The following is a 288,358-nucleotide window of genomic DNA, read 5'->3' on the forward strand; positions in this document are numbered from 1 at the left end:
ATACAGTGATCTTTCAATTATCTGGTCATGTAAAGAAATGTTGATTCTTTTTTTTTTGGGTCAGGCAACTGTGAATGTAGTTAGATAGTGCTGATCCAGGAGTTGTTGGTTAACAGGCTAACTTATTCAAGAATTGGTTAACTGAGGGTTTTGTTGTTTGAGAGTTAGGTAATTGAGAGGTCACTGTAGCTTGAGGTTTTATTCTGATTATTATATTTTTAATCTATCATGATGTGATTTATACATTAATTTATGATATAGAAGAACTTTAATAAGGAGGATAAATTTTCTAGCTGCTCAAATGATCTATTCAAATTTTATCTATATATTACACCTTCACCTGCATGGATTGACAGCTATAACTTGTGCATTACCAATATCAAATTCATTATCAGTAAAATTAATAAGATTTCAGTTTTGTGACAATGCTAAATTGATTCGCTATGTACATTTAACATTTCTGAAGTAGCCAAATGTTTGGTTAGTGAAGTACTACATAACATGAAAGAAACCAGAGTTGATCGTCACTGTTTTAAGAGATCCTTCTTAAAGTAATGAACTGTTGTCAAAACAAATTTCTTTTCATTAGGAGTGCATATTTCAGATAATATTAGATGTTCCTGCAATGCATTTGTTGTTGGACGCTCTTATGTATATAAATGAATAACTTTTATGTTTTATTACATATATATAGGATTTTCCAGAAAAGTTGCTATTATTTGGTCATACTTCTAGATAGTGTTATAGTTGAAAGCCTTCATAAGGTCATAATGTTGGTATTCAAAATCATTTCATTAGCATCCATGCATGATTTGCAGTGCCAGAGCTAGAGGTGAGCAGTTGTAATGAAAAAGAGCACATTCCTAAGTTGCTGATTTTATGCAGTATGCACTTTTACTTTCATCCTCTCTCAAGAAATCCATATGGATATCAGTGTGAGGGAAATTCTAGTGATTCATGTTGTTCAGTTTAGTGATCAGTAGGATCAGTGGACTTTAGGGTTTTTGTTTGAAAATAGTTTTAATTAGTAAGTTTACATATAGGTAGTACACTTTAAAGGGAAAAAAATACTCTATAGTATTCTAAGTATAAGTTTACATGTATGGTGAAAGTCATGATGCTTTTGTTAGTAAATAGAGGAATAATTTACAGTCATGTATAATCAAGATACAGTTGGTTATAAATTTAGCACTAAAAAAGTGCACATTTTCTTAATATGATCATACAATGTCTCGCACCATACTTCCAAAAATTTTTACAATTCTTAAAATAAACGAGAATAAAAATATGTGTGACAAGAAGTAATATATATGGATGCAAAATTGAATTTCCAGTTTATTAGTTCACAGATTTATGATCTTTACCATTCAGACATCACTGATAGTAGACAGACACAATTTATGGTAATAGTATATAACATGCTTTTCTCAGTCTGGGGTGAAAAAAGTGATTAAGTTCAGTAATTCATAAGTAGGCCATTCTTTAAAGCTTGTTATCTAGCATGTATTCTTCTTATTGAGAATCAAGCTCTCCAAGAGATTCTGAAAAACAGTGATTTCATGCTTCATACAGAACTGTTAGTTCTCTCTTTGTCGTTTATATCAATAACAAAGAGGGAACCTCAGCCTACTTTGAATTCACTACTGGATGTAAATCCAATAGGTAAGAATGTTTTTTTTTTATGGCTTGTCCATGAAAATTTGGAAACCTATAGCACTTGCTTGTACTATGAATGGGTCAGCGATAAGATAGTGCAAGAACTCTGGAGACAAACATGATTGCAACTGTTCCTGTTTCAGAGTCTGGTGACAGTGGCTGCTTGCTTACTGTGATATTGTTCTACATTGCAGTGTATTTTTGGAATGCATTAAAAATCTTGGTGAAATCTGCTTGAATATTCTGAGGCATGATTTAAGTTGAAACAAGTAAAATTTGATTCAGCATATCAGACAAGTATGTATTTGAGAGTAAAGCACTGAACTCACGATTTGTCACACCATACAATAGATATTAAGTAGTGTGCACCTGTTGTATTTTAAGCCTACACATTTTGAATCACTTTTTTGTGTATTTTTGTTTCTAATTGTTCATAAAGAACAAATCTTAAATTTTTTCATCTTGGCTTGTGCAAGATGTATTGTGTTTATAGAATCAAAGTGCAAAAAAGATGGCTGGAAATATTTTATGGTCATGCGGTACTCTGTCAAGAGGTTGCACCAATAGAGTACACATAGACAAATAAACATTTTTATTATTTAAATTTTAGCAGTTAAGGATAATTTTATTTTTATTTTTTTGAATTGAAATATTTACTTTGTCATGATGCAACTAGTATGTATTTGAGAAAAAGTATGCTAATAATCAAGTTTAAAACTAAAGCATATGAAACTTGGTATCATAATAAGCTGAAAAATGTGAATATGTGACAAAGATTGCATATTGATTTAACATTTTTTACATTTGAATTTTTTTTTTGTTATAATTTGAATTTCTTTTTCTCCCAAAAAAGACAAACCCTTATAAACTCAAGGAGCTGTATAAGCTCCTAGAGCAGCTTTTACAGACATTCACCATAGTAGGATTCAAACCCACAACCTGTTGGTTGGAGAGCGGGTATGCTATCCACTTGGCCTAGTTGGCTTTTTGGTTTTTTGAGGAGGATTCCAAAAAAAAAAAAAAAACTGCAGATGACATCATCTTTATGTGTAAAATATTACTTAAATGAAAGCTTGACAGTCTCAAGGTATTTGAATGACTGTATTCTACCCATTTCAAATACTTGGTGTCTCTTCTGTGATTGTCTAATGCATAAGAAATGGATTTAGTAAAACTTATGTGTAAAATGCCAGGCATATTTGCTGTGTGGTTAGCATATCCGCTCTTTAGCCTAAAGGCTGTGGGTTTGAATCCCACTGTGGGCATGGATGTTTGCGATTGTCTGTGGAAGTGGTGGTGGTGGGCAGTAGATGTCGTTGGTGTAGATGATGCGGTTCACTGTAATTGGTGGATTGAGTGGTGGAGACAGAGTTGTAGAGTAGGTGCCCTCTCTCAATGACATGTAGTAATAATAATAATATTGATTTCTATTGATAGATATAAAACTTTGCCCCATCATTATTGATGTATTAATCCACAATGCATGAGTCTAATTTTGGCATTCTTTGGTCTATTTCATATACTCATTTTGACAGCTTTGAATTCCATCATTTACAGCCTGACCTTATATATATTTCTCGTGGAAAGGCTTAGACGTTGGTTATGCATTTTTTACTAAATAATTTAGGGAAATTACAACGTAAACTAGGATATACATTAAAATAAATTTTAATATACTTCAATATTTCGGCAACGTCATGTTGCCATTTTCAAGGAACTTAAGAACAAGACACATGCACGCAGGCACAACAAACAGTAAGTGAGAAAGAAGCAGGAAGCTATTATTTCTCCTAAAATCCTGATGCTGCCCCCTAGCAGGCAATGTTGGTATTCTTGGGCTGAAGGCCTTCTGATGCAGGTTTCCCAAATTTGAGGCAGTCTCATGCAGCCAGATTTGTTGAGGTTTGGATTGTTTCTTAGGGCTGAAGCTGATTCCATGAAAAGCCTTTCATATTTGTATTTACTACGGTGTATTATCATGGCTTTCTTTCACCGTATTCTATGGCAGGTATCCAGCGCATGGTCAACAAGTGGCAACGTGACGTTGTCGAAATATTGAAGTATATTAAAATTTATTTTAATGTATATCCTAGTTTACGTTGTAATTTCCTTAAATTATTTAGTAAAAACTGGTAATTAATTTACGGAATTAACAACGCATATAAAGTAAATTAATTAAAGATAACTTTAATGAATCACTTCTATATTTCGACAATGTCACATTGTCATCTTCAGGAACATAAAGATATGGTATGTGCACTACAGGAACTAACAAAGCAAATGAGGAAGAAATTAAGACACTAATTTGTTCCTAAAGTCCTAATGGTGCCCTCTTGCGGGCTAATTTGGTAGTCTTGGCCGTTGGGCTGAAGTTCTCATAATGAAAGTCTCCCAAATTTGGGGCAGTTTCATGCACCCAAATTTGTTGAGGTTAGGAACGTTTTTTAGAGCTGCTGAAGATTCTTTGAATAATCTTTCGTATTTAAACTTGCTGCGATGGATTATTTTTGTCTTCTTCCAACGAATTTTATGGTGGGTATCTAAGGCATGGTCTGCCATCCCAGAGCGGCTGTACTGGTGAAACCGGATGTAGTCTTGGTGTTCTGAAATCCTGATATTTGTTGTTCTGCCTGTTTGGCCAAAGTAGGACAATTTGCAGCTGCAAGGGACCTGGTATACACCAGGTAGGTCTAGGGGAAGTGGTTGGTCTTTGGTAGAGCAGATAAGGGATGCCAACTTTTTATATGGTCTGTAACAGGAAGTAAGGTCATATTTCTTGAGGATATTAGTTATTTTTTCAGAGGTGCCCTGGATGTAGGGGATAGTGATAGACTTGGTGTAGTCTTTATTGTTGAGGGGGGGAGGGGGGGTTGTGGTTTTCAGGTTTTAGTATTTTTTGGATTTTTTTGGGGTTATAGCCATTGGCTAAGAAAGTGTTGAGGATGTGGTTTAGTTCCATAGTCAGGGCCTTGTCATCTGAGCAGATTAATTTTGCCCTGTTCTCTTTGCCTCTGCTCAGATGACAAGGCCCTGACTATGGAACTAAACCACATCCTCAACACTTTCTTAGCCAATGGCTATAACCCCAAAAAAATCCAAAAAATACTAAAACCTGAAAACCACAACCCCCCTCCCCCCCCCTCAACAATAAAGACTACACCAAGTCTATCACTATCCCCTACATCCAGGGCACCTCTGAAAAAATAACTAATATCCTCAAGAAATATGACCTTACTTCCTGTTACAGACCATATAAAAAGTTGGCATCCCTTATCCGCTCTACCAAAGACCAACCACTTCCCCTAGACCTACCTGGTGTATACCAGGTCCCTTGCAGCTGCAAATTGTCCTACTTTGGCCAAACAGGCAGAACAACAAATATCAGGATTTCAGAACACCAAGACTACATCCGATTTCACCAGTACAGCCGCTCTGGGCTGGCAGACCATGCCTTAGATACCCACCATAAAATTCGTTGGAAGAAGACAAAAATAATCCATCGCAGCAAGTTTAAATACGAAAGATTATTCAAAGAATCTTCAGCAGCTCTAAAAAACGTTCCTAACCTCAACAAATTTGGGTGCATGAAACTGCCCCAAATTTGGGAGACTTTCATTATGAGAACTTCAGCCCAACGGCCAAGACTACCAAATTAGCCCGCAAGAGGGCACCATTAGGACTTTAGGAACAAATTAGTGTCTTAATTTCTTCCTCATTTGCTTTGTTAGTTCCTGTAGTGCACATACCATATCTTTATGTTCCTGAAGATGACAATGTGACATTGTCGAAATATAGAAGTGATTCATTAAAGTTATCTTTAATTAATTTACTTTATATGCGTTGTTAATTCCGTAAATTAATTACCAGTTATGTCTAACCAACGTATAAGTCTTACCACTAGTATTTAGTAAAAAATGACCTTATATATAATGGGAATTCAGCCTTCTGGTTTGAATCTGATTTAATTATTCTAGGTGCATCTATAAAGGCTGCAATCGAAGATAGCTAGTTTATACAGAGGTGCCAGAGTTTTTTCCTATTGGAAACTTGGATTTCTGTTCATGTAAAACAAACAACAGTGAAAATGCTTATCATGTCCAAAGCTGTCTTTACATAATCATAAAATCAACAACTTGTAGAAATATTTATCCTTTCATTAGATTTGCAGCCAATTCAACTGTGAAAAGATGAGATTTCTTTGGTCAGTAGTGAGACAACCAAGAGCAAGTTTCTGATATGTAGCTATCTTCTCTGTATGACCACTGGAAGATCTGTATATCACACATTCAAGTTGTTTACATTTATTTATTAGTAGTGCAATCACATTTGAATGACTAAAACTAACCTTAGTTACATATAATTTTACAAAGAAAAAAATAACCATTATGGAGACATTAATTTAACATTTAAAGACTTTACAGTGATGTGTGGCACATGCCCATTATTGAATGAAAAACACAATTTCACTTTGATTTCTCATGCACCTCCATTCTGTACTGGTTTATGGATTAAAAGGGCTGCAGAGACGAGTATAGCTTACTGGAATGCAAGAAGTCATGAGTCAGTTACAATTTTGTCTTTGACTTGTTTGCTTACAATTGTTAATCTGGATATTGTTTTTTCCCTGAACGAATAGCAGAAACTAATGGATGGGCCATTAAAGTCTGTAATACTGAAGTATATTATTTGGTGCACATGCTTTCTATCTGCTATTTTAAGTTCAGTATTCATGATTTTTAGGTGGATGGTATAAGACATTGTCAGAACTGTATTGTATTTGCTAAGCTAAGTTTCACTATTGATCTTATGTATTACAATCAGCTTAAATTATGACTAACCTGTAAGGACCAAAGAAATAGTTTGTTATAGTGAAAAGTTTGCTATAAGGATTTTTTTCATTATAGACAGCATTGATGTTGTGGAACTTTGCAAGTGATTTTCAGTAGTTTGTTATAGTAAGCTCATAATAGAATATGACATAACTGAGAGTCCACTGCATTAAAGATAATGCTAGAAATATCTCATATTTTGAAATTTGAGGCATGCTGAGTTTATAGTTATATGAAATTGTAATTCAGCAGAAGTGTGTTTTTATTTTTTTTATATGGCATCTGTTTATTGCTTAGAATGAATGCATATTGCTGTTCTAAAAAAAAAAAAAGAAAGAAAATTAATTTATTCAGACAGTATGACAACACTTTTCAGGAAGTAGTGTCTTAATATTTAGGGCATAAAATTTTTAATTTTTTGCCTGAAAAATAAACTGCTTGTGCATTTTATAATAGTAGTGCCTGGTGAGTGTGTTTCCTTCTGGAAACATAGTTTAGCATTTTATACCAGAAAGCAGAAACTATGATTCATCACTAAGTTAACTGAGTTAACTTAAAAAAAAAAACTCATTTCATTGATGCCTAAGGTTTCAAGGTATTTTCCAGAAACAGTAGTACCATAATGCAAGCTAAAATAATTAGTCACTTAACATCAAGTAAATATAGAAAATCTGTAATCACACAGTATGCCAAATTAAGATCTAATGATTTTTGCAGTCTTAAAATTCAAATAGTTGATATTACATATTTTCAGATTTTTATTATTGTATATTATAAATGTATGTGTGTGTGTGGGGGGGGGGGTGTATATTGCAGAACATCTTTTGATCTTTCACTTTTAGTGTGACTTTTGGTACCTTTAACACTTTGTTCTATTGTAATGAGTTTGTTATATGCATAACCTCATTTCCTTTAGGTGCCAACTATTTGAGAGATGTAATTTTTGTTTAGTAGTTTATACAAAGATCTCCCTGTTCTCACTTATTTTTTACTCTACAATTTAATTCAGGATCATAAGAATACTGCTGTGATTATAGTATTTGTAAAATGTATAATTTCAGTATAGTTAGTATTTTTTTCTGTTTGGTTCCTCTGATTTTTCTGCATATTTTTATCAATTTTAGTCTCTCTACCTTTAACTACTTGGCCAATAAGGTGCCAGCCTGGTTAGCATAGTGGTTAATGTGTTCCACTTTCCAACCAACAGGCTGTGAGTTTGAATTCCACCATGGGCATGGATGTTTATGATTGTCTTTAAAAGGTGAGAGATGAATTTTGTCATCTCGTGTGAGACCTTACTTATTTAGAGGTCTGAAGTGGCTTGAAAAAGTTCTGTATTTGGTCTCTAGAGCAGGGTTTCTGGACTTTTTAAAAAAATAAATAAAAAAAAATACAAAAAAAGGTATAAATAAAATAATTAAAATTGGTAACAGTTCCTTTGTACACTGTAGGTTTCCAGCCTTTCATGGATGGGTGACAAAAAAAAAAGTATATTTTTATTGTCTATAAATTTCCACATTGCACTTGGCTATAACTGCTTAAATGCAAAAGTAAATGCACGGTAATTGCTAATATTTTGAGATTCTTCAAAAGTATCAGTTGTTTAGATTATTTTATAGAGTTAATTTTGAATAAGATTCTAATAGCTATGTGAAAAGTTTAGATTTTCACTGAGTTTTTCCTGTTTATGGAAATCTTGATTGAAAGTATTGAAGGAAAGTATTGAATACACTTGATTAAGAAAAACAAGATTAATGCTAAATTACAAAGTGTTAATTATATCAGTCAGTTTTAGAGGATGTTACCCTCTCTTACTTAAAACTCAAGTGCAGTTTTACTTATTAATGTTCTCAAGCTTCAGTGAAATAAGGAGTTTATTTCTTACAGTGTGTATTTGATTGTGTCGTCAGCTTTCATAATCAGAATAACCTCAGGCTACAGTTCACTATATACTGCCACAGATATGAAGTAATCTTGATATATATATATATATATATAAAGATTATTTAAATTCTAACTTGTATATCACCATGGCAGTTCTGTATATTTTAACCACCACATTTTTGTTACTACAGTTTTTATGCAAGATGAGAACATTTTAAAAGTAAAGTATGTAATTACATTTGATTTTCATGTACAGCATTTGACAATCACAGCATTAATTTTATTTTCTAGCATGCTTTCCTCTTTTAATTTTCTAGTATGCCTTTTCTTTTGCTTTATACATAGTAATTAAAAAGATGCATTTTATTATTTTGTAAAGTTGGAACTATACTCTTTGGGAAAGCTTTATTTTTTTAGACATTTTTATATATGTTTAAAAAAAATGCATTTACTTTTTTTAATATATATACTTACTCTTTTGTAATTGTTTAAATTTCTACATTCTCTTCTAGAATGTGTATTAAATGATACTTCTTACTGACTAAATGCAAAATATTCTGTATGCCATATTAAACTTATTCATTTTTGCATTTATTTATTAATAAGCCATAATTGTACTGCAAAAGATAGGGCAATATGAATACATACCAGTATTTAATCTCCATTTACAGATTCCTACTCTCATAATTTTGAGCTGTTTATCTCCTTTGTTAATTGATAAATAATAATCTAATATTAATGCAACTATTAAACTTTATACAATTGGAAATTGGCATGTAAATAATTGTTATTTGCATATTGATGTTAGCAATAAATGTGGTTAAATATCTTTAAAAAGAGACGAAATTTTAAGGAGATTTAATTAAATGTTTATATAAAAAAGTTATTGTGCCTAAAATTTAAATATGGAGCATTTTGTTTCTTTGAATAAAATAAATTTTTCATCTCATAAAATTATTTCACATGTTAGTCAGCATAATGGCTACATTAAATTATTGAGTTAGTAATTAAATTATTGGATATTGAATGTAGGTTTTTTTTTTTTTTTATCTGATAGGGATGCAAAAATTATTTAGCTATGGGTAAAAGCACATAAAATAATTAGAACTTAAACTAGAACTGCAAGAAAATATATTGCACTGTTGAAGTAAGGAATTAAAAAAAAAAAAAAACCTAAAAGAACGCTTAGAATATAAATATATTTTTTTTATTTCCATCTGAGGAGGAGGAGAGACCAGTTAAATTCCCACTAATTCAAAATTTGAATACATATTTTAACATTTTGTTGAGTTCAATAGTAGAGCATAAAGGGTATTGATGTTTGCATATTCTTTAGTAGTAATATTCTATTTACTTCTGAACGGCATGGTAAACCAACACTTGTTTCTTAGCTGCTTTCCAATCAAATTTCTCATGTAGCATTTGATTTTATTAAATCTTGTAGAAAGCAAAAAGCCTGTGTAGCATTTGCACTCTACAGTGCTTGACTGCACGACGAAAGGCGTTCGAATCTAGTCGCTGACTAGAGGAACTTTTTCTAAGCCTTTTCTTGACGGGTTCCAGAGTTAGTCGATCTCTGGCATGCGCTAGCAGGTTTTTCCTCCTGGAAACTCAAGAAAATTGGCCGTCGAACCCACACTATTGGCAGACATTAAAAAATATTGTGTTAGGGACCACCAGATGGCAGCACTAGCTGCTGTCTTCACTTCACGCCGATTAATTAGTGATAGCCTTGGGCAAGCTATCTCTGATTGGCTACCAGTGGAGATTGAACTGCCCACTCAGTCTCCAAAAGTTATATAGGGCTAAAAAACGGCCTCGCCTACTCACTATATGGGAACAAAAAGGCGTTAGCTGATTTTTAAAATTTTTTTTATAAATATCTCAGGGTTTAATTTTTTTTTTAAAATAATTTTGGTGCTGCTTAGAGACTGTGCTTTGATTTTATATAGTGTGTCGACAGATCACACTTTCCTCTGAGTAAATGAAACCAAACTGGCTTGTGTTTTATATAATAAATTGTTAAAAGTTTGGGAAAGTGATACTCAATTAGTTGAGTAAGGAAGGATATATTCTGTCCGATTTGATTGCTAGTTTTCTGATTATAAAAAGAAGTATTTTCTTTCATAGTGTAATTAAATTAATGCTAAAGCATATAATTAATGCTTATTTCTCAAATTAAACTGAATAATTTACAGATCATAATGATTGCTTAAATTATTGATAAGAAAACAACAGATATTCTTTTCAGGTTCTAGTTTAATTTGCACCAAATGTCACATTTTATCAATTTTTGTCTCTATTGTTAGTAAGGGGAATATGCAATCCTAATAACTATCCTGTAAGAGTTTTCAGAAATGATTACACGGGTATAACACATTACTGATATAATATAGTCTCATGCTTGTATTAATCTGGTTGCAAACTAAGTCACACTTGTTTTCATTTAAACTTTTCTGCACTCTTGCCATCTTCTTATACTTTATAACTTGTTGGGATCAACAGGTAAATGATTCATAAAACTCATTGTAAATTTCCAATATGTACTTTTCTATATGGTCAGTACAAAAGAAAAAAAAAAATCATTGTCATGGTCATTGTGTATAATGGCAGTCTTACTTAATGTCATTTACAGGTTGCAAGAAAAATCATTTTGTATAATCATGTAAAACTGCCATTAATGATTCATCTCTGAATATAGATATGTTTCCAGAAATTTCAGTTGTACTTTTAACTTATGTTTATAGTGAAGCAATATTCTGCAGGTGGACTAAGTATGGTATTTGTCATTGGCAAACTCACAAAAAAAAGTTATGTATTTTGGCTTCTTAAACTTTTGTAGTAGTAGTGCAGTGCCATTTTCAATGTCTAAAGTTTTAAAGATACTTACTTGTTTTTCCATATTTTACTGCATTATGTTCAATCATGTTCGGTGATTTACTTTTGGCATTCCATGAATGTTTTTGTAGGGATGTTGTTTAAAAATTGAAAAAAAAAAAAAAAATGCTTATTGACATATCTGTTTAGGGTCTCAGCATTAAAAGCAATCAGAGCTTCCAAAAGTATAGTACTTCTGTTTTCAGTTGATCTTGATTACCATGCTAGAAATATTGCTGCCTGGTACTCTTCTTTTGAAAAGTTTGTGATAACTGCACCTGCATTAAAAATCTCTCCTTAAAACTACAGCACTAATGATGCACAGTATGATTTGTCATGCTTATCTTAAATATTGCTCAGAATTTGTCTGATCTTGCATTTCATTATTAACTCAGATCTCCAAGCAGTCAAGAATCATTATGGAACATGCACGCACACACACACACAAACCAAACTGTACTTTAAATTCATTCAATGTCTGCATTCACCACAAACTCTCAGGCAATTCATTTCACTCACCAGCCACTCTCCATGCAAAGAGCCTGCTTATTCTCTTGCTCACACCCTCCTTATATAGTTTCCAGGAGCGGCCTCTTGTTCTACCCTTGTTTCCGATTCTCTGAAAAATTTCTTCCACATTAATCTGGTACCATTCCTTACCAACATATACTGCATCTCAATCACATCCCTCCCTCTCTCCTCTTCTTATTCATGGGACTGCATATTGAGGAACTTTACTATTCCCCCAATCTGTCTTCATATCCCACATTCCAAAGAGATTAGCTACCCCCCTTAGTCAGTATTCTGTGAACCCTTTCTAATATATCCTCATCCCCATAAAAAACCAGGTGTGAAATCATCACATCAGATTATGGCAATGATGTAGAGGACCTTGACATGCAGAAACAAAGAGGCTGTGGGTTCCATTGTGAAGGTCCTCTACATAATTGCCATAATCCAATGTGATGGCTTCAACCTGTGCAGTGTGCGATTGTGAAAGTTCAGGTCTTTGTCCACCAACACTCTCAGATCTTTCATCTCTCACAATTTCCCTCACCAAGTGTATACTTTGCATCTCATCCTTGCCTGTCAAATTTCAGAACTGTACACTTTGTAGTATTAAACTGATAGTTCCACTCACTTGCTGGCTTGGTTTGTTCAGATCCTAATGCAAGTCCACCAACATCTGCTCGACTCCTCACCATTCTCCCAATCACCAGTTAAACCCATCCAAAATCATTAATATACAAATGCTGGCCCCAAAACAGATCCCTGCAATTCACCACTTGTGATGTCACTCCTTCAGGATACTGTGCCACCCATGCACAGTTTGCTGATACTGATCTGCCAGCCAATCATATATCCAACTCACTAAACTAGTGTGTCTAATCCCACCCATTCCAATTTAGTTATCAACTTGTGTGTCAATCCATCAAAAAGCCTTTGCAAACTAAGTATATCACTGAATATGCTTGTGTTGTGTCCCTATTTATGATTATTAAACTTTCCTTTTCTCCTTTCAAGTGAATCTCTATATTTTCTTTAATCAAAACTTAACTATGCACAAGATATTACAAAATTCAAATATTTAAGCTTTTTCTCCCCTTAGTGTCCCTAATATTTATATTATACTGTGCCTTTCAGGACATTTAGTTTAAGATATATAATTCGAAAACAAGGACCAAAATACAAAAATATGTCTGAGTGCAAAACTATTAAGCAGTCGTGACCCTCTATCTCGTTACTTAACACATTAATTTCCCGTCTGATTAGGTTCTTCCTTTTTTCAAGTGGTGCATTAGGCAGCAATTTCAGACAACTGTATTATTAGTGAACAAAAGTTTATTTAAAATCTCAAACATGGTACAATTCATTTTCTATTATATAAAACACAATTCAATACTAAGAATAAAATTACACAAGCAAAATACAAGTACTAGGGCAAAATCCTATATGGGAATTTGCGATCATGCCATCATAACAGACTTTATACATATAAATATACACATATAATCCTGGAACAAATTAACACTTAACCTTATACTAGTCAGAATGCTCTATATTGCTATAATACCATGGACATTAATGTTTCTTTTCAGTTTACCTTATCTAACTTACAAAACAATATAGGTTAAACTATCCTTTTGCTATACCCATACATACATTTGACCTTTAAAACACTCTCATATGAGATACCATGCGCATACATAAATCTCTAGCACATGAATGCTTATCAAATAATATATACTAGTTTACTCTCATTCTACACTGATTTGTACTAAAGACCTAGTATATCTTCGACTGTCCAGTAATTAACAATGATTGCAACTATATGCGATTTCAATTGATACAAGATTTTACAGTACCTTTCTAGGATGAACCCTGGTTTTCATGATCTATACCTTTCGTGTTTGAATTAAGGACACACACACACAGGATCTTCTATTCTATCACTATGGAACTCATCACGTGGGCATGGACTTCTGTATGGATTTTCTTTCCCTCGATATGAGTACTGGATGATGAGATACATAGACAATTTCTGGAAATACTTTTATTGGGATTATATTGATCAAATGCATATAACAACAACTAAGTTATACCAACTAGTTTCACCAACTAAGTCTGTTGGCATCTTCAGGGTACATTACTGATGTACGGCACTAAAAAGTAAAAAACTGTTACAAACTATAATCAACCGATTCCAATTATGTTAAACAAAGAACAGAGCGAGTACAATACATTCATAGAACGTGGATGATATCACTTGTGGTTATTTAGGAACGTTCTATAATTGGCACTGTAATTCAGTTCTGGCGAGTTGAAGGATCTGATAAGGGTCTTCCAGATCACGGGCAAGATTAGTCCTTGGTTCCTGTTAAGGTTTTGTATACAGCGGGCAACTGTTGTGGCCTCCTTAAAAATTCGGGAGCGGAAGTCCTCCTCCATGTAAGGAATTGTGCTTCTATCCCACTCTATGGTATGGTTCATTCTTGAGAAATGAAAAGCTAATCCCGATTTTTCTTCTCTGTTATTATTGACGTCACCTATGTGTTCTTTTAGCCTAATTTCAAGGCTCCTTGAAGTTTGGCCGATGTAATTCAAGCGGCACGAGCATGGTATGTTATAAACTCCAGCATATTTGGAGAAAGGATGGCTATCTTATAGTTTATAACAGTTTATAACAGATGGTTGATTATAGTTTGTAACAGTTTTTTACTTTTTAGTGCCGTACATCAGTTATGTACCCTGAAGATGCCAACAGACTTAGTTGGTGAAACTAGTTGGTATAACTTAGTTGTTGTTATATGCACTTGATCAATATAATCCCAATAAAAGTATTTCCAGAGCTTTTTGGTCAAGAAAATTAAACGTTTTTTTAACATAGACAATTTCTTCCTTCTTGTAACTATACGGCGTTCCTCGTCTCTTGCAATAGGAATATGGGATCGAATTCCCGCACACTTTATTTCCTTGTTGCGTCGGACGGAGATAACTCCTACGCCGTCACTCAGGAAAACCCATGTTACCTATACGAAAATTTCATGAAGAAACTCTGAGAAAAAAAAAAGCCTTGTGTGTGTGTGTGGGGGGGGGGGGAGGTTCCCTAACCCTTTTATCTGCATGTCCCCTATCGGTACCTTCTTCAATTTCTTTTTCCTCCCTCCCCTTACTGGAGTCAATCTCACTCACGAATTAAAGTGGCATTTTTCTGCCCAAAACATGTTACAGTTTGCTTGCACGCGACTCTCGTGACGATGTCTCACTTCGGGAATTGACCTTGAGTGATCGTCATTTGTTTTAAGCTAGCCTCTATACTAAATTAATCTCCTTTTTAGAATTTACTTGAATATTTTAATCTCTTTTCAAGTATTAAACTAGCCTCTCACATACAAATTCTTATTTCTAATCTTCTTTGTCTTACTTAACCTATTTTTTCCATATCCTTTTTTTGTAATAAGATTCCCTTTTTTATTATTTAGTTAAACAATTTCTGCTATAATTAATTTTCTTAGATGCAAGCATTTTTTGTTTTTAAATATTTTGTATTAGCTACTTACATAGGATTTTATATTTTTATTTTCTTGTTACACCGTGATAACTGAAATTTTTTTACATTCTTGTTTATCAGGGTGTAACACTTAAATGTACTGGACAAGCGAGAAGCTTGTCCAGTACATTCAAAAAAGATTTAAAAATGAATTACCTTAATAGAATGTCAATCACATATATGATCTATTAATTTATGAAATTATATTAGTTATTTTTCTCATTTATATTCTTTGTAAAGCATTGAGGCTTTTTTCATGTCTCCTTTTTCTCTCTCATACATCTGCATACTACGCATGAGTTAAGTTCCATTATATTTTGACACTTGTGTGAAGAGATAACTGAAGTTAAAATTCTGTAGCATTATCATTGTTTTGCCAGTCAAGTACTGTTTTTTTTTTTTTTTTTTGGTCTCTAAATATAAGTAAAAAACCTGGGTATTTAATGCCAGAAAATTTCCATAAAAGAAAAATAGCCACTGGAAACTATATCCTGTAGCATATTATTCACTCAAACATAGGTCATTTAACATTTGATATCTGTATAAACGTTTCATAGATAATTACTGTATGGATCAGTGCTACAATACTAATATTATTTCACTTTTGGCAGGGTATTACTATTATTATTAAAGTTGCATACTTTATGCTTTCTACCTTAATTGTTGATGATCAATATGGTGCTTTTGTTGAAGTGTCAATTTCTGCAACCTGCACTGTTATCTGTTCTATGTACTTGTCTTATTTCCAATGAGAAGCTGTAAAAATCCTTATAGAAATACAGTTCAGAACAATGTGTACACTGAGGGTTTGGAGGGGAGATTTCTAGTGTGTAGAAATTAATTGTAAAATCTCTTAAAATGTTATTCATATTGTATTTTGTCGTTATTCTTACATGTCTTAAATAAAGAAATTTTTTTATTACTTTCTTTTTCATTTTCCAATGACAATTTTTTAAATTAATATTTGAAGGTATATAGTTATGTGTAGTTATCTCATAATTGAGAATATTTATAGAATAATTGATAGTTGAATTTTTAAAAAATTCTAACACCAGGTATAAGCACACGTGTGATTTTGCATTCAAATGCATGCATATTAGTCATTTAGTGCAAAGAATTTTTTTGGTAACTGATTAGTTTTCTGATGAAATACTCTATCCTGATGTAATAACTACTTCAGGATTTTTCTTCTCTTTTCTTGCTTTTTCCTTTTGATTTCTAAAAGAATACCGATTCAATATTTGTATCTTCCTTAAATGCTTAAAATATTAATACTTGAAAGAAATAAAATGAGAGTTAATAATGAACTTTCTCTATAACTAAACTAAGACACTGGGGAAAAGGGATAATTACTTAAATTATTATTCCATATATTTTTATTAGTTGCACTTGCTATACACCTGCTATACAGTATATAAATACAGGATTTTCAAAAGGAAAAAATGCTTATATTTTAAATGCAAATATTTCCAAATCAAATTGTTAGTTACCTAATTTCAAATATTGTTCACATATCTAACAGATAAGCTTAGGTGTTGATGGTTATTCATGAGTTATTTTTAATGGTATTAGCATGAAACAATTTTCCTGTATGAATCTTTAGATGCCAAGATGATAACAATTAAAAAAAGAAGAAACAAAAGTCAATGTATTATTGGTATGCATAATTTGTGCCAGTGATTTTTATATTACCATGATGATAAATGTATCTGGTATTATTATATATGAAACCTGTGAAGTATTCAGAACTAAACATTCACACATAAACCACAATAATTAAATTTTTAATAAGTAAATATTTTGTCCTAAGTATCTTAGGACATCATCAGTATAGTTATTACAAACAATACTAGGAATAACAAACAGTTAGAGGGCATGCTTACAATGGAATCCCACTATCTGTGTAGCAGCATGTTATAGAATTAAATTAAAATATATCTGATAAAATTGGATATAATTAGAAATAAATTAAAGTAAAATAACATGCATAAATTTATTTTATACAATTGAGGATATTACAGTTTAAATTGGGTCTGTGATGACGTAAGGCTTCAGCACTTTCTTTATATAAACGCTGATGTTTATATAAGGATCTATGTAGAAGTTTAGTGTTTATCCATTGGATCCTATGGTTTGGGTTTTCAACTCCATGTGCGAGGTCAGATTTGTGCAGTTTGGTAAGATGGATATGATCTTGATGTTCAGAGATGCGTTTACTAATAGATCTTCCTGTCTGTCTGTAGTAAAGCATCTTACAAGAACATGGAACTTCGTAAATGCCAGGTAGCATCAAAGGTGTTTGTCTATAGGAGAAGGTAGCAAATTGTAGATCTGGTTGATTGGTTTGTAGGTAGTAGCAAGTTTGTATTTCTTCATAATTTTTGACAGATGTTCAGAGATGCCTTTGACATAAGGTATGGGAGTCCTACGGGCTTGTTCTTGTCTAGGTTGATGCATTAGGGAAGTGGCTCATGATTTTTTGAGTTGTTTTTGAATTGTATCCATTTAGTATGGCTGTATTTTTGGTGATTTCCAATTCTTGGTTTAAAGATTCTTCAGAGGAACAAAATCTGTGTGCTCTGGATACTAATGATTTTATGATGCCACATTTTTGAGATGGATGGCGAGCCAATGAATTGTGAATGTAATGACCTAAAAACATTGGTTTATGATAGACAGAAGTGGAGATGGAACCATCCTGTTGGATGTGTAAATCAAGAAAAGAGATACTTTGATTCTTTTTCTAGTGTAAATTTGATGCAAGGATGAAAATTGTTGATCTTATCTAGAAACGAGTATAGTTCTTGTTCAGAATGACTCCAAACCAAAGACATCATCAACATATTGTAGCCAAATTTTTGGTTTAGGTTGAAGCGTGAAAATTTTTTCTTCAAGGTGTTCCAGAAAAAGGTTGGCCAAGTTTGGTGATAAGGGAGAGCCCATTGCTATTCCTTCCTCTTGCTTGTAACTTTTTTCTTTCCATGTGAAGTATTCAGATGTAATAACAAATTTGAATAATTCCACAATATCAGATTTTTGAGAAATATTTGTGTTAACAATTCTATTGTCTAAAAACATACACCCAACTTGATTATGATTCTACAAAAAGAAAGCTTTAGAAAGAATTAAAGTTGAACAGCTTTCAGAGGTGAACTATAAACTCAAATATACAATCCTTTTCTTTTTAATATGATATTCAGTTTTATCCTACTCAAAATTAAACGATCACTTCCTGTTTCAAATCTATACTCTTGAGTCCTGAATAATGAGATTTATTTCTTGTATCTTCTGTCTATGGGAATTTGTGCCTATTTTTATTATTAGTCTACCATGTAGTCAAGAAAGTGTATATATATCACCACACCAGCTGTCATACCTTCTATTAATTCACTCACACTAGATGCACTCACTACTTCAACAAGCAAACTGTTCCACTCTGTCACTCATGGCTCTATGAGAGAAAAATCTAGCTCTTATCCTTTTCTTGACTGCACACAAATGTAACTTCCATGGATTTTCTTTTTCTCCACTTTCCATACAATGAAAAATTTTATCAATTGATATCTTATAATATCTTAAAATCTCTCAAAAGTTTATAAACTGCTTTCATATCACCTCTTTCTTCTATTTACCAGTGTCAGTAGTCCAATTACTTCTCGGTCTATCCTTGTAATCTACATTCCATAATCCTGATATCATTTTTGTAATTCTTCTTTGCAGCCTTTCCATAGCTTGTTTATCTCTTTGGAATGAAGGAGACCAAATCTGCATATAGTAGTCCAGATGCAGTTGTATCGAGGCCTAATAAAGAAGAAAATGATTTTCGTATTCTTACATATCAATGTTCACATCAACATTGCAGTTATTCTGAGTTGTATTTGCAATTTTTGTTGTGACCTTTGAATCACCATAACTCCATGATCTCAAAGTATATAATCCCACCAATATAATATATTGTTGAATATCACATCATGCCAAAGTGCATAACTTTACACTTATTAACACTAAATTGATAGTCATTATCGTTTTCAAACACTTCCAGCCTATTCAAATCACTCTGTAAATGCTGTATATTCAGTAGTATATCTGATTGCCCTAACTATCTTTGCATCAGCAGCAGCATACAGGCAGTGGTGAGCTATAAGGGGCTTGTGCGAGCACTTTGTTAAATTTTTCTCAAATTTGCAAGTCCCTTGTTCTTCTTGGTTAGTTTTTTATTTAAAAAAAAATATTTTTTTTTAAACATATTAAGCGACAAACTCATACGGTAACCTCACAAAAATTAGTCTATTCGGCAGTGTATAGATTATTTGGAATTATTGTTTCAACTCCTCTATAACAAATGTCCCTAAGTTTGAAAATAAAATAAGCGCATGCACTATCTTTACCCTTCTGGTAGCCAATCGTATGGTAAAAACCAGTAGCCATTCAAATGTTTTATAAAAGATTTCATTCTTATTATATTTTGATAGTTAAAAAATGTTTTTCTTATGTAAAATAAATTAAACAGTGTGCAAATATTTTATGTTTAAATCATGAAATATTTGTTTAAGAATGATAGCCTTTAGAGGTTGATTGTCCTCTCATACTTTTTGATGGATTTTTTTTTCTCTCGACGATGCGAGTCCTTTGTTAAAATTTCCATAGCTCACTACTGCATACAGGTGAAGATCTCCTGTCAGCACCTTTCCAGTATCATTAATGGATGGATTAAACAACAATCATCCAAGAACTGATCCCTGGGGAACACCACTGTTCACTATAAATCCAGCAGAATCACATCCCTTATACACCACTTTGATACCTGTCTTTCAACCATCCAATTACCCAAGCTGATAGTTTATATTCCACTCTCATATTTTCTAGTTTATGCAACAGCCTTTCAGGGTATATTGTTAAATGCCTTAGCAAAGTCCAACAGTATCATAGTGTATCCATTCCCTTTATTGAACTCAGCTGTAGCATTATTATTAAATATGAACAGATTGCTCAGACATGACCTCCCTTTAATAAACCTATGCTGTTCCTTGCGAGTATATCTTGTTTGTCCACCCATTTCTGTAAAATCTTTACAGTTACTTCAGAGATACTGATAGGTTGATAGTTACACATAAGTCTTTGCACCACCCTTGTGCAATGGGATTATCATACATTCTTTCGATTCCTGTGAGATCTTTCCTGAGCTCACTCTAATTATACAAACATGTCAAAGGCCTAGCCAGTTTGGCTGAATCTTTAGCTCATATGCTGGTATTTGTCCAGATTGCCAAATTCTTATCAAAGCTATGCATATCAACAGCTCTAGAACCTCCTTCTCATGCCCCTCTTTCTCTTCACTCATTATTTGAACTACTTCATCTGGTTTTGTTACTAGGGTACCATTTGCAGTCAGTAAAGTTATTGTTCCACATTCATTCTTTCTTTACTTGCAGCATAATGATAAAATTCTTTTGGGTTGCATTTTTTAGCCTCAGCCAATTTCTTTTCATACTCAAACTTAGTTTTCTGTACGATACTTGTAACTTTGCCCGAGTTGTATATATTTCATAACTTCTTTCATGATTTTCCTACCACATCTTTTTATGGATCTTTTGTTTAATGAGATTGCACATCCATTTCACTCCCATTCTATTTGTTCTTTGTGCTCTAGGTACATACTCAGATACTGCATCATTTCAACATAGTTTCAAAGCCTCCCATGAAGTGCTCATGTTTCCCCATCTAACAACTGATACTGTGGAACCAAAAACAGTACTCTCCTGAATTTGTCATAACTTCCAGATTTGTAGTTCAGCATCTTTAACATCCTCTGACCTATGATCATATATAGTGCCCTTTGTCTTAAAGCGATAAAAGTTGAGTGCCAGGAGTTGGTGTGAAGTCACAGCTGGGAGGTGGCTTAGTAGACATTAAACGAACTGCTGTTTATTTGCAAATGTCAGAAATAAGAGATGAAATTTTGAATTATAGAGTCCATTATTAACTTTTTTTATGTGGCTCCCACCCCATGAAAGGTTGTAAACCTATAGTACATAGTACCCATGAGTTGGATAAGAGATTTTTTTAGGTTTTTTTTTTTTTTTTTTTGCATAATCCAGGGATGCTGCTCTAGAGATACCTAATGTGAAACTTTTTTTCACACTTCAGACCTCCACTAAGAAAGATGGTGGTCTCAGTCTGTGTGATAAAAAAATTTTCATCTCTCGCCTAGCCATAGTAAACATCCATTCTTATGGTATGATGTAAATCTGCAATTTGCCTGATGATTGTTGAAATAAGTGAAACAAGGATGGCTGAATGAGGATATCTTGAAGGGAATAGAAACAGAAGGGTATGGCATTTTTTGTGAGGATAGTAAAGGCAAGAAGAGAGAATGTGCTGTTGATGATAGTAGGAAATTTATGCTATTAAGAGAATTTGCTTACACCAGTGATAAATTTGAAGAGGATGTCTTATAAAGGCCACCTAAAGGCTGAACCTATAGGTTGCAATATTTGGAATACAATAAGTTGTGTTTGATGCGGATCATTTGAATAATGCCTTGTATTAGTATTATTATTGCACAGCCTCCTCCATGGAAGACTCACACTTGTAACACAGTATCTATCATACTTCTTAAAACCATTAAAAGACAAAGCATTCACAACTGACTCAGGCAACCCATTCCATTCATTTGCCACTCTCAAAGTGAAAAATCTAGCCCTCATTCCTTCCCTTGCCAACCACGTTCTTACCTAACTTCAGGGATGGTCTCTTTTATTGCCCTCTCTATCCAAGTGCTGAAACATTTCCCCCTGTATCGATCCTATAAAATCCTTTAAGTAACTTAAATGTTTCTATCATATCCACCCTTTTTTGGCTATCAATACTTTTACAATTTCACCTACCTAATAGATAAGTTTAGGTATTGAATGTTATTTATAACTTATTTTAATGGTATTAATACACCAAATGAACTGTTTTATAAAAAAAAAATTTTTTTTTTTTTTTTATTAACTTGTTTCTATTTTGCTGAATTTCAAATCAGCATCTTTAGAATACAAATATGCTATTGTTTATACATGACAGTGAGTAAGTGAAATAATTATTTCAAATAATTCAAATTGTAACAGATAAAAGATCTAAAGTCCTAATTTGGTGTCCTCTGATGTTGTAAAAAAAAAAAGTATTACAGATATATAGGAGCTGATCTTAAAATAAGTTTCCCAAATTTTTGGCAAATTAATGCAACCATACTTGTTCAGGTTAGGAGAATTCTTCATATAGCCATGGCTGACTCTAAAAATAATCTTTCTGATGATCTGTCATGACTTCTAAATAGCACATTAGTTTTCTTCCATCTAATCCTATGTGAAGCTATGTCGAAAGCATGGTCTGCTAATCCTGAATTGCCACAACAATGGTAGTGAATGTATCATGTTAACAGAAGATCTAACTGCAGGGACATATATTCTGGGTGTGCTATGCACACTCACAGAATAGCAATATCATCGATATTATATTTTTGCATTTATTCCTGTTAAAGACTCCATTGTTTCTTGGCTTCACATGATTCCTAAAATTAAACACAATATACTAATGCTTCATGAAGAGGACACTATTCGATTTGTACACATTGCATCACATTTGCATTAATAGCCAGGATGCAGTCCCAAATATGGACACCTTTGAGCAGACATACAAATGGTGCAGCAGGTCAAATTCTTAACATTCCAGTGGTTTTAAGCTACCCAGAAGGTAAGGCAGGGTGTGTGTGTCTGTGTGTGTGTGCATGCTGAGACAATAGCATCTAGAAATCAGTAGCTGTGATTGATTGTTTCAACCAATCCCATTGAACGCTCTCATTTGTCATGAGTTTTTGTTTTCTGAGTCATGTGTGAACTGATGTGTTTAGGACAGACAAGTTTTTAATATATACTTTTATATAAATAACTTTTTTGCCTATATTTACAGGAAACAGTGTTGATGATCTACTAAATATCCCAGTTTCTGCCAGAGCTTTTGCAAATTGTAGTTGGAAGAGGTAAGCCTCATCCTTCTCTTCCAAATTACACCTTTTGAGTAATTCAAATATAGCATTCTCCTTTGTTATTGTTTTTTAATACATCTTAAAACAAATATATTGTCTTCCCCCTCTATGCAGATTTGGTTACAATTAATTCATAAAGTATTCAAAGGGTATCCTACAATTAATTGCATTGGACCAATTAAGATGAGTACTGACACTATGTACTCTTAAAACTTTCATAGATCAATAAAAATGCAATCATACGATCAAATTGACATGAATTTTGCGCTGTGGGTTGCATAAGCCACACAACAGCATGCCCAACCAAAATGGGCATGCGATGCTACTGGTTAACTGGCAGACCACACTTTGGACATCCTTTCAGACAGGATTAGATGGAAGAAAAACAGTGTGCTATTTAGAAGTCATTACAGATCAGAAAGATTATTTTTAGAATCGGCCATGGCTATGAAGAATTCTCCTAACCTGAACTAGTATGGTTGGTTGCATTAATTTACCAAAAATTTGAGAGATAGTTATCTTAAAATCAACTCCTACAACATAGATGTAATATTTCTTTTATTTACAGCATTCTCGATGGTGCCAAAGTAGGACTTTAGATCTTTTTTCCATTTTTGCAACAATTTGAATTGTTGCATATAAACTATAACATGCTACTTTGTGCTGTGAATAGATGCTGATTTGCAATTCAGCCAGTAAATAAAATAGTTTGTTTGGCATTTTTAATACCGTTAAAATAAGTTGTGAATATTGCAATCCACAAACCCTCAATCTGTCCTCATAATAAGCATTTCACAGACCACTTCCCATCTCAGTCACTCGCTTCTGGATCCTCTTCAATTTCACAACCTCAAAAAACCCAGATGATGAAACCTAATTGTATTAAGACTTTATAAAGAGGAATGATGACTCATTTATCATAGTTGTAGTGTATTCTTCCATAACCAAATAATACTGTGAGCTACTATGGCTATTTTACTAACATGCTCTCTATCTGCTACACCAAAATCCCTGGCTTCAATTTCCTTGAAGTTGAGTTCTCTCAATGTGGTACACAGCTTGTAATCTGGCCTTAGTCTCACACATATTGACTCAAAAGAACTGCCTTTTGCTTGACTGACTCTTACTCCTGTTGGCTGCAGTTCATCTATTGTCAGTCAGTATTGTGGGATTGATTATTGCCACAGAAGTGTATCTTTTAGAGAGCGTATCTAGGAATAATGACATTAGTTTAGCCAACACAGTCTTCTTCTTCTTCTACGCGTTATTCCCGCTTCCCATGCAGGGTCCGCGTGTTATTTTAGATGCGACTTCTTTGTTAGTACTACTCCCAACCGACCCATCGCCTGGTCTGCCGCTGGGGGGGATATATTTTTGACTGTAGAGGTGTATGTTCACGGGCCGGTTTGCCTGTTTGTGGGATGAAAAACGCCAGATAAACTGGCGGAAAAAACCCTACTGACCGCACCCAAGACCGGCTAACTTGGCTATGCCTGAGGAAGATCCTCAAATTCCTCATGTCTACAACAGGAATCGAACCTGGGACACTCCTTCCCCAAGCATATGGTTGCGAAGCGCAAAGCCACTAGGCTAATTGCGCGGTAGTTTAGCCAACACAGTACTGATCTCTTTTCATAGAAATGAGTATATAAAAGCTGTCAACTGAGTTGTTGAACCATTGCTTTATAGAAGTGGAGCCAAATACCAAATGGCTTTTGTATGTTGGCAAAGGGTTTTTCACAACTGGTTATGGGTACTCTAGCAATGTCTGTATGCCTCTAAATTTCAGTATTTGGCATGTAAATTTCTTAATTCAATTATAAATGAAAAAAAAGTTCAATTTTTATTTGTACTAACTGCTATTCTTCAGAATGCTTTTGATTATATTATACCATTTTTTAAAGATCTTAAATTAGTATAAAACTTTATTGCAAAATGGATAAAACAGACTAACACAATACAATTATAGGAAATATACTTTATTGATTCCAGACAGAAATATACAATTTAAACTCAAGTTGCAAAATGTCCTACACAAATAGTTTAAGACAGAAAAATATTGGTATTTTATATTTTGGCACTTCCAGTGGTCTAAAGTGTTCTTATCACAAACTAGTGGATGTGCATGCATATTAGAGCAGGTGAGTTCAACTCCTAAATAAAACAACTTTAAAATTATTTTTTTCAAAATCTCTATTAATCTGAATCCCAAACGTTGCTTGCATGTTTTTACTGATTAATAATTTTGTTTAATGACTATATTAAAAAGTTTGCATATTAAGAATAAATATACATTTTATTTCATACTAAAAATAACAAAAGTATAAAATGCAGTCAGCTAGAAAATATTGGCTTGGATGTCGATAATATAAATGGTAGCACACTTCTGTGTTTAATAATAACGTTCCATTTTTACTCAAATAAGAAGATGAACCAGGTGTGTTTGAAGGAGTCCAGATGTGCATTTCTAAGTTCTGCCAAATTGTATATATTTTTTGAGGAATGAGGCAAAAAAATAGTGTACAATCAGTATCCAACTTACAGTACTTAGTAGAAATTAGTAGAACATTCAAATAAATATGTTAAAGTTTTTTGCATCTTTTAAATTCATTATCACAAAGTAGCGAAAATATCAAACATTATAACAAATTGTTTATATTCTAAATTTAATTAGAAAGTCACTACATTGATAAGTATGTTGAACATACTATTCTGTACAAGTTTGTAGCTTTAGAATGATGTTTTCTGAGCTGTGATATAAAGCAGATAATATAAAAAGTTTGTAAAACACATGAAAAAACACAATATAGAATAATACAAGGTATGTTCAGAATTTGTGATCCTCAACCATTAATGGTTCATTTAATGCCTGCATAGCACAGTATACTCGGCCATGTTTTCAAACATTAAAAAAAAAGGCAATTAACAATAGGAAATTTTTAGAATTAAAGCAAATATAGAGGGAAATCATGAATATTAAAACATATTTTGAAAACGAATGCCCTTGTGAAGCGTAAAATTATTTCCTAGTAGGATAATAGCTCGCCAAGAAAAAAGATATCACTCTTGCATCTTTAAAACTCGAAATATTTTAAGATAGTACCTTAAATTCCTCTCATGTAATTGATATTTAGAGACATTATTAGTGATATGTGAGCCTTCCATTATCTATCATACATATATAGAATATATATTTAGGATGGAATACATACATACAAAAAAAGGAAAACATTTCAACCATATTAGCATTAAAAGTATTCTATGCTCAATGTAAGTTTTATTGTCATTTTGCTTTTCATAATTTGTATACGCTTAAAAAATGAATCCACACCTAAAGTGTAACTTTAATTTTGGGCTTGGGGAAATTTAAAATTTTTATTTTTTTAAATATTTCTGATATGATTTGAAAATATTAACCTATATTAGAAACATTAGTCGAAAGGTGAGAATGTTTCATATTTTGCAAGTACCTTATATACACCTCTGAAGGAAAAAGTAACATGTATATATTCATTTTCCATGACAACCTTCTAAATTTTTGTTTTTAAAAATTGCTCTAATATGAAGCATTTTAAAATATGTAACTTTTTTTTGCTGATAAGTCCTTGTTTATCAGATTGCATTGTACAATGAAAACATTGAGGTGATTACATGAAATGCAAAGAGAGGAACTGATAAAACCTCTGTCACCTCTTTCAATTGTGATAGGGGTGGTCTGTTGATAGATGTCTGAAAACATTTATGGACGTGTTGTTATAATTTTCGTTGTAATAGTTTCATCAAACCATGCCTGTGCTGAGAAATTTGCTTGTACAGTTTCATGGTGAAAAAGTTTTCCTTGCTATATCTTTGCTGAACTTATGTGACATAGCTAACTGGTGTACTCTATATACAGGTATGATTTGATCAGGTGGATAGCTGTAAATATTATTTCTGTCATTGTAGATGTTATCACATTCACTAATGTAAATTTTACATATGTCCTTATTTAAATATCAAACTAATGAATATTTGCCATTGAACAATTGATAATTCATTTTATATTCTTTCATTGGGGTAAGTGGCCACATGTTTCAGCTGCCAAACTATGTACAGATTGCAAAACAACATTAGATTTTTGGTTTACCAAAATTTAAATTAAGATATTTTAAAATGAGTTCAATTCTGAAGAATCTACAGTGTGCTAAATTCTGTACATCAGAACAAATTTCCTGGATTCTCTTCCTCAAGGTGGTAATTAATCTTTTTCTGCATACTACTTTCTAATGGCATAGTTTCAAGTGCAAGGATTCTCTTTGAGAACAAGCAATAAAAGCAATGATGTATTAAATGTAAAAATTTTGTACTATTAATGTTAGGATAAACACAGACAAAGAATCATGATACATAAAATTAAAAGAAGCCAGTTCTTTTTAAAAGATGAAGTTTTGATAATATCACTTTGAAGGTAAACAAATTCAAATGATGTTCAGTGGACAGCAAAAAATAAATTATATACCTCCAGTAAAAAGCTTAAGTTCATGGTAAGGCCAAATGTTGCTGTAGCAGTGCAGAAAACACTTGAATTGTGGCTACTCATGGATTATTTTTTAAATAGTCCAAACCTGGTGCAAAATGTGTGCTTGGTGCATATTTTAATGGCTGATGACTAGATGGATGATTTGCATTTAGCTGACTAGAGTAAATGTAGCACTCACTTGGGGCTTTGCATTTAGCGACTCCATTTCACTTTCAACTTGGAAGTCTCACTAATGTTAAGCAGATGCTATAAAACATCTCCTCTTTTTATATATATATATTTTTTTTTGCTTCCAAAATTCATTATCCCAAGAGTTAATGAAACATTTTTGTTAAGTACCCATGCTGGTAACATTCTGCTTAGGATGTAATCAGCTTCTTTCATTTTATATAAATAAATAATCAACTAATTGCTTTTCTTTGCTTGGGTGGTCTTGGAGATATTGTGTAGCAAGTTCACATTCCAAATTGTAGTTCTTGGAATCAGTATTCTTAGAAAGAAGATGAGAAAAAGAATATGCAGTGGCATTTTTCTGTACAGAGAAGTTATATAAAACATTCCAGTTTTGCTGCTAACTTGTATTCTGTTTCAGCATTTTTATACATCTCCAGAGCCTGGAAGGAAAAAAAAAAAAAGCATTAATGTTGTGAAGGAAAGCGCATGTAAGTAAATTACTTTTATCTTCTATTAGAAAAGATAATTTGAATAAATAACTATGACACTGCAAAAGTATTACTTACTACCTCCAGGAAGTGGCAGGGTGTTTTATTGCTGGTAACTTGGATTTTTCATCAAGCAGACTGGCAGAAGAACAAGCAATTTATGGACATAATATACTGTGTTCTTTATTTCAGTTGCTTTGATTATAACTCCAAACTACAGTCATAAAACAGCAACTGCTTAACAATGCATGCTATACCTTACCTTAAATTCATTCATAGTCTGTGTGCTCAATTACTTGACACTCTCCAATTTTTTAAAAAGAAAAAAAAACTTCTTTACTGTGTCTTTTGTATAATTTTCAAAAGTAGCCTTTTGTTTTGCCTACTATCCAGCAGACTAATTTCTTCCAACTTTCTCTTAAATCAACATGTTATGGATCTTTATTAGTTCCATGACCTGTCTCAAACCTTTTATGGTTCTCCATATTCATCTTCAAAATCTAAACTTAATGGCTCTAGGTACAGTCTTATCAAAGCTCTATAATAAAATAATCACTTGTCTATTTGTCAGTACTCTTTTACTGTTGGTGCAGTGCTCTGCATTATTTTCATCATCTTTGATGTGTTGCCTGAATTTAATATCACATGCACTCTCATTCCAAGGAAAACATTTACTTTTGCCATCCATTCCCCACCATCACGGCATGGTTTTCCATGTTTGAATATCAAAAAAACCACACACTAATCTGCATCCTAATTCATCTGTCACCACTACCATACGAGCATGATTCCAATAACATTTCCGCTATGCATCAACTGTACACATCTTTCTTGAAATCATAATAGCATTAACAGTAGTTACTTGACTGCTGCTAATGATACTGGCCTAAAGACAGTAAGCCTTATGACCCACAAGCTGTTAATGCTCTTTTATACGTGATATTTAGTTAATAGGCAATTTTACATCCACCCCTTTGCTGTCTAGTTTCCACATCTTCTAGGTGACAATTTATTCTATTTTTGTGACTTCAGTACATGCCCTACTGCATTTTGAAATCATAACTGAATTTTGTTGTATCAGTAGTTTTATTAATGATTTTAGGCACATTTTGCAAAATGCATTAGCACTTATTAGATTTTATCTCTCCATCTTCTTATGCTAGTTATTGTGGGATACTGCTTGGATAGGTTCAAAATTTGATATTTGGAATCCTTTGAAAACTTGCTGAGCTGTTCAAAGTTACATTGCCCTTTGAACCATTTACAGGAATACAAAGGGGGGGGGGAAGGGAACTGCATCAAAACTATAAGCCAAATATATATCGACATTCTTCATTCTATAACTTTGACACTCAGATTTTTCCAAAAATGTCAACTTGGTAGAGTAACATAAATTTGTCACATATATTGTGATAGTTCTAATGAAATCAATGGAAATCTCTCGCAAATCAAATTCAACTCTAAAAAATTTCAAATATTTTATGTAAACAATTATAAGCACCTGTTAGTCTAATGTTTATTTGATCACATTTGTAAGTTGAATTTCTGTAATTTTCATACTAAATTCATTCTAGGGTCAAGAGTGGTTGTAATTGGGAGGGGGGGGGGCATAATTCCATTTTTATTGGCTAGATGATTTAAAATGATAACACTAGTCAACAAATTGAAACTTTTTTTTTTAGATAGCATGTGATTCGGATCATCTAATTTGTCAATTTTTTTTCAATGTATACATTATCATGAATTAATTGGTAATACAAACATTTTAAATAGTCTTAACTGTCTTTTGCAACAGCACTTGCACAGTAAAGATTGCATACTTTCATCTCTCTAGGTATGAAACAGAGAATCAAGATAAAAATAGGGATATTTGTCATTTGCTATACATCTAAAGTTAATTCTGAAGGGTTTCTGGGACCAGTCTGATATTTGGACTACTAGTGATCTGAAGAGAACCAAAGATAATGCAACAGATTGTTACTTCTGTTTAACTAGTGTATTTGGATTTCCTATAAAAAGCAAGCATTCGATATATCTATATTTAGAATCTACCATAAGACCAGTGCTTATTCTTCAGGTTTTTCAACACCTTCTCCTTTATATTATCATGAAATACTGTAGTGCTGACAAGTATTCTTCTTGTGTGAAAAGAAAATCATCATTGTCATTAAATAAAAGTATAATGTTATCAACAAACCTCATCTGATTGAGCAGAGGAACTCAAGAGATCTTGTTAGAGATTTATCTAAACTATAATTTCAGTGCTCCAGAAACAGAAATTTTTCATTTTTATGAATTGAAAAATCCTACATTCTTATTTTGAGATAAAGAATGAATTTGATATTGTGACAAAGATAGTTTTTTAGAGAAAGGAAATTAAAGAGCTGAAAGATTAGTTGCTTATTTGTAAACTCTGCCAAAAGAAGCTTGAAAAGCAGTCTTGTTACATAATAGTAAAAAGAAACCCTCCATCTTTTTTACACATGTAGTACAAGAGAACTTCACAAATATATCCAAGTTGATGTAAGTAATAAAGTACAATGATTGCCAGTGGAATACTTCTGATTTAAATGAACATTATATATGCAAAGAGGATTTACAAAGCATGGTGCTTTGTACTTATGGGACAGCAATGCAACCACATAACATTATCAAGAAAATGAGTAAAAAATTCTGCACCAGGAAAAGAGAAGATGAGGAAAAGCCCATTGGTTTACTCTAAGAAAATGACACCATTGCATATGAAATTGAGTCTCATGATGGACAAAAATAAACCTATATTCTAGTACCTAAATGCATGATTTCCAAAAATTTCAGAAGGCAAACTTAAGTTATTAAAATATGAGGAATTTGAAAGGAGTCACCTAACTATAAACCTGATAACCATTTAGAGTTTTATTTGTTGAGGAAAATGTGATATTCCTGAAAATCATGGAGCTACTTGATTAACTAGCTCCATGATTTTCTGCTTCCAACAAAGTATCACAGTATGATACTCATTCAAATTTGGACTTTTTTCCAGAAAACCCTAGTGTGGTGAGTCCCACCAGAACATCATGATTGTGCAATGAAACCAGAAACAATGAATTCTAGTAGGAAGAAACACCACTGGTACTTTCTTCAGTAAGATATGAAGATGCACACAGGAGTGAAATAAGGAATGAAATACTTATTTTATTTGTTGCTATGAGCATAAATTATATATTTAGTTTAATCCTTTATCCAAGTGTAAGCAAATAAAGTTTGCACCTGAAGTATCTTCAGGACTGGGCAACTTGGCAAAGGAGGACTGAGTTCTCATCACTTTCCTTAGTATCTCCCATAATGCAAAGCACATCTCTTTGCAGATATGTATAATCCCAGACTGGTTTCGACCTTTATTAAGGTCTCTTCAGTGGGAGCCAGATCCAGAGGTATACTAAGGTTGAAATAATGGAGATCTCATATCTCATATTTCCGTATGCCAGTTGCCAACTGAAGAGACCTAGAGACCTCAATAAAGGTCGAAACCGGTCTGGGTAGTGATCCTTCCCATAATGCATAGCATTATACATATCTGCAAAGAGATGTGCTTTGCATTATGGGAGATACTAAGTGATGAGAACTTAGTCTGCCTTTGCCACGAGTTGCCCCAGTTCTGAAGATACTTCAGGCACAAACTTTGGTTGCTTACACTTGGATAAAGGATTAAACTAAATATATAATTTATAGTTTAACCAAGTGAAAAAACTTCCAACATCTTTCTCTAATCCAGAGTAATTTAATAATAAAGTGTGACACCTTTTGGCAACTGGCATATGGAAATAGAGTTCTACATTGCTTCAACCTTGGTATCACCTCTTGGTCTGGCACCCACTGAAGAAACCTCAACGAAGGTCGAAACTGGTCTGGGTAGTGACCCTTCCTATAATGCATTGCTATGATATCACTGAAAAAACCAACACTGTGTTACATTATACTAGCATTTCATTGTTCCAGGTCTGTATTTTAAACATTTTCTACCCTTAATAATATACATGAAGTATGACTTTTGATGTATTAATTTTGCAAATACTTTTTAAGTGACAATTTTTATGATTTAACTTGCCCAGGGCTTATTTGATACACTTGTAAAAATAAAAAATAGAACTCCCTTCTCCTCACAGAATGTCAGCTTTTTTAAGTATGCCTTAAACCACATAGAATCAGTTCTGAATATTTTAATACCATAGTTAGAAAGTCTTGTTAATCCAGTGTAATAATTTTTTTTTTTGGCTATAATTGAATGTTTCTCAACAGAAACCAACTATCAACTTTAAATGATAATTCCAAATTGTTTGGAATTTAATGATACTTGGTATATAAGATTGCTATTAGATTAGAATTTGCTGAGCCAAATTGTTTTATTCTGGAATCTTTCATATTAAACCACAGTTTTTATGGATCATAACTAAATTCTATATTGATCTCCTTTTTGAAACATACATCAGAATAGTTCAATATTTGCAGTGATAAAAGTATATTTGTTATTTTTTTTTTAAAAAAAGTTCATTTGAAGAAACTGGGTAATGTTTTCATATGTAGTTGAGCGAGCTTTTTGCTGTGTAAAACAATGAACTTATGACTGTTCATGTTTTTTTTTTGGGGGGGGGGTACTAGAAGTGAAATTCAACTGTTAGTTAATGAAGTGTCATGTATCTGTTGTGTGATAAATTATTGAATGTATTATTGTTTGCATAATGTGATTATGAGGCTTATTCATTAAATGTGGGATTGTTTTCAATATGCCATGCACAATGTAAAATGGAGAGAGGGGGTATATAGCTGCTTACATTGTGAGAGTTAATATATTCACTAGTTTGTTCCCTGGTAAATGAGTTAATGGTTTTAGCAAAAGCATGTTATTTCTCTGCAAATTTAAAAAATGAATATTTTTGTAGAGCAGCATTTTACAATTTTTATCATGAAATGATTTTATATAATTTAAAAAAGTGGTTCTATCAAAATTTTTTGAGTGATATTCTGCTTTAAAAGCAGTGACTATTGATCCCTGTCCAGTAATGTCTAATCAATTGCATTGATGAAGCTTCAGTACTGCCAGCTGTTTAAGTAAACTGAAGGTGATATTTAGGAAGGTAGCCATAGACTTACACTTCATTTTGTAATCTCAGGAGATGTTAACTGAAAATTTAAACACAAGGCAGGTAGTGGAATATATTGTAAAGGTCACTTCTGGGAAGTCACATATTAGATTGAAAAAGAAACTCAGACTACTCATGACAACAGTTTTATGATAAGTATTGTAACAAATGGAAACATGCAGTCATTGTACTGAAAATCATTGCCAGTTTCTTCAATAATTTAACTAAAATATATATATGTAGTTATGTTCTTCAATATGGAGTAAGTTGTACATTATGAATTTGCACCTCAAGTGACTCAAAGAATTTTATGTTGCTAAGTTAGGTAGATAATATGAAATCATTAGAAGAAGGCCACTACCTGATAACTGGAGAAACTGCAACTACTGTTCATTTTTTAAACTCAAGTTCTTAAAAGGGAACCAATTTTTCAAGATGGTGGAGAATGACAAAGGAGTTAAAGGTGATGATTCATAAGGAGTTTCCAAAATTGGGAAAGAAGTGGGACTGGTACATTTTTCCCAGAGGGATTTTGAAAGTTGATAATTGTTATGTTAATATCGACTAAAAAAAATTACGAAAGCCATATCCTTGTTTATTGATCACACCCCCATCTTTTGCCTTTTTTGATCACCAATAAATATCTAGAACTTATTAACCCCTCATCTCTGAAACTTGGAGCATGCTACAGTTTTTCACTGGACTCTAGATCCTATTCTTCAGCATATATTGAGACACTAACAGAAACAGTATAGTTTTAATAGCAGAAGTAAATAATTTTCAAAAGCCATTTTGCTTTTGAAAATTATTTACAGGACTGAAACATATATTCAGTCCTGTAAACATGTATGTATGTAGACTTTGGCATCTTATGTTACTCATTTCTCAGAGTAATAGCTGGTTCACTGGCTGGCTTAGCTGAATTAATCTGGATATAATTGGTTATAGTTTTATTGCAATGCCCATTCTGTCCCTCCTGCAGAGAATTAACAGTGCAGATAAAATAGACTTATGATAAGCCATACTATGGGCAGAAAGGTAGCAGTCTTCTTGAAAGCATTCTGTGAATATACTCCATGTTCAAGTAAGTCCATATGCATACACAGCACAGCATAACTTTGCACTCCACATTACTCTGCTACCATTGTTTTGGGTAACAGGTTGTCAGGACTTTCTACTATGGTTGTTATGTAGCAGCCATCCTGCTTTATTGCATATCCCTCATGTGATTTCTACAAGGATGGCTGTTTCTTCCTTCCCCCTTCATTCACATTATGATTTCATTTATAGTGCTACCATCTTTCTAGCACAAGGTGGCCTCTGTGAACTCAATATGCTTTAAATTGTGTCTTTGAGAGCCATAACGATCTTGCAGTTGTTGCCTACTTTATGGAGGAGGTTGTGTCACAGTATTTGTTAGCAGATAAGATCACTTGGCTATTTAAATATATATTAAGGAATTTTGTCCAGAATAAATGAAAAAAAAAAGTACATTTTCTGTGTCTTTTGCTAGATCTTGAATCTGCTTCTCATGAATCTTCTTTATTCTTTCTCTCTCTTTGGCTTGTTTATGGGCGGCACTTTTTCGTTCTTCAATGAACTTCTTTGTATTGTTGCTGTTTTTTTCTCGTAGCCTCCTGACAAAAGAGAAACAAATTAGTTATTTTGTATGTTAGTTATAAAACATAAAGGAAGCAAAGAAGTGAAAGTTTGTTATAATTCTTAGCTTGTGTATAACGGTGGAAGAACATTTAGCTCTTTTTCTTAAGAGCTACTTTTCTTAAGGTTACACAGTGGTCAGTCGTGTAACCTTAAAATTCGTAGTGAAAAACGTGTTGGAATAATTACTTTCATATTATTTTCTTAATTAAAGTACATTTCGACCTCTGTTTTAAGGTCATCATCAGGAACACATATGTACAGGACACTACCCAAAAGTAAGATAAATCTAAATGCTTTAATTGTTTACCCTAGCCTGACCTGAATAATTTATTTTTGAGGTTACCACATTCAACTATAACAGCTCTGGAGCAAGAGAGCTAAATGTACCTCCACAGTACATAATTGTACATATGCTCTGGTGGAATAAAAATATTACTAAATACAATATATACTAAATTAAAAATTAATTGACAAAATAAACTTTTTATACATATTGGTATAATAATAGAAGATTGGGGAAAAAATTATAGCAAAACTACATTAAACTATTAAGGTTTAATGTATTATTAATGTTTTGTTCTAGATGCTATATGGGTTGAAGATTGGTCCTCCATCATTCTTGTTTAGATTTGGATGATGTTTCGGCATCTCACAGCCTTCTTTGAATTTTCTTTCAAACCAGGTTTTGGTGCAGTGTAGGGAGTAGGTGCCTACAGAATCAACTAGAAAGGCAGAGCATCCACAACAACTCCAAACAGAAGAAAACCCTAATAGTTCATTGTAGTTCCATTGTAATCACTTGTCCCAATCATCTATATATTATACTGATATGTATAAAAAAAAATTTAATTTTGCATATATTTTTATTATTTTTTTTTCTGCCAGATGTCAGGCTAAGGTGAACAATTAAACCCCCCTCAATACAAAGGTCGAAACATTGTGTATTATTTTCTTAATTATAAGTAATAACTCCAACGTGTTTTTGTCTCTATAAGTTCTTCACTATGTACCCCTCAGAAGTAAATTGCTGTGAATTATTCAGTGTAAATTCAGTTACCCTACTTTGGTAAGAAACTCATGATACAAAGTGGTTATGATCAATACATTTGAAACCAGCCACTGAATAATTTATTTTTTAACTATAACAGCTCTGGAGCAAGAGAGCTAAATATACCTCCACAGTACATAATTGTACATATGCTTACTGACACACACTTATTTGGTGAGTTCCAAATATGATGCTTCTTTATACCAGCATTTTGAGGGAGAAAACAAATCCATATTAAGAACCTATGGAAAATCAAAGTTCCAAGCCATCAGTTCTCATCCTTTGTTATGGAGATCCATGGAAGTTTGCCAAATGGCTTTTAAGACTGATTTTGAAATAAATGGCTTCTCCTTACAAAATGTTAACAGAGTATATAGTGTTAGAGGTGTTAAAATCAGAATAGAATTTTGGAGGAAATTCTTTAAGGACTGATTAGTAGGTTATATAAAGCAATCCTTTCAACAGTAATGTTTTTTTAAATATTTAACTGATTAAACATTTCCTGCTATCATTAAGAAAACTATGAATGAGAGCATTCCATGAAAATAGTAATTTATATAAAGATATAGTTCTAGTAATTTTAGCCCTTAGTCACATACTACACACACCAGCTATCATACTTTTTCTTTATTTCATTCACACTGCTTGCACACACATCCATTGGCGATCACCTCTAGGAGAGAAAAATAGCAGGCATCTCTTCTTCTTGTCCTTTCCCCACATCCCATAAAATAAAAAATTCCATTCAACTGAAATCCTGTATGAACCTTCCAGAAGTTTGTAAGGCTCGATCATATCATCCCTCTTTCTCCTATTTGTTAGTGTCTGCAGTCGACAAATTCTCAATGTCTTCATAATTAGTATTCCACAATCCTGATATAATTTTTAACCCTCTCCTTTGCACTTTCTTCACTGTATCAAAATCACAACAGAAGCCAAGAGACCAGACCTGCACACAATAGTCCAAGTGTGGTCTTATCAAAGCCGTTTAAAGGGCAAAATGACATCCTTATATGTGAAAGTTCGTTTCATCATTACAATTATTTTTGAGTTGTATTTGCAATCTTTGCCACATGGCCCCTGAACTTCAACTTCTTATATGCTGGGGGCTGTTCAGGAGTACACGAAAAATAATTAGTAATGGCAGAAAAACAAGTAAATTAAACTATTTTTCATTAAGATAGGCACTGAACAAAAGTATCAGTATTTAAAAACAGCTATTTTAAAAACAAGGGATACAATTTATAGAAATAGGTTTAAAAGGGGCACACAAATGGAAAAAGGTTGGGAACCACTGTTCTTACATAATCCTATCGACATAATATGACATTGGATATCTAATCATGCCAAAGTGACTTTACCTTTCCTGATATTGAACTGATATCCATTTTCCCATGCCCACGATTCCAGCTTATTCAAATCGTTCTGCAAATACTGCATATCAGTTGCATTCCTGATTACCATACCTATCTTTGCATAATTAGCAAATAACTGTATGTCACATTTTAAATCCTTCTCAATGTCATTAATGTACAGATTGAATAATAGTGGACCAAGCACTGATCTTTGTGGTACACCACTGGCTATCTTAAATTTTGAGACTCACATCCACCATATACCATCCTCTTATCCATGCTAATAGTTTATAATCCAAATCCCATATGCAACAGTCTTCCATGCTGTATTCTATCAAAAGCCTTAGCAAAATCCAAAAGCATCATGGTGTATCCATTCCCCTTGTCAAGCTCAATGGTAACATTATTATAGAATGCGAGTCCTAACCAACTTTTCCAAAACCTTCATCACCATTCCTGAGATACTGATTGGTCCAATAGTTCGATACATCAGTCTTTACGTACTTTCCCTTGTGCAATGAGATTACCATACATTCTTTCCACAGCTGCAGAATCTTACCTGTTCTGAAACTCAAATTATATAACCTGGTTAAAGGAATAATCATTTCAGCTGAACACTCTTTTAGCACCATGCTGATATCCTATCATCTCCCTATTGCTGAATTCTTATTCAGTTTGTGCAACAGTTCTAATACCTCCTCCTCATACACCTGAATTTTTTCTTCCAGTGAAGAGGTAGCAGTGAGCTCAATGTTGCATACACCAGGTTGATAGTTTTTAGCAAAATGGGTGAACAGCCTCTTCTGCATCTGCATTCAGTAGAGATATTCTTTTACTTACATCATATCAATAGAACCGTTTGGGGGTATCTTTAACTTGCCAGTTTCTTTTCATACAACAGTTGACTCTTCTGGCCTGCTGCTTATAATTTTCATAAAGGACATCATCCTTATGCACACGACATTCCTTCCTCACCATCCTTTTCTTAAATATCTCTTGCTTGATAAGATTACATATCCATTTGAATCCTACCCTCGTTATTCTTCAAACTCTTGAGACACATTTTGATATTGCATTATTTATGTATTTTTTTAAATGCTTCCTATCCAGTCATCATCATCATGCATATCAAGGATTTAGGCCTAGCATGGCCTGTTGCGGCCTTAGAAGTCATCGTTGAATCGTTTAAGAGGACGTCCTGGTTTTCTTTTTCTTAATGGCTTGTACTTGAAGGCTTGTTTTGGTAATCTTTCTGTTTTCATTCTTTGAACGTATTCCATCCATTTATGTTTATATTTTTTAATTTTTTCTATTACTGGTTCTCAGTTTAATTCTTTCTTCATTTCTTTTGTGATCAAATAGGGTATACTTTGCAGTTTTTCTCATAAACTTCATTACTGCTGTTGTTAATCTTTGTTTGTCATTTTGTTTTATTGTCCAGATTTCGCTTCCATACATTAAGACTGGTAGGGCTAATGTATTGTATACTTTTAGTCTGGTTTTTTTTTTTTGAACTAGGTTTGGTTTAAATATAAAGTAAATTAAACTATTTTTCATTAAGATAGGCACTGAACAAAAGTATCAGTATTTAAAAACAGCTATTTTAAAAACAAGGGGTACAATTTATAGAAATAGGTTTAAAAGGGGCACACAAGTGTGAAACTGCATGCAGTAGATGTTCATATCTCTGATTATTCCTATCCAGTAACCATACCATTGCACTGAACTCAGCATACCCTCAGTTGGTTATAATTTTCTGCTTTGTAGCTCAGCATCTAACCTTTCCTGATCATGCAGTACTCCCAAGTGCGTACTGCATGATTGATCACTGTCACCAACCGGAGACAGAATAGTTAAGTCTTTAATTAATTAGAAGAAACACACGTATAAACCACAGTGAAAATTATTTAATTGTAAATATTTCATCCTAAGTATCTTAGGACATCATCGGTACAGTATTTAAACATAAATTAGGAATAACATACAGTTAGGGTGCATGATTACAATAGAATCTCATGAAAACGTGCATAACGTGCTAAAGTAGTACAAAAAAAAAAAAAAAAGAAAACGTTAATTATTTAACACAGTTTTGTATGATAATTTCCCATACTTTAGGAATAGTAAGAACGTCATTGCGGTTTAGGTTTGGTCTGTGTAGTAGGGCTTCAGAACTTTCTTTGTATAAACGTTCATGTTTAAATATAGATCTATGTAAAAGTTTAGCCTTTTCCCAATGGATCCTATGGTTTGGATTTTCAATTCCGTGTTGAGAGAGGCCAGATTTCTGCGGTTTAAGAAGACGAATGTGGTCTTGATGTTCCGAGATGCGTTTCTGAACAGACCTACCTGTCTGTCCAAAGTAAGATAATTTGCATGAGCATGGAATCTCATAAACACCAGGTAACATCAAGGGTGAGAATTTGTCCTTAGGAGAAGGTAATAAGTTGTAAATTTGGTTGATAGGTTTGTAAGTAGTGGCAAAATTGTATTCATAATTTTAGAAAGACGTTCTGAGATGCCTTTAACGTAAGGTATGGGAATCCTATGCACTTCTTCCTGTCTGGTTTGATGTATGCAGAAGTGACTGATGATTTTTTGAGTTGTTTTGGGATTATATCCATTTAAGATGGCTGTATTTTTGATAACTTCTAATTCCTGGTTTAAAGATTCTTCAGAGGAGCAGAATTTGTGTGCTCTGGAAACTAGTGATTTAATAATGCCAGATTTCTGAGATGGATGATGAGCAGAAGAATTGTGAATGTAGCGACTTGAGAATGTAGGCTTGCAAAAGACGGAAGTGGCGATGGAACCGTCTTCTTTTCTTTTGATGTGTAAATCCAAAAAAGAGAGACCCTGTGGAGATTCTTTTTCTAACGTAAAGTTGATGCGATGATGAAGAAGGTTAATTTTATCTAGAAACAGTTGTAATTCAGGTTCGGGATGATTCCATACTGCAAATACGTCATCGACATATCTTAGCCAAATTTTTGGTTTGGGTTCAAAAGTGAATATTTTTTCCTCAAAGTGTTCTAGAAACAAATTTGCTAGGTTTGGTGATAAAGGAGATCCCATTGCTGTTCCTTCCTCTTGCTTGTAAATTTGACCTTTCCAGGTGAAGTAACCTGATGCAATAACAAACTTGAACAATTCAACTATATCAGACAGAAATTTTTGAGTTAGTAATTCTATTGTTTCTTTATGGGGAATGTTGGTGAAGAGGGAGACAATGTCGAAGCTGATTAACAACTACACCTGTACACAAGTGACGTCCCTCCAACACCCAGTCAAATATTTATCTATTCTGATAACATTTGTTCCTCACTCCAATAAACTTTCCTGGGCCTTGAGAAACCACTGAGCAACGATCTAAGCTCGTTGTAAAACTGCTTTGAAACCTGGGGACTATCTCCTAACTCCAGCAAAACTGTTATTTCAGCTTTCCAACTAAACAACCATGAAAGCAATCCTTGTTCTTGCTACCTTGGCATCACACTTAATTGCAGCCTTAGAACACAGAAAACATAAAAAACCTTATCTGCCAAGAACATCATAAGCTCACAGCTTGGGGTTTGTACTGCTTTGACTCTTAGCAGCCTTGGCTTGCTTTCTGGTGGCAGAATACTGCTCACCAATTTGGAGCTGAAGCCACTACATGAACTCTAGTTGGCAGATAGCACCATCTCTGGTTCCTTAAGGTCTACTCTTCCATGGTTGCCTGTTCTTTCCCATGTCACTCCTCCATGTTTCAGAAGAGATTACCATCAAAGAAATAACATCAATCTTCCCATACATCAAGATATCCCATCTGGCTTGTGGAAATACCAAATGATGGCCTCCGGGACTGGTGAAGGAGATGGAATGAACTACAAATCACAAGTAACTGGTCACAAACCCAACTGTCAACCCTCCTTGTCCTCTTATGATTTAGGACCGGACAAGGCTGCTCTGCCCAGTCACCCCCTTTTATATCACTGATGATTGCGCCGGCCGTATGTGCGACGCATACAGGCGCCAGGATAGTGAAGGCGCTAAAGATTTAGTATGGTATTAGTGAATTTTGTCAGCAAATTATTGCAGTCTTCATCTATGAATCTCCAATTTGCTTTAGATGCATTGAATGATCTAAATCAATTTTTAAATGATTATATTTCTGATGAAACTTTCAAAGAAATTGTAGAAAGCTCAAAATTAATTGCAGCAAAATTTGATGCAGAATCTGTATTTTGTAGTAGTAGACCACTAAGGCGACGTAAAAAAAAAAAAAAACACAATTTGATTATGAACATGAAAATATAGTAGATCCTAAAATTTCATTTAAAGTAATTTAATGTCTCTGCATAATAGATCAAACATTACAATCTTTGCAGGAAAGATTTACTTTATTAAAAGAACATATGCATTAATTCAAGTTTTTGTATTTGTTAAGTACTTCATAAAACAAGAATATTTATTATCTTTATAAAAAGTTACGAGAAAAATTAACACACGAGAATCATTCAGACATTGATGCAGATGATTTATGCATAGAAATTTTACACTGTCAGCCATTTATTTCTAATTTTAAAAATGATATATATCAGATAATTCAGTATATTTATTCAAACGACTTAATCACGGTTTCTTCAGATTCTTTTGTCAATACCGGTATCTGTAGCAACTGCGGAACGGTCCTTTTCTAAACATAAAATTATTAAAAACTACTTGTTCTCCACAATGTTACAAGACAGACTTTCAAATCTTGCCATTATATCAATAGTCAGATATTTTGGATCAACTTGATATAATTAGAGAATTTTCATTAATGAAAACTAGAAAAATTCAATTCACTAAGTGATTTTTCTTTCTGTTTAAATATTTACCTATTTCTTTACCCAATAATGTTTAATATGTTACTATTATTTATTTTTTTCCAAATTATTTTTGTTATTGTATGTTTATTGTTTTTTATACTTTTTTTTTTGTAATTTCTGCTTTTTGTTCAATAAACTTATAATTAATATATTTCGTATTTCATTTTTACTCACTGATACATTTTTATAAAGTGATTTTTTTTTATTGGGGGGGGGGGGAGTATAGGGCGCCAAATAAAGGTTTGCACACTACCGGACACTACTGGCACACCCCTGCCCCCCATACACACTTTCTTGGAGACCTTGAAGAAACTTGCACTTATTCTCAAATAATGCCATTAATTGGTTAACTGAGCTGTTAATCTGTATATAATTTTGCCATTTAATTTCTTGTATTTTTGTCAATATGATAAATTCTTCCCATCTCTCTTCAAATATCCAGTGGCATGATCAAGGACTTATACAGTACAACTACAACCTTTATTTCTACATGTCAGTGTCCTACCCATTATTGCCACAATTTATATATTAACATCAGGTTCCTGTTTAACTCTGAATTAAGTCGGAACACTAAATTAGCTGTATACAAGACAGTGTTCAAACTAGTTTTAACTTATGGATCTGAGAGCTGGGTCAGAAGTAAAACACTTGACCAAAGACTAGAGACCGCAGATATGAGGGTCCTGAGAAAGATTATAGGCGTGAACAGATGGCATCAATGGCAATATCATATTAAAAATGAGGATATTAGGAAAGAACTTGACATTGTCAGCATCCAGGAATGCGTTAGCAGAGCTAATCTCAGGTGGTATGGTCACTTAAACAGAATGGGCGAGGAAAGATTAGCAAAACAAATGTTCTCTGCCAGGTTGGCAGCAAAACGACCCAGAGGAAGACCAAGATATAGGTGGATTGATACGGTACCAAGTGCCTTAGACAATAGAAATATAAGATCTGATAATGTTGGAGTCTTGACAAGTAACAGACCGATTTGGAGGAAAATTGTAGATAGCAAGTTAGTAATGATGTAGTTTTTTTTCATGTAGTACTATCATATCCTGTACACCCCTTGAGGGTACATGGCAGGAATTTGATGATGATGATTCCTGTTTATGATTATCTCAGGAACCTTATCTTTTCCACTTTCTTGAATGTATCCTTACTAGTTATACAGTATCTCAACCTTGCCTTCCAACTTTCAAAATCTTTTTAACCAAATTTCCATGCTATTTAACACTGAATTAGGAGCCCACTATCTGTTCAAATATCTAGATTTTCTCAGACATCTCCATGGATTCAGAGTCGTAGGAAGTCCATAATAACCATTATTCACACTTCTGCTTCGACTCATTCACTGACAATGCACTTGCACCCACCTGGGTCAACCCATTCAAATACTACCTTCCAAGCAAATAGTCCTCACACAGGCAACATATCGAAAGAATTCTGCCTTTTTTTCTTGATTTTTTTATATATATATATTTTTTTTTTTTCAGTTACCTTCCTAACCTGATCTTTATACTTCTCATGTAACTGATTATTGGATCTTACTATCCCCATAATCCTGCTGCATTCTCAATCTTCCTTAATCTCCCCCCATTCATCAATTTTACATCTACCTAACCTTCAAAATACATGCTACTATTTAAATATTCTTTGAGCAGTGCCCACATAGCACTGAGTAAATAAATTTATTAAATATCACATTATGAAACAATATCACTAACTCCAACAAAAATTCAGTAAATTTTATTTTATTTTTGAATAATGTAAGGGAAGGGAACTTTTTTTGCTTTCTTTTACTTTAAGTGGCAGATATAATTTCCATCTACATTAATGGCCTGGAAACTCCTTTTGACCTAATAAAAATTACTTGCAACAATTTTGTCTCCTAATAAAAAAACTTAACACTTGGATTTAAACTTTTCTGACTTTTATTCTACATTTCTGGTTGTCTTACCTTTCTCTGTCTGCTTTATTCCTCAGTGTCTTGTCACTGGCCACTTCTCTTGCTGTTTCCACTGATACTTTTGCTTGTTTTCCTTTCATCTCTTTGTTTTCCCTGCAAATCAAATTTACATAGACTGAACAAGTTCATAAATACTAATATATCCAACATAATTTATTGATATAAATAGATTCTCTAATGGCTTTTCACTCCCCAAAGAAAGCAAGCCTAACTTTCGGAAATTGGTAGGTAGTTAGCTTCCATCCTTTATCAATTGAGTTCATTTCTACAGAAATCTGAGGACTTACGAGTGACAACTGCTGCCATTTTGTGTCTTAATCCTATTTCATATTTATTATGTGAAATAAATATGATTTTTGTGGTTGGTTTTTCCAAGATAATTTAATCTTCCCATAAACTCTGGTTTTTAACCTGTTATTTGCACCAGAGATTTACTAAGAAGTGGCTGAGAAGACAAAAAAAAAGCCTACAAACCTTCTGGTCAGATACAAGAATCAAACCAATAACAGATTCTTTTCAGCAGAGCTAGTGTCATAGAAATTTTCACAAGATTATATAGAAATAGGTACTTTCAGTTAAAAAAAAAAAAAAGTGTACATAGCAAATACAGATTCTTATGCAACATGCATTTTCAAAAAAGTGCATAACTTAATCATTTTCTGAATAAACATTTGTGTAAATTCAGTTATTTTTTTAAAATCTTGATTCATACAATAACCATCATACTTCTGCATCCACTTATTCACCAAGAAGGCATTCAGTTGCCTCTTGGTAACTCATTCCATTCACTATCCTCTGAGTAAAATAAAAAAATCTATTCTATACTCAATTTAAGTTATCCTGCAGGATTTCTATATCCCCTTCATTGACTGTTGTCCTTAGATTGCATTATTGGCAAACAACTGAATAGTTCCTGTTAAACATTTGGTATATCTTTGATGTACAAATTAAACTGGCCACCCAAGTACAGAGTACTGTGCTTCACCACCAGTCACTTTCCCCCTCCCCTCTGTTGGATTCAATTCCCTATATACTATTCTTTGATGGCTGTTCAACCAAATCACCTGGTTTATATTTGTCTCCATTTGCTCCACTTTATGTAACAGTTTCACGTGTATCATGTTGAATGTCTTTGCAAATTATATCAGTTTTGTTGTGTAGCTATTTTCTTTATCTAATTAAGCATAGTTTATTATACATATACTGTGTGTGTGTGTGTATATATATATAAATAAATAAATAAAGAATTACTAAGACGAGATTTATCCCTGCACAAAACCATTATGTACTCTATAGAAGTATCATATTCCTGAAGTCTGCCTTCTACCAACTTTTATATCTGAACCCACTCCCAAGATGCTGATTCATATATAATTTGCTACTTGCCTTAGAGTACCCTTTACACCAGTGCTTCCCAAACTTATGGATGCCAGGGGCCTCCTATGGAAAAATTAAAATATTTCACAGTCCCATAGAAAAAAAAATTAATACAGACATATATTATAATATTTATTGTATTTATATTCAAGATTTTGCATTTGTAATCTTTTTTGCGCTTCTTATCAATACCTTTGAAATGAAACCTATATGAATAAGCTTATATTTACTAATATTCATTAAGCGCCGAAATTGTGAACCAACACCAATGTGCACTTTTTTCCATTAAAATATAAGAACAAATAATAAAAATTAAATACGTTTCTTTTAAGATAAAAAAAAAATTAGTCTAAACATTTTAAATTTGTTTTCATTATTTCACAGCCCCCTCAACAATACTTACGGTCCCCAAGGGGACCATGGCCCACAGTTTGAGAAGCTCTGCTTTACGCAACAGAACTATTTTGTTATCTCCAATCCCTTGGTACTTTCCCAGAACTGAGACAAACAACTTGGTTAGAAGAGCTGCACATTCTCATAACAGTCTGATATGAGAATGTCAGAGTTTAATTAAGTTTAATTAAAATGCATTGAGTTACTTCGCATTTTGACCTACAGATCAAGAACCAAAACTTCAAGTAAACTCAGTTTATTTTAATTAAAACTATTAGTAATAATAATTAAGCGCCTCTGATATCACATCCCACGATCATATTTGCATTAAAGTTCTGCAATATAAGCATACCTCTATTGTCACATTGCATCATTGCATGCAGTATCTCCACCTGGATGGTATTTTCCCTAATAATTAGCAATCTCTTCCCCACCCTGTTCCCTCTCTGAAGATATACACTATGCATTGTATTCTAATAACTGTATCATCCTCTGTCAACCAAGTTTCACTAATGCTCAGTTAAAATAACCACTGCCAAAAATTCCTCCCTTTTATTCTGGATGTTTTTTTGGCATTACTATTAATAATCTATTTACCTCCTTTGCATTTTGTGTTGACTCTCTCACTCAATTTCAGACCTGTGGAGGAGGTATATTCAGAATTATTTTACCATTTTCTCAATCATTTGCTTCAAGGATGCCCACACATACACTTTTTCTCTCACGTGTTCCCCATCATCTAGAAATTGTTCCCTGACTGTACTTCTGAACTCTCATTGAACAATACTTTCTCAAGACAACCAATTCCAAATTCATTCAAATGCAAACCACTGGCCTTATAAGTCCTTTCATCCATCAAACTCTCCACCTCCACAATCCCTACATCAACTCATTCACAATCAGGTCCCTTCTCGACTCGCGTATATCATAGCACAGCAAAAGACTTAAAACTTTTCTCCCTAAATTCTTATTTGCTTTTACCAGCACTCTTTCATACCCCTACTTGTCACCTGACAAAATAATCATCTATTTCACTTTCCCTCTTTACAGCCTACTAGCATCGCTAAACATTCCGTAATCCAAGGAAGATTTCATTATGCTTTGATGCATTCCTCTTATGAAGTCTCCATATAATTCTCCTTTTGGCTCTTTCTGTTTACTCTTTCCTTGTATCTCTGCCATAACACTCACCACGTGTTTTCCCCCAATTCTTTTTACGTTTTATCTTGTGAAGGACTCCACATAAGCATATTGAGTCTTTCATTATTATCTGGTCATTCTCATCACAGTTTTATTCATGCATTCGCTCACAGCGATAACTCATTTTTTTTAAAAAAGTATTTTATTTTTTAAGTTGAAAAAGAAAACATTAAACACAGAAAAAGCATTTCTCTTATTGTTTGTCATAGGCTGTTTTAGTAACTCTTTTTACTATGTCATATTAGTATTTATAAAGTCCATCTGATTTAGAATTAAAATATACAGATTATGGAGACCACTGTCCTGTCTGAGTAATCAGTTTAATTAAAATGCATTGAGTTACTTTGCATTTTGACCTACAGATCAAGAACCAAAACTTCAAGTAAACTCAGTTTATTTTAATTAAAATTATTAGTAATAATAATTAAGCGCCTCTGTAGCGCAATTGGAAGAATGACGGTACATTGCGCCCTTCGATTGGAATAGGCCTAAGTTCGATTCTCGTCGCGACGGGAGGAATCTTTATCTGGACGATTTCAATCGAAGGTGAGTTAGCCGATCTCATACGGAGGTAGCAGGGTTTTTTCTCCCGGAAACTCAGGTTTTTTACCCCGTAGGGACAAATCGGCCCTTCAGAACACACGCAATTTACAGACAAAAAAAATACTAGTTGTAGGTGGGCGATAGATGGAGATGTTCGGTGTAGTGGTTGAGACAGTTGTAGTTGTCCTCCCGCGATGAGTCCTCGGACTCCTTGGAGGTATCAGGAATAATAATAATTTGTTTCATAATAATTATTGAGTAATTTATTACTCAAGCATGTTAAGTCTCCAAAAGTTTTCATAACAAATGCTATAGGTTTCTATCGTTATAAGTAATCTTATTAAGGCATTTCACTGCAACATTTGTAAGAAGAAATTCCCCAGCTTAGATTTCAAAAGGAAAAGCAGGACAAATTTACTGGAAGCGAAACAAAAAAGAAAGAGAACTCAGCAAACGCCGAAAGGAAAAAAAAAAAGGATAAATATAGTATTAACTGAAACTAATTAAGGAGCCCTCGAAATGGCAGATTATGTAAAATTTATATTTATGTGGGGTGGAACAGAATAAAAGAGCAAGCTTCAGACTACGAGACTGAAATTTGAAAGAGGCTACCTAACAGTAATACATGCTCCAGAAAAGTGAAATATTTTACAATGACAGAAAAGCTGATGAAACTAATAAAAGTGACTATTTAATAATTGCAGGAGACTATGCTAGAGAAGGGAACCGACGTATACCACAGGTTGTAGGTAGGTATGGAGAACAACATTTAAATGAAATTGGAAACAAATTGAGAGATTTTTCATCGTTTTATGAATTAAAAATCGCAAACTACATTTTTTTAGGAAAAAAAAAGATATCCATAAATATACTTGACAAATTGAAATCACGAGAATTTAAAGAAAAGAAAAACAATTTGCCTGCTTCAGGAAGATAGTATTAGGAATCTATATAAAACCAATTTACTCAGTATTCATCTGGAATTCCTGTTTCTTCTGACATAAATGAAGAATGGATAAATATAAGCAAATTAATAATACATCTGCAATCATAAATAGCAACGAATATATAGAAGAAGAAACAGAAACTAATCAGGGAGTCTGACAAGAATGTAGCATTTCTCCTACCTAATTCAATATATTTGTAAGTCTAATAAGTAAGTAGAAATCTGTAGTAAACAAAATATTTTTTTGTAGATGATCAAATAATTATACAAAAGTCAAGAGCTACAGAGATCCGTTCACTGTTTATAGTAATTAACTAGTGAATATAATTACGAATCTCATTAGAGAAAACCAAAAATTATGGAATTCTGGGGTAAATATTCGATACGAACAAAAACAGTAATTGAAAACCAAACTAGAACAAGTAACACATTTCCATATTTAGGATGTGGCATAATATTTGATATAGATAATAATATAAACAAGTTACACTGTTTTCAAGTAATCTGCGGTAATATAAGACGAACAACAAAAAGGTAAAACAAAGGAGGAAACAAAATTTTATAAAGTCATGGCAGTACCAACATACTTGGGTCAGAAAGTTGGACACAGAGAAAAAAAAAGATGAAAGTAGAATACAAGTAGCTGAAATGAAATTTCTTAGAGCAGTTGAAGGATGTACAAGAATGGATAGAATACAAAATGATGAAATCAGGAAGGAATGAATTACAAATATGAATGATAAAATAAAACAGCAAACGCATTGGAAAGAACATATAGAAAGAATGGAGGAGGGAAGGCTACCAAGAAAGTAAAGTATAAACCGAAAGAAAGACCTAGAAAGAGAATGAAAATCATATATGATCCTTTTAGCTTCTAAAAACAGGCTTTTAGCCCATATCACGAAAGAAGAAGAAACCAAAATGTAATTATACATTACAACGGAAGAGGATTTTAAAGGGACTATGAAAATATCAGTAGAGGCAGTTTCAGTCGCTGTAGTGTATAGAGAATTTACAAGTAAGTTTAGTGTAACTAGATTTTACTTGTCAAATTTCTGTTCCAGCTGTTTCATCTGATTACTCTGTGCATTCTCCATGAGCTTTCTTAGCACATCTCCTTGCTGGTTGAGGTGGTTTTTCAGTACCTCCCATTCCTCCCGACGATGGCGATCCAAGACATCTGACCACTGTTTCATCTGGTCGATGACTAATTCTTTGACTTTTGGATCACTGGCTAGGTCATTCCTGCCAAAAGAAATGGAAAGTTATAGTGGTATTCAAGAAGTACTTACACAAAATAATATTATAAGCTTTCGTTACCGAATGATTGAATGAATAGACCAGGTTTTAGAGAAGTACATATTTTTATAGAGTACCCTAGATGGGAACGTGTCTTTTGATTGCAACTATTTTTCTAATTAAAAATAAAATTTCATATGATCATAGTCAAAGGCATTGTCCTTGCACCATTCTTGCAAAAGTCTAGCTAATATCCCATCTAATCCCACAGCTGTATTTACATTGAGATTATGCAATATTCTAAGAACCTCCAATTCATCCACCCCTGTTCCCACATTGTCTGTCACATAGGTTAAAGAAGTAACCTCACTAGGAAGATATGCTTGCAAAGTGGGTCACTCAGTAACTCAACTATTTTATCCGATTACGTCTCCTCGTGACCATCATCACTTATTAAGGTTAATCTTCCATAGTCATTCTTCATCTTACTTGCCACATAACGAAAGAACTCTGGAATTTCCTTTTGCCTGCTCAGCTAGATTCTTCTCATAATCTGATCTTGCCTTCCTTACAATGCTGGTCACTTTTCTCTATCTTTATATACCCTCCACAGCATTTTCTTCTTTTGCAGCTCGTGCATAATGATATTACTCAATCCATCTAGCTCAAGATTAATCTGCAGTATTTTATGTCATGGCACACTGCTTAAGCTTGTCATAATCACATGCCTTGTAGCTCCACATATACCCTTTCTTGAAAGAATATTCCTCATGTTTTACAATCTACTAAGTCAAGACTGCATGGTCACTTTCACCAATTGGATGCAATGTGGTCACCTTAGTTATGGATAATCTCCTGATCCTATGACCAGGTCCAATACAATTATCTCTTAGCAGGTGTGTAAATTCCATTTCCTTCCCGACGATCTGTCCATAGTTGAAGTCGCTCATAATCACTCGACCTGTTGGTCTATAGCAACAACCAACTGTATATTGTGTCTTACTGGCCTTAAACTCACACCAGATTGTTTCATATGAGCAGTCACCCTCCCACCTGTTTCCTATTCTTTTTGGCTTTAATTCATCTGCTATCATCAGCAGTACTCCTCCCCCATCCTATCTTCCCTGAAAATACTAAACCCTTCACATTCAATCCTCTCCCAGTCTCACCAATGCCTGCAGCGTTTGATGAGGTTGCACTAACCAATGCCAAAAACTCCTCCCTCTTGTTCTCGATACTTCTGGTATTAGTATATAGTAACTGCAGCATTCCTTTAGTCCCCCCCCCCCTTTACTTTCTGAATTGACTAGCCTATTCAATATTTTTGCTTGAGAGACTAGATTCCTCACTTGGTCATTCTCACACTTGCTTCATGGGTACCTTCACACAAGTTCACTTGTTTCCGGGAGGGTGGCTGCTGATATAAAACAATCTGGTGTTAGATTGAGGCCAGTAAGAAAATATACAGTAGGTTGTTGCTATAGGTCAGGGAGTTCACAGATCATCTGGAAGATATACATCGCCAATTGCTTAAGTTTATCTGAATTTGCATTCGTCATGCTGGGTAAACAAAGCTCTCTCCAGCCTAACACCAAAACCATTAAGATGCAGTCCATCAGCATTGCACAAATCCTTCTTTCCGTCAAACAGACCACAGATCCACAAATTCTACATCATTCCTTTTGCACAATCTACGTTGTGCAAAAGGAATGACCTACGTAATATGACTCATTGGCATCAATGCCCTCTTCCTCAGTTCACCTCTATCATAGCCAAGGCCATATTCATGGGTGTGCGAACTGTACGGTGGCACAGGGCCCCGCAAAGCGCAAAAAAATGAAAAAAGAAAATCAATTTTTTAAAATTATATAAATTAATATTTTAATTATATAAAAAAATATTATATAGAAAAATATGTATATAATTTTACAATCAATTATTGTTATAGTAAGCGAAATAAGATCGTAGCGCTAGAGCAGTAGTATTTGAAACTACTCTAAGATATATAACAATATCGTACAACATAGTGTTAAATAGGGAAAAGTGCATTTTAAAGCAGGTGTTTTTAATAATTTTAAGGAGTTTTTTTTTATTTTAGTTTATGAACAAGTATATACACGTACTGTCATGGCAATTTTTTTATGTGATATTACTTGCAAAACATCTTAAAAAATATATTTTGTAAACTGGTTGTAGGTTATCCGACATCAGAATTTTTCTTCAATAGCAGTTTTCAATCTATATTAGATTTATTTATTTTCTAATATTATCTAATTTAGATATATTTTATTTATCAGGTAAGTCATTTTGTTTTAATTTATTAACTTATTTTATAATCAAATCTATCGTATTTAATTCTAGAGTGTGGGCATGAAAAACGAAAGCAAAAAAAAAAAAAAAAAAAAGAAGCGGCTGAGGAATGTCAAAGAAATTCACTGTTTAAATTTATGAAGTTGAACTCATATATTTGTTCAGATATATCAGTTGATAACGGTAGTTCTGAAATAACTACAAACAGTTCTTCGGCTTCAACATTAATTAATAATGAGAGTTCTGAAATACTCAAAAGGAAGTGGATAACATGACACGATTGGTCAAACAATGAGTATTGAAGATCCTAAAACTGAGACACCAGAGGAAGGTGAACTATTTACTATTGATGATCCAGAAACATGGCCCAAAATTTTGAACAACGCAACACTAACACAAATTGTACAACGTGGCCCACCCTCTTCTCCGACTGAAAATGATTTTCCAAAAGATCAGATACAAGAGATGTTTTTCCACAGCTCACTATGTTAGGACAATTGCAAACGGAGAGAAGCAAAACAGAAGATGCCTTGTATATTCAAACTCTTGCAACTCTAATTTTTTTATCTAATAATGACTTTTCTGACTGGCGACATGTAAGTGAAAGATTAAAGTCGCACGAACGAAATCCAATGCACATGAAATGCATGTATTCATGGACACAAATGGAATGCAATTTAAAAAATCACCATACAATTGATCAGGCAAATCAAAATGTCATAAAATTTGAAGTAGAAGGTTAAGAAATGTTTTAAGACGAATATTAGCAGCAATTCTTTATTTATCCAGAGGTAGTTTTGATACTTTATACACAGCCCATAATGGTAATTTTTTTTTGGACTCATAGAATTAATTGCAGAATTTTATCTACTTTTAAAAGATCATTTAATGCGATGTTCGGAAAAAAAATTATAGGTAAGAAACAATTCTTATCTAGCACCCATTGTGCAAAATGAATTAATTGTTTTTAATGATACGACAGGCAAAGTACTATTCAATAATTCTCGATTGTACTCCTGATGTTAGTCATCAGGAACAAATTTCAGTAATTTTTAGATTTTTGCAGATATTGAAATTCGTGTACACTTTTTGACGTTTTTAATAACTAATGACACTACTGGTAAAGGTATATATGAAAATATATAACTTTACCAGTTGTTCAGATATATCAGTTGATAACGGTAGTTCTGAAATTAATTCATTTTGCACCCATTGTGCAAAATGAATTAATTGTTGATATGGGAATCAAAATTCAACAAAATATTGTAAATATGATACGACAGGCAAAGTACTATTCAATAATTCTCGATTGTACTCCTGATGTTAGTCATCAGGAACAAATTTCAGTAATTTTTAGATTTTTGCAGATATTGTACACTTTTTGACGTTTAACAACTAATGACACTACTGGTAAAGGTATATATGAAAATATAAAATCACTTTTGAATAAATTAAATCTTAAATTGTCAGATTGTAGAGGGAAAAGGTATGATAACGGAGCAAATATGAAAGGAGTATGTAAGGGAGTCCGTGCTTACATTTTAAATGAAATCGAAAGGGCATTTTATACTTCTTGCGCTTGTAATAATTTAAATTTGATTTTAGGGGATGTCGCAAAATCATCAGTTACAACAATAAATTTTTTTAATATTATACAAAATATATATTCATTATTTGCTGCCTCAACTTCACGTTGGGACATATTAAAGAAATTTGTTAAACAATTAACTCCAAAACTGTTATGTGATACAAGATGGAAATGTAGAATAGAATCAGTTACAGCTGTACGTTTTCAAATTCCAGAATTTTTAAATGCACTAAAAGAATTATTTAAAACTGCATCAGATAATACTATCAAAGTAGAAGTGGTTTCAATATATGAACAAATAGATTCATTTGAGTTTATAATAAGCCTTGTCATTAATAAGTTGCAATTAATAATAGTCTTTATAATAAGCTTTTGTCAAAAGTTAATTTAGTAAGTAAAGTATTACAAAATGCAAAAATTTCAATAGACGTAGCAACTAAGCATATTAAACAGTTAGTGCAGTACTTTGAAGAGCAGAGAATATCAGGATTTGATAGCTGTTTTGAGATTGTTAAAAAAACTATCAAATCTATTAGAAATAGAAATTAAATTTAAAGAAAGTCGAGTACGTCGAAGAAAAGTATATTTTGATTATGAAACGCCTGATGAATCACACATAGGTGATAACAATGAATTTCTTTTTTGTAATTTTAGATACTGCTCTACAATCTGTCAAAAAAATATTTGAATTGTATGACATTCACGAAAAATCATTTGGATTTCTTTATAATATGAAATTAATAAGAAAAAAGACAGAAAATGAATTAAAATTTTGCTGCAAACAGCTGTATCAAAAATTAAATACAGATATTGATGAATCTCAATTTTACAATGAATTAATTATTTTTAGAAATATTGTTCCAGAAGATGCACCCATTAATATTTTAAAATTCATATTTGCAAATAATTTGCAAATATGAATATTTACCCAAATATTTACAAATATTACATTTCAAATATTATTGACCAGTTACGGGCGCATCAGCAGAAAGGTCATTTTCCAAATTAAAATTAATAAAAACCTATTTGCGATCTTCTATGTCTCCAGAACGATTGTCATCCCTGGCAATAATATCTATAGTTCATGAAATTGGAAAAAAATTTGAATTTTGATAGCGTTATAAATGATTTTATTGATAAGCGCATTAGGTGAAATAAAATTTTAATATATTAAGATTTCTTTTAAATCTTAAAAGTTGTTATACATATATTTCATTCTTTATAGTAAAAATAAATATTTTTTCCATATTTTTATATTATTTATATTATTAAATAAATCATTGTTCTGGAATATTTATATGATAATATGTACTTACATAATAAAATAATATATCATGTACATACAAACAAACACTTATTTTTTAACAAATTTTTTCCCTTTACTTAAATTGATGCTAAAGAGCATACTTGTTTATGTGCATAAATATTTTCATATTTGATTTAATTAACAAGATATTCTTCCCTTTAAAATTTCCATAAATGTTACTAACTTTCAGGGGCCCCGCTTTTCCATTTCGCACAGGAACCGCAAAATGTAGAAACGGGCCTGATCATAGCGTGGTAGGAGACTTACAATCTTCAGCTTCTCACTCTTCAGTTTTGCCTCTTCTAACAACTCCTTTACATCCTCCCTCATAGAATATTTCTCGCCTCCCAAAATCATTTGTACCAACCAAGACAATCATTTTCTTCGACCTACCTTTTAGCATCCGGATGACGTGGCTAATAGCATTAATTTTTGCCCGGGAAACACGATTTTTTGACACTTTCGTTAAGTACTCCACTGATCATTTTGTCTCCGTACATAATTTTCTCCTTAACTTGTTTTTCTCGTTTTTGTTCGGCCGGTCTTTATTATTCCTTCGGACCACTTTCTCTTTTCAGCCCTGCTAATCTCTTGCCGTATGCAATTTTTCAATTTCGCACTTTGTCCTATGAAGGATAACATTTAAGCGTACTATTTCTTTATTAATGCTCATTTTGTCCTCTATTTCCACGACCACACGTTCGATATTAATAACATCATTTTCCATCTTACCGTCGGTATTTGCTGCGTTCTCGACGAATATATTTCATACACACACACTGCACTGAATAAAATCCCACAAATTCAAATAGCCGGACAACGAGGTCTTTGCCGCATTGGTGCCATGTCGAAAATATCACAATAAAAATTTTATGACACTAAATATTCTAAAACACGAAAATCTACACTAATACACTAATTTTGTAATAAAAAACAATAAAACATTAAAATTACCAATTTTACATAAGCTAAATTACACGACCACTCACAATATAACCTCGAACCCGATCTCGCTTATTGATGCGACTTAAAAAAAAATGTCATGTTTGAGCTATAGAGCGGGGTCTCTTCTGTATGTATAAAATTAATAAAAAGTAGAAAGAAATCCTTAGCTCACCCAAGATACGAATGTACTGTAAGTTTACAAAAACCTTTCGTGGGTAGGAACCACATTATATAAAAAAAAGTAATTTTGATAACGCTTGGGTTGGAAAGACCTGTTTCTATCCATCTAGGATGCAAAGAACTTTTAAGGGGGAGAGTTAACCAGTCTCATACATATGATGTTACAATAGGAATATATGAGGCAACCCTCTTGACATGTCTTTACCTCTTATTTAGATAAGAAGGCAAATCTCCTATCATTAATTACCCTCCGCATATTTCGTCAGAGAAAAAAAAGAGGTTCAGATGGTATTCCTTCAGTTGCACTGCAGACTTGAGTCCCAGAATTAACATATCCTGTATCGTTTTTTCATATGTCATCTATTCAACAGCACATGAAAGCAAGCTTTTACCAGTCTCCAAAAAGGAAGATGAAAGTCAGCCATCAAACTACCGTCCCATTATCCTTACCTCAATAACCTCAAAAGTGAAGGAAAGAAAGAGCGCTAAATTACTAATTAGTGATTTTTTTTCTAATGCTGTCAAACTGTTTGCCAGCTAGGATGAATTTTCTCTTCTTGGGTTATCTTTTTTACGTTGGGTGCATCCTGGTATATATATATATATATAAAACTTATCCATAAGCCTCCAAAAACTTTTTTTTTTGTTCAAACTGTGCTTTTCTTCTGCTAAACTAACACTAAATCGCAGCTCCTCCCGATCTTAGAATACTGTTTGCATTTTGGAGTGGCACAACAAAAAAATCTATCTCAGAATGTTTAATCGTATTGAGAAAAGAGCAATTTGCTTTAATAGATGATCTTTCTTTCATGATATACTCGTAGATGTTCTGATTCTGAATTATGTCTTCTCTACAGGCTTCACTGCACTGACTACCTCATTTACGATTACAGGCAATAGCTGATCAATATCCATGTATGATTCAGAGCCAAACTTATTGAACCAACTTCTCATTCACTTCTTCTCATTATTCCATTTTCACTTCTTATTCTTTGGAACAATCTTCCCCAATACTATTTTCTTTAATGAATACAGCCAACCAACGCCAGCTCAAACATTTCTTCTGTTTAACCACTTGCCATACACAGCACTATCGTGATATAGATCTTGGGATGCCTCTGGTATGTATAAATAAACAGTTGTGATAAATGTAGTAGGAAACCCAAATTTCATTGAAAACATTAAACCACAGTAGTGTCATAAACTATGTTTCAACTTTAACTGGCAACACAATGCACGTATTATAGCAGTTACAAGAGTAAAAAATGAACGTGTATATGCAAAAGTAACCCTTAAATATGATCTAAACTTAGTTCTCATTCAAAATAATTATTTCCCCACAAGTTACAATGAGATACATCAACAGTGCTACGATGCCCGATGAATGACAGGGATTCGATTCTACTCGCTGACTAAAATAACTTTTTTTTCTAGCCCTTTTATCAGCCAAGTTAGTCGATCTCTGAAGGATTAGTGGAGTTTCTTCCCTTCGAAACTCGAGTTTTTAATTTACTATATCAAAATCAACCATGGAATTCGCACTATCATATATATATAATACGAACGCTAGGATTTAGGGCTACGGGATGACGGCAGTTGTCTCTCATACTCTGTCCTTGAGCAGTATTGATTCGTTAATAGCTTCGACTCGCTATCTGTGAAGGCTTGAAACATGGAGACTGGCTGCTTATGTCTTCCGAATGTTGATAGAGGTAAAGAAGCTCTATCAACTTATACAAGGCATTAGATTTTTTTTAATTTATAAATTTTTATTAATGGTATGTTTTAAAATTAATACCTAACTTTCCTACCAAATGTCAGGAGAGCCGTGCAGGTGAAAGCAACCGTTTTTTCCTCTTTGTGGCAGATTACTAATTGCCTACTTGAGTAATATGGTATTCGTACTTTGCTTTGCTATCCCTAAAGCTAACTGAGGACTGCCCTGGTCATGTCGAAATTTTCTGCTCTAGTTGATTTATCAAGTTCAGCTGAGGAATTTACAGCAATTGGAGTGGGGTTTCCCCTTAATTTTTTTTGGATAATATCGGCTTCAGGTTGTGATTTTCCCATATGACTTTAAGAATCACAAATGCCACAGTGTAGGATGCACAATTGTAAAATGAGTTTAACAATCAGCGGACTCCATCCATACCAAGGGAAACAATAACGCATTATACTGTTACCAGGAAAGTTTATCATCTGAACAACAATTCAGGTAACAAATATTCACCAGACAGGCATGTTCCATACCCAAATATGTACATCAGATTGAAGAGTTGCGATTCAATGTCTGCCAGGCCACTTCCATTGCTCCTCCATAGTTCTATGTGCCTTGGCCCAATCGATAATGTATCAGATATCAGGTCTTCCTTGAAAAATTCATGGCATGAAGATCTCTACTTCTCTTGGAGCTCTGATGGGTGAGAACACATACCAGCTGTTTTGAAGAGTCAGTTCCTCTGTCAGTATTTTTGACTTATCTTTGAACTTATTTCACTTGTAGGTTTCTATCCCCCCCCCCCCATGAATAATGCTGTTTGCTTTGGAAAGTTTAATTGATGTACAATGCAGATGCAAATATTTTCTTGAACTCGCACTTAGTCATCACTCCCTTCTGAAACGCAGTTAAAATTTTGGCATAGTCTTATTATATATACGGTATGGAAATGAATTAAAAGTTAATCGCTTATCTCGCTCTCTCTTATAGGCTAGGAAAATACAAACAAATTTACAGCAATTGGAGAGGATTTTCCTAAACTTTTTATATGATAGTGCACAATATCGGCTTCAGATTATAGTTTCCCCATATCATTTTAACGATCGCATGCAAAATGGATGTCGATAGGCAACGAAGAAGAAATTTTTAAATACCAGTAATGCGTTTTTTGATCAGCCACACGAACAATAGACAGGATATCCTTTAATCGTTATGTTTTCATAAACAAAACTCTGAAGAGGGGAGAGCTACTTCTTATTTGAAGGTTTGTCTTCTGACTGTAACAAAACCATCACCGGCATCTTTGAATAATATGCATAAAATCCATATTAAATTCTTACTCTCTGATATGTCGACTTACTTTTTGTTTGCTTTAACAATTTTATCGATTGCAGCACACTGTTGTTTTTGAACGCCTGTCCTCTCCTTGTGATGTCGCTTTTTCAAAGAATCGACTTCTTTCTGCTGCTTCTTCAATAATTTTAAGAAGGGCTTTTCTGCTCGTAGATTTTCAGGCACAATAGGATCCATTCTGAAGTCATCTGATGAAATAAAACTCGCTATGAGATATGCGATTCATATTATATATTCATGGAAATAAAAACAGCAGGCATGCATGTAATCAGAAACGAGTGTTAAGAAATTTTTTTTTTCATAAAGAACTTTTTTCGTCTGAGCAATTAAAACATGTTATTCGTAGATCAAGCCTCGTCATATACTTGCATAGAACTTATATGTAGAACGCTATGGAATTATACCTCCACTACATAATTGTTAACCCCTAAATATAAATAGATTCTGGATTGCTGCTTTTTTGTATCAACGTTAAAACCAAAAAAAAAATCCTCCTCTCTATTTCATATTACTGTATGCTAAAACAGCGTGTATTTCTTGAGTTGTGGAGTTAGAATTCGAGTTTCTTCCAGGAAAAATCTTACTTGCGCCAAAAATCGACTGTCTCGGGAACCAATTGGAAGGAAATTCTGCATAAAGTTCTAATTGGTAATCAGAAATCGAACCCGTCTGGTATTCCTTCTATCTACACATAACTGTCCAATGGATTAGAAACTTATTTTACGTATAGGCATGCGAACTGTCAATACCGATCCTGTTCAATTCCCTGGGCATAGTTCGGCGAGATAGTAGTCTCTTATGGGTCAAAGCCAGATAACTGGGAGGAGACCTCCACATCGCCTTTCAGGAATGCAGAACTGACGGGCTTCTGACTTATGTCCAATCCTCACCTTCACGTGGTGCGTCCCGTTAGTAGGTATATACTGGGTACTGAAGAATGCGTATGGGCTGACAATTTGGGGCTTAGCCGACCAAATTGTACTCTCTATTAGCTTCAACCACACATGCATATGATGGTACAACATGATGAAATTTCATGTCGGCTGAAGCGTCACCTGGTTAAACAAGGTCCCCCACTGTTTTCGGCAGGGAACCAGGAAGAACAGTTACAAGTCAGCTACTGGAACGTGCTCCAACTCAGCATATAGGAGTATTAATGGAAAGGAAATTGAACTTGCAGAAGAATTGAAACAGTACCATGTGGACATAATTGGCACTGCCGAGACAAAAAAACAAAAAAACAAAAACAGGTGATATGTTACAAATAATAAGTATAGAATTTTATATTCAGGCAATAATGATCACGGAAAGGAAGGAGCAGTGACAGCATTTAACACCGACTATGAAGATAACTTCTTGATTGGAAAGCGGTTTCAAGTAGTTATGTAGGCAAACTTCAAACTGGGGACATGGACAATGAAACTTATTTGTGCCTACGGTCCCAGAGAAGGTTCTTCCAAGGAAGAAATGGAGAAATTTTTTTCTCCTTTGTCAACTACCTGTTCCAATAACTCAAAAGAGTTATTGGAACAGGTACTTGACAAAGAAAATGGAAAAAAGTGGTCCGTGTTGGAGATCTGAAAAGCAGAGTAGGAAATGAATCCCACCAGGCAGATAGAAACATTTTGGGAATATTTGGAGAAAGGCCAAAGCTAATTATAACAGTATTTACTAGACTTTCGCTCAGGATACTGACTAGTCAATTACTAACAATATAAAGATGTGAACATCTTTATATTGAAAGATGGTCATATGGAGAGAAAACACAAGAAAAGCCTCATTCACTATGTCATTGTTGATAGTAATACTTCATGCTCGTTCAGGATACAAGAGTGTACAGTGGATTTGAAATTGGAAGTGACTATTACTTAGTACCAAGTAGGGTAAAATGGGTACCACATTGAGAAGAACAGTATGTAAGAAAGTTTTAAGAAGAATTAAAGTTGAGCAGCTTTTACAAGTAAAAGGGGCTTAGCCGACTTATAAATCCATAAAATAATACAGAGGAAAATGTAAGAGGTAAATTGTGTGTGAAAAAGTAGCTAAACAAGAGTCATGGTAAGACTTTGGTAAGAATATAGAAAATAAATATCAGGAAAGTGGCAAGATGAATTGGAGGTTAATGAAGAAGCTTAGAAATGGAAGAAAGAGTACTGTTCAAGGAATCAAAGATGATAACGGTGACATGAAAACTGAAGATAAGGATAACCTACATGTTTGGAGTAATTACTTTGAAAGACTTGAAACCATACTAGAAAAATTTCAAAAGAAATGCAAAGAGCAGTCCATATCAATACTTGAGGTAAAAAAAACTTGAAATGTGGACAGGCAGCTGGAGTAGATGATATTCGACCAGAAATGCTTTAGTATGGAGGTATAAAAGTTTTGACGTGACTATACAGCATAATTGGGTGTAAAAGTAAGGCCTGGTCAGAAAGTCGAATTTGCAATAATTGGAGTAGAGTTGTCATAGTATCCATTTATAAAAAAAAAATAAAACAATGTGAGAATTAGAATTTCTCTACTAAGTGTTCCAGGTAAGATTTATGCAAGCATACTTGAAAAGAGGTTGAGAAAAATTGTGGAAGAGAAACTTGGAGAAGAACAAGCTGGGGTCAGGCCAAATGGAGGTTGTCAAGATCAGATTTTCACTTTACAACAAATAGTTGAGAAATCGTGGGAATATGATAAGGATCTATACTTAAGTTTTGTAGATCTGAAAAGGCTTAACTTCTTAACTACTTTAATAACTGTTGTTCAATACAGAAGTTGAGCGTTCATATTTTAAAATGAAAAATTTGAAATGATGCATTCGATTTAATAAAATTCATAATACAACTACCTCGTTAAAATCTCTATGTTGTTCTTGTTAAACTGCTAGTTTAATTCTAATAACTTGAATGCAACCAGCAATAGCACTACCCGAGCACCTTCCAAGACAGTATTTTTTAAGGTGAACTTTTCAAGAGCTGAAAATTTAAGCTTTTGTTCGTCCACTCAGTTAAATGAATGTCCAACGATCTTTGCCATGTCCATTATTGCCGGTCGAGTTGGAACCAGTGAACTGCTGCTCTTCAACCAATAGTCAAGAGATTTGAATCCCACGAACTATTGGTTGGACTCGATCCTCCTTATTGGAGTAACTGAAGTGGCTTGAAAAAAAGTTCCATGTTTGGTCTCTAGAGCAAGGTTTTAAGTATAATGAAATCATAACTAATATGTATGGTGATAATGTACAATAGGTTTAAATCTTTTTGTGAGATTCATATATATAGCTGGATTTAGAAACATATTATATGAATCTCACAAAAAGGATTAAACCTATCGTACATAAATTGTTTATTTAGCACATCGTTTATACAGCACATACTGAAAAAGTGGCTGTTTGATAACTATTTCATATGAATCAATATTTCATGAGATGTGAACTCTACTTCTGCATAGGATTCTAATTCCAGATTGAAATAGCTTTCTAAACACCTGCTAGTTATTTATTCTTTTGTTAAAATCCGAGCGATCTCCTTTGCTTACTTATAGCTAAACGAGACATACATTAAAATGATAACCGATCTCATGTTGTCCTTTTTCTCCGGAATGGAAATTCCCTACTTTAAAAAGTATCTTTATTGTAGCCTAATAGATATAAAAAACAAACAGACTTTAAAGGATATCCATTTATTCTTAATTAAAGGGATGGTTTATCAATAATAAACATTTTAACGAAGTAATATTCTTTTCGCTAATATATTGCCAATGGTGAAGAATCAATGGGTAAGAATCGCGGAAACGTATTCAAGTGAATACAAAGTTTACATTTAATACCGTTCATGACGAAATTTGTATCTCTGATACAAATGTTCACGTCATATATAATTTTGCGAATGGAACATTTTTATTTGAAACCTTTTCTTTTTAACCTAAAAACCAAAACAAAAGGGTTTTTCTTGCAATGCTAAGAAAATCCTGCACAAATCTTGCTTTGCAGAAATTAAATTGTGTCCGACAAATGGAATTAAGCCTAATAGATCTCGGTATAAAAGAAAATGCTGTCTCTTTGCTGTTCTGACCAATTCGAATTCAGTAAATAAACTTCATATTCTTAATTAGCATGCGCTACCCATCGAAGCACTAAAATATTTTTTTTTTTTGCTTTTAAATTATGCAAGTGCTGCTTATGAAATCCTCTATTTGCAAAAAAAACTGTACATCATTAATATATTTTATATCTCACCTCTTTTCTCTTCTTCCTTCTTGGACCCTGTTGTTCCTCCTAATTTAAGATCCTTTGTCTGAATGTCGGCCTCCTCAATCCCCATGGCTTTCATTTGGGCAATCCTCTTTTCTTGGGCAGAAAGGAAAGCTCGTGGATCAGAAAGGGCGTCCATCAGATCTGAAACCACCAAAATGACAATTAAAGGTGATGTAACGGAACTTAGTTTTAAAATGCAATATGTTCGACAGAAACAATTTCTTAGCAAAGTAAAAATTTCGCTAAGGAATTGTAAACACCGTAAACTTGTTTCTTCATAAATGGCATATTTCACAAAAGCAATTTTGGTGGCACAGCTTTTCTAAAGTTACGCTGCCTAAAGATTACTTTTGTAAAATATTTTAGTTTTGCGTCAATTTATGAATATTTTCACACTAATAAAAAAACAAACGAATATTCCAAATAAAATACAGAATTTTATATAGGATTTTACGATGTGAAAAAAAAAAAAAATCTGGGAATATTACCTCCCAGTCCATCGGGCACATAGATCTTTAATTCTATACAGATGAATAACATGGCCAGAGACATGTGGAAGTTGCCTTCTGTCCGCAGCGACACATGACGATAACCTGGAAACGGCATGAAATGCATTACATAAATTCTGTAGCTCAAGCTCAGATGAATAATTGACAACGTTTCTCTACTTTTCTGAAAGCTTACATAATATCACTATTTTTAAGGTTACCCACAATATCATCTCGTGTAAGCAATATTGAAACTAATGAGAGCTTGCATACTCGCATTACACCAAATGCATTCAAATTCCTTTTGAATACAAGAATCAACTTGATTCTTGTATTCAAAAGGAATGCTATTAACTATATTATGGGATTGGCGTGTACAACAAGAACATGCACATATACTTATTCGTTATCCAAGCATAGGAAAAGATTTTTGAACCAATATGCTGCAACTCCAAATTAGACTTCCGTTATTTTATTTTTTTTTCCCGCGAAAGAATCCTTTCTATTAAATTCGAAAGCAAATCCCAGTCTTTAATGACATTTCGGTTGGACACTACTAAGAGTTAGTGATGAGATGATTTAAAAAATTTTAATTTAATTACCTGTTTGTAGTCCATCCATTGGTAGAATTTTTTGACCGAGCAGCTTTCCGTTTTCGTCATAAACGCCAATTCTAATCACTGCAAGGTCTGGAAGCACAACCTAAGAAACCACAAGAACATTATTGAACGAGGACTTATGTTGCATGATCTAAATAAGCCAAGTATAAAAATAATTCTAAAAGGCTTCATTTAGAGGTAAAGCTTATAAAACTAGAGAATAAATAAAGGTAAATTTAACCAATGAATATATTAATAAGAGAGAATATATTCCGCCAGCGGAACCAGTGTTTTAAGTAACAAAATACAATAAAAACAAAATCATGTCAAATAATGTCTCTCTCAATTTTACAATATTTTATCGTAACTGTTCAGTGAGAAGAATATTACAAAGAGTCAGATTTATATATATTCGCTTTTCTAAGTCGTATAAACTTAAACCGCTGAACATTTGGATTTTTTTTTTCTTAGCAGTTTCGCAATACTTTGATCAGATTATTTTATTCGCTTCCTCATATTAAAATTAATTTTACAGTGACAGCCTTTCAAAGTTTGAAAGCGTTTCATTTATTCTGTAATTCTTTTGACTTACTTTTAATGCTCTTTCGTCAGTAGAGGTATTGTATTCCATAAAGTTGGGTTGAATCACGCAGTACAGTAACACGATCACTGCTGGATCCTATTACTGTACGTGATTGTTTAAATGTTACTGTCCAAATTCAATGAAACGCGCTGTTCGCTTACATGCTATGAAACGAAACAACGTGCTGTCAGAAAACTAGACGTATGAAAAAAAAGAAAAAAAAGGGACTAATTTCATTTTGAAAAGTCTATAAAAATTGTACTTGAATAGAAGAATTTATTCACTAGTGTTAATTTCGAAGAAAATAAAATCAAATTTCGACAGCAATTATCCGACGTAGAGGAAAAAAAAAGTTAATTTTCAACTCTCCTGAATTTGATTCATTTCAGGAAAACAAAGGTTTGGTATACGAATACATAACTATCTATCTTAAATAAATGCTTAAACAATGCGCGCGCACACGCATGCTTGTTAGCTATTCGCATGACGACTGATAAACTTCTCTTTCATGTTATTTCACTGACCACCTAATTCAATATAAGGCGTTCTAAATACAAGAAGGACATCGACACGTCTTGTTTTCTCGCTATGAACAATACGTTTGTAATACGATTACACAAAACCAAATGACTAATCATTTCAATAAAGAAAAGGGCCCAAAAGAGTTTCATTTTGATATAAAAACTATTAAAAGACAGTACAATAAATATTCACATCGTTTTACAACAAAATAATGTTTGCCTTCGAAACTTTGCGCTGTTTCGAAAGTGACAGTTTTACAAAGTTATGATATCTGAGCTGAATTAATATTGCATTACTTCAAAAACACTAATAAAAGTGCAATACCAAAGGCATCAGGTTGTATTCGCATAAGCTCCGGGTCACTTTTCTAAACGTTTTAAATTTCAAAAAGGTAAACACTACACTGTTTTGCTATAAAATAATGTTGGATACCTTATTTTAATATGCATAACTTCAAATTTGAGTACTTTATGATTTTTATGCTTCTAGATGTAACGGGTTTAAAGTAAATAAATTTTGTAACATTAACGATTGCTAGTTGCATAAGTATATAATTGGGAAAAATCGCAAGAAAACTGAACCCGCAATAAGCAAGGATGGTAATGCACAAAAGAAAGAAAGTGCTATTAGGATGCAGGAACGTTGGCTTGTTCAAAATTATCTAAGCTACACATGTTGGTGTATAATGTCTGTCTGCTGAGTGTTCTTAAGACATGGTTGTCTGTTTTTTTGGAGGTGGGGCCGAATTGCCACCACGTCTGTTTGAGAAGGCTCATTCGATCTCCGTTGAAAGAACCGAAAAAAAAAAAAGTTTGCGTTCTGGAAGGGACGAATAATCCAGATCTTCCAGCCAAAGAATGTATTGTTCTTCCAACTGTGTACGCAAACATTTGACAACGTAAAGTCACTGTCAACTCCTATATAGCGGAATTATCTAGCAATGATATCATAACATTAATTCAAAACTTTCCAGCTTATGAAGAAAACTCAAAGATTATACGAGGGAGGGAGTCCAGTTTTCATTCAGTCGGCTGAATCGGAGAAAGAATCGCACAAGGACGCCGGCCTGACCGTTTTTCGTTACTGCAATGGATTTTACTACGCACATTCTTTTAAGGGTACTGAAAATGGTACCGATTTTATTTTATTTTTTTAATTTTATAACGATAAAAGAACACAATTATAATGCCAGAAGAACACAAACACTTAAATTGTATATGTTCTTCGGATTGGCTTGCCTGTTTTGTGGTATGAAAAGCCCGAGTTTACAAGAGAAGAAAAAAAAAATCCCTCCCCCTCTAGAAACCCTTAGAAAAACTCACCGCACGCCAGACGGGATTTGAAACCAGGTCTTTCAAACAAAAGGGCATAATCGATACCGACTCGACGACGGAGGTTCATCCTTCTTAGAAATAAATGAATAAAATGATACTGAAAATTTAAAAGAACAGCCTAATTTATGTGATTTTCCTGTCGGAGATGTTTACTATTGCAATTATGAATACTAAATGAGGGGATATGAAAGTTTCCGATGTTTTCTCACTGTTTTAGAGTAAAATAGTAGAATTTATGCCATTTCTCCAATATTTAGCCTAATCGAACACAACATACGCCCTTTAGATAGAAAGAAGGAAACGGCAGGAAAACTGTGCAATTAAACACCATAACAATGAACGACCAATTCAGAAGTATTCATAATTATGTCTTACCTTCCTGAAGACAAATGGTTCTTCATTGTAGACTGGATTCAGGCCATTATTTGGAACCATGCGTGTTCGAAACTCTTTTCGAATAGTATCTGTTGGCAGACCATACATGTCAACTTCAACGTACGTTCCTATTTTCTTGTCTGACAAAAACTGACCGGAAATGACTCTGACTGAGCACTGAGCAGCGATAACTCCGTCCACGGGTGATTCAGCAAACGGATCGAACGTTTTATCTGAGCGTCGCATGAAATCTGGTTTTAGAAGGTATCTGTAAAAAAAAAAGCAGTTTAAAGGGATAGTTGAGACAGAATGAATAATAATAAATAATGATTCTGAATGATGAGGCATCTCCTAACGTACATTAATGAATTAGTTGGATAATGTATACTAGTATGATATTAATAGACGAACGCTCAGAATATAAATCATTACCATCTTCTTCGATTTTCCAACCTTTTCGAAACTATTTGACGAACAGAACAACTGAAAAATTATGTAGCTCAACCTGCGATTCAGATCCTATTCCCACCTCCAAAACAAACTTCATGAGCTCATTAAACATTTGAGAATGCTGAGATTTGGGATCATGAAGATCTCATAGGGATCTTAGATCCCAGTTATCCGATCAATACTGTTGGATTGTAAATTTAAGTGCATAATCGAGATGTAATTATAAAACCTTGGGAAACATCCATGGTTGTGTTTCCCAAGATTACCCGCTAGGAGAATTTTTCCTTCATCTAGGAATATAAGTGCCTAAAAACAAACCATTTATCTACACCCAGAAAACCTACTTCATTTTATTTTTATTTGACTTCAACAATGGGTATAAAGCATTATCAAGTCGGCGAAACATTTAATACATTATGATGAAGGGAATGAATATTCGTAGAGAAATAATTCCGGCAATGCTGGACTGTAATAAGTCTTATAATTAGATTGACCTTTGGAATTCTTCAAACTATTAAAATTTCTTATGGATTGTGGCTTTTTCTTGCATGTCCCTTCGGGGTAACGCTGAAATACTACTACTACTACACAGAGTGATGGCGAGATAAATTTCTATATTTTGAGGGGGGGAAATTGCCTTTTATTTCCCAGAGGGAGCAGGCCGCACTCTTAAGATTTATCTTTTGGAAATAAGTAGCAGCCGAACAATTTCCTTTATTATTTTCTAGCTAGTGGAATATTAATCGAATATACCGAATTAATCCAAGAGGATATTAATCGAATCGAGTGGCCACCAGATCTCATCCCCATAGAACACATTTAGGACACAATAGGGAGACGCATTCCCTTCCAGAAAACAAGCAAGGCCTTATCCTTGCTCTGAAGGAGAAGTGGGTCAATTTGTCTCAAGAACTCCTGAATCACTTGGTGCTAAGCATGATACGACGCATTGTGGGAGCTGCATCGCAGTTCGGGGTGGACATATTCCATACTGAAATGTCTCTCCACATAGTTTTCTGTAAGCACTGTACATTAATTCCTTAACTACGTCCTTAGAAAATGTTTAACTTTTGCCAAAAAAATATTGCAATTTAATTTGTACGAAATGTATACCACATTTTTGTATAACATAATTTATTATGTATGATGGAAATAAATTTATGTCCATATATGGCTGTAGCCATGAAAACGTTTTCATATACAAGTAAAAATGTAGTTCGTCCTTAGCTTTTAGATACCAGTGTGTGTGTGTACACACACACATACAAACTATATACCAATAATTGTTCGGATATCCCTATTATTTCAAGTTATTGAACATTCCAGGTTTGGTGATAACATAAAAATCGGTGTACAGATAGTAGGAAGTAGTATATCATCGTAGCAGTGGAATACACGTTTCTCAGAATGCTTCAGGATTGCTATTTTTTTTTTTTTTTTTTTTTTTTTTTTTTTTTTTTTTTTATGTGCTACACCGCTTCATTTAGTGTTATTTTGTTGCTAAAAATGCTAACCGTATTTCTTTCTTCTTCCCCCAGACGCAGAGATATAGAAATCATGAGCAAGATGATCCCCGTCCTACCGCGGACTAGGACCCTAAGATTGGAGGAGCCCAGAGTCCTCATGAAAATCCTTAAAAAGCTAATAGGGGCCGAAACTATCTATTCCTTCACCCCTACGGTGGAGGAAGATTTTTTAGTTTGTAGTGAGAAACGTGACTTCGAAAGAAACTTTTAGAGGGTTCCCGGTCCAAGGGAAGCAAATAACACACACAATGGTAGTTTCACGACTCAAAATCGAGCGCTTTCACCATGGAATACCTTGAGGCCGGAGACAACATACTTATACATACATTTAGCAAATGGGATAAAATAAGCAATATAAAAGAGTGCGTTTCCAAGAAAGACCCCGCGTGGTACTCCGGTGAAGTTACGTTCACCATGGATATGCGTCAGCCAGTACCCAGCCTTGTTAACATCGGAACATCCAGGGTAATGATGAACTATCCCGGAGTACAACGACAGTGCGTGTGATGCGGCTCGACCGAACATCTGGGGAGTAACCTCCCCCCCCCCCCCGAGCCAACTGCTTCAATTGCGTAAACGTTGGACACATTTCCAGCCAATGCCTACACCCTTACCGAAAGTGCTCCAGTTCTGAGTACAAAATAACATGTCCTCTGCGCACATTCGCAGAGGCCCCGATAAAACCACTTACCCACAGCTTGTCGAGACGCCGGTGAATTTCCAGAACTTGCCAAAAAAAAATCAGCGGGGAGGAAACTTTCTCAAAAGTAGTCTTGGACAAAATTAAAAAGACCCCTTCGGCAACAACATCTTCTGAGTCACAGCTTCCTCTATAGCCACTACCACCTTCTTATCATCGGCTACAGAAGAGGAACAAAGCCACAATGACAACAGCGGCAAACTCCTCAACAACATCAGAGAAAACTTCTGTTACTGAAGATCCCAAGACCCTCCCTGCAGTAGCTAACATTCCCCTGCACAAGAAATGCAAGTCGAGGAGAGGGGGGGGGCAAAACAACTGCCACCCCTAAGGAAATGAACCTCCAAAGAAAAGAAAGAACCTCGGAATCAGAAATGGAGGTGGAAACCCCTCCTCACAGACAAGAAAGCATCAACAAGATAAAAAATACACTGCCTCCCAGTTTAATGGATACGACTTCAAAACATCCGACAACAAAACCATCAGTTTCAAAATCAAAAATAGTCGTTACGAGTTCGAGGTCCTCTCGAGCTCAAAGCTGGAAACCAGTCTGCAGAGTGTTTGGATTTCTGCCTCCGACCTACGAATAGATTCTCTAATAAGCTATGCAGAACAACTGAGAATCAAAGACTTAGGCCGGATATAACATCTTAAAGCATTATAATGCCGCCACCCCCTTCTGTGTTGCCTCCTTTTACATCAGAGGGCTCCGTTCAACTTCAAAACAAGAGGCGGTATGGGAGCTACTGCTAGCTTTAAACATCCGGCTCCTGTTACTGCAAGAAACATTTCTTCTATTACAGAGACATACAGGAATTGAGCCAAACCTGTCACATCATTTTGGAGCTTCGGCAACAGAAACAGCGCTGGAGTGGGGATACTTATATTTAGCCCCCCCCCCCATCCTCAGAGCTTTCCAAACATCGAGAGGGATGTAGAGGAGAGAATACTCGCCATCGACCGGAAGTACCGGGGCTACACCACCTGGTTTATCAACATCTACGCCCCCAAATCCTACAGAAAGACCAAGATTCTTCCAGTGTCACGTGACATCTATAGCGCCCATCATGTCATGATTGGAGACTAACTGCGTGCAGACCCATCCTGGGATAAAGTGTGTGTGTGGGGGGAAATCCCAACACTGGAACCTGAAAAAAAAGAAACCTCCAGCTTACAGACATCTGGAGGGCCCACAACCCATGCTGTCGGGATTACACGTGGACAGGACAAGGAGTCGGCACCCAACGCTCGACTGCTTTTATTTTAACACCATCTCTTGTCTTCAGAGTCCACATCAATGCTAACATCTCAGACCACAGAATGCTTGTGCTCACCTACCAGCATCTAAAAGCAGTTGAAGTTGGTTTGGGCCCCTGGAAGTTACCAGCCTTACCGTCCCTGTTCTCGGTCAAGCTTCACCAGCTGTGCTCAATCTAGAGCACTGCTGGCTGGGACACTGACAAGTGCGCACAACTAAAAACTACCATCAAAGAACACATGATCAAATGGGGACCAAGAATGTGCCTTCCTTCAAAGATCTCGACTCCGTGAACTTTATGAGGAAAGAAGCTAGTTCGTAATCAACTAAGGCTTTCCATGTGGAAACATCATTCGTGACATTAATCTTGACATTGATAAACAAGAACAGATGGAAGAAAAGAACATGAAGATTAGACCTAATACTGCGCTCAGAATATAGGCGATCGGCTGCATTCTACAACATGCGCTATCAATTTCTGGCAGGAGTGAACCATCACTGAAGGCGGGTGCACAAGCACCACTACACTTGACATCGTAACAACCTTCTGGGGGGGGGGTACTACACCCAAATCTACCAAGATTACTCCTGTTGGAACATTGACTCCTTTCCTGCGCATTCAGGAAGGGTTGGATCCTCCAATAACAGCGGCTGAAGTAACATCAGCCTTCAAGCAATGCCAAAACAAGAAAGCTCCTGAACCAGATAGATTAGGGACAGAACTTTATCGTGAGGTCTGGAATTTCATCTTTCCCATTCCAGTGGCACCATTTAACACCTTAACGCCGGAAATGTGCCAAGAGAATTTTGTAATGTCCTACCGTCTTCATCCCTCAAGGCTAACAGAGATTCAGCCTATATCAGAAACTGGAGACCTATCAGTCTGTCGAACACAGACTACAAGATCTTCACCCGCGTTCTGAACGACAGAATGAAGGTGGGGATGACATCATCAACATCACACAAGTGTATGGTGTTCCTCGCCGATCGATAGAGATTAATCTCATCCTAGTAAAAGAATTGTTACGTCTGATCAACATCAAGAAGTATTCAATGGCATTGCTGTCCACCAATCTGAATCAAGTTTGACAGCGTCTGTCATTCCTTTCTATTCGATATCCTTCAGAAAGTCTGGGTCAGCAGTAGACCTCCTCTTATGTTTCCATCATAAGAGGAGGCTATACGCAATATGCAACAGCTCTACGCGCCTCCTTATCAACGGACACCTATCGGACCCTATTAACATCAACAAAGGGGTCACACAAGGTTGTCCCCTCAGTCCGCTCAAGTTCTTGAGCCATTCATACAGGCAATCAACAACTCAACTCGCGTGCTATCAGAGGTATTCCATTACCTCTCACCATGATTGACTACAAAAGTAATAGCTTACGCGGATGACGTGGTGGGCACCCTTAGGGACAACGACTCCATTCGAAAATTTAATATCCTAGATGAGTTCAAAGTGTCGAAGCTCACATTCCAACCCCGACAAAACAAGGTCAAAATGTATGGAGTCTGGGACCCAGACAACATCTCTATGCTCTCGGCCCTACAGAATACCCCCGCCCAAACACACACCATCCTGGAGGTCTCATTCGCAGCACAACCTGTATTTGACGATGAAAACCTCATAGCTAAAACAGTCGAGCGTCGCAAGGACTGGACAAATGGACAGCTGTCACTCTCCTCCAGGGCTACTGTCATCAAAACCATCAAAAATCGTCAACATAGTAATATCAGCGAGGATCAAGAAAAGTGGCTATGTAGGAAACCCCTGAAGTTCTTCTGGGACAATCTACATAAGGAAGTTGATATTACGATACTCAACTTCCAGAGAAACTGGGGGACTTCGGCCTCTTTCATCTTAATAGGATACTGCAAACTAACCATCTCTACAGTTATCCTGTGCAGTAATTCTTGGGTTTCAAGTTTCCTTGTTTGGGATCACAAACCACCAAGGTCCCAATATGGAAATTGTTCCAGATGAATACAACAGACTTTGCCAGCTTATAGAACAACTCCGCTCGTCGGGCATTAACACCGGTGACATCCGGAACAGCAACTCCTGGTATCACCATTTCTTCAACATCCTTCGTACCGAAGTTCGGGATTTAGGGACCAACATCATCTTGTTTGGTTATCTCTCCAAACATCGAGGCTACCGGTCGAGAAAGGATCTGGCATGGAGGATAGCACATGGAAACCATCCAGTTAATATCAACATCTGGAGGTTCCACAACACCAAGAATCCCTTCTGTGACTTCTGTCGGAGCCTGGACACCGTAGAGTACGCTGTCTACGAGCGTCCTCCATCCAACATCATATGGAGGAGGTTAAGCGACGTACTCTGCATTCCCCTCCTACTGCAGGAACAACTAATTTACCTGCAGTTCACTCCGCCATTCACCAACAGACAAAAGTTACTGGTAGTTTAGTTATTATTAACGAGATCAAATACCACATGTGGAAAGTAAGGAAACATTTTTCTAATAATGCTAATTCTCCCAGTCTGTTGCAACTTTCTCTAATCGGCCTCTACAAGTTTTATAGCTCCTTAAGGAAGTTTTTACGTCTAGAGAGAGACATTTTGGGTGAAACCAGATTTAATATAAAGTGGTGTACTTCCAATCCTGTGTACTAACAGAAATAACACCAAGTTCTGTTTGCTATTGCTTTAACGTCTCCATCTGTAGTTGCATTTCCAATCCTAGTCTGATTTCTCAAGGTATACTCGGTCAACTTTGTTCAATGGTGACTCAGAGGAAGAACCACGAAGGAAGGCAGCGCAGGCCTACTTGAGGCGGTCCACCCCTGAAGGGGAGGATCACCTGGGCACCGGTACCTCCGTCGTCCTTTCCATCTGAGACAGACCTTTGCTGGTGGTGAAAAAAAGTTATCTGATAGCATTGAGCTAGTAAGATGAGTATTATGAGCCGAGCTGAGACCTATTTTTCTTCTTTCCTCCTCCCCATCCCATTCCTTTCCTCCCCCCCCCTCAACCTCACTGTCATTTCCTAGCCATTATATTTTTCTCCTTCCGGGGTACACTGATCTCCTTTATTTTCAATAGGCCGATGACGGGCTTTTTTTACTCTTTCACCAATGGCAATATAACATGAACTCAGTGACTTCGAGAGAGGCGTCATCGAGGGCTGTCACATTGGTGGCATATCCATAAGTGCCATTGCATATGTGGGAATAAATGGAAACGTTCTGTCATCACTAGTGCAGGAAAACACCCAGGGATGACGCCAAAAAGTGATCAAAGCCAAAGCTGGACATACCCGATATTAGGGTTCGCCTGCTGGCATTAATTGTAAATTGCTAAAGTGTCCGGACAATTATTGGTGGTGGTAGTAGTGTGTTTATATATATATATATATATATATATATAGAGAGAGAATTTCTCCCCCAATATATACAGAGGGAGAGTTTTTTTTCTCTCTCTCCCCCGATAGTGAACCCATTCCACCAAGCCGCTGAAGACCAATGTTCAGTAATCACTGACTGTTGTTTGCCTAACAGAAAGGCAAGTAGCGATAGCTTGGCCCTGTATTAAAATTGAGTAATTTCAGTTTTACTAATCATTAGGTTATTCCTGCTTTGAAACATCAGGTTGAAGTGAAGTATAATTAAGATTTATTTAAATAGAGGCCAGAATCGATAATCCGGCTACACTAGCATGCATTGCTGCATATTGTAGTTTCATTTTTTTTTCTTTCGTGTAACGGTCAGCGTTGCAAGTTCTGGTGTTTGTAGCTGGATTCATTAACGAGTAAGACATAGTACTGCCAGTGGTTACGGAGAAATAATGAATATTCATTATGAATCCAAGTATGAAACTGCATCCTGCTTACGCATGAATTAGACCGAATGCTTTAAGTAACTCGGAAAGTATTCAAATCAACGACCGATAATTTCGGTGTAAAAGGAAAGCCTATGGCGAAATCGCCGAATTGCTGTTATTTCATTTATAGTTGTTTGAAGTATGTTTTTTTTTTTTTTTTTTTAGCTCATAAACGTGGTTTCGGTACTGTTTCATGGGGAAGGAACAGTATGAGAGCCGAGTTTATCTGCGTAGGAATATGCCGTGGGTGGAGACGTTAAGGGGTTAACACAAATACTTTTATTAGGATATTTTATGTTTTGCTCAAGAGAATGTTGCAGAGTATTGCGCCATGTGGTCAGCATCTTTAAACGAACTCATTTACCTTATTATCTTTAATTTTTGCGTGGTTGCCAAACGTTGTTTCTTTTATGGAAGACCACAACAGAAGGAAAAGTAAATTTATCAAAACAGGAAGTACCCCAAGAACGTGATTAACTGGTAAAAGACTAGGTATTACAGCAGACTGATTGTGAATGTAGCATAACAGAGAAGCAACAAATGTTAAAATTAGCTTGTAACGAACAGAGCTACTTTCTACTAACGAACAATAAGTAACACATTCTGACAACAGAAATATCATATTCAAGTCGACCTAATTTGTTTGATCCACGCTTCATAATCTTGCTATCCAGTTGCAAACATCCAGGGACAAGTATTACTACGTCCGAGCACTACCCAGACTGGTAATACTAGTATCGGCCTGGTTAGTTAGCATGAAGTTATCACAGTATAAGCTATTGATATTCTTGGCTCTCGCATCCTATTTATGGATGGAACCCAAAATACATTAGGTCCTTTTTTGAGGGGGGGGGGAGAACTACCAAAAAAAAAAAAACTGTTAATATCAGGTTCCTTTTTGGTTCAATTTTATGTCAATCCTACCCAGAAACGTGCAAAACCTGTTGTACATCAGTATCATGTGGGTCGTCTAAGCGTTAAGATAATCCGGAAACATTGCGCTAGAGATGATGCACGAAACTTTTTAAGCCACTTCAGGCTTCCAAGTAAGCAGGGCGGTAGTCTTATACGGGTAGAAGAATCATTCATCACCTAAGGACATTCGCAATCATTTATTCCACAATTGGAACCAGTAGCCTGTTGGATAGAGAGTGGAGATACGATCCTATTCGCTAAAGTCATTAACCTATAAAATAAAGCTTATCATCGATAACTGTCCACATATCGTGAATCGATATGTGGACAGTTAGCATCTCTGAATAGTTTTAATGGTGATGATATGCGTGCTGTTACACCTGATATCTTAGGAATATAGTATTCTCAGCTATCATGGTGTAACATGAAGAATAAATATCATAAATTAAAACCCCTACATAAAAAAATGAATTATTGAATGGAAAATTTCTTGCATCCAGTAAAATGTATAAAACGTAAGGGTTGTTGTTAAAGTAGCTGATAAAGGAAGGATTGTATTAATATTGTAATATGACTTAAAATAAAGAATTCTAACTAAATAAGTAGCTAAAAAAGGAAAGTATAGATTAATATTGTAATACGATTAAAAATGAGAGAGTTAAGTAAATAAGTAGAAATGGGTGAGTCATAAAATACGTTATGTGAGAGATTAAGTTATTAAGTAGAATTCATAGAAAAAGTTTGAAAGGGGATTAAGTCAGGCTAGCACAAGAAAAGCAAAGCTATAGCTTAGGGCCGATCTCCCGGATTGAAACATTGAGAATGGCTTTGCCGATCAAATGACGTTTGGTGGGAAAACGCCACCCTAATTGGTCGATGATTAAAAAACAAGTAGAAGGAGGAGAAAGGAATTAAGAAATGGTGCCGTTAGGGTAGCAGCTATAAAAGGGTTGGTAACCACATGGTCTAGACTTTTCTTTTTGGATAGTCGCTTTTGGCCAGGGAGTTTGGTTTTGGTTCCGGTGGAGTTCACGGGGTTTTCCTGAGTGGCGACAGGGGTGATATCTCCTCGTCACAACACGGAAACCAAAGTGAGCCGTGTTTCGATTCCCGTTTTCCCGAGTAGGAAGCAAAGAAAAAATTGCCATAGAGTCCTAGAGAAGGAGGATCTCCTTCGTTTCGACGTTAGTGATAACTACGCAAAGCAGAAAGCTGTAATGAGATCGATGTCCTCGTTGCTAATAGTAGAGCAAATATATGCGTGTTAAAGTATTCCAGAGTTACGAGAAGTTATACCAGAGGTTCGTTAGGAAAAGGATAAAGGCCCATACGAAAAGCTCAAGAAAGGTACTGTAAATCATAACCTATGTTAGTTAGAAATTTGTCTGTGAAAAGTATCGTGATTCCAATACAGAACTGTTGAAGTTATACTAGGACTTTAGTATATGATAGAATGTGTTATGTGTAGATTGACTAGTGTTAAAGACTTGTGAATGATTAAGAGTCCTAAGGTATTTTTGCATGTCTATTATATTGCACAAGATATTTAAATGACATTCATCACCTAGTGTTAGTGCAAATAACGGTATAACAGAATAGTGTGAATTAAGTAATTACGTATCCTAAGAATTGAATGCCTAATGTAATGTATAAAATAATTGAAATGTCACAAGTATGTGTTAGCAGTGAATGATTTGTTAATCTACTTCAGTATGAATAATCAGATAGTGTGAATTGATCTAATTTGTTCACATCAGGTGAATTTATGAATTAATGTGTATGGCGGCATAATCACAAATAGCCATATTGCTTGTAATAATTTAATGTTAGTCTATAAGTATTTTAGTTTAGTATTTGAATTGTACCATGTTTAGAAACTTAATAAACCTTTTGTTCAGTGATAAAAGAGTTGTCTGATGTTGATAATCCAATGCACCGCTTAAAATCATCGTACCTAATCACGCGGGAAAATTTAATGTTGAGGAAAGAGATTAAGAGTCACGACTGCAATAATATTTAAATACTAAGAGATATATTCGAGATTGACTTTCTCCCTATTTATGACAACATAAATGGTGCAGTTGATAACCACTTGAAAATATTGTACTTAGTCATGCGGAAAATTTAAGTTGAGAATCGAGTTAAGTGTCACGACTGCAATAGTTACACTTTCAGATATATTTGAGTTCTTTCTGCTTGTTTATGTATGTAATATCCTAAACTAAATATCCCAAAAGTATAAATACAAATATTAGGGGTTCTACGGGGAGCAATAACTTAGATATTGGTATAAGTTTTGGTAAAATCTCGGGCATAGAAGTTAGAAGAATATAGATAAAAGGAATTTGTAAGATTAGAGTAGAAATCGTAAATTGGGACACAACAGTGCGTAGGAATTTTAAAATTTTTAGTATTTTTTTTTCCTCCGCCGTACTTTATTTAAAATTCTCGTTTTAATTCAGAAAATATTAACATTATGTCTATAGAATTTCTGTCGATTGTGCTTATAACGAGCTTGTGCTCTCTTTATTGAAGTAATATTGTCCAATTAACGATTGGACAATATTACTTATGCATTTATTAAATATTTCTAAAGAACATCAGAAATTTTTACGTAACGATTTATTAATAACATTTTAAATCTATATGTAAGTAAATCTTACATAACTTACGCATTCATCATTAACTATATTTATTAGGAAGTACTCACCCACACCCGCCGTTATACTCAAATTTGCCTTGATTCAGCTGCATGGGCAAGTCAGACGTCTGAAAATTAAGTGCCACCATTTGACAACCAGCATTCCAGAAGATCTAGAAACAATATTCTGTAGATAAGTACTGGATAATTTTCTCTAAACTAAAAGTAATAATAATAAATCACTGGTTAGATTTGTACATGACCATACCAATGAAACGAGAATAGAAATACTCGAGAGTGCATGTTCGCTATTAGATACTGATCATCGTCTTAACGTAGATTCAAAACATCCTTTAATAAAGAATAAGATTTTGTTTTTTGAAACGTCAGGTTCTCAAAATGAGACATTTTGCCCTCTGCTCCCAAGAATCCCTGGGGCAATTCAGACCGCGAGGATTCGACGCATTGTCTGTCAGTTACGTCTATTCAGCTGATTCGCCTGTTTTGCTGTAGACAAAAAATAAGGCTTATTAGTGGAAAAACACCCTGCCATCTCAATCTAAGACTGAATAACATGGCTTTTCCAGGAAAAGAAAAATCAGAAAATTCCTCTCGTCATAGACAGGTAGGATTGAAACCCGGGTTTCTTTCCCTATAGAAATGACGAAACCTCCAAGCCACGGAGGCGTAAAATTACTGCGAAAAACTGTTGATGTTGTTACTGAATATCATATTAATTGGAATTAGATATTTTAATTTTATAACACCGTTCCTAAAATAGCAATTAGCCTTATAAAAGTGATGTTTTAACTTTTCTAACTAGCAGGTAACTTTTTTTTGCAATTTTTTCCCCATGAGGATTCTCAAGAAACACGATTAAGTTTCTAAGAAGCGTAATTGAATGCTTCACTTAAAACTTATGAAGAATGATATTGTACATGCATGGCAGGAAATCATGCTCTGATAATGTATTACTTCCCCCCCCCCCCCATGTGCAGTTTCAAGTTGAGAAATGTACATATTTATTACCTGAGGCATGTAGTTGCTGGAATCTGCCCTGGTTCCTTTCGGATAGATTCTGCTCAGCTGTCTCTTATTATAACTGTACTACGGTAAAGGACAAGTTCTATACGTAATGTAATAATTTCAGTTGTTTAGACTGACACAGTGTCATTACATTTGCCATAAAATATAAGTAAAAATAAATAATTAAAATTATAGGACAAGTGTGTAGACTGGCATTTAAAATGCTTCCATAATATAATATATAAATTAAATATTTTAGGATCTCCGCCGATCAATCGAACTTTTTCACTAACTGGTATTGATCAAGGAGCGTCGTTCGGAAGTTTGATTCAAAAAAGTTCAGCACCGGAATATACATGGTTCTAACGGCAACGTTAACATCCTTTTAACTCTTCTAATACTGGGTTAAAAACGGGACAAAGCAGAAGCCATCACAAGACCAAAGAAATGTGCTGTAGCGCATTCATTTTTTCTGAAAAAAGGACTTGCAAAGAAAGGGCGATCCAAGGAGTGCCCATCGAATGAAGTCCTCCGCTATCACTAGTCTACAATTGAGCAGTTTACAGATCCTCCCGTAGTATGAATCTCTTCGAAACAAGAAAATAGAATATTCGTTTTCAATTTCAAATGATGCGGTGGAGCCACCATTTCAAAGGGAGGCGAAGTGGATGGAATCAGTCTAACTGGTTCTGTCCTCGTTCCTACTCGTAACTGTAACATGTTCTCATTATTCAAACGTTGCAACCATATTACAGATGGTACCAGTATGTCAATTGGTTCCTCCCAATGCCGTGAAAGCTAGTATTCTTGAATTACTTCCATCGCAATAATAATATTTAAGCACAGCTTTACAATGAAGGCTAAGTATGGAAACGTTAGGTAAGATTTTTTTTTTTTTTTTTTTTGCTGCTACTGCAATTATCCCCCCCCCCCCATTTATATAACCGGATAACACATGAACAATATGGAAAACACACTGTGTCCTTAGTAGCGATAATTCCATATTATTGCCATTCTGGATCTCACGCAACACAATTTCATTGTATAAGATGCTCGTTAAGACCTAATTGATTGAAATGCTTTTATCTCCAAAGCTACTTCAGGAGCTGTAAACAAATATTATATAATTGAGAAAAGTAGCTTGTTACAAAGATCTCATGTGTATACACCTCTACTAGTACCACAAATACCAACCCTGTGTTCAAAGTTTTTCAGATCCTATTAACATATTCACATTAAGTGAGCTTTGCGAATGTGTTTCACAGTTGGGCGGTCTGCATTCGGGAGTAGCTCAACAATCCCTACGCGAAGTACATAGCGGGGTAAAGTTCGAATCCGAACGAAATGTGGATAGCTTAAGTACTATAACCTGATAATTCGATGCATTAGATATCTGTATTATATCAATTCGTGTTTCGTATGCACTACTGCTGACAATAGTAAAGAATATAATTATTGTTACATAATGTAAAAATATAAAAGTCAGCTTAAGAAAAAAATTACACAAGCAAAACATATTTTAATTTTTTTTTTGCAAATTCTGATTCGGCAACATTAAAAAAAATGACATGAATGGCTTAAATGCGAGTTTGAGGAACGTGACGCAGTTAACCATCAACATAAGTTTATAGTTTGAGTCTTCCCTAGTCTGTCTTCGAGTCCGTTTCCTTGAAGTGATGAATTGCTGGAACAAAATTAATAGAAGCAAATACTCAAGACAAACTGTGGTTGTTTATACTGGAAGAGCACCCGACTCCACAATGGGCTAAAAACGGTTAGGTCTAAATCCCCAAAGTTCAAGCGGCTGTTATTTAATAATAATAATAATCAGTTTATTATTCACATCACGTATACAAATTATACATATTATACTATTCAACTTGTATAATTATGACAATATTTCACAATACAATTCAATGCACAGTACAATGTTACAAAATAAAATTCAAATATTACTACCATATTCTGTTGGTACTAACACTTATTTTGGCTATTATTTTATTATGGTTAATAAAAAGTTCTCATATATGCAAGTAGAATATAATATATTTCGAATGGTTTCATAGTTATGATAAGTAACTGGTTTAGAGTGCTGCCAGTTGGTTAATGCAAATATCTGTAACCAAGGGCCGTAGCCACACTGGTTACTAGAAAAGTAATTAGCTCAAAACAGACACTGAGAGTCCGGGGACCGCATCTAAGAGGGCTCCCTTACCAGTTATAATAATGTACATGTTGATATTTTAATACCTAATTGAATGAACCAATTTGTAAATCAATACCGTAATTGGTTATGATATATGAGTTATAATGATCTCTTGTACTATACATTTAAAGTAATTGTCAACATTGTTTAGCCCAATAAGGTAGTCTCTCAATCTTTTTCTGAATACATATTCTGAGGTTACAGATTTAATTTCATTCGGAAGTTTATTATAGCTGCTCGTCGCAATGTACTCGAAAGATTTATGAAAAATTTCTTTATTAGCCTTAGGTACTTCCAGCATGTTTCGACCGCAGCGCAATCCATAGTCTACATTCTATACCAAGAAACTTTCCGTGTTTCTTTTTACATATAACAGACAACCATTTGAAATCATAACCAGCCATTCTTATAATACGCTTGCTGGATGAAAGCACCTACTTTATGAAAGCTCCGGGATAGCAGAACCCACTTGTAACGTACTGTACATTCTTTGAAAACAATTCAAGGAGTTAGAAACTTTTAAGTAAAAAAAAAAAAAACGCATCCTTTCACAAAAGGGAAGAATGTAATGAATGAATTACATCGCAATGAATCCAGATCAGGCTTACTTCACTTACTGGATGGATTTAATACTGCATATTAAAAAAAAACAACTAATAGTGCATATTCAAATAAAATGGCTTTCGACAGCAGCAACAAACCAGTTGTATAATAAAAAATGTTAGCATTAAGGTAGGGATCCCAGATACATTGGAAAAAATACGCGACACTTATGACTGTGGGTGAAAGTTTAGTATGCGCATCCATCACATATGCCAGTCTTATAGAATGATTCTAACTTTCCAAGTGGAAAGTTAGAATCATTCGTGGTAAGGTTTACTATGCACACACACACTTCACTGAGATAAGTAAACATATCTAAGTATAAGTAAATAGTAAATCCAATTGTTAGGCTACATATTTCATTAAGCCACTTTAAGTTGCCTTCAAATGATTTTTTAAGAAATGCTCTTCTCACCTGACAATCAGTCTTGCTCATTCTTGCAATACTTTTCTGAAGAATGAATTTCACTTAACAATTGTTTGTTTTTAAGAATCATGTCATGAAAAGCTACACAATCATCACTGAAGAATGATAGAATGAGAAAATAACGCGTCTACAGTTCCCTGTAACGACGGAGAGCGATGCTTGTAATAGAATAGAAATTGTAATTCATCGATTTTGTTATTCAGTCTTGAACTCTAAAATACAGGACAAAAAACTGTCCCGAAGAGTTTTCTCGGGACAACGGGACGCATTAGTCAAAAACGAGACGATCCCGTATTTTACGGGACGTCTGGGACCCCTACATTAAGGTTTACAAAGAGAAACAAAACAAAGGATACTTGACAAATTCAATAGCTTGCGATTTCAGGTAGCCTAGGGCACTGGTTTCGGCGAACGATGACATGTTGTAATGAATGTTCTTCTCTGCAGAAAAACAGTAAACTTCTATAAAGTACATCAGGCAAAGCTATTCTAGATAAATAAACACACGGAATATAATAAAATATAGCATTCAGTTCAAAGTAATCAATTTCAACAGAAGTACGATAATAGGGGTCTTATCTTAAAATAAGACTATTTTCGATAAAGAGCCAAGAGGCTATTTTTCCGGCGGCGTAAATTAAGTTAAGGGGATAATAAATCCCTCATTATTCTAAAACCGGATACGGTCTACCTACTCACTGATGAGACCTCAATAAAGGTCGAAACCGGTCTGGGTAGTGACCTCTCCTCATAATGTAAAACAGTAATACATCTCCTAGGAGCTGCGTTTTATTATTATTAAGGATAGTGACGGAGCTTGCTCTACCTTTGACACGAGTTGCCCCAGTGTTGTACCATCCAGGTGTTGACTTACGCTTGAACTCGTCGATAGTTCTTCGGCATGAAACTCTTAGATTTCGATCTCCAAATTTCGTATCCGGTTTTAGAATAATGCGGGATTTATTATCCCCTTAAGACTATTTTCTGTGGGTCACAGAAATAGAAACAGAAAATAGAAAATTAAGGAGAAGCACTGCTATTTCTAAAACAAAATTCATGATTTTTTTTATATCATACACACACACTTCAGATATGCTTTTAGTCTTTAGCAAGTAGTGTGTGAGTGGCAATATGAAAATTCACACAAAAATGGCACGATTATGTGGCGAGATGAATTTCTAGGGATAGCGATCTCTTACAGCTATAAATATTTAGACAATTTTTCTAAGTCTACAAAGGGAAACTAATTTAATGGACATTATTTTAACGTCCATGTGGTAATAAGAATCAATTTTGTTACTTCATGTTCGATATTATTATTATTATGTGACACCTACAGGGAGTCCAAAGACTCATCGAGGGAGAGTATGCCAACAGCATCGAACGATTGTGTCCCTTCCAACTGCCATCAAACCTGCTTAACTTTTTGCGTGAGCCAGTAGTAGCAGAGGCTCTACCAATCGACCAACCTTTGCTGGCATGGTGATCCAGAAGTCTTTGAAATATTTTTTTTTTAAATTTAGCTAAATCACAATAAAAAAAAACGGCATTATTCAATAAAATATAAGACCATTATATTATATGCTTCTGATCCATTCCTCTAAAAAGGATAAACCAAACCAAACTTGAAATTTAGTTATGAATTCCTCAGTATTGGCGAAGCATTAACTGCCCACTGAGTGAGCTCAGCTATCAACTTTTATCAGTTGTTCGATCAGAACAGTGATAATCCGATTGCACCAGATTTGTCCTATATGGGGGGGGGGAGGCTCCAGCTCCGTGCTTCCATATGATATGTGCCGTCTAGCGTTTTTCACACAATATTATGCATTCAGTCGAATAATTGATAACACAGGCCACACGGAGAGCACACGCTTCTGGAACGATAAAGTGGACAGTCTTCGAAACTCCACTAAATACATAACATGATCTAGAACAGCCCTCTTATCGATAGCGCAGTATTGCTTGATGCTTCCTCTAGTGTTTGGATGTTGACGTGAGCCGCTCTCAGGTAACTAACCGGCAAATAATTCTCTGCAGATATCGGAGCAATGCTAAGCTTCCTCTAGTGTTAATTCGCGCAGAATATTTCGACAGTTTCTCGTAGAGTAGTGAGTTTAGGGGACAATTCTATTTATGGTTGTAGTGAGATCGCAGCGGTGTTTCGGAATCGTCGATTAAATGAGACAGTCCGGAAAGAGGTTCTTCGAGCGTGAAGCCATCAACTTTAAACTTTTTAAACAGTCAGATGTTCATTGGGAACAGCATTCTTGCAAATCGTCTCTTAAACTGTTTTTCAACAGCTTAAAACTTTTTTTTTTTTTTTTTTTTTAACCTGCAATGTGAAAGTCTGAGATACGCCTCATTTGCCTACATTTTTTTCAATTTTTCAAAAAAATTCAAATTTTTTTTCCATTTTTTTTTTTTTCATTTTGATTGGGTCAGGATATACTAGCAATACTGTGTTACTTGTACGTTGGCCTATTCAAATGGATGCATTTAAGGAAATGTCAATTATAAAGCAGCATGATTCTTTTCTCAGTGTCGAGAACTAAGAGTACATGTATTTCGCCCTACCTTCTGCCACATCGAATCCTTGAAACTTCACAGGTTCGCAGTAATTAACCATGGAAGAGAGGTACGGATGGACGTGGATTGTTGCTCCAGTGTAGTGATAGTTGGCCATGGCAATTTGCTCTTCGGTCTGCAGTTCCTGAAAAAAAATCAGATCATTCAAGTACACTAAAAGTGATAAAAAATTTCGAAATATATAATAATAATATATTGTTATATATCTTTATCATGCATTGATGCAATAACAGTTCCCTGAGCTAGATTTAATTTTATTTGCTCTGTTAAATAATATTTATATTCATCTCATTATTAATTACAACATTGGCGGTCCGATATCTAGGAGTGGCATCATAATACCAACCAATAAAACCCTATGGATTAAAAAAAAATAATATTACAACATTAACCATGTATAACCTGGATTTATTTTTGTTAATTATTCATGCTATTTTTTGTTTGTTCATGCTTTAAATCACAGCTAGTTAATTTTAAAAACAAGGGATAATTATCACCAAGCTTTCCAGAATAAAGACCATGCAACTTGAATAGCTGTAAATTTAATTTAAATATTTAATTAATATTTAAACGTAATCTAACGTTTCACTGGCTTAAACTAAATACTACTCGTATACAGTATTTATTTAAATTCTAGCATAACGCCGTTACATAATACAGAGTGTACAAATAATGGAAACATGTGCACACTTCGAGTTGTGCGTAGCTGTTGACTTGCAACAAGTGTTTAAATTAAAAGCTTGGCGATTTATCAGGACTTTAGCCCTGATTGAAAAAAAAAAAAAAAACTGCCAAAATCCAAGATTTGGCGATCGTCTATTCTCTAACAATTGAAAAGGATTCTTTAATACTACGGCAGTTTCTGAAATATTAACATCCTTTTCCTTCGGAAAGCTCAGTAACAATGGTGAAAATATCTTCTTCTCTCTTCCATCATCTATGTGGATGATGATGAGGCCGAATGAACTCTTTCCACTTCTGTCCAGTTTGGTGTCGCTTGTTGCCATTTGGTTTTCAGGTCCTCTTTTATTTTGTCTATCCATCTAATTCTGGGCCGTCCTTTGGATCTTTTACCTTCCATCGTTGTATTCAGGGCTTTAGATGGTTGTCTTTCTGTTCCCATTCTGGCCACATGGCCAAACCATCGCGGTCTTCTTTCTTGGATTTTGTTATTTCTTGTTTTAATCGTTTCCTTATGTCTTCGTTTCGTAGTAGATCCAGCAGAGATACTCCAAGTAATCTTCTTAGCCAACCCATTTCAGTAACTAATAATTTTTTCTCTTCAGCCTTTTTTGAGATTCCAGCATTCACTTCCATAGAGGAGTATTAGGAGGACCATTGTTTCATAGATTCTTACTTTTGTTACTTGTTTGACGTCTCTTGACTTCCATATTTTATTAAGTTGTCCAAAAGTTTGGGTTGCTTGACTGATTCGTCTGTTTATATCTTTTATAATTTCACCATTGTACTCAATAACTCCTCCAAGGTAGGTGAAGTTTTCTACCTGCTCTAGATTTTTACTATCAATTTCCAGATTGGTGCTTCTTTTTCCTATTTGCATAATTTTTGTTTTGTCTATATTTATGTTTAATCCAGATTTTATACACTCCTTTATTTTATCAGAAATTCGCTGTAGATTTTCTTCTGTGCTTGCAAGTAATGCAATGTCGTCTGCAAATTTTAAATTTGTCACATTTTCCCCATATATTTTGATTCCGGAGTCCTCATTGTTTAAGGTCTTATTGGTTGCTTCTTCTGGTGTAAGATTGAACTAGTCTGGTGACAGATTGCATCCATGTCTTACTCTGCTCTCTGTGTGGAACCAGTTGGTTAAGGTGTCCTCCATTCGTACTGCACTTTCAGATTTCTCATATAGAGTCTTTATTATTCTTCTGGTTTTGTTGGGAATTCCAAATTCTTCCATAGTTCTCTTCTACGGATCGAATCAAATGCCTGACGAAAGTCTATGAAATTTATGTAGCAACTTTGGTTGTACTCTAGTATCTTTTCTATTAGCTGTCTTAAGGTGAATAGTTGATCAATTGTGCTTCGCCCTGGTCTGAAACCGGCTTGTTCTTCTCCTAGTGCCAGTTCTATATATGGCTTAATTTGTTTTTGGAGTACTTTCGTAAAAACCTTACCTGGAATACTGAGGAGGAATATTGTAGTTATTGCATTGTTTTATCTCCTTTTTTTGTATATAGGAGTTATGACTGATTTGGTCCAATCAGTAGGCACTGCTTCGTTTTTGTAGATCCTTTCAAATGATGTTTTTAATGGTTCCAAAAGTTGTTCCTTTCCTAGTTTTGAGTTTTTCTATGGCGCGTGCTATTATTTCTTTGGTAAAGATTTGTTTCTTCTTCCATTTCAGTGGCTGGAATCGTAATATCCACGGAGCTGTTATTATTATATAAACCTTTGAAGTATTCTTCCCATCTGGCCATTCTTTTTTGTTTTACTTTCAATTAGTTGTCCCTCTTTGTTTTTGATCATTATAATTTTTGTTGTCCGTGTCTTACTAATTTGGTCTATTTGTTTATATAATCCATGAAGGGTATTTTCTTTTGATAGCTTTTCTGCCATTTTGCATTTTTCTTCTAACCAGTTATTCTCGTCTCTTTTAACTAGTTTTTTTTTAATTTCTCTAGTTAATCTATTATATTCATTTCTGTTATAGTTCTGTTTTAGTTTCATGCTTTTCCTTTGATCGCTTAACCTTTTTACTTCATTCGAGATCCAATCCTTTTTACTTTCTCTTTCTGTGTAACCTATTGTTTTTTCTGCCGAATTTAATATTATTTCCTTTAATTTGCACCAATGTTCTTCGATGTTTAGGTCCTTCAGGATTTTATCTAGTTCTAGTTGATATAGAGTTCTAGTTCTAGGTGACGATATACAGCTACGGAAATCTTCATAGTGAAAAAGGATAAACCAAATAAGAGATAAAAATGAATTATTAGCATTATTTCAGGCCGGTATTTATTATACATAAAATTCCTGACGTTAGGAAGACTGATATTCTATTCAATCGACTAGTTGTCTTGGACTAACGTTATAGAAACCGGGTGCTGAGCATAACACGAACACCCGAGTAGGATGTTCGTGTTATGCTCAGCAGTAGAATCCAAGCTTTATACCCCCCCCCCCCCCGCTTTGACGACGGGTAAAATTTTCTAATATGACCACAAGGATGCTGACTAAGACTACAGTGGACAACCAAGAATAAAACATTTTAATTATTATGAATCTTCCTAATAATTGAATCCACATGGTTTATTTTCTGTGCAGTGATGAAGTTTTACGTCACAAAACGCTGCACACATTTGCGTTTAATAACGCCGCTGTGCAGGAACTTCACGATTGAAGCGAACTGCTGGAATTTGTATCTCTCATTTATTAATGGTCAGTTTAGTTTATAATTAATTATTTACAGTGCTGCGCATATTTATGCCTTCAAAAGTGTCTGGAAATAGAATTTGAAAATAATACAGAATACTTAAAAAAAAAAAAAAAAAAAAAAAAAAAAAAAAAAAAAAAAAAAAAAAAAAAAAGCAGAAAGTATTAACATTACAAAGAGATATGAAATGTTTACCTTCAGTAATCTGGAATGAAATTGCCAGAACTTGTTCCAAGTTTCAGTAGTTCTTTACATTATCTTAAGGAATACACCCAAAAGTTTATACTACAGAGTTTAAAACTGCATTATCAGGAACGTAATCCTCAATTTATGATCCTGAGACTATGGGAAATTAGGGTTAATCTTCCACACATTTATCGATAGTTTCCATGAAGCAATTAGGTCACAAAAGTGGGACTACCGTGTACAGACCATGTAGGTGAAAACATTTAACATTTTCTAATATAAATTCAAGTCTCGGTATGCAATCGAACCATGATTTTCTTCAGTAGTACATTTATTGGAGTGAAAAATAAGAATGAAAGTGATTCAAGGCAATCGCATAAAAAAGTGCGTTTCGTAATTTTTTTTATATATCATTAATTGATCGCAGCAATTAAAGCTGGAATTGTTCTTGACTAGCTGACTAACATTTGTTCTATTTTGAATTGTTTCACCAAATTTTCCCACTAAAACGGTCCGACTGAAATCAAAATTGAGGCGATGAGACAATTTTTAATGCAGCTCCAAAGCACAAAATTTCATTGAAATTCGTTTAGGGAGAGTGGAATTGCTGTATGCATGCTGACTTTTTCATGCGATTCTAATCAGCAAAAGGTTGTAAACATATAATACATTAGTACAACGAGCGGATTAAGAATTTTTTAAAAAAATTAAATTTTATTTAATTATTTTTTCCCATATAATCTGGAAATTCTGCTCTATGTACCAAACATGGAACTTTTTCAAGCCCCCCCACCATATATATATATATATATATTTTAATGTGAATTCCAATCATGAAGGTTATATATATGTAGTAACGTATAACTTCGTGGGTGGGATGTACATTAAAAAATTTTAAAAAGTATTGCGCGTGTACAAAGGGTTGGCTAACCTGGAAAGTATGCTCAAGAGAACCAACATGAAACTTTTCATGCCACTTCAAACCTCCAATAAGTGGGATGGTCTCACATCAGGCAATGAAAATCATTCACCACCTGCAGTCGATGTTATAATTTAACTCTTAATTAAGCATAGTTTTGTAATTAATAAATCTCAAATTAAGTGTGATATGCACTGGCTTATCATCTTAGCATAACTGCTACTGTGTATACCGATATTTAAATTACTATAACACAGGTCTGCAAAATTCGAGTCGCGAAAAGTTTTCTGGAAACTTAACTGTTTCTGATTTATTTTTTACCCCCGATTTCAAATATCTCTTCCATTTTTCTCTATCAGGTAAGCATTTTTCACAAAATGGATCTCAATATTACAGTAAGATAGCTTTAAAACGCATTAAGTAAAATAACAATATTTAAAATTTTCAGTAAAACATGTATATATACACACTGGAATTTTTGGAATGAAGGTATTGGGGAAAAAATTTTAATTAAAGTACTTAAAGATTAATCTTTAGTACATACTTTATATTTCGTTGTGGTCTTTCTTTTTCCTTCAAAGCTTCTTTTTGAACTTTTTCTGTGAAATTCTTTTCCCGGATCGTCTCTGTGCAACAGTCCAGCAATAGTCCATCATTGTGTTGACATTCCATCTGTCCTGATTCCTTATTTCCATCTCCTTGATGTCTTGGTGGAATCGCTCTCAGTTCCCAGAAAAGTAAGTAGTTTTAAAGGGGATTGAGAAAGTGCACTTTTAAGCTCATGGCGCATCCCAAATCCTCGAATTTCTGTAGCATGTCTTCCACAATCATTTTATAGTTGGCGTTCTTGCGATTTCCTAAAAATTTGGTCACCACCTCTTTCAAAGCTTTCCACGCTTCTTTTTCAACAGTTGCCATTTTTTCTTCAAACAGTTTATCCTTCATAAGTTTCCTGATGTTCGGACCGATAAAAATATCTTCTTTCAATTTTGCTGTAGATAATCCCGGGAATTTTGCACAGATGTATTTAAAAACACTCTCCTTCTTTCGACAAAGCCTTGACAAATTGCTTCACCAATCTCAGCTTTATGTGAAGCGCGGGTAAAAGGATTTTATCCCCGCTTCACATAATGTCTAATGCGACTCTTTCTGGGCATTCCTTCTTGATCCAATGTTGTTCTCAATCTCGACTGTCCCACTCGCACAAAAAACACGGGTATTTGGTGTATCCTCTTTGTTAGGTGAATTTTTGTAACCTCTTGAAGCCATTACACAAATACCACTTAAAGCACAGTTAAACGAATGACATCAACACTATTACACGACACTACACTACGTTAAAACATTAAAAAAACCGCAAACACATTAAATTAAATCTTCACACTAACTTAGAAAATATGCCACCTTTCAAAAATATGGTAACTTTTGTAGTCAACGACTAAAGTTCAACTAAAGAATCACATAAAAAAATGTGTCTGTGACAACAGGAAAGTCATCCGTTATCTCGGGGAATCAGATTCAAAGCAGCCACCTGCACTTTTATCTGCATTCCTCCTTTCCTCTCCTATCTTAAGAATGAGAAGTTTCGTGGAAATTTATTTACCATAAAAAGGCACCTTCAAAAAAACACTTATACAACTAATTAGCTGTAAATAGAGGAGAATAAAAATAAATACCAATGATTGAATTTAAATCCAAATACTACTAAATAAAACGATAAAATTAGAAATTGGGTAAAATTGGTGGGTGATGGAATTTTTTTCTATTTTTTCTAAACTCAGCACCTAAAAATCTATAAGAATCAATTATTACTTCTCAGACAACTTTTCCGTCGCTGGCTTGTGCAATTATACATATTTTGCTTCGAACATTTGAGAAATATAGAAACAAAAGAAGCTATCTGCTTGTTCTAGATAACCAAATTTGGTTATCTAGAACATCAGATAACCAAATATGGTTTGTGTATATTATTTCATATCATCTATCCTTTCTTTCATACACTAACAATCACTGTATTTACATCCTATATTACATTTCTTCCTTCGTTCAACTTCTTCGCTGGCAATAATAATTATTTCAATCCATGAGACTGAGAGCTCACTTTCATTCCCTCTTCTAATTAGTTCAAATCATTCTGTTGTTTATTCTCTAATCTTTCCCTGGAACACAGTACTGCATGCTAATTGAAATGGCAATACTCTCTTGGCTGGATTATTATTATTATTATTTTTTAAATATATTGAAAAATTGTCTACAATTTGTAAGTGCATCAAACTAAATTCTTACATTCCAAGCAAAGTTGCATAAATGCGAATCCTTCACGGCAGTTTTCTTGCTATATACATATTTAATTTGTTAATTCATTTATTAATTTGTATACGCACTGATGATACTACTGCGTCCGGAGAAATATCAAGTGTACGGTGAAACATATACACTGCTTGAAAAGAAGTCAACCATCATAGGCAAGGTTCATTGTGCCATGTAACGAGTCGTGTTTGTAGTCTGCATAAATTGGAGGAATATGATGCTCCGAAGTCAATACAACTGAGTCCGGGTGAAATGGCTGCGAGACGGGAACTGAAGGAGTTTGAAAGAGGCGTTATGATAGGATGTCATGTTGTAGACCTCTCTGTTCGACAAATTGTTGACAAATGAGGCCATTACAGGTCAACAATCAGTGACACCATAATGAGATGGAAGCACAGGAAGTCAACTGCAAGTGCTACATTGAACGACCTACTACACTCACCGAACGTGACTGTAGGGTGCTACGAGGGATGATATAAAAAACCGCCATTCGTTGGCCGACACATTGAATGCGGAGTTCCGGGCATCGACTGGAACTTGAATCTGCACAAAAACATTCAGAACTGACGCTCACAACTTGAGTTACCATTAGCAGGACAGCAATATGCAAGCCCCACATTACCCAAACCAACATACATCAGTTTTCAGTGACGTAAAGAGCGTGTACAGTGGAAGTTAAAGCTGTGTTATGGAGCGACGAATCACGCTACACCCTGTACCGAGCAGACAGACGGGTGTTGGTGTGGCGGATGCCCGGTTAACAGAGTGTGCAGAGGTGGCAGTGTGATGGTATGGTCCTGTTTTTCCTGGTTTGGTCTCGGACCTGTGTTTGTGGTGTCACGAACAATGAACGTCAGGAGGTATCAGAACATTCTGGACAATGCAATGGTTCCGAATTTGGTCAGTTCCGTAGAAATGGCACATGATGCATTCTCTTGCAGAGAGAGACAGTGTCATAATGCAGTTGATGTAACTGCGTGGTTTGTGGACGTGAAGGCCACCACACTTGACTGGCCCCCCCCCAGAGCCCTGATCTTAACCCTGTTGAACTGGAGCGTCGAGTGAGGTCAAAGGATGTCCGCCCCACAGCAGTCTAGGACCACATTACGAGCCTATAAGGAAGAATGGTCCAAAATTCCCATTGATCGCTATTGTACGCTTGTCGAAAGTACCCCATAGGCCTGCTGCAGTTATCGCAGTGAAAGGAGGTCTTACATCTTGAGGTGGGCGTCATGGTTATTTGTTCCTCATACTATGGTGTCCGTTGACTTCTTTCCAAGCAGTGTGTGTATACGATACAGCTATATTGAATATTTGTTAGTCGTTTTGTCTTTTCGCGAGGTTTGTTAATAATAATAGCTGTAAATTGCCTTATTTAACATGCAGTTACAATAAAACGCACTGAGTGAGAACTAGGACTAAAGAAATAAAGCATTCAAAAAACAAAAAAAAAAAAAAATCTATAAAACGGAGGACTACTCAAATTCTGAATAATTTCTGTAGTTATATGGAGCTTATGGATAAAACAGTTTCATACGGAAGTTAGACTCTCTCATGGAAAAGGTTCACAGCATCTTATTGACTGTTCGTTTACACAGCAGAAAATTAAGTAACATGATAGGGAAGATGGCACATACCTGAATTGCACATCTACCAGCCTGGTTGGCAGAGTGGTTAACATACCTACTCTCCAACCAATTGGCTGAGTGTTCGATCCCGTGGTGGGCATGGGTGTTTTGTGAATGTTTTTAGGTGGGCGATGAAATTCATTGCTCGGTGAAAGATTATTGCCCTACTTGCTGGGGCTTGCAAATGTTCCAGAGAAAGGATTTATAAATTATGTGAAAAATATAGAATAAAATAATTAAAAACACTTAGCCTACCCACGGTTACAATCTTTCGTCGGTGATTATAAGAAAGAAATCCGAATGATCTCGGCATTTAACTGGAAGGTGTAGATGCAACATATTTCGGAATTCTGTGAGATGTAGATGCACTTATACAGAAAAATTAATACATACTGAATTTCGACTGATCCTACATAAAGGAATACAAGTTACGAATTTTTGGATTAAACTTTCGAATGAATATAATGAAATTGCAAATCAAGCTCTGAAAATGAACGTTTTATTCATATACAACGCTCTATATGATTATAACGCTAGGAGAAAGAGGACCGTTAAAGGATCTTTTTTCAGCCGGTTACCGAGTTAGCCGATATTTGGCAAAGGAAGATAAGATTTCCTTCCGAAACTCGGGTTTTCAGTCCTGCAATTAACACTATTTCAGACAATGTACGAGTTGTTTAGCAATATGAGATAGTATTGGATTTGTCTATCGTATCCTGACACCCATGCTGTGAAAAATCATTGGTAGTTACGAGCTCAGCCATCGCTGATGGTTAATGGTGGAGTCTAGTACCCACTGGTTTCTAAAAGCTAGGTAGGGCTAAGAGAGTTTCGCCCTTTCTCTTCAGGGAATCAAGCACATCAGTTTCGCGTGTCCATGCACTGAAAGCCCCTTGTACTAATATCATGTATCCAAAGTGATCGTTAATAGATGACATTGTTCGGAAATAAAACTTGCGAGTCTTCCTATAATGATGCTTATTGGAGACGTAATATAGTAAAAAAGTGACGTTTAGAGAGAGGAAAAAAAATTCAAATTTTGCTCTTATGTTCAAACAAGCTTTTGATCATGTCGAGCAGTAAGCAAAGTGGGTGGTTACCGAAGTCAGAAAGTAATGCATATTCTTTATCGCCTAGTACTTTCAGGAGTTACTTATCTGCTATGTCTACGTAAATAGAAGGCAGTCTGTTCTACGTTTAAAAAAAGGTACTGGCTAATGACAGAACCAAAAAGAATGTAATTTTAAAATTCTTGCTCATTTTTTTCTATCCCGAAGTATTTGTATAGTCCAAAATTTCATGAAGTTATGATATACCAAAAGTAAGTTAATATCATCATCATCATCACATATTGCGGTGTTTCGTGGAACTAACTTTCTAGATCATTGATAAATATTGCCACACACAAACACACGCCTGCGCAATTGCCTTATAATACAGATCGTATAGCTTTTGATAACTATCTATTGACTATCAGTAAATTAGGACACATACAGTATTCATTGAGTGAAAAAATAATGCTCCAGTCTGCAATTTTGAGAAAAGTTGTCTGTTGGGAGTGCATCATCAAAAACCGGATTAACTGCATTTCTTCTTACCTTTTTATCTGCAAAGAAAAAAGATGATATGAATACGAACTTTTTTTTCACAAAAAATTTCAAAAATATGATGTCTCCGTGGCGCAGTTAAATGATGCAGGGTTGCTGGGTCGAAAGATTTGGATTGCCAGATCCTATCGAGAACGACGTGAGTAACTTTTCTAGGCCTTTTCAATTGAGGTTGAGTTAGCTAGTTTTGGATAATTATAGGAGAGATAAATCTCGCTTTTTTGAATTCATCGCATTCATAATCACAGTTAATTCTGTTTACGTTATATTTTATTGTTGGTAGCAACAACACAGATGTGGAAGCAACCGACATTACATCACTCTTTGATGAAATGATTAACATGACAAGTCAGTCCAAATAACACTTGCACAAGCACAGATGGAGAAAGTTTGTGTTGAACAAATTACCTATACAGTGAACATTTTCACAACCAGAAAGATGGTTCAAGTTCCTTATTTTTGAAAAACAAAATAGATTTTCCATACTGCAGTAGTCCGAAGGGATTTCTAACTAGCTTTCTTTATTATTTTTTAAATGTAAAACGAAATAAAAATGCTAAAATATCACACCCATCAACTGAAATGCAGGTTATACTAAATTAATTAAAACCCAATTCTCTAAACTCAAACCTAAATTATCATTGTCATTATTTTGTTAAAAACCACGGCAAGTTAGCAAGGCGAAAATGAGAAGAGGCGCGATTACAGATAATCTGAATCCGCAATCGAATTAATATATTAGAATAGATACTGAAGTAATAAATGATAAGACAAGTATTGCTTATATATTTCGAATCGGATTTATAACCAAAACAACTTAACAGAGCATTATTTCGTTTACTTCACTACTAAACGCATCGAAAATCAACTCAGGAAGCAAACCGTTCATAACGTTTACACACAATTTATATAGTCTAAGCAGATTACGTAATGAAAAAGTGAAATTAATTAATCCTGTCTCAAACGAAATTTAGATGAAATTCTGTTGTATAATTTCAAAAATAAATAACATGATTTCGTTCACTGTATTTCATCTATTTTAAATCAAAATAAACTGAAGCTAATAAGACTATTTTTGAATTCTAGCTGGATAATTTGCAAATAAATTAAATAAAAAAAATAAAGATTCAATTTTAAATTATTGTAAAATAATTAAATTCTTTGCAAAAACTATTTCAACATCAAACGAAAGGATAGAAATAACGACGATCTCTCTCTCTCTCTCAACCCCCCCCCCCCTCCCTACACACACAATACAAATCGGCTGTCGGCAACTCGCGACCTTTTCTATTTTATATGACTTGTGAAATGCGTCCCTAAATTACTGCCTGCGTGGGATGTTTCATAACTTACAAATCTACCAACCTATTGGTATATCAAGTAAAGGAATTCTGAATATGATTTAAAAAAAATTCGTTGGAGGTGTTCATTGAATTGATGTTATTTGAGAGAAAAAAAAAAAAAAAACGCGCATGAAACTTAATTACCAAATATTTAGTGACTAAAATTTATTTCTACGACGATTCATGTGCTATACATACGGCAGATACCAGATAAGAAGTAATTGAACGTCGCCCGGTGTAAAGAAGTAAATTATCTGCGAGTCCTAATGCATTATTGAACCATGAAATCGAATCAATGGAAAGCTAGTGATAACGGCAGAGTTTTTTTTAAAACACTACTAGAAATAGCAAACATTAATTGAGGGTAAAAGGTGTACTTAGCTTATCTTATCTGTCATAAACGTTTATGTTAAGGAAGAATGATACAATTCGCTATTAGGATGCAAGTATAAAAAGGACAAATTGATTCTTTCACTGATTTTGCTAAGAGAAAAATAAAAATCAGCACTCCGTCTGATCGATCAACAAAACATCTTTAACAAACAAAGAATTCTTAATAAATCAGGTATGCATGTTGATTATTCAGATGGCAGTAATAATTACAAAAACTAGACGGCTTTTACGGATTTAGTTTTTTCCCCTAAGCAAATTATTAGCTAGGACTGAACAAGTATAGATAAAAAAATTCCAAGCATCAATATTACAAGTAAACTGTATAAAACAAACGGAAGAGCCAGGTACAAGTTTATTAGAACAACTTAAGTTACGGACAAAACAATTTACTTGATATCATTATTTTAATCCATTTACGATTGCATAATAATTGATAGCGTGAACAACTGCTTAGTTGATATTCATTTGTGGAATTGGTTGCATCTTGTTGTTTATAAAGAACACTCTGATTTATGAAGTTTGAAAGTCACTATCATTGGCAAGAATCTGGATTCGGTAAAACTGAAGAGAATAACGAGAGATGGTGGCAAAATATTTTAAGGCAATTATATTGAGCTAATTCGCGAGAAAGTTAAAAGTTAGCACTAAAATACCAATGGGATTTTTACTACGTAATTCACCAAGTGGCTGTGCTATTTTTCATTTAAGGATGTTATGGACATTGTTATTTTCAAAGTGAAATAAATTTCTCAAGGTTCACACAAATGGTCAAATGAAATCCGACTGCTCAATTCCGGAATAAATAAAGGAATTCAAAATTCAGTGATTTATGCCACAATTCTGATAACTTTTTTTTTTACCATCAAGATTGTAGCTAAATTTTAAAAAAGAATGACGATAGTATAAATTTCCTGGCTTACCTATGAGCACTTAATTTGGTATATTACTTACTTGAACACATATCTAATTTAAAAGCAGATATAACACGGTCTAAGTCAACCGATCTTAGAAATCTTAACGGTGTTAGACTTTTTTTCCCTTTCTAAATTTAAATATCGGATATCCGTAGTTTATAAACTGGTTTCAGAATTATTATATTTGTTTAAGCACAAAAAATGTAAAACATTGTTTATTTCTAATTTTAAGAATAAGAAATTTCAACAGTACTTTATAAATATGTGTACTCATGTATAATGAATTTATTTTATATCGGGCTGTCCCCGATATAAATTGTTGATATTTCCCCACGCCTTCACTAATATACCACTTAACAATTCCAAGCAAGTACTTTCACATTTAAAATCAATGCATAATTTCCTGTTCAAAAGACAGTACATTGAACAGTTTGTGATATTAAGGATCGAAATTTCGCATAAAACAGTTACTTTTAAAGAAATAATCATGTTGAATACGAAGTTTAAATTTCAGTTGAAATGCAGTCAAGAACATGTTAGTTACTTATCATGAGGTGAATGAGTAATGTCAGACCCCCCCCCCCCACGGGTCGGTACTACGGAAAAATATTGATAACTTATGCGACTTATTTTTGCATGTTCTTCTTAACAAACTGGTTTGCGAATTTGATAGCTTAGTATATTTAGTATTTCTAAATATAATAAAATACTAAAAATATTCAATTTATTAAATATCAGATTCTTTAGAAAAAATACACTCGATATGTATACTTTATTTTTTTAATAAAAGCCTAAAAGAATTTTTTTTTTTTACTACACTTTATGCTATTAACTTTATTAAAGAGAAAAATCAAGAATAGAAGAGGCTGGATTTTCCCCAGATGAGAGAAAAATCCATCTCTATTTAAAACTGATTACTAGAAAAAAAGGCCTAGAAAATTCCTCACATCACACATGAATTTCAATCCTGATCTTTCCAACCAGCTGACACGTGAACACACCACTACGCCATGAAGTCATCATAGTGATATGATTATTAAACTGAGGTAGGAAATGACAAGGAGTGCATGCACATCAAACACTATCCAGACTAAAAGATATAAAAACTAAAGCGATACTTACACACCTGAAGAGTTAATTACCTTTAAAGTGATCTTCTGCATTATGCATTCGTTCCGTATTAGCGCAAGCATATTCGAGCGAAGTTTTTGATGTTGTTAAAAGTATCCGCACCTCAATTTGTTTAATTATGTAGGATTGACTATTCAGGAGTAGATGCAGTAGATTTGGGTGTCAGTTTAGTGAAGACCCGAGTTCAAACCCCATCTAGGACGCGAAGGACCTTTAATTTTTTCTCCTTTCATTTGAATGAATTAGTCATTCTCACACGGAATCCCCCCCCCCCCTCCTGAAAATCGAGTTTTTCATCTCAAAGCAGGCAAACCGACTGGAAGAACAGATAATATACTGGTCTCACAGCCTTAGTTGCTTCTTCCGTAATTCCAAATGACTCGCACTCAATTTCGCAAAAAAGAAAGTATTTTCTAATATCTTAGCCTACATCACCCACGACTGGACACATGGAAAGGTTTGGGTAAACGTGTTGTTGGTTTGAAATTTCCAGAATATTTGATTTTTTCTAATATCGAGGATTGGTCGGTAAATTACCGTTTCTATCATAGGTGGCCGAGTTTCTTTCTGGTCCTTCACTGCGTGGCTCCATCTCTTCGTGCATCTTCACCAATGCAGATTGCTTCAGAAGGGTTCTGTTCCATCACCTCTTGCATCACTTTATTCTCCTATACATAAATGATCTACTCCTAATCCTATTTTGCTGACTATGGTATACTTCATTCCTTCTACTCATTCCACAAACCATATAGTACTCAAACATTCCAAGCAGTCTTCAACCGGTGCTTTAAACACCTATTTCCAGACCATCATCAATGGGAGGGGAAAGGATAACCTGGTTACCTCCAATAGTGCCAAAAGGCAGTCTGGCCCTTTTTCTCTCAAAATGAAATCCTAGCTTAGCTACCTCTACTATTAGTAATACACAAATAAGCAGACGGGATCAAATTCTCTTTCTTTGGGATCCCCCCCCCCATGTATTAGTTTTTATAACACTTCAGTAATGCCTAGAATTTTGAGTAAAGAGCCAATGGAATTGTAAAAAAGGGGCACTCCTAAACGAAGGTATACTATATTAGCCATTAAAATAATGGATTATCTGAATCCTATAGTTTAGATTCCTGCATGAGGAGGGCAAATGGAACTAACTCGCAATGGGGATATTAAGTATTTTTATTATTTTAATAATCGTTTTATGAAAGATACGTCAATTTTAATTAGTACTTATTAGTTTTTCTTCGAAACTGGCGTGTTTTCTCTAAATTCAAGAACAAATTTAATGTGTTCTAAATTAAAATATTTACTTTTTTACTTGAGCAGACTCGTCTTTTAATATTGGTCTGAGAAAAAACAAAAATACAAGTACTGGAACTGTTTAACGTTTATTCAGCAATTAACATATGATAGATGGGATTTTTAAAAACATTTCAACATTTTCTTCTAGTAATTTAAACTAAGATTGAGAATTACGGAATTGCTCCATAAATTGAAGCTTACTAATCAATTATTGCTGTTCCATGTTTGCTTTCTAGAGCAACGATTCCAGATTTTCTACCCCCGAGCTGTCCCACGGTACGAATGTACTCTGCACGCTTACAACCTTTTGTTTGGTGGGATTCATACTAAAAACACTAAAGGAGACGTTTCATGACTTTTGGTACGTTAGTGTATATGAAGATTGGTAAGAAAAGATGATTAGTGAGAGGTACAATCATAACTGCGGTAAGATTTTTATTTATTTATTTATTTTTTTATAAAAATAAGGTGGTGCTATGTTGGATTAGTTCCAGTTCGCAAAACTTTCGTGTAGGTGAATTTCTGATTGGAGAAAAGTGTGGTTACTTTCCTATCTATTACCAAACAACTTGCCATTGTCCTTTATTGATCTGTGAAAGCACGCGAGGACTTTTTTTTTTTTTTTTAAATAGAATATCACCTGATGCAATTATTGATTCCTGTCATATGGAATTAAGCACTTCTTAACTTGCTATTTGTGCTAGAACTTTAACAGTCAACTACTTACAAAATACATAAATGAAAATTAAAAAAATTAAACTCAGCAATTTAAACAACTTTTAAACATTTCTACAATAGGCCACATGATCACCAAGAGCTTCGAATTAAAAACATGTACTCTGAAAAAAAAAAAAAAAACCGTAATATTTGAAAGATGTCATGCTTCAGCTAGGCTGAATGAATAAATGACATAGAAAGTGCCATGGATCTCTTTATTCCTGGTCTATGATATTTAACGCATTAATTTTTCCTTGTATCACGTTTAAAATGTAAGGCCTGTGTTAAAAAATATTCTAATTTCTCCATTAAACTGTTTATTTTAAGCCCACAGATCAATGAGGGAGAAGTAATACAAACTTTTATACTAAGCTTATATAATTACACCTATAGGAAGTAATTAGAAATGATTTATACCATTCAATACTTCTCTTCCAATGAGGGAGAACTTCTGTAGTTTCCACAACTCCCAATTAATTTTTTTTAATGAATTTCTTGTCATCTTACCGACTTGCATTTTAATCACGGATATTAAATAACTACATTCTATTTCCCGATAAACTCAATGCATGAAAATAATTAGTGATTCACAAGAGCAATAAATTTTATTTAATCTACAGACTACACCATGCTAAACTACATAAAATGTCAGCTGCCTTACCTTCAGTTGGAGTTTCCTCACTGTTATTCATGCCAAGGTTAGGGGCAGTATCATCGTCGTCGTCATCGTCATCATTTTGCAGTTGACCTTTGCGCCATAATTCAAGTTCCTCTATAAATTCGAAAAAAAAAAAAAAAAAAAAACAGATTCCACGAAACTGCCACAAATGAAATAAATAAAAAAAAAGATAACTACAAGCTGACTTTATTCTAGGTCGATTTCAGCATACAATTGTCCCTCCCCATTCGACATAACACGTATTTTCGTTGCTGTTGTAATTCTTAAATATGAACCATTCTTTGATATCACGTGTAATTCCTCGTTTGTAGTTAAGATGCATTTCGTAATTCCATAATAAATACTTTTTGTTCTGTAATAACGTCCTCCATAAGGTACTCAAAGTTATTCTCTTGCTACAGGTACAACGAGTTTCGCAATAGCACTTAACCATCTGTTTTATTTCCCCCGTTCGTCTGTATTGATTCCGAGTTACTAAACTGTGTTCTAATTCACTATTAGGGCTACTTTAAACAGCAGGGGCGCGCCGACCTTACGTGCAATGTGTGCGACGCACACAGGCGCTAGGATAGTAAAGGCGCCAAAGAGGAGGAAATACTTTAAAAAAAAAAAGTTTTTTAAAGTGATTTTTTTTATTGGGGGGGGATAGGGGCACCAACTAAAGTTTTGCACACAGGCGCCGGACACTACTAGCGCGCCCCTGCATAGGTGAAATGGTACACAACAAACTGTGTACACGAAACGCTGTTGCTTTTCGGAGACGCGAGCATCACTACCCCCCCCCCCTCCTCCTCCCTTTATTAATTCTTTCCGTTTGGGCACGTCATTTCTTAGTCTACAACTTAATTCCGAATCAGAGGGGAAAATAGTGCACGAATTACGGCGTATTACTTAAAAATGTTATCTGGATGTTCATTACAGAACTGCATAATTATCTAATAATTTAAAGAACAAAAAGATTTCAGAGATATAAATCGCTAGAATAAATGATGGACTCGCAATCGAAGCAAAATATTGCAAGCACTGAAAAGTGAATGAATTGATAAACTAATTAGACAGCTAGCAATTATAAATTGATATTTCTTATAATTGCTGAACAACGTGAAGTTATGAGTCATGAAATGCGTTATAACGCAACTAAAACTCTTTGAATGCTAACACAAATGTACACGTAGAAACGATTAACGTAGTAGGATACATACGGGAGCGTGAAAGAGCATTTCACATCACTCGGTTGCGTATGCATCCTGCCGTTAACGACACCAGTTTTACATAAATCGAAGCAAGCACATCTTGAGGGAAGGGTGTGTATGTGAGGGTAGGACGGTTAAAGACGCGTACGTGTAAAGATTTCAAGTGATCCTTATATTTTAAATATGAAATAATAGAATATGAAAGGATAGCCATACTTCCGATTAAAGCGAAAATTAAATGATATTTTAAGTAGCATACAGAGTATTGATAATGAATTACTATTTTAAGATAAGTTACTTACGCCTTTCGACTTCAGGGTTCAGACGTTTGTTTTTAATTAGGATCTTCCTCTTCAGATCATTTGGACTAGGAAGAAATGCTCCTGGTCCCATCTGGAAAGACAAAAATGTAACGTAAAACGCAGCCAAAGTATGATTAAATCTTCCATTAACTCTTTCACAACGATAGAAGGTGTGTGAGAGTCAGAGAAAGCAAGCTGGAGCGTCATGCTGTTAGCTAACTTCACATTTTAGTTCTTACGCAGAATCTAGGCAGTACGGTATACAATAAGAAATGTAATGCATTTTTAGGTGCGTTTCACAACAGTGTTTCAAAACAGGTTTCTTTTCTCCGTTCCGCTGTATGTATATAACATTGCCATACTGTCTAGAAGGATTCTGATGGTATTTACGATCTTTACTAAAATTTGTACCACCATCTCAATTTTGCTTAAATTAGAAATATACTGAATACCAAAATCATGCGAAATTACAAGCTACAGTATTTAACTCAACGTTTGAAGAGTTGAAAATTGGTGTGAACCGGCTGAATTCAAGAATGACACCGGTTGGCGTCGTTCATTTAAAATAAGACAGTCAACCGTGAATGAATTTCTCCCACAGTCCTTTGAATTGCGGATTCGATACTAAATCCTTATATTTGGGCAACGAGTCATTCTCGTCGACGAAAAAATATCCCTTTGAGATTTTTTTTTTTTAAACAGTATCATTGCTTATTTTTTTTGTAACCTTCATGTTCTAGTACAAAATTTTCACAATCATATGTGTAACCTAAGAGCAACAGCTCATCCAGGTTACGATATGCATAAAGTTACAAAAATGTATGCAATTCATTTTTATTATATACATATATGTACATTCATATAATATACATATGATTATAATATAATTACATAATAAAATCGCAGATAAAATAAAATTTCATCATACAGATGAAAGTTGCATAATTAATTAGGAGCAAAATAAAACAAAACAGTTAAATAGCATTTAAATTTTACGTTTTACACATAAGACTGGATCTTCGAATACAAATATGCTAAAAACCAATAATTTATACAATTATTTTGAACAGAGCTTCCTCATTTCTGTGGGAAAATAAATAATCTTTGAATAGAGTTTTGTATTTGTTTGGGTTAGTTTCATTTCTTATTGTTAAAAGTAGTGTGTTGAATACTTTTGGCGCTAAATAAGTATAATGTTTGTGTATCGCTTCTTTATTTGCTTTTGGAACTAAATATTTTAGGCCCTTATGTCTACTAAGGAAAGTGTCTTGTTTGATATTTACGTATTCGTTGTGTGTTATGAATAATAGTACCCTATAGACGCATGTCTAATGGGTAGTATGTTTAGTATGGTGTATTTATTACACATTGCAGTATCCTTATATTTGTTTCTAGTTAAGATTTTAATTACTTTATTCTGAGTCGAGACTAAAGGTTTCAGAGTAGCGCGATAGATTCCTCCCCAACTTAATATACCATATTGTAGTGTGCTTTGAATCCAGGCAGAATATAATATTTTTAGCATATTTAAATTTAAGAATCTGTTTAGGTAGTAAAGTCTGTTTAACATAATCCTTACTTTATTTACGACATCGGTGATATGCGGTTTCCAGCTTAAATTACTATCAATTTTTAATCCCAAGTAAGTTATTACACTGACTTTTTCTATTTTCTCGTAGTTGCAATTTGAATTTGTTCCTGCAATTCCAATCATGCAAAATTAATTGTGCAGTGAAGTTCATTTTGCCAGTTGTATTTCGCAAGTTAAAATTTACATATTTAGTTTTTGAGACATTCGGACTGAGTTTATTTGACTGGAACCAATTTGTTACTTTCAAAAGATCAGCATTCACGATATCGATTTCTTATACAGTATATTAGACGTAATGTGATTCGGTCACAATCGAATTTTTACTGAATTTCTTCCGTTTAGCAAAATTATCCATATAAGTATTGGCTTTCAATGTTTGCTAAACTCGTTGCAAATAGAATTGTTTGATGGCCTGAATTTATGAAATAAAATAATTGGTAAATACTGTAAAAGAATACAAAATTCCAGCACATAAGTAATGCAAATCGTATAAGTAAATGAATGTGGTTTAGTTCAGTAAGAAAAACCCATTATATTATTACAGCAAGCTAAATCTTTTATAATTTTCTCTATCAAAAGAATAAAATTCACCTCCCTGAGACTGACTGCATTATGATATTTTGGATGACTACATTAAAATAATTTTAGGAATTTAATTAGGCGAAATTGATCGCATGCATTTAAACTTGAAATTTTCGTTAAAGTTGCAATAACTAGAAAGCTAACAATAACATGGAGTCAGAATAGGACACGAAGGTCAATGTCTCCGTCATGGATTTAGCACAATTTCTTGGTAATTGCGGCACGCAGTGTAGACAGAATGGAGCTAAGCAGTCGAAACCACCTCTCACCACCGATACTATTAAGGAGCATAAAAAGGGGATGAACGAAGGGTGAAACCTCGTACAGGCTAATCGATAGCTGACGTTGTCAGAGACGACGTCCAATACAACACAGAATGTATAAACTATACGTTCCCTATGTTGTGTGCGCGCATGAACAATATCTCAGATGACGATGTGTTACCTTGTAATCTTCGTTCGGCATACAAGATCAAAATGACTTGCGAGTGTGTCAAATCCTCTTACGGACACACGGATCTTTGCTGATACGTTTAGAGGGGAAGATGAATTTCAATCTTCGAAGGCGACATTTTAATTATCAGTCAATACTGGCAGGAACTTTTCTCGGAGTCAATATCCAATGAACGAGTGATCTCGGGTAGAAAGTCCTAAGGACCTTCCATGTAAAAAAAAAAAAAAAAAGAAATGTGCTTTCGGGAACTATATATCCTTGGTTGTTAATCTCAAGAAAGTCAACTTAAATGCAGCACATATTTAGGATATTATTATTTTTTATCCTTCATGCTATTATTCTAGACTTTAGAACGCCTTCTTTGTCTGGTATACGGAGACAATAGATTTTTGAATGGAGAAAGGTCAGGTCATCTGCGAAGCTAATTTCATTAATTTAATTAATTTATCTTATTTATTTCTTGTACCATTACTTCTGATGTTATTTCATGATTATTATATATAGGAAATAAAGTTGACTAGAAAATTTCAACAACGAAACCTTCAAAACACTTTAAAAAATAAATTTTGATTATTGATATAATCAGTATGCTAGGAGACAAACGGCAACCTTGTTACCAGAAAAAACTTACCGGATGTGTGGGTAAAGGCTCTTTTAAAACCATATCTCCAAGAATATCATCACAGTATTTGGCCAATTTATACTGCTGCTTCTTGCTGTTAGGGAAACAATGTATTAATATTATTACGCTTCAGCTATAAAAGAAATTTGAAAAACTGGCATTTTATTAATACTGAATAAGTAGTACAAATGAAAATATAATACAATAGATCCAGCAAGTATTTAGAACAATACAAGTCATAATAATAGATAGCAAAAAGTCTGTATACTACACATGTTATAATATACAGAGGGTCAGCAAAATAATGGAAATACCTATAACTTTTTTTTTGAGAATTTTTTTATTAATAAGCTATAGGCGCGCCCACCTCGGGCATGAATTCGACGTCGAATAGACTGATACAACTCATGCACATAAGATAATAGAATTCGGGACAATTCTTCCTGCAAAATATGTCCCAACTGTGCCAGTGATGTTGCAGGCGGAAAATGTGATCGAACCGATTAGAGACAACGCCTTGTCCGTTTCCATACCTCATCATAATCTTCGAAACTGTGGCTCGTGATACACCTACGATTTCTGCCGTTTTGGATACGGCAGCTCCAGCAAGCCGCACTTCAATGCTCATACATTTTTGGAGGTCTCTGAGGTCTGACATTTTGCACACCAAATGCGCAACAGCTAATTCAACATCGACTATGGCATTGCTACTCGTATGTGATAGCCGATATCGTATCGCACCGCACCGCATTATATTGTGGGACAAAATAATATAATTATATTGTCACAGACAATATAATTATATTATATTGTCTGTGATTGTTGTTGTGCAAAATGTCAGCACTCAGTGACCTCCAAAAAGGTATGATCATTGGAGTGCGACTTGCATGATTTGCCGTAACTGAAACGGCAGAAATCGTAGGTGTATCACGAGCCATAGTATCGAGGATTATGACGAGATATGGAAACGTACAAGGCGTAATTTCTAATCGGTTCTCCAAGATTCGATCACATTTCCCGCCTGCAACATCACTGGCACAGTTGGGACATATTTTGCAGGAAGAATGGTCCCGAATTCTATTATCTTATGTACATGACTATTCCACGACGAATTCATGGTGTTCTAACAGCCTGAAGTAGGTCTATAGCTCATTAATAAAAAAGTATTCAAAAAATTGTAGGTGTTTTCATTATTTTGAAAACCTCTCTCTCTCTCTCTCTGTGTGTGTGTGTGTGTCCTAGAATTATTTTTCAAGTAGTAATATAGAGAGTGATAGTAGAAAAAATACTTAGGAATAAAGAACAGAAAATGGAAATAGATTAGAAATAACTACACAATGTGTCTGCACATTTGTAAAAAAAAAAATGAATATCTTTAAAAAACACCAACAAAACTATATTGAACGCCATTTTCAACCTAGCGGGAGAAAGTTCAAGATTTAAATGATACTTTATGCATATCATTATACGAGATTACATTAATTTGAACTACGTACACTCGATAGACTGATGTTCATAAAGATCTTACCTGCAATGGTTTTCAAAAGACAATATAATAGGATAATCAGTAGTCACGAATGCGCAGTCTCGAATTGCATATATGACATCCTGGAAAGAAATGAATTTTCTGTATCTTTTCAGGTTTTTTTTCCCTCCAGAAAATTTCAAATAATTATTTGACAATCAGTGTAAACAAAATTATTTAGCACGTTCAGAAATACTAAAATAATAAACAAATTATTTTTAAAAACTTCAACCTAATATTAAAACTAAGAAAAATCAGGCTGCCAGAAAGTCCTTTGACCTATTTCTAAGCTTAAATCTATCATTCTAAACTGGTTTCAGGATCCCTATGTTTGCTTGCTTCTTAGCATTTCTTTCGTCATGTTTCTATTCTTGGTTCACTTCAATCCCTGAACAAATGATTTGCGTCCTACCATCTTCTGACAAATGCCCTCGGAGACAGTATTCCAAGTCTTACAGGCTGAGCATGAAAGGCAAAACTTTCATTTTGGGAAGTGACTTCGAAGTTCGCAATGCAAGGAGTGTATATTAGGCAACTACTACGGCTCCAGTGATAATTCTAATTTCCTGGACTTTCTTCAGTTCTAACTGTGACTCAATACAAATATTATTCAAGAAACATTGAAAGAGCTTGAAAACAAGAACCAAATCTTGGAGGCTCATTGGAAAACTTTCGAACTAGGGAGGCGTGGGGGAGTTAATTGAAAGGACAGAAAAAACCGAACTTCATGGTGGACGCAAGAAGTTAGAGTTATTCCTGTAAAATAAGTAAGCATATTGAAAGCTCCTCCTTGAATGTAAGAGAGCTAGTGTATATGTATATGAATCGTTCCCAAGAAAAGTTCTTAGCCTATAGTACATAAGTGTCAATAGTTGTGCAAAGTAAGGTTTAAATAATCTGGAAACCATGTTCTAAGGATCAAACATGAAATTTTTTTAAAATCATTCAGGCCTGAATTAACCAGAGCGGTCATCTCATACAAGGCGATGAAATTTATATAGTACTTAAAGACATTCATTAAATGTCCCCGTCCACGTTGGGATTCGAATCCACAGCCTAGTGGTATGGTTGAAGAGAGTAACTACTCACCCAGCTTGGCCAAATGATCATATTAATCACTACTATACCAAACAGCACACCGACATTCAAATAACAATTAATAAACTCTTAAAACTTTTTCCTTTTTGCAGATTACTAGGAAAATGTATATGTTACTCTTAGTTATCAGGTTTATTTCATATAATCCATATAGATGATGAATAAGAAAGTTCCTATCTAAAAGTTACTTTACTAATATTGTTTTTTAATATATGAAGTCCACACACTGTATTATGTCTGTTAATTGTTCATTAACCAGTATTCCCTGTTTTGAGTTGCGCAAGGCTGTTCCTAAAGAACAGAGGTATATGTTATGAAAGTGGAGGACGAGTTGGTTCGGTTGGTTTGAAAATGTGTACCGGCTTGACACTGTTTACAGAATAGATGAAAATGGAAGAATAACGGAAGCCAGTTTAGCAGAATAGTGTCCATGAAAATACTTACTGGTGAAGCATGAAGCAGAAAAGAACGTCTGAGAAAGGGATTGTCTATTAATCGAGCTACCCATTTTCATGGTAGCATGACCACTTTTAGGTAGATTTTGGGTGCGCCACCCCAGATGTGACAATATTATTCTAAGGTTAGAAATATTTGGGATTTCTATAGAGTTAACAGCTGCACAAGGTGAGAAGTAGTGTACTGAGTGGAAAAGAGACAAAGGTTTTTTGAAAAAACGTTTCAGCGGGAGTTACCAAACAAAAGTTTGAACACGAAATAACTTCACGACTAGGCTTCTTATATATATAGGAAGTTGCTTTCATATGAATTTTCCACCGTATCTCATAACGAAAACAGCGCCTACTTAATTAGGATTGTAAAAAGTTTTTTTTTGTTTTAAATTTTGAATTCCGACGGTTCTCAAAAACATATTCTGCTGAGCATGACTGCTAATTTGAATCTAGGCCTTTCAAGCAGAGGACACACGTGTCGTTATTTCGACCGAGATACCGAGGTGCTATTTAGTATGAAGGTAACGTTTTAGTTAGGTCTTATGATGCAGTCGCTGATTTAACGAGTCACATCACGCATCTTATCAATCACTAAACTTATGACACGGAGTAACAAATATAATTCCACGTATTTACTTGATTCTTTGTCCGGCATCTTCAGTTATTCAAATTTTATTTTCACTCCTGTGAAATGCCTATTCATTACTGCCATTTACAACGAAGGATAAATAAAGAAATTAATTGAAAAATTATTTACATTCTGAGATAGGATGTTGAAGTCCATGCCTAAGAATACATGGTTATATTTATCAACAGAAATAAAAAATGAAAAGAATAGCAGAGTACATATCGGCGTTGTGACATCTCAAATAAACAGAAGAGAATTATATGTAAGTGTGTGCGTGTGCGTGAAGGGGGGGGGAGACAGTGCAAAAGTTCAATTCTCTTTTTAATTTACATGTTCCTCACTTCTTCCTAACCCCGAGTCATTCAAGATATAAGATGTAACTGTAGAGTGAAGAAAACATCTGCATGGAAGGGGAGTATACATTACAAGTAGTAGCTGTCCCTTTCTTTCTGCGAAAATATTAATTACAAGTACCGTTCAACTTTTACAAAAGTTTCTTATTTTTTTTTCATTCTCGAGAAATAAAAAAAAAGAGAAAATGACAGTATATACAAAGAGTGCACTTCAAGAAATTTTCCAGGAATTTATTTTAAAAACTCTTACAATGTCTACTGTTAATGCAACAAGACAACCGATCCTTCCATTACTGAAAACAGCGCTGTTTTCAGTAATGGAAATGAAAATATTCGACAGGAATTGCTGTCAATAATGAATGATATCTACGTTATTACAACGATTCGTTTTCGGTTTATTTTTCATTTTCGGAAACAACAAACAAACAAAAAATTCCGAAGACGCTAGAGCGGGCAAGTAGGGAGAGGTAAATGAGCGTCACCATCTGATTATTTTTTCTTTTTCTTCCCAAGAAACTGGAGTACGGGTAAGGCGAAGTGAATGACAGCTGTCTTTGGAGAGGTTCGTCCGGTTGGCGAAATCAAGGACAGTCATTCTTTTAACCAAACGAATGAGATCTCCGAGAAAGGCAATGTTGTTGTGTCTGTTTGCGAGGCTTATGAACGCCCGCATATGTGGTTTTATTTTTTAAACCATCCGTTCATAGCTTCGTTACCATATTTGCTTTGGTTTTTTGCTCAACGGTATGCAAAACTTCATTCTTGATTTGATATTTCATCGCATAAGCACTCGCCAACTCAGGTACTTTTAATGATCAAGGATATCTCGTTAGACTTTTAATTTAAGCTAAACAAATATTCCTCACATTACTCGTATTACGAATAACATCGTGAAAAGTAATTTGATGAATTCACAATGTAATACAAGAAGTAAAACCAAGAAGCAAATTCTCCCATACAAATATTTTCTCCATGAACAATAAGCTATAAAATAAAAAAAAATGCTGCAGTGCGTATACAATGAAGACAGTAAATCCGGAAGTTAAGACCAACATTCCAGGTATTTTGGGTTGCGGCAAGCTGGGTATACTATCGCCTTAGTTAATATTAAAACGAGTCTGAAGAATTCTATACACGGCAAATCTTATTTCGAGTCTCCAACTTTCTCTGACCTTCAAATGCTAGATTGCTAATGTACCAAGGGCGTTGGGTATTCTCAAAATGAGCGAGTGACGGGGAGGGGAGGGATGAGTGCTTGCTGAGATACACAAATGCTGTATCATAATAATCATTAATCCATGCAGAAACAGTTGCTGTTGAAGTTATGTCCGGGCATACTGCATAAGCAATGAGGAACCCGCGTGCTTGTCAGCTAATGATTCTTCCCATTAAAGGAACATTCAAATGATGTTATGTCTTCCAATAAATTTCTTAGAAACCACCGAATCTCATTCAGATTTATATATACTGGAATGCAAAGTATTTCGCTCGGCATTTAACTAACAGTATGTACATATTCTCACTTATTTTTAATATCCTGCCTATAATTATTTACATCACTAACTAAATAAGATTTGTTAAAAGCACAGAATCGAAATGCACAATAAATTCAGGCTTCCTCCTTGTTGAAATTTATCAGGCAGAACTTACCTTAAACAAAATATCTGTGCACATGGCTTTTCCGTGAGTGATGATTGGCTCTTCATCTTCGCTCTTTCCATCCCAGCAATCAAGCTCAACACATCTGAAAGAAGTTAACTAAACTGCACTGCACCTACCAAGTTTTTGTTCTACGAAATTCTCGATTTTTTTTGAAATAATTCGTTAGTTAGACTTACCTGCACCCAGCTAGCAGCACTTGCCGGTACATTTCCACCGATGACTTCCCACCAAACTGCCTTCCTGAAAGATAGGTGTTGTGAGAAGAGTTGATATAATAGTGAGCCAACGACTGGTCCATATCCATATAAATGTCCAAACGATCCAAAAACACTGGAGCATTTTCATCCGACATCAAATATCGTGTGAAGCCCTCCTGGCTCATTTTTTCTGAAAATTTAGAATTACATAATATAATTTTTTTTTGCAAGTGGTTATTTTGTAGTTATTTTATCATGCAGTACCATCATAGTATCCAGTATTTGAGGATGAAAATTAATTAATCGGAACTTTCAGCGGTAATTAAGTGGAAACAGAAATAATTTACAGAAACGTAATATAATAATTACGCATGGTCTCCTTTGATACCTATTTTACGGCTAGAAAAACACGATGTCGTTAGATAATTCTTAAACAGAAAAACTCCAAAGAGGTATTTTATAATTTTAATTTTCTTAAATTTGAAGTGAAGTGTGTATCGAGTTTGTGCTATTAAAGTTATACATACAATTTTGGTTTCGTGATACCGACTGAATGACCAGTTTATTAGGTGCACTTTCCTAAAGAGCGAGAATAGCGCTTCTTTTAGGGCCTCAGAACTCGTCGGGTGGAGACCATTCCACTCGTTGGGAAATGGTCTCCACTAACTGATAAAAGCGTTCTACAGGGATCTGGCCTATGTAGACTGGACTTTGGCAGATTCTTGTTCGCAAGTAGCGAGTTTTACCGATCCCAGCGATGTTTAGAAAAATGAAGTAAGTTATAGACGGTATCCCCACACTTCGTGAAGTATTACTGACCGATCTGTGGCATGTGATCTTGCTAGAAGTAATTGCTACCAAGTGATAAAACTGTGAACTTGAAGAGATGAACTAATTCGGTAGTAAATTGTGAACTTGAAGGGATGAACTAGTTCGGTTCAAGTAAGCTGGGGGGGGGGGGAAGAGCCGTTGCTCATTCGTTATCAGACAACCTAACATGTTTGGTTTTCTGAATAAACAGATACATTGTTTCAGGTGGCAATTGGCAAGATGGTGCATTGATTTTCGGTCTACAGTCATCGTGATCCTGTCTCCGTATCTGGAACAACCAGAGAGGGATTTTTGGAACAGACTACTTATTTTCATTTCCTGTGCTTCTTGAAACTACTTGCTTTTAAGATAAAAGGAGAGAAACTCGGCGAAGTCATAGTCGGTTACGATATACCAACTGTGAGAGGATCTGATGCATTTTGCGTTCTGATATGCTCATTTTAAATTACTGTTGTATTACTCTGGCAATTGATTCATCTGTTAGACTGCATAATTTTAGTAACTCGCCGTCGGTCTCTGTTATTAATAAGCTGTCTTCAGCCACAGGATTACCCTTGGCTAGATATTTTCTATTTGCTAGACCATTTTCAATACGTCCTGGGAAGTGCTGTGTATCAAGGTCCCAGTAGGGTGGTAATTTCTGTAATATTTGCAACGCTATGCCTGGCTTTGGTTTCGTTTAGTGGGAATTACGAAAAAAGCAACTAAGGTTAGTACTTTATGTCTGTTCTCCAGACGTAAAAACGAGAATACAAGGATGTTTTTCTCAGAAAAAAAAAACGCCTGCCACCCCCATGTAAGCTCACCTTTATTGAAAAGCCCTTAAAATTGTTTCTGACACCCAGACGTGATTTGAACTCAGGTCGTTCCAACCGAATGCAAATTTCAGTCGTCCTCGCTTGCATTACGAAAGAGTGCACGATGACGGAGCGCTTTTGCAGCCCGAGATGTCAGAGGAACAAATACACAATTACGAACACGTAAACATGGACGATTTAGATCATGCAATCGGTTATGTAGATGAAAATGTTCCAGGTACTATTAGAGCATTCATAATTGAAGATCAACGAATGTGGATATGTGCGCGCGAACACATATCCACACCCATACGCTAACACGATGAGGTTTGAAATATAGGTGGTGGCCACTAGATCAGCCGTGATCTAAAAATTGACGAAATATACATAAAAACTATCCCTATTTATGTGGTTTCCATAAAAATGCGCATCACATCCTATCCTCCGTAAGTACTAATCCTCTCCCAATATTACTCAGCTGAGTCACACAGTCTGTTTCTGTTCTTAGTTGATAACCAGCTGGCGGTTTCGCATGGATTTACAATACTGTACTTTATGTTTTATTTATAACGCATATTTTAAAAAGAATTGATAAGGCAGCTCCTGTGCATTTGAGAAAGCATACTAGCTATGCACCAGACATTAAAATAGATGTTATTAAGTATAAGCAAATTGGCGAGTGAGTCGGAGACATTTCGCATCCTCTCGCCAAATGCCAAAGATGTGAAAAGTTACTTTGAGGGGATAGCAAATATCCCTTGATTCCCTTTTTAAAACTCCAGTCAAAGAAAATCAGTCGACACTCAATCGAAAATGACACTCACTCAGGACTCTTTGTCTCCATACCTTGGAAGTTGATGAGATGGCAGTGCAAAATCCACTTAGCTTTTCTCCCCTCCTTCATTTTAAATGGTTATTTTAGAGATGTATTTCCATAAATATGAGTGTCTTTTTTGGTCACCTAAACACATTTATATCTATTTGCATTTCTTATTCTAGATTATATGAGGATTTATGTAGAATATTTAATTACGTTTTTCAGTGAGGAAACGAATATTGGCATGGGTGTCTTCCTGTGTCGCATTCCCACTTAAACTTTAATTACATTAACTCTTAAGTATGGAAATTAGACTCTCATTAAAAGTGAATTCTTGTGTGTACAGAAGATCGATTAACTCTGAATCGGCGACATATAAAGCCGAGATTTTATTACGAAGGACTTCGTAATAAAAATATCCTAAAAATTACATAAGAATCTGTTTATGAAAAAGAGTACTATAAAATATCAGGGGTATTGACAAATACGGCACAGGTAGGATTTTGGTAATTTAAAATAACTCGCTGCACATTGTTACACGAGCGTGTGCTGCCACTTGCAATCACAACGATTCAAAGCGAGTAGAAAGACAACCATAAAACTATTCTCAAAGAGACACTTAACTCCCTTTATCAAATTGTAATTCTTACTCGATCTGTTAAGCGTAAGCATAGTCCACTGAAATATTCTGGAGTCTATGACCTATGGTACAACTGTGAATTTTACTATAAGCGATATAGTTCGGGAGCCTATGATTCAGTCTGAACGTGGTATCAGATATCACGGACAAACTAAAAAAAAAAAACACTATTTAACCTATAAAAGAGTACGTCATGTGAAACACAGAATACTAGAGACTCGAGGGCAGTAAATAAAGAGCTAACTTCAGCCAATCAAGATGATGACCAGGCCGAGTGACATCAAGTATTCTGGATTGCTTATTATAGCCATATAATAATTCAAGTTAAAAAACTACTGAAAAGGTATAGATGCTTTATTATTTATTTGTATATTCAACTCATTCGACCCAATGTGTAATAGAGCCATCGAACGAGTGCATTATCCTATAGTTATAGGCATTTATTAATGATTACTATCTTAATTTGCACATACATACGAGTATCCTGTGGACAGATACTGAATTTACGTAATACAGGAAATGAAGCATTTCAATTTAATATTGATACTTTTACTTTTCTAATCATAACAGTAATTGTGAAAAAATGTTTTTCACAATAATGATTTCATTAAACATTTATGCATTTTTCCCCTCAGTTTTGAAGAAAGCACAGTAACAACTGATCTTCTTTCATTTGTTTCATGTCCAAAATGATGGTCTTCGTGATGCCATTACCTGAACAAATCTAAAAGCTTATATTATCAAAAAAGCTTATATATATATATATATATATATTTAAAGATTACTTCCAATAGATTACTACCAGTGATTTCGGCATGACAAATGTGTACGGACAAAGAGAGGGTAGAAAAATGAGATAAGCAAGAGTAATCTGAGTGTTGATGTGAATAAGGTACGAAAATGATATTGTATTGTAATTCTGTAATTAATCAATGTAATTAACATATTACACATCTATTAAATGAAATACTGTTAGCACAGTGCGCAAAAATATAAGACATTCTTTCCTAACATCCTTACCTTCTTTAGCGAATTCTTCATTGGGTTCATAGGCTATAATGATTTCTCGGGCTCTCTTCTCGTCGTAGAAGGGATACAAAATTTCGTTCAATCTGGGATCCCGCTGTCTCTGGAAGAGATTCAAAGACAGGATGTCGCTACTTACTTAATATGAACTCTATCTTCATAAACAGACGGGTGTAAAGTGAAGGAGGGCATAACTTTTAACAATTCATAAAGCAAAGTCTAGATAATGCAAATTGCTTTCGAAAAAAATAGCTGAGAATTATGGTACTGTCAGCTGTTTTACAGATGATTTGAAAATAGTTCTATATACTCGAGGGAAGCACGAGGAATAGTTACTTTTAGCTTCACGGATAATTTACTAATTTTCACTGATTTAGCGCAATATAAAATTACTTTGAATTACATTAAAATTACAACTTTACTTGAGAGTTTCTAATGTCGAGCTTATTGTAATCGCATTTTATCTTTTTCTGACAGCAGATCATTAGACGAAAAAGGGGATCTATCAGTGGTTTCGCTATTCACAGTAGTGACTGTCCTATGAAGTTAAATTGCTTTTCTTTGACAGTAATTACTGGAAGCGGCTACTTTATGTACCACTTAATAATATGGTGACTGGAAAACCACTTCATTAGTGGTCAATTTTTAACAGCATCGTTATGGAAGAAATCAATCGCTTCCTCGTGACAACGATACGGGTATTGCTATAGAATAGAACGAAAAATAAGATATTCAATATTCGAATTTTGCTGTATTCGTGTTAATAGATTTGGCGGAACGTTTATTATACACCCTATGTCCAAAAAGAAACCGAACTTTTGATAGAAAATAAAACACAGGTCAATTATAATTATTCAAATCATTTATTTTAATCACTATACTCTCCCTCAGCTTCGATACAGCGTTTGGCAGTTCAATTAATTCGTTAAATGAGTTTTTTTATATCGGTTTTTGGGATACTGCTGAGGGTCGTGGTTACTGACGCTTGAACGTTTTCAATGGTGTCGTATCGCTTTCCTTTCATCGGCAAATGAAGTCGGTGGGAGAGAAAGAAGTCACAGGTGCTAAATCAGGTGAATACGGCGAGTGATCCAACACACAAACTTGGTTTTTGCTTAAACACTGTCTTACAATGAGATGGTGCATTATCGTGCAAAAGTGACCAGCTGCCTGCATCACGATATTCATGCCATACACGACGAATTCTCGTTATCAATCGCTTCAAAACTTCGAGATAAAATTCACCATTGACCGTTTGGCCAGGCGGAACGAATTCTTTGTGAATAATACGCTTGGAATCGTAGAAACACATCAGCATTGTCTTTACTTTTGACTTCTCTAAGCGACTTTTTTTCGGATGCCCCTCTTCTGGTGGTCCCCACTCAGCACTCTGGCGCGCTTTGTTTCGGGTTCGTACTCAATACACGTTTCGTCACCAGTAACGATCGTTTCAAGGAAGTTTGAGTCCTTACGAGCGGTTTTAATGAGATCCTTGCACTGTTCAATTCGATACATTTTTGGTCGTCGGTCAACTTGTGGGGAACAAATCGCGAATTCAATTTACGAAGTCCCAAACTCTCGGTCAAAATGTTGTGCGCAGTTGATTTTGGAATCCCCAATTCATCTTCAATCAATCTCACGGACGATTTGATGAAATCATGCACTTTTTAGATGTTAACTTCGCTCAGTCCAGTTTTTGTACGGCCGGCTTTTCGTGGTCCTCAAGAGTCTCACGACCACTTTGAAATCGCTTAAACCATCCGTAAACTTGAGTACGGGATAACCTTTCATCACCGTATGCTTTTTGAAGCATTTGATGCGTTTCGATAAACCTTTTACCAAGTTTAACACAAAAGTCAATCGCACCTCTCTGTTTGACACTCATTTTCCGACAGTTCGTCAAAACACGCTGTCACTCTTGGCACTATAACTCGGCTTCTAATGAAACAAATGTCATAAACAGTTGACACAACACTAATGGTTGCCGCTTTCGACAACAAAAGCTACAACAGCTACAACGAAAATAGAAGAAACTAGTGGCGCCAGGTGGCGCCACTAGTTTCTTCTATTTTCGAAACGTTCGGTTTCTTTTTGGACAGGGGGTGTATATATATATATATATATATACTGTATATTAGAATAAAATAATATACAACGAAATAAAAATAACACAAACACTACAAATATATATATAATCGAAGCTATTGAAATTATTTCCCAAGATTTCCTTTTTGTTTTCTTTCCTTTTTTTGAAGAGGCAAACGAAGAATATAACATCCGCCCCCCCCCCCCTCCCCACGAGTTGACTTTGCATTAACCAACAACGTGCGTTCTTGCTGTTCAGCCTATTAACAGTAAATTCCGTATCGCAATTCATCTGAGCACCTGCTATCGTTAAGTCAGCATGCAGTTTACGACTATTGCTTTCAAGAATGATTATAACGTCGATTTTTTAAAAGTGAAAAAAACGTCTGAATCTAAGAAAATACAATTCTTTACTTACCTCATTAAGGAAGTTGATGAGTTGTTTGATAGTGATAGTATCGATTTTTCCATGTGTTCTGAAAAGGAAAGGTATCCCTTTTATAACCTGCAAAACTCGTATGGAGTTACAAACAAGTGATTACATTTCCAGAAGGTTTCATGTTACGTGATGGGGGTTGAAAGGCTGTCTATAATATTTCCGATATGCTAATTTATTACCATATTTCATTACATGTTATTGACTTTCGAGCTCATTAAACAGAACTTATTCCTGCAAAATTTAGAGCTCATTAAACAACAATTTTCTTCTAATTGGTATCGCGCAGAAAATGCGAGTTTGATTCTACACAACTCTTGGGCTGTCGCAATCGAAGTGATTTTATTTTAACTATTAAAGCATACTGACGTGTGTACGAACCAAGACTTATTAAAGGAATAAAACATAAAACGACAAAACATGATATTAATAGTTTTTTTCGCAAATATAGCATCTGAATATAACAACAAATTTTGATATACATGAGCAAATGAGGCATTTGAGTTGTTTTGGACTGATACAAGACAATTAAGATCAGCAAACAAATATTCTTATGTGAATTTATCTTTTTGGGAAGAAAAACCTGAGTTCCAAAAGAGCAAAACTGAATAATTTGCCTCATAATATTAAATTCACGAGCGAGTGAATTTGCGCGATATGTGATTATAATCAAAATTATCATAACTACTTGATATCACCACAAGGTCCCATGGATTCATTGCAAGCGACGATTTCAAGGCTAGGCAATATATACAATATATGCATTCCACCCACTAAATCTGTATGTTCATTGCACGTGTTCGTACGTGCAATGAACTTCCTTCATGCAAATCAGTTTGCATGAAGGAAGACCGAATTTTCCGACATGAAAAATCCAGTGTATGAGCTCAGATAACACCTTGCGCTCATAAAGTTCTTACAAATGCTCACACGTTATTTTCACGCTGGAATTCAGGTATTTTCCAATCAGACACTAGTCCTTTGATTTCAACTCAAAGGACAATCGTCCTTTGAATGAAAATCAAATGCATGATGTTATGGCTCAAGGCTTCAGTGATACAAGTCATTTAATTGTTACCAGGAACAGATGTATGTCAACTTGTTTTCCTGCCAATATATCACAAAAGAAATTCGGCTGGATGATTTTTTTTAATCGTTCTTCTATTGGATTTCTTTGTGGGAACGATAACAATACCAACACAGTGTTGGTATTGTTATCGATTTGTTATTCAAGATGGCGACAATATGCCAATGAGAAAGCAAACACACGAGCCAATAATGATAACTTTTGCTCTACTTCCCAGCTAACTTTTAATGATAACTTTTGCTCTACTCCACTGTTCAAATGAAGGATGGGATTTCAAATGCCAATGCGAATTCAGTGAGATGTGGTGTTGTCACTGAAAATAACCATTTTCGTGAAGAATTCATTCTTCGCAAATTTTCGGATCGGGAATGTGTTTGATTTGAATAAGTCGTTATCTCTCACATGCTGTAGACATCTGCAAAAATCTAAAAATCTCCCGAACAGTAACTTTTGCAAATTAGAGCTTGCGAATGTCTCATGGAGACAATTTCCTAGAACTGTTGATGAAAAATATATAACTAAACGAAAGAAATAAAATACTACATTTAACGAGATGTAAGACATAAAATATCTTTATTTTTTTTGTTCAAGACATGATCAGTCAAAACCACTGATAACAGTGCATTTGTACACTGAAATTATATAGCTTTTAATTAGACAAAACTAACATAAGGTTCATTATTATACTTGGAAATCAAGGACATCATTCCAAGTATAATAATGAACCTTATGCTTTGAATGCTTTATTGTATTTACAGTCGCATATGGGTCAAATTTCTCTCGGAAAGTATATTTTAGGAAAGCTGCTTTATCAGGGGGAGGCTCACCCTAACACTATAGTTTTGTTTAGTATTCAGTAGGTGACTGTCGGGAGTTGTTTGGAATTACGGCCGAAGCAATAAGGCTATGAGTCCATTGTATTATGTGTTTGTTAAATGAGCGTGTCCTCTGGCTGTTTAAATATTTGGTGCAATAAAACCTCAAGTTTCCGAGAGAAATTTCTCGGGGAGAAGGAAAACATTTATGGAAAAGGAATTAAGTTAAGGAATAGAAGAGGGTCTTTATAGATTTGGAGAAGTCCAGTATGGATTTGAACCTGGGTCCTTTCCATCTGAGAAGAAAACATGGCGTCGTCTTCGTGACTGCACCACGAGGGCATTTGCATTAAGAAACAAGACAAAATATATTTATATGTAATCCAGACAATACACATGATGACACAGCAGATATTTTTCAATTCTTATCGAGAAATGTACATTATTTTAGAAATACCTACCAAATCAGTAAATAGTTTAAAGTGAGAGCTTTTAATTTTCACTATAAATTATATGTTAATGAACCTTTGAAGTGATGACTGTGATGACTGCTTTGAAGATTTCGTATGTGCAAACTGGACATTAGAATATACAAAAATAGTAAACAGATGAAGGTAAAGAAGAAAGGAGAACTTACAACGATTGAAATAATTCTTCGATGTCGTTGCGAGGACAAATTTTTTGATAAATCTGGTAGAACTTATCGCATGGGAAATCTTCTGGTTCAATAACGTCATTCTAAAAAGAGAAACAACGCTTGGATTACAAGCAATTGGATTTATACAATATTTATTTTCTCTATTGATATGAAATACTACCGAAGATCGATAAACTGAATAATTTATATTAATCTTGTAAACAATCAAGGGTAATGCTTCGCAACTGAATAAAAATATACAAATAAATGGCAAAATAACGGAATGTTATGGGAAAAAAGTGTGTGTGTGGGGGGGGGGGGCGTTTTAGCCTCTGGGGAAAGTACTTTGCTGCTCAGAGGAAATAATCAAATAGCATCCTACCGTTTTAATCTCAGTAATATACTTTCCGACTAGGTAAAAAAACAACAATAATTTTTCCATTAATAATTATAATTATTATCATGAAAACATAATGCAATCTTAGTAAGTTTTGAATTTAATTTCAAAGTATGCATCCATAACGATAAACTGAAATTCGCACATGATCATATTATTTGCCGGGAGAATAGAAGTCACGCTAAATTTACTGTAACAATACTTTTCACAATACTATGTGGAATCGTGCCTCTAAAAATGCCAAGAAAGCTTATATTTTATCAAGTAATCCGTTTCGTTTATTTTATCTCAGGAAAGGCAATAATATTACTCTTTATTTAGACATTATTTCTGGAAAATTTTCCATGATGCTGCTGCAAAAGAAAATAACCAAGAACATCCTACAAAGGTATGTCCAAAATTATTCTCTCCTTATATTCTTCATGTATCTATGTCTTTAAAATTTACAGGTCGGAAAATTTAGCTTTTCTTTTACGAACCTTGTAGTTTTTAAAGTGTAACTATTTTGCTTGTATAACAGTTGGAAAAATGTGCGTAGAGTATTAACAAAATTAAAAAAGGATAGATTAAAACAAAAATTTAACTAAGTTTATTTTTAAGAAAGTTTTCTATAAAATAAAAATAATTATACAGAAAAACAGAAATTTTTTCAAATGAATTTAGATATTCTAAACTTGCAGTTGAGAGAACTGAGATACTTTAATGTCCTAAACCGATTAATTATTTATGATTTGTTGTGACTCTTTTAACAAACCCATGCAAAAAAAGTTGGAAAAAAATACCATTATCAAATCCTTTTAATCTTCACATCATCTGAATCGGTGTCCGAATCGCCATCACTTTCACTTAAACTGATCACCAAAGGTTTGCATAATTCTTCGATAATTCCGTCTCTGTCCCAATACATATTTTCCAATGAGGTGACATGAGAGCAATATTATCCCCAGTTTTGAACTGTAATACTTTCAATCGCCTGTTCTGAAAGCTTAAAAAGTTTCGACATGTATATATTCCCAGTTACGTTACGATGGCAAATGAAACTTTTCACTTCTGCCCAAACATACTCAATAGCATTAATATCGCAATGATATGGTGGTAGTCTCAAAACTAGAAATGCTCTTTGAGCATCGTGTCGAATTTAAATAGTTAGTTGTGGGCGAGTTTCTTTGGACCAAATTAAGCAATTCAATTTTTCGCATATCTGGGGAATGAGAAATGTTATTTGGAGAGCCAATCCATAAGAACTTGCTTCTTATTAGACCAATTTGGAACTTTGTTTAATCGAATAGAGTGATATGAAGCATTATCAATGCTTCATAGCATTTTTTAGGAAGGTTTGGAATCAGTTTTTCTTCTGCTCACTTTTCGAAGATCGTAGAATTTATTTGCCCATAGTAATCTCCAGTAGTTAATTGGCTTTGTATAATAAGTTTGAATTCGGTAAAAAATCCATTTCTCCACCCGCACACAAAATTATTATGCGCCGCGAGGCATTTCCGGTTTGTAGCACTCCACATTCTTCTTTAGACTGACAACATTTTCCATAAGTTAAATTATAATCAATCCAAGTTTCATCTAGATATACATCGGTCTTTTCTCCTCCCTGAAACGTCTTATTGCTCTCAAATACTGTGTTCTAGATAAAACAATGTCACTTCGCTCCATGATAAGTTTCCTTTTATTCTGGGACTTTTTGAAACATCCGATTTCATGAAATATTTTCCTTAAAGTTTCTCTTTTCCAAGGAAAATTAATTTTTTCTTTAAGCACAGGAATCAATTTCGGAACAGTTGGCACTCTTTTCTCGACCACGTAAAAATCGTGAATAGTTCTTATAACGTCTACATCAAAATCATTCAAAGCTGCGGTTTCCATGGTTTCCTTTCTCTGGCGCTTATTTAAATTTTGATTTAAATAAGCGCCATTTAAATTTTGGCTTACCTTCACCTTTTGATTCCCTACGAATTCTTTTAACAGTCGACCCAGATACGCCCGCAATTGCACTTGCATGTTTTATGACTTGAGAAAGGGGAACAAGGAGACGGCCTTTTGACGATTCTTTTTCGCAGAATGTCAGCACATTATTCAATATTCTTTTGCAAGAGCTACTGAAACGTTTAACAACAGAACTTGTTGAATGTACTGGATCCATCATACAAATTAATAACAAAAAATAATGCAAAAAAGCGACAACAAAAATCAAGCTAGTACAGCGACAGACAAGAAAGCACGTGATTTCGCATGTTGGCGACCAATTCGTACATCCTTCATTTCTTTCTCCCTTCAGCATGAATCGACTATTCTTGGAAAAATGCCAGGGAGAGACCTACAAACGGTGGGCGAACTATAACAGCAATTGATTTTATTAAATTGCGGAAAAAAAAAACATTCTTTATTGAGAAATAAGTACAGACCTTTCCACTTGGCAGGTTCACTTCTGCAAGGCACTGATAAACTAATTTTTCTGTCTTTCCGGAGGCGAAGGTCTGAGCTATCCTAGGAAAATTTAATGAAATCAAGTTTATAAATAATTTCTAAGTTAGAGAATGTGCCACAAAATATCGCTGGCTGACACAAACTTATAAAACTGCTTAATATATATATGCTAAGACATACATATATATGCTAAGACACACACACACACACACACACACACACACACACACACATATATATATATATATATGTGTGTGTGTGTGTGTGTGTATATATATATATATATATATATATATATATATATATATGTATATATGTAATTTGTTAATTGATATTTAAAATAAATAGATGCATTAATTGCTGCTTCCAAGATAAACTTCTCATGCAACAAAAATCAAATGAAGATAATTGTCAATTCCAAAGGTGATATATTAGTATGTATGTTCTGCCCAGCTTGCCTGCCGAAGAATGGATATACAAAATTCCTGCACATATCAGACTGGCTAACTAACCTTCAGTGAAACCATTTACAAAGGTTACTGAAGTCCTAGACGGAATTTACGTTCAGATATTTCCACGAAATGGCATATTATATGTTATTATTGTAAGGATGGTCTTTCTGAATATAACAAGAGGTAAACTATAGAATTGAGGTTAGCCTTGTTTGGAAACTTAGCATATATAAGTTATCATAATGACTATGAAGAACAAATAATTTGGTTAAAGTAGCGGATGGAATTAAACATGCATCTATTTCGTAAAGCAAAAACAAGGCAATATTTACGATCTCAGTATAATCAATAAAATATATTCCAAACAGCATAGATTATTAGAAAGGGGAATGGTAAATCCCTTTATGTTTTTATAGCCGGGTACGAAACTTGGATCGAAATCCATCGAGTTTCATGCAGAAAAAGCTATCGGCGAGCCCAAGTGTAAATGATCACTTGGGTAATACCACACCAGGGCAACTCCATGCAAAGGTGGAGCAAGATCCCTCACTAACTTTAATATTCTTTCATAATGTAAAACCCAGCTCCTAAGAGATGTATATATATATATTGTTTTACATTATAAGAAGAGATCACTACCCAGACCGGTTTCAACCTTTTTTGAGGTCTCATCAGTGAGTAGGTAGACCTAGATAATATCAAGGTTGACAATTGACAATTGACATTTATGTCTTTAAGGGTGAAGCAAGATGCTTTTCATATTCCCCGCTATCTGTCGTGGTTACAGTGAGGGTAAAATTTACGAGCAGTTTGCTCGCCCTGAATGGGCATGGAGATTATGCATCGTTATAGGAGGCTAATATAGTTTTTGGTCTTCTATATTTGAATATGTCCGTTGGCTCATATGCTGCAGCTTGTTGAATCAAATCATTGGGGTGTGTGGACGTCTTTAGAAAAAACTTGGAAGCTAAGGATTGTAGATAAGAGAGAATATATGGAATATTTGTGTCTCTATGGAGCTGGCTGTTTCTAACATACCACGGGGCGTTCAGAATCATTCTCAAGCACTTGTTCTGCACACGCTGAATCTTGATAATGTTAGCGTTAGAGGTGTGGCTCCAGGCTGGAGAGGCATAGGTGATTATGGGACGAATCGTCATCTGGTAAAGTTGCAATTTGATTCTGTTGCTGAGCTTGCTATTTCTATTAATTAGCGGGTAAATCTGAGCTATGGCTTTAGATGCTTTTGCACATGCAGACTTGATATGTTGGTTGAAAGATAGCTTTTTGTCGAGAATTACACCCAGGTAATTTGTTTCTGTCTGCCAGGGAATTTTAGTATTGAATAGTAACACATCTCCTGCAGGAGACATTGGCCTTTTTGAGAAAAGAACCGCTGAGCTTTTCAGGGGGTTGACTTCCAATCTCCACCTAGAGAACCAACCCTCCAGCTTTAGAATGTTTTCTTGAAGCTTTCTAGTAACGAAGTGGGGTCTGAGGGATCTGGTTAGTATTGCCGTATCGTCCGCATACAGCGCTAAAATGGAAGTCATCGGATTGTGAGGGATGTCTGACATGTATACAGAAAACAGCAATGGAGCCAGTAGAGATCCCTGTGGCACTCCAGCAAAGATATGGCGCTGGGACGATATAGAACCGTTAATTTTAACTTGCATTGTTCTATTCTGAAGATATGAACGGATTAGATGAACCATTTTTAGTGAGATGCCGGCTGAGATAAGTTTGTGCAGGAGTCCAAAATGCCAGATTTTATCAAATGCTTTAGATAGGTCTAGGAAAACAGCTCCTGTGTACTGGCGCCAGTTGTAGCTGGTGATGATATATTCCACAATTCTATGGATTTGCTGGGTAGTACTATGGTGTTGCCGAAAACCAAACTGTTCTTTAGGGAGGATGTTTAGGTCATTTATTGAGGTTTGGAGTCGTGAGAGGATGACCTTCTCTGCAATCTTACCCAGGTTGGAGATGAGACTGATTGGACGATAATTCTGCGGTAAGTGTGGGTCTTTGCCTGGCTTATGTATAGGAATCACATCAGCCAGTTTCCAGGTGGAAGGAAAATAGTGAAGTCTTAAGATTGCATTTATTATACTGGTCAGATGCACTATAGCTTTTCGAGGCAGCAGCTTGATCACCCTGTTTGAGATGCTGTCTGGTCCAGGAGCTTTATTGTTCTTAAGTTTTTTAATAATATCATATAATTCAACAGGTGATGCGGGTGCAATATGATCAGCACTGGTATCCGGGAGGTTTAGTGCATGTCTAACCTGTCTGTGGATTTTATACAGATGATTGAAATCAATGTTGTTATAAGATGGTTTGCACTGATCCTCAAGATTTTTAAGTATGGCTTCTGCCTTATCTGCATCTGTGTGGATTAGGCCCTGGTTTGAGATTATAGGGGGGAGGGATCTGTTTTTGTTTTTGATGTTTCTCAGTAGGTCCCAGATAGAGTGATCAATAGGTGAGATAGAGGCTAACTTTTTATCCCAAACTTCGTTTCTATGCGTTTTAAGTGCATCTCTTACTGCTCCATTCAATCTATTAAGCACTGTCTTATCCTGAGGAGCGCGAGTGTTACGAAATCTCTTCCTAGCTCTGTTCTTCTCTCTGATCAGGTCCATAATGTCCTCAGGCAAACGATCAGGCTTGGGAACAGGTTTCTGGAAGGTTGCAACCATTATAGCGGACTTAATCTGTTGGGTGAGGCTAGTCACTGCAGAATCCACATCTTCTGGTGTGCATATGTGTGGGACGGGTCCTATTTGATCCCGAAGTGCTTTAGACAATCTCTCCCACGATATGCCTGAATGAGGAGGAGACAGGCATTCTTGTTCTCCCAATTGCAGTAGAATTGGGTTGTGATCCGACGACAGCTCGTTTAGTGATGTAAGGCTGTACTGTAGTTTAATGTCTTGCAGGATGGCTATATCCAAGATGTCAGCAGTGCCAGATGTACTGAGATGAGTTGGTTCGGTAGGTCCAGCCACAACAGCATGGTTTAATCCTGTGTAGCTAGAAAGGATACGACCATTTTTGTTAGTGGATTTACTGTTCCAAGCAGGATGCTTTGCATTGAGGTCTCCAGCGATGATGATCGGTCCTTTTACTCCAAGGATGGCATCCAGATCTGAGGTCAATAATGTCTTTAATGGAGGGTTGTAAGCAGAAAAAATTTTGAGGTTCCCAATTGAGTTTGTGAGAACATTGATTCCTGTGATTTCGAGGTTGGTGGTAGTAGGGTTGGTTATTGAGTGATGATTGATATAGCTTTTGATAAGAGTGGCTGTACCTCCACCTCTATACCCAAGCCTGTCGTTTCTGTAAATCTGATACCCTCTGATTTTCAGGGTGTCAGCAGGCCTCAGGTGAGTTTCATTAATTAGCAGTATATCTGGGTTGTATCTATTATTAAATTCCTGGATTTCTAATAGTTTGTTTTTTATACCGTTGGCATTCCAACCGATAATCCTAAGAGAGTTTGGGACGATTTTTTTCCTATGCATCAGAGAGTGCAGATAATATGGATTGGGTTTGCTGTAGGAATCTTTTTGTGACACTTAAGGATGGATTTGAGTTGCTGAAATCCTGGAGCATGTTTGCAAGAGAAGAGGTGATAACAGCTGATAGATTTGAGTGTGGAGTATTCCGGTTCTGGGTTTGTACTATCTGTTTGGAGCGGGCCACATCAGCATATGTTCTTACTTGATGTTGAAGATTCGTTTTCTTAAGGGGCTCAGTTAATGATGGGCGAGCACCAGTTGTCATGTTCTCACTCTTGGAGAACTGAGTAGCCTGAGCTTCAGGAACTCTCGCATTAGATGACGAGGTAGATTGATGACTGGGATCATTCCATCTGTTTTTGGGATGATGCATACACCCTCTATAATTAGCAGGGTGGGGACCCCCACAATTAGCGCACTTAGCCGGGGTGGTTTTTGGCTTGGCGCAGGTGTTTGTGGGGTGATTCTCGCCACATTTTACGCATCTGAACTGAGCTTTGCATAGCTTCTGGGCATGGCCAAATTTTTGGCACCGGTGGCACTGCCCAGAAGATGATTTCTTTCTCAATGGTTCTGTGGTGATTTTGAGTCCACAGATTGATTTTAAATTATAAATGTCTTTGTAGATGTTATGAATTTCTACTAAGACTAAAGGCATAGGTGTCTTATTTGATCTAAACATTCTAGTGACCTTTATGGGGGGTAGTTCCTGTAGGTTAAGGTCAGTAACTATTTCATCTGTGTCAATATCCTCAGAGACTCCTCGTAAGACTACTTTCAGATTTTTTTCAGAGGCAAGTGAAAATGTGTGATATTGGGTTCCTCTAGTATCCAGTTCCTTTGTAAGGTTTCTATAGTCAGCCACCGTGGTGGGCTGAATTCGTATTCCCTCGTCTGCATTTTTAGCAGACGTGTAATGAATTTGTGAATTTGCCATGATGGTTCTGAGTGTTGTCCATCTCTGCTTTTCCCTTAGGATAATCGGTGGCACCTTTTCATTGTGGGAAACAGAGGGATCTGAAATGGGAACATCCTCTTCCATACCAACAACATTTGTTGATTCAGCAGCAAGAATTTTTCTCTTCTTACGTGCGTGAGTTTCTTCTTGATCAGAAGGATTAGAGGTAGAGACAACTAGATTGAGTTTTTCCTCCACTTGTGGGGAGTCTTCATTTTCCTCAACTTCAACTTCAGGTGAGGAATACAAATTTAAGTAGCCGGGCCAATCCCGTTCAAACTTTTTGAGGAGCTTTTTAATAAAACTGAGTGCTAGCTTTTTATCGAGTGACTCAATAATAGTGTCGGGGTCAATCATGCTAGTAGGCCATGTCAACTTGAACTTCTTTTGTAGTTTATCAATGAGTTCAAGAGCTGGCTCTCTTTCGAGCAGATCAGCAAATACGTCCAGGTCAGGCACGCTCATATCGATTTAGTTGCGTATGTGCGTTAATAAAATATCCCGCAGGTCTAAAGACCTGCCAGCAGAAGTTTTTGTAAAATATCCCGCAGCCGCAAAGGACTACCAGCAATATCAAGCATAGGCGCGTCAACTAGCAACAAGATGTTAAAATACAACAACGACACTAATGGCAGTAGGCCTAGCGTATCGCCTTTGCGAAGTCAGTTGACTTACCTTGTATGGGAAATAAAATGTAAAATGCCTGTTTATTGCGGCAAGCAAATAACTGATATTACTAATGAATATAAGCATAAATCTCTGAAAACTTATCAGTCAAATACACAATTCACCATCAATAACACACGACACAAAACACTAACACGCGAGCCGCCATTTTTCCACTCAGTCCTCTCCGCGCCAAAAAATTCACACCAGCTTAGAAAGAAATTCAATATCAAGGTTTTAAGTGAACACGAACTTACATACCTCTACTATCGAATTGCCGAAGTGGTGTACTCCTATATTTATTGTTAATTACTAATTTAATAAGCCGAAAGGCTATTTTACCGTCGAATATGTTAATAGAAAGGGGGGGATGGATATTTCGTACCCGGCTATAAAAACATAAAGGGATTTACCATCCCCCTTTCTATTAACATATTCGCCGGTAAAATAGTCTTTCGGGCTTATTAAATTAGTATAGATTATGTTTATAATAAGCATCACGTTTATTTGTAGACGAATTATGGTTTTTTTTCAATCACTGCAGGTCTCTAATAAGCAGGACCTCAGAAAAGGCAAAGAAAATCATTTTGAATCTAAGGATATTGGAAACAAACTTTTAAGTCACAGTGGAATTCGAACTCGCGCTCTACAGGGTAAGGAAGAAGAAGCGCTATGATTTTTAACTATGATTTAACAGTACAATCACAGTTGGAAAGGTTATCAACTTACATTAATTTCCATAGTTAGATTTTAATTTGCTGCGTAGTTTTTTATTCGAATAAATCTTTATATCGAAAATAACACATTAATGACACAAAATAACACAAAAATAGTAATTAAAAAGATATGCAATTTCGACATCTTTTTCGAATAATAAATAAACAAATATATAAAAAGGTGAATGATAAACTGAGCAATTGAAATAGCGATGAAATGTAACAATAATAACTAAAACACTTCCCAAAACAGAACCACTCTTTAATAAAATAAACGAAATGAAAGCTTTTTAAATATACAAATAGATATACTTATAATATACCTGCGAACTGGAATTTTCCCCTCTGGATCAACCGTAAATCCCAGACGCATCCAACTAAGTGAGAAGAAAGAACACAGTTTTAGAATTTAAATCATTCGGATAATTTATTAAGACGTTTTGTTATTAAGAATTGATTTAACCAAACTTTTTGTAATATTCTACGTGATTAGAATATTACGCAAACAAACTCAAAGCAAAATTTATAAATGACTTTTTTTCATCTATTAATATCTTTCAATTCTCATAAAAGCAGCTCAAAAAGTATATTTCTTAAAAGAGTTCTGAATACATTTAATAAGTTTTCTCAGTAAACTGGGCAGTAACTCTAGTCAGAAATGTGACGACGGATATAAAATCGCATTTTAAAAGTAGTCGGGTTTGCATTAAATCAGCGGCAGCCTATTGAATATAGGTAGTCGACCGCTGAAGCAAAGGAAAATCAAAGAGATGCTCGGAATGGCTCTCGTTGCAGCTGTCTCACAGTGACGTCAGAAGATTAAATTTCGACATTTTGAAATAAAATTAAAAAAATTTGAAATGAATTTTTTTTTTCCAAATCCTAAATGAAATTTTATCCACACCAGTGTAAATGAATCCTACAAATGAAAGCAGAATCAGCGCAATCGTTAAACACAAAAGAGCCGCGGATTGCTGACTTATTTCCACTTGCTATGCAACGTAAGACTATAAGAAGCATCCCACATAAAAGTCCCAAAACTATGAGAAGAAAGAACGTTAAATGTACGCAGGAAGAATAATGCAGATATACAAGAGTAGAGTAGAGTCTTTCTCTCGAATTAGACGTAATGACAGCATAGAGTAAATTCTCTCTTTTTTCTTTCAGGGAAAGTCTCAGACAATAGCGATCACTTCATATATACAACGCGATCTGACAAACATATACGATGAAAAAGAAATTTTCGGAATTTTGTCTTTCAAGTTTCTCATCCGTTTAACCCACAGATGGATAAAATTCAACCGGATGTAGGATGCGACCCACCTGCTTAGCCTTCACGGTTGGAAATTATACCTGTACCGCACAAAATCTTAGTTTCGTCAGTATGCTTCTTTACTCACTTTGAAAATTATGTCGAAAAATAAAATTATTTTTTATTTTTCGACATGTGAAAAATAAAAAATGTGAAAAACATGAACTTCTTTCATCTTATTCTTTAATATTATCCAGTTTTAGTTCAATTTATTGTAATGTGTTTCGCCTTATTTGTTTAGAAAATCCTTTTAAAATATAACGAGAAATACAGCTGCATTTTTTTTTCAAAATGATTTGAGTGGTGCAGCAGAAATTGAGTTCTATTCTTCTTTTAACAACCAAGGAAATGAATTCAGGAGATTACATACGAGTTTTGAAGATTTCTTATCTAGGTTCTCTTTGATATTACAATTAACAGGAATAATGCTGTTAACATTATATATTTTGATTACTTATGAAAATAACTTACAAGACACTTATAAATACTGCAATATCCACAGGGTAATATATGTAATATCAACTGCATCGTTTATTGATTGTTTTTTTTTTTTCTAGAAGTAATCAACATTTGAATAGTTATATCTTACTTACTGTTTCTTTAGGCCAGTAGTAGGGCACACGTTGTTGGCTTTAATATTGTTAGTAATTTTTCTCAGACCTGCTTGCCATGTCTATAAAATTGAAAAAAAAAATCGGTAAATATTTGATATATTGTCTAATAAATTCCGAATCATTACATATAATGATGATTAGTTTCATCAATCATCGAGGAAGTTCCTAATAAGTATGTCGGAAAATTTTCATGAACCTTCAACGAAAAAAAAAAAAATTCATACCATTTTTTTCATATATCACTGTTTGAATTTTTGAATAGTTATTGTCATAATTATAGTGTTTTTAGTTTTTATTATTAACCTTTTCAATTTATAAAGCGTACCACGATAAAATGAACATACTCTGATATGACAAAAAAAGTTGGAAACGGTAGTCTACGAAATGAGTGAAAAACTGATGACATCGAGTACCATCTATTCATTATTCATTCTTACTAGTTCGTTTCTCCCACCATTCACATACATACATCAAATCTTTGTGTACAACCAATGAACTGTTCCAAGTCTAAGATATGGCATAAAGAATGCTGAGGGTACGTCCGGATGATATTAAGCAGGCAATATTTCTCCTAACAAACATATTCCGAATACTGTGGTTACTACGCAGATGATTAATAGCAGGTTTACATGAAATTGCTCTCAGTGCCCTATAAATAAAGGACTGACTGAGTGAGCAGCGGGGCAAAACTAACAGTGAATTTTGTGAAGGTATGTTTCTGTCGGTGGGAATAAAATCATTTTTTGACTTGCCTATATGAACGCTATTATCTTTTATGGTATCAATGCACAACTGAATTACTAGTCCAATTTTTAAGTATAATACTGTGTTAAATGAAGAATGTTGCTATCTTGAAACCTAGAGTGGGCAATATAGGTTTTTAAGTAGGGAAAAATTAAGACAGTATTCAAAAGTTAACTTCAAGTGGAAAATTATTTTATACTTCATAACGAGGCAGTAATATTTTAGTCTTCTTTTAATTGAGTTAGAGAAATGAACCATAATACTGCGGTTTTTTGGGTATATTTTGCCTGTATACTCAGTCAAAAGCGACTTAATCTCATAAGGTTTCAAACAATTTTTATCACTCCTTCTCCCCCTCTTCCATAGAGCTAAAATAAGCTGTGTTTGAATTATTGCTAAGGCTGTAAAGATTAAAACATCAGGATTTCAGATAAGAAAATCTCTGCATTTCCGTCTAAAATCGGATACCTCACTTGGTTTGCAAAGAACCTAGGAAAAAAAGTTTTCATTCTTCAATGTCAATTTAAATATTAAATTCATGTCTTTCCAACAGACAGTCTTGTGCCATGGCAAAGGTCGACTGTTTCGATGTCTTCCTACTTTTTTAAAATTTCTTATCTGTTTTCATTTCATTAATATGGCTACAATATTAATATGAATATAACATGAGTTATATTACTCGAAAAACATCTTCACTTCTTTCGTTTTTCATATCTAAATGTCCATGGAAGATAATAGTTTTCTTCTTTCCATCAATCAGGTTGAATTCTTGTTTTATTTCCAGCATTTTCTTATCATAAATAAATAAAGTTTACTAGTTGACTAAGGTCCCAAAGCTCCTTATGCCCTTGACTGGATTTTAAAGCAAGTCGTTACCACCGAAAATCTTCATTGAAGTCATCAGACCAAAAAAGGTGTGCTATTTATAATGCAATATTAATAATCAGGATTTTTTTTTGTTGTTGTTGTTCTTTTTTTATCTACTCATCATATTTTATTTATAAAGAATCAAGAAGGATTAGTGTGAAATGTTTCTTAATTCAGTGAATATTATAACTACGTATATAAAACCCTTTTTTACCCTTGCCGTTTCGGCGTCTGGACATACTACATGAGTATAATTGATGTTCACCATGTCTGTGCCGCTACAAATGGTTAAAGAAACCTCTTCCAGATTATGTTTTGTCCTTCCTTGAAGTTCAAAGAGGAGTTTGGGATCCTGAAAAGAAAGTACTATTGTAGAAAAAGTTTCTAAATTAAAACATATTTACTGTCAGACTAGCAAACAAAGTAGTTGCGCTCTTGCATTCTTGAAAACTAATATATTTAAATCGACTGCATCGTTTATATGTGATTTACGTGCATATTTTTAAATTACCAGCCTATATCCTTATTAGCAGATAGAACGGAGATCAAATAAAATTCCGATTTCACCATACTTCATGTGTTGCAAACTATTTACTTTAATATTAACTAACTGGCTCTCAGGTTATTCGATGGGATTGTTTAGTTATTATTCATGAATAATTCCATAAAATAATCAATCATATAAATATAGTCTGTTCTGAGCTTTATTATTATAGAGCTAACATGAGTAAATTTAGAATAGAATTCTAATAATTATCAACGTTTCTTATGTCATGACTTCGATTATGAGCTGTGTGTAGTAGTATACGTAATATACAGTCAATAACTCAGTTCACCTATATAAGCGTTTGCAAGATTTTTATTTGCGACATAAATTCTATTGAGGATAATAACTGAGGACGAGACGCCAGGTCATTGTATTTCTTCTTCCGATCTACAGTTAAATATGCTAGGCAATTACAAACGGAAACTCGATGATCTAAACTGTAACTTTTGTAGTTCGGATATCATAAAATCGTTTTATAATTGTGTACACATATTATATGATTCTTATTTTTAATATTAAATACTCGGTGTCATATTTATTTTTACAAATTTTAATGCGTATTCAAGGAAGAAAATTATCAATACATTACAACGAACAAATTTCGATGTGTTCAGAAAAGTCATCGAGTTATTTTTACGTCATTTCTGTCCATGAAGGATTATACTCTTATATCGCACTAGTACCGCTGATAAACTAAAGGCCAGATCACCAGGGACCCACCGGTGATGAACTTCATCTACTACCTAATTCACAAACGTTCATGTCACCGTGAGATATTAGGGGGTGTATTGGATGAGACGCTATCCACGCAGCTACCCAGATCGACTAATGGTACCCATATCCTTCAGCGACAACGTCTTTCAGATATGAGCTTCCGTAAGTATTCTGGGTTTCTATCTAGTTTCCGAAGAACACAATAAACGAATGGTTCGTTACATTGCTGTCAGGTCAGTTAAATCTTCACTCAAAGTACTGATAAAAGGAGACACGAATTCGTCGCAGTTCATGTATTTTGGTAGCGCAATACTAACTCGATTAATTCTAAAGGCTATGAGTTATGTGCCCTATTAAATTGGTTTTGAAGTTTCAGGAATGCAAACATTAATTTAACTGTTGCAATGACATAATGGTAAGTTTATCCTTATTCGGAAAAATTTTAACACCACATGTAGCTTTTTAAGGATCTTTTCCATAATTAAGATAAATTTCCATGCATACGCACTGCAAGTTTAGAAATGAGTTACTGTAGTGTATGGGAAAAGTGCACCTATTAGAATTATTTGATTCAGAGTAAAACACCTAACTTATTTAATATATAATTACCTTAGGAATCCCGCCTGCTCTAATATCATTGACTTGACACAACTCCAAGACTTGTCCGTCCTGAAATATAAATGCATCATATTGTCAAGTATCTGCTGGAAGTGTGTGTGTGTGTGTATATATATATATATATATATATAAATTCATATAAATTCCTCATAAAAATCTTTTAAAAAAAGACGATAGATGTAGCATTTCCTTCGGTACTGCTGTTATATTTTTCATGGCAATCCCATCTGTTAATGATTGAAAACCCAACTCATTAATATAGGTCACGGATTCGATAAATCTGGAACTTGTTCTAGAGACTAAACTTGTATGTTATATTCGCTAATTCAGCTGAAAAATCAATATTTTCCCTCGGTTCTATCAGAATGCAATTCAGACAACATTGCATGTTCCCGTGGCAGGTAGCCATAATGCATTGGCACTTGTCGAACAACAAAACACAAAAGTATGGCTATTTTATTGTCAGACATCAAATATCGACTGCTATACTTCGTTACTGTTATACTAAAATTTTAAATGTTCACACTTTTGTTTTTCACACGGTCCAGTTTTAAATACACATACAATAGTATTTATATCCCAAAGCTTCTATAACAAATATGCTTTAAAATCTCTCAAGGTCACCAAAACTTTTCAGAAGCATACAACGCTCTCATAATAAAATCTTTACCCTTCTAAGATATCCATTGCAAGATCTTCCGTTGCGAAGAAGCGAAATATCTTGCAATGCGATGGGGATATGCTATGCCAACATGCTTCCAACGTCACATAACGATCTTTCTTGGAATCGCTATTTGTCAGCGTCCTGCATATTGTTCAGAAACAGTAGTGTCATTCAGCCACTTCACACTAAATTAACTGTTTCAAATATCTCTTTTCTCGTTATAAAATGACGTCATGTCATGTTCGAACAATGAGTCTTGATATAGACATCCGTTTATTCTGCGGCTGTTCTTTTGACTTGTCAGTCTTTATATAAATTCCAGTGAAACAGAAAAGTTAAGTTGTCACTACATTGTTTTATTCTTTTGTTCCATTCATGCATTAAAATTTAAAAGTATTTATACTTAAAAATCATAAAAGTAATGTAACGTTGCGAATATGAATTATAAAAACCAAGATTTTTTAAACAGGGCTATCGTGTTCCTAAACGTACAATGTTGAAGCGGGAAGGGGGGGGGGAGCAACAGCTCAGCTTACTCACTTTGGCCATTGTATTATTGCTCAGTTGATTAGATTACGTTACTTCGAAGTTTCGTGTGACAATAAATGGTTCATGGAAACACAAAACACAAAGGTATGGCTATTTTATTGTCAGACATCAACATTTTATCAACATTGTGTACTACGGAGGTCATTAACACCACAGGTCGCTGTTAATGAAGTGCATTCTGAATCAGTGCAACTATTATTTCTTTGGCATGCATTCTATTTCTTTCCCTGGAATGTATACCAACAGTCATTTTACAAAAGGGTGTGATTTTAATAGCAGAAAGCCTAATGTCAGGTCTAAGTAATACTGCTTACTGCTGTGCTATAATAATAATAATAATAATAATCAATACTTTATTTTCAAGGGGATACAATTGGAATATTTATTTATTCAGTTATTACACACACGCGCAAAAAAGTCAACAGCGTAATCATATCTTTGTTATACTAAGGAAAATACCGAGTGAAAAAAAAAATCTCAGATTGAACTTTCTATATATATGTAGGTGAAACAAGTTCAATGTGAGCTAAATGCGCAGCTCGGCTACATCCAACCTGTAATTCAGTTCATGCCATGTGCCCCCCAACAGGTCTGGAGTAACTATAGCACTACACTGTCTCCTATTTTGTCTTTTTTATTCTTATAACGAAACCATTTTCAATGTGAGCAAGTTATACTATAGGTTTGGAACCTATGGTGCAGCAGGCAGTCTTTTTCTACCCAAACACCTATTCAAGATCCAGATAATCAGTGGATAAACTAGAACCAAAGCCCCAAATTTGACAACTGGGCTTGATGCACCGATCCTCCGATGGATTAATCTGATAGATTCGCCTAAATTTAAACACGTGTCAAATATTTTGAACCATAAGACTCACCGAACTTTTTTTTTTGTTGTTAAACTTCCTCAACCCTGACATCTACCTATAAGAAAATGGGACTACGAAGGTCATTGAACACGAAACTATTTGAGCAGGCGATCTTAGATCAGGTAAGGTGACTATTAACGATTTTAGCTTGGAAAAATATTCGCATTTAAAATACCAGTATTCTTTTGCAGAAACCTCTATAGTACGACTAACGCTACTGCTCAGGGAAGTCGCATACAGAAGTCGACGATCATGCGGTGATGAAACAGATCCGTTTCAAATTTCATTTTTGAAATTTGAAACTGAATTTTTTTCATCACATTTAAAACTATTTGGAATACAAGCATTTGAAGCCTCTCATGCAGAGTTTCTTCATGCATTGTGTTCAAGATTTGCCGAACCATTATAAGCTACTTATAATTTATATGTACTGTATATAAATTCTTGTGATAACCAATAATATCACTATGCAACTACAGTATATTATCAACGTTTGTGTATTGTGACCTGTTAACCCTATAGCACTACATTGTTATACTAAAAACACAGTCGCACCAGGTAATAAATGAGCGTGTTAGTCTTGTCTTGCTCGTTGGATAAGTAAACTATTAGCTATCAGTGTGTTTGCGTCTGCTTGCGTTTCCTGTTCGATTTGTTTGTTTGAGAAAGGAGCACTGGCAGAAAACCGCATATTTACATGGAGGCGTAAATTCTCTAGTTTATCTTCTCCTGAAAAAAAATGTATAAATAGGGAAATGCATTTTGTATGATACTTGAAATTACTCCCATACGTGTGCTGGTTATTTTTCTAGAGCAAGACTGAAGTTTTCCTTTTAAATTTCGATATTCTCATTTCCTGTTACTATAATAATGTCAATAATTAATGTCACTGTTATTACCCCCCACACACAAACAAACGAACATATGCTATTCTATTTACCTTTCCTTCACTTTTCCAGTAAATGAAAAATCCCAGTTCGTCAACTTTGAATAACGCATTTGGTTCGTATACCAACTGCTCTTTCTCCTGAAACATCGAAAAAGAAATGATTTTTAAAATACAAAATGTCCAGAAAATAGCACCACAGTATTAAAAATGAAATTATGTAACACTGTTTGAGTGTTGAAGTGACACTGAAGATGGACGAGTTTTATTTCTGCTGATATTTTCATAAGCATTATTTTATATAAATAAGTGTACAAAAGTGGCATTTTATTTTACAAACGTATTTTTTTATTATTTGCTATCAATATTATCAATTGAAAAGAAAAATTTAGTACAAGAACGAAATATGCCAAACCAAACATATGGCACTGTTATTTTAGTAGAGTCTTCTCTGAAGAGAAAGAGAGGATGGGGTACCTAGATGGTTCTATTTCCTACAATTCGGAACCATTGATCAAAATAAAGGCAGCTAATTAGCATCACCCATTATCTATCAAGTAGATTATTAAGACTTTTTATCCAGAGGAAAGTCCAGTTTATAGTGCTGAGGATGGAACTAGACTACGACACGACTATAATCGAAACTTTTTTTATATAATCCCTTTTTTATTTTTTTGAAAAAGAATATCAACAAGTTACTTTGCTCTTGATCCCGGTGGACACGGCATTCATTTGATTCAGGCTTTGCTGTTTCCCTCTCAAATTTGGGTGATGTAAAAAATTATGAATTCCACCCGCGAAATGCTATAACGTTATTATACACGAATACAATGAATGGGTTAAGTGTTAGATAATTAGGAGACTCTTGTTTTAAAGGATTAATAAACACAGTTGGTGGTCTTACACAGAGCAATGAAAATTCGCCGCTTAAAGATGTTTACAAACATTCACATCGAGATTCGAACCCACAGTAATTAGTTGGAGCTGGTACACCAGGAGTCTCAAACTCAATTGGACCGCGGTCATTTGCTATAAAAGTGTATCTCAAGTGGGCCGCAAAAAATTTTCGACTAAAAAACTGCACTAATTAGAATGGAAGGGAAGTGAAAAAACGAGTATACGTAAATTGGAAAATTAATAACAAAATTTTTATTTATTCTAAGTCATACATATAAAATATTACAAGACATATAAAATAATAGTATAATGATTATGACAACTCAAAAAAAATAATAATATAAAGAATATTTTTATTATATTAATATTTACAATAGATAGCGTTTAATCCAAATTAAATTTTATTTGAATAAATCAAATATTTATATATTTATACATTCTAAAAAAAGTATAAACTTTCATTAATAACCATCACAAAAATTTACAGACCCTCCTGTCAGTTTGAAATTTTTTGTGTTTGTGTTGAAATAAAATACTTCTATATTTTTTTTTTTGGGGGGGGTCTATATTTTGGGGAATTTTTTAATTGTTACTGAAAATATTTTTGGGAAAAATTATATTTTGGTTAATACATATATACATACTTGCATAATATAATTACAGTAATTTAATTTTAGTATTTTATTTTTTTCCCCGACAATTGACAACGTTTATTATTAACCAGCCTGCCAAAATTTGGACTCAAAGATTGTGAACATACGACCTTCATTATGGCAGAAAGGTTGACGTCGGTTAATCTTGATCTGTGGGCTGTTTTGTTACCTTTCCATACATGAGAATACTTCTTCACATAAACAGGTGCTTGCAAAATAGCATAGAATATTTCGGTACACCAAGTTCTTGGTATTTCGCTTTTAGAAAGGAATAATTTGGAAATCGATAAGTTCCATTTGAATACAAATAGGAGCTTTTTCGAAATTAAAGGAAAAAGGATCTGTAAAAAGCGAAAAAACTTCTTCTTGCTCCTTAAAATCTTTAAATCGCCTATCAAATTCTTCTTTTATCTTTTCTAGTTTGGGATAATATTGAGAAAAGGTAAAACTTTGATTCTTATTGTTTAACTGTTCACACATAGGAAAGTAATTCAGAATATTCTCTTTTAAATGATTCTGAAACAAAACTAACTTACATCTAAAACTTGCCAGTGCATCATACATGTGTTATTAACTGATCTTTCCCCTGAAGTCTGACATTTAAATCATTCAAATGTCCTGTAATATCAACTAAGAATGCTAGATCTTGTACCCATGTCTGATCATTAAGAAATGCAACATCATGATTTTTTATTTCTAGGAACAATTTGATCTCCTCTAAAAGTAAAAAAAAAGCTTTTTAGAACCTTATGACAAGATAACCAACGAATCTCTGTGTAATAAGGTAGCCCTTCAAATTCACTCTCCGAGTCTTTTAGAAATTGTGTGCAAACGGGCGGTAATTGAGGCCTCTGGATCGGATGAACTTTACAGTATTTGTCACAGGCTTGGGTACGCTGCTCATTTCCAACACTTTGGAGCACAGGTCCTGCTGATGAATGATGCAGTGGAAAGATTGCAGTTTTGGAATGTCTGGATACATTAACTTTGCTGCAAGTCTTGACACAAAACCTTTATTTTTGCCTGTCATTGCTGAAGCACCATCGGTTGTCACTGCTACGAGCCTGTTCAGAGGAAGTTGATATTTTTCAAAAATGTCACGGCGTCAAAAATGTCTTCCCCTGTAGTGGTTCCATGGATGGGAATCATTTCCAAGAACTCTCCAGTAATATTCATATTGTCGTCGCAAGTCCGAAGAAACAAAGCAACTTGAGCCACGTCGTGAATATCGAAACTTTTGTCAAGTGCAATTGAAAAGCACTGTGCGTTTGAGGATATTTCTCGCAACTGGTCACGTAGATTAGCTGCCATTGCGGCTAGTCTTTCCATCACAGTATTTCTGGACAAAAAAATCGCGAAATATTTGCACATTTTGGGGACATTTCGGCTGCTTTTATCATACACTCCTTAACCAAGAAACCGTCACTAAAAGGTTTGGAATGTTTCGCCAATAATAGCTGATTTCATAACTGGCTCTCACTGCTGATTCATTATCTTTCATAATTTTTGAAAATACTTGTTGTTGACTTTGAAGCGAATTCTTCATACTTCTTAATTTTTCTTCTCTCAGTTTACCCTCAAAGCGTGAATATTGTTCTTTGTGAATTTTATCGTAGTGCCTTTTTATATTATGTTCTTTGGCGACACTAATTGTTTCGTTACAAATAATGCGCACAATTTTGTCCTTTGTTCCAGTGCAGAAGTAATTTAATTCCCATTTTTCTTGAAATTTTCTCCCCTCATCAGCAATTTTTCTTTTTCTTGTTGGCTTGGAAAGCGACATTGCCTCGGTGAATAAATATATTATTAATATTATTAACAATTTTTATAAAAATGTTTGAATAAAAACGCACAAAACTGTAGATCCAGTGCACGATACTATTGCAAATAAAAATAATAAATAATAATGAAAGGGATTTTCTCACTGCTAGGTTGTTGTTGAATCGTGCACACTGAACTTCAAATATCACTGACTGACTGTAACAGGCAATTATAAACTCATAGCTGGATTCCCATGAGTGCGTATGATGCGCGCCACGTGAACAGGATCGGCTTAAGATCCTGTTCATGATTAGGATTTATATCGCAATTTCATGATTGAAATTGCGATATAAGTTTTTATTACTGCAATTACATTATAGCAGGTCGTTGCATCCATATTGTAACTATAAATGTCGTATGAAAACGAATAAATCGATACCGTATTTACTCGAATATAACTCGCACTTTTTTTCCCCAAAATTAAAGCTAAAAAATCATGGTGCGAGATATATGTGGGGATCTTTAGAAACTAAAGTTTTCAGAAAAAAAAAAAATGAAAATGTGGATGACTTAACAAGAATCTCCTCTTCGTTATAGCTACTTCCGGCCTCGAGTGCGGTTTCCTTGTGTGCATTGCCATCTTCTTTCCCATTATTCCAAGTAAAAATTACAAGTAATTTACAAGATTTCAGATACGTAATGAACACCCTTCACGAATGTTTGAGAAAAATAGACAGCAATGGTAGGCTAATAGAGATAGAACAGCTATGAAGGTGTGGATATGATTGGTGCGGTATTAACAAAAGATCGCGTTACCAAAACCCAAAGTTAATCCGACATTTTTGAGCTGAAACGCTAATTCTCTTCAAACAAATTCCATATTATCTGAAACTGCGATAACAACAATATTTACTCTAACGTTTACGAATTTTATTGCAGCTTTGTGTTTGAGTTACTGGAGCACTCACACATCTAACTAAAAACAACAGATTTTTGTTAGATACTGTGTTTGCCGGTGAAATATATGGTTTTGCTTAAGTCTAAATAGCATAATTAATGTGTGTGTGTGGGGGGGGGACATGCGACTCATTAGTTAGTGCCGTTTTTATATCAGTTGTCTCTAATCGCACTAAAGAAATATATTACACATGTTGAGAAATATATTACACAGACAGCAAATGTCTCTGTACTTTATTCAGTGGTACAATAAAACTACTCGTTTTTCTTGCATCTGCAGTATAATGCAGTTGGGGAAGGCGTGTTGTTTATTACCGCGGGGAGCGAGTTATCGTCCCGAACTCAAAGTAGTTAAACTTTATTTTCGTGTGCGATGTACAGTATCGTACACGAAATGTGCGATATGCATGCAAAACTTTAATTTCTTTTTACATAAAGTAAAATGAGGGTACAGGGGTGTGAGTCATATCCGAGGGCGAGTTATATTCGAGTAAATACGGTATTTCTGTTTTATTACAAAAAGCAACCATCCCTTTTTTAAAAATCTTTCCTTGAGGCGTCGGGGGGGGCGCCAGTTTGATACCCCTGTGGTACACCAACCACTCCTACTCATTCTTTAAGTAGTCTGTTTAGAACATAAAGTTGAGGCTATGATGTTGATCAGTATGTAATATTCTGGCACAAACCAGGGCATCTGTGAATGCCCTGGTTTGTTCGAGAATATTTATATATGTTTGTTTTTATATGAGCAAGATTTATAATTTATTATTCTTTTAGATTGTTCATTAATGTTAGTCCTATTTTGCGGCGAAAATTAAAAATAAAATGGACTATGTGAATTCTGAGGGCTCCAGTGCAGAAATGAAATGAAAATTGAAGAGAGAGAGAAAATATTAAGAAAAAATTATGTATGTAATTTTACATCACCGAAACGAAGCCTTTAGTAATTACTTTTAAGCACTGACCATTCATGAGTAGTGATGCATATCCCTTTTTGGTACGAACAAACATTATATTTTTTGCTTCTGTAAAGCGAATTTCAGTTTGTTAAACTGTCCGTGTAGACAGTACACCAAGAAAAAAAATGTTGGAACCGAAGTGATAAAGATTTCAGCTATGTGTTACTCAGTGGCGGCCGGTGAAAATTTTAAGTGGGGGTGCTGCATATATATATATATATATATATATAAAACACTTTTTTTCCTAATCAGTAACGAATTTATTAATAAATAAATTTACATATTAAAAATTGCTTTATTAAAAATATTTCATCCTCACCACGAACAAACACCGATAATAAAAGTTTCGTATCAATAGCAATGACAAGCGCAAACGAATATCGGCTTTAGATCGCAGTGCATTTGTTTCGTGTAACGATAATTGAAAAAATATAATTCTTTTCATATTTTCAACAGTGACACTCGCCATAATTCAGCCTTGTATCTATAACAGATAAATAATTATATGTTATTTTAACAAAATAAAATAAGATTTACAAAAAAATAGTTCACCACGAACACGCGTCAATAATAAACGTTTCATATCTCACAGAAATAACGCGCACAATAATAAGATACACTGCCCAGACGGCAGTGTATCTAATGACGTAACGTGCAATGACAAGCGCAAACGAATATCACCGTTAGATCGCAGTGCATTTGTTTCGTCGTAATCTAAAGCGTTAATCGAACAATTCCAATTATTAACTATTCAATCAATATCGAAACATAAGCTGTAACCTTTAACATGTTGTATTGCATTTATATAATGTTGTAAGCATTGTTATTATTTATATTTATAAACACAAACAAAATTTATTTTTTTAATTTTTTCTTTGGGGGTACTGCAGTGTCGCAGTGTTTATGTACGGGCCGCCACTGGTATTACAAAGAAAAGTGATGAACGTTGTGAACTAGATTCATGCATGACATGGGTTGGGTGGAATTACGTCTGTTAACCGAGCATGTTTCTGGCACATATGCCTATTTTATGGGAGGGAAAAATTGTGCCACCTCCGTATTTCAAACATTCATTTGAAAAGTCCTAATAAAGGTTCTTAGCATTTTAGACAGGATCCGAACCAGGGTTTGTTTATAATCGAAGGGCAAATGTCATGACGTCATTATGACGGCGATATAGAAGTGCATATACATTCCTGCGTGAGAGTTTTGCCATGCCTAAAATCAATTTATTTACTGCTAAACAAATTCATTATATTTGAATTACATATTAAATCGCATATATAACATCCATATGTGAATATTTAAAACTGGAATAAAATTAGCATTTTTGCTAGAACATACCACATTAATTTAATGAGAACGATTTAGAAGGAATTAGAAGAAAGATTTTAGTAAAAATTAATTCATTATATTTTATAATTATCATATGAGTACTAAACGTCTTAAAACAGCAAATACATGAATCATATCCATAAAGTGCAAAATGATAAAGTCACAGTTTTTATAGTGCCACAAGTGTTATGAGTGTTGCACGCTGATCATTTTTTTCCCTTGATATATCTTATGTTACCTAAATTATGAAAACTAGAATATTTACCTCTGCAACTTTAAATATTGATCTCCAAATCCTTCTTGTAGGATTCAATGACGCTACAAAATTTAGTGTTTCCAAAAAATAATTTTCTTGTAGTATTGTTATTTTGATAACTAATGCCTACTTCTCTAGGCGAGAAGCCATTTCTCATTTTGAGATGATGTTAAACTCTAATCTTTCTTGGCATAAACAGATCACCAGCCTCACCTTTTCAACATTAAAGAAACTAATTTGTTCTTTCTCTTCGGGTTCTTCTCTCTCTCTCTTGTATTTAACCTGTGAGTAACTATTAATTCTATATATATTAATTCTAAAATAATCCAGTTGTATACTGTTTTCACATTTAAACAAATGTTCATTTTCTACTGTATACCTTTACTACAGCCCCCCCCCTCTCTTCCTGAAAATTAGCACAAGCAATTTACTCCCCTCTCCTCTAAATTTTTAAAGACAAGTACTATACCTAATCGCCATCGCTTCACAGTTCAGCTCTAAAGTGGGTGAACAAATTTTTCTTGCTCTCCATTCCTTCATTCATTCCCTCAGCTATTGCACTTTTCGGAACAGTCTCCCTTCGTACATTACTATGAACTTCAAACTGCAGGTTTTCAAATCTAACATTAATGTTTCATTTTTTCTTTTCAACCTTTCTGTCAGCCACACAACTAGTCAAGTACAGTGGATAACTCTTGTTCAGGATCGCTACAAAATAATTGATGGATAGAAATACGAAAACTCATATAAATCTTATTAAAATGTTTCAGATTGTATTTGTTCCTCTCAACCAGCGCTTCCCAAACTATGGGCCGCGAAATAATGAAAACAAATTTAAAATGTTTTAGGACTAAGTAGAATTTTTTTTAATCTTAAAAGAAACGTATTTAATTTTTATTATTTGTTTTTTTTTATATTTTAATGGAAAAGTTCATACATTGGTGTCGGTTCACAAATTTTCCTTCCTGCGTATCGTATTTCGGCGCTTTATGAATATTAGTAAATATATGATTATTCATTGTAAGCTTAATTTCAAAAGGTATTGATAAGAAGCACAAAAAAGCTTACAAACGCAAACCCTCGCGCTCATTTAAAACGGCCAAGTTTTTTGCGCTTTAAATGATGTTTCATTGCTAGTGTACACAGGTGCGGCGATGCGCGGGAAAGAAATACGCTTGGTGTGTATGTTTTGTAGTGAATATAAATATTATAATAATATATGTCTGTATTAGGATTTTTTTCCCGATGGGGGGGGCCATGAAATCTTTTAATTTTCCCAAAGGGGGTCTTGACATCCATAAGTTTGGGAAGCACTGCTCTTAACAATGGAACGTACCCGCAATTCCACGTTGTTCCATTCAATGTATTTTCCTGGTAATTTGAAAGATCATTTTGGAAAGTTTTTGATCATAAACATCCTATTGCCTCAGTAGTAGGGGAGGCTCTTCTGACAAGATCAAGATAAGATAAGGAATCGTGACGTGATTGGTTGATGACGTCATTGTGTGCATGGCTTCATGGGCGTGTAAGGTTTAGAATTTCCGTGTGGGCAAGTGTGTCACTGGCTTCTGTTGTTGTGTTTTGGTTCGCGTATGGGATTATGGGTGATGGTAGAGATAAGGATTCGTGTTGTGATTGGTGGTGCAGTTCTGACAAGATGAAGATCAAGATAAGATAAGGAATGGTGACGTGGGTGTGTGTTGTTTTCAGATGTAGATAAGTGACATCATTTTTTATTTGTAAATAAATGTCGTCATTTGTTATTTGTAAATAAGTGACGTTGTTGTTTTGAATGGAAAGGATGATATTAGTGGATAAGAACTCGTGTCGTGATTGGTGGGACACTTCTGACAAGATCAAGATCAAGATAAGATAAGGAATCGTGTCGTGGGTGTGTGTTGTTTTCAGATGTAGATAAGTGACGTCATTTGTTAGTTGTAAATAAGTGACGTTATTGTTTTGAATGGAAAGGGAAATATATTAGTGGATAAGAAATCGTGTCTTGATTGGTGCTCACTTCTGACAAGATCAAGATAAGATAAGAATCGTGACGTTAGGTCTTTGTGCGGTATTTTGGTTTGGGTATGGAATTGTGGGCTATGTTTTGAGATAAGATATCTTTGAATTTTCCCAGGGTGGCACACATCTGTCATTGTCGTCTATGGGAATTCTTAGAGTATGTCGTGATGGCGGGTGTGATTAGATTTTTCTGAATAATTAATTATATACTAGTGTCACTCAAACATACGGTTTTTTTTTTATTATTATTTTATTTTATATAGATGTTTGTACTAATTTTCCAATACATTTGGGGTATTTGTTTCCTGTTAAAGGGTGGGAATTCTTAGAGTAAGTCGTGATGGCGGCAGCCTTTCGAGCTTTTCTGAATAATTAATTATATACTGATGTCACTCAACACACATACTTTTTTTTTTTTTTTTCCATACCTCATCTGTATTTTCTTCTATATACATATTCTAATCAAGTTCATATTTTATTCATAATTCATCCGGATATTTTGATTTGTCTAAAAGTAAGATAAGGAATCGTGACGCGAATGTTTGTTATGAGATGTAGATAAGTGACGTCATTTGTTAGTTGTAAATAAGTGACGTTATTGTTTTGAATGGAAAGGGAAATATATTAGTGTATAAGAAATCGTGACAAAGATAGTTTTTTTTTCTTCTCTAGATGGTTGTACTAATTTTCCAATACATTTTGGGTATTTGTTTCCTATTAAAGTGTGGGAATTCTTAGAGAAAGTCGTGATGGCTCTCGTGTTTCGATCTTTTCTGAATAATTAATTATATACTTAAAGTACCTGTCCTTAAACACACACACACACACACACACATTAGACATAAAAAATCGCTAATGTGTCCATGTTGATACTCTAATATATAACCTATGATTATTCTTATGGGGAAAAAAAAAAAAAACTATTCAGTATTAGAATTACGCTTACCAAACAACATGCGATCAGTTATGTTTAAGTTAAAAAAGTACTTACAGCTTTCCAGATGACTCTTCGAAATTCGATTATTCCAAAATAGTTCAATTTTATATCCACAACACAACACAAACACAAAAACCACAAAGAATGAAATTTCTGTAAATACTGTAACCTGAACTAGTTACTTCGTCCTTTAGATTACGGAGCGTAGATGGTGAGGTTTCGTCATTGCAATATCCCCCCAGCGAGCGCTTTTCTTCAAAGGGGATGACATGAGTCACAACCGTAAATTGTGAATTTATTTTCCAACACTGAATATTTCTCATTAAGTCTTTTACAGTAGGTTTTCTGAATATTCCAAGTGTTGATTAACATGTATTCACAGAACACAAACACAAATCTGAAAAGAACATTTCACTTTTTCATTATAGCTTACTGTGGCTAACATATATTCACACCACAAAACACACAAAACATAGGAGTTGATAGATATTTCTGTAAATAACCAGAAAAGCTAGTGGACTACTTAATTTACTTTAGTATCCGTTTGGTTCTCTGTATTAATCTTTCCCACGGGTGTCCATCCTCGGTAGGAAGCTCTATGTGCTGTTTTGTTTAGGGTAAGTGTTATTTCCGGTTTTGAATTCCGATTGCTGTTAGAGTATGGAATTCAGTGTATTACAATTATCAATTGTTATGTTTATGTTAAAATTCACTTACATTTCTTTCCAGAATGAGAACATATTAGTACTATCTAGGTTTTCTGAATATTCCAAATTGTTGATTTTTAACATATATTCACAGCACAGAACACAAACACAACTCTGAAATCCATTTGACTTTTTCATTATAGGTTTTACTTTTTAAAATTCAGTTAACTACATATTATAACCAGAATAACTGAGTAAAATAAATAAATAAATTGTGTGTGAATTATTTTCCCACCCTGTTAATTTTCATTAAACTTATCTGTAGATAACTGAGTGACTCATTTCCGGTCAGCCAGTCATCGTTCTTTTCTTAGCCGTATATAGCGCTTACTTCAAAGGTAAAATATTTCCAGGGTAGTGTATTAGTCAAGCTTTCATGTGAGTAATGTTTACAATAGTGTTAGGTAGCAAAGATTTGTAAATGACCTCATGTGATCTTTGAGACCTAACTTGTTCGCATCACTTCCTATCCTACACATATTGCACTCAAGCTTAATGTTGAGACTAAGAGTTTTCGAGGTGTTACTCTACTGATGGGTAGCAAAGGTTCGTAATTTGACCTTGTCTGATCGATGAGAACTAAATTATTCATTGTCACATGTTGTGATTATTAGTTTTCCATTGGTTCTGATTTTTTCCCACACTGTTAGTTTTCATTCATTAACTTTGTTTCTAGATAACGAACAAATAAGACTTTTACTTCAATGAATCAAAAAAAAAAATTCTCTGGTTACTTTGTGGCATGAAATTTCACAAGGAAAAAAAAAAAAAAAAAAAATGTTATCTTCTTTCTTAAATTTGTATAACACATCTACGACACCCAATTTGTTCATTTAATTTACACATTTTATTGAACGAAATATTATTTACAAATTGTATTTACTGAATCTAACAATACAGAAAATAAATAAATTGAAAAATACATCAAAGGTTCTTCCATGGTTGTGGAATTACCATCGTATGGTTTTGACAATGTGATTCTCATCTGAAAGTTAATTTTCATTTGGTGGTTGTTTGTTGGGAATTTATTACTGTAGTAGTAAAATTAAGGGTTGCATATTTATATTTTCGAATCCAATACGTATACTTCAGAGAATTATTAAAAGCACAGAATCTTTCGTTATGTTTCCAAAAGCATTTAAAAGTACACATTATGTTTTCACGTTTTGGGCATCCAATTTCATTTAAATCAAGAACAGGCCTCCCTATTAACTTCGTTAATGTTTTTGATTTTTCTCTTCCTTTGGCAAGTAATATATGATATTTGCATGTTGATTCTATCATCCAATCTCTTAGTTTGTCCAAAGCTAGTGAACCAATTTCCCACTTCAGCTGATGGTTATATTTTATTAACCAAGAATTCTGTTTTTTAACTCTTTCAGGTAATTCTTTCCAACTACAAGGTGATTTTGTCACTGCATATCTTACACTAAATCCATCAGAAATACAAATTTCTTTAGGAAATAAATTTGAACTGCTATTCAACAAAAATTGTACATCAATTATCCCAATGATAAGTGAAAATTCGTATTTTTCACCCACTGTCGATTTTTCATAATCGTTTTCCTTCATTCTTCTTCTTCGATTACTTCATATGGCACCACAAATAAATAGTTATTTATTATTATTTCACTGATTATTAGCTCTGATCGTATACTTTATGGTAACTTTCGTTTACAAAATTCTAAACAATTAGAACTTTTCACAAAGAAACTTTCAATGAATTTGTGGCTCACCCATTATTTTTGCATTACCAAACACAAATCACAAAACAGCAGCTGCAGTGGATGAACGATTACCTTAAGTCCAAACTCACTCGACTCTCTGGTATTTCCTTATAGTACTGTTTACACTTACCATCCCCTACCCTGACCGTTCCTTCAAAAATGAACCTTTGCGCAGATGACTCAACGACATGTTTTCACATGCTGTTGGATATACTGTTGGTGTGTTTTTATCTTACTTTGTGTAGGGAAAGGTAAAATTTTGTATATGTGTTATCTGTAGAGTACTAACATTTTCTCTATGCCAAACTTTAAAGAAGTGTTAAAGTCACGTTTTGTTGGTTTAATTAGATGCTTCTCTCTTTCTCTCTCTGTAAAATAACCAAATTCTAACAGTTCGGATTTTCGATTATGTGAACGATTTGTTTTCAGATAACTCAAATAATGTCAATAGATAGCATTAGACAATTTCTAAAATAATCAATACATGGATTTTCGTTTTCAACACTTTTTTTTTTCCTGTCCTGGCATTAATTTCACAGTTGTGATTTTTTAAAATAATTAAACAGAATTGCATTAAGATATAAAGTTGTGGATTTAAATATCAAGATCTAATCAGAATAACTGAGTAAAAATTCACTGTGGAAAAACACAACAACAAAAACACATCTTTGTTCATTTAAGTTTACAAATGCACATTTTATTTTGCTGAAATACTATTTACAAGTATATTCACTGAGAAAAATTCGAAACATGTAATTACCTAAAATATTTCACAATATTTAGTTAGACTCTTAACATTTTCCAAAGAGTTCAATGAATAAAATTTTTGTTACTCACTGTTTCTTGGTTACATTACATCAAAATAGCTGGTCACGCAAAAGAATTTTTAAATCAGATACCATGGTAACTACACTTCCATACGTTTGATATTGTGTCAGTCTGGAGTCTTGAAAAGTTCTAATTGTTTAGAATTTTGTAAACGAAAGTTACCATAAAGTATACGATCAGAGCTAATAATCAGTGAAATAATAATAAATAACTATTTATTTGTGGTGCCATATGAAGTAATCGAAGAAGAAGAATGAAGGAAAACGATTATGAAAAATCGACAGTGGGTGAAAAATACGAATTTTCACTTATCATTGGGATAATTGATGTACAATTTTTGTTGAATAGCAGTTCAAATTTATTTCCTAAAGAAATTTGTATTTCTGATGGATTTAGTGTAAGATATGCAGTGACAAAATCACCTTGTAGTTGGAAAGAATTACCTGAAAGAGTTAAAAAACAGAATTCTTGGTTAATAAAATATAACCATCAGCTGAAGTGGGAAATTGGTTCACTAGCTTTGGACAAACTAAGAGATTGGATGATAGAATCAACATGCAAATATCATATATTACTTGCCAAAGGAAGAGAAAAATCAAAAACATTAACGAAGTTAATAGGGAGGCCTGTTCTTGATTTAAATGAAATTGGATGCCCAAAACGTGAAAACATAATGTGTACTTTTAAATGCTTTTGGAAACATAACGAAAGATTCTGTGCTTTTAATAATTCTCTGAAGTATACGTATTGGATTCGAAAATATAAATATGCAACCCTTAATTTTACTACTACAGTAATAAATTCCCAACAAACAACCACCAAATGAAAATTAACTTTCAGATGAGAATCACATTGTCAAAACCATACGATGGTAATTCCACAACCATGGAAGAACCTTTGATGTATTTTTCAATTTATTTATTTTCTGTATTGTTAGATTCAGTAAATACAATTTGTAAATAATATTTCGTTCAATAAAATGTGTAAATTAAATGAACAAATTGGGTGTCGTAGATGTGTTATACAAATTTAAGAAAGAAGATAACATTTTTTTTTTTTTTTTTTTTTTCCTTGTGAAATTTCATGCCACAAAGTAACCAGAGAATTTTTTTTTTGATTCATTGAAGTAAAAGTCTTATTTGTTCGTTATCTAGAAACAAAGTTAATGAATGAAAACTAACAGTGTGGGAAAAAATCAGAACCAATGGAAAACTAATAATCACAACATGTGACAATGAATAATTTAGTTCTCATCGATCAGACAAGGTCAAATTACGAACCTTTGCTACCCATCAGTAGAGTAACACCTCGAAAACTCTTAGTCACAACATTAAGCTTGAGTGCAATATGTGTAGGATAGGAAGTGATGCGAACAAGTTAGGTCTCAAAGATCACATGAGGTCATTTACAAATCTTTGCTACCTAACACTATTGTAAACATTACTCACATGAAAGCTTGACTAATACACTACCCTGGAAATATTTTACCTTTGAAGTAAGCGCTATATACGGCTAAGAAAAGAACGATGACTGGCTGACCGGAAATGAGTCACTCAGTTATCTACAGATAAGTTTAATGAAAATTAACAAGGTGGGAAAATAATTCACACACAATTTATTTATTTATTTTACTCAGTTATTCTGGTTATAATATGTAGTTAACTGAATTTTAAAAAGTAAAACCTATAATGAAAAAGTCAAATGGATTTCAGAGTTGTGTTTGTGTTCTGTGCTGTGAATATATGTTAAAAATCAACAATTTGGAATATTCAGAAAACCTAGATAGTACTAATATGTTCTCATTCTGGAAAGAAATGTAAGTGAATTTTAACATAAACATAACAATTGATAATTGTAATACACTGAATTCCATACTCTAACAGCAATCGGAATTCAAAACCGGAAATAACACTTACCCTAAACAAAACAGCACATAGAGCTTCCTACCGAGGATGGACACCCGTGGGAAAGATTAATACAGAGAACCAAACGGATACTAAAGTAAATTAAGTAGTCCACTAGCTTTTCTGGTTATTTACAGAAATATCTATCAACTCCTATGTTTTGTGTGTTTTGTGGTGTGAATATATGTTAGCCACAGTAAGCTATAATGAAAAAGTGAAATGTTCTTTTCAGATTTGTGTTTGTGTTCTGTGAATACATGTTAATCAACACTTGGAATATTCAGAAAACCTACTGTAAAAGACTTAATGAGAAATATTCAGTGTTGGAAAATAAATTCACAATTTACGGTTGTGACTCATGTCATCCCCTTTGAAGAAAAGCGCTCGCTGGGGGGATATTGCAATGACGAAACCTCACCATCTACGCTCCGTAATCTAAAGGACGAAGTAACTAGTTCAGGTTACAGTATTTACAGAAATTTCATTCTTTGTGGTTTTTGTGTTTGTGTTGTGTTGTGGATATAAAATTGAACTATTTTGGAATAATCGAATTTCGAAGAGTCATCTGGAAAGCTGTAAGTACTTTTTTAACTTAAACATAACTGATCGCATGTTGTTTGGTAAGCGTAATTCTAATACTGAATAGTTTTTTTTTTTTTCCCCATAAGAATAATCATAGGTTATATATTAGAGTATCAACATGGACACATTAGCGATTTTTTATGTCTAATGTGTGTGTGTGTGTGTGTGTGTGTGTGTTTAAGGACAGGTACTTTAAGTATATAATTAATTATTCAGAAAAGATCGAAACACGAGAGCCATCACGACTTTCTCTAAGAATTCCCACACTTTAATAGGAAACAAATACCCAAAATGTATTGGAAAATTAGTACAACCATCTAGAGAAGAAAAAAAAACTATCTTTGTCACGATTTCTTATACACTAATATATTTCCCTTTCCATTCAAAACAATAACGTCACTTATTTACAACTAACAAATGACGTCACTTATCTACATCTCATAACAAACATTCGCGTCACGATTCCTTATCTTACTTTTAGACAAATCAAAATATCCGGATGAATTATGAATAAAATATGAACTTGATTAGAATATGTATATAGAAGAAAATACAGATGAGGTATGGAAAAAAAAAAAAAAGTATGTGTGTTGAGTGACATCAGTATATAATTAATTATTCAGAAAAGCTCGAAAGGCTGCCGCCATCACGACTTACTCTAAGAATTCCCACCCTTTAACAGGAAACAAATACCCCAAATGTATTGGAAAATTAGTACAAACATCTATATAAAATAAAATAATAATAAAAAAAAAACCGTATGTTTGAGTGACACTAGTATATAATTAATTATTCAGAAAAATCTAATCACACCCGCCATCACGACATACTCTAAGAATTCCCATAGACGACAATGACAGATGTGTGCCACCCTGGGAAAATTCAAAGATATCTTATCTCAAAACATAGCCCACAATTCCATACCCAAACCAAAATACCGCACAAAGACCTAACGTCACGATTCTTATCTTATCTTGATCTTGTCAGAAGTGAGCACCAATCACGACACGATTTCTTATCCACTAATATATTTCCCTTTCCATTCAAAACAATAACGTCACTTATTTACAACTAACAAATGACGTCACTTATCTACATCTGAAAACAACACACACCCACGTCACGATTCCTTATCTTATCTTGATCTTGATCTTGTCAGAAGTGTCCCACCAATCACGACACGAGTTCTTATCCACTAATATCATCCTTTCCATTCAAAACAACAACGTCACTTATTTACAAATAACAAATGACGACATTTATTTACAAATAAAAAATGACGTCACTTATCTACATCTGAAAACAACACACACCCACGTCACCATTCCTTATCTTATCTTGATCTTCATCTTGTCAGAACTGCACCACCAATCACAACACGAATCCTTATCTCTACCATCACCCATAATCCCATACGCGAACCAAAACACAACAACAGAAGCCAGTGACACACTTGCCCACACGGAAATTCCAAACCTTACACACCCATGAAGCCATGCACACAATGACGTCATCAACCAATCACGTCACGATTTCTTATCTTATCTTGATCTTGATTTGTCAGAAGAGCCTCCCCTACTACTTGCCTCATTTCTATTGTTGTTTTAGGCATTAAGCATCGTCATCTCATTTTTGTTGTTGTCAGTTCTTTGGTTAAATAACCAGAAATGGGTATACGCATTAAGTATTTTGATACAAATGCGAGTGTTCGAGTTATAAAAAGTAAATCAACTATTAAGTGAAAGTCTTTTACTCTTTCGTCCACTGAAGCATATTCGCGGACTAAAACACCTTGTCATTCAAAAAGAATTAACCCTATACTGCATATTGGATTCTGAAGCCAGAATGGTAAGCACGTGGCAGAAAAACGCATGTTTAAGCCGAAGTAGGAAGCTGGAAGCGGTCCAGAAAACGCATAAAAAATAAGAAAAGACTAAAAAAAGAAGTCGCGAAAGATCAGATACCTCTCTCAAGGTTGTCTACATGCCTGAAAACATTCTTAACTCATACAGCCGGATTCCATGCAGTCTTTAGAGAGAAAAAAATGGTATTATATAAGCTTTTATATCACGGAGTATTCACAGCAGATTATTAGGCTTGTGCTAAACTATTACGCATTTCAGTTTCGTTTTCAAACTGGACAGAAATAAGCTTTTATAGGTAAATTGTTAATTACATCATTTACAAAAATAAACACTTAAAGACCGAGAAGGTATAGAGATTTCCATCCGAAAATAAATGACAGGAAATTCTTACATATCCAAACACATTCAAATATGCTGGATATGCAAAATGTATATATATAAGGGCAGATATGTTCCTAGAGCAATGATCGGTGCTGGATAAGAATACTCACTTGGAGCGATTTCTTAATGATTTATGAAAATGGATTCATTACTCTGGTCCTCCCTCCAATATTGAAGTGTTGCACAGTAAAAACTTGATGTAGTGCGTTTGTGCTGCATTTGCTAAAAAGTTTCTTCCCTTTAGTATTGGTGTTTTTGATTTCTGTTACCCAGAACAGTTAACGCTTCAAAAGGGAAGCGAAATCTATTTTCATTGCATAAACTAGCGCATTGTACTGCACCTTACATTCTATCTGTAATTTCGTAAAACGATACTAAATCGAGATATGATTTTTCTCGGATTTTTTTGAACGCACCCATTAAAATGGAGTATATTTGTATTTCACGTTTGTACGAGGTAAAAACAGGAGATTTGCCCAAAGCTACCAACAGGCTAAAATCGGCCGTCATAAGATGGTTTCCATGTATGAAGGAATTGTTACAGTAGCGAACAAATGGATCCAAATGCTCACCTTTTAAAAGAAAATTTTAATTTCGCAAGAAAATAAGTAAAAAAAAATTAAACTCAAACTTTACCTAATAATTTATATGTACTCTTCTGTTCCTAATAAGTTCATTAATTCTCTTAGGCATGGTCTCTACTAACGTAGAACATATTTTTTTTATTTCTGTATCTCGAAATCATACTTTTATAATATACGATATTAAGCTATCTTTTGTATCACATTTTAATTTTTCAAGTCTCTTTTTCACTATGGCCTACGAATTTTCTATTAGGTTAATGTCAGGAGAGTTACCTGGTCACTGAGGCAACTGGATGTTGTGATTTTTGCGAAACTCTTTCACTTTTTTGAAGTGTAGGATGGAGCGAGATCCTCTTGGAAGATAAGTTCTTTGTCTTTCTAGATTTATGGAACCACTCCTTTCTCCAATATTTTTATGTATTGTCTACTTTTCATCATATCGTGAACAGGCATAAGTGATCCTGGACTATCATGTGAAAAACAACCCCAGAACATCTTTTTAGCTGGGTGTTTACGCACTTGTTGAAGTTGGGTGGAAGAAGTCTTCTCAGTTGTTGATTTGCGAACATAGGGTATTCGCTCTCCACCTCTCAGTAGTACAATCTTTGTACACATCCGCTGGAGCCTCTTTTCTGCATAGTCTTCGTCAACAGTTTTTTCTTTTTTTTTGGTCTGTGGACAGTCCTCCCTGCTTCCAACAATATTCGAAGGACTGTCATCTCAGAAACATTAATCCTCAGCTGCAAAGTTTCTATTTACGTCTACAGCAGACAATCTTGGATTCATTTAGCTTTTCCTAACTAGTAAACGATCTCGAGTAAGTATAATTTCCCTTTTCGCCTATCTATTCGTTTTCTGTCAGGAGAAAAGGTACCTGTCTCCCTAAACCTTTTTAAAATCGCATTAATAGTACTCAAACCAACACCACACTCACTGGCAATTTGTCTTTGAGTTATGGATGTGTACTGAGAAAGAGTATTGTCCGCGCGGTTAGCGTAGTAGCGTAGTGGCTAAAAAAAAAAAAAAGTTAGCGTAGTGGCTGTGCGCTTCGCAACCATATGGCTGGAGAAGGAGTGTCCCAGGTTCGATTCCCGTCGAAGACGTGAGGAATTTGAGGATCTTCCTCAGCCATAACCAAGTTAGCCGGTTTTGGGCGAGGACAGTAAGGTTTTTTTCGCCAGTTTATCCGGCGTTTTTCATCCCGCAAGCAGGCAAACCGGCCCCGTGAACACACACACGGATCTACAGTCATAAATACCTAACCTCCCATGAGGGGACTCAACTCGCCCCAATAGGGACGGGGGAGAAAAAGAGAGGAAACTCCATACGAATAAATAAACTGAGAAAGAGTACATATTTTGAACCCATACTTGGAGATGTATCCATTTTATAGCTACACAAAATGAATGTCAACTTATTTACACTATTAAAGACGCACAACACTATTACTAAATATCGTAGAGACAGCTAAAACACGCAGCACTCGACCAAAATAATGAATTAAAACTAAAAACTTAATGAAAATTAGGCTTGTTCCGATTAATTTGTTCTTCGCTACTGTATGTTGACTAAAGAAAGAAGAGAAAAAAAAAAAGAAAGAAAAGAAAAGGGAAGCTAAACTATAGGAGACAATGGCATCCTTGCTGGTCTAATCATAACAGTAGACAAAATTCCTAATATTGAAAGTGAGAGCCAGATCTCCCTGAGAATTTTCTATAATGCTGTTTATTTTATCTAATGAATAATTATAGTTTTCATGAGGTTAATACAAGGAGTGGTCAAGTTTGTACTACAGACGTATACTTTATTTATTTATTCGTGTGGGGTTCTCCCCGTTTCTCCACCGTTGAGCCCTCCTAGAATGGGATTAAATATGTATTTTATGACTGTAAATCCGTGTGTGTGTGTTCACGGGCCAGTTTGCCTGTTCTGAGGGACCAAAAAACCCGAGTTTCCGGGTGAAAAAATCCTCTACCTCCGCATGAGACCGATTAACTTACCGTTAGTCGAAAGAGACCAGATAAAGGTTCCTTACATTATAGACGGGAATCGAACCCAGGTCTTTCCAACCTATCTTCGTCTATACCGACTGAGCTACGGAGGCTCTAGACGTATACGGACATGCCTTTATTTTACGCGGCGCTTTCCTTGTTTGCTTCCATTTCATCTGTCCTTCACTTAGTATTTTTTTTAATGGATGGATACATTATAATCAAACAGTTTATTTTGCTATCCGCTGAGAAGGGGGGTGTCAAGCCGAAGAAATCATACAGGCTTTGTTTAGAACCAGACAATTTAGCTCTGAACGATAAAGATCTAATAAAGTTCTTCCTGTCTCGCACACGATTTGAACTTCAGTCTGTTTTCCAGGCAAATATCGCATAGCGAAACCAGCGACTGACATTCCTGAAAGTATACTGAAAAACATTAAGCTACATATCATTATTACCGAACAGAAATATACCCCCCACTTGTAATTTTCTGTAGTAATAACTCCAATACCGAGACTCTGGTAATTTTTACCAGAGTCTCGGTATTGGAGTTATTACTTTATCAGGTTATTTATATCAATTACAGCACTATCGTTCTCTGATTGAAACTATATTTACTAGTACTGTACTAAGTCAAACTCGTTATTCTGCTGATTGATTTTAAAACGCGATGGCTTCTTATACATTTGCCTTCCACCGTGATGCCGTTCAGTTCATTGATGAATTCATTAATTTCTATCATATCTCATGAAACTATCTAATGAATGAAGATATTTCTAATAGTCACAGCCCCCAGCACACCTCTAGCATTTTAACAGGCATGCCCTCAATTTCAATTGTCCTTCCTTTTTGACCTCTCTAGCAAATCGTTTTTGACGAACCCTCCATATATCTACACAGAGAGGTAGATTTAGGGACAGGTAAGTTAAGTACCTAGGGTCCTGAACCTCTAGGGGATGTTCATCCTAAATGTCTAGATATTTTAGTAGTAAGAACGTGAAGGTGAGGACCTTATCTGAAGATATAAGAAATGTATACGAGTATGAGAAGATTGTTTAGCAAAAAAGAAGTGATGAAAAATAATTTCAGGTGAAGAAGGACATTCGAAAATTATTTTTAAAAGTGAGGAGTTTTGTATAAGAAACCTAAAGGAATATTTACCTAGTTCAAATTTGAGAATTACTTGAACTTGAGTTCCAACTCGATAAAACAACGTGTTTTATGTATTGAGGTGGTGTTGATTATTGGAGGTTTTTACACTGTTCATGACATCGCTTTGTAATTTGATTTTATTTGTGCTAACTCAGTGCCATTGTTCTAAACTGATTAAGAGAGTTTATCGATATTTATGTAAATTATTATTCATTTTTATATGCAAAAAAAATAATTATATTTATATATAATTATAAAAATAAAAATATAATTATTCATTTATATTTTATAAATATAGAAACTTTACACACACACACACACACACACACACACACACACACACACACACACACACACACACACACACACAGTTTCAAAGATCATTGAATAAATAACTTAAAAGGATAGCGGTGTGAAAACTAATTTTAGCAGAGAACTATGCAAATTGGAAAACTTTGAAGTAATACAAATTTAAAAGTTGAATCATTTTCGAAAATTACAGGAGGTTCCTCGCTAATCCCGATGACCCTCTTGGTTCTCATACGATTTTTTTCCCACAATTCCTCGATGCCACACAGACACACACACACACAACGTGTGTGAAAATATTAACAATAACAAAAAAAAATGAAGTGCATCTCTTAGAGACGCCAGAGACTAACGGCCTGGCAGCTGTTTGAATTTCGACACAGTTACCTCGTTTCCACAATTCATAAATCCGTCTCTACCCACATAAAATGTCACAAATAAGACATACCAAAGCTTTATACAAGGGAAACTACGAGGATTAAAATTATTACATCTTTCTATCGAGATGCATAATTTTGTCATGCCGTTGATAAAATTCTTAGAGCGATTTTAGCTACTGCCCTCCAAAGTTGTATCTCTTTAACTTATATTTAAAAAAAATAGCTAACACCTTTTATTTCCTTATAGGGAGTAGGCGAGGCTATTTTAGCTCTATCTAATTATATTTAATATAGAAATTATTTCCACCTTTATCTTTATGCAGCAACTTACACTTTTAAATAGCAGAAATTACTCGTGGACTTAGAAACCACAATTTCAGTGTTAATATACTTTCGTGATACGCCGTCATCCTTATTATTTACTATTCCACCAAGTTAGTTATAAGCCAACTTGTAACACTTACATCGATAACATTAGTAAAAACGAAGAAGGGTAACGGCTGATAATAATCTAACGGGGGGAAGGGGGTAGGACACAATTTCTTAGCTCATTTCGAAATCTTCATTAAACTCTCTGCTCCTTATCTTTGTTCAGTTCATGTAGCTCCACGTTATTATTATTGGACTCCAACAATAAACGTTGTAGAATAGTGCGTTGGATGCTGTACTAAAATCTGTTCTCGGCATTTAATCTTTCGCTATAATAACTATATGACTGCAACTTATAAAATTTCGAATCGTGAAGCTATTGCTTCCTCCAAACGTTTCAACGCTTTTTTTTGAGTACTGTTTCCATTATTTTTACAATGATTAAAATTGAGTTCAATGGCTTGCGAATTGTCGGTGGTCTTTAACCTATTTCTATAGATTGGGATGATTTGTAGTCTGCTTTAAATATCCCCTTCTGCTGGTTTCAGGTTAACAATCATAAACAGTTTTTTGTTTCTGCGATGGAATCAAAATTGCCAGGTTTACAGAAATTTCAGAAAAGGCTTATTATGGACTATTTCACTACTTTCTTTGAGAACTCTTGATTAGGAGCTTATTTATTCTGAAACTTTATTCGTAATATTTAATTTATTTTAGTAGATTCATAACAAGTCTTTCAGTAATACATAACATCTGCCAAAATGATACTTATCAGCAATAAATTATTGCTTCAGGTTATGGTTCCTTCCTCCTCTTTGTAAGCGTAGAAACAAAATAGGATTAAGAAGGTGGTCATATTTCTGAAGTCGCTGTTAAAAGGAACAACGAAAAGTGTAAAGGAACTTACTGAAAACTTGCTGAGAGGGAGGGAAAGAAATATTATAGTTATGCGACTGCTGCTTAGTCTGCTAAACCAGAGTACATATATTAATACAAAGTTATATTTATTATTAACAAGATTTCCCGACGTTGTTCGGATTCTTAATTCAATTAAGGCTTATTTACTTATTTTAATAAAGAATTATTTTCCCATATCTTTTTTAAAATCCCAGACAACATATCTAAAAATTATTGAGAGTGGGTCATCTTATTACAACTTTCAAATGAAAGAGAGAGAGAGAGAGAGAGAGAGATTAAATAGTTTTAATGGAACATGTCTACTAGACATATTATAGAAACCTTTCACGGCTTACACATCTAAACAATAAAGAATTTTATTCAAAAACTCCGATATATTTCATCTAACGTAACATGGACATCATCATCAGGGGGGAACAGACCGGTAAGTACATTCAAAACATGAATCATAAAGTATAATCATGAAGTGCAATCCTGGCACCTCAGCTGCCACCGAGATATCAGTAGTAGGTACATGTTTCATGAGTCAATCTTTTTGAATGTAGTTACTAGTTTGTTCCCCATGATGCATTGGATGAAATATATAGGAGTTTTTGAATAAAAGTCTATATATATATATATATATATTTACATGTGTAAGTCGTGAAAGTTTCTATAAAAAAAGAGATATCGCCATTCAGTAAGCAACAGCTTTTTTCCATCTTAATCCTTTACAGTGAAAGAAAAGAAACTCATACATATGTGGCAAAATTTCGCGATGTGAACAAAAACTACATAAATGAGGGAGTTGTTAAATATCTAAAGGTGCTAAAATTCCGTGCTCAGATATAGCCCACAGTTCTTTTAATGTCGGATATTGAGATATTAAAAATTTGATAATTGTAGGTCCAACAGGTTTCATGATGTAAGCTGAGGGGACGGGACTACAATCCGATCAAAATTTCGGAAACAAACATATCTGTGATCTTTTTGTTCGTCAAAGAGAACAACCATATGGTGGTGGGGATAGACCAACAGTTCTCGATATGTAAGCTAAAATATATGTAAAGTGGAGAAAATGAATTGCGTAAATAATCCCCAGTGATAAAAGCTGTGTTAAAACAGCTACAGATTTCCCACAGTAAGATCTGGATTCTACATAATATTTGGCGTTGGCAAAGTCCAACGGTTCTCGAAATGTAAACGAAAAACCGAAAATCACGGAAATACGCTATCCGATCAAAAATATCTGGACGCCTGCTCATCCCAACTCTCATTCTAAGATGAAAGGCATTAATATGGGGGTAATCACCATTTGCTGCTATAATATTCTTCAATTCTCTGGGAAGGCTTTCCACTACATTATAGTACATTGCTAGAGTAATTCCCTTCCATTCTTCCAGAAGAGCATTTGTGAAGTCGGTCACTGATATCGGGGGATTCGGCCTGACTTACAATCGACGTTTCAATTTATCCCGCAAGTGTTCGATGGAATTCAGATCAGGTCTTTGTGCAGGTCAGTAAATGTTGCTGCCACTGAGGCCTTTTCTCATATGTATATTACTTATCTTACATCAATTCTTCAATACCCATCTTATCAAGTATCTATTCCTGCACAGATCCCGCTATGTGGATGGGGATATTGTCGTGTTGATGTAGGAAAGGACCTTTACCGAACCGTAATAAAGTTGGAAGCACAAAATTGTCTAGAATGCTATTATAGGTCGCAGTGTAGACTCGCCATCACTGGAACTAGGAACCATGAAAACAGCCCCAGACCATGATGCCTCCTCCACCAAACTTCATAATTGGCACAACACATTCGAGCAGGTAGCATTTTCCTGGAATCCGCCAAACTCCGACTTGTCTGTCGTACTGCCAGATTGTGAAGCGTGGTTCATCACTTCAGATAACGCGTTTTTACTGCATCAGAGTCCAATCGGTAGCGATCTTTACACCACTCCACACAACGCTGGGCTTGTGTGCGGCTGCGTGGTCATGGAAATCCATGTTTTTTCAGTTCCCAACCGACAGTTGTGGCTGGCGTTGCTTACAGAGCCATTTACGAACTCGGTAGCAACTGAGGACTGGCGATTTATTCATGCCACGTGCTGTAGCACTAGGCGGTCCCGCTCTGTGATTTTATGTAACCTACTGGGTCAAGATTGTGCAGTTTTCGCTCCTAGGTGTTCTCAATTCACGATAAAGTCATTTACAGTTGATTGGGAAGCTGCAACAAATTGTTGCAAAGGTGACATTCTATGATATTACGATTCGAAAGTTACCGAGCTCATCAGTAAGGCCCATTTACTGTTAACATTAATCTGTGAAGATTGCAAGACCGCGTGTTTCCTTTTACACCTGTATGAGCCATGGTTGTGATGTATATAGCCATATCTACTACTATGAAGAGATGTCCAAATATTTTTGATGAGATAGTGTAGCTATCCAAGATGGGATCAAAATGCTGGATCTAAACTTTTCAAAATTAAAGAAAGACACTCAGGAAAACACAATATTATTAGATCTACTGTCCAAATTTACATGACCACAGGCTACATAAATTTTAGTAGCGGGTCTAACAGTGTTGCAGTTGTTTTATTTAAATTACGGCAGAAACAATTAAGGCTATGAGGACAATTCATTATCCATTAATCGAATTATTAATTCCATAATTCAATTCAAGCTATTCAAGCAAATATTAATTCAAGCAATATCTGATCACTTGTCATGCACTACTTACATCCTTTCCGTGTAGCCTCTCAAGCCCTGCCACTGTTCCAAAATGACTCCTGAGTCATATTTATTTTGTAATCACCTTTACGTTGCGGTAATACCATTCATTCTTTCCACTCCTCCGAGACCTTTCCTGTTGCTAGACTTTCATTAAACAACCAAATTAGAGGGTTAACTCCTTATCGGATTCCTTTAAAATGCGTGGTGACACCAGATGCAATCCTGCTCTTTTATTGACATCAAGTTTGCTCAATATAGTAAACTTGACATTCTTCTACTCTCAGGATATCTTCTTTCACATTCCACCCAATCCCAACATATTCCTACTATCATGAATAAGCTAACAAAAGAGTCATTAAATATTTTTACCACTGTATATCTTCTTCCTTGTTCACCATGTTGGCATCACAAACAACTCTCATTCTTCCATAGTCGCCTTTCTTTTACTGGCTACAAATTAAAGATATCATTACGATTTTGATTAACTTGTATCTCCTTTTATGTCATACTTTCTTTTTTCTTTTCACTTTTTTGGTCTGTGTTTTATATTTATTATGCAACTGCATACAACTGTCTCTTGTTTATACCTTCTCCAAAACATTTTCTTGTTATGTACTTTACAGCCTTTCTTCTTCTTATGATCTCTAGGAATACAGTCCATCATCCCTGCCTTCAAGTATCTTTTGAACAACTTCTAAGCACTATTTATCTCCATTCTAACAAGCTCCTCATGCCAAAGAATGTTACCAAGCCGTTGTCAGAATCACGTCTCCTGCTCTGTAATTCCACATATTCACTGTCCTACTAACCACCATTTCATGATCGTACCATGTGATCACCCTCACAAACTGCAGGTAGCATGGAAACTTCATTCACCATCACATCATATGACGTTATCGCTAAGAAACTCAAGTTAATGTTATGTTCTATAAACAATGTTATTGTAATTAAAGTGACCATAAATAATAAACGCTTCTTACTTGTTAATTTTCTTTGTTAAAGTCTTTCTATATACCCTGGCCTGTACAAACATCCTTCCAAGTATTTTATCCCACTCACCTTAACACTACATGCTGTCAATGTTACCATCTCTCCTCAGTTGCGAGTTCTCCACTTTCAGTGGATAAAACTCGTTCACTTTCATTAACAAAAGACGAACACCTTTTCTATCTTGTTGAAATATACTGTAATCTTTACGCATGTCCGTGCATGATTTTCTTTCTGACAAAATTTAATCGGACATGCGCAAAGATTACTGATTGTTATATTTATGTATAGCGAACACAATCAGCTGTCCCGTTAGCAATTCACATTTCCCTAATTACCCCCATTTTCTTTGTACGTTACCAATAGATGCTCTAAATTCCAAAGACCTAACTCATTTAAACCATTTAAACATTTAAGCGTGCACACCATCAATCCTTTTTTTTTATCTTTAATCAAACTCGTCCCAAACATTCATAAAATGAACATTAATTTTCATATCATTACACATTTCTTACATAACCTCGACATTATGACATTTGCAATAATCGCTCTTCTTAGTAATTCACCACTGTCACACTTGGTAGCACACTCATGACCTTTCCGCTCTCTCGCTCTTTGCATTAACTGCTGATAACGTTGTTCTCACTACTACAACCGTCTCTCAGTCAATTATTCTGCAAAATCACAGCCTCATTTATATACTCAATTTTTGTCCCTTGAAAACATCGTACTTAACTGTTAAGTCCTGATACTAATTTAAATCTGAGATTGCGGTCATACCATATATATTACTATATAACACACAACATCGCAGAACTGCGTCGATGATGATGTAAATCTTAAGTAGATCTTAAGCCTCAGCATGAGGTACAAGAGGTGTTAGAGTATTGATTGATCCATCAATAACTGAAAGGACAACAGATGAGTAACTAATTCTAGATCAGTTTAAAGTGGGTATAGTTTTGCATGCTTAACAAGTACTTCTGCCCCTTGTACTTCTCTTGGAACTGGCAGTGCCACTTAAGACACTGCATTTTCTGAAATACTTAACACGATTTATATGTATTCTGCTCGGTGGAATAGAAACTAATGTTCAGTATTTTTAGAACAGACAGCTCCTGTCTTCTAACGTCCCCAATATCAGACAATAAGTTAAATAATTCAACTTTTGATGGTATTTGGATTTTTATAACATTATTCTCCAAGTTACTCTCAAAATTTCTCGCTGGTCTTCTTTGTCGTGTCTTCGTACCTGCTATTGTTTTCGTACCACAGACACGATCTGAGTATGCATGTTCTGTTTTCCTGCTTCAATACCCGTACTTTTTATTCAATACCTTCAGTACCTGTTGTTCAACACCCAGGGTACCACGATACATATTTGAAGCTGCTAAGAAATCTCTCACTTTTAGCAACTCTACAGCTTTTAACATTAACTTCACCATGGTGCATAAATTGTACCATCGACTTCGAGTCGGTGGTAGAATTTATGCTCATATATATATATATGTTACTTGTATATATATATATAAATAAATAAATTTTCAGCCTATTTTTCTATCCAATGCAGGGTGAAGGCCTCTCCCATTGCTGGAAGTTTTGAGTCTAATACTCCCATAGTGAGTATTAGACTCACAAACATCCATGTCTTCGCGATTCGAGCCTCTTAGCTAAAGACCGGATACGTTAATCACTCGGCCAACCAGGCCGGCATATATTTGTTTCCATTACATACTGATATATATATATATATATATATATATATATTCGTTAAAACATTTAATCAAATCTTCTGTAAATCACGTAATAGCGCTATCCCACAATTCTCAGCTAATGTGATGACCGAGAGTATTTATAACTATAAAGCAAATGTATGCATATTGATATAAGATAAATAAATCCGCAAACGCCTTTTATTGCCCAAATGGAGTAGGCAAGGCCATTTTACAAAGTCCCCCACTAACGTTTTGACACTAAGTCACCACGTTTAGCCAATTATGTAGGACATTAAAGCCAACAAATGGTAAAAATTCGAAAGCAGGCAATAATAATATTTACAAGCACAGCACCAAGCAGCTTGAAGCTAAATATGAGTTTCCTATTATACAGTTATCGTCACAATATTTCCTAGAACGCATTTTATAAAATGCTTCTGTAAGCAGGAGATTCAAGCTGACAGACTTTAATTCCCTCTTACACGTGAAGGAATAGGGTCATATTTTGATCCTTCTCCGACTAGAAATTAAAGTGGTGGTCAAGGTTCATTAGATTTCCAATAAATCTCAATTATCTTTCATAAAATAATCCAAATAAATAAATAAATAAATAAATAATAATAGCATTTTTCTTTTACTACTACAAAGTCCCACAACCAAGTAATAACATAATCACACTTACCTCTTCCCACCTGTCGAATATACATCCTTTGAGAAGAGGTTCAGGCACAGAAATTTGCCAGTTAAACTCGTAGGCTTTTGTCATTCTGCGACTTCCTGGACTATGCTGTGCAGCAGCGGCTGATACCCACGTGGGGGTGTCTTACCAAACCGACGTACTCGAATTCATGAATTACTTTGAATTTAGCAACGATTTTAAGGTTCTGCTTAGGAGACTCCTTCTGGAAGCCCTAATCTGGACCTGCTGACGTGTACGGCTTCTGAAAAATAAAATATAATACATTTGCACGTGATCACGAAACCTTACGTATACTAGCATTAAAGGTGAAGACTTACAGGTGCTCTTCAAGTATATATGTTAGTCATGAGAACGGTTCGATTTCTGTTAGTGAACAGATAACAGGGCGGATTTCTTGCAAAGTCATGTATCTGTTGAGTCATGTATCTATCGATGGAAATGACAGAGCTGCAACTCATCTGCAACGATGAGAAACAAATCAATTATAACTACTGATGAAGGCAAAGCCTCCATCAGTAGTTACCATCAAGTTGTTTCCCGATTCTTATATTTGTCAACAATGAAAGGAACAAAAAAACTCATTCGACCTGATAACTTAATTTTTTATAATAATAATAATTTTTTTTCATAATAATTATTATTATTTATTATTATTATTACATATGATACACATTTGATTACATATGATACATACATTACATGCATTTGATTACATGTGATACATACTTGATTACATATTTTTCTTTTAAAAAATTCAATCTTTTTTATGATTAAAATTGTGATTAATATTGTGATTACATATTTACAATAAGTTTAATTATGTTTTTTTAATAACAATGAAATTCGTACAGATTTTTCCCCCCTGTATATTGTATTAATAATAATAATAATATAATACAGCATTTATTCGTTTAATAATGAGATATATATATATATTTACAATTTTGATTTTTAGTATATTTAAGCGCTGTAACTACAGAACTGAAGGGTGATATATGAGTTTGAATTTTTTTTTTCTTTTTTTTTTTTTCATATCTTGGATGAGATGCAATTTCTCAGCTTTCATCCTCGAAGCTTATTTGCAGTGCCGTAACGAGGGCATGGCGAAAGAGGTACCCGCCGCGGGCGCAACTAGGTTTGGGGCGCAAAACGTAAAAAATAAAAATAAATAAATAGATATACAAGCCCCCTATTTTATATTATATTTTTAAATTTCGGCAATACGCCGCTTTAGATATACAAACGGACACACTGCAACTCATTTTGATGTGGTTAATAATAAGTATTTAACATATTGCATACGACAAAATTTTTGTAATTTTTGGGTTGGGGGTGTGAAAGTTAGGCACTTGCCACAGGCGCTTCATACCCTCGTTACTGTACTGCTTATTTGTAAGCTTATCTGAGGATGACACCAGTTAGTTATTATTTATTGGTTTGTTTGCTGTGTTGGGAGGGTACGAAATCAAACCTATGTTTAATAGGTTTGATTTCCACTGCAGCCGTTGATTGAGAAATTCACACAGACACACACACACGCGCGCGCGCGATAACTTGCAATGTCTTGATGCGTCGCTGAACTAGAAGCCTGACGAATATATTGTTTCATTAAGTTTGTAGGGTATTATCCTTAGAGTTCTTTTCAGGTTATTGTAGTTTGTATGGTTTTTGTAATATAATAGTTGTGCGTGTGTGTGTATATATATATATATATATATATATATATATATATATATATATACAAAATTTTTCTACATTGGATTTCAGTTAAGAATTTTAATAACACTCTTTGCCTCTGTATTGTGCATTTACAACGCGTGTTCTAATATTAACAGCGAATTATACAGATTTTTATTATTATTATTTTTTGAGAATAACTAATATAATAATAATAATTTGGGAGGCATTTCTGATTTCTTCCTCTCGTAGCTTTGAAGAGCTTATCTGAGGAAGATAATATATGGTGGTGGTTTTATGGTTATGTTTCTATACTGGTCGCAAGCTAGGTGTTGATTTTACTGTTTGTTGGCAAGTGCTTGGAAGGCTTCAACTGCTGTTACACAGTTTAACTTTTTTTTTTTTTTTTTTTGTAAGTAGGGTTGGATTTGGACATGGTGTGTTTGTTTGTGTCCTTGTAGTGGTGTTTTTTGAGAGGGGTTTTGTAATAGGTTTTGTGTGTGTGTGTGTATATATATGAGAGAGAGAGAGAGAGAGAGAGCAACAGGAATTTCTCTCTAATTTTCATTCTCGCTATAATATTTATATAGCGCCTGTTTCAGCTCTCTGTATGTTCCTAGGTTTCTGTCGTCGAACGGCAGAAACCTATCATGTCCTGACATGATAAACAAATAAACATATTTGTTTATCATGTCAGGTACGTAGAAGTTTCGGGTGGCTTTGCATGGTGATTGTTGTATATATGTTATGTACTGTAGTTTGTTAACTGTGGTCTTGTTTTCTGATATGTTGTTCTGATTACTCTATAGGTTGGGCTGTAGTAATGTTTTAACATGACTGTGTAGTGGCATAAGTGTTTCACCTTAAATATTTTGTGTTTTGTCCGTGCTTCCTGCATAAGTGCGGGTTGTTCCCAGAATATCAGTTTTACCATTTTATCTTGCAACCATTGTAACCTGTCAAGTCTGTAGTTAGCGCAGAATGCATATGATGTGATTGCGTAATAATAATAATAATAATAATAATAATAATAAAGGAATTTGAATGAAAGTTGTTTTACTAAGCAACAGTTCATTGCATTATCAGTCCTCTACATTTTAATACTGTCTATCAACCAAAGACAGATACTGTCTATCAGACAGTATTCAATTTTAAAAGTCTAACTACTTGAAGACGCCTTATAAGATTTCGGAGATGAAAAAAATCTGACATTTTTTTAAATGAAAGCAGAGAATACCGCTGCTAGTATTTATGTTTTGTCTCTAATTCCATTCTAGAATGGATTAAGTCTCTAGATTAGGGATTACTGGAATTTAACGCATCCTGTATGTGTATTAAGTCTCTATATCGTGTTTGTTCTCTGACCAGCTTATATGTTATGCTAAATGAAAGACTCTAAATTCAGGGAGGAATAACCTTATCACTTCTGTATGAGACAGCTAACACGCCTCATGCTCTATAAAGATTACTTGCGTTATCGACGGAATTCGAACCCAGGTTTTTGCATTCGAAGGATGAATGTCACGACGCTTGTCTTTTGGTTGGAAAGACCTGATTTACCAACTTTTATGAGCACAGAAATACCAGTGGAGTCGTCTGTATTCTCAGGTAACGTTCCAGTGAGATTTTGTCTAGTTTCAAGCTTCAACTACACCACATAGAAACGATTCTCGTTATGACTGACTAGGCAATTTTCTAAGTTACAAGAATAATCTGAGTAATAACAGATAACTGCAACTGAATAACTTGTGACTGCAGTGTATAAGATAACTTATACACTGCAGTCACAAATTAAGGAACCAATAATAGATTATCACACAGGCGGTAATCAGCTGCTGGAATAAAATATTTGCAATCAGTATCATCTTAGGTATACACCTCGTGTTTTGTCATTGTAACATCCCTTGAGTTGCTCGCACGGGATGATATATTTATTTATTTTATTAAAGAAATATCAAAAATAACAAAAATAACTGCATCCTTATACAAGGATGCTGATTTAAAAGCAATATCGACTTTAAAGATAGGTAGCCTTCGTAGCTCATCGCATTCGACAAAGCTCTTTTGGTTGGAAAGACCTGGATTCGAATTCCGTCTAGGAAGCGAAGAACCTTAATCGAAGCTTCTGAATTGAAGGCGAGTTAGCCCGTCTCATACGGAGGTAGCAGGGTTCCCCAACCCACAAACGGAGGTTTTTCGTCCCGTAAAATAGGCAAACCGGCCAGAAGAACACACGCGATTTACAGACATAGCAATACAGATAGGATTAACTGCCCTATCACATAAACAGTAATTTATGAGAAGCTAATTACTTGGCCATGACAAGCTATTGAACCTAACGCGAAAGGGAAAGTGAGAGGAGTAATAGGAAAGAAAAATCGAATAGTTTGAAGAAAGATCGGAGCTGAAATGAATTTCACTTACAAAAAAGTGAATAAAAACGTACCAAATCCACTTCCTATATAGGGTAAGATTCAGTTCCAACTTCTAGTCTTTTATCAGACATATATGTCTAATAGAAACTCCTGTGCTAGACGAGATTCGAACCAACTTTCTAGAATACCAGCTTCTATATTCCCGAATTCCAATCTCTAAAACTACTCTTCAGTTAGATTATGATAACGTTGTTAATTTCAATCTTAGAAAAAAAATCGCCATAATTTCTTGCAGAAGGGAATTCTTTTCTTATAGCCTTCGTTTTGACAACCCACTATATAAACCAGACGGGATTTCTCTTCTTAGAATAACTCCACACTTCCTTCATCATTTCGGATGAAGGAAGTCGTCTACTCTGCATCGAAGACATTCCTTTTCTCCTTTTGTTACAGTCGATATTTTCATATGAACAACTATTAACTCGATATAAATTACCAATCCATCCACCCATTGATTAGAGTTCGCATGTTCGGGGATAAAGTCACTAAGAGCTCGCTAAAATTCCAACTCACAGTACAGAAGAGAGCAATTAGTCTGATTAATGACTCGTGTCTCACCAGTTCATTATTTTCTTTAAAACAGACGTTGTTTCTACTGCTTGCATTTTCTACAAATATTTCAAATACAAATAGTCGCTGTTTATCTAAATTGGCACGAATAATTCCCCATTCTTTTCCGAATCTGTTAAAATGTTCATTAGCTTCAAGTTCAAGCTCACAGAGCATTTTTTCTTACTTTTCGTTCATTTCCTTAACTGCTGTCTTCTGGAACAGCTTCCGCTCTTATGTATTCTCTGAAGGGGATAACCGAAAGTCTTCAAATCCAATGTTAAATTTTTTTTATGTTCTCTTCGACTTTCTATCCATTCACCGTACTAATATATTAGTGTGGTGCATAGATAGATAACATACTGCATAATCTTACTTAGTGAAGGTTCGACAGTATAACCACTCCCATTTTATATTTATTATGACGTGAAACCTAGAAAACAGCCTTACTGAGAAGCGAGCGGTTGTTTCTAGAAAATAGGCTATTTTCTACAAAGAACACATATCTAAAGTGGAAAAACTGAAAGCCAGACCGAATTAAAATTTTTTGTTATAGATGTGAAAAATATTCAAATTTACCATCAAAAACGAAAATACATATAAGTTGTATGATAAAAGAAAGAGGAAAAACCAAAAAGGAATGCTTGTTAGATGGATATAGAACAAATGAAATATCAAACTTGGCTCCTTTATTCTAACCCCTCTAATATTCATCAAGAAGTACATTTCTTGGTTTTCTTAGACGATGATTCAGTTATGTCCTCTTCTGAAAAATTACAGGAATAAAGCCTGCCCTTTCAATTTTTACATTACAAAAGTGAAATATTCCTATCACTGTGTTTTGCACTAGTTTTGGTCATTTTCCTTTTTCTTTTCGTTATTCTCATTTTTTACGGATGGTCATTTCAGAACATTCTTTATCTTCATATCGTATATATATATAGAACGTTTTTTACCTTGGGTATAATATATGCTAAAGATACCAAGTTATTTTAAATATAAACCTGGTTTTTTACTCCATTTCCCAAGTAAGCAAACAGACAAGTCAGTCAAGTTTGCGCCTGCAAGTGTTGCAAGTCTAGCTGATCCTGCACGTAGTGCAAGACCAAGGCAACTCATGTAAAAGTAGAATAAGCTCTGATCACTATTCTTAATATTAACCCTTAATGCAAAGCACATCTCCTGGAGGAGATGTATGATGCTATGTATTAAAGGCAAGGGGCCACTACACAGACCGGTTTAGGTCTGTGTAGTGGCCCCTTGCCTATATATTTATATATATATAAATATATATATATATACTCTATAATATAAAATGATAAGCCTTTTTTTGTAACGTTTTTGTGTCACGTTTTTTGTCAAGTTATTTGAAACGTTTTGAAACTCAGGGGCTACCCTGAGTGTCGAGTCTTCAAAATTCGAGTCATCAGAATTCAAGGAGAACCGGCCTACCAGTCCACAACTCGGGGGGGGGGGGCATAGGTGCCGGGGGGAGAGGAACCAACCCTTTCGAGTTTTCAAAATTCGAGTTATCAGAATTCATGGAGAGCCGACCTACCAGTCCGGAACTCGGGGGGTGGGGCGTAGGCGTCAGAGGGGCAGAGTCCCCTAGTATATATATATAAAGCTACTTCCTTTCTTCCTATCCAATAGGCAAACTTACTCCGCATTGAATCCATTTTCATCATCAATAACGCCAAACCCCTTACAGACAATATCTCTTCATCGGAACGATAGGCTATTAAGAAGTTACAAAACAACAAAAATATAATTATTCTTCCTGTGGATAAAGGCAACGCCACAGTTGTTTTTAACATTGATGAATGTCATAACAAGATGATGGAATTGTTATGGAGTGTCACTTACTCGAACCTCGAGAGAGATCCCACCCGTGAACTCCACAATCGGATCAACAACCTACTGAGAACTACCTCTGAACTACCTAGAAACATACGCCTTTCTCTTCGTTCTCTCCATCCGCTTACTCCATGATTATATGGACTTCCTAAAATTCATAAAGAGAATATCCCACTTCGACCTATCGTAGAAGGAATTGATTCGCCAACATATAACCTTTCAAAATATCTGGCTAAATCTCTCAAATGTTTTTCAGGTAAATCATCATCTTTCATTAAAAAATCCGCAGATTTTGTTTCATGAATGAAAAAAAGATATTATTATTAAGGAAGATGAAATCATGGCTAGTTTTGATATAGTCTCCTTATTTACCAATGTTCCTACGGACGAAGTTCTTGTATTACTCAAAGATAAATTATCTAAAAAGATCATGGCCTTACTCATTGCATCCACTCAGGAAAATTTCAGGAGACCATCTATAAACAAAATTATGGCCTTGTAATGTGTAATCCGTTGTCACCTGTACTTGCGAACATCTATGTAGAAGATCTGGAAGTTAAAGCCATCTTCGTATCCTTTAAAACCAAGAATTTGGAAAAGATATATTGATGACAATTTCCTGATTTGGAGCCATGGCCGTGAATCTCTCCTGAACTTTCTAGAACATCTAAATAATCAACATCCAAACATAAAATTTACGGCTGAGTTTGAAGCTAATGGTTCTCTTTCTTTTTTGGACATCAAACTGACCCATTCTTCAGAAAAATTAAAAATCTCGATTTGCAGAAAAGCTTCCCACACCAACAGATATCTCCACGGTCAATCCCATCATTATCCTCCTCAAAAGTTTAGAATCATTTCTACACTAGGACATCGTGCTCGCCCTCTTCTTGATGATGAGATAGAACTTAATAAAGAACTCAATTTTCTCAGGTCTACTTTTCAACTAAATGGTTATTCACAAAAAACAATTGAAAAATTCCTATTAAATCCACCCTCGCAATAATGAAGAGACCAATAGGGTGAAAGGTAATATTTCTATACCATACATAAGCTCTGTCTCACCCAAATTGGCCAAGGTTCTTAGGAAATGCAACATAAGAACTTTATTTACTCCTCTTCCGAAAATCCGCTCCTTAGTAAGCCATCCGAAACCTAGATATCACAACCTTAAATATCCCAGTGTTTACCAGATTTGGTGTTACCAGATTTACCAGATGGTAACACCAAATTTACCAGATGGAGTTACGCATTGAAGAACATAAGAGAGACGTCAGTTACAGGAAAACGCGAGCCAGTGCTTTGTCTAGTCATGTTCTGTTCTCGGCCGATTCTAATGAAGAAAACCTTAGCCATATAGTCCCATGGGACAAGTGTAATAACATTATCAGTTGCCACGATGAATTAGAAAGAAAGATAATAGAATCAAAAGAAATCATTCCCAACCCCCTACATCTCAACAACAAACCTTCCAGACTGTCATTGTGCTACGATCAAATACTGGCGTTCGCAAGATGCTATACGCATGCATACGCCCAACAATGAAGTCAACGAGGGAACAGTTTGAATGCGCAGACTTCAACGTTTCAACGTTGAAAATATATACACCAGCTTTCCGTGATGTTTATAATTATGTCCTCTATGTTTTACTGGTTATTTCTTTTTTAATGTGTACCTGAAGAAGGCTGATACAGGCTGAAACTAGTTGTGCTATTCAACTTTGTTTTCATTTTTCTCGGTTTCTAGTCATTCAGAATGTTTAAAAAAATGTATATCAAGCAAATCAATCTTTCACATATATATATATATATCACAAAAATATATCACAAAACAATGTTCCCATAATGGCTACTTTCAACATCCAGTTACTCCCTTTAATTTGATGAGTCAATTATATCAATTTTTACTTCATGTTAAAATAAGATTATGTCAGTTATTAACAACACAGCGGTGTTATAAAATAACACCACCGTGTTGTTATTATGAGCTAATTGCACAATATAGGTACAGTACATGTACAGTATTTGCATTAATTCTGTATATTAATATCTAAACAAACAGTCAATGCACTTGCACACGAGCATGCACACACACATCGCATGGGAGAAAATTTTCTTTGGCAAATGACGATAGACATTGCAAATATGAGTAGGAAGAAATTACATTCAGCGATTTCCTGGAAACTCGGGGGTTTTTCAACCCGCAAAACAGAACAACTGGCCATACAGAGTACAGACAATTAACAGAGAAAATAATAATTTGTCCTCATAGCCTCAGTTGTTTTGGCAGTAACTTCAAAAAAGAACAACTACCCAAGGTTGGTGCTTCTTAAAGGCCATAGAAATATGTAAGATATGCTCTTTTTATGATAATGTGACAAGAATAGAAGTGGTTTTATTAATATATTCTTATTCTTATTCTTAGGTTTTATTCTTAGTTAAGTGTAGACGTAATTATTTTATTTTTATGCGTTTAGTTCTCAATTTAATTTCTTATTTCTTTATGAAATTGTTTTCATTTACATTTTAATTACTTTATGTTCATAATTACTAAAGCATAAAAGGAAAAGAAAAGACTAAAGAAAGTTTTGATGTTATACACGTTAAAAAAAGCATTCGAGTGCATTTAAACGAGTGCCTACGAATTTCGGTATCGGAGATAGTTGCCAATAGCATCAAAAATATACGATTCGCGTTTACTGTGAGGTCACAAAGCATTATAGCGAATCTTTCATATAAGTCACCGGAAACTGCAACTGCGAAAAGCATTCCAGTAGAATGTTAGGCAATAAGAGGAGAATCTATTACCTTTTGGAATGTGTGTGTGTGTAGGAGGTGGGGGGGGGGAGGATGCTCTCTTTGCTCGAGTATGTTCTCTTTGCTCAACTGTGGAATTACGGATGAAGCAGCTAAGGCTTTCTCTGAAGATGTATTATGTCTGTCAATAGTATGCTTTCTCCGGCCAGTTTGTTTGTCTTTTTGCGGGATAAAAAAAATTCTTCCTCCACAACACTAGCTAACAGAGAGAGAGAGAGAGGCGATTTTATTTTTATTCATTGATTTTTTTTTTTTTTTTTTACTTTCCTTAGTGAGTCAGTGGAAATGAATTTGATTTTTTTTTTTATTTCTGTTTTGAGAGTTTGTGCAGCAGTGGTGATGGATTTCGACAGATTTTCTTTCTCAGCTAGTACGAACGAACTGGGTTGGCTTGGAAATAACGGATACCGCTGAAATAATGGAGGAGGCCTGTGTGCGTGTGTTGACTGACTGTTGGTGATGCTAGTGTATTTGTTTTTCGTTGGAATGCTTTCCTCAATTCTTCATGTATATAGTAGCTGGCAAGAGTGGTAGTTCCATAGAATCTTTGCACCTAGAACAAAGCAAAAGGATATTGCTTTCATAGTACACTACCAAAGTGGTTATATTAAGGAGTTTTGGAATCCTTTGCTCTGGCACCAGAACGTTTCTTCCTCTGGATAATCATCTTCCTACATCACTATATTAATCGACAAATTATACTTCTAACTTTAAAGTATTACTAGTCGATCTATCAAATGACCATGAGATGCTAAAAAAACAACTGAAATTGAAACTGAAGTTGTCATTTCAGCTAAATCCTAAACCGGCAAATTTAAACAGTTTGCTGGCCTGGTTGGACAAGTGATTAGCATATCAGCTACTTCCCCACCAAGAGGCTGTGAGATTCGAATCCTGCAGCCTATTGGTAGGCATCGATGTTTGTCATTGCGTTTAGGTGGTAGATAAATCTCATCGCTCCGCAAGGAGTCTACTGCCCTGCTTACTGGAAACCTGAAGCGGCTTGAATAAGTTCAATATTTGGTGTCTACAGCAGTGTTTCCAGATTATCAAAAATACAAAGAATATATACAATTGATAAAGAAAAGCCTTAGCTCACGGTAATGATGTACTACAAGTTTACAATGTTTAGTGGTTATGATTCATATAAAAACACAACTGCTGTTAATAACAATTTCAAATACAGCTGCAATAGCCAATTACAAAAAAAAAAAAGTTATATTTAGTGGAAGACGGTTTTAAAATCGAATAAAGTACATATCTCTAATTAGATGAATAATGTTGTCGTTATTAATCTGGATTCCGGAATTGAATTTGAAATATGAAAAATATGAAGGCATACTATACTGAATAAACATAACTCTCGTTTTAAAATTATATAATCCCTAAAACCGAAACAGAAAAAAAATAAAAGAAACACTAAATTTGGAACCAATTAAATTGGAATTAAAATGAAGCACGGCCTTAATGGGGATGGAACCGCGTGTATAATAAACGTGAGGCTAAAAAAGTTATTAAAATTAATTTGGAAAGAATACTGAAAACGTACCTGAAGGGTAACACGACTGCCATATTTGTAGAACTTTTAAAATATTAGTTATATCAAGAATTTTAATCTGTTATTATTATTATTATTTTTTTTAGAATTTAACTTAGTAATAGAGCTGAAAATAATGCGGAAAAGAAGCAATAAATATACATCGGATTATTAAATAGCAAGGATGAAACAAAAATAAAAGAAAATGAAAATACTAATAGCTTAAAAAATGAGCATTGTAGTATACATTACTCGTTTTTATACAAGACAAATACAAAAACCTTCATGTATACACGGTTTTTTTTATTCGATTTTATTGCTATTTTATATTTCTACTATGGGAAACGACTGGAGCTTCTGGACCAGAGACCGAGAAATGTGGAAAAATATAGAGGAGATCATTCCCACTAAGCTTTGTTGTTACATAGCGGTTTTAAATAACTGGAGCTATATGAAATTAATTTTCATTAATTCAAAATAACGTTGGGACGACAGGCAGTGCAGGACGTAAAAATTTGTGATTATGAGTTAAAAATCTTGCAAGGAGACATCCATTTCGTTGTCGTCCTTAGTTGTTAAATGGAAACAAAAAAAGAAAAAACAAGAGAGAAATTAAAGGAGGGTGTTTTAACAAGTGAGCCGCATTCACTTATTTGTATGGACTATTTCAGAACTGAAGTTGCTTTGATTATCCGATGCATGTTACTTAATTCAATTTCCAATTTCGCGAAATTATGTGATAACTATAGACGTGCAGTTGGGTTTCTTACGCCTATAAGAAACCCTAGCAATTAGAACAAACCGATCTCCAGTAGCAGTCTGGTTTGTTGTATTGCGAGTGTTTCTGAGCGTCATTTTAATTCAGCTTTTTTTTTTTTTTTTTAAAGTCAAGTATTATGGTATTCTCAATATCAGCGTCAGGCTGATATTGTTTAGCATGTAACTACTGTTTCAACCCCACAAAAGAAGCACTGTTGGGTCCAATTGGCATGTTGCTGGGTTATCATTATTAGATTCTTTTTCTGGGATTTTTTTGTTGCTTTTTATTTGAAAAAATCAGGAATGATGATATTGCACTCTCGGCATTTTTATGACATAATCTAATATTTATTTAGAATAGTAGAACTTACATAAATGGGATCGCAAACAATAAACCAGGCTATTTTATTGAAGAACGCCATTTTATGTTGTCGTAATTTTGCTTTAGAAAAGAGCTTGTAATTTTAGATAAATTTAAATATTACTTTAAATAATACTACTAATCGGAGTGCATAATGATGCGTATGACTGCTTTATATATAGTGTTAATGTATAAGGTTACGTAGATTGCGTACTTTATACGTTGTATGTGATAATGTCATTTAAGAAAGATACATGTTAAATTTTCATTTAACATGTATTAGTACTAAATCAAGAAATGAAAATTTCTTGATTTAGTACTAATATTCATAAATAAGAAACTACGCATGTCTTTTCTCTACTAAAAATTACAAAAAACAAGCTGTGTTTCTGGATGCGTCTTGAATTCAACAAAGCATGGTGCCTGTTTAGCACTACTCGGCCCATCATATGAAACTCCGAACATATGAATGAAACATTGATTCTATAACTCAGACACATTTGACTGTAAATTTGTTTAAATGTAAATACTGTATTGCTTAACTTAATTTTTATACATACATATTATTCATTAGTTTAAATTTTGACCAGTTATGTATTACTGTAGGACTTGAGCTTGTATATTTGTGTCGCCCTGTTGTAATTTTGTTAATATGTAAATACCACAATGCTAAACTTAATTTTTATGCATATATGCTGTATAATAATTCCTTTCTGACTCTAAGTATTAGTATAATAATGTTTGTTGTAATCTTACTAGATGTAGACACTGCTTTCCTTGACTTGTTTTGTATATGCATATGTTAACCTGTACCGCTATCTATTTATGTACTGCTAAAACCTCTGCAGTAATTATGTTTACATGTAGATATTGCATTGTTTAACTTAAATTTTGTATATGCATTTTATTTACTCATGTATTGCTGTAGGACACCTTGTCTATTTGTGTACCTTCTATTAATTCTGTTTATATGTATTGCTAAATCCTGTTTCTACTGCATTGCTAAATTTAATTTTCATCCATGCATATTTCATCCCTTTTTGTTATTTTTCTACTGCTGTAAAAGCATCTGTTATAATTTTATCAATATATAGATACTGCATTCCTTGGCTTGGTGTTGCGTATTTTATGTATTAACTTATATTGTTAACTATTTTTATACTACCGTAATAACCTCTGACCTTGTGTGTTGTTATGCCCTCTGCAGCAGTTCTGTTTATCTGCAGATGCTTTGTGTAACTAGATTTTTGTACAGACATATTGTTTACAATTTTCTGTTTATGTATAGTTGTAATCCTTAGTATAACACAGTATGACCAGTGTTGTCTTGGTGCCAAATAAACTACAAACCTAACCTAAACCTAAATTGATGGTATTTGCTGAGAGGAAGCCGTAATAAAATTTGATTACCGAATTCACATATGTTAGTCAATTTCGACTATTGCTTCCAGTTTGGAAAACGAACAGTTGAAAACGCCCCATTTTCAAAATGTGCTTATTTACGATACAAAGATCTACTTTCCATTCATGTTTGTTGTATATCGAGGTGGCATATATAGTTATGCGACCCTGTGCAATCGTGAATTATATCATATTATGGCAAGATGTGTTTTTTTTTCCATGCCTTTTTGACAGCACTTGAATGAACAAATTGTAAACAGGATTATTACTTATGCTCCAACAATTGTTCCGGTTACATAAATACTGTTAAGCAAATTCAAAACAAGAGTTAAAAATTAATATTCGATTGATAAGTAATGAATCTAATAATGTGATATAATATTGATCTCAAAATAAGTTCCATAATGAGCAGTCATTTCCCACTTAATATGCAATATCAGATATCTGTTCTCGTGTCTTTTCCACCCTTATTAGACTTTATGGAATAACACCCGCCAACTGCCAAAATTGCCGCGAACATTACTCATCCATTTGCGCGATAGAAGGAAGTATGTGTTAGTGACCCGTTGAATACGGAAAATCCATTTTCATTCAGCGCAGGAAGCAATTTTGCTCTTTTATGGCTTCAGCCAAAAACGTATTTAGATAAGGTTCCTTAATGACCAAATAAAGGGAGAAACTACGCAATATTATTGAAGGAAGAAGCAAATGCGGAAGAGAAAGAATTAATTTCTAAAGATGCCTTCTATAATGAATCTTTCATACAATGTGCAGAGAAGCTGAAACTAGATAAAGACAATTTGACGAGAGAGAGAGAGAGAGAGAGAGAGAGGTAGAAATAAGCTGCTCTATGATAATGTAAAGTACAGAATTCTGTTATCAGTTTTATGTTATACTTTATTCTACCTGAAGAGCATAAAACAAAGGGCAGCAGATAGTTAGGAACAACCATGAAATAGAAGAGTGAATTACTAAAATGAAACTGCTTAAATTCTAAGCGGCAACTATGTCATTTGCAAAAGTTTCCTTCAGGATATGTGTATATAACCATTATTACGTATTGTAACGATATCCAACAACGAGATCCATTCCTTTGTGCATTCGCCCTTTATTTTTGATTATGCTGAAGTCATTTTTCCTTAAATTCAGAATGTACATAGCGCAACACACACACACACATTAAAAATATTTTTAAAAAAATACTTAACTCTCCCACCGTACAATTGTGCTATAGCTTTACAAATAACCTTTCGTAGGTGAGAGCCACAAAAATAAAAATAAAAAGTGTATTTTGTAATCGTATTCTTGCATAGTAATATGATTAATTATCACAACTGAACCTAAAGCCGTTTTTAGCATATTTCTGTATTTCTTGTTCTTTTCGTACGAAATCAATACAAAATCCACACATATCGGCCAATTAGTATTGACAAGCTTTACTAGCCCCATTAGCCTAGTGGGAGTATAGCCCAGATTTTCTCAGGGATGAGGAACTTAGTTGAGAGGTATGGTTAGGGTTTTTCTACCTAAGCCTTATTTGCTTCAGCTGTCATTCAAAACAACCGCAACCCACTGCTACTCCTGGCGCTTACAGATTTATACAGGTTGAAATTGCACATCACAATTTTTGATTGTTGATGTTTTCGTTATTTTTGCAAGAATTATCAGAATTTTGTAAAATTCTGATGAATATGTCAAAGTTAGAACGCGTTGTGTACATTTTGCAAAATGTGCAAACAACAACTGTATAAGAGCCGTTTCTCTTAGTTATTTAGGCACTCTGGCTGGCTGGATTTAATCAGATTTAGAAATTGGAATTCGTACTTAAAGAACCATTCAAGTTTTTATTTTATTTTTATATGCTGAAATGATATATTTGCAATCATTCTGCTCTGGATGGATGGAAATTAATAAAATTTAGGATAGACACAAGGACTTGCCCATGCTCTCAATTTTTATTTTAATCTCCATATTATAATAGCAATAATTAACTGCCATTAATTAAATTACGGTACTTTTACGTGTATAAGACGAACCCAAAATTAAGAAATGAATATTTTAAACATCTCCACTGTCTAATCATACACTCAGTGGGAGGAGGTCCAAACTGTCTCTTTGAAACTTTATTTCCATGTTCTTTTGCATAATTGATGACTTTTAACTTGAATTTTGAAGAATATGACAATCTTTTTTTTTATTTTCGGACATTTTTATGGGCTAGTTCTCAAAATATTGTTAATGCATTAACTTACCCCGCCAACGAGTTGCAGATGTGTGAATGCTTTCAGAGTTCTGATTGGTTTATTCAGAATCAGCGGTTAATGACGTCAATCGACAGAGTTAACAAAGGCTAGTGATTGGAGGAAGCCTGTTCGCGGAGACAAGGTGGTGGCAGTTTCGTCATGGCAACCTCCCCCCGTGTATAAGACGACCCCCAGTTTTTGGTCTAAAAATTTTAATAAAAAGTATTGTCTTATAAACCGAAAAATACGGTAATTCTTCATAGTGCTGGGGAGCAAACCTTATGTACGGCAACACCACCGCTATTTTAGATGCAGCATATTTATATGACATACTGGTTACGGAAAATTACAGGTTCGTTTTTCATGTCCTCTGGAATTTTTCGGGCACTTGCAATAACACCCGGTGTCTATTTTCTCCTCATTTCCTAATTACTAGGAGAAATTATATGGTGCTTTACAGCTGCAATAAACTCGTCTAAAAATCTAGCGCGCCTTCATAGCTGAATCAGTGCTTTGTAATGACATCCTTTTGATGGAAAGCCTTGGGTGTGATTTCCATCATAGTATGGAAGGAATGTTTATAAGGACTTCCTAAATCAAAGTAAGTCGGCTGATCTCATAAGGAGGTTGCAAGTTTGTTTTTCCAAATTTCATGCGTTTCATCCCACACGACAAGCAAACCAGTCACAGAACTAGCACACATAATATTCTAGTATTTATATGTTTGGGCACAGTATAAATTCAACAAACCAACTAGCATAAAATCATCTATTCAATTCGAATTAGACGGATCACTTATGGTTTGTTTCGCTGTTCAATCGAATAAATCAGAAAAAAAAGGCAATTATCAGCTTCTAACGTCTGTACTAAACATTTACAGGTTACGTCATGGAATCATCTTCGCGTAGACACAGTCGATTCAATATGATTTGGGTTGTTTGCATTACCTGCGAAGCAAACAAGGCTAATGTATTATGTCTGTAAACTGCTTGTTTTCAGACTTGTTTACTAAAATGCTCCAACAATGCTCTTCTTGTTGGTTTGCTTATTTTGTTGGAATGAAAACAACAACATGCTATTCCATTGAATGCCATCTTTTTTTTCGTCCACTGCGTAAACTTTGCGCGATTAAAAAAAATCCATGAGGAAACCAACAAACATGGTCAAAGGCCCGTGGGCATTGGGAATAATTCTGTCTGCTCCACAGCCGACACCTCAAGGAGAAGAGGGGAGATATATTTATTTGCTTTAGAGTACGAGCAACTGAACCTAGATCTAGGAGATCCCTCTGTAAAATAACACCTGAAGTCCTTGTTACAATTTGATTTAAATGAATATATGAGTTTTTCTAAATTACAGATTATACCCATTGTCGCTGTATAAAGTGTTTACATTTAAAACATAGAAATATGCTTACCTAGTTAAGACGGCTGTCTACTGATTTTCAAAACGATAGGACTAAAAGAATAATGTTTACTCTCCTTTGGAGAATGAGACGAAATTAGAGGATTTATTTTTACTTTTATAATTTTATGTTATACCTGACATACATTAAAAACAAAGCTTATAAAATAGTACATATGGTTATTTCGTGGTTTCAAGATGCGCATAACTTCGCATAGCTTTGAGAACAAAAGATAACTAACTACCTTACAGTGAAATTAAGATTGCTTCAAGCTCAATAAACGTAATGTTCTGAATACTGAATGTATAGTTTAATAAGGTATACTTGGTTTTCTTGTTAGTAACTGGTGTAGTTACAACTATACAAATGTTATATTTATTTCATATGCTAGCATTTTATCCGCTATGCCGATTCTTCGAATTCTCGTTTGAGTCACTTTGTTCTCGATTTTCGGTAATCCTTTCATTCCCCTCGCAAACCTTTTTTGACTCCTTCTGGTTCCTTTTTTTTTTCTGACTTTTTTTCACAAAAACAACTTGGTTTCTCAAGATAATTAGGCTGAAAATTAATACTTTTTCTGAATCTCTGACAGAAAGCAACCCTTTTCGAATGGGATAATAAAGGCATAATAAACTGTATATTAGGAAATTAGATGGATCGTAAGTCAATCACGATTCTTTTAGGCCATTTACAAGAAGAAATCTTTATGGTAAATGCATATCCTAGAGCATTAACATGCATCTAATTAGGAATATTTTGGTTGTCTCCGAATTCTCTTTTTTTTTTTTTGATACATACTAGTAATTTATTTTATAAAATGATCTGAGATTTCGTTTTGTGTTGCGTTAAACAGGAATATAAAATAAAACTTGAGGCATAATTATTTAATCTGTCTGTTTCGTAATCGACAAACAAGGTACGTCACTAACAAACTTGTATTACGTGCGATTTTCGCACACAAACTTTTTACCTACAGTAAGTTTTTCCTTTTTTTTTTTGTTTTAAACAACTGGTAAGTATAAATTCTGCTTTCTTGCTTTCTGAGTTTTGTTTTGCTTTCATTCATTAACTTATTAGCATCATACTACCTGCCAGTTTTTCCACTGAAAGAATATTTTCAATTCTGTAGAAATTTTGGATTGTTTTTCAAGTAACGCAGTACCAAGTTGAAAGTTCCGCAAGCTACCATTTAAAAAAAAAAACTTCACTTTCTTAACCCCCTTTTTTGTTAATAAATTTGAATATCTTATCTTTCATCACTAAATGGCTCTTATTGAAGTGTAACTACAATGATTTCAAATCGTTTGGATCAGTTTCCGGAACTTGATGGGTAAATGCAGTTTCATTTTAGTCTTGATATTAGTGTCAGTCAAAATAGAGTATAAACAAAAGAATACAGTCGAAGCAGGAGTACAGTGGAGTGCGTTTTTAAAATATAAAAACTACAATTTGTACTTTAAATATGTGCATTATCGACTAGCAGTCAAGTGACACAGATACTACTACTAATAATAACAATAATAAATACTATGGCATATAAATATTATGGATTGCAGAAAAAAACAACAACAAAAAACGATAGTGTAGTTTTGGCTACACTATCGACTTGTATTCGTTACTGTTTTTCTTCCCAGTTAAGTATTTAAGAATATTTCTTTTAGTACTATTCTAAGAAATGAAAAGAGAACTTTTGAATTTGCGAGCAGATTCGTTATTGTCTCACAGGAAAATTTTATGAGATAGTAGCACAATCTGATTGTTTGATTAGTTTAAATGCATTACGATTAATTAAATCTTAATTAATCTATGCAATTTAAAAGTTACATTTTCCTAATGAAATTTAATGTTTGCACTACATCAAGCGTCATTAAAATCTGTCCAGTAATTCAAGCCCTAAGGTCAAGTGACCTTCGAATAGAAGAACTTTCACATAAAAGTATTCTTTGTGATTCTCGCTATAAAAGAACACCTAAACAACTTTGAAAACCATTCGGTGTAGAAATGAATCCTGAAAAGTAATAGAACCTCAGTCAACTGCTTTTCTTTGTCCGCTGGTTATGTTTAATGTACGGTTTCATTGTATGGTTTACTTTCAATGAAATATTCTCTTCAGTCAAGTCGCATCTGCATTGTGAAGTGCATCATAATCGTATTAGTTCATAAAATTGAACAATGTCGAATTGTTTGACGATAAATGATTACTTATGTTCCGCACTATCGTGATTATAATTACGAGAAATATTCCTTTGGAAAAGTAAAGTGAACACTGCTTTCCTATGTCGGAGTTTATCACCACCGCTAAAGACAAGTTCAATTTTTTATTTCATTTTATTTTCTTTTTTTGGGAAGTCTCCTACTACTATAGAAAACGTGATGGAATCCAGATGCTTTTACATCTATAGAACAGATTTTTTTTTTTTAAATCTAGAATATATTTGAAACAGCACACCGATTTTTCTATTCCAAGTGAAACTATCAACGTTCTCTTACCCAAGCCATTACCTGAAGTTCTTTTAAATTATATTATCCGTCAGAAGAGAAAAAAGTAATACAATACGGAGACAAAAACAAGAAAAGTGATTTAAAATAAACAGGAAGGGAGAAATGTTATTATGAAACAGATCATTGTGCCCTTGACCTAGATGTGTTCCATCTATCGACCAGCACACAACGTAATATGAAACGGAGAGGTTGAGGAAGACAGGAAGGGAGAGAAAAAAATGCCAACCGAGTTATGCAGGTCTAGTAATTTCTCAGTTGAGGCCAAGAAAAATCTTTAAATTCCAGATGACGCCAAGGACAGCCTTCTAAAATATTAAAACAGAAATATGGGAAGGAGTACATAACTCTCAACTTTAGAGAAAATAAAGGATGACCGTGTGGTATTTAAAGTGCATTTTTATAGAGATGTCAAGTTCTCACAAAGAAACACTTGATCATATTTCTACTGAATATTCATAGTCTCAATTGCGTTCAGAATAAAGCTGAAGGTAGCTAAGCGAATTTTATATGTAAAAATGCATTTTTGTAAAAAAAAAGCAACTGTTTTTTTTATTTATAGAACTTTTACATAAAATTTTGATTTTCATATGTTTTGTTATTTATCTGAAAATGTTATCTTTTGCAAGAAAGAGCTTGATGTTTCTCCTTGAAACAATAGCAAGCTAATCAATAAATTCTGCATACTCTCTCATGTGGAGTTTATCACGAGAACATTTATGGTTCAAGTACTGAATTGTTCACGATGGTTACTAATCCGAAATATCCTAAATCTTTCGGAAAATGCTCAGGCAAGAAACGTGGGAAAGCGTGCCGGAAAATGAGAGAATTTGCTTATCAAGTCTTCCATAATGGAATTTTCTTCAGAATTATTGATTTTCTTAAAATAAGTGACTTCAGCAGTTTGCTTCGGTTCCAAACTATGCGGAACGAAACTTTACTATAAGGAATAATCCGTTTCCTTAAGTCACAAACATGTTTTGAATGTTCCTGCAGGAGATGTTTTAGAATAAAATATGATCTCAGAGAATCAATGTATAATTTGTAAATAAATTACTGCAAATAGTGTTTCAGGTGCGATGAAGAAAAAAATCTTTAACTTTGTTCGAATTTAAAGTTTTGCCAAGTTGAAAGTTTTGCATATTGATAAGGTTCCTAATTACTTAACCCGAATACCTAGGGACAGTTAATCACTACGCCGTCATCCGAATTAGCCTGGCTTCAATGCTTTTAATTACCAGCTTAGTGAAATTTTTGAAAGTGCACATAACCCTATAGAACCATAAACATCAGTGGTTAACAGAGAATTATTTCCTATTACACTGCTTGGAATGCGAATACGTTATGAAGTATTTGAGCACACCGAAAGAAAATCTTTAATAATGGTATGCATTTCACAAATGATTCAACGCAAAATAAATATTGAGTTTAGTTCCAAAAAATAAATAAATAAAATAAAAAAAAGTAATGGTAGATTAAAATGCGCTGAGAACCACTATCACTTGCCTTTGTCAATGATCACTAATGAAACCAATAAATCAAAATGTAGACAACAACGATTTTTTTTTGATACACCTGTAGTAGATTACAGTAGGCTAATTACTTTTCAGCTCCGCTTTGCATCGTTGTTTCTACTGTCAGTGGCCAGTCTGCATTTTTCTTAAATTTTACGTAACGTTTTTTTCAAAAACGCTATTTGTGGTTAACCTAAGGAGTCGTGAGAATTCCAATATGTGAGACGGTAGAACAGTGATAAGTACGGTGGTAATAATTCAGTAAATTGTTCATCTGCAGTGAATTTTTTTTTTCCAGCATGGAATAAGTCGGTATTAAATCGTGAATGTGGGATCGATTTTCTTCTGATGCTCCAGTTGGTTTTGCTCTCACAAACATAGGACACCTGGAACACATTTGGTAGCCATTACATATACTGTCAAGGTATAAATCTGAATTTGGTACTTCGCGGAGTCTAGTTCTTGTCAATTTAGATGGAACTTAAGTCTCTCAGTGGAAAGCCGATAACAGTAATAAAGTGTTTTATATACAAACTAGACCATTTAGTGTAATCATCACATAAGTACGCAATACAGCTCCCCTTCTGCACACGCTAAAAGGCAATTTACGTGTAGAATAGTCAACGAGCGCTGAATGGTTAGCGCATGTTGGCTATTCTTTATTATTATTATTATTATTATATCGCATCCCCACTGAGGATATCTTTCTAAAGACTGTGCAAACATGAACTGATTACTATGGACCCGCAGAATCGCTTGTTTCCACGGAAACATTATATTACACTTGTCTAAGTTGACAACACGCAAAATTGTTTTGATTTATTGTTTTGAGAACCTTTACGTAGCGTTTGATCACGAAGTCACCAAGGGGATCAAACAGTATTTTAACCAGAATTGTTATGAAAATGGAGTGTTTGAGAAATTGGCAATTTTTCAAGAGAGCATTTCTGTACAGGAATTTATTATCAGTGATTGAATAAAAAGTGAAAGGGTCTACTGCATATAAGAACAAGAAGTAAAGTTGAATGAAAGAAGCATAGAGAAATTTAATATGTGATTTAAAAGACATTTAACAAACGAACACGTGATACATCGTTCTGCTGGTACCACACTGTAAAAAGAAATGATTACGTTCAGCTCCATGAGTGAAAGACCACAATTGGAATATTTTCCAGACAAGCTGGAGAACAGTTTAGAAATCGTAGGAATTTAAAAGGAGCTTTTTTTATCCTGTAGACCAAAGTATTTAAGATGCAAAATAACTTGAAAAGATGTTCTGAGTACGCCATGAATTTAAAATAATTTTTGTTGATATTAATTACAAATGAATAATTTTATAAGAAGTTTAGACTTAAGAGGAACTAGGAAGGAGTTTACGTTCGCTTCGTATAGGAAGGCTTATAGATAAGTTAGTTGATATTTTAAAATTTTATTTTATTGTTCTGATGAAATTGCATTTTTATAGGCTAGGCGAACACTTTTTGAGAACTTCATTTAAAAAATAAAAATAAACTCATGTTTATCGGACCATTTTTGTGCCTTTGACTATTATTTCCATTGCAGCTCCACAGCATTGTCCATAACAGAAAATTATCAGTGAATATAAATTTTATGGAATTTTTTTAAACTTTAAAGTTAAAATATGGTTAATTATGGTTAAATATAAAAACTTAATTATGGTTAAGAATTCAGACGAATGTTAAGAAATAACGAAAAATACATGCTAAGATGTCACTAAATTTAGGCATGAAGCTGCCTTCCAAGTAATTGGCATTTCACAAAAATAAATAAATAAATAAAATAAAATAAAGTAGGATATGTCTTCAAAGATGATATTTGGACAGGACAGCTTTTCAAAAATCAAAACAAAATGAATGAGAAGAAATTTGGAAGAGCTTGTATGTGATAACTGATACAGAGCATCCGGAACTATTAACGCTGTTGACTATTTCAGATGGAATCTGCCAGGTCATAACGACTGAGATAAGTTATTCCTAAGCACTGTTCATTAAGAAAATAATTACTTATTTTCTTAATGAAATTATAGAAAATAATTTCAGAATAAAAATAATATTTTTATTCTGAAATTTATAAGAATGGAAATGTACAATGAGCTGTTTAAGATCGTTCACGATTGCAATTCATTATGAACTATTCTCATTGGCGATTAAAGAAAAAAACCTTTGAGTGACTTACTTCAGAGGTCGGCGACTTTCAGGAGAAGAGCTCGAGAGTTGCAACGGAATGGCCACTACCAACGTATTTTCTAGCGCTGGTAGTGATAATAGAAATATATTACCACCGGAAAAATGTGTAGAAAGGAAGCATTTTAAAGATCATCATCTTTTTTTTTTTTTCTGACTATGTTAAGGACGTGCTACAGAACTTGAAAATGTGTGCATAGGACACTGGCATGGAGTATGATTTGCATACAATTTTGGGAATTTCTAGGAGGAAAAACTCTGCTCTCAATATGAGAATGGCTAAGACACATTCGGCTGAAAAATTCGGTCTTCATAAATACTCCTTGCGTCATATACGGGATTCGAACTCAGATTTCTCCAATGAAAGGTTAAATGGAGTTTCTTTCTTCACTATCCAAAAGACGCACTATAGACCTTAAAGAAAAGTGTGCCGACAACACTGGACTGGCACAGCTTATAGTTAGCACACGTTTTTTAATAAAATCTGACAATCAATCAATCATTGTATTGCATCTATACTTTTATAGTGAGATTTTATAATTCAAAAACAGGGCCACAGAAACTCAAAGAAATTTGAATTATGACTTATGAAATTATGATTTGAGAGCAGACTATCTGCTGACAAATTAAAAAAAATCCCTATGAAGAGAAATGAAGATATATTTTTCATTTATTGATTATTTTATTTAATTGACTTCCTCTAATTTGAATACGAGTCGCACTTTAATTGAATTGAATTAATCCTGCTTTTTTAAAAAAATACAAAACAGATTAAAATGAGAGATTCTAGAAAAAAAATTCTGTTTAGGTATTAAGGATAATAGAATAATAAGATAATAGAATGGTATATCATTTTATTTTCAATCTCTATGGAGATTAAACAAGCTTCATTCAAAACATATATTGTAAAATATTAAAGAAATATCTTGCTAATAATAACCTTTTTCCGGTTAGCTGATGCAGCGCTTCCGTAAGAGAAATATTGTAGGAGCTCGACTAGGTCACATGTTGGATCATTAATTTCTTTGCCAATTATCTGCTGACGTGTACGCGTTATTAGAGGCAATGTGGAACAAATGTAGAGACCTCAAGGACATTGTTAAAAGATATCCCGAGTGTCTGCATTATCTTTAAACAGTTAATTGAAATATACTTGTACTTCTAAACAACGGAGAGAAATAATTATGCCGGAGGAGAAAAATGGACAAGAAGTACATATTTCGATAATTGTCTTCTCGCATTAAAAAATTCCCAGCATATTTGACACACTACTTTTACAATCCTAACATATAGATTTATCTTCATAACCAACAAATATTGAAGAATATTGCAGATGTGTCTAACTGCTAAGTTTTGCTGTTTAAGGACGCCAAAGCAGTGCAAGGAGGTGCGTGTACCAGGTTTATCAACTGCTCGTTTTTTCTTCTAATCACCTAATGGGTCCAACCAGCTCAAGCTACTAGAAGTTCGAAACGACTCAAACGAAAAAAACCGCGATTCGCTTGATATATCACTAGTTTAGATATCAGTTGGACAAAATTCAGATAGCTCTACATATCTAGATGGAATAAGATTCTTAAATGTATTAAAAACAACAACAAATAACTTATTCACTGTCAAAAGGAATGTAAAACTCTCTGCGCATTATTCATCACAAACTTCAGGCGACAAGGTCCATTTTTCCTCAGTATTCTCAACCTTTGTAATTCAAATCGTATAACTAACTAATTTGTAATTATTTTCTTTTTGAAATAATTAATTATTTTTAAGTCACTGTTTTTGTGACTAATGAAATATACTTGAATAAAAATATCTGCGTTAATAGCAACTTAGTTTCGTGATGGCCGTAAAGCATTTTACCTATGAACAATGTTTTTTTTTTTAATCTAAAATGTTGTATATGTCACTTTAATACTGTTTTCATGCTACAACCTTGAAAACATCAAATTCTTACAACATCTATATTATTATAGATATTACATATATTAACACCTAGCAGAATCCTTCAACCAAAAACCTTATAAGATAACATTACTCAAAAGAGCCATCAGTAAAATCACACTCATTTCAAAACAGTGAACGCTAAATATACCATATTAAATACCTTCCACTTAGACAACTACATATTTACAGGATGCTACTTTTCCTAACGACTGATAACCAATACGTAAGTATTAGAAAAAATACTTACTTCTGCAGAAAAGCTGGCTTCAAATATTTTATCACTAAAGCGCAAAAAGAAATAATACACTATATCTATTTGGCTGCAAAAATCTTCAACCGCTACTGCTCTTAATACGAAAGGAAAACAACATGTGAACACATACAGAAATCTGATTAGACAGGACCTAAATTTTAAGAATGTTGAAAACTTGTTTAGAATAATTGTATAAAGTAATTAACCAATTTATACCAAAATTAACTAATACAGAATATTTAAGTAATATTACTGAACTGCATTGTTCTTATTTCACGTGTACATATGATAGCGCGCGCACGCACGCACGCACGCACACACACACACACACACACACACACACACACACACACACACACACACACACACACACACACACACACACACACACACACACACACACACACACACACACACACACACACACACACACACACACACACACACACACATTATTCTTTAAACATATTGTCCATATTTTGTGTACTATTTATTCTGTACAATTGTCATACTTCTTGTAACCGAGGGTGAGCTCATGGGTTATACATAGGATGTCATTGCTTTACAATTTTATCATTTTAAAAGAAAATTTAAATGAATGAGATGTAATGTAATGATATGCAGATCATAATGTAATGTAATAATGTAATGATCGGTAATGATAATAATAACAAATAAAAAATAATAACAGTAAGCAGCAAATTATATTCTTTCCATCCGTCTCCAAACTCGAAATGAAGGATACTCTTTTTCTTTCTTTCTTTCTTTCTCTCTCTCTCTCTCTCTCTCTCTCTCTCTCTCTCAACTAAATCCTAAAACTAGATGTTGTCAGGGATAGACAACATCAGTGCAATACTCGATAAGGGTATAATCCCCAGCAAATTAAAAACAGCAATAATTACGTCTCTCTCAATATACAGGATAAAAATGACATACAAAACTACCGACCGATTGCCAATTTACCTGTCATCTCAAAAATTCTAGAAAAATGATACTAGACTATAAAATTACTTGCAAAAATACAATATAATCTCACAAAACAATACGTATTACAAAAAAAGCACTATTATATTGCTAGAAGTATTACCAACGACATATACAAAGCTCCGGATAAAAACAAATTTGCCATACTTATACTGTTAGATCTAAAAAAGTATTCGACACTCTCGACTACCAAATATTACTGAACAAATTACACTCCATTGGCGTCCACGGAAACCTACACGCCTGGTTCAGGAATCATCTGTCAAACAGAATTCAGATAGCAAAAATAGGTGCCAACTATAGTACAGGTATTCAAACCAAAAACGGAGTTCCTCAAGGTGCAATACTCTCACCTACCCTTTTTTTATTATATACACGTATATTATGGACTAAATGATTAATACGGGCATTATTTGTAATGCCCAGCCATTATGAATAATGACAAACACAATCGGGCACTGTAATAAATTTCATGTTATTTATCATAATTTATACCATTAGCGGGTCAATGTGAATCCTGCTATCATCTGGTCGGACAAAGTGATCATAATGATACCTTTTTTTGACAGTATTAGAAGCGATAGGGGTTGGGGAAGGAAAGATTCTTCGGATTTTTTTCAGGACATGTAAAGGACATGATAACAATCGACACCAAAAAATTATCTACCATAGAATCTGTGAAACAGAACTGATGCAACGTAACAGTATATGCGAACACAGCAAACGGTCATCTGCCCAAATTAGAATCGTTGCACAAAAGAATAATTTCCATGATGCTTTTGAGAGCCAACACACGGAACTCTGACCAACACTTTAATAGTCTCCCATAAAATTTTAAGCATATTAAACTTGAGACACTACGTAATCATATTAAACAAATACTTCAATAATAATTACCATAAATATAGAGACACATACCGCTTAGTGAGGCCTACGGCTACTCTCTGCACTGCCAGGTACTTCAAAAACAGAAAGGGAGAAACTATAAGAGCACATCTGACACTCTGATAACAAATCTTCCACACAACGTAAAACACCTAACCAGTTATCGAACACTGAAAGCAAAAAATTACGAAAATGGTACCAATACAATTGGCATAACACACCAATACAACCTAAAGGCCACACAGTATCAACGAGACTAAAGGGAAAACACACGCACGTAATATACCAGAATACATACAGTAATTAAACAATAATCCCACTGTCTTCGCAAAAGCTTCTTCTATCTTCGAAGACAGTGGTATTAAAACGCCACATTACCACAGTTAACATCCAGATCACATTACCTTAACTGATATCATCCCTATACTTGACCCTTAATGATATTATTTATTCGTATGAGAATGAGTCTCATCCCTGTTTACATATACTTCACTCTCTTCGCACACATAATAATATAGTTTTTGTCTTAGTCCACATGTATAAGTACTATTCTTATACATGTATTTTATTACTTCTACTACATCTGTTGCTGAATATAGCATATATATTCATCTAAAATGTACTATATTTTCTAATTATTATTATTATTATTGTACGGGCACCTCCATAGAACCCGAAGACTCATCGCGGAAGACCCCATCTATCCACACAATCTATCATCACTCTCCTTGAACCCATTAACAGACAAACAACTCAAAACTGACTCTGGCAACCCATTCCATTCATTCACCACTCTCCAAGCAAAAAATCTAGTCCTCACACCCCTAGTGACCACACCTTTATTCAACTTCCTGGGATGACCGCTTGTGCTGGTACCTCTAGCCAAATGCTGAAACATTTCATCATCATCATCATCATCATCAAATTCCTGCCATGTACCCTCAAGGGGTGTAAAGGATATGATAGTACTACATGAAAAAAATTACATCATTACTAACTTGCTATCTACAATTTTTCTCCAAATCGGTCTGTTACTTGTCAAGACTCCAACATTATCAGATCTTATATTTCTATCGTCTAAGGCACTTTGTACCGTATCAATCCACCTATATCTTGGTCTTCCTCTCAGTCGTTTTCCTGCTAACCTGGCAGAGAACACTTGTTTTGCTAATCTTTCTTCACCCATTCTGTTTAAGTGACCATACCACCTAAGATTAGCTCTGCTAATGCATTCCTGGATGCTGACAATGTCAAGTTCTTTCCTAATATCCTCGTTTTTAATATGATATTGCCATTAATGCCATCTGTTCACGCCTCTAATCTTTCTCAGGACTCTCATATCTGCAGTCTCTAGTCTTTGGTCAAGTGTTTTACTTCTGACCCAGCTCTCAGATCCATAAGTTAAAACTGGTTTGAAGACTGTCTTGTATGCAGCTAATTTAGTGTTCCGACTAATTTCTCTCTTATTCCATATGAATGTATTCAATTGACTTCCCAATATACCAGTTTTGCTGATTCTGTTGTCTATTTCTATATTTAATTTACCATCTTCAGTAAAAATCGTGCCTAAGTAGCTGAAATGTTTTACTTTTTCCACAGGTTCTCCATTCACAACACAGTTGACATTTTCAATGATTCTTCCTATTTTCATTGTCTTTGTCTTTTTATTGCTGACCTTCATACCATATCTATTACAACAGCTATTCAATTTAGTCAGAGAATCTTGCAGACTTGTAGCGGATTTATTTAGAAGTATAACATCATCCGCATAAAGCAAAGAGCTGACATTAACATCTCCAATTTTGATATCATGTTTAATACCACTTTCCTTCATAATGTGATCCATATAGATAATGAATAACAGAGGGGATAATGTACATCCTTGTCTCACACCAGATTTAACATTAAACCATCTTCCTGTACTTCCTTCAATTCTAACTGTTGACTTATAACTCAAATAAAGACTAAGTATTGCTTAATATAATGCCCCATTGACATCATATAACTGTAGCGTATTGAATAGCTTCTCTCTTGGCACCTTGTCATATGCCTTTTCCAAATCGACAAAACTTAAATACAGATCTTTGTTATATTCCCATGCTTTCTCGACTATTTGTCGTAAAGTGAAGATCTGATCCTGACAGCCTCTATTTGGCCTGAATCCAGCTTGTTCTTCACCAAGCTTTTCTTCCACAATTCTTCTCAACCGTTTCTCAAGTATACTTGCATAGATTTTGCCAGGAACACTCAGTAGGGAAATACCTCTGTAATTCTCACATTCAGTTTTATTTCCCTTTTTATGTATGGGTACTATTAGAGCTCTACTCCAATCATCGGGAATTCGTCCCTCTGTCCAGGCTTTCTGAACTATGCAGAGCAGCCACTGTAAGACTCTTATTCCACCATACTTCAGCATTTCTGGTCGAATATCATCTACTCCTGCTGCCTTTCCACATTTCAAGCCTTTGATGGCTTTTTCTACTTCAAGTATGGATATGTATTCCTGACTGCATGCCCGGTCAGTGTTTTTTACCACTGTGCTGTCATCACTGCTTGTTTCATTTAGCAGTTTTTCAAAGTAATTACTCCATACTTCAAGGATATCATTTTCTCCCGTTTTCATGTCACCTTTATCATCTCTAACTCCTTTTACAGCACTCTTTCCTCCATTCCTAAGCTTCTTCAACAACCTCCAGAATATTTTGCCACCTTCTTGATATTTATTTTCTATATTCTTGCCAAAGTCCTCCCATGACTTTTGTTTAGCTAGTTTTACACACTGTTTAGCTTTTTTACATTTGTCTCTGTATTCTGTAAGAGTAAAAGCTGACTTATTTGCCAGGAACTTTTGATATGCTTTCTTCTTTTCCTTCACTGCCTCTTTAACTTCCTGTGTCCACCAAGGAGTTTTGATTTTTTTATCCTTGCACACAACTCACCACATGCCTCTCTGGCAGAATCAATCAATGTTTTCTTCAGAGTTTGCCACTGAATCTCCAAGGTTTGATTCCTGTTCTCAAACTCTTTCATTTTCTTTTCAATAATTTTTCTGTATTTTAGTCTACAGTTCACATCTGAGAGCTGCTCAACTTTTATTCGCTTTAAAACTTTCTTACATGTTATTCTTTTCAATGTGAAATTCAATTTTATCCTGCTCAAGACTAAATAGTGATCACTTCCGATTTCAAATCCTCTGTATACTCTGGTGTCCTTCACCAGGGGAAAACATCACTATCAACAATAACATAGTCAATGACATTTTTCTTATTCCTTTCCTCTTCTCTCCCTGTAAATTTGTGCACATTTTTATGTTGGAACATGGCGTTAGTAATAACCAGTCCATGTCCTGAGCAGAAATCCAACAGATATTTGCCATTATTATTAGCTTTGCTCTTTTCTCCAAATTTTCCCAAAATATTTTTGTATGTCTCACAATCATTTCCTACTCTGCTATTTAGATCCCCAACAAGGACCAACTTTTCCTTTTTCATTGTGTCAGTTGCTTTTTCTAAAGCCTCAAAAAATTCCTCCACTTCTACCTTAGTAGAACCTTCTGTGGGACCATAGGCACAAATAAGTCTCATTGTCCAGTTCCCCATTCTCATATTTGCCCACATCACTCTACTTAACACTGCCTGCCATTCAAGAAGTAGCCTCGTATTTTGTGTTGAATACTATGGCTACACCTTCTTTTCCTTAATTGTCATTTCCTGAATATAACACTTTGTATTTATTGCTCAGAAAGATCTCACCAGTTTTTATCTTTTTTGTTTCAGTCACCCCTATTATGTCGATCTGGTACTTATCTAATTCCTCAGCTGGCTCCATTTCTTTGCCATTCAGGCTTCTTATGTTGATAGTACCGATCTTTAAATTTGGTGATGTTGAGTTGGGGGGTGTGCTTTCGGATTTGTTCCAGTAGCTGACTTTTCGCTGTTCGCCCTGGTTCCCTGGCGAAAACAACGGGGGCCTTGTTTAACCGGGCGACGCCCCAGCCGGCATGAAATTTTGTCATGTTGTACCATCATTTTTTATTTTGGTTTAACCAATAAGAATACAATTTGGTCGGCTAAATCCCAAATTGCCAGCCCAACCTCGTTCGTTCAGTATCCAAGTAGATCCCTAACAGGGTGCACCACGAGAAGGTGAGGATTGGACATTAGGTCAGAAGCCCTGGTCGGTTCTCCGCATTCCTTTAAAGGCTATGTGGAGGTCTCCTCTCAGTTATACAGATTTGATCCTTAAGCACCCCGCTGAAACATTTCCCCTGCATATATCTAATAAAACACTTTAAGCAACTTAAACGTTTCTATCATGTCTCCTCTTATCCTATCAACCAACTTCCGCAATCCACACACCTTCAATCTATCCTCATAGGGAGCATTCCACAAGCCATCTTGGTCACTCGACTCCGAATTCTCTCCACGACTTCCTCATCACCAAGAAGCCCAGTGGACCAGACTTGAGCACAGTAATCCAGATGTGGGTGTATCAAGGCCTTATAAAGAGGAATAACAACTTCCTTATCTCTATTTGTTAATGTGCACTTCAATAGCTAAGTAATCTTATGAGGTACCTTAGCAATATGTCCCCTAAATTTTAACTCTCTGTCTACCACCACTCCTAAATCTCTAACTTCATCTATTTCCTGGAGTAGAGTTCCCTCAATGTGATACACAGCTTGTAATCCATTTATCCGAAAATGCATAACTTTACATTTCTCCACATTAAACTGGTACCCATTATTTTTTGCCCATACTGACAGCCTATTTAAATTGTCCTGCACGTGCTCCACATCGCCTTGGTTTACTATTACTCTACCTAATTTCGCATCATCAGCAAACAATTGAATATTTCTTTTCAAGTTATTTCCTATATCATTTACGTACAAATTAAACAGCGATGGTCCCAGCACTCAACCTTGCAGCACACCATTACTCACCTGTTTTTTCCTCGATTCTGCCCCTCCATATACCACTTTTTGATATCTGTCCAGCTGTCACCTTCTTATCCACTTAACCAGTGTCATATCTATCCCATTTGTTCTAATTTGCGTAACAGTGTTCAATGTGGTATTCTGTCAAATGCCTTTGCAAAATCATCGTGTAGCCATTTCCTTTATCCAACTCACCTGTTACTCTATTATAAAAAAGTTAGTAAATTACTAAGGCATGACCAACCCATCACAAAGATGTTGCCGCTCATACAGTATCTGTTTTTATTCAGCCATTCTTGAATTTTCTCTTTGATCAATTTCTCCAGTACCTTTACGACTATGCCTGAGATACTGATTGGTCTATAATTTGCTACTGCAGTCTTAGAACTTCCCTTATGCAAGGGAAATATTTTACCCTCTTTCCACTCCCTTGGAACTCTACCAGAGCTGACACTTAAATTAAACAGCCTAGTCAAAGGCATTGCCAGTTCTCTTGCACATTCTCGCAAAACCCTAGCTGATACCCCATCTAATCCCACAGCTGTATTTACATTGAGATTCTGCAATATCCTAAGAACTCCAGTTCATCCACCTCTGTTCCCACCTTAGTGTTTGTCACATAGGTTAAAGCAGTAACCTCAACTAGGAAGATATATGCTTGCAAAGTGGTCACTCAGTAACTCAAGTATGTTATCTCCTTCTGTCTCCTCGTGACCATCATCACTCATTAAGGTTAATCTTCCATAGTTATTCTTCCTCTTACTTGCCACATGATGGACGAACTCTTTGGGATTTCCTTTGAACTGCTCGGTTAAATTCTTCTCATAATCTAAGTTTGCCTTTCTTCCTGAGGCCTTGTACTGTTCATGAGTTTGCTTTCTCTTTATATACTCTCCACAGCCTTTTCTTGTTCTGCACCTCGTGCTTAATGATATTATGTATAAGTTTACTAAACAGAAAATACAATATGTGAATTGTATAAATGTATATAGTCAGTAAGAACACGTTATTATTATTATTATTGATTTTTTTAAATAAATAGCAATGTTAAAAAGTGAAATGAATCCATTCGACATTCTCTGCTGCTAACAAAAAAAAGCAACCTGTAAATATAAATTGTGAAATAAAATGAACTGAAAATTATATATATATATATATATATATCATCAACCTTCGTCTGGGAGACAAGAGTCTATCTAGATTGACAAGTGGCATAAATTCTGTGAATTACTAATTTCTACTTTATATTGTTCTATAATAAATAAACGTAATATTACAGTAAAAAAGTGTTTGAAGCTGATTTTATGTTTTTTTTTTTTTTTTTTTTGGCGAAGGAAGTGGGGAAACTAAAGCATTCAGAAAACAAAATCACAAATTCAGAGTGTGAGATCCACCGATCGTTTCAGTGCCTGAGAGAGAGAGAGAGAGAGAGAGAGAGAGAGAGAGAGAGAGAGATTATTATTAAGACTGAGGAAGTGGTATAAATGTTATTATATTAATATAGTGATGCTTGTTACAGCAATAAAAGTGAAAATGGAACATAAAAAAATAACACTATGTATATTATAAATATAATATAACATAACTGCTTGAGGTTATTTAATATCACCACTTGAATAGTAATTTAGAGACTGTAATGTTAAGGAAAAGATTTAAAATAAAGAGAAAAAGGAAAATATAAGGCGCTATACAGTTTGTGTAAACAAGAGCCGTAGCCATATTGGTTACTAGAAAAATGTAATTTAAGCGATGTAGTTAGTACAAAATCAAATGATTGTATGATGGCTCGCATAACATGGTATATACTTAGTCATAATCTATTAGAATCATAACTGGACATGATGTATAAGTTATAGTGATCTCTTATAATATACGTTTAAAATAAAAGTCAGCGTTTAAATTATATATTTAGTTTAATCCTTTATCCAAAGGGCAAGCAAACAAAGTTTGCGCCTGAAGTATCTTCAGGACTGGGGCAACTCGTGGCAAAGGTGGAATAAGTCTCATCACTTTCTTTAATATCCCATAATGCAAAGCACATCTCCTTGTGGACATGTATACCGCTATGCATTATGGAAAGGGTCACTATCCAGACCGGTTTTCCTGTTTAAGTGTGGGTTACCTCTCCAAGAACTCGTGAGAACCCCCCCCCCCCCCGATCACAAAACAATGAGCTATCCGAAGGATCAAAACTCAGCGTTGTTCCCCTCAGTAACAGGCTCACCCTACCACTGAGAAGAACTCTCAGCGTTGGCTCTATCCAGTGGCAGGCTCATCCCACCACCGAGCAGAGCCGCTCATATTTCATCTGGGGTGGGGGGTAACAGCAACAGCCGTGCCTCGGTTAACTTCATGGGCTACGGCATTGCAATTCATTACCCCCCCCCTTCCCCAGGACCTGAACCTAGGTGACAGCAACAGCCGAGCCTCAGTTAAAACTGAGGCTCGGCTTAACATTACAGTCTCACCCTTTTGGAAGCCAGTCAGCTCTGTTGTTGTTTTCAAAAGCGTGGCTCCAACCAGACGGGAACCCATAATAAGCCCTTTATCGAACTCAAAAAGATCCTTTTTTTTTTTTTTTTTGGCTACACTATTGATGATTACCAACCAGCAGCAGCATTCTGAAATAGTTGCCTAGAACACACAATGACGCACGTGTACAAGTATTTTGCAGATACGCTGCAAGTTTACGTACTCTGCATAAAGGTTTCTAATTCAATGGCTGGCTGAGTAGCTTATCTGTTAATTATCAATATATCTTACCTGGTAGCTTATCAATGAGTAGCTTATCTGTTAACCTGAAGTATATATATTTCGTTTTATTGGTATTAATTTTAAGGTAATTATTAATACCAATAAAACGAAATATATTTAGTTTCACTTATTTAGTTTCAACATATCATTGGTGATCTGATTTTCTAGATTCTCAAAGGTCGGTTCAGTGTATATTAATGCTGTGTCATCAGCGAACGATATAATTTTGCCAAAAGGTTTGCACTCACACAGTTCATTAACATATATTAAAAATAGGATAGGGCAAAGCGCTGAACCTTGTGGGACTCCGTATTTTATTATTTTTGTTGTGCTATCGAAGGTGCCATAGCTGGTATATTGTTTTCTATTATTCAAATCGGATTTGAACCAATCATTAAGACTCCTCTATCTAGACATTTTCAGAAGTCATAATGCACGCAGTCGAATATCAAGAAAAACGGCTGCTGTGCACATTCCTTTATTAATATCTCACTAGAAACTGTGTTATGGAACTCCGATAGCACTTTTCTCCATACTGAATCTAGATCTGAACCCGTACTGATTAGGCGCTTAAAATGATATGGAATTTAGATAGCTATTTAATTTTTTTTATTAGGATTTCAGTAACCTTTGAGACTGTAAACAACAGAGATATTGGTATGTAATTTCTGATTTCATTTCTGTTACCTTCTTTAAATAACGGAAGAGCTGAAGCAACCATTAAGTGTTCTATAAATTTTTCATATTCAAAAGATTTGTTGATATGTGTAAAGAACTTTAACTTATGTTTAATTATAATATGCAGTTTTTCGATATGATCACATCACCCTCCTCTTTTAAATCTGATTACTACACTCTTTAATTCATCCTTATTTACTGCGTAGAGATACGTCGAATTCTTAATCTATGGAAGGTACTGACGTACTTTATCCTGTCTATAGGATCAAAATCACAATTGCCATAGTTTATAAAGTGGTTATCAAGTACAGCGGTGACATCATTGCCCTCTGGCAATTCACGTGTTTTCGGCTTTGTATTAAGAATTATGAGGTTAACCACATCCATTTTTAATTTTATCGTTCCTACAAGAAAGAAATTTCGTTAAGAGATAATATTCTTTTGCGTACTTTATTTTTTCCTTTAAGCGTTTAGCGAAATTTTTATAGTGATGTTCAAGCATTAATGCTTACAATAGCTTGTACAGTAGTGTTTCTTTCGTCCTTGTCATATTTTTAGTTCATTTGCTATCCAGGGTATGTGAAGATCCTTTTTAACAGTAATTTTTTTATGATATTTCGATTTGCTGGCTGCATATTTAATGATTTTGATAAATTCTCCACATAACTGATTTACATTTAATAGAACATTTTGCGGTGGCTGATAATTTTTGATGTAATTCTCAAAGGTTATTATAATTGGTGCCAGTTTCGAATTTTTCATGATTACCCACGCAGTTCATATCAAAACTATTAGGTAAGGATAGACACAACAGTACAGAGTGATGATCTGTTATTTTGCTAAAATAGATTGCAGAGGATACCTCGTAGGACCATTTTGTTTCTTATAAATATGCGATATCAATACAACTTACTGAGTTATTCGCTTCTCCCGTATTGCCATCTCTATATATGCAAGAAACCTATGTGATGATAATAAATTTTTGTATTCTTCAATTTTGCTATTGTTACATACATCCAAATTTATATATATCCACTAGCATACAGTTATCATGTTTTAAGGTCTTTAGGACATTATTATCGATTATAACCACGACAGGCATAATCGTATCATAATTAACGAGAGAATATCGATCAATTTCAAGTTGTTTGATCCATATTCCACTTATCACTAGTACATTTATATATCGTTCGATTTCTGAGAAATTAACATTAAATGATCAAAATTTGACCATAACGACCAATATATATTTACATGCTATAAGTTGACATTCTTAGATGAATAGTATCAAAATTTTATCAAAAAATTCTACCGTTTTTTACAGCTGAAAGTTGCATCAAGATCTAGGTTATTCAAGTGCTCTCTTAAGTCAGTTTGGGTCAGCATTGTTTTTCATCAAGGTAGCATTTAGATTTTACTGTCTTCTTTGACTGTTCGTTGAGGTCGTCAGGTGTTTTTATCCGTATCAGTTTTGTGTTGTAAGAACCGAATCATTAATAATAATACAGCCAATATATAGCTCAACAGTGATAATTTATTAATAATTTTATTATTAATTCAGGTATATTAGTAGTACTACTTGGTACCAGTTCATCGTTAAATATATTTATTTTAATATATTATTTACAGCTTCAGTTTACGTGGGAAGGCTGCTGCTGCGTACATTCAAATAATACTCGACTTGCATGGTGCGAAGTTTGCTAGAACTAGAGAACAGACCACTATAATGGTAGAGTATGAAGAGATGAATCGCGATAGATATTTTCATATCAGAGGGATGTGTTTGGATATGGTGACTGCCAGGAGAATGCCATTTACAAACGTATATCGCACGTGTTAAGTGTTTTGTTATGGTATGGAGATGATTCTCCTCATTTGGACTTATTAGACTTGCCACAGTGACAAGAAATAAACATTGAATATAGTACTGATATTCTGAACAATTCGATATTGCTTACCCGTTCAGGTTCTATGTAACTGATCCAGTTAGGTATCATGGTAATACATCATGTCATATTGCAAGGGCTGGCTGTAGCGACACGTTTAAGGAAATGGAAACGTTAGAGTGGTTAGCATAGAATTCCGATGTTAATTCTGTAAAGCACCATTGGAAAGGATTAGAATATCGGTTGAAGGCAACACGTCTAAGTGCATTACAGGAACGGGCTCTCATGTTGGTGAAGAAATGGGCAAAAGTATATGTTAACTTATCAATATTTCCAACATAAATATTCCTTTATCAACTCTATCAACATAAAATAAAATTTCAGCGCCCAATTTTTGTTGTTTAACTGAGATCACTTTTTTCCTAAAAGCAAATAGAAAATTGAACACCTTCATCAATCTGTGAACAAATGGAATTACTAACAGAGAAATTTCAGTTATCGCTAAATAAATATAAATTGTGTGTGTGTGTGTGTGTGTGTATTCGCCAACTTGATTTTCTTGAAATGAGTAGCCATCTTAATGAGGCTGACTCCTCTTCTGGTCTTTAAAGTTGGAAGTTGAAGATATTAATGGAAGTAAGGATATGTTTGGGACTGGTTGAAATTATGGAAGCGGAAACTAAGGCTTTTAGTCTAGTGCTGTTGATGGCATTCCGACCTACGAACTCTCGCTAACAGTACTAATGTACTGTGGGCGAGAGAAAGGTTAAATAATTTGGGAATCCTAGACTAGTGATTAAACGTGTTTTTTTTCAAGACTATTTCATGCCTCCCATATGCAGGATGATTGTTTCACACCAGACGGTAAAAATCATCTAACACATTCACAAACACCCATACTATCATGAAATTCAAACCGGCAGGTGGTTAGTTACAAAGCAGCGCGTTTACCAGTTGACGCAAGCCAGCCAACTGGTCTATTTAGCGACAGAGAGAAATATACATATATATATATATATATATATATTTTTTTTTTTTCAATATATATATAAATATTGCCTGATTTTAGTTTGACTTTTTTTAAGAACCTGAAGTATTCCCGACTTTTCAGTGCTATCCATAACGATTACATACATCTGTTGTTCTTATTCTTTTTCGTGTTGCTCAAGAAATTTTATTTTGATCCTTTTTTCTTAAAGGCTGCTTTTTTTCCCCCCATTGTAGCTCTTCTGCAGCACGATGGAAATAAGAAGTAAAAACTTTTACTAATTCCCATTTATGCACAAAAAAATCAAGCCAAACTGCTTCAAAGAGATTTAAAGACATTTTTTCAGACATTTTTTATACAATAATCATACTAACATCTAAACAGACTGCTTTGAGGGCCAAGGTTGTGTGGCGAATAATATTTATGTTCGTTATCAACTAATCTGAAGATTCTGATTGATATTTCTTGGCATTATAACTGAAGGAGAAAAAAAACCTCTTTAGGTACAATGAAAGATGAGACTGAAATCCAGATCATATTTATTTCTAGAGATGTACTTCAGATTAACTTTAGTTAAACTGAAATTTCGGGTTCATATCCGAAGCCGTCAGGTAAACAATATGTTTCATCTTTGACTTAATACTATTAGTCGGGAGGTTTTCGATGTATGAAAACTACTTCAGTCACGTGACTTCGATCGCGAAGATCCGAAAGTACAGTATGACAGACCGCGACGTGTCGTCTCGGTGCCGTCATACTGTAAATACTGTACGTTAAATACTGTACGTCAAAGTGGTGCCACGGTGACCTATGCAATTCTAATGTTCAGGGAGTGGCTGATGAACCCTTTGTTTTCCTTGTATTCTCCCGCTTTACAGACTACCAAATTCTGGTAGTCACGCTGAGATCCCATGACCTTCAAACCACTTGCTGACGTGTTTGCTAGACGATCTTTTCGATTGTTTGTCACGCTGACTTCACAATTTCGATAGTTCATGATATACATTGACATTTCGTGCGTAATGCACGAAATGTCAACGTATCTGTTAACAAGGCCGTAACGCAGTTAACAGAACGTCGAAATTGCTCAAACACTCTCTATAGCATATGTTCGGTATTCATTCACTTACCTATTCCTACAACACGCAAAGGAAGTTATGCTTTGAATTTGCAACCGATATTATTAGGCAGTCATTCCGCAATGCTGTATTTGTCGCTCCTCCCTTCTCTCTCCCACACCAGGTTTCATCCATGGTATGTGCATAAGTGGGTGGAGCTATATATCTTCTAGCCGAGAACCTTTTTTTCCCCACTTGATTTCTGAGGCGAGTTAAAATCTCTCATTCCAGTATTTATTCTATTTATTATTTATGCTATTCCTCATTTATTTATTATTTATGCTATTATTTTTACCATAATTAAAAAAAAAAAGAATCTCGATATGGATAGCAATCAACTCTGATACTAGATGACATACTTGGTCGCTGATTATATATGAGAACATTTATATTATTAAACTATTTTGGAACTTCAGTCAACAGCGCCCGGGAAACATTTTTTTCCCCATGCATTTAAAGCTTGCATTTTTTTAATAGATGCACCGATTTCATGGACATAACGTGTTTAACGAGGAAATTCATTTGCGAAGTGGTTAGTTCTAAATATCGACAAGAGATTGTTCTTTCATTTTATTAAAAATACGAGTCACAAAATACTATCAGGAGAGGGCAAATAATATTATGCTGTTTGCCAGTTATATCGGTTCTGAAATGCCACTAATGGCTTGGAATACTGTTAATATACACTATGGCAACTAAAGTCTCCACAAAGCATAGCATCACTAATGAAGCCTTTTCAGGCAAAGCCAATCACACTTTCTTGCGATGTGAATTGTTTCCCAAACTGGGCTTTGGCGTAAGTTAATATTGCAGCAGTAAAAGCTTGTTTTCTTTAGTTTGAGAAAATTCCAATACAAACTTCTAAATGATGGGACGACTTGATCAGCCGGACACCGCCATCCTTACTTGCTGGAAGCCCGAAGTAGCTGTTGCCATATTTGGTTTCAGGAGCAGGTTCTCCAGATGTTCCCTCCTCCATTTCTTCTTAGAGGCGGAGTGGGTGACACCTTTCATGTGTACACCTAATATAATTACCTAGCCAGGGAATACCGCCTTCATTCGAGGGTACTGAAACGAAAGCAGTTCCTCAGGATGGGCGACTAATAGTACACAAGACCAAACCTATCACATCGAATCAAGAGATTTCTGACGTAGATTGAACCCATTTACTCCGCCGGTTCGTGCCTGGAGGGAGTCCGAGATAGCGATATGGAATCGATGCTAGACATAGAAGGACCCAGTTTCTTGGGTTAGAGATATGTTAATGAGTTTCACCCCACATTGCATACCTATACCATATAATTAACTTCCTGACATCAAAAAATACAATGAATATATAGAACCATACTGTAGATCAGAAAAAAAATTCCCGCAAACATAAGGCAAAAACATCAAAAAAAAAAAAAAACACAACGCATATAATTGACACAACACATTCAATAAAGCATGAAAAATCAATACAATCATAAAAACAACAGAAATACATGCTACTAAAAAAAAAAACCACTTCCAGATTTACTATGCCAACTTGCGTGGTTTAACACAAATGAGATGCATTACTACATAGTCATCTAAACCAGAGTTATTATTTCTGACTGTAGCGGATGTAAATCCATGTTCTCTTTTCGTGAAATTATACTAGAAAAATATTAGATGCATAATGATTAATAAATTTAACTTTTAAACCAAATCGTGTTTCTTGTGCATGGCTCACTTCATTAAAATAATGTTACAGCAACATAGCTTAAAATATAAAACTGCATACATGCTACTATGAACTCCATGTGCTTGTCAATGAAATTTAAATTCAAGAACTGGTAATTACTTTGAACACTTAACGGCAAAATATTAACTGAAAATTAAGTTTCTTTCATATTAGATAATTCGATCGACCATTTACATAGATTAATTGTTTTAAGGATTTTTAATACCAAAATACATCAAAATAATTAAGAGAGGACATCAGCAATGCACAGACAAACACAATGGAACAGGAATATGCTTCATTGTACTTTGTATGTCAAAGCGAATAGCTTTTTATATATTTTTTATTTAAAAATTTTTCACTCTAAAAAAAGTAATTTAAGGCAGCGTTTTCGATTAGTAAACGAACCAATTTTAAAAGAAGATTGGGAGGGGGGGGGCATTTTTTTACGTGAATCCCGCCATTGAAACATTGCAAGCCTATCATAGGTAAGAATCGTGAGTAGGATTAGGGTTACATAATCCAGAATCCTGCTCTAGAGATGAAATAGAAATCAGATTCAAGCAGCTTAAATCATAACATCAATGCTCGCAGCGGGTTTCGAAGCTACGATCTATTGGTTCGAGACTGGATAACGAATCCGCTCTCTTCATGGGAAGGAAGCAGAGTTTTCCTCCCGAAAAAAAAAAACTCTGGTTTTTAATCTCGCTAAATCAAGAGAATATACGCTCTTAACCTATATGATATACTCACTTCATATACGAGGGTGGTCTGAAAAGTTCTCTGCCTCGATCTTGCCGATAGTGTTGCCATCAATGGCAACACTATCGGCAAGATTTTTTTTAAGTTGGTACATATGTCATAAGCATCCATGTGAAATTGCAAGTCATTCTATCAAGTAGTTTGTTTTATACAGCTGTATAAAACAAACTACTTGATAGAATGACTTGCAAGTAGTTTGTTTTATACATCTGTCTGAAGCAAAAGTGTTGTCTGTATCCCTTGAAATGGATAAAATTGAGTATCGTGCAGCTATAAAATTCTTTGTAAAAGAAGGTTTAACATCAAAAGAAATTCATTCGAAGTTCATAAAAGTTTATGGGCACTCTTCTCCTTCATTTTCGACAATTAAGAAATGGAATGCCGAGTTTAAACGTAGCCGTACCAGCCTTGAAGATGATCCACTGGAAGGACGTCCAAAAAAGTGTGAAAACACCAGAAATCATTGATCAAGTGCACGATATGGTATTGGATGACCGGCCAGTCAAAGTGCATGAAATTGCTGAGACTACACACATTTCAAAAGAACGTGTAGGATACATTTTGCATGAAGAATTGCAAATGAAAAGGCTTTGCGCAAGATGGGTACCGCGCAGATCAAAAACGCATTCGCATGAAAATCTCTGAACAGTGCTTGGGGCGTTTTAACAAGAATAAAACTGATTTTGTGCGTCGAATTATTACTATGGATGAGACTTGGATTCACCAGGAGACACTAGAATCCAAACAGCAGTCAAAACAGTAGACAGAAGCCGGTTGTTCAGCGCCAAAGAAGACAAAATCGGTTCCATCAGCAGGAAAGGTCATGGCATCGGTGTTTTGAGATGCTAAAAGCATTTTGTTTATTAATTATCATGAAAAAGGTAAAACAATAACCGAGGAATACTATTCCGATCTTTTAAAACTGGACGAAAAACTCTGTGAGAAACGACTCGGTTTGCAGAAGAAAAAAAATCATCTTTCATCAGGACAATGCACCTGCCCACGTTTGTGGAAATAGCAATGGTAAAATTAAGGGATCTGCACTACGAATTGTTGGAACATCCACCCTATTCTCCAGATTTGGCTCCCTTTGACTTCTATCCCTTCCCAAAACTAAAACTCTTCCTCGCTGGTCAGCGTTTTTTTTCGAATCAAGAGGTAATTGCAGCTATAGAGGGGGGTATTTTGCAGATCTTACTGGGAACCACTACAGAGACGGGATAATGACGCTGGTGCATCGCAGGAATAAATGTATTAGTCTTAAGGGAGATTATATTGAAAAATAGAAATAACTTTGAAATTATAAATTCGTTTTTTCATTGTTAGGCCGAGAACTTTTCAGACCACCCTCGTATATATAGTGCTAACTTGAAAAGTATCTTGCAAGTAATCATGGGTGGATCACTCACCTAGCTCTCTTGCTAACTGTATTCATACAAAATGTATTTTTCTTGTAGGATTGAATTATCTAGAAAAATCGATTCGTTTTATCTAACTTATTAAGAGGTGTTGATGGTTAATCAATATATCTTCGCTAGATCAATAGTCTTCGAATAAAACAGCAAAGAGTTTCAATTTTACAAGGCTCCCACTATTTACAATGCTTTACTTCTTAAGAATGCTAAGTTCACGATATATTAGTTTACAATCTATTTGGCAATTGACTAGAACTACAAAATTCTTGAAATAAACTAAAGGAGCGTAAACAGCACATTTCAGTTTAAATAAAATAGCATATTACTATGCACTTTTTATTATATAATAAAATGTCATTATGAAGAAGAAAAATGTATTTTATTTTTTCTTTTGTAGTTTTCAGTTTTAACAGATGTGGCTACAGGCACTTTCATTCATAAGCTGCATGGACATAATTCTCCTCCAGGAGAAGACAATGAGGTTCGCATTCCGTGCTCGATTCCATTAAAGGATGTCACAATTACCCGTACCACTAATCGATAACAAGCGCCCGAATGCACAACAAAAAATAAAAGTGCTTCGTGTCTTGCAACTAACATTTTATGCAAGTTATAAAAAGTGTAGCTTTGAAAGTTTATTTATTTTGTAGTAAACAAATACAAGCATGAACGAAAACTGAATATTTGATGTTGGGTTGCAGCTGAAAGAATTACAAAGGGAGAGATATTATACATTACCGGTACTTGAAAGAAGGAGAACTGGTGGGCTCAATAGAGAGAGGAAAAAATCAGTAAGGAAAGGAAACGTGGCCCTACAAAGAACGATGTACTGCGCCCGAGAAAGTTCAGTTCATAAAATGAAAACTTATAAATCATCCAATAGTAGAAAATTTTTAGGCTCAATAACGTAGTTTTATTTTACAGGTAAAGATTTATAGTAGTGGAAAGAAGCGACTTTTTTCGACTAAAGATTATCACAAGAGCGTTTCAACGAATTAACTAAACATCTTAAGAATGAAATACGGCAAAGCATACCATATGACTTAACTTTACTTCGCTGATCGAGATTATGTGTGATGTTAAGTAAACATTTCTGAAAATAAACTAGCTGTATGCTGCACACTGACATTATCCAAGGTCAGTGCTAAAATTTATGTAAACAGTCAAATGCATATAACTATCCTTTCATTACAAAAAAAGGAAAGTTTTAATTATTAATGCCACGATCTTTCCTTATTGATCTACAGTTTACACAGGGTTGGAACTTCAACAGATATTGTGATAGAACATACAGATATTTGCCCATGGTCTATGTAGATTGAACACTTCTCAGTAGGTATCGATCAGTTTCCCCTCTCATGCGTTGTCTGGCCAGCATCGTGCGTCACGCAAACATACTATCATTAACTTTCGTATCTAAGTGATGTTCAGGAGGCAAGGTCATTTCAACTGTGAATAACAGCGGTAAAGAAGTCTTACCGCGAGATTTGATAGTATCCTCAACGAGCAAATGAAAACAGTGTACAGTTTCTTTCTTTCTTTATGTTTTTTTTTTTTGTTATGTTTTAGCTGCTTGTTTCTACGAACACGAACTAACTTTCTTTTAAACAGATGTAACACAAAGGTTCTAGGTTAAAGCTGGTTAGCAATTGTTTGAAGTCTACTTTGTGTATGAAAAAAAAAAGGCTTTTAAAAAAAGTTTATTTTTTTTACGAATATTGCAACTATTTTAAAGATAAAACACAACATAAAGAGTCCAAGTTTTTCCCTCAGGTTTTCTAACATTAGTAGATAAGTACTGTATAGCTACTTAGACTATAACGCTGTCTAGTATGCGTTGTGTGCATACAAGAAAGATGTTTCAATAATTGTTTATTCCTTTCTGGCCGACCGAGATACAGTTTTTGTCATTATACGTGCGTACCATCTTACATAGTTCAGAATTACTGTTACTATCTCATTAAGAGTGAGGAGAAACGTCTTTCTCTTTGACCCTCGCACAGTACTTATACAAATAAAATGAAAATTGGTCTCGTAGAAGTCTCATAATCCGTCATTTGTTTACCACAATCGGATAATTTGCATATCACACATTATTCTGGTCATAAAAACACCCGCACAAAAGCAAACATCAGCACACGCGATACTAGTGGTCTCCAGACAGTTCTTGCCTTTGGGAATCATATCCGAAGCATTCTTAAAAAACAGCAGTGACTTATAGCGGTCGTGTTTGACAAGAGAGCCTCTGTAGGTTGTTCGTTTGAAAACGGCAGGCGAAAATTTGCAATAGCAAGAATAATTCTACCCAAAGGACAAAGATTAATGAAAGGAAGGTCACCATAATAGAAAAATTTCCTATCCAAATAAGCGAGCTACAGAAGAGTTTATTGCAATGGATTTCAACAGAGGTTTCAAAGTGCTCATTTTGGCAGAACAGTGAACTGAGAAGTTCACTGGAGCATGGATGTTAATTAGACAACTGCAAAATGGCAGAACATGGCGTAATCCGAGGAATCAATATTGCTGCTAATCTACAACGATCGTTCAGAAAGAGTTTGGGTATGACTAGATGAGAATTTGTATTTTGGATCAACATGTGTTTCTTCTTCAGTTCAAATAGCAGCAGAACTGTCATAATTTGAGGGATCTGGAAAACATACCGGCGGTTCATATTCGACGAAGTAGTACCTATGCAAAAAAACATGCACGCAACATGCGTGGTCTGAAAGCTAACGACATATGGAACATTCTGGAGAGATTACAGGACATCAGAAGCCACTCTGTGCTCTCTCTCTCTCTCTCTCTCTCTCTGTAAGACAAAGTTAGAAGAGTATGGTGCGGAACCGCTCTAAACGAATTAGTAATTCCATATTCTGTGCCACGCTGTGGAGATTCACTTTTAAGAATAACAGTAAAGAGTGGTTCAGTTTATTGATCACAATTATTGATCAACTGTGTACAGAGTCTGAAGTACACGACTCATTGGCAATATAGGTATATAAAGTTAAAGATAATTATTTAAAAAATAGGGCTAGTAAAAGTTTGTTGGACGAGAATAAAACGATAAACTGACTAACTGATAATAAACTGATAACAATGTGCTGAGCATAAATTCTTTTAAACTATTTCCCAGAAATCTGCAAAACACCAGGAGCAGTAAAATCAGATTATAAAACCAGAATCCACCTTCTCACTATCCCCGAGGAATCAGTGGAAAAATATTTCCAGAGTAAGAATCTTTTTCTTCTCGATAAAGTGACAACCTGATTACTTCTTCCTGAAACACAGGACGAATCAACATTATGGTAAAGATTAAAGATCTAACTTAAGCTGGAAAACTTGCTATTTACACTGAAGAAGCTTTTGTGGTTTGAGCGTTTTTTTGTTATAACGATATCTCTTTCGGAAAGAGAACGAGGTGTAAATCGAGTCAGTGATGTGAAATTTTTTAGACCTTTTAGAAACAAGACTAAGTGTAAACGTAGATGGAAATGATCCCTCCCCTCTCTCATGGGCAAACTGGTCTGTAAGTAGCACACCTGCAGATGATTAATTGTATAACATAAAGGCAGCAGTGGGTAGCCTTTTTGTGCTTGCGGACTACATGCACATCCAATATACATTTGTAAATTTATAATGTACAAATATACATACCAGATGTTATTTACATTTCTTATATCTTAAAATTGGAATTTTTTTTACAATTTTTTTTTATAAATGTAATAGTTATGAGCCGAATATGAAAAAACAAACAAACAAGAGTCACTACAGTGCTTTTCATGCAAGAGCTGCAGAATTCGCTATTATTTTATAAGAATAATTAGGGCCGAAATTCGACCTGCTGTAACTCGGGTTTTAAGTTAGATCCGTTACTTTTATTCTACAGAGATAATCAACCATATTAAATCTGAAAAGCTAAATCGAATTAATAAAACAAAGACGACGCTTTAATTTTTTTAAAAAGCTAACTGGGAACAGTTCTAAAGAGAATTAGACATAAACTTGTCCAACATTTCACCGAGACCAGAAATTTATGGAAAGTTCATCAAAGCTATTAGACAGTCTGCTACTAGGCACATCCCAAGAGGTGGTAGAACATGTTATATTTCAGGTTTTACAGAACACAACACGGAAGTATTATTATTATTATTACGGGCAACTCCAAGGAGTCCTTAGACTCACCGAGGGAGGCCCTAAACATATCAAGAACAACTATTCGACATTCGCACAATATCTATTATACTTTTCTTTACCACTCATTCACAGTCATGGCACCAACAACAAACTGGCAGCTTATTTCATTCATTCACCACTCTCCAAGTAAAAAACCTAGTTCTAACACCCTTGCTAACTACATTCTTGCACAGTTTCCATGGATGGCCCCTAGTTCTCCCAATACCAGATCTATTCTAAAAGATTTCCTCTGAATTAATCTTGTAAAAAACCTTTACTAATTTGAATGTCTCAATCATATATCCTCTTTTCCTCCTACCAACCAATTTCTGTAACCCACAACCTGTTCTCGTAAGGTTCATTTCATATACCAAAGTAGTAGGGGTGGCACTATGACCAGATCAAGTTCAAGATAAGATAAGGAATCGTGACGTGAATGTTTGTTATTATAAGATGAATATTAGTGATGTGATTTGTTAGTTGTAAATAAGTGACGTTATTGTTTTGAATGGAAAAGGGAGATATATTAGTGGATAAGCATTCGTGTCGTGATTGGTGGGACACTATGAACCAAATAAGGGTACGGTGAAAAGGGAGGTGACGTCAGTGTCCTGGATGTGTGTTGTTATGAGTTGTAGATAAGTAAATGGTTTGCATATGGCATTATGGGTGATGGATAGTGATAAGATAAATTTTGGAATGTTTGGAATTTTGCTGGGGCCACCCCTTCTGTCTGGGACATCATGTGGTGTGTTGAGTTTGCATATAGCATTGTGGGTGTATTTTAGAGATAAGCAATTGTGACGTTATGTGTTTGGAAATTTCTGGGGAACATATGTCTCTCTGTGATATCACATGGTGGTATGGAATTGGGGGTGATGTATTTATCCAGGACCACTTGGGAAAAGTTATGGAGGAAGTGGTCTGATATCCTCGGCTACTTGCAAAGAAGAGTTGACTACAAAATGGACCTCGGTGAGTGTTATATTCTGAAATGCCAAGATGGGGAACTACAGGGTGTTCGGGATAAATTTGACATATTTATAATTAATTATATTTTTCCGTAAGTTACATGTATTAACACACACTTCTCTTCATTTAAAAGTTTGGACCCTTCTTCATTCATATACAAGATGTCAGAAAGGATGGATAGCTGGAACCCACCTGAATCATGGAAGAGAATAACTTGTATCATGATGATTCGTGCCCGCCATCAAAATAAGGACATTACGACTGCTGCCCAATGCTCCCTGAATACAGTAAAAACAATCAGGCATGAACTAGAGACTTGCAATGGTGACTACGAGGATGTAGCAAGAAGAAAGATCCCTAGCAGACGATCTGATTGCGTTCGTACAGCAGAATTCCTCGCAAATCTGCAGGAACAGGTGTTGAAGAACCCTGGCATTGGAATTCGGGCTTTGTTCATGGAGTTGCTAACTGTAGTCAAGCCCTGGATAACAAGGGTAGCCAATGGTAGGCCGTATGTATGGCAGCAGGATTCGGCCCCTTGCCACACCTCTGGGAAAAGTCAAAAATGGTTGTCTGAAAATTTCTACGACTTCACCAGTCCAAATGTTTGGCCTCCAAACTCCCCAGACCTTAACCCCATGGATTATTTTGTATGGGGAGCAGTTGAAAAAGACACCAATCGCACTTCCAGTAATACAAAAGCCCAGTTAATGGATAAAATTAAAACAGTTTTTGCGGCCCTTCCCAGGGAGACTGTAGCATCAGCTTGTTCGAGGTTCCGAAGCAGAATTGAAGCTGTGATCGATGCTAATGGTGGTTATTTTGAGTAAATCTTGTTGATAGTATTGTAATTAACTCTGCCTGTAATGTTTTTTTGTCAATTCATTAAATTTAATAGATACAAAGAAGATTTTCTTTTTCCTTACGAAACTGTCAAATTTATCCCGAACACCCTGTAATACTTGATGATACAGGAGCTGATGGAAGTAAAGGTTTTCTATTAGTCATGAAGAAGCTGAGAGATTTTTAGCTATTCATATCATGGGGAAAATTATCGCTAACCATTTAAATTCATCAATGGTAAAATTAGACTTTCCAGAACCCAGCCACTGGGGAGGGCAAATTAGTCTTCTCAGTGCCAGTCCCAAGCCCGTATAAATGGGGAGGATTGGCGTCAGGAAGGCCATCCTGCTATAAAAAACCATGCCAAAAACCAAGGATGAAATGTTGAATAACAGAAAAAGGACCATGGCTAGGGCATACTACCCCATAAGTGATGCACAGTTCTGTCACCCGAGGACTGTGAGAAGTGGACTAGGGCTACTGAACCAAGGACGGGTTTGGCTAAAGAAGCAAGTCTGACAGAAAGAGAGAGTGTGTGTGTGTGTGTGTGTGTGTGTGTGTGTGTGTGTGTGTGTGTGTGTGTGTGTGTGTAAAGTAAGAATTGGGTCACTGAATGTGGGTACGATGAATGAGAAGAGTAAGGAGATAGTGGACATGATGAGAAGAAGGAAGCTGAAGATCTTGTACATGCAGGACACAAGGTGGAAGGGCAATAAAGCAAAGGAGCTGGCGGAAGGATATAAACTGTTTTATAGCAGTGTGAATGAGAAGGGAAGAAATGGAGTTGGATTTATCATCGATAAGGAGCTGAAGGGTGGAGTCTGTGAGGTGTATCGGAAGAATGATCAGATTCTGAGCGTTAAGCTTGAGATGGGAGGAAGTGTGGCTACTATAGTGTGTGGCTACGCCCCACAAGTAGGTTGTGATGAGGAGGAGAAAGAGACATTCTGGAGAGAACTTGACCAAGTAGTAATGGGAATCCCTGATGGTGAGAGAGTGATCATCGGAGCAGATCTGAATGGGCATGTAGGAAGGCGACGAAGTGATGAAGAAAGGGTATGTGGGGGTTGGAGTAGTGGTGAAAGAAATGAAGAAGGTAAAAGAATAATAGAATATGCTGTGGCCTTCGATCTGGCTATAGCTAACACGTGGTTCAGGAAGAGAGTTGGGCATCTGATAACCTATAAGAGCGGAGATAGATGAGTCAGATTAACTATATTATGTGCCTTAGGAAACATCTGAAGGAGGTGAAAAACTGTAAAGTGATTAATGGAGAAAGTGTAGTGGCACAGCACAGGTTGGTTGTGGTAGACTGTGATATAAAACAGGAAAAGAAGAATAGACAGAAGTGGTGGAAATTGGAAGAGGAATGCCCAAGGAATAATTTTAAAGAAAAGGTATTGAAAGAAATGAAGTTACCAGAGGATGTGGAAGAATGGTGGGACGTTAATAGTCGGAATATTAGAAAAATTGGAGAAAAGGTGCTTGGTATAACATCAGGAAAGGGACTGCCTGAGGATAAGGAGGCATGGTGGTGGTGGAATGAGGAGGTGCAGTTGGAGATCAAGGAAAAGAAAAAAGGCAAAGAAAAAATGGGACATGACTGGAACTAGAGCCGACAAGGAGGCATATAGATTAGTGAAGAAAAATGCAAAGAGAGCTGTGGAAAGGGCAAAAGTGAGGTCAGTTGATGAGGTTTATGAAGTTGTGGAGAGAAACGGTGGTGAAGCTCAGTTGTTGAGAATAGCGAAAGCCAGAGATAAGGACTCGAAAGACATAACATCAGTCAAGCAGATAAAGGATGCCTCAGGAGTAGTATTACAAGAGGAGGACAAAATCAGGTGAAGATGGAAAGAATATTTCCGTAAACTACTAAATGAGGAGAATCCGAGAGAAAGAGAGGTGTGAGGATGGAGAGGCAAACAAGAGGCCAGTGCAAGACATAAGTAGAGAGGAAGTGGATTGGGTACTGAGAAAAATGAAGAATGGAAAGGCTGTGGGGGTAGACCAGATACCTGGGGAAGTGTGGAAAAGTTTGGGCAGTGAGGGCATGGATATGTTATGGGATCTGATGAGGAAAATAGCCCAACAGGAAAAGATTCCAGAGGAATGGAGGAAAAGTATTCTCATCCCAATCTACAAAGGAAGAGGAGATGATCAAGACTGTGGCAACTATAGAGGGATCAAGCTGATGTCACACACATTGAAGATATGGGAAAGAGTACTTGAAGGGAGGATATGGCAGGAAACGATTTATGCCAGGAAGAGGGACAACAGATGTTTGGATTTATGCCAGGAAGAGGGACAACAGATGCGATATTTGCGTTAAGGCAATTGATGGAGAAATATAGAGAGAGATGCAAGTAGAGCTGCACATGGTGTTTATAGACCTGGAAAAGGCATACGACAGAGTGGCCAGGCAGGAGGTATGGAGGTGTATGAGGAAGAAGGGGGTATCGGAAAAGTACGTGAGGTTGGTGAAGGAGATGTATGAGGGAACAGAAACTCAGGTCAGGTCTAGTGTTGGCATGACAGAAGGGTTCCCCATTGTCGTAGGGCTACACCAAGGGTCAGTTCTCAGCCCCTACCTCTTTGACCTGGTCATGGATGCACTATGGAAGATGTCAAGAAGGAGGCACCATGGAGTATGCTGTTTGCCGACGACATTGTTCTATGCAAATCATCCCAAGAGAAGCTTGAAAATACCCTGGAAGAGTGGAGAAAGGTATTGGAGGAGAGAGTCATGAAAATTAACCGGGAGAAGACTGAATATATGTCAACAGGGAGTGTCGAGGATATGATCATACGATTTTAGGGTGAAAGGCTAATTTCAGGGAAGAAATTCAAGTACCTTGGGTCTGTCGTCGAGAGGAATGGTGACCTGGATGAGGAAATACAGCACCGAATAACATGCGGCTGGATGAACTGGAAGAAGATGAGCGAGGTCCAGTGTGACAGGAGAGTGAGTTGTAAGAGGAAAGGAAAGCTCTATAAGATGGTGGTGAGGCCGGCAATGCTTCATGGCATGGAGATGTAGCCTATAACAAAAGCACAGGAGAGGAAGATGGAGGTAGCAGAGATGCAGATGTTGAGATGAATGAGTGGTGTGACAAAGAAGGACAGGATAAGGAATGACTACATCAGAGGGACGGTTAAGGTGGGACCAATTGGCAAGAAGATACAAGAAAGTAGGCTGAGGTGGTTCGGACATGTAGAGAGGAAGGGTGAGGAGTATGTTCGTAAATGAGTGGAGTATATGGAGTTGGAGGGAAGGAGGAAAAGACACAGGCCAAAGCTCAGGTGGAGGGATAAGGTGACAGAGGATCTTAGGGAGAAAGGATGGAGTCCGAAGGATGACCTGGACCAGAGAACTTGGAAGAGGAAGGTTAAAGATCGGTGCGCCAACCCCGTTTAACATGGGATAAGGCATAGTGAAAGAAGAAGAAAATTAGACTTTCAAGATTTTATCCAATTTGATAAAGATTCTTTATTTTGGGACATTTACGAACATTTTATGAAAACTGTTTGTGTATATTTGGTAACAAAAGAATACACAGAATGTTTAGGGAGGCATGGTGTCATTTCCAGACTGACACAATATCAAATCTATGGATCTGTGCTTACCATGGTATCTGATTTAAAAACTCTTTTGTGTGACCAGCTATTTTGATGTAATGTAACCAAGAAACAGTGAGTAATGAAAATTTTATTCATTGAACTTTTTGGAAAATGTTAAGAGTGTAAACTAAATATTGTGAAATATTTTTAGGTAATTACATGTTTTGAATTTTTCTCTATGAATATACTTGTAAATAGTATTTCAGCAAAATAAAATGTGCATTTGTAAACATAAATGAACAAAGATGTGTGCTTTTGTTGTTGTGTTTTTCCACAGTGAATTTTTTACTCAGTTATTCTGATTAGAAATTGATATTTAAATCCACAAATTTATTCCTTAATGCAATTCTGTTTAATTATTGTAAAAAAAACACAACTGTGAAATTAATGCCAGGAATGGGGGAAAAAGTGGTGAAAACTAATATCCATGTAATTGATTATTTTAGAAATTGTCTAATGCTACCTTTTGACATTGTTTGAGTTATCTGAAAACATTTCGTTCACATAATCGAAAATCCGAACTGTTAGAATTTGGTGGTTTTATCAAGAGACAGTAGATAATTTAACCCCAAAATGGGACTTAAACTCTTAAAATTTGGTATAGAAAAAATTTTTGTATTCTCCAAATAACACAAACACAAATTTTACCTTTTACCACACACAAAGCAAGATAAAAACACACCAACAGTATATCCAACAGCATGCGAAAACATGTCATTGAATCATCTACGCAAAAGGTTCATTTTTGAAGGAACAGTCAGAGTAGGACATAGTAAGGGTAAACAGTACTATACGAAAAAACCATAGAGTCGAATGACTTTGGACTTAAGGTAATCGTTCATCCACTGCAGCTGCTGTATTGTGTTATGTTGTGGTATTTTGTGTTTGGTAATGTAAAAATAATGGGTGAGCCACAAAATTCTTTGAAAGTTTCTTTGTGAAAATTTCTAATTGTTTAGAATTTTATAACATAAAGTTAACATAAAATATAACATCAGAGTTCATAATCAGTGAAATAATAATAATAATAATTATTATTATTAAATAACTATTTATTTGTGGTGCCATATGAAGTAATCTAAGAAGAATGAAGGAAAACGATTTTGAAAAATCGACAGTGGGTGAAAAATACGAATTTTCAGTTATCACTGGTATAATTGATGGTCAATTTCTTTTGAATTGAATATCAATTGCATAATTGTTGTTCAAATTTATTTCCTAAAGAAATTTGTATTTCTGATTGAATTATTTTCAGATATGCATTGACAAAATCACCTTGTAGTTGGAATGAATTACCTGAAAGAGTTAAAAAACAGAAATCTTGGTTAATAAAATATAACCATCAGCTGAAGTGGGAAATTGGTTCACTATCTCTGAACAAACTAAGAAATCGGATGATAGAATCAACATATATCAAATATTGCTCGCTGAAGGAAGAGAAAAATCAAAAACATTAACAAGGTTGTTAGAGAGACCTATTCTTGATTTAAATGAAATTGAATGCCCAAAACTTTTAAATGCTTTTGGAAACATAGTGAACGTTTCTGTGCTTTTAATAATGCTCGAAAATATATGTATTGGTTTCAAAATAATAAAAATGTGACCCTTAATTTTACTGCAGTAAAAAATTCCTGAAGATCACAAACGAAGAAACTTTCAGATGACAGTCACATTGTTGAAAAACACATGATGGCAATTCCACAACCATGGGAAGAACCTTTGAACAACAGCACAAAATTAATAATAAGCAGATTAAGGACTAAACAATAAGATTGTATTTTTTACTTTATTTATTTTCTGGTGTTAGATTCAATAAATACATTGTAAATAAAATTTTCACTCAAATAAAATGTGTAAATTAGAATGAACAAATTGGGTGTTGTTGATGTGAATACAAATTTAAGCTTTCTTTTGTGAAATTAAACACCACAAACTAAACAGAGACTTTTTTTGAAAATCACTCAGTGAATTAAGTCTTATTTGTTCATGCAAGCCCTGAAATATTTCAAGAAACTGTCAACTCTTGGAAGCAAAAGGAATCGGCTATTAAATTAATAGCTAGAATTTTAGTGGAGAAGATTTCACCTGAAAAGTCACAATTTTGTTATTATAGTTGTAGATACCTCCAACAGAGTAGAAAAAACAGTCGTTAGAATTTGGTTATTTCACAGAGAGAGACATTAGATATTTTAAACCAACACGTTACTAAAACTCTTGAAAAGATTGCTGTAGAAAAAAGGTATCGTAGTGTGCAGATAACATCAAGTGAATCAACATACATATATCAAATAATACTCGTAATTTCGTCTTAGAAAGAAGACAAAAGAGAAAAATAAAAAAAACATTAACGAACTTAATAGCCAGACCTGTTCTTCATTTAAATGATACCAAATGATGAAAACAATATTTGCATGAAATTCAAAACTTTGAAAAAGCTGAGGAATTTCTTGTCTGCTGTGATCATAAATATTTATTCGAGGGTAAACATTTTCTTTCTTTCTTTCTTTCTGAGCTAATTTTCATTTGAAATAAGAATAAATAATTATTTATTTGTATTGGAAAGAATATCTAATATAATAATTGTGTTAAAATATATATATAAATATCCCTACTGTGAAATAAATGTCGGGCTCAGAGGACAACAGTCAACTGGGACTAACGGAAATGAGTTTTACATAGTTGAACTATGTAAAAACCATAGTTCAACTTGTTTTGAAATGCCATATGGAGAAAAATCACGTGAATTAAACGTAATCACCAGTGGCAAATCATACACTATGAAAACATCAGTGCAAATGTTAAATTTGAAGAATAAAAAAACACAATACTGTCTTTTTCACTTTATTTAATTTCTGTATGTTAGATTCAGTAAATACAATTTGTTAATAATATTACAGTCAAATAAAAGGTAACATAGAAATTAACAAACTATATATTACAGAGCTAATATTCATTTGAAATAAATTCCAGTTTCCTAGCTATTCAAAATGTAAACAAACAAACAAGTCATCTACTTGAAAACAATAAGTGTATAAAATCCTTAATCAGGAATGAATAAGTTTAGGATATGTGTCATCACAATCATGTGAATGCTAATCACTTAGTCATATGTAAACTGTTTGAGAACCAACCAATCGTGGGAAAATGATACCTTTTGAACAATACCATAACTCATATATTACAGGATGTGATTAATACTAACAGATTACAACATTAATACAACAGTTCCATAGTCTTTTTTGTGCTGTGAATATATGTTAGCCCCAGTAACCTATAATGAAAAAGTCAACTGCATTTTCAGACTTGAGTTTGTGTTCTGTGCTGTGAATATATGTTAAAAATCATCAATTTGGAATATTCAGAAAACCTACATAATACCAAGATGTTCCCATTCTGGAAAGAAATGTAAGTTAATTTTTTTAACATAAACATAACAACTGATAATTGTAATTTCAATAATCACTGCCGCCATCACGCCTCTACTCTAAGAATTCCCACCCTTTAACAGGAAAGAAATATCCCAAAATGTATTGGAAAATTAGTACGGCCATCTATAAACAACCAAAGACAAAACATGATGACAATGACGGATGTGTGTCACTCTGGGAAAATTCCAAGATATCTTATTTCAAAAACACACTCACAATTCCATAGGCAAACCAAACCACCATGTGATATCACAGAGAGACATATGTTCCCCAGAAATTTCCAAACACATAACATCACAATTGCTTATCTCTAAAATACACCCACAATGCTATATGCAAACTCAACACACCACATGATGTCCCAGACAGAAGGGGTGGCCCCAGCAAAATTCCAAACATTCCAAAATTTATCTTATCACTATCCATCACCCATAATGCCATATGCAAACCATTTACTTATCTACAACTCATAACAACACACATCCAGGACACTGACATCGCCTCCCTTTTCACCCTACCCTTATTTGGTTCATAGTGTCCCACCAATCACGACACGAATTCTTATCCACTAATATATCTCCCTTTTCCATTCAAAACAATAACGTCACTTATTTACAACTAACAAATCACATCACTAATATTCATCTTATAATAACAAACATTCACGTCACGATTCGTTATCTTATCTTGATCTTGATCTGGTTAAAAGTGTCTCACCAATCAAGACACAATTCCTTATACACTAATATCTTCCTTTTCCATTCAAAACAATAACGTCACTTATTGACAACTAACAAATGACGTCGCTTATTTACAACTAATAAATGATGTCACTTATCTACATCTGAAAACAACAGACACCCACGACACGATTCCTTATCTTATCTTGATCTGTTTAAAAGTGCCCCACCAATCACGACATGAAACCTTATCTCTACCATCACCCATAATTCCATACGCGAACCAAAACACAAGAACTGACGTCACTGACACAATGACATCATCAAATGAACAACCAATAAAGTCACGATTCCTTATCTTATCTTGATCTTGATCTAGTTCAGAGTGCCACTCCTACTACTGACCAACTATCATCTTGGTCACCAGCCTCTGGATCCTCTCTACCTCCTCCCCATCAAGAAGAAACCGAGGGGGCCATGATCTGGGCACAGTAGTCAAGATGGGGTCTTATTGAAGCTCGATAAAGAGGAACAATAACTTGCTTGTCTCTGCTCGTCAAAGTATTCTTCAGTAATCAAGTGATCTGATGAGCTGATTTAGCCACTTTTGCTATGTTCCCCCTAAACTTCAACTCCCTATCCACCAACACACCCAAAGCTCTGGCTTCGTCAACCTCCTGGACTACAGTTCCACCAATGTGATAAACTGCTGCTAATTTTTTCCACCAAAAATGTATAATCTTACACTTTGCTAAATTAAACTGACATCTATTCTCATTCGCCCAGACTGCCAATCTATCCAAATCATCCTGCAAGATTTTGACATCTTCTGCATTCACTATTGCCCTACCCAACTTTGCATCATCAGCAAATAAATGATCAGTTCCTCTCAAATCCTTTCCTATATCATTAATAAACAAATTAAATAGCAGTGGTCCAAGAACAGAGCCCTGTGACACACCACTAGTAACAGGCTTTCTTTTGGACTCCACTCCTGAATAAACTGCTCTCTGATATCTCTCCATCAACCACCTTCCTATCTATCTTACCAACCCTATATCCATCCCCATGTGCTGCAGTTTACTGATTAGAATTCCATGTGGTATCCTGTCAAAGGCCTTAGCAAAGTCCAGCAGTATCACTGTGAATCCATTACCCTTATCTAGTTCAGCCGTCACTGTGTTATAAAATGTGAGCAAGTTACTGAGGCATGATCTACCCTTCACAAAACCATGCTGTCCTCCATACAGTATCCGATTTTCATCTATTCCATTCCTGTATTTTGCTCTTGACTAATATCTCCAAAACCTTGATAATGATTCCTTATATGCTGATCGGTCGGTAATTTGCAACAGGAGTCATGGAACCTCCTTTATGCAATGGAACTATTTTATCCTCTTTCCACCCCCTTGGGACTAACCCAGAGCTGAGACTTAAATTAAATAATATGGTCAAGGGAACTGACAATTCCTTTGCCGCTTTACGTAAGACTCGAACTGGTATACCATCCAATCCCACAGATGTATTTACATTAAGGTTCTGTAATATATTATTCACCTCGATTTCATTCACTTCAATTCCTGTATCAGCCATTCGTCTCTCATTCCTGCAATATCACACCCTGGATGATATACTCTTGCAAAGTGTTCGCTTAGTAATTCTACTATTTCAGCTGATTCGGTTACCTCCCTGCCACTGGCATTCATTAAAAAATCATATGAAATATACGAAAGATATTGTGACCTATATGATAAAGATCCATTTTCATCAGAAAAAATTGACGCAGGAGAGGAACTTATAGCAGCACTGTCTGAAATAAAAAGTGGACAATGGGCAGAGAAAATTAAAAGCTTAGATATGAAACGTAGTAGCAGGAAAGCCTGGCTCTTACTCAACAAATTATCTGGTGACCCCACAACAGCAGTAACCGAAGTTAATATAAATGCAAACCAAATTGCACCTCAGCGATCTCTGAATGATAAACCGAGCACTGAAGGAAAAATACCTAAAGATTACATGAAAAAATTCAGAAAATAATCTCTTCGAAGCACCATGTATTAAAGAGGACCTAGAAAATGCACCAAAAGCTTTAAAACCAGGAAACGCTGCCAGTATAGATGATATCAGAAACGAGCTACTAAGGAATCTGAGAGAAAAAGCAACAGAGTGTCTGCTAGAATTTTTCAAATTTTGTTGGAAATTTGCTAAAATACCCAGCATATGGAATCAAACGAAAGTAATACCTATCCCGAAACCGGATAAACCTGCTGAGAATCCAAAGAGCTACAGGCCTATAGTCCCTATAGCTCCCCTATGAACAACGGTGAAGCTGTACGAGAGGTTAATCTTGAACAGATTAAATCCAGAAATAGAGAAAGTGCTGATAAAAGAACAGATTTAGACCAGGAAGATCATGCACTGGAAAAGTATTAAACTTAACACAGTTTATTGAGGACAGCTTTGAAATAGGGTTAGGTACAGGAGCTGTATTTACAGATTTGACAGCAGTATATGATATAATAATTATATCTTAGAAAGCTTATAGTAAAAATTTACAGCATGACAAACAGCTATCGGTTAGTGAAGATATTTAGGTTCACTGCTGTTTAGAAAGAGATTCTTTGTTGATTTTCAAGGGAAAAAAAGAGCAGATCGCGTATCCAGAAAAATGGTCTAACTCAGAGGAGCGTGCTCTCCCCCCCCACCCTTCAATATATATACTAATGAACCAACCTATAAACCCACGGTCAAGAGCCTGCTTATATGCAGATGACCGGGCAATAGCTAATCAAGCAAAATCTTTGATAACATTGAGAAGCAGCTCACACAAGAACTAGAAGCCCTTACAGTTTACCAGAAGGAAAACCAACTGAAACCAAATCACAGTAAAACCCCAAATGTGTATTTTCCATCTCAATAACAGAGAGCCAAGGAGAGAGCTGAATATAGAATGGAATGGTGTGAAATTGGTCAGTCAATTATCCAAATCCAATTTACCTAAATGTTACACTAGATAGGACCTTAAATTATAAGCGACACATAGAGAAGACAGAAGCTAAAACTCAAACAGGTAATAATATTCTGCGCCGATTAACACAATCTCAGTGGGGTGCAAGTCCACAAGTACTGCGCACCTCTGCATTGGCACTTTGCTTTATATCAGCCGAGTATGCTAGCCCTGTCTGGGGAAGATCATCACATGTCAAAATTATTGACAAGGTTCTTAATGAAACATGTCGGCACATTACCGGTTGCCTTAACCCTACAAACATTGACCACGTATGCTCACTGTTTAGTATTGCACCTCCTCACATCAGAAGGACTACACAGAGTAGATATGAGCCGAAACAACTAAATGATGAACGGCATCCTTTGTATGGACATGTTGCAGTACCTAGGAGGCTAAGATCAAGGAAACGTTTTATTCACTCAGTGGAACCGTTGGTTAATTCCATAAAAGCTACATGGTCAGCAATGCGGCAAGAACAATCTCCAGAGGCTCTGAACTTAAACGAATCTCTTCCTTCCGGCTTACATCTAGACTGGCAAAGATGGAATACATTGATCTGCTCATACCGGAATGGGCAGATCAAAGCAAAATATGTCCAGATGGAGCTACACAGACAATGACAGCTGCTCATGTGGTGAAACACAAACCGTGGATCATCTTCTGCAATGCTGCTTAATAGACATTAATAATGTATGCACCCGAGAAGATTTAATGCAGTGTAATGAAATAGCTTTAAAGTATTCATGTTAAAAAACGATGCCAACAGACTTAGTTGGTGAAACTAGTTGGTATAACTTAGTTGTTGTTATATGCACTTGGTCAATATAATCCCAATAAAAGTATTTCCAGAGCTTTAAAGTATATTAATCACTGGATGAGTGAAATCTGACATTTTATGTTTTTGATTAATATTTTATGCAAGTAGAATTTTTGTCTTTTAATGTGCGCTTTTAATCCTTGTTCTTTTAATGTTTCTTTCAATCGCTTATTCTTTTAATGTTTCTTTCTTCAAATGTTTATTTCTTCAAAAGATTACATTCATTAGTACTAAGAAGTTAGTGGCCTTTGGTTAGCGAAGTTTGGAGATATTGACCGTATATAAAACGAAGCCTTTCTTTCTAATTACAGGCACATCTAAGCATTTATATGTATGGTGTTACGTTTTTTGTAGTTCGCACACGAAATAAATAAATAAATAAAACAAACATCAAGAGCACTTTGAAAATAGCGAAAAACACCTCCAAAGCGTTTCCTCCTTCTAGGTAAGTGGGAAATGCCTACAGGTCGCATCCAACTGGACTGATTTCGACTAAATTAGAAATATAGTTGTTTACATTGTTGAAGGTACAATGAGAAATTTAGTCTTGGTTAATAAAAATTAAGGGAAGCCTGATAAGGGAGTTTCCTTCGAAGACACAGATACCTCTGTAGGTCCTATTGTTTAAGTGATTTCGACTAAATTGGGATACAGCTCTATGTTGCTTATGCTCCGAAGAGAATTTCAGCCCATAGGATAAAAACGAGGGGTAGGAGAATAGTTTATCTAGCAGACACCTCTATAGGTTATACAATTTTCGGCCATTATAAAACCAGAAACCAGCCTCTCACTATCTATTAGGAATGAGTCTAAAAATGTTCCGAGTAAGAATTTTTCTTCTTGGTACAGAATAGCATGATTACGTTTTCCTGAAACAAAGTACGAATCTGGAATAGAGCTGTTTTTAACAGCTCCGTTCCAGATTCTTTAATATAATAAGGTCCTCTGCCAAATTCAACCTAATCGTACTAAAAGTAAGGGGGGGATTATAAGGAAGGGGAAAATATCCTTTGCAGTAACCTCCACAGTTCGCATCATTCATCCAAAGTAGTCTTTCACGGAAAGACAGACTACTGTATCTGCTCTCCAAATCCAGATATTTAGTGTTCTGCTACAGAAGTTATTCATGTCGGAATGAAAGTTTTCATTCCCTACTCTGTTCAAAATTCCTATATATTATATAAGCCATGGTTTTTCAAAAATAACAAAAAAAACTTATCGTAACTGGCTTGAGACAAAACCTCGAATTTGATTCACATCCTGTACTGACTGCACACTTGCAAATCCATCATTAACGGGGCTACGTGACTCTGAAAGGACTGAATGGAAAATTCACCACCTGTGCGAATGACAGTCATGCCTTCTGGTGTCTCGCAAAAGCTATTGGGGTATTTGGCATCATTCTTCTCACCCAACTGCAGAACAGATAACAAGGGCAAATCACTTCCATGGTACATTGCGTTGCATGCTTCCTGTGATCTTCTGCCAGAAAAGTATCATAAGAATTTTGAATAACATGATACCAAATGCATTCTGGTTCTGATGGAATCCTACCAACTGTACTCAAGGCATGCTCCTGAACTAATATATTCTTTATTATCTACATACTATATTATACTCAGCTGGCATCCACCTTATAGCATGGAAGAAAGCCTACATACAGTCAGTTCCAAAAACAAAAAGGGGAAGTGTCTACCTTCAAAATATTGAGCTATTGTTCTTACTTCAGTGTTGTAAAGTAATGAAGAAAGTCATTCTTTGACATCTAGAGATCTTTTAACTAACCAGTGACCACCAACATGGATTTTGCCAATCATGATCCACAGTAGATTTCCTAGCACTGGAAACACGTGCCACAGAAAAGTTTGGAGAAACGTGTACTTTCGTACTTTCCATTTACAAAGTACTGTATTGGATAAATTTTGGCACCTAACGCTTCTCAGCAAACTGCCGTTTCCGCCCTTTCTAATCGGACTGCTAGTTTTCTCTTAGGGCGCTCACAACGGTTAGTGGTGGAAGATTTCCTCTCTTCAGATTTTCCTAGTAATGCAGATGTTCTTCAGGGCTGTATTATTTCACTCACACTCCTCCTCATATACGTAAGCATCCTGCTCTCACTGACCTCAAACCCTATTCACAGGTTTGTTGATGATCTCCCTTACTTTAGACAACACTGAGGTGAGATAAGCAATAACAACCTAGTCATATTCAAAACGTCTAAAACACAGACTTTTTCTCGCATAAAAGACAGTTCTTTTCTCCTTACACTTGAAAGGGGAAAACTTATCAAGACCAGGTCTCTCTCTCTCTCTTCTTGGACTGACTGTTATTCCTAGTCTTTCCTAGTAACGACATGATTTCTACAGCATCCTTGGATTCCAAAAAACTTGACATACTATTATTTTTTTCAAGACATTGCTTTCCATCTGTCCAGCTACTTATTCAGTAAAAATGCCAAATCTTCCTATCCAATAGTGCTCCTGCATTTGAGGACAGAAACCTTTCTAAAAATTCTTGATGCTGTTCAGAAGAGGGAAATTAGGTTGCTTGACGACTTCTCTTTCACAGGCGGTCACTTTCCACATGTCTCTTCTGATATTTCCATGATGTGTAACAGAAATAGCATCCATTATTCCCCCCCCCCACACACACATTTGATAAACCTCCTGCAAGCAACAGCTGTCCAACATACTTTTGCAGTTGAACTGCTGATTAACCGAACCAGCTACTCCCAGTCCTTTTATTCCATTTACCTCAGTTCTATGGAACTTCTCCATGAGTATTCTCCAGACTTTTTTCAAAGTCTAGAGAATACCTCAAATACGCCCATTTCAAACTCAGTCAGTTCCCTTCTCGCAGTCATTTCATCCGGACACAGTCACACTGACTTGGGAGCATCATATTCCTCAATTTATACCGGCTATAACACATGACTCGTTACATGGCACGACACACCTTGCCCATTGAGATGTCCGCTGACTTCTTTCCAAGCAGTGTATATTCTGTAGAGGATTTGTCTGTTTCGTGAGAGGAGATCAGAGTTTCCGGGAAGGATGGGGACACCTCTGGCTGTTCCATCGTAAGGCCATTTAATTCGTCTTCAACTTGAAAGCCCTCATAAATGTTCCTCGCATTCTAGATGTCATAAACAATCATAAAAAGATATGTAACATTCTTGTAACACCATTCATTATTATAACTGACTCAGTTTGCAGGATTCATTACAATAAATCTACGACTAAATTCCGCAAATGTAGTTTAAAATGGAATTATAACGAAAAAAAATATTTTTCATTGATCAGTCTTGAACATAGGATACGTTTAACTGCAGAAATTACTACATTTAAATCGCACTAACTTAAATTAAGAAGTGTTTTTAGAATAAAAAACGACCCATTCATAGCAAAAAAAAAAGGAAAATGGCCATTTAAAATTCTTCTCCCAATAAAAATGGAATTATAATGGAAAAATCTTTTAGAGTGTAGCATTTAACGACTGGCTCAACAACGAAACCAGTCCTAGGTTCAATTGTAAGGAGTGCTGAACTGTTTAGCACTCTTCTTGCCATTACATCAAAAGATAGGTGTGATTAATGCGCTTTCATAACTGTTTTATATGTAATAAAAGTTTAAACTATTCAGAGAAGAATTTTTGCTAGTCAACATCGTTTTCGCGAGAACTATCATGATATCTGCGTTAGTTATTCAGAGAACGTTATCGAGCAGTGGCACTTTTGAAATAATTCGACGAGTTAATGAATTTCAGCTAGTTTTTAGCTTAGACTATTCTACACATAATTTTGTTTAGGTAATTTTAACATTACAAATGTTACTATTGAAATCCAAATTGAGCTCATTTGAAAAATTAGCCATTAAAATATAGAGATCCTACAAACTAAATTTCAGCCAGAGACGGAATGATAAATATAATTTCGAATAGTTTTTAGCGAATAAAACTGCGCTGATTAGAATGTAATACGACAATTCTATTTTTAAATTCTATCACGTCAGACTGGAGTTATTGCAATAACTAATTTTGACAAATTTCGTTCCTTTGTGCCATGCAAAAATACCGACTGAATGACTCGACAAATTTTTGTATGAATTCAAAATACCACTGAGTAGAATCCGTCCATCTAGTCTAAGAATGTCTAATGTGCGTATACGGACAAATAAATAACCAACTCTTATAGATTCTTACGCATGTTCATCTACTAAGAAATCGATATTAAAGACTCAACCGGATTGCTGGTGCAAGTAATGTTAATGCTTCAAAACAAGTTGCTACTGCTGGCGTAGGAACGTTGACTCTCTCCAGAAACCAATAATGGGCTGGTATTGAAATAATCAGGTTGACAGAAGAAACTTTCAACAAAACATTCTTTTCCGTTTAAAGGAATGGGGAAAAGTGAAGAGTTACGAAACAATCGACAGATATTACAAGACTACCCTGGCAAATTTTATTCAGAATTCGCTGTGTATCAGTAAGATTTAACGACAATAATCACAATGCACTGGGAAATGAAACAATTTGATATTCACTGCAAGCCATAGTGTAAAACCTTTACTTTCAGATAGGACGATCAGTAAAATCCGGTTACAATGGTGAATCAAACAGAAAGACTGTGCCTGCGAATGGTGGGAACGGATGGCTCATAAATCCCAGCTTTCTCTGTTATGCCGAAATGATTGAATAACCATATGGTCATATTTCTAAATGATAATAGAAAGCTGCGGAGCATTATTCATGTCATTGAAAAACAGGCCGGTACAAAACAGACAGTTTGAGGAATGCTTTGTGAGGTGATTGCCCCTGCCCTTTTTTTTGATAGTCCTACAACAACATTTTTTTAAGCTGAAAAGGGCTTTACAAACATTCATGTCATGGCGGATTCGAACCTATAGCCTGTTTGTCAATGGAATACAGCGAAAAAAAAAAAAAAAGAAAACTCAGATTTCTGAGAGCAATGTCACAATTTTTTTTTTAAATTATTACTCGTGCATACACCTGTTGATTTAAAAATAATATGCAGTGTTATAAAATATTGTAATACATTTGTAGTATTTCATTGTATGGACTGTATTTAATTAGATAATTTCAAACTCCAGAATGTTAAATTGGTTATGTGTACAACATCTGAGTGCTACAGAGAGGGAGTTTCCACAGGGTAAGTTTCAAACCCAAGATGTTACATAATGAGCGTAGAAGTACAAGCGGCCTAAAACTGCGTCAACATATTCTCTGTTGTACGTGATTTTTTTTTTATTATGCAGCAGAATTGCCACAAAGCTTTTGCGTTATTGAAAGAATTGAACCTATAAATTTTCTTTATAGTTCATGTACTGTACTGTACGCTTTCACTTTAAGACGGATAAAATATTCACTAGATGCTGCTCTAGTTCTAAAATTCTAGCAAACAGAATCGAAGAAAGTATTATTCCGGTTATATATTACAAACAAGTGAAGCCATAAACAATGAGAATCCGTTTTTCTTAGGCAACTTATGCTGCATTTCGAAAATAGATTTCGAAGTATACATGGCTGAGAGTTCGTTAATCTGGAATGAGTGGGAAGGAAATATATCGCACTTTCTGTTATCAAGACTTTTTTTTTTTTTTTATTTCAGTTTATTACATATTTTTCAAATGCAGAGCGGGCTGAAGAAGGAAATGAGCAGTTCGCCTCGAGGGGAAGGGGAGAATCAATATATATATATATATATATATATATATGTATATATATATATATTTTTTTTAATGTAAATTTTTTATTTAATCAAACGTTTGTTTTTAAAACTGCATTTCATAGTTAGATTTTTTTTTCAGAATATATATCGGTATCACGTACATCGCGCTTGAATGTTAAATTAAGCAATATGTAGAGTGGCCATAATTAAATTTCCCTATTCAGAGCCTTATGTAGCTCGATCTAACAACCGGAATGTCACCAAATATGGTAGAGTAATTGAGACACGGGAAGAAGAATTCCGAGAAAAAAAAAAGCTTTTAGTTTGAAAAGTCACCGATAGGGAGAATGTGGCGCTGTTGTAGCTTAGGAAGATAAAAATTTGCATAATACGAAGTTGAACACCATAAGAGGTCAGTGAAAGGAAAACTTTCCAAAAGGTCCGTTGAAGGGAAAACTTCGTGCGTTACTCGTTAATTTATTTAACCTTAACGAGTGCAATGCATCAGCAGCTCTACGTAAGTTTAGAGCCGGCTAGAATTTGTGTAAAGGTCCTTTGGCAGTTAACGCAGCTAGATCGATGATTCAGAAGTTTGAAGAAACAGGATCTTTGGAAGTTCGACCTGGCAGAGGACGGAAATCAGTTCCACAACGGGTAATTGAAGAAGTTGCCACCGCAATTGTCGACGGATCACACGAAAATGTTGCTGATAGTAGTAGCGCGACAATTGGATACGCTTTGTTCCACGGTATGGAAAGTCTTGCGCAAACTTATTACATTTTATCAATACAAGGTCAGCCGCGTACAGCAGCTGCTACACATTGATTATGATAAGTGACTGGCATTTGCTCTGACGTTTCTGGTCAGATTTGAAGTCGACGATGCTTGGCCTTGGAAAGTTCTGTGGGTAGATGAGGCACATTTTTATCTGAACGGAACCTTTAAACACCAAAATTTGGGCTTCTGAATCACTCCATAATCTCCAGGAAGTCTCATTAGATTCACCGAAAAGTACCATTTAGTGTGGCTTCACAGCAAATTTTATAATAGGGACATTCTTTTTTTGAGGACTTGCTCCATTACCACACGGAAACTGTTTCGTCATTCCGCAGTTTCTACAACGACGATGTCTGGAGATAATTTGTATCAAGATGGGGCACCACCCCACATTGCACGACCAGTACAGCAGCTTCTACGACATCACTTCACAGAAGAAAGAGTAGTTAGTCGCTTCTTTCCAGTTGTATGAACACCTTTCTTTCTTGATATTGCTCCATGCGATATTTGGCTGTGGCGTTACCTGAAGGCCAACATCTATCGTAGCGGTGTCTTAACTTAAGCAGCCTTAAAGGATAACGTATCATGGACTGTGATGAACATTCCATCAGCCATGTTATGTTCTACTGTTGAGAATGCTGAGTACAGGATGCAATTTCTGATCCACGAGAACGGCGGTCACATTGAACCAGGTCCTGTTTCGCATGAGTGAACTCAATATGCTCGAGTAGTGCGATAGGTTTGTGACAACACTTACGCTCCAGTAATTGTAATACCGTAATTACTGTGCTAAATTAAATTGATATTAAATATTTTTATTGCTATGTTATACTAAGTGTAGCACATAAAGGAAATCTTTAATTTCCATTTAGCCTTTATTATTTATTTGTCTGTCCATTTTAACGCCTTTTTTTTTTTACAATGTACACGCCATATTCCCCTATCTGCGACTTTTCGAACTAAAAGTTTTTTCCCCCCTTGGAATCCTTCTTCCCATGTCTTGATTAGTCTCCTACCAAATATAGTGACATTTTGTTATATCTAGCTATATAAGGCTCTGAATAGGATAAGTTTATACAAGGGTGGTCTGAAAAGTTCTCGACCAAACAATGAAAAAAGAATAGTAGTAGGGGTGGCGGTTCTGACAAGATCAAGATCAAGATAAGATAAGGAATCGTGACGTGATTGGTTGATGACGTCATTGTGTGCATGGCTTCATGGGTGTGGGATGTTTGGAATTTCCGTGTGGGCAAGTTTGTCACTGGCTTCAGTTCTTGTGTTTTGGTTCGCGTATGGGATTATGGGTGATGGTAGAGATAAGGATTCGTGTTGTGATTGGTGGTGCAGTTCTGACAAGATGAAGATCAAGATAAGATAAGGAATGGTGACGTGGGTGTGTGTTGTTTTCAGATGTAGATAAGTGACGTCATTTGTTATTTGTAAATAAATGTCGTCATTTGTTATTTGTAAATAAGTGACGTTGTTGTTTTGAATGGAAAGGATGATATTAGTGGATAAGAAATCGTGTCGTGATTGGTGCTCACTTCTGACAAGATCAAGATCAAGATAAGATAAGGAATCGTGACGCGAATGTTTGTTGTTATTGAGTTTGGAATTTCGCTGGGCCCCTTCTGTCAGAAATATCACGTGGTGTGATGGGTGATATTTAGAGATAAGAATCGTGACGTTATGTCTTTGTGCGGTATTTTGGTTTGGGTATGGAATTGTGGGCTATGTTTTGAGATAAGATATCTTTGAATTTTCCCAGGGTGGCACACATCTGTCATTGTCGTCTATGGGAATTCTTAGAGTATGTCGTGATGGCGGGTGTGATTAGATTTTTCTGAATAATTAATTATATACTAGTGTCACTCAAACATACGGTTTTTTTTTTTATTATTTTATTTTATATAGATGTTTGTACTAATTTTCCAATACATTTGGGGTATTTGTTTCCTGTTAAAGGGTGGGAATTCTTAGAGTAAGTCGTGATGGCGGCAGCCTTTCGAGCTTTTCTGAATAATTAATTATATACTGATGTCACTCAACACACATACTTTTTTTTTTTTTTTCCATACCTCATCTGTATTTTCTTCTATATACATATTCTAATCAAGTTCATATTTTATTCATAATTCATCCGGATATTTTGATTTGTCTAAAAGTAAGATAAGGAATCCTGAACGCGAATGTTTGTTATGAGATGTAGATAAGTGACGTCATTTGTTAGTTGTAAATAAGTGACGTTATTGTTTTGAATGGAAAGGGAAATATATTAGTGTATAAGAAATCGTGACAAACATACAGTTTTTTTTTCTTCTCTAGATGGTTGTACTAATTTTCCAATACATTTTGGGTATTTCTTTCCTGTTAAAGTGTGGGAATTCTTAGAGAAAGTCGTGATGGCTCTCGTGTTTCGATCTTTTTTGAATAATTAATTATATACTTAAAGTACCTGTCCTTAAACACACACACACACACACACATTAGACATAAAAAATCGCTAATGTGTCCATGTTGATACTCTAATATATAACCTATGATTATTCTTATGGAAAAAAAAAAAAAAACTATTCAGTATTAGAATTACGCTTACCAAACAACATGCGATCAGTTATGTTTAAGTTAAAAAAGTACTTACAGCTTTCCAGATGACTCTTCGAAATTCGATTATTCCAAAATAGTTCAATTTTATATCCACAACACAACACAAACACAAAAACCACAAAGAATGAAATTTCTGTAAATACTGTAACCTGAACTAGTTACTTCGTCCTTTAGATTATGGAGCGTAGATGGTGAGGTTTCGTCATTGCAATATCCCCCAGCGAGCGCTTTTCTTCAAAGGGGATGACATGAGTCACATCCGTAAATTGGGAATTTATTTTCCAACACTGAATATTTCTCATTAAGTCTTTTACAGTAGGTTTTCTGAATATTCCAATTGTTGATTAACATGTATTCACAGAACACAAACACAAATCTGAAAAGAACATTTCACTTTTTCATTATAGCTTACTGTGGCTAACATATATTCACACCACAAAACACACAAAACATAGGAGTTGATAGATATTTCTGTAAATAACCAGAAAAGCTAGTGGACTACTTAATTTACTTTAGTATCCGTTTGGTTCTCTGTATTAATCTTTCCCACGGGTGTCCATCCTCGGTAGGAAGCTCTATGCGCTGTTTTGTTTAGGGTAAGTGTTATTTCCGGTTTCGAATTCCGATTGCTGTTAGTGTATGGAATTCAGACAAGTGAAATTTTTATTTTTTTTTTTTTTTCAAATTGATTGGTTATTTTCTGTATTTTACTTTTACAGGTCATATTCTAACAGAATAACTGAGCAGAATTAACAAATATATAAAGTATATGAGAATTTATTTTCCAACACTGTATATTTCTCATTAAGCCTTATCCGGTCGCCTTTTGTTGTACGTAGGTGAGAAAGCGTGTGTTTTGTTTCGAACTTTTGGTTTCCGCTGGGAAATTACCAATATAACTATTAATTTACCTTCGATTCCTTGTGCTCTTAACCTATTTCTGTAAGTAGAATTTATTTATGAATTATTTTCCCACACTGTTAGTTTTCATTCATTAATCTTGTTTGTAGATAACGAACAAATAAGACTTTTAATTCAATGAATCAAAAAAAAAAAAATTCTCTGGTTACTTTGTGGCATGAAATTTCACAAGGAAAAAAAAAAAAAAAAATGTTATCTTCCTTCTTAAATTTGTATAACACATCTACGACACCCAATTTGTTCATTTAATTTACACATTTTATTGAACAAAATATTATTTACAAATTGTATTCACTGAATCTAACAATACAGAAAATAAATAAATTGAAAAATACATCAAAGGTTCTTCCATGGTTGTGGAATTGCCATCGTATGGTTTTGACAATGTGATTCTCATCTGAAAGTTAATTTTCATTTGGTGTTTGTTTGTTGGGAATTTATTACTGTAGTAGTAAAATTAAGGGTTGCATATTTATATTTTCGAATCCAATACGTATACTTCAGAGAATTATTAAAAGCACAGAATCTTTCGTTATGTTTCCAAAAGCATTTAAAAGTACACATTATGTTTTCACGTTTTGGGCATCCAATTTCATTTAAATCAAGAACAGGCCTCCCTATTAACTTCGTTAATGTTTTTGATTTTTCTCTTCCTTTGGCAAGTAATATATGATATTTGCATGTTGATTCTATCATCCAATCTCTTAGTTTGTCCAAAGCTAGTGAACCAATTTCCCACTTCAGCTGATGGTTATATTTTATTAACCAAGAATTCTGTTTTTTAACTCTTTCAGGTAATTCTTTCCAACTACAAGGTGATTTTGTCACTGCATATCTTACACTAAATCCATCAGAAATACAAATTTCTTTAGGAAATAAATTTGAACTCTTATTCAACAAAAATTGTACATCAATTATCCCAATGATAAGTGAAAATTCGTATTTTTCACCGACTGTCGATTTTTCATAATCGTTTTCCTTCATTCTTCTTCTTCGATTACTTCATATGGCACCACAAATAAATAGTTATTTATTATTATTTCACTGATTATTAGCTCTGATCGTATACTTTATGGTACTTTCGTTTACAAAATTCTAAACAATTAGAACTTTTCACAAAGAAACTTTCAATGAATTTGTGGCTCACCCATTATTTTTGCATTACCAAACACAAATCACAAAACAGCAGCTGCAGTGGATGAACGATTACCTTAACTCCAAACTCACTCGACTCTCTGGTATTTTCTTTCTTATAGTACTGTTTACACTTACCATCCCCTACCCTGACTGTTCCTTCAAAAATGAACCTTTGCGCAGATGACTCAACGACATGTTTTCACATGCTGTTGGATATACTGTTGGTGTGTTTTTATCTTACTTTGTGTAGGGAAAGGTAAAATTTGTATATGTGTTATCTGTAGAGTACAAACATTTTCTCTATGCCAAACTTTAAAGAAGTGTTATAGTCACGTTTTGTTGATTTAATTAGATGCTTCTCTCTTTCTCTCTCTGTAAAATAACCAAATTCTAACAGTTCGGATTTTCGATTATGTGAACGATTTGTTTTCAGATAACTCAAATAATGTCAAAAGATAGCATTAGACAATTTCTAAAATAATCAATACATGGATTTTCATTTTCAACACTTTTTTTTCCTGTCCTGGCATTAATTTCACAGTTGTGATTTTTTTAAAATAATTAAACAGAATTGCATTAAGATATAAAGTTGTGGATTTAAATATCAAGATCTAATCAGAATAACTGAGTAAAAATTCACAGTGGAAAAACACAACAACAAAAACACACATCTTGGTTCATTTAAGTTTACAAATGCACATTTTATTTTGCTGAAATACTATTTACAAGTATATTCACTGAGAAAAATTCGAAACATGTAATTACCTAAAAATATTTCACAATATTTAGTTTAGACTCTTAACATTTTCCAAAGAGTTCAATGAATAAAATTTTTGTTACTCACTGTTTCTTGGTTACATTACATCAAAATAGCTGGTCACGCAAAAGAATTTTTAAATCAGATACCATGGTAACCACACTTCCATACGTTTGATATTGTGTCAGTCTGGAAATGACACCATGCCTCGCTAAACATCTGTGTATTCTTTTGTCAGCAAATATACACAAACAGTTTTTGTAAAATGTTCGTAAATGTCCCAAAATAAAGAATCTTTATCGAATTGGATAAAATCTTGAAAGTCTAATTTTACCATTGATGAATTTAAATGTTGAGCGATGGTTTTTCTCATTAATCGGACAGATGGTAATTCAGTTTCCAAAAATAGTAAATGATTATCAATGTCGTACATTTTTGTTGAAAATCTCTCAGCTTCTTCACAACTAATAGAAAAAACGTTACTTCCATCAGCTCCTGTATCATCAAGTATTAGTTCCCCATCTTGGCATTTCAGAATATAACAATCACTGAGGTCCATTTCGTAGTCAACTCTTCTTTGCAAGTAGCTGAGGATATCAGACCACTTCCTGCGTAATTTTTCCCAAGTGGTACGGGATAAATACATCACAATGTACGTGTCTTCTAAAATAATAATCGGTTTCCATCCTTTTAGAGCTAGGTGAAGAGTTTTGTCTCGTGCTATTTTCCTAAAGAAAGAAAATTTCAATGACTTTTGTGGCTCACCCATTATTTTACTTTACTTTACTTTCCTGGATACCAATCACCACAACACAATACGATAAAAAAATAAAAAAAACGCGTTTCTTTATTTTTTTTCCAAAAAAGTTTTCATACAAAACGAGTTTTTTCCTAAAAAGTTATCATAAAAAACCAGTTTTATAATTTTTTTTTCCCAAAAAAGTTATCAGTATCAATTGGAGGTGACATCACTAAAAGATATCTGCAAATGATGAGCTTGCTCATCTCCACTAGGCTGAGCAGACATTTTCTGGAGGAGAGGGGATGGTGAGAGACTAGGGTGATGGGGTTAGGTTGGGGGAGTATTGCAGGGAAGACATCTGTCACCCTCTGTGATATCACAGTATGAGAGACATATGTTCCCCAGAAATATCCAAACACATAACGACATTGTTGTCATGTTTTGTTTGGCTATGGAATTGTGGGTGATGTTTTTGAGATAAGATATCTTGGAATTTGTCACCCTCTGTGATATCACAGTATGAGAGACATATGTTCTCCAGAAATATCCAAACACGTAACGACATTGTTGTCATGTTCTGTTTGGCTATGGAATTGTGGGTGATGTTTTTGAGATAAGATATCTTGGAATTTTCCCAGGGTGACACACATCCGTCATTGTCGTCATGGTTTATCCAACACCATGTAGAAACATGTCCGTGAATCATCTGCACAAAAGTTTCATTTTGGAAGGAACGGTCAGGGTTAAGGGTCAGGTAAACAGTACTATAAGGGAAAAAAAACGAGTCAAGTGTCTTTGCAGTTACGACAATTCGTTCATCCTGTGAAGTTATCGTATTGTGTTGTGGTGATTGGTATCCAGGAAAGTAAAGTAAAGTAAAATAATGGGTGAGCCACAAAAGTCATTGAAATTTTCTTTCTTCAGGAAAATAGCACGAGACAAAACTCTTCACCTAGCTCTAAAAGGATGGAAACCGATTATTATTTTAGAAGACACGTACATTGTGATGTATTTATCCCGGACCACTTGGGAAAAATTACGCAGGAAGTGGTCTGATATCCTCAGCTACTTGCAAAGAAGAGTTGACTATGAAATGGACCTCGGTGATTGTTATATTCTGAAATGCCAAGATGGGGAACTAATACTTGATGATACAGGAGCTGATGGAAGTAAGGTTTTTTCTATTAGTTGTGAAGAAGCTGAAAGATTTTCAACAAAAATGTACGACATTGATAATCATTTACTATTTTTGGAAACTGAATTACCATCTGTCCGATTAATGGGAAAAACCATCGCTCAACATTTAAATTCACCAATGGTAAAATTAGACTTTCAAGATTTTATCCAATTCGATAAAGATTCTTTATTTTGGGACATTTATGAACATTTTACAAAAACTGTTTGTGTATATTTGCTGACAAAAGAATACACAGAATGTTTAGCGAGGCATGGTGTCATTTCCAGACTGACACAATATCAAACGTATGGAAGTGTGGTTACCATGGTATCTGATTTAAAAATTCTTTTGCGTGACCAGCTATTTTGATGTAATGTAACCAAGAAACAGTGAGTAACAAAAATTTTATTCATTGTACTCTTTGGAAAATGTTAAGAGTCTAAACTAAATATTGTGAAATATTTTTAGGTAATTACATGTTTCGAATTTTTCTCAGTGAATATACTTGTAAATAGTATTTCAGCAAAATAAAATGTGCATTTGTAAACTTAAATGAACAAAGATGTGTGTTTTTGTTGTTGTGTTTTTCCACTGTGAATTTTTACTCAGTTATTCTGATTAGATCTTGATATTTAAATCCACAACTTTATATCTTAATGCAATTCTGTTTAATTATTTTAAAAAAATCACAACTGTGAAATTAATGCCAGGACAGGAAAAAAAAAGTGTTGAAAACGAAAATCCATGTATTGATTATTTTAGAAATTGTCTAATGCTATCTATTGACATTATTTGAGTTATCTGAAAACAAATCGTTCACATAATCGAAAATCCGAACTGTTAGAATTTGGTTATTTTACAGAGAGAGAAAGAGAGAAGCATCTAATTAAACCAACAAAACGTGACTTTAACACTTCTTTAAAGTTTGGCATAGAGAAAATGTTTGTACTCTACAGATAACACATATACAAATTTTACCTTTCCCTACACAAAGTAAGATAAAAACACACCAACAGTATATCCAACAGCATGTGAAAACATGTCGTTGAGTCATCTGCGCAAAGGTTCATTTTTGAAGGAACAGTCAGGGTAGGGGATGGTAAGTGTAAACAGTACTATAAGAAAGAAAATACCAGAGAGTTGAGTGAGTTTGGAGTTAAGGTAATCGTTCATCCACTGCAGCTGCTGTTTTGTGATTTGTGTTTGGTAATGCAAAAATAATGGGTGAGCCACAAATTCATTGAAAGTTTCTTTGTGAAAAGTTCTAATTGTTTAGAATTTTGTAAACGAAAGTTTACAAAATTCTAAATTTTGTAAACTATAACCATCAGCTGAAGTGGGAAATTGGTTCACTAGCTTTGGACAAACTAAGAGATTGGATGATAGAATCAACATGCAAATATCATATATTACTTGCCAAAGGAAGAGAAAAATCAAAAACATTAATGAAGTTAATAGGGAGGCCTGTTCTTGATTTAAATGAAATTGGATGCCCAAAACGTGAAAACATAATGTGTACTTTTAAATGCTTTTGGAAACATAACGAAAGATTCTGTGCTTTTAATAATTCTCTGAAGTATACGTATTGGATTCGAAAATATAAATATGCAACCCTTAATTTTACTACTACAGTAATAAATTCCCAACAAACAAACACCAAATGAAAATTAACTTTCAGATGAGAATCACATTGTCAAAACCATACGATGGCAATTCCACAACCATGGAAGAACCTTTGATGTATTTTTCAATTTATTTATTTTCTGTATTGTTAGTTTCAGTGAATACAATTTGTAAATAATATTTTGTTCAATAAAATGTGTAAATTAAATGAACAAATTGGGTGTCGTAGATGTGTTATACAAATTTAAGAAGGAAGATAACATTTTTTTTTTTTTTTTTTTTTCCTTGTGAAATTTCATGCCACAAAGTAACCAGAGAATTTTTTTTTTTTGATTCATTGAATTAAAAGTCTTATTTGTTCGTTATCTACAAACAAGATTAATGAATGAAAACTAACAGTGTGGGAAAATAATTCATAAATAAATTCTACTTACAGAAATAGGTTAAGAGCACAAGGAATCGAAGGTAAATTAATAGTTATATTGGTAATTTCCCAGCGGAAACCAAAAGTTCGAAACAAAACACACGCTTTCTCACCTACGTACAACAAAAGGCGACCGGATAAGGCTTAATGAGAAATATACAGTGTTGGAAAATAAATTCTCATATACTTTATATATTTGTTAATTCTGCTCAGTTATTCTGTTAGAATATGACCTGTAAAAGTAAAATACAGAAAATAACCAATCAATTTGAAAAAAAAAAAAAAAATAAAAATTTCACTTGTCTGAATTCCATACACTAACAGCAATCGGAATTCGAAACCGGAAATAACACTTACCCTAAACAAAACAGCGCATAGAGCTTCCTACCGAGGATGGACACCCGTGGGAAAGATTAATACAGAGAACCAAACGGATACTAAAGTAAATTAAGTAGTCCACTAGCTTTTCTGGTTATTTACAGAAATATCTATCAACTCCTATGTTTTGTGTGTTTTGTGGTGTGAATATATGTTAGCCACAGTAAGCTATAATGAAAAAGTGAAATGTTCTTTTCAGATTTGTGTTTGTGTTCTGTGAATACATGTTAATCAACAATTGGAATATTCAGAAAACCTACTGTAAAAGACTTAATGAGAAATATTCAGTGTTGGAAAATAAATTCCCAATTTACGGATGTGACTCATGTCATCCCCTTTGAAGAAAAGCGCTCGCTGGGGGATATTGCAATGACGAAACCTCACCATCTACGCTCCGTAATCTAAAGGACGAAGTAACTAGTTCAGGTTACAGTATTTACAGAAATTTCATTCTTTGTGGTGTTTGTGTTTGTGTTGTGTTGTGGATATAAAATTGAACTATTTTGGAATAATACTTTTTTAACTTAAACATAACTGATCGCATGTTGTTTGGTAAGCGTAATTCTAATACTGAATAGTTTTTTTTTTTTTTCCATAAGAATAATCATAGGTTATATATTAGAGTATCAACATGGACACATTAGCGATTTTTTATGTCTAATGTGTGTGTGTGTGTGTGTGTTTAAGGACAGGTACTTTAAGTATATAATTAATTATTCAGAAAAGATCGAAACACGAGAGCCATCACGACTTTCTCTAAGAATTCCCACACTTTAACAGGAAAGAAATACCCAAAATGTATTGGAAAATTAGTACAACCATCTAGAGAAGAAAAAAAAACTGTATGTTTGTCACGATTTCTTATACACTAATATATTTCCCTTTCCATTCAAAACAATAACGTCACTTATTTACAACTAACAAATGACGTCACTTATCTACATCTCATAACAAACATTCGCGTTCACGATTCCTTATCTTACTTTTAGACAAATCAAAATATCCGGATGAATTATGAATAAAATATGAACTTGATTAGAATATGTATATAGAAGAAAATACAGATGTGGTATGGAAAAAAAAAAAAAAAGTATGTGTGTTGAGTGACATCAGTATATAATTAATTATTCAGAAAAGCTCGAAAGGCTGCCGCCATCACGACTTACTCTAAGAATTCCCACCCTTTAACAGTAAACAAATACCCCAAATGTATTGGAAAATTAGTACAAACATCTATATAAAATAAAATAATAAAAAAAAAAACAGTATGTTTGAGTGACACTAGTATATAATTAATTATTCAGAAAAATCTAATCACACCCGCCATCACGACATACTCTAAGAATTCCCATAGACGACAATGACAGATGTGTGCCACCCTGGGAAAATTCAAAGATATCTTATCTCAAAACATAGCCCACAATTCCATACCCAAACCAAAATACCGCACAAAGACATAACGTCACGATTCTTATCTCTAAATATCACCCATCACACCACGTGATATTTCTGACAGAAGGGGCCCAACGAAATTCCAAACTCAATAACAACAAACATTCGCGTCACGATTCCTTATCTTATCTTGATCTTGATCTTGTCAGAAGTGAGCACCAATCACAACACGATTTCTTATCCACTAATATCATCCTTTCCATTCAAAACAACAACGTCACTTATTTACAAATAACAAATGACGACATTTATTTACAAATAACAAATGACGACATTTATTTACAAATAACAAATGACGTCACTTATCTACATCTGAAAACAACACACACCCACGTCACCATTCCTTATCTTATCTTGATCTTCATCTTGTCAGAACTGCACCACCAATCACAACACGAATCCTTATCTCTACCATCACCCATAATCCCATACGCGAACCAAAACACAAGAACTGAAGCCAGTGACAAACTTGCCCACACGGAAATTCCAAACATCCCACACCCATGAAGCCATGCACACAATGACGTCATCAACCAATCACGTCACGATTCCTTATCTTATCTTGATCTTGTCAGAACCGCCACCCCTACTACTAAGAATTTATAATTTCAATATTATTTTTATTTTTCAACATAACCTTCCTTAAGACTAATACATTTATTCCAGCAATGCTCCAGTACCATTATCCCGTCCCTGTAGTGGTTCTCAGTAAGATCTGAAAAATACCCCTCTACAGCTGCAATCACCTCTTGATTCGAAGAAAAAAGCTGACAAGCGAGGAAGAGTTTTAGTTTTGGGAAGAGAGAGAATTCAGAGGGAGTCAAATCTGGGGAATAGGGTGGATGTTCCAATTCATAGTGCAGATCCCTTAATTTTCCCATTGTCAAAACACCTTTGTGGGGAGGTGCATTGTCCTGATGAAAGATGATTTTTTTTTCTTCTGCAAATACGGTCTTTTCTCAAGAATTGTTTTGTCTAGACTGGTTAAAAGATCGGAATTACATTCCCCGGTTATTGTTTTACGCTTTTCAAAATGATTAATAAATAAAATGCCTCTAGTTGTTCATGGCATCGGTATTTTAGTATGAACAACCATGAACAACTGCGCTGAACAACCGGCTTCTGTCCACTGTTTTGACTGCTGTTTGGATTCTGGTGTGTAATGGTGAATCCAAGTCTCATACAGAGTAATAAATCGACGCACAAAATCAGTTTTATTCTTGTTAAAATGCTCCAAGCACTGTTCAGAGATTTTCATGCGAGTGCGTTTTTGATCTGCTGTGAGCAGTCATCATGGAATTATGATGACTGCTCATCATGATTCCAGATGTCATCCTGAGCAAGCGCGGCACCCATCTTGCGCAAAGCTTTTTCATTTGCAGTTCTTCATGCAAAATATATCCTACACGTTCTTTTGCTGGTCATTCAATACCATATCGTGTACTTGATCAATGATTTCTGGTGTTGTTCCACTTTTTGGACGTCCTTCACGTGGATTACCTTCAAGGATGGTACGTCCACGTTTAAACTCGACAGCCCATTTCTTAATTGTCGAAAACGGAGGAGAAGAGTGCTCATAAACGTTTATAAACTTCGAATGAATTTCTTTTGGCGTTAAACCTTCTTTTACCAAGAATTTTATAACCGCCCTATACTCAATTTTATCCATTTCAAGGGATACAGACAATACTTTTGCTTAAGACAGCTGTATAAAACAAACTACTTGATAGAATGACTTGAAATTTCACACGGATGCTTATGACAGATGTACCAACTTAGAAAAAAAAAATTTGCCGATAGTGTTGACATCTATGGTCGAGGCCGAGAACGTTTCAGATAACCCTTGTACATATAGTGGTAACCTAATGTTTCTTTTGAAGTTCGATTACATTTGAAATTTACATCATTCCTGATTTATGCTTACACATAGGCCCACACTTTACTGCGCAGGCGTTTGAAATCAAATATGGCGGAGTAGAGTACTTAATCCTTAATCCCGTATTCCCTTGTTCCTGTATATTGGGTGTGTTCTTCTGCACTTTACCTGTTTTGAGGAACGAAAAACATATGTTTCCGAGAGAAAAAACCTCCACCTTCGTATGAGACCAGCTAACTCACCATTCGATCGAAAAGGGGGCGGATACATTTATGATGGTTATAAAGGTCAAGGGAAAAACGAAAAAGTTTTCAAACTTTTATCGATATATTCTGGAACAAGAATGATAAATCATTGACACGTGGATCATTCGATATCCAGAAAGTGTGTTTGAAGCACACAGGAAAATACCAAAATGTACCACAGATTGTTTTTACATTAATATTATCAATAGTTTAGGATATGCAGATGAATTAATATACACAGATGAACTAATATAAAAATCAAATTTTAATGCATTCAAATTTTGAAGGCTTAATTTGTTTACAATTATTGTTCAGGCAATAAGTAGTTATGAAAAATCAACCTATTAGAGAAGAATTATTTATCTCTGAGAACATACCAATATTCTCAGGTTGTTTTAGAATAATAAAAAAAAAACCTAAGTGTTGGGGATTAAAAACCTTCCGTTTTCTCTTTCTCCGAATAGCAAAAATTTCGTATCATTTGAAAGAACTATTTTAAAAGATTCCAAAAATTCTTTATAGTGAAGTTTGCACCTCCAAAATTTCGAAGTCATAAAGGAAAGAATGCGTTGTTATATATTCATACTGAAAAATCATAGTGTGACCTCATGGTATTTTGACAACACGATGGAACTACCAGATTTGAAGATGTAATTACTGTTTGTCCAATGACCAAACACACCATTTTGAAATGGAATTAATTAACATACAAGCGAGAATAACTTAAAATTACATTTATTGATTCAAATATGCAATTAGTCACGTTGCTTTATTATTACTGTATTATTATTTTGAATATATTGGTGTAAACAAGCACAGCCTAGGATGCTATTGATTCGCAAAGTTTCCAAAGTACAATGACTGGAAGAACAAACCAAAATAATTAAATAAGCAAAATACTATAATACAGTAGCAATTAAAATAGTGGCACTTTAAGTATGTTTTATAAACGTGCATCGTCATCATCACTATCAAGTGGTTCTAACAGTCCTTATGCTCCCACGACCTTCCAAGTATCCTTAGATTTTGAAACTATAATTTTAGCATCATGTGGTTAGCCCTATATCTATAAATACAATTTGTATTGAAATTGCGCATGTTCTCCCGACTGCGGTGTGAAAAAAAAACTTCCCTAAAAAAAATCCTTCCACCTATATGAGACTAGTTGACTCCCTTTTAAATGTAATGTCCTATTTAAGGTTCTTCCTAGAATTCGAATCCAGATCTTTACAACCGAAGGATGTCATCGAAATAGTCTGAGATGCGGCAGCTCTTAAACTTATATACTGGCTATTTGTTTCTTTAAATAGCGTTTATTTCCTTAGTTTTAGATCTGTCGTTTTTTGCATGATTCACTTCACAACTTGCAAAAACTCGAAACAGAAGAATTAATATAAATAGGTGTAATCTTTTCAATATCAGTATTTAAATCTTACAAAAAATTTTTCTGACATTGACGTCTAGTGAAAAGTGATTGACCGCATAGGTTTAAATTGTATTTTACCTCTTCGTACTTTTTTTTTTTATTTTTGAAAATGTAAAAAGGAACGAACGCGATTTGTGTACTCACAGTCGAAAAGGAAATGCATTTTTTTTTCATAATATATATTATTATGAAAAAAAAATGCATTTCCTTTTCGACTGTGCGTATAATAATATCCACTCGTTGTAGCAGATGATGCCTTGAAACATCTTTAGGCTTCTAGCGAAAAACATTCACCCACATGTGTGGAATGGAGACTAAGCAGTAATAAATATTAATAATTAGACTGCTAACTCATTACCCCCATTGGATGAAACTCTTACTAAATTCGTTTTTGGTTAATTCAAAATTAGCATCAGCCTTGATGATAATTTTTAACGGTAATCTCATAGGACTATCATCTTTGCAACAAATCAGTGCGGGAAATTTCTAACCTGTTCCAGCTGTCCTGATCAACTATAACTATTGTAAAGTGGAAATGCCTAGGAGCAACAACAGCACAATCGCGACCTGGTAGACCACATAAAATCAAAGAGGGGGAGTCGAAAAAATTGGCCGTCCTCGATTGTACTATTCGCTACTAAGTTCCAAAATGCCACTGTAAGCACCGCCAGCACCATAACTGTTCGTCGAAAACTGAAGAAGATGGATTTCCATGGCCACTCAGCTGCACACAAGCATATCCATATCCATTCTAAACTATAATAGCAAAATCGTTAGCTTATGAGAAAAAATGGTTTAACTTTCTCCTGTTAAGCCTATAACACATTAGCACCACTGGTTGGGCTAAGGTATTCGTGCTCTACAGACCAAACATGGTACTTTTTCCACAGTATTTGAATCAAATTGCATGTAAAGTTGTATTTTTCATTGAATTTTATAAAATCAACTGTATTAATTATTGATTCACACACACACACACACACACACAATTATATTTTTCACTGAATTTTAAATAAAATCGACAACAAAAAACTAGCCTAGGCACTGATGCGTACGTCTTCAATTTTAAAGAATTCCAAAAATGCTTTTTTAGAAAAATATAAAAAAATAAAAAACCGTACTGTAAGTTATAATTAATTTTAGCAATATCAAAAATTCCCTTTAGAGAAGTAAATTATAGTAACTTGTAGTAAATTATAGTCCTTGTATTTTTTATGTCTTATAGAAATTCATTAAATCCTAGGCGACTGGTATTGAATTGTATGATATGTTATTTCCTTTTAACATGAATGAGTACGTTCTTCTTACCTTAAACAATTAAAAGACAGAAACAAAGCAAAGCTTTCTTGGTTGGCAGGGTGGATAGGGCTTGCGCTCTCCCACCAGTAGATCGTGGTTTCGAATCCCCACCGCAAGTAATGTTTCTTTAGGTAGCAAATAAATTTCATCGCGCGGTTTGAGACACTGCTATCCTATTTATTTGAAGTCGGAAGTAGCTCGAGAAAGTTCAAGTCGCTCACTTAAGGTGGTGTTTACACATAACTAACCCTCGATGGGTTTACAACCTTTGGAGGTAAGATTCATATAAGCAGAAAATTATACCTATCCTTATTTCTAATCACTTAAAAGAAGCAAATAGAATTTGATTCAGGATGAGATGAAAGATTCATGTAGAGCTTCGTGAGTTTTTATGTATTTTTAAGATTTTTGTAACATTAACACAAGCAGAGTATTAATGAGATATAGGTTCTACAGATTTTCGTCGGCGTGGCTGCTATGAAAAAATATAACAAAGTATAATATTACGGCGAAGGACACGTCTCTCGATAGAAACATATTTACTTTCCTTAAATTCTAAATATGGAGCCACTTTAAAAATGCAGTTGTTTCAGAAATTATTGGTTCCAATCATCGGCGGAAAAGTGAACAGTTTCCTAGGAAACAGCTGGAAGTTATTACGTTTCAGGGGTAATTTGTCAAAATTTCATGAAGTGAAGGATGATCGAACGCTCCTGTTTTCGTATGCCGTTTTTCAAGAGAAAAATTAATGTAACATAAAATTTTTGAAATCGAGTCCAAGTAGCATGCGGAACTTTCTTAGATAACATAAAAATTTAAACCAGATATGTTCATAGAAATGTTTGGTATCACAAATGAAGTTTTTTTTTTTTTTTTTTTTAATAATAACATTGTTCACTGGCATGGAGAATATATATTCAAGGTTAACTTATTTAAATTAAGCCCTTTTCATTCTTTTTCTTTTTATCCCATAAAGGTTTCAAGTAACTTAATAGTTTAAGTCACTACTGAAGTTTATTTATTTATTTATTTTGGCTTGATTTTGAACTATTATACATATAATTGTTTTAATCAAAAATCAATTGATTATTATTGCTTTCTTTACACCTGCCAAATTAGCTGAATTCATATCCTTTGAAATTTTTTTATTTCAATTATATCATCGCGTTTATCCGTTTGATAAGAATTCGACAGACGACAGAATAAAAGGGTCTTCCTTTTTATACAGGCTGCGGATTCGAATCCTGTGGGAATGAGTGTTTTGTGAACGTCTTTAGGTGTTCTCGTAGAAAGGCTTATACGTTGGTTATACATGATTATTAATTAACTTAAGGAATTCACAACGTACACTAGAATACAAATTAAATTAAACTTTAATATATTTCCAATATTTCGGCAACGTCACGTTTCCATCTTCAAAGGAACTTAAAATAAAGACACGCGCACGCAGGCACTACACACTGTAAATGAGGACGAAGCGAGGAAGCTATTGTTTCTCCTAAAAGTCCTGCTGGAGTCCCCTAGCGGGCTATGTAGGTATTCTTGGCCGTTGGGCTGAAGGTCTCCTGGTGTACGTCTCCAGAATTTGGGGCAGTCTCATGCAACCAAATTTGTTGAGGTTTGGCATGTTTCTTAGGGCTGAGGCTGATTTCATGAAAAGTCTTTCAAATTTGAACTTGCTACGGTGTATTATTGTGGCTTTCTTCCATCGTATTCTGTGATGTGTATCCAGAGCATGGTCTGCAAGACCATAGTGGCTATACTGGTGAAAAAACGGATGTAGTCTTGTGTTCTGAAATTCTGATATTCGCTGTCCTGCCTGTTTGGCCAAAGTAGGACAGCTTACAGCTCTAGGGACCTGGTATACACCAGGTAGGTCTAGGGGAAGTTGTTGGTCTTTAGTGGAGCGGATAAAGGATGCCAATTTTCTATATGGTCTGTAACAAGAGGTCAAGTCATGTTTTTTTTTAAAGATTTTGCTAATTTTTTCCGAAGTGCCTCAGATGTAGGGAATGGTGATGGATTTAGAGTAATCCTTGTCGTTAAGGGGGGGGGGGGGTTGCGGTTTACTGGTTTCAATATTTTTCGGATTTTCTTGGGGGTAGCCATTGGCTGAGAAAGTGTTGAGGATGTGATTTAGTTCAGTGGTTAGGGTATTGTCATTTGAACAGATTAGTTTAGCCCTGTTGTATAGTGCCTTAATAACTCCATATTGTTGTGAGGGGGGGGGGGGATTGTTGGTGAATGTATCTGCCTGTATGGGTGGGTTTTCTATAAACTGAGAAAACCAAGGTTCCATCAGGCTGGGGGGTGACTAGCTTGTCGCTCTTGTCATTTTCGTTTCAGAAAACAAGGCAATGACCTGCGTCTATGTTCGGTTTCGAAGTTTCAAAACCAAAGAAAACTGACAATATTGCACCCCCCCCCACCCAATGCTACATCGCATTGCTGTAGCATTGAGTAAGGGATGCAAATGAACTTGTTAGGGGTGCCTGCACCCCTAACAAGTTCAATGGACCTGACAAGTTAAAACGTGTATAGTACGCCCACAGATTCGAGACCTTTCGACACTTCTGCGCATATCAACAGAAGGAGAATCCATTCCGATAATAGGGTAATCAATCCGTCTTATGGGGTGAGTGTTTATTATTGCACGTCGGAAAATTAACTTCTCTTTTATGATCATTGTAGTTTTTAAAGTGTTAACTATGTTGCTTGCATAACAGTTGGAAAATTTTACCTATAAAGCACGTGATTTCGCGTGTCGGCGACCAATTCGTACATCCTTCATTTCTTTCTCCCCTTCAGCATGAATCGACTATTCTTGGCAAGTCTCCAGCAGTGTGCTATAGTGTGCTCTGTGAATAGTACTATAGTATGCTCTGTGAAACTGTGTCCTCGCTATAGTTTGTTATATGGTGTTGAAGAAAGTATTTTAAGAAGAAAACTGTAATAGTGCATCAACAATATGAAGAGAACCAATGAAAACAAATTAACCGATTACTTCTCAAAACTTGAATGAATGAAAATTCTAGTACCAGTTCGGAATACGATGCAAAATTTCTGCTGAAAATTAAGAACAATGAGTGCGAGCGTGTTCCTTCTTAGATGCTTTCAGAAAAACCGGAAATGCAAGATAATTTGTGCAATGCATCTCCAGTGCGAGTGCATCTCCAGCTATCATAGATATCTATCTCCAGATATCTATAAATCTAGAATACCTGGCAGTATGGTCAGAGCAACAATGGCTTGAACGCAAGGACAAACATAAGTGTCTCATAGCAAAGAATGGATATTTAGGTTGTAGTGATTGTTCATCAGTAGGGTACTAAGGACGTCACAAAACTCAGGGGTTATCTCTCAGTAACGAATGAGTGAATTGCACAATTACATTTAACGGTATAGAAAAAACTCAGCAATTGAAAATCCCTAAGAACTAAAATTTTTGCCCATCAGGCATCTATAGCACACAAAAAATGCGAGCCAATTTTAGCCGAGTCTAAAAAATCTTAGTTAGAAAGTTTAACATTACAACAAAAAGAGCATCATATCAGTGCAACAGAAAATTTTAACACTACTTGTCACTTGGTTAAGAATGATCGACCATTCAGTGACCATGAAGATTTAATTCAATTGCAAAAGAAAAACGGACTTGACGTTGGGATAACTCTATTCATGTTACAGTGCAGCCGAAATAATGAAATACATTGCATCAGAATTTAAAAAGAGATTGATATCAGAACTTACAGGTGATGATCATAAAATTTCCATTTTGATAGATGAATCAACAACATTAAGCAAGAATCTTCTTTAATAGTCTATAATATTAAAACTTCCATACAATGCAAAGATGAAATTATATTTCTTGACTTAATTACTCTTGCAAATCAAAATGCTGAAAGAGTCACTAATGAACTTCTTAAATGCCTTTGCTCATACGGTTTCACTGAGTATTATCTGAAGAGAAACCTGATTTGCTTTGTATGTGATAGTGCAAGTGTTCTAGTTGGTAGATCCTCTGGTGTTGGGAAATTGCTTCAGAATAAACTGCAACAACCCAAAATTATTATTTGGCATTGTCTTAATCATCGTTTGAAGTTGGCTGTTCTTGACTGTATTGCTGACATGAATGCTATTAATCATTTCAGAAGTTTCATTGACACTATTTATGCCTTATTTAGTCAATCACCAAAAATTATGACAGAGTTGCAAACAGTAGCCTCAAGCTTGAGTGTCCAGTTAACTAAAATTGGAAGAGTCCTAGATTGTCGTTGGGTTGCTAGTAGTTTCAGATCTGTGTCTGCAGTATGAAATGCATATATAGCATTGATTGCTTATTTCAAGGAAGCAGCTTCTGATTCTAAATGAACAGCCAATGAAAGAAAAAAAATTCACTGGGCTTTATAAACGCATGGAGTCTATCGAGTTCCTGGAGGATTTAGCATTAAAGCATGATGTTTTAGAAGAACTGAAAAACTTGTCTCTGCAGTTTGAAGAGAGAACTTGCACCGTAAGTCATGTATACAAATTGATCAAAAGAACAATTCGGTATATAGGATCACTGAAGGAATAGCCAGGAGAAAAGGAAACAGAAGCCGAGAAAGCTTCTGTTTCTTGGGATCTCTTTGACGAATAATAGAAGAATAAGTATTGATAGACTTCAGTTCCTTACAAGCATTATTAATAATCTTGAAAGAAGTTACTTTACCACTGTTGCATCACATCAAAAAAAAGTAAAGATGATAACCATGAAACTGAAAGTTATAACCAAATATTGGCTTTGAAATTTTAAATCCTGACACATGGCCTGAAGATGAAAAAGAAAACTTACGATATGGCGAAGAAAATATTAGAAGAATGTGCACACGATTCCGCCTTGAAAATGTGCGATCCATTTTAAATGGATTTCGAGAGTATTTCGACGAAGGAGGGAAGAAGATGCCCGTTGCTTTGGCCCCTTTGTCAAATGCAGTTAAAATTATACCATGCAGCACGGCTGAGTGTGAAAGAGGATTTAGTGCTATAAACGTTATAATTACAAATTTACGCACAAAACTCTTAATGAAAAAGTTTCTGCTGCGACGTTCATCAAGCTTAACGAACCATCACTTTCCACATGAATGCGCTTCCTTACGTCAAGTCATGGCTAGTGCATCACCGCTGAGCTGAAGATTGACAATCGCGACATGTACCAGAGAAGAAAGACGAGAGCAGAGAAATTTGGAAATTATTTCGACAAGGTAGGCCTAAATGTTAATAGTGTATTATTTTTTTAATTTTAATTTTAATTGAAGTAACACGTAAATGACCACCAATGCAGGCTGCTGGATGATTAAAATTATTCCAATGAAAACAATGAAAGAATTACATAATGGCATGGTGTAATTTTGCATAATAATAATAATAATTTTTGTTTATGTACGGAACTGTCTGGGTTCTGGTTAACCATGTGTTTAGGGTAATCCTTTGCCCACTGTTATTTTTTGTTATTCTCTGTTAGTCTGCCAGATTATCCCACCCATTTGGACGAGACCGTAACCACACGATATCTCTCATCTCGTAGGGCGTACCACAAGCCTTCTCCTCCTCTCAGAACCACGCCCACCACTCTGCCATATGGCCGTCGCAATAATAATAATAATAATAATAATGCCGCACTTCGTGCTCTGGATTTTTGTTTCCAAGGTATTCCTAAAAGAAATAGAGCCCTGGCACTATTTCTTTTAGGAATATATCCCTGCCGGACACGATATAGATTTACACCTACCTGTGTAAATGGCATAAAAGCAGTCAGCAGTTTTTTTCTTCTTCAAAAGACCACGAAAAGGGCAACTAATGATTGTTTTAAGATCTTATTTTCCACTGTTGTGGCTGCATCACTGAGCTGATATGAGCGTATGTATGTATGTATGTGTACACAGTTTATCGTTGATCTATATCATGTGAATTCGTACATTAATTAGAACACATGAATTAGTACACAAGCAATTTACAAACAATATAAATTACAAACAAAAAAAAAGTCCATTATTGGGGTAGATGACGTTATGTGTAGTTTTTGGATTGTGGCGTTGTGTGTAGATGTGAACGTTGAGTATAGATGATAGATGAGGCTTAAATTAGAGTTGGGGTGCGGAGAGGAGTGCCATCTCGCGATGTGTCCTTGGAGGTGACACGTAATAATAATAATAATAATTCTCAAGTGAATTTCTTTATGTTTAGTTTTTATCTTTTATATCCTTTTTCATCTGCTGAAAAAAGGATAACAACAAAATGAAGAATTTCACTATGAACATAAAAAATAGACAAGATTTAGTGTCATATGCATACAAAAAGTATATAATTTCTTCAATATCAATATTTCCACTTATAAGCATTCCATACAGACTTGTTCATCTTAAGAAACGTCAGTTAATTATTTTCGCCATATATGGACTAACTGAGCATTTCTGCACAAGTCGATTTTTTTTATTCACTTCTCGTAACCTACTGTACACTAGCGCACGGCTCGTATCTTTTGAAACTCACTGTTGTTATTCCGCCTGCTTCAAATGTGTGTTCGTTGAAGATGATCTGTTAGATTCAGATCGAAATATCTTATTTAATAAAGTGTTATTAAATATCTTGTATATACATGTTTCAGTGTTTGATTTCTGCATTAGACTTTTCCTTAGTTTCCCCATTATGTTACTTACTGCACTTACTGTATTGACAGAATGCACTATTTACCGCTTTCGTGACTCTACAAATGACTTTGAACTATTTTAACATTCTATCCTTAGATATCGATTTTTCTCAAGACAAGCCTCCCTAACAGTCCGATAATTCACCTTAAACGCCCATAAATGCCAAATAGCTCCTCTTTTCCAATTCTACAGAGTTGGAGAGATATCAAAATATGCTCTATCAGCAACGATAACGAACTGCTGATTCACTGTTTACGAAGTAGAATACCTAAAATAACCAGTTCTCCTAACGCACTATATCTTATCCTCACAAATTTCCTTCCGAGTATAGTGAATATATTATTAAGTATACGGTGATGCCAATACCCGAGGAAAAAATAACCTGTATAATTTTTTTTTTTTACTACAGAGCACGATCCGTATTGGTATATTAAGCCTAGAACTACAGACAGCAAAACGGTATCAAACGGGATGATCTTGGTAACTCCTATTAATTTTTTTTTTCCTATTGGAGTTAACATTTTCATTTCCTTGGGATTGTCGTGATTGAATTATCAAAGTAATTCTTGCTAATTAGACATTTTCATTCCTCATTCCATTTTAAACTTCCTGTATAAGTCGGTCGATCCGACTAAAATGCATTATATCATATTTATCTGTTTGAATTAATTTCTTCAATTTCCTTATAGTATAAATTTCATTTTTTATCTAAACAGTAACTATGAGTTCTGGTCTCTTGCTCAGGCGACTGAATACATTTCCAAATTTTCTTCAGCTGGTTTCACGTCTAGATGGTTCTAAGCGAACAGCGAAAGTTAATAGGACATTAGGTTTTTCCTTCAACTCGTGTAATTTCCAATAGTATATCCATCCAAGTGTACTCTAAGAATTAACACATATAGTGGAATCTTCACTATAGCTTAGAATTTAGTTTATATTCAGCTTATTCCTAAAAATGGAAATGATTCTTTACAATCCACAACTATGGCCCTAATTTATTTGCATCTGGATTTTTACAAAATAACGGAGAAAAATGGCAACGGTTAACTTCTTCACTACTTGGAAAACGAGCTCTAATCCATGGGTCGAGAACCGCAACGAGCATTATAAAACTCGGCTGTTATTTTGTAAGCTAAGCAAAACGAAACACACAAGCTGAAGCGAAAAGCCTCAAGCTTAAAAGGAGTAAAACGAAACAAGAAAACGAAAGGTCAAATATAACCTCTTGTGGATGAAACGTTCATTATATTCTATAAATAACAATCATTTTAAATGTTTAATGATATTACGTGTTTTGCCAAGTAATATTATGAAATCAATAAAGGCAAAACAGAAAACGCTGTACAAAACATGGAACAGAATCTCATAGTGCGTGATTGTAACTGAGAAATGGAACCGTCGAACTTTCTCGTAAGAAGTGCGAACGTAAACATTACACTGTACGAGGGGGGAGGGATCTGAAAAGTTCTCTGCCTAACAATGAAAAAAAGGAATTTATAATTTCAAAATTATTTTCATTTTTTAACATAATCTCCCTTAAGACTAATACATTTATTACAGCGCCATTATCCCGTCCCTGTAGTGGTTCTCAGTAAGATCTGCAAAATACCCCTCTACAGCTGCAATCACCTCTTGATTCGAAGAAAAACGCTGACCAGCGAGGAAGAGTTTAAGTTTGGGAAGAGACAGAAGTCAGAGGGAGCCAAATCTGAGGAATAGGATGAATGTTCCAACAATTCATAGTGCAGATCCCTTAATTTTCCCATTGCCAAAACACCTTTGTGGGCAGGTGCATTGTCCTGATGAAAGATGCTTTTCTTCTTCTACAAACCGGGTCTTTTCTCACGAATTTTTTCTTCTAGTATGGTTAAAAGATCGGAATAATATACCCCCAGTTATTGTTTTACCCTTTTCAAGATAATTAACTTTAACATCCCAAAACACCGATGCCATGACCTTTCCTGCTGATGGAACCGACTTTGTCTTTGGCACTGAACAACTGGCTTCTGTCCACTGTTTTGACTGCTGTTCGGATTCTGGTGTGTAATGGTGAATCCAAGTCTCATTCATAGTAATAAATCGAAGCACAAAATCAGTTTTATTCTTGTTAAAACGCTCCAAGCACTGTTCAGAGATTTTCATACGAGTGTGTTTTTGATCTGCTGTGAGCAAGCGCGGCACCCATCTTACGCAAAGCTTTTTCATTTGCAATTCTTCATGAAAAATATATCCTACACGTTCTTTTGAAATGCCTATAGTTTCAGCAATTTCACGCACTTTGACTGGCCGGTCATGCAATACCATATCGTGCACATGATCAATGATTTCTGGTGTTGTTACATTTTTTTTGGACGTCCTTCACGTGGGTCATCTACAAGGCTGGTACGGCCACGCCAATTTCTTAATTGTCGAAAACGAAGGAGAAGAGGGCCCATAAACGTTTATGAACTTCGAATGAATTTTGTTTGGCGTTAAACCTTCTTTTACAAAGAATTGTATAACCGCACGATACTCAATTTTATCCATTTCAAGGGATACAGACAACACTTTTGCTTCAGACAGCTGTATAAAACAAACTACTTGATAGAATGACTTGCAATTTCACAGGGATGCTTATGACATATGTACCAACTTAGAAAAAAAATCTTGTCGATAGTGTTGCCATCCATGGTCGAGGCCGAGAACTTGTCAGACCACCCTCGTATCTGCAGCTCTCACTTGTGTTCTGACAGTAACAAATATAAATAATTGTGATTTTCATATTATTATGCTGATGATGTTATTGCTCTTAAAATAAAAACGGTTCCCTGCGCTTATCTAATTAATGATCAGTATGATTACTAACATGGATTACACGCTTCGGTCTCCATGGTAGATCGAAGTGGTAATTAAAGATAGTCTTCATCTCCTCAAAAAGTATCAAAAGCAATAAAAGGGGTCTCTCCGATCTTTTCAAAGAGTCGGAGACACCCATGATATTAATGCTTTTGATATTTCGAACATATATGGCAGGGGATTTTTCTAAACACACTCCTTCTATACTCCCTTCTTCCTATTTTTTATGTGCATTCCATTCCTTAAAGTTGTACATTTATTGCACATAAAAGAGATGTATGTTATGAATGGAGGGTAGGTTAAAAAACTTAAAAACATATAAAGATTAAATTAAAACCATACAATAATGAAAGTGTGAGTGTGTTTTAGTTCATATAATTAGGATTAAGGCTTTTTACATATTGGGAGAAGAGTATAATTGTTGTAGTATAATTTTCTCCTGGTGTATTTGTTGAATAGCTAGTATTATTGACAATTATTGTTGTGGTTTATTGTGTCTTGAAAGTTTATTAAGTAACCAGATAATTAGTAATTAACTAGCAACAGACGTGCATTTGAAATGCCGCTGTTTGGAATTACTGCCGAAGCACTACTGCTATGACGCCAGTGTATTATGTCTGTTAACTGCGTGTGTTCTTCTGGCAGGTTTGAGGGATGATAACCAGAGCTTCAGGGACAAAAAAAAAAAAAATTCTACAAGCCCACATGAGACTCACAATCTCGCCTTCAGGTGCAAAAAAACCTTATAAAAGGTTATACGCATCCTCGATGGGATTTTTACCTGGGTCTTTCCAAGGGTATCGTCGATACCGTTCGCGATAAATTTGGAATGGAAGTTATTGTAATATATATTTTATATGAACATTTAAGAAAAATACTGATTTCATAAGACAGTTCATGATATTATATTATGTAATTAGCACTGCTAACTGTTAATGTGGTTTTTGTTTATATGTACAAAAAATAATAAAATATTGAGAGGGGATTTAAGGGAAACATTCTGAGCGCGAAGGAAGCGCAAGCCATCCTATTCGGGATTCAGAATTTAGGAATATGATTAAATGTTTCGTTTGTTGCCACAGTAGTTGGCCAGTATATGGCTTAACTGGTATTTGTAGTTGATTTTTCCCCCGGATGCTCCGGTTTTCCCTTCATAAACATGAATACAGCGTAGCAGACTGAAGCCTATGAGAATATATTCCGTAACCATTCTTGATAGATTTAGGTCTCCTAATAGAAGAAGGAAATAATAATACGGTGAATGGCTGTGAATACTCCAGGGACAACTTTTTCATAGCAAGTGTTCTTTCCATTTTTATCAGAACTCTGGTCCACTTATTTCTTCAATATTAAAATTAAAATGACTCTCTAAAGAAAAAGACATCGAACTACCGGGAAAGGGACACAGTATTTTTGCATTTTGATAACATGCCAATACATATAAAAGGTAATGTATATAAAAATGGGGAGGTATGTGTTCTTTGTTTTCTGCCATCCGTAAGCCCACCGAAAATTAGTCTGTGATACAAAAGAGGATCATGACCGAGGTCTTACAAAGGTCTGCTGAAGATCACAGTAAATGCAGTCCATATTTTTTTCACAAATACGCTTCAAGATCATGTAGCATACTGCTGATCCTTCACTAATAGCCCACAGCATGTCAATGGGGAGAGTGGGGAATAACCTAGTCAATGTAAGAATTAAAACTTATTTTTGACCATACATGTTATGCTTTCTCATAGGGAGGGAAAACATTCCCCTGTCTTTACTTATGACAATATTACAATCTACAAGAACAGATGTTTATTCGTAGATTAACATGAACCTTCAACTAGAGGCAAATTTAGAGTATGCAATGATGGTTATCGCGCCTCTGAGGGACATCTCAAGTTGCAGGGTATTTAATGCTACGCGAGTTAGGGCAGTATTAAGAAAGGGTAAACGAAATACATACATATAACAGGTGTAAGAATATTCGACAGAAGTGATCGCTTATCCTATATAGCAATGAAGATTATCGTACACGATATAGAAAAAAAAATTTGAATGGATATTATCGTACAATTAGTTACTTGTGCAAAGGCAGCAACTGTGTATGCAAGGGCTGAAATAAATTTCTAATGGCATAAAGGAAAGGCGAACACAGGCAATCAGGTTCTCTTTTATCACTAATTATTTTGTAGGTAATTCGGTATTTCAATGGCTAATTTTTAAATGCGCAAATAAATATATCACACTGAGCACATTCCCTCTTAGATGTTTATACGTTTAAGTTACTACTATTTCTAAAAAAAAAAAAGAAAAGAAGAAAAAACACGATAACGAATAGGTGAATGTTAAAGATGTTTTAACAGACGACTAGGCATGAATATGTGGTTCCCAAATCGCAAAGAAATAATGCATACTTACTGTACTTAATAATACGGCTGTGTGTCTTTAGAAACCTCAGCCTAAAGAAATATAAGCATTTAATTAAAGAATATTTATCCTTCTATTGAACTGCGGAAATTTGATTCAAAATTCTATAAAGGACCCAATTAGCAAAGATACTTGTATAAACAGATTGGATTAAAGGATCTTATTTTACATGTGAAAAGTAGTGTTCTTTACCTACTTTTTCTATAACTAAACTAACTTTGTGTATTGCACTTTTATAACCGAATGAGCTCTTAGGATTACAGATATATTTTTTTTTCAAAAATACTGTCAAACATATTGTCAAAAATATTGTCTAATATTTTTGACAATATGTTTTTGACAATATATACGGGCAGTGAGAAAAGGACACCTTGGTGGAACCAAGAAGTCAGAAAAACTGTCCGGGCAAAAAAAGGAGTCCTACCTAACATGGCTTAGAGTCAGGTCACCTGAGATGCGTTTTGCGGTATGCTGAGGCACGAAAAGCTGCTGCTAAGGCAGTAAAGACAGCAAAGCAGAAGGCTTGGGAATCCTTTGGAGAGAGATTAGACTCATCCTATGCAAATGCAAACAAAGTATTCTGGCAGACCATCCGCCGCCTTCGAGGGAGGAAATCGTACACAGCAAGGGCAATTAAGGCCTCTGATGGTGCACTTTTAACAACCGAGAAGGATATCCTCCACAGATGGAGGGAATACTTTGAGAGCCTTCTTAACCCGGATGGCCCAGCAGTTGTGGACATCCAAGAGGTGCAGATCGGGGCAATGACTAGTCTCACAGCAGAAGAGGTCCATTTAGCAATAAATCGCTAAAATCGGGCAAGGCTGATGGCGATGATGAAATTCGGCCCGAAATGCTAAAAGCCTTAAATCGAGACGGTGTTCTCTGGCTGACTCGAGTGTGTCAGGCTGCTTGGATATCTGGGCGAGCACCAAAGCAATGGCAGACAGGCATAATAATACCAGTCTTTAAGAAGGGAGACCAGAAGGATTGCAGTAACTATCGTGGCATCTCTCTGCTCAGCCTGCCTGTGAAAGTGTATGCTAAGTGCTTGGAAAGACGGTACAGGAGCATAGTTGAGTCAAAGTTCCAGGAAGAACAATGTGGCTTTCGTCCTGGTAGAAGCACAACTGACCAAATCTTCACTTTAAGGCAAGTCTTTGAGAAATCTTGGGAATATGCCAAGAATGTCTACACATGTTTTGTGGACTTGGAGAAGGCATATGACCGGGTTCCTCGGGATAAGCTTTGGCAAGTAGTACAGGAGTATGGAGTGGATGGTCAACTATTAGCTGCCATCAAGTCCCTGTATGAATGCCCAGAGTTTGGTGTCAGGGTAAACAGCACAAAGTCTGAACCTTTCACAGTCTCCGTTGGCCTCCGCCAAGGGTGTGTTCTGTCACCCCTCCTTTTCATAATATTTATGGACTGGATTGATAGGCACAGCCGAGGCAGTGAGTGTGTCAGAATTGGAAAATGTAGCATTGGACGTCTGCTTTTTGCAGATGACATAGTTCTGCTTAGCTCTTCCACAGATGATCTCCAGCGGACCCTGGATAGGTTTGTAGCTGTTTGTGCAGACGCCGGAATGAAGATCAGTGTGGCCAAAACTGAAACATTTGTGGTCTCAAGACAACCATCCCAGTGCACTCTAAATGTAAGTGGAGTCCCAATGAGACAGGTGAGAAGTTTAAATACCTTGTGTCCATATTCACAAATGATGGAAAATGGGACGTAGAGCTAGATACTCGAATTGGCTTAGCAAGCTCAATATTGCGGGAGCTTGGCCGTTCGGTATTATTTAAGCGGGAGTTAAGCCAGAAGACAAAGCTGGCTGTCTTCAATACAGTCTATGTCCCCATCCTTACCTATGGTCATGAGAGTTGGGTAATGACCGAAAGCATGCGGACACGAATCCAAGCGGCTGAAATGAGGTTCCTTCGAGGGGTTGCGGGGCTGACAAAACTCGACAGAGTCAGAAGCTCTGCAATTCGGAAAACCCTCAATACTCAACCGCTGCTTCTCCGTGTTGAGAGATCACGGTTATGCTGGTAAGGGCACCTGGTCAGAATGCCACAAGAGAGGCTCCCTCAGCAGGCCCTCTTTGCCAAGCCAGAGGGTGGGAGGCCACGTGGAAGGCCAAGGACTCGCTGGATAGATTATATCCAAAACCTTGGGTGGACACGTTTGGGAATCCCACCAGAACACCCGAGCTTGGTGGCAGAGGATCGTGACCATTGGAAGTTCCTCTTGCAGCTGTTGCCCCCACACCCAATTAGGAAGAGTGGGCCTTGAAGATGTATGTATGTGTGTATGTATTTTTTTTCAAAAATATTAGAATAAATTGATTGATCGATCAGCGATGGGTGTAATTGCTTGTAATTATTTCATTTGTGTTGTCACACAAAAATTGCAATTTTAAAGTAACTAAAAGAGTTCCATGATATTTATATTAAAATATTTATTATTTCCGCATTGTTATATTTTAAAATAACAATCAGAGATCGTATTAAAAGTATGTTTTAATCAGAAACTTGAAATACGACAAATGTTTCAAATATTATTAAATGAACATCTGAGAAGAGACAACGGTCAGAAAATCGATTCTAGCAGTAATATTGACGAGAATAATATTCACATGGAGTTTCAGAATCTGATTGACAGAAAGTAGATGTGTCGGAGAGTAAAATTCAGATTTTAAAATCTCACTTTTACTCTCCGACACATCTACTTACTGTCAATTAGATTCAGACCCTACTTGGACGAACCATATAGAAATTCACATGGAGCTTTTTTTATATGTCTGTTTTTGTGAGTCCTATTCATGAGAGTTGCAAATTTCTCAAACATTTCGGTAGGCTAAGGCTTACATAATCCAGTTTCCTCTGCTCTAGAGGCCAAACTTTTTTTTCAGGTTCCTTTAGGTCTCAAGTAAGCAGATTAGTGATTTCACACTGCGACGAAACTCGTCTAACACCCTAAGACTAACAAATATCCATGCCGCAGTGGGATTCAAACCCACAACGTGTTGATTATAGAATGGAGACATTATCCATATGGCCACCACCAGGCTGCTAAAGGTACATAAATAAATTATGAATAATCTCATAGCTTCCTTTTGCTACTTTCATATGGCATTACGTGGGTTCTCACCCACGAAAAACCTGTAGTACATTCGTATCGTGGGCGGATTAAGGATTTTTTTGTATTTTTATTAATTTTTACATAGTCCGGAAATCCTGCTCTCTAGAGATCAAACATGGAACCTTCGATGTTCCATGGATATCAAAAGAAACCGGTGAAGAAATTTGGATATTTTATCCAAACGTATACACTGTACTTACAGTGTGTATGTATATTTCGAAAGTTGCAGCACCCCCACGATTTCACTTAATTCAAGTGAAGCATTAAGGCCAAATTATCATTTTTATCCCTCCTCCAATGCAGAAAAAACATTTGTTGTTCTAAAATAAAAATAACCACAGTGAGAGAATAACTCTCTACCGTCTGCCGAGAGTTACCTCGCAAGCATCTAATCTGATGTGGAAAAAAAATTTCACTGAAATTTTTTTTTCACTGAAATTTTCTCAGTATAGATTAAGAAAGCATAAACTATTACACAACTCACACAAAAATTAAAAATATATAACATGGCTAGGAACGGTAAGTATAGCTTCATTGCTAAGTAAAAATAAATAAATAAATATATATATATATATATATATATAAATTAATAAAAATAATAACAAAAAATCCGTATTATCCCAAGCACAGTACGAATGTATGAGTTTACAAGAAAGTTTACAAGAAAACCTTTCGTGGGTGGCAATCACATACAGAAAAGTGCCTGGTTGGTCTCGAACTCTGAACAATTTAATTGTGATTAGCGACAAAACAGTTATTTTTATCTTATTTCATCATTTACTCTCTTTAATGTTGTTTAAACATTACACAGGGAAATACTTAAACAAGTAAGGAAGTAATCCTACACCGTAATAAAATGGTGCATTTTGTAATATTCTTGTACAGTAACACCATTCGTTATCATGGCAATTGCCAGCTTGGTTGATTGAGTGGTTGACGTACCCGCCTCCAACCGACAGGCTGCGAGTCCGAATCCTGGTGTGGGAATGGATGTTTGTGATTGTCTTTAGACATAATCACAAATATCCATGTTTTGTGAGCGTCTTTAGAAAATAAAGATCTTTAGACAATCACATGGATGTTTGTGATTGTCCAAAGACAATAACCTGAATTGTATTTAGACAAACAATTTATTTAGATGTCTAAATCAATTAACAGATTAATTTAAACATCTAGATTTTCTAAAGACAATTACAAACACCCATGCCCAAGGCGGGAAGCTTCAAGTACACTGAAAAAGTTTCAGGTTTGATCACTAGAGTAGGGTTTGTCACCAGCAGGTGACAAAGAAAAGGTAGAATTCGGGATGATTGCAGTAGAGCACTCACCATACACATCTTTAAATAAGGAAATAAAACTGATTGTGAGTGATAATTACAGAGGAATATCCCTATTGAGTATTCCAGGTAAGATTTATGAAGAAGTATTAAGCACACGTGAGAAGAGGCTAAGAAAACTGTGGAAGAGAAACTTCGAGCTGGGTTAAGAACAAATTGAGATTCTCACTTTAAGATAAATAGTTGAGAATCATGAGAATATAACAGGAATCGGTATTTAAGTTTTGTACATCTGGAAAAAGCGTATGACAAGGACAAGAGGAAAAGCTTTTCGAAACGCTGCAATTATATAGCATAACGGGACATTATATCGAACAATACATAGTTTCTCTTCCCTTTAATGCATAGCATTATGCATGTCCGCAAGGAGATGTGCTTTGCATTATGGGAGATACTAAGACAAGGAGTGATGAGAGCTTGGTCAACCTTTATCACGAGTTGCCTCTGTCCTGAAGATACTTCAGGCGCAAACTTTGTTTGCTTACACTTGGATAAAGGATTAAATTAAATTTATTATAGTCTAACCAAGTGGAGAAAAACCTTCCAACATCTCTCTCTAAATCCAGAGTAATTTAATAATAAGGTGAGACACCTTTTGGCAACTCACACAGGTAAATATGACTTCTCCATTGCTTCCACCTTGGTTATCACCGCCTCTGGGTCTGGTTCCCACTGCCGAGACCTCAATAAAGATTGAAACCGGTCTGGGTAGTGGCCCTTACCCTTAATGCATAGCATTATCCATGTCCGCAAGGAGATGTGCTTTGCATTATGGGAGATACTAAGAAAAAGAGCGATGAGAACTTGGTCCACCTTTACCACGAGTTGCCTCAGTCCTGAAGATACTTCAGGCGCAAACTTTGTTTGCTTACACTTGGATAAAGGATTAAACTAAATTTATTAATACAGAGTTTCTATTTGAGTTGTAAGTCAGTAGTTAGAATGGAGAAGGTGGAAGACAAGGGTGCACATTATCCTTACTATTACTCATCATTTGTATGGATCGCATTATGAAGAAAATTGGCATTAGGCCTGATATCAAAATTGGATATGTTAATCTTAGCGCTTTACTTTAGACAGACGATGTTATACTTCTAAATAAATCCATTACAAGCAAATTTGCAGGATTCTTTAACTGAATAACTTTAGTACGAAAATCAGCAATGAAAACGTATAAAATAGGCAAAAACACTGAAATCATCTGCATTATGGGGGAAATCTATAAATAGAACTAGTAAAACACTTCAGCTATTTAGAGACAAGTTTCAGTGAAGATGGAAAATTAAATATGAAAATAGACATCAGAATAAACAAAGCTTGGTATGGGGGGAGTTGAATAAATTTACATGGAATAAGAGAGAAATTGGAGCCTCAGTTGGTTTCGACTGAGCCCCTTTGGGTGGAAAGACTTGGGTTCGAAGCCTGTCGATGACGCGAAGAACCAATATCAAGAATTTTCAACAGAAGGTGAGAGCGGTCTTACACTGAAGTAGAGAGTTTTCTCCCGGCAACTTGGGTTTTTCGTCCATCAGAGCAGGTAAATCGGTACCGTGAACACATTCCATCTACAAACACAGAATACTATTGGACAAAGAAGGTAACGGGAACAAGCTTATAATGTAACAATTCCCTAGCATTGTAACCCCACCAACCAACCACTAGATTGATTTAACACACCCACCCATCCACCCACACAGAGAAGTCAAAACATTTCAACGTTGTCTTGTATACAGCAACTTTAATGCACTTCTAAATCCAATAAAACCTAGTTTTACGGTCGTTCTCTGAGTATATTTCCCGGTCAAATACCTGTCAATACTTTGCTAAAAGACTTAAGTATATCTTACAATATTGGAGTCCTCGCAGATGAAGAGACTAATTTTAAAGAAAATTATTGATAGGAAGTTCTTCATTATGATGTAAACGTTTCCTGTTGTACTATCATAGTAACCTGTATATACACCTTGAGGGTATCTATCAGGGATTTGATGATGATAATGATGATATATAAAATTCTGAACCTTCCCATCTTACTAAAAGTTTATAACCTTTCGTTGGTGGGAGGGATATTGTAAAAAATATACTATAGACAATAATTTTGTTAGGCCTAATTTTGCAATTTGTTCAACTGAAATGACTCCAAATTTTAAAATATACTAATACCGATTTCATTAAGTCTCATTCAGCCAGAGAGGTCTTTTTTTTTTTCACCTCGGATTATTTTAGTAATAAGAAGTCCATATATAACAGAAGTAAAATCATTCATTAAGCAGTATTTAACCCGAGACGGAAGATGCAGAAAAAACATTCGGTAATTAAGACTGAAAAATGTGATGAAATATACATTGCTTAAGTGCTCTTATAATTTTTTTACACATTCTACAGCTCAAATTTAATTGTTCCAACTTTAATTTTCGATCGTCGCGATTTTCACTGTTTTATACAAAAGTTAACATTTGTCAACTTTTATACAAAATTTCCTAATTTTGTAAAATAGTTGGATAAACTCCAAAGCTAAAATGATTCAACGAATTTTCACATTCTCAATACCAAATTTCATTAAATTCTATCAAGTCAATGCGGAGTTACTATTGTCAGTTCGAATCTTTTTTAAATTACATTAGACAATAAATTATATTCTTTTTTTCAATATTTTATTTAAGAGTAAACAAAAAACACATTTTGGAAAATTATGGAGACAACTACCGTGTTTGAGTAAAACTTTAGTTTAATATAAACCAAAATCAACACTCGACGTTTCGACCTTCATATCAAGGTCATCTTCTGGAGCATATACACTATATACAGAGAAACAAGCTGCACTACAATCTACATGGTTTGCTAAAGTTACTGACCAACCGTTACAACAATTATTGGCCTGACCTCTGGTGAAAAAAAAAAAACTTTACTACATCAACGCTAGAGTCCTATTATTATTAATTGGTTACAAAATTACATTGGACTAGAGAGCAACATGTTTATATATATATACACATTAAAAACATGATTATACATATAAATTTCAACCATTTGTATGGAATAGTTTCGAATACTAGCTGAAGGTTGCTTAAAGTCCTAAAGTACGCTAGATACTAAATATTAAGTAGGCTGAATATGTGCCATCCAGATTCTTGGAATTTTCATGCCACCATTATTGTTGATATTCGGGTGGTTAATCAGAATTTCGCAGGCTCCTTTAAATTTTCTTTCGTAGCAGGTTTTTGTATGGTGTAAAGAGCGGGTACTTTTCCAGTCAATTTGGTGTAAGGTGTTGAGAACGTGATCTGAGAGGCCTGCTTCACCAAAATTGTTAAGGTGAAGCAGGTCTCTCAGATCACACTCTCAACACCTTACACCAAATTGACTGGAAAAGTACCCGCTCTTTACACCATACAAAAACCTGCTACGAAAGAAAATTTAAAGAAGCCTGCGAAATTCTGATTAATCACCCGAATATCAACAATAATGGTGGCATGAAAATTCCAAGCATCTGGATGACACATATTCAGCCTACTTAATATTTAGTATCTAGCGTACTTTAGGACTTTAAGCAACCTTCAGCTAGTATTCGAAACTATTCCATACAAACTGGTTGAAATTTATATGTATAATCATGTTTTTAATGTGTATATATATATAAACATGTTGCTCTCCAGTGCAATGTAATTTTGTAACCAATAGATAATAATAGGACTCTAGCGTTGATGTAGTAAAGGTTTTTTTTTTCACCAGAGGTCAGGCCAATAATTGTTGTAACGGTTGGTCAGTAACTTTAGCAAGCCATGTAGATTATAGTGCAGCTTGTTTCTCTGTATATAGTGTATATGCTCCAGAAGATGAGCTTGATATGAAGGTCGAAATGTCGAGTTTTGATTTTGGTTTATATTGTCTGATCACAGTGTAAGCCTAAAAGAAAGTAAACAAAAATGCTTTCGCTCGAAGTATCTTCATAACTAGACTATTTGTTGAAACCTCAACAAAAGGTCGAAACCGGTCTATAGTGAACCTTTCCTTAATGCATAGCAGTATACACATCCAAAAGGATGTGCGATGTACATTATGGGACACTGAGGTAAATGTGAAGTTAACAGCCTCAACATACAAATAGCATAGCCGTGAAGATACGCACAAAAACTTTGTTTGCTTACGCTTAGAGGATTAATAGATAATTTCCTATTATAATTTACTTCCTAAACCAAGAGGAAACACTTTCTGAAATAGTTTTTTTTCCAATAAAAATGTTCTGATTAAAACCAATTGGATCATATATAACGGCTAAAGTTGAATCACGCGGAAATATTTTGGTTTCCATCCTAAATATCAAATTTATGATTTGATATTTAGGAATATTGTTCATCGAAACAATCGATGAGCAATATTCTACATTCATATGGCAATCGTACTGATTCATTATTAATTATTCCTTTCATTCAGCCAAAGTAATGTTATCGCTATATAAAATTTAGAAACGTTTTGCCCTTAAATGGTTTGACTGAAACAAACTGCAATACTCGAGAAATTCTCGTACTGAATACAATAAAATCTATCCATCCATTCAGAACTCGGTAAAAGGTGCCGAGTTCTGAATTTTGTATGGACAAACAAAACGAACTTCATATGTAGTTTATAGTTTGCGAAACGCACTTAAAAGGTATTATTTGCTGCAAAATTGTAACGGATAAGAATCCTTCCCCCCCTCTCCCCCTGAAATTAATAATGTTTAGAAAAGAAACGAGTTGTTATATCCTAGGAAACTCAGTGAAGAATGAGAAAATAAATCATTATTAATTAAATTACTTTTTTATAAGGCGCGCGTTGCATTTTAGAAGTTAGTAAATTTTTTGAATCACAAAGTTAGAGCAGGTAAGACGTGATTTTTATCACCTGGTGTGAGATGGTTACTTGATTAATGGAACCTGCAGTGGCTCTAAAAGTACTATGCTTTTACAACAGCATTCCCATATTATCCATTCAGCCTTCTCACGGTATTACTGGTTTAGACAACCTTTCGCAGGTGGATGGGTGGGATTATCATAAAAAGAGAGAAGGAGAAGTTGACTCGGGAAGCAAGGCTCTCAAGCTATCGTTAACAGTCAAGATGCGCTTAAGAGTTTTCAGCTCGTTGAGGAATAACCCTCTTTATTCTATAATAATACTAATCTCATGGTGGACTGATCTTAAAAAGAGGCATGCATCACTAACCAATCCCCATTAGCAGCAGTTGCCATGGTAACACATACAGAAATACGTGCGTGCATTACGTTTAATTGTGTTTAATCAAATATTATATTTTTTTTACTGTACCTACCATTGTATACCATATAGTAAAATGTTGTGGTTAAGTGCTTATAAATCGTACGTTGTTTTACAAAATGAAAGAACAACAAAATGAAACTAAAGATTTGTGAACGAACAGCAACGTTAATACTCAAAACGGTACAGAGAATGAATTGCTGTCAAAAAAGAAGACCACTATTTGTATTCATATATGAATAGAAGAAAGTAAATAGTACACAATCATTACTGGCGGCCTGAAGTGGTTTTGAAAAGTCTTGGTCGTAGCCAAAAACTTCAACAGAAATCACAATCGATGAGCAATATTCTGCATTCATATGGCAATCGTACTGATTCATTATTAAATAATGTTTGCAGAACATTATCATCGAATCCTCAGTAAGTTATGTGAGATTGGCAAGCAGGGACAGAGCTTACTATTAAATATTGCAGTGGCCTTCTGTGATAAAACACCCAGCTTAACAATTTGGTTATTTTTAAGGAGAATAAAAAGAGTAACACGAGCACCTGTTATATTTGGTTACACGCACCCTCAGTAAAGAAAACTTTTGTGTAAGGGGAATTATTTGACGGTTCATTTTGCTAAGTAGTAATAATTCCAAGAGGAATCTTTAGTTATAATTTTAGGCTAAATTCGGCGTGAAAAATAATAACCGTTATCATGTCATTTTAGTGTCATTGAAATACCATATCATCCGGCAAAGATATGAAGTGCATTTTTAAGTTCATGACTGTTATCTGCATCTTTTTTTTTAATGGAATCAACAGTTAAATAATTATTTCAAAGTTATTTTAAAATTTTAAATAGGATTTAAAAACAATCACTATTTATAATCACTACTAAAATGACGCACTCTACCAAGTTCGGTCTTTTATTTTCCTTATTAAGATTTGTGAGTGCAAGATCAGTGAACAATGTATCTTCCTGTGTGATAATTGTGTTAATATATTACCCCACACGCAAGTTCCAGTAGCATATTAACATGCCACTAAAAATAAAATAAAAAAAAAAAAAAAAAAAAAAAAAAAAACAGATATTTCTGAATGATAGGAAAAATAAGTGTTCAGAATCAAAGAATGCGCCTTTGCAGATGCTCTACATATTTTTTTTACATTAAATTAGAGTTCACATTTCATATAGGAAAGCAGATCTACACTTGGTTTACCTATAACATTTGCACGAGCAAGCTTGCACGAACTATTACAACACAAGTTGAAATATCACTTGCTAATTTTAAGGAGAATAAAAATAGTAACATGAGCACCTAAATGTCTACTAATTCGATCACGTGATGTCCTAAATTAACTGAATGAAGGAAAGAAAGTGTCATTTTGACCTAAGGAAAAAAAAATCCCATTTACCTTTTTTCGAATGTATATAAATGATATTTAGTACACAAATCTTTCCATTATAAACTGGACGTACATATCGCAGTATAACAAACGTCGATGAAACAGCAAAAATTGTACATAATATCAAAACAGATCGTCACATTAACTTACTTGGCTGGAAGCCTAATCTCCATTAACCTTCCCCATCACCAAGGAATTTCCCTGCAAGCGGAACAGAATGAAAAGCGACGGTGCTGCTAACGGCCAAACTGGGAACGATCTCATTCAGGAACGATGCAGTTCTCTCGCTCACATACTCTAGAACGACACATTACTCTGCGCACCTCTCACGCGCTCTGTCAGATGATCTCATTCGCGTTCTGTTCATTGCACGTGGAGCGGTCCACTTGATGCATTAGGTGTGTTGGAATGGAATCGAAGGAGCATGAAAGAGAGCAAAGGGAGAGCGTAGAAAGTAGAAGCATGACATTTAAGTCGTTCACTGTTACCAGGAATTCTTAATCTTGTGTTTGGATTACCGAAAGGACGCACTGAAGTGATGAAAGTTAGGTGAACACGTAATTGGGAAGCTATATTTATACGAATTACCTTGATGACATGCGTTTTGCAATCGTTATTCAAAACAGACTAAAATGGACCACACCTATCGGATGTCATTTTACTCACTCACAATTAAGATGAAAAATATACCTACATCCTCTGCACCAACAAAAAGCGAGGAAGCGTGTGCGTATAAGGGGCGTATGTTTCTTGTTGAACAACTATCAGTTGTTCTTGTGAATAGATGAATTTACTCTAACGATTAAAACGCAATTTCGTAGTTTTAAACAATGTTCGCCTCACTTCTAGCATAGTATTAACTGCTGTTGAGATCTTTGCGCGCGCACGTTTGTCTAGACTAGAGAAAAAGAGACCATTATATTACACGTGAAATTCAATTAACACACTAATGCACATTTCAACGCCAGTAGAAAGCTCTTGACAGGAAGAACAGAAAATAGATAATTATGAATGAAAGTATATACAAGAGTATGGGCGTGAATGTGTGTGTGTATGAGAGAGAAAGAGAGAGAGAGTTATGATAGATCTTTTGTGGACTATAAATGTTTTAATTTAAGCTATTCATTTATATTTTATTTAGTAAAATTGAAAGATCAGCGAAAGCTTCCACGATTATGATTTTTATCACACATTCTCAATGATGATAAAGTTAATTTAAAAACTACTTTATTTCGTTGATCCTTCTAGTAATTACAAACGATATCAAGATACATCTAACAGATAGTGACTTTGGTGCAATTTTCTGTGGATTCACTGACCGAAAAATGCGTGTGTTCTTCTGACCGGTTTGTCTATTTAGCGGGATGAAAATCCGTTTATGGGAGGAGAAAACTCCCCGAATGAGACCGTTAATGAATACGCCTGAAGGGAGGCCTTAAAAGGGGAGGGGGTGGAATGGCACGCACATACCCACATCAAGCAAAATTAAAATCAGTTTTCTAATTAGCATCGAAAGTAAATTTGAATAGAGGAAAGACTAGCACAGCCGTATGAACAACTATTTTAGATAGAGCTAGAGCCTCCGCTCCATCTACTTAAGTAACCACATTCTTAATAGAGCGGTGGGTCTAGCTCTATCTAATGACACTCCTATAAATTCTGCTAACCCTGACGATGAAGACTATCACTTCACACAGTGATCTGGAATAAATCAGAAAATATTTTTAGATGCTATGATGAGCTTGAGAGAACTGTTGAATCCACAGAAATTGTTCTTAATTCGGTCGGCCTTAATGATAACCTAAGCTATAACCTCCCTGATTGTTACTTCTCAACCATCCAGCTTCGGGCGTACACGAGATCATACCCACGCGAATGTGCTCAACAATGTGGTATCCAGAACGCCTTCAAATGTAAGCAATCCGTTTATAACTTAATTTATAGTTGTTGTTCTCTTGTACATACACGCACATTTTGTATTTCTCTTTATATGTTATGCACCCGATGAAATTTTCGAAGAAGACGAAACTAATCGTGCATTCAAATAATAAATAGTTTTTCTATTTTGTTATCCCTTGGCTTTTAGTCATTTAAGTTTCTTCAATTTTATATATATATATATATATATATATATATATATATATATTATGTGGAGCAGATAAAATGAAAAATACTTAATTTTTGTTTCATTTCTTTTGTGGTTTAATTAGTATTATAATTACTCCAATTGTTTCACTAATAACATTTATTTCCGATTTTTAATCAGTATTGTAGCTCAAAAAAGTATGGAAATGAATAGAAATAATAATAAAAAAAAACATGGTTCGCAATAGCATTCTTATTTTTGTATAGTGAAGTAATTATTACTGGGAACTGAACTCTCAGCTAATTTTGATTTGCTGTAGACATTTATAACATATACTCTACTTTTGTATCGTTTCGTCTAATTTTACTACTAAAATGGCGTAGTCCAATCGAAACCAAATATTAAATACGCAGCATCAATAATAAATCCCGCCCAGTCAGCCAGAGCTATTACTTTCTGTACGAATCGTTTTATCTAATTTTGTTCTGTATATGATCCGATTTGAATACCGAACTTTGCATTATGCAACAAATTTTAACATAACAGAGACTATTAAATATTACACGCACGTATGCATTTTACCGCATAACATATAGGGATACTGTTAGCAATTCTTTAAAAAAAGTAATTGTTTAGAGAGGCTGTTGAACAGAAAGTGTAAAACAAGCAAAATGGAATTAAAATTAAACAGCTAAGTGCAAGTAATAGAAATAGTTCAAAACTCAGTTAGTATGGAGCTTTCAACAGAATGATCCAAAGCACAACAAACTCACGACCATATCCAGACACAGTGAATCACATGCATCCTGCGGTCTTTCGCTAGAAAGAAATAAAAATCTTGAATAACTTAATAATCAACATCGCAGATTTCCCCACCAGTTTATATGAAATGGTTTTCTGATGGTATCCTCCAAATGTATTTAAAAGGTGTACTCGAGAACTAGCGTTTGTTCTATTCTAAAATAAGGAGATGGACAGGAAATAGGGAGGCTTCACTACCCGGAGAAACACCAATGGTGGTCGTTATTAATTAATTAGGTTGGCTTATGATGCACTGTTGACATTTTGAAGAATGGGATGGGGCGTTTTGAATTAAGGCTGCAGGAACTAAAGCCATGGGATCAGTATATTATGCCTGTTAATTCATGTGTTCTTCTAGTAAGTTTGTCTGTTTTTGCAGGATGAAAAACCCGAAATTTCTGAAAGGAAAACTCTCCCTTCTATCTCCATATGAGACTGGATAGCCCACCTTCAGCTCAAAAGCCTTTATAAAGGTTCTTCACTACCTCGACTGGAATCGAACCTAGGTCTTTTAAATAGCATTGTTGTTAACGAATGAGCTATGAAGCTCCTATTTTAAAGGCATCTGATCAGATCTTGCCTAGAATCCTACATAACAAATTACTATTTTGTGATCTGACTATCACACTTTGTAATTCGCTGACTATTTTCCTCTCTGGTCGTTCACTGCGTGCATGATGGATAACTTTAAATTTCTCTACTAGTGCAATCAGTGACTCTGATCTATTGTCTATCCTCTTTCCACTATACATAAATGACATTCTTTCACTATTTCTTCCATTCTAATCCATAGTTTTGCTGATATCAGTAAACTCCGTATCTCCCTCATATGACAAACCTCACACAGTGCTCACACATTCCAAGCTTCAAAGTTTACAACCGCTGTCTTAAACACTGTTCTTCATACCATTTCTCAAGTGGGCGAGGACAACCTGGCCACTTTCAATGCTACAAAAACACAGTTACATCTTCTTTTTTCACACAAAAAAATATCGCCTTTACCTTTGATGATATCCAGTTCTGAATGTCACAAGAATGTTCTTGGAATGAATTTACTTTGGGCCTTTTCTAGCATAAATCATATCTTTAGCTTCTTCATCTTACTCAGCAAAGTAGAAATCCAAAATTCTATTTTACAAATGGTTTGCTTCTGCCTTTTTTTTTTTTTTTTTTTTTTTTTTGCGGGTACTTCCATGGACAATGTTCCACTGAACTAGCATCCATTATTCCTTCGCTTTCCGCCAGGCCTATAATAACATGAGCAAATCAGCTGTACAACATCCATTTACTCTCCAATTCCTAAAACAGAAATTGATTTCATCCTCCTCCTATTCCTCTTGCATCTCATCTACCGCTATTTTTGAAACACCCTTCCTTCCTCAAGTGTTTCCCAAAGGCTACAACTTCCAACTATTCAAAAAAAAAAAAAAAGATTCCTTTCCTCTTAATCCTTCCACACATGGCACTAGCGTGCTATAAATTTTGCAAATACTCGTATGATTCATAGATTAAAAGAAAACATAAAAAAAAAGAAAAGTAAAAGCAGAGACTCAGAAAATGGAGGCGAAAAAAATTGCTTCGTGGCACTCAAGTATAGTTGAATATACTACTCAATTTTACATCCTAATTTAAAATGTGTTTGTTTATCAATTTATTCATGAATTATATGTGCAGTACAACTGAACATATATACGCTCCAATGGTTAAATCTTTTTGGATAAGGTGGTTGAATTCCTTTAAGAAAAATTTATCCCTCCTTTCAAAAAAAAAAAAAAGGACTTTCACAGAAAATTGAGTCAACAGAATAATTACTTTTGAAGAGTGTGAAATTTCTGCATAGTTTTTCGCATTTGGCGTCTCTTACTAGACGTTGTATGGTCATTCCCATACCTCATAGGGTTTTGGGAGTGAAGTCTGTGGTGATAGGGTCGTAAATGCCTTTGCACACAGAATTATGTAAGACAAAAACAAACATCCATGATTATAGGGGGATTTGAACTCACAACCTCTTGGTTGGAGAAGGGACGTGCTACCCACTCGGCCACTTAAGCTAGCCTATTAAGTGATAATCGACTCAAACATAAAACAAGAAAAAAAAATGCAGGAATCGGGAGCGTTATTCTATCCTTAGGATAGTTGAAAAGATGAAGGTTTCGCGAAGAGATGTGAGCAATATTATATTTTGCTTCTCTTATCAGAGGAAAAGGGAAAATAATTCAAGGCGAACTAAAAACGGGGAAGGAAAATTTCCTACAGCGAAGTGAAAATCAATGTTAATAGTAGGGACATATAATTCACCACTATTCAACGAATTAGAAGTTAGAAGAGACATTTGGAAAATGCTAATCCAAGAAAAAGCTTGGATGTTGCAGAAAGATAACCTAAATCAGGGCTATCAAACCTTAGGTAATCCGAGGGCCGCATTAAAAAAAAAAATTATCCGAGGGTCACATCACAATGCGTATCTAGTAATTTAGTGAGCAGCAGCGGCACAAAGTCGAAAGCTGAACAAACGAACAACACTAATTGCGCGCTCCGTGAGCGCCCGGAGCATGCGCGTTGGAACAAAACAGTGTAAGAACGCTTCTTTGACATATCTAATATTTGAAAAACACGTGAGTATATAGTGATGTAAAAACACCAAATAAAATTACCAACATCGAGATTATCGACTAGTGATAGAATAAAAATATCTAATATGCACTCGATTCAAATTGTTATTTTATTTTTTCGCTCGCGAAAATCAAAACCCACAGGCGGGTCGCATGCGGCCCGCGGACAGTGCTTTGGACAGCCCTGACCTAAATTACAGAGTGAATCTGATAACACTGTTAAAGTATACTTAGTATTTTATTCCCGCTTATTATTTGTAATTTATTATGAAAAAAATGATAATAAATGAATCATTTAGCACAAAATGAATTTCCCACGGAACCACTTCGGGTAAGAAGCTAAAATCCAAGCCTTCGCACGAACTTTAACATATAATGATCTGATCATTATGTAACCCATTACTTTAATGGTAAATAAGGCTTTGACAAGTAGAAAGAATATTGCTTATTGGACACTTTCAATATGGGAAATGGGAAATGGTTCCTCATTTCCCATATCGCGGGTTTCTTGTACGGTAGGTAGGCTAGACCAATGTCCGTCAGAAACCCAAGAGATCCACGATTCATCCTAGCCATAATAATTTTAAAAAATGATACAGTATTAGACCAAAAATAATGTGAATACACAGAAAGAAAGAAAGTCTAGAAGAGAGTAATAGACGATCGTCTAGACTTTCTTTCTGTGCGCAATACACTATATGGGTTGATCTTATATACACTGTATATGAGATCATCTTCTCTCTCTCTACTGCAAAGTATACTCCATTTGATCACAAAAAGAAATGAAGAAATTATGAAAGAATTAAACCAAGAACCAGTAATAGAAAAAATTAAAAAATATAAACATAAATGGATGGAACACGTTCAAAGAATGAAAACAGAAAGGTTACCAAAACAAGCCATTAGGAAAAAGAAAACCAGGACATATATATATATATATATATATATATATATATATATATATATATATATATATATATAGACTTTCATTTATTTGAAAGCATGCTCACAACTGTGATAAAATTAATTTTTTTTTGGTTTTACATTTCACGGCGATAATTATAATTAGATATTTTGCAGATTCATTAAATGGTTCCTCTCATTTCTTATCCTAGAAATAATTAACTTGTAGAATCTTTTTCATAAAGGAATTTAAATTTCCGATGAAACTCCTTAAAACTCAGTGATTGAAATTTATTCAAAAATTATATAAAATCCATATTTATTAATCAAGGAAGAGAAAACAAAACTGGAATAACTTACAGCTGTTATTATTTTAGATCTTATTAAGAGCATGGGCTTTCGACACGCTTATTTAGTGCGGCACACGTGAGGCAATACTTCAGAGATGTTCCCATGGGATTATATTTTGCCTTTCGTCGAAGTTTTTTAAAGGAGTGTTTGACTTTAAGAAAAAAAAAAAAACACTCTAATCGATTAGGAACAGCTTGCCAAGCACTAGTTGCATGCTTGCTGCATTTCACAACTGTTCTAGATTGCGTTTTCAGGAAGTCGAAAAATATTGTAAATAAAAAAAAAAAATGCGCCTTTTAAGTAAACATAAGATTTTCATTAAACTGTGCCCATAACATTTTTATACAACTGCATATTTATTTTTCAATCAATAAACACGTTTTTTATTGCGTTATTTATTTATTTTTCATAAACAAAATCCAGAAAGTATCAAGACAATGAAAATACGACAAATATATATATATATTCGTGTTAAGTGCTCAATTTATGTAACGACGGGTATCAAGATTAAAATTTAAGTGGGAGACCGAAATGATTGACGATCACGAAGTAGAAAATTTTAGTGTGCACAATTAATGAAGGGGAAAAAAGGCTTGATCTTATCAATGAGAATTATTAAAGTAAAGGATGTATACATGATTTTACAATAAGCAGGCAAAAAGCATTATTATTATTAAGCCTTCAAGGACTCATTGGGGAGGGGCACTCCACTCCACTCACCACACACAACTCACCATCACTACTGCTACCACCATCGTCCATACACAATGCCATCCACCGTCCACCACCAATAGTATATTTTGTCTGTAAATTGCGTGTGCTATCTTGGTCGATTTGCTTGTATTCGGAATGAAAACTTTGGGAGAAATAACCCGGATTTCTCCGTATGAGATCTGCTAACTCACCTTCAATTGAAAAGACTCATATAAAGAAGTCTTTTCCAATCGAAAGGCGCACTGTCATTCTTCTTTCGAACTTTAAAAGTTTTGGAAATGATTGAGGGCTTACGAGAATACAAATGTTCGGAATGAGTTACATTGTTGCACTACTAGAAAGACATGAATTAAGTTCTTGGTAGTCTCTGATTGAACCAACGGTTCGAAAATGCGGTTACTCAGTGTAATCTTTAATCCAATCGAAGTACCAATAAAACGCAAATATGTAGACGCTGTACCACCTCATATTCCGGTTTCCGCTACTGTAATTTTACATACTAAACTGAACTCGTGAATGGATGAGCAACAGGAAAAATATCAAACTAAAGCTTTCAATGTGAAAACAATGTCCTCTGGTACGAAAGACGGGTTCAAATACCCTCTAGGCAGCGGTGGATTGGAGAACAAAATAAGTTCAGAAATTACTTGAGAACCTGACCACGAAGACATTATAAAAAAAAAATTCCAATTTGCTGTTTTGACAATGTTTTTTTTAACAGCCTCCTTATTATTTTGTTTGAATGATATTAGTATAATTAACATGATATTATGCCTTTGGGAGGGCTAAGGTTTTTTTTTTTTTTTTTTATCATATGTACCCTTGAAGTAGGCAGATCCGGATAGTATGGTACTACACTACACGATTAAATTGACATTATTACTAATGTCCTGTCAACAATTTTCTTCAAAATTAGTCTATCATTTGTCAACATTTTAGTTTTGAGAAAGACTTTTCACAAGACAAGATTAATGCAGATTTATTAGCTAAAATGCTCCTAGTATGCCAATATGTAAAATAAAATTGAGCTAAATCCTGATGACAGCATGATATACAGTTTTTGCAAGATTTACGATTTTTAATAGCAGTAATAACCGTTTCATCGCAGTTATCATCATTATTAATGCCAATATTTTCACCTCAGTAAAAGTTGAACTGAATTTTCTCCATTTTGCAAAATCCATCAGCTCTGCATGTCATATTTCTTTTGTGATATCACTGCTAAATTTTTAATAACTCACTTAGTTTTATAAGAGCATTTTCTTGGAGACGATTTTTAATAATTAAAAAAAATCTTCAGATTTCGCAGTATGTTATGGAACTGGTCTCTCTAAGAATCTTTTTTAAAAAAATTGTACTCAGTTTATCTTTAAAAGCTGCTTCAACAAACATATTGATGATTCTGATTTCTAAGACTTCATTTGCCATTGATGCTACAAGAAAATTCTGAATAATGAATTCATTTTCATTTAAATTTGTTCTCGAACTTTGATTATCGGAAAGAGAATTTATAATAAATATTTATCAAGCTTTTCCTGAGGTGGATAACCTTGGAATTGGAGGTCATTTAGAATAACGAAAACAGAAAGATATTGAGGAAGGAGTAGCGAGATAAATAAAATACAAAGGTAAAGCCGAAAAGGAGGCTTGAAAAGTGGTGGAAAGATGGAGAGCACGGCAGGGGAAAAAAAAAAAAGAAAGAAAGAATATCAAAAAGGGGCAGTAGATTTTCTCAGTAGTCGCCTTCAGAGTGGATATGGAATAAATGAAGATTTATTCCATTCATATTCCTGCCATATCCATTATTTCGCTTCTCCTCACAAGGTGACTACGTTGAATTAATTGTTTTCTTGTTAGACCTCCTCTAGAAGCAGATTCCCCTTTTATTCATTCTTTATAACGCATACCACTCCTTTTCTAACTTTTACCAAGTGCCTTTGTATTTTATTAACCTCACTATTTTTTTCAGTTCCTGTATGCTTATTCTTCATAATTCTAAATGCTCACCACATTGGTTACTTTTAGCCTGCACTGTGTGGGCGAACTGACGCTGATGTCAACAAATTACAGAGACATAGCTGTTTAGCATATCTACTGTCTAGGCAGTACAATCAAGCGAACTCATGCTAATGATGATGGATTTTTGTGGCTACGCGAATGTAAGCGAATTATTTTAGCTCACAATTTTACGAGTTATAGTTAGACGGGAAAAAAAAGGGGGGGGGGGAGTCAACATGAATATGAGAAATATTACATTAGCGCACACATTCAATCTGAGACTGAAAACTAACACACAAAATTTTTTTGTTCATGTGCACATGGACTAGCAAATCGGAGGAAACATTACTTATTTCATTACTTTCGTATCCTTTGCTACCGCGCTTATATTTTTGCTCTATAATTCTCAATGACTCTCCAGTTTAAAATGACTTTGTCCCATGCCAATTCAGTATCAACTAGACACAGCTGATGGAAAAATCTAGATAAAAGCTTCTTCTATTCTCTTTCCAATAATCGAGGTTCAAGAATCAACAATAACTCGAATTTGGATGAACAGAGTTTATCTTTATCCAGAAGTATGATACATGTTACTAAAATTTTTGTTTCAATTTTTAAATATTTAAAAATTAAATCAAAAATGAAAAACATTCATTTTAGGAATACGAAATAACTATCAGTAAAACAAAAATAGATTAAAATATAAAAAGAAATGAAAAGGATAAAGATAAAAATATTCGTTGTAACTTCTTGATCACTTTCGAAACTCTTCAAGTTTCAAAGTGAAAGAGGTAACCCCTAGTTCTTTCTACTCACGTATTAAAATATTTCTTTTGTGTCAAACTTATAGAATCCATTTAATAACTTATAAGTTTCTATCATGTCCCCTATTCCGCCTGTGAGCTAGACTTTACAACCCACGAACTTTCAATCTATTCTCATCTAGAGCATTCCATAGACCTATCATCAGCTTGGTCACGAGTTTCTTGATCCTCTCTACTATCTCCTGATACCCAAGAAACTCAGATGATCAAATCTGTGCACAGTTATAAAGGGGGATAATAATCTCCATATTTTAACTTGTCAATGTGTTCTTCACCATTCAAGTCATCCTTTAAGGTATTTTAATTATCAATTTTAAATATAAGTAATGTACAGTTATTATATCGCAATTTTGAAATTGTTAGACTGCACTACCTTAAAGAGAAATAAAAAAAAAAAGAGACAAGAATTCTAATTGAAAAAAAAAAAAAATAAATAAAATAAATAAAGAAGAAATGCCGCGTTTGATGGCTTGACAATACATTAAAGAGCTCAAATCTTGATTTCGTTTTTTTTTTTTTTTTTAAACAAGCGATCCTGGGAACGGAGAAACCATTAACTCTCAAAATGCATTTATTTTGCTTATATATATATATATATCTCTGTGTGTGACTAAGGGTTTATAAGGCAGAACACCGGGAGAAGATGATAACATTTATTTTAACTGACAATTCGGCGTTTCATCCTAATTGCACAGGATTTATTCATGTGTAGCCAGAACAGTAAGGACTAACAAAGTGACTGCTATTATGCAGTTCTAGAAGTGATTGATATTATTTCAAAATATTTCTATTTTGCATTATTCAGAACGTCGTGCGTGTTTACGCATTCATGTTCACAGTCAATGTTTTTTTATTTGATTTTTATGTCGCAAAGACATCAAAGGCCCTACTGCGCCAGGACACAGGTTACAGCAGCACATATGGTAAACGGTCAGCAGGGCAATCACAAACATCCCTGCCCTTGGCAGGATTCGAACCCGCAGCCACTTGGCTGGAGAGCGGATACGCTAACCACTCGGCCAACCAGGCCGGCTTTGGCTAATGAAGGCTAGGTTGTATTCAAATTGATACTTGGATTAATATTTAGATATTTAGGATCTAATGCCATTTCCAAAGACTCCCAGATTTTTCTCTACATTGTATCATAGCAACAGTTTCATAGTTTCAATTTATTCCATAACACTTGATATCTCATTTGCGAAGAGTGTTGCGAGTCAGCTGAAGAAAGCACATGTGATGACAAAGCAGAGGCTTCACTCCTATAGTATTCACTATCTCGAAGGCGTTCTTCAATTGTTCAATTGATTTTTCTGTCTGCCCATAGTAAGATGATCGGCGATCGCCCCATAGCCGATAAACATTCGGAACTGCAGTGGGCTATATCGAGGTTTTGTGGATTTAACATTTCTGATAAGTTTTCAAATTTATACTCGGCGATGATAGAATTCTGTTGTCTCGCTGATTCTCATAAACTTTAGTTAATCCAACAAAAATCATATAGAAAATAGGTAGAAATAAGACCAGTTGGAAACTGCATCAAAGCTAAATTGTTAAGATATAAAATAATGATTATAAAATATTCTTAAATATTAAAAAAAAAAAAAAATAAATAAAAATTTTTTCAACATATTTAAAAAAAATGCCATAGTTTAAGTTCGAATTTATATCATATTTAAATAATTTTTTTTGGAAAGGAAAACTATCCCCTTCACATAAGATTTATGTGAATAATCTTATAAACTTGTGAATATATTTATGCTTATATTACCTCACGGGTGCCAGTATATCCTGAGTTGCAGGGTTGTATATAATAATAATAATAATTATTATTATTATTACATGACACCTACAGGGAGTCCAAAGATTCTTCGAGGGAGGGCACCCACTCTACAACTCTCCGCCTTCACCACCCAATCCACCAACTACAACTAACCGCATTTATTATTTATTTTATT

At 34.8% G+C, this 288,358-nt stretch overlaps 1 protein-coding gene across 1 annotated transcript; it reads right to left on the reverse strand.

The window, feature by feature from the left end:
- Positions 1 to 25,289: 25,289 nt before the first annotated feature.
- On the reverse strand, positions 25,290 to 185,982 carry norpA (no receptor potential A). The gene is made up of 30 exons (XM_090399628.1): positions 185,058 to 185,982; positions 169,396 to 169,654; positions 139,880 to 139,966; positions 136,849 to 136,908; positions 135,193 to 135,330; positions 133,347 to 133,426; positions 131,765 to 131,818; positions 125,104 to 125,185; positions 122,293 to 122,393; positions 119,736 to 119,793; positions 117,227 to 117,335; positions 113,101 to 113,311; positions 112,913 to 113,006; positions 108,738 to 108,817; positions 107,219 to 107,303; positions 103,962 to 104,052; positions 102,449 to 102,559; positions 85,935 to 86,054; positions 83,714 to 83,798; positions 80,125 to 80,197; positions 79,165 to 79,268; positions 67,759 to 68,026; positions 64,948 to 65,047; positions 64,346 to 64,450; positions 63,840 to 63,998; positions 59,616 to 59,796; positions 50,015 to 50,215; positions 44,503 to 44,604; positions 35,120 to 35,264; positions 25,290 to 28,459 (listed from the first exon to the last, which is right to left on the reverse strand). Exons 2-30 carry the CDS (start codon positions 169,477 to 169,479, stop codon positions 28,391 to 28,393), a joined length of 3,237 nt encoding a protein of 1,078 aa, XP_090255754.1. The 5' UTR covers positions 169,480 to 169,654; positions 185,058 to 185,982; the 3' UTR covers positions 25,290 to 28,390.
- Between the last annotated feature and the right edge of the window lie 102,376 nt (positions 185,983 to 288,358).

Source organism: Typopeltis vanoorti, chromosome 10 (assembly GCF_054136105.1).
Source record: "Typopeltis vanoorti isolate ZY-2024b chromosome 10, IOZ_Tvanoo_1.0, whole genome shotgun sequence".
NCBI lineage: Eukaryota > Metazoa > Arthropoda > Arachnida > Uropygi > Thelyphonidae > Typopeltis > Typopeltis vanoorti.

Coding starts and splice junctions, on each gene's coding strand:
- norpA (XM_090399628.1), bottom strand. CDS start 169,479: ATGACAAAAGCCTACGAGTTTAACTGGCAAATTTCTGTGCCTGAACCT. Junction 68,027..79,164: donor GAGTATAACGGCGGGTGTGG/GTGAGTACTTCC, acceptor TTTTTTTTACAG/ATACCTTCTAAAACCAGATT. Junction 35,265..44,502: donor AATAAAGCAGACAGAGAAAG/GTAAGACAACCA, acceptor CTCTTTTGTCAG/GAGGCTACGAGAAAAAAACA.